Source organism: Anser anser (assembly GCF_964211835.1).
Source record: "Anser anser genome assembly, chromosome: 3".
NCBI lineage: Eukaryota > Metazoa > Chordata > Aves > Anseriformes > Anatidae > Anser > Anser anser.
The window spans coordinates 105,384,914-105,665,621 of NC_139722.1; the positions used below are offsets into that span (position 1 = coordinate 105,384,914).

At 40.5% G+C, this 280,708-nt stretch overlaps 3 protein-coding genes and 2 long non-coding RNA genes across 9 annotated transcripts; 2 read left to right on the forward strand and 3 right to left on the reverse strand.

Moving 5' to 3' along the window:
* Positions 1-11,559: 11,559 nt before the first annotated feature.
* On the reverse strand, positions 11,560-38,064 carry KCNK12 (potassium two pore domain channel subfamily K member 12). The gene is made up of 2 exons (XM_083827834.1): positions 37,658-38,064; positions 11,560-22,071 (listed from the first exon to the last, which is right to left on the reverse strand). Exons 1-2 carry the CDS (start codon positions 38,004-38,006, stop codon positions 21,176-21,178), a joined length of 1,245 nt encoding a protein of 414 aa, XP_083683960.1. The 5' UTR covers positions 38,007-38,064; the 3' UTR covers positions 11,560-21,175.
* MSH6 (mutS homolog 6) lies at positions 37,765-133,706 on the forward strand. 2 transcript variants are annotated; one of them, XM_083827811.1, is made up of 14 exons: positions 37,765-37,901; positions 44,083-44,278; positions 45,259-45,401; positions 76,816-76,998; positions 97,984-98,121; positions 120,934-121,136; positions 123,325-123,497; positions 124,614-127,158; positions 128,509-128,774; positions 129,376-129,493; positions 131,720-131,809; positions 132,425-132,579; positions 132,790-132,989; positions 133,537-133,706. In XM_083827811.1, the coding sequence occupies exons 5-14, from the start codon at positions 98,114-98,116 to the stop codon at positions 133,616-133,618; spliced, it is 3,840 nt and encodes a 1,279-aa protein (XP_083683937.1). In that variant the 5' UTR covers positions 37,765-37,901; positions 44,083-44,278; positions 45,259-45,401; positions 76,816-76,998; positions 97,984-98,113; the 3' UTR covers positions 133,619-133,706. The 2 variants fall into 2 exon arrangements, with proteins under 2 accessions (XP_083683937.1, XP_083683936.1); XM_083827810.1 differs by lacking the exons at positions 37,765-37,901; positions 44,083-44,278; positions 45,259-45,401; positions 76,816-76,998; positions 97,984-98,121 and adding an exon at positions 120,315-120,542.
* Positions 133,673-207,429, reverse strand: FBXO11 (F-box protein 11). Of its 3 annotated transcripts, none has more exons than XM_083827816.1 (23): positions 206,888-207,429; positions 170,209-170,336; positions 170,011-170,092; positions 163,964-164,105; positions 162,544-162,673; positions 161,355-161,438; positions 161,139-161,271; positions 154,934-155,040; positions 154,736-154,847; positions 149,408-149,514; positions 149,186-149,323; positions 141,781-141,998; positions 141,390-141,475; positions 141,214-141,308; positions 140,128-140,250; positions 139,938-140,023; positions 139,518-139,594; positions 139,260-139,403; positions 138,251-138,361; positions 136,980-137,087; positions 135,594-135,702; positions 135,087-135,185; positions 133,673-135,007 (listed from the first exon to the last, which is right to left on the reverse strand). In XM_083827816.1, the coding sequence occupies exons 1-23, from the start codon at positions 206,997-206,999 to the stop codon at positions 134,878-134,880; spliced, it is 2,661 nt and encodes an 886-aa protein (XP_083683942.1). In that variant the 5' UTR covers positions 207,000-207,429; the 3' UTR covers positions 133,673-134,877. The 3 variants fall into 3 exon arrangements, with proteins under 3 accessions (XP_083683942.1, XP_083683941.1, XP_083683943.1); XM_083827815.1 differs by having other exon boundaries at positions 163,964-164,108; XM_083827817.1 differs by lacking the exon at positions 206,888-207,429 and adding an exon at positions 201,003-201,135 and having other exon boundaries at positions 163,964-164,108.
* A 160-nt stretch (positions 207,430-207,589) lies between these two features.
* Positions 207,590-208,486, forward strand: LOC310896032. Of its 2 annotated transcripts, none has more exons than XR_014581125.1 (2): positions 207,590-207,918; positions 208,078-208,486. It is a non-coding gene; the product is annotated as an uncharacterized lncRNA (long non-coding RNA). The 2 variants fall into 2 exon arrangements; XR_014581126.1 differs by having other exon boundaries at positions 207,590-207,797.
* A 35,320-nt stretch (positions 208,487-243,806) lies between these two features.
* On the reverse strand, positions 243,807-252,363 carry LOC310897629. Its single transcript, XR_014582421.1, has 2 exons — positions 247,264-252,363; positions 243,807-245,278 (listed from the first exon to the last, which is right to left on the reverse strand). It is a non-coding gene; the product is annotated as an uncharacterized lncRNA (long non-coding RNA).
* Between the last annotated feature and the right edge of the window lie 28,345 nt (positions 252,364-280,708).

Here is a 280,708-nt window from a genome sequence, read left to right on the forward strand (position 1 = left end):
TATCCTGGTGTCTGCAGTGTTCCTTTACACGCAGGAGTACCTTTCACTGTGTGAATCGCAACACTTTGTGTGCGTGGCTCTTTTAGCAGCAATTTTTTTTTTGGATCTTTTGCATGAGATGGGTCAGGGGTAGACACAGGTATGCATGTGTATTCTTTTCCCAAACCAGTTCTGCTTATGCTCAAGACTTAAAGAAAAACAAACAAACAAACAAAAAAAACCTCCTTAAAAGAAGCTGGTGTAGCTCAACTTGGCCTGACATTAATGGCATGCTTTGCTTTGCCTGTCAAGTTGAGAGTAGCAGCCTCTGTTGTTGAAGAGGAAAGTGACAATTTGTAGTCGTTTTCAGCTTGCTGCAGTGTCCTCTGCCACCTGGACCAGTAGCAGTGGCTGTGGCTAAAGAAAACAATGCAATAAAGCAGTTGGCAGATTGTGCTTGCTTCTGCAGCTGGAGTAAGTAGCACTTCCCTGGAGCTGACAAAACGTGTCTGCTTTTTTGCTGTCATGGCATAAGATGCCCTGGCACCTGGGTTGAGCTGGTGGACGTATGTGGCCATTTCCACAAGGATGTAGTCATTCTGTCTATGTGGGGATGTCTGGAAACCTGAAAACAAGTGGAGGGAAAATCTGAGAGTAAATGGCCTGTGCTTAGGCGAGCATTTCCCCTGCTGATCCCCCTGCTCCTGCTGTATGCAGCAGTCATCGCTTGTCGGGGCAATGCAGTAGCACAGGGGACTTCCTTCGAATTCCTCTTTTGTTTCCTTATTGGAAAGAAAAAAAAAAAAAGACAAAAACCAAAAAATCTTGTTCCCGTGTAGACCCATTGCAGGCTCTGGCTCGGGACCCAGCTGTGCAATGGCAAGCAGCAGGCCTTCACCCTGAGCTGCGAGCTACAGCAGTTCGCGCTGACAGCCTGGTCCCCAGCATGCCACCTAAAGTGTGCTGTGGTGAGGCAGGGGCCTCAGCAGCGGTGGCTGGTGGGCAGCTCACTCCCAAAGGGTGTCTGTGCCTGCTTGAAGGGGCTGACTTGTGCTCTGGGGAACATGGGTTGTTATCTTGAGCTTTTGAAATAATATTGTGGCTTCTCTTGTCCTGTACCCTGATTTGTGCATGGAAATACATCTCCAGGAAAATACCAACCCCTGTGGGCTGTTTTTTGGTCTTCAGTTGCCTTGTTGCTGCTGCCTGCTGGTTCCCTTTGTGTGGCTGTGCCCATACCTGAGTAAGGGCTCATTTTCTGTAACCAGTGATTGCTCCTGTTTTCAGTGTGGGCACTAATAGCCTTTTCAAGCTCACACTCTCTTCTTGTTTGTAGTAGGTCATCTGTTGTATCTTCATTTTTCTGTGACATTTATCATTCTTTTCAGGGATGCTGTGATGCAATGTAACAATTAACTTATATTAATAGCAATAAATAACATTGAAAAACTGCATGCTTACTTTGTGCCTGTGTGCTATGTAAACATAAGCACAGGGGTGGGGGAGAGAATGGGAATGGAAAAAAGTAAAAACTCGTGGGTTGAGATTAAAGGGAGTTTAATAAGATAGAAATGGAAGGGAAAATAATAACTATATAAAAACAAGTGATGCACAATGCACTTGCTTACCACCCACTGACTGATACCCAGCCTGTCCCCAAGCAATGATCCCCCTCCCCCAGTCAATCGTCCCAGTTTTTATTGTCCCACATCGTGTTATATGGTACAGAATGTCCCTTGGGCCAGTTTGGGTCAGTTGTCCTGGTTCTGTCCCCTCCCAGCTCCTCGTGCACCCCGAGCCTGCTCACTGGCAGGGCAGTGTGAGAAGCTGAAAAGTCCTTGGCTTAAAGTAAGCACAGCTCTGCAACAACCAAAACATCTGTATGTTTTCAGCATTTTTTTTCTACTAAATCAAAAACATGGCACATACCATCCACTGTGAAGAAAATTAACTCTATCCCAGCCAAAACCAGGACAGTATGAAAGTGAAAAAGGCAGGTCTGGAGTTAGAGACATAAGGTGCCCATGAGCTCTGTGAGGTGCTCTGAAACTCAAGCAGCCCCCAGAGATTAAAGACAAAAGCCAACCCATTTCCTAACCCATCAGCCGTGGGTGAACCTGATGAATGCATTTTCACAAAAGTCCCAACCTCAGCATGGGCTGAGGTTAGATGGAGAGTGTGGGAGCATCTCAGCTCTACCAGGGGGAAAGTCAGTCTGCTACTGTGCCAGCTGTTAAACACATCTGTTGGTGAGGGTGAGAGGGTATGGGAGGTGGTTTCAGTAGGTGTCCTGTTATTCCGTACTTCTAACAAGAAAATGAAGCCCCTGGTTCCACCTCCTTCCTGCTCTTCATGCATACTCTTCTTGCCCTTTCTCAGAGAGTAGCTCCAGTTGTGCTGGCTCCATGGTGTTGTCACTTTTGGTGTCTACAACTGGTTCTCCATACTCCGTGAGACCCCTTGAAAACGCTATTGAGCTGGTCCTGTGGCCACCAACAGTGTCCTACTTATTACCTTTGGTTTAAATAAAACCACCAAGGCTGAATATCCCTCTTTGAGGTTTCCACGAAAGAAGACTGACACTTATTAAGCAGACTAAGACACTTACTAAGCAGACACTGATTAAGCAGTCCCTCCCCCGCCCCCCCCCATGCTACCAGTCCCAGAAGTTCTGGGCAGATAGGACCCTGCAGCTCCTGCATAGCCCCAGGCTCTCTCTGACCTGCCATCGCTCAGCAAAGCAGAGTTTAACTGCCTGTGACAGATTTGAGTCTTATTCCTAGACTTCTGAGTTATATTTTTACTTGTAGCATTTTAATAGCTTTTTTTTTTCTTTTTTTCCTCTCCCAAGAAGTAAATTAATTTGTGAAAAGAAAATCTTGCAGAACCGCTGCTATCTGTGCTGCGAGGACTGGATTTTATGCACAGCGTGTTATGGTGCACCATTGCCTATGAAAAAACGGCAATGCTATTATCTCTCTGCTATAGAAAGACACAGGATTATCTCTCAGTAATCTCTCTTGTAAGAGAAGTGCTCATCTGGTGTGACTCTGAGGAGCTGCATGAAGTAAATATTTTTTTTCCTGAGATCAGAGTGGCTGTTGATTTGGTTCATGGGTCTACACTATTCTATTCTTGGTAGTTCTCAATGGTTTAATCTCTCTCAAGTTTATTCTGTCTGTAGATAAAAGTGTTATTTTCTCTCAGGAAAACCTTGGAAGCTTGTGAATATCTCACCCGTTAGCATTGTAAAGTTTAGCTTTACTGATTTCTAAGGGATTCCGGCAATGCAGTGAAAACTGTATAGTCAGTGACCAGGTGCTCATTTATTCTCTACATGAGAAAGAGTAAAACCATCCAGGACTTTAATCCCCCTCCCATGCATACTGTGGGATGAACTTCTTACCACCTTTCTTTTCCTTTTTCCCCTGTCAAAAGAAATCAGGTGAGGTGCCAAGCTGTTTAAAGATGTTTTATGTGCACAGAAGTTTTTGGGGAATACAGTAGCCTGTACACTAATCTGACATTTGAAGATGATGGCTAAAAATGTGCTCTTTGGAGAGGATTTCTTCTTCTAGGAGAGGAAGGTGTTTGTGTGAGGGGTGCTTGGTATGAACCCCAGAGCTGCTGATCCACTGGCATCCGGGCCAGCCTCCCCTCAGGGAGGGCTTTGGCCATAAATAAATACATCCAGCACCTACGCATTAAGCCAGAGGAAACCAGGACTAGCTGGTGCAACTGCTATTTCAGGGAAAAACAGTTTCTGCTTTTGTTCTTTAAATACATTTCTATACCTGCAGCGCTCTGCCCACAGCCTTTGTACAGCATTTGAACCAGCACGTGGTACTGTCCTTGGACGCGGCCTGCTATCCGCTCTGCATGGAGCTCCTCTTCAGCCCACTGGAGATTTGGACATGTCTGTGGGTTTGGATGTGTCTTGGGGACTGCACGTATGGAAGAACACAACATGTCCATACCAGGGCTACTCTGAAGCTTCAGCCTATACTGCATGTACAAGGAAAACATGTTGCTCTGGGGGAATGTCTGGTAGTCGCTTAATTTCACTTAAAGTCCCTTAATTTCAGCCGTCACACTCAGCATCACATGACATTGAACTGCTGTGAGCACACGGAAGTCACTCACAGCACCCACTGCAGTTTGAAGTACCCTTTATGGGAACTGCTATTTGCTCTTGCCTTGCTCTTGCTCAGTCCATTAGACAAGAACTTGGTTAATTAAGAAGAAAAAAATAATTAAATAAAAATAAGAAGCATGAATAACTATAGGGCCCTTTGACTTCTTAACAAATTCCTCGTTGTCATTTAGTGTAAATGTGGCAATACAACTAAAGAGGACAGAAAGCAGTAGAAAGCTCCAGGTATGGCACTCTTAGTATCCAACTGCCCAACAAAGGCAACACAGACTAGGAGAACCTGCAACCATCTATCTTAATTAAACTGTGTATTGATCTCCCATTCAGCTATAATGAATTCTACTGCCTCCACACCGTAAGCCAGCAGCAAATACCACAGCACGTGCTCCAGCAGGTGGGTGATCCATTGACTATCCCTTGTAGCTTTTCCCAGAGTCAGAGCACGCAACATTTTGTAGCAGTCATACAAGTGAATGCCTGGTTATGTGGAAATGAATGACTGTCCATGTCCCAGGGCTGTGGTGCTCCTTTGAGATGTGTTGTGCAAGTGAGACAGGCCAGCTCTGGGCCCCGCATAACGCACAGAAACCTGCTGCTTTCATATTTGCTTCCCCAGGCCTGCAGGAGCTGGTTCTTCCACACCCACAGCCTGTTGTAGTCTTAAGCTGACGAAACAAGGAAACTTTGAAGAAAACAGGGGGATTGGTAGCCTTGAGCTAGCAGAAGCAAGAGAGATCAGTGTTGGAGGGGAGCACGCCAGAGACCGAGCGCGCACTTGTGATTTTATCGGGGTCCGGCCTACACTCTCCGAAAGCCCGGGGCCGGCAAGTGGCACAGCGGCACAACGCCCTGAGGAAACCACCGAACGTCTGGGGGTCAAGGGGGACGTCACTGGACTGGTGAGTACGATTTATATCTTCCCGTGGGTTTTTGGAGTGCGGATTGTCAGTCTCACACGTAGGCACTGTGGTTTGGCAAGAATAGGACACGGCCCTGTGAGCTACCTGACCTGATCGGTGGGTTAAAGTCAAAGCTGAGCGTGAGCAGCCGCTGCAGGGAACATGGGAAGCAGTCAGTCCAGAATCCCTTCCTCCCCTCTTGGATGCATCCTTAAAAATTGGTCAAAATTTGGTGGTGATTATAGGACAAAGGGTAAAATTAGGCAATATTGTAATCAGGAGTGGCCTCAATACAAACTGGATGATATGGAACAATGGTCAGAAAATGGATCCTTCAATTATAATACTATATTGCAGTTAATGTTATTTTGCCTGCAGGAAGGAAAATGGGATGAGCTGATGTATGTTAGTGCTTTTATAGCATTGTATCGGGACCTGAGAAGCCAGACTGAGTGTGGGTTGTGGGAACACCATACTTTGCTATGCACCGAAATGAACTTCCAATTGTTTGTGCATGAATGAAGAAGGGTGGCGGCCAGGGTGATGACCAAGGTGTTGGGAAGCTGGGAAAGACCAGTGGTCTACTTTTCCAAACTGCTAGATGAGATGAGTAAGGGATGGCTGTCTTGCCAGAGGGCAGTAGCAGTGATGGTACTCCTAGTCCGGGAGGCTAGAAAACTGACTCTGGGACAACTTTTGATGGTCTTTTCAACCCTTTGGGACACCGTAGAAACAAATTCACTACCCCGTAATACCTCAGCACAAACAGCTGAATTGCTTTGACTAGGGCCTTGGGATTAGCAGAAGGGAAGGCCCTCAGTGTCTATACAGATAAATATGCCTTTGGAGTGTTGCATGCCCATGGAGCCACCTGGTGGGACAAAGGGCTATTGACAACAGCTGGAGGACCAATTGAGCACAGTCCAGAAATTTTGCAGTTTAACAACGGAAGTGCGGAGGCAATGCAAAGATATAGCAGTAATGCACGGTAAGGCCCACCCAAAGGGTGATCATGACATAATAATAGGGAGCAGAAAAGCTGGCCTAGCAGCCAAGGAAGCAGCTGGAAGAACACCAGGAGGCCTACAAGGTATGTTAGTGCAAAGACTCAGTCCAAGGGGAAGGTTGGGTAAGACAATATTTGCTGTCTTTGTGGATTCCGACTCTGTGGCCTTGTTGGCCAGATGCACTGGGCACGAACCTCCAAATAACACTGTGATGAACTGTGGTGCTGGTGGGGGGTGGTGGATATGTTGGTTTTTTTTTCTGCCCAGGCTGTGCTCCACACCCAGGAGAACCCGTTGCAGCAGAGCTGGCCAGCCAAAGACTTTGCCAATGCTGGCCATGGTTTTTGCTGACCAGTGTCACTGTTCTCCAGCTTGGCTTCCTCTTCTGGCTCTGGGCTGCCAGCTAACAGTGGATCCCATTTTCCAATTGCTTGGACACTGATTAGGTCCCAGAGTGATTAGCGCTGTAAAAATAGATAGAAATAGTGCAAAAAGTAGATATTGTCCTTTGCAAAGGAGAACTCAGCTCTAGCACAGCTGTGAATCCACCTGGCTTCCAGACAGCCAGCAGCAAACATCTGGGTCTTGCACTGCTGAGTTGGTATACATAGGAATCAAAGGGGAGAGGAAGGGAAAAAGGGGAGGGGAGGTAACACAGATAAAAATGTATTACATTCATGTTTCTAGAGACAGCTTTCTGAAAATATTTTTTTCCCCTCCATTCTGCGCCCTTCTATCAGGCTTCATTAAAAATGTACCCGCGAGCAGACAGGTGGTGATGGGTATTTATTGATGGTCTGTATGGCAGGCTGGGAGAGTGGGAGGGGTAAACCCAGCACTGCCCAAAGCAGCTTCAAAGACTTGTCAGAAATCAGTGTCAGAGACCCAACAAGTGTCTCCTTCAGTATATCCTCAAAGCTAGCAGTTCTTATTTTAAAATGGCCTGAGGGGACAAAAGTAGTTTCTGGAAGATATTTATGAAGATGTTGCTCTTTACCTGCCTCATATTATAGAAGTGGTAAACTCTGAATGGACATCTTTGTTGATTTTGTGGTGTTTGTGGATGGTCTTGGAAGGAGACCAGCCCTTGGCTTCCCCCTGAAGCTATTCTCTCTGCAGGTGGGAGTCCTCATCCACCTGTGGGGTGGGTTTTAATGACAGAATTTGCTGAACAGCAGGCGCAGGTCCCCCATGTGGGCACTCACCATGACATGTAGCCCTGTGAGCTGTGCTGTCTAACTGCAGCAGAAGAGAGCTTGGAGACTTGAATTGTCTAGCAGCTAGAGCTTGTTCTGGGAAGCCACACTTCCAGGGCAGGAGATGTGGTATACTGATCATTAATGGGATGCTAGAAAGATACTGAAGGCTATAGGGCTGAGGCTAATAATGCCCAGCTGTAATTTCTGGGGTTTGGAAAGATTTTAGAGCAGAGATGACTGACAGTGCTGAATGGTGCTGTGGACACATCTCCTGGCAATATGGGGCACTGCTAGTGCTGACTGGGACTCCAGCACTGGGAATCCTTTGCCCAGCCCACAGCATCCTTGGTGCACCAGCAGCGGGTACCAGCAGTGGCCCTCCTGCCCTCACTGCCATAAGACTTTGGTTTGTGCTCCCAAGGCAGACACTGTTACATACCGGGAAGTCAGCCAGCACGGTGGAAAGCAAAGTGTGGCTGAAAGCCAGACTGATGCCTCTATGCCCAGTTCTGAGCCAAGGGGCTGACTGGCAGACAGCTGCTGGGAGCAGCAGCATCACCCTGAACAACAGGTCCTGGCATGGCACCATTTCTCCTTGCCTTTTTTTGGGCAAAGACAATTTCTTTAAAATCCTTTAATCAAATTATGTTTTTAGAAAATGTCTCCCAAGTCTCCTCCATTGGAGTTGCTATGTATTTATTCAGCTTGGCTTAAAGGGCAGCCAGGAACACATCTTTGGGTACTGGAGCCCAAAAAGCTCTTTGGCTCACCAGGGAAGTGGTCATGGCATCAAGCCTACTGGAATTCAAGAAGTGTTTGGACAACACTCTCAGACATATGGTCTGATTTTGGGGTGGTCCTGTGTTAAGTCATAAGCTGAACATGATGATCCTTGTGGGTCCAATTCCAATTTAGAATATTCTATGATTTTGAGCCAAACTGTCTTGGTGAAGAGTGGATTGAGACCAGCCCTGAGGAGAAGGACTTGGAGATTTTGGTTGATGAGGAGCTCAACATGAGCCGGCAATGTGTGCTTGCAGTTCAGAAAGCCAACTCTGTCCTGGCTGCATCAAAAGAAGCATGGCCGGCAGGTCAGAGGTGATTTTCGCCGTCTAGTCTGCTCCCTTCCTGGAGTACTGCATTCAGCTCTGGGGCCCCCAGCACAAGAAGGACATGGACCTATTAAAACAAGTCCAGAGGAGGGCCATGAGGATGAGCAGAGGGCTAAAGCATCTCTCCTATGAAGACAGGCTGAGGGAGTTCGTTGTTTTCTGCTTGGAGAAGAGCAGGCCCCAGGGAGACCTTACAGAGGCCTTCCAACACCTAAAGGGGGCCTACAGGAAAGCTGGAGAGGGACTCTTTGTCGGGGGTTGTGGTGATAGGAAAAGGGGGAATGGCTTTAAAGTAAAAGAGGGTAGGTTGAGATTAGAAATAAGGGAGAAATTCTTTACTCAGAGGGTGGTTCATGGGACACTTGGAAATTATAGGCAATAGAAGTACCAGTGACAGAAGGCAAAAAGACAGAGGATCTATACATCCATAGGATCCTAACTGTTGATAATGCGCTGCATTAAAAAAAGGTGATTGTACTTCAGATGGAAACAGTCACTAAAACTGATTCCTGATTTTTTTTTTCTTTTCTCTGAAGCGCTGGGGATACAGCCTGTAACTGCTATTTCTAATATAAGGTAATTTCTGCTTAAATGATCTCACAGATCTCCTGGCTGTGTTAAAATTTCCCATCATCTATTAGATCTACTTAGAAATGTTTAATTTCTTCTGTAATAGCACAGCTGATGCTCATGAGAGGTTGTTTAATTATAACTACATTTTGGGAGATGGAGGAAAAATATAAAGTTTGGTAAAAATCAAGATGTTACTTGCAGTCACTAAGAGTCAAGGGCAAAGATTGAGCCTCGTTATATGGGTATGAACAATCTCTTCCAATATTGGCTTGATCCTGTATAATTACTGATGGGTTTTACCTGATTTGCAGTGATTTCAGGAGTGAGTGTGTATTCCTCCATATAATTCAGAGGAATCAGTTTGATCTTGCATGGGGGAGAACACTGTAAACTCAGGCAATGTAAGGAGACACAGGTGGCTGCAGCTCCTTTCAGAGCTAGGGTTGGAGGAAAAGACTTCAGAACCTGTATGGCCACTGTGGGAGTAAGCTGGGGAGAGCCCAAAAATGTGGAAAAGGCAAAGTGACCCCCCCCACGCTCCTTTCCTGAGAAGTGCTCCTGGGTTTGGTCTCTTTGGCATGTCAAAATTAAGCTGCTGTAGCATATTAGGCTAAACATTTTTCCTTTCCTGGACACCTCCATTTAGCCAAAATGCATCATTTGAAGGACACCTACTATCAAATTCCCACTTATTTCCTACTGAAAGGGCCTTTCTGAGTGGCTCAGAGTCACTCCTCCTATGTATTTTACCTAGGATGGGGATGTGATGGCCACTGAAAGCTGAGATGCCTTTAGATGTCTACTCTTGGCAAAGCAAACACAAGCATGTAATCTACTACTGTATTTTTCTTTGTTTTGTTATTCCTTTCTCTAGTTTGCTGGCAGAATAAGGTCAATACAATTTCCTCCACCAAGTAAGTTGTAAATGTGGTATTTTGCCAACTAATTGACACTGAGGTGGCGATTAGCACATGGGTGTCAAACTTTGAACAACACACATCCACCTGCAGCATCAGCAGCTACTGGGGTGAGACACGGGGACTGGCTCTCCTATTTCTGTAAACGTGCCCAAATAGGAAGTATTCCTTATCATTTGCTGTTGCTTTGGGGCTGAAGCACTCAGGAAATCATCCTTCTTGGTGTCGACATACTCTATGTGTGTGTCTGTGTGTGTCTGTGTGTGACTGATTAAACCCCATGAAAGCAAAGAGGCAAATACCGAGCCTGTTATCGTTTCTCTAGCACTAATTTAAAAGACATTTCAGCTGAAGTCTTTTGGCTTACACTCATTTCAATAGCCTCATTTTCTACCAAAATAAGTGGTTACACAACTAGGGTGAGCAGGATTTTAACCTTTATGTAATCTTCCTGTATAAAGGTAACAGTCACACAAAATGCACGCTCCAACTTGGGTATAGACATGCAAAGTATGGGACAGTGTCTTTCTCAGTGCATGACCAGATGGCCACCAGTGGTGGAAGAAGAAGAACATTCAGACACAGGAAAATGCAATAGCAGTCATCTTAAGCCACCGAGGTTTGCAGCTGGGTGAGTGGAACCACTGAAAAATGTAAAATACCATTAAACCCCCACATTACACTGTACAAGGTCTAATGAATCAGCAGTAACTGTCTCGACATGTAAGCACCAACCCTCACGCTATTTTATGTAAATATGAATTTCTATCACATTAGTAGCTTTTTTCTCCCATATTCTGTGATGGAGGATTATATGGTTTCAGTTGTGAGGAAATTGAACGTTTCTGAGATTATTAACTTCTCTGATCCTGTACAAATGCCAGGGGAACTGGTACTCACAGCATCGGTGTCTGATGTTACCTAGCAGAGGTGAATTCAACACCAAGCAGCCAGCAGCAGCCCTCTCCCTCTTGTTGTATTGCCCAGCACAACTTTTGGTGGCTTCCCCTCTCCATCCTTTCCCTTTCCTGACAAGGAAATATTTTTTTTGTGCGTTTTGGCAAGCAGGAGCTGTCAAATCAGTGCCTGCAGGTGGTGTGTCTGGCTGGGATACAGCAGGAGCGGGTGCCTTGAAAAACCTGTGCCAAGCACCAGCTCTTGTTGAGGGTTATTTTAATTAGGTATAGAGGTGGGCGAGAGGAGCGTGGGACTGTGAACCAGGAGCTGGGTCTGTGAACCACAAAAGTTTGTACTTTGGTTCCATGCTATCTAGCAAGATTAACAAGCCTCCACATTCGAGGCAGTAACATTTCTCTGTCTGCAGCATGATTGATTTTTTTTTTAATGTCTCTCTTTAATCAATACCAAAATTTCCTGGATTTATCTTAATACCTTGGACAGAAGGATCCTATTGATCTGAACGAAAACCAGGGAGATAGAGCTGGAGTTCCTTATAGCTGTTTACAGAGCAAACAGTTTCCATCTGCTTTCTGCGTTACTGCAAAGCAAAGAATGGGTTTGCTGCAGTCTTTACTAGATGGTAGCCGTGTGCATTATAAGCATGTCACAACAGTTACCCCCCGAGCTCTACCAAACCGTACGCTGGTGAATGAGCATGCTTCACACATGAAGGAACTTTTCTCTGAGAAAGAAAATCGAATGCAATCAAAAGCAACACCAGTAGCGCTGCCTCCAAAGAGAATAATACTCACACACATCTTCCAGGCAGCGTTTTCTCTTATTTATTTCAAGAGTCTTTGTAAGAGGTTAAAGGCAACAATCCAAGTGCCATCGCCAACCTGCTACCCTACCAGAGGTACAGCAATTTTAACTGGCTATGTAGCACAGCGTTAAAACCACAGAGGCATGTTCACTGAGCGTGGTGAGCAGGTTCTTCGGGGTTGTCACTCGCTGTGCACCCCCGGACAGTGCCTTTGCACCACTCGGTGATGCAGCTGACCGCCAGCCCTCTATGCCGCCCAGCGCCGTAACCCTGCTCGTGTGAGTGAAGGGGTGTGGAGCCAAAAACGTCCACTCAATTTTGTTTGCGAGCTGTATATAACACACAAGTAGATTTGAGTTCAATTAGCTTGGTATATGGCTTTTAGTCCTCTACATTCAAAGATCTTACACTAGAAAAATCACGGGCTGACATCAACAATCAGGTGGGTTAGTTAAAAGCACTCACAATTATTGGATGTGCTGGAGGGAAAGTTCCTCTCAACCCAGAACGAAATCATTTTTAAAATGTCACTTGCTTAAATAGATTTCAGTTTTGAAGTTTATTTCAGCGTAATGTTTTGCTAGGAAGCATCATCTCAAAGAGGATAAATATCTATAATTTCTGGTCAGTGGTTTACAGGAATTTATATTCCTTTATTTCAGCTCCTGACTCAGTAAACAAAACTGAAATTGTGCTGTAAAATTCATATAGTTTCTTTTGACTCCTAGCATACATTTAAGAGTAATTGTGGAAGTTTAATTAGGCTGGCTACTACCTGGAATTCAATGAAGTTACTCCAGATTCAGACAAGTGCACTTGGAGAGCAGAAAATGGAGAGCAGCGTTTGCTTCCTAGAACCCCCCAGCTCTTTCATTTATGTAATCTCCTCATCCTTCAACTCTTTAGGAATAAGGTGACCGAAGTCAGCAGGTGAAGGAACATCTTTGTTCATTTCTCACAATGGGAAAAAAAACAAGACACAGCAGTACCCACGGGAAGACCAGGCTCCCAGGGTAGCCCAGAAGGCTCTGGGTACCACCCTTCCCAACACTAAAGGGAATTTCCACTCTTTTAAGTTACCAATTCTGTCACTTTTGGAAGTAGAAAGTTATTTGAATCTGAGGTCCCGGGGGTGACAGTCTTGCAGTGCACAAAGCATTTTCTAAAATTGCTGTCATCACCAAACCCACACAAGTGGGAGTTCCTGACAGGTGAATTTTGCTAAAAGTGAGTGAACAGCTTGTGGAGGAGGAATGTAACAAAAGGGGAGGTTTTCAGGGTTTTGTCTGTCTGGAAACAGAGATTGATGCACACCTGGACCTGCCACAGCTAATATTGCTATTACCTGTGACAGGTTTCTTGTAAAAAGCACATGCTTGTGTACAATTTGCTGTCATCTTCTGATTTTGGTATAGATGATGAGAACCTTCCCTAACAGTGCAGAAACATCTGCAAAAGCTTTTTCATGAAGTGTCATTTGTGCTGCCGTAGCTGTTTGCAGGGCAATGTCCAGCACCCTAAAAATCCAGTTTCTGCTCTCCTAAACCCAAATTTCCTTCAGTGCTGGGAAAGCATCTACGGCTGCTACCAACAGCAGCTTCTGTATGGATCATCAGTATTGTTTTATTTTGATTTATTATTTGGATTATTTGGCTATTCTTAGATGCTGCTATTTGGTGTTTCTTTCTTTCTTTTTTTTTTTTTTCCTTTTTTAATATATATTTTATTTTGTTAGTTTTTTGGCAAAAGCATGACCATCAAAAGGGCTACCTGCACATGTTTGGGCAATCAGGTCTGACAGAACCAGCACGGCAGCTGAAGGCCAGCTTTTCATGAAACCCATGCTGAGAAAGGCTTGGCTAGAGGGGACTGCTGCCACTTGCTGTAACATAATTGTTAAATGACAAGATGTTTCTTCCCTTTTTACTGTTAGAGATCTCTTAGTGAAAATAACCAGCCTGGGCAATTGATTCATCTTGTAATATTTATACATGCTGTCATCATACAGGAAGCCTAAACAAATTATCCCATCCATTTAACTGGCAAATTAAGATCACAGCACAGCTGCTTTTCCAGTGTAAAATGAGTCAGTAACTACACCTGTGCCCCAAACCCTCAATTTTCAGGAACAGCCAAGTTCAAGGACAGCCAGAAACCATTTGGAGTATGTGAAACACATGCAGTGCTTTGCTGTGCCCCTCAGGAGTGGCTCAATACCAGTCATGTAAACTTTTTTTGGCCTTTCTCTACTTCCTTATGTTGGAAATTCGAAGAAAATATTCCTTTAATCGGCACCATTTTTTCGCCTGAAATAGTGGAAAGCATTAACATCGAAAGCTTTGTTCTTCCGAGTTACTTTGCGTATGCTGACCTTGAACAAGCTGCCTTTCTCACTCTCAGAAGCACCAAACAACACAGCACATGTATACACTGAGTCAGTAAACCATCCTTGATACAGCAGCTTTTTACCAATGGTCTTTTTGATAAAAATGGCCAGCAGAAAGTGGAACTCCAATATTTCTGTTTATTTGCCTGAATTAGAATTACATTAGTATGCCCTTATTTTGTAGATGCCACACAGGTAAAGTATTCAAGTTTTGAGAGCTTGTCAATGCAATTGTGTTTGCAGTGATCTGGTATGCTCAGTTTTAATCCCTTTAGAAGTTCTGTTCATAAGCAGGAGTGTGTGGAATAGAGCATTTTCCAAATGGGATTTACATCTGTCTTACTCTCTGTTAAAAATTTTACACAAATTGGATAAACTGGATAAAATAGGAATAATTTTTTATATAAAACTGTACCTTTAACATCATTTACTGAGTTAATGTCAAGTTTCTATTGGTAGGAAAAATATCCAGTCTGCTAATTTCAACCATTACAAATAATTTATACTCTTAATCTAGAATTTATAAAACATTTTTTTTAAACAAAAGTGTTCAGAAAAGTGTCTGATTTCAATGTTTCTCCTAAGTATGTCTGCAATTAATGCAAAGGGGAAAGTGATACCACCTAGGAAACAGTATGGGTCATTCCTTTCACAATGCACACTGAAGCACAGCAGTAAGCAAATACCAAACACAAAAAACAACGGAATTAACAGAAGAAGAAAAATTCTTCTGACATTCACAATAGGAGATAATAATACCAGTTCAGTTAGAGATATCTACCAAGCTGTGTCCCTTAAAAAAAAATAAAATTAAACAGGAATACCTTTGAGCAGATATATTCTTTTATCACTGAAGTCCTTTTGAACTGGCTTGAAACTTGCAACTACGAATTTTGCAGGAAGTGTACAAGGCAGAATTCCAGTGAGCTAAAAATTTGTGTATCTGTGTAAGTAAAGGGACGGCATCTTTTATTTTTGTAAATAAACGTTATCTGCACACACACAAAGAAGCCCAAATATTTTTCAGATGTTGTGCTTTTAGATATTGAGGTTTTTACAGTGACATTAGAGCTGAATTCTTGCTCATGGCTGGATATATTTTGCTTGCAAGGAGTAAAACAGATTTTCTAATACAAAAATTAGAAAATGACAGCCACTGAGAAAATACTTGGTGTTTGAATTGCACAGTCAGAATTATCAGTGATTGTGTATTGTTATAAAGGCATTTATTTTGAATTGACTTGCTGCCTTTGAAAAGTAATCTTACAGTCTGGGAAATATAAAGGGATTATGGGAACATCTTATTTGTGTTTCTTAGATGGTTTGACAAAGCACCATCTGCTGGAGGGTCTAATCCTGAAAAGACTTGTACTACAATGCTACACTGTTTAAAATCCACTGACTTCCTCGTACCCAGTGCTTCCTTGTGCTTGGTGCAGGCTTGGGAGCTGGCTGGCACGTGCCAGAGTGTGCCATGGGTGTTGGGACTGATGGGGACCTTAGGCATGGGAACTAGGGCCTGCACTATACCTAAAATATTGCTCATCCATGTAGCGGAGCAGCATAGTTGCTTTTTCAGCAGTAGGTTTGGCCATTGTCATCCTGAAATCCAACCATTACAATGATCTCCTCTTGGATGAAGTGCAGAGCGTATGTAAGTGTGCGGCCCCTCTCCCTTCCCTCTGCTGCTCACAAAGTATGTCTCTTAATGTTCCAGATGAGGTAGATGAGCCTGTGATGCACCAAGACCTACTTTGGGCTGTGATGTCTGAGATTTTATGATAGGTGTGAACATCTCAAGGCTTTGGAAGTAAAAGGGGGTAAACAGGTGGCAATGTCCCTTGCTAAAGGTACACTTGCTGTTCTTTGATAGAAGTCTGTGGGTTTTTTCCTGTGCTAAGTCGCCAGTACTGGGTACTCTGCTATAAGCGGTATCCATATGCACACTATCTGTCCTTTCCCATGGAAGGAATAAATCCAATGACCTTGGGTTTTACATTATGGGTATAAAATCCTTAGGGAAATTGTTGTTTTTTAAAGGTATATTCTAATTAAGGGGTGGAGGTGGATGTTAACTATTATTAAAGAAAAAGAGAGAAAAAAAAAAGGCATGCATCTTTATTGGGCTCTGTGTGCTGACTGAGGTCACATAAACTGAAGCAGCCTTACCTCTGTGCCATCACTACATAACATGCTTGTAAGGCATAATGAACCGCTTACTGTGCATATATTAATATGCATATCCTGTGAGTCAAATCTCGGGGGAGTTGGCCATCCGTTTCCCACAGACGATGTAGTGCTTCTGTTTTACTATTGCGACTACGCAAAAAAGCAGATTGTGAGCTCATAATGGAAGAATTCACAAAAAAAAAAGAATTTGGGTATTGGTTGTAAAATGCCCGAAGCACACCTCACTAGCTGTTTCATGTGAATAAAATATTTATGTGCCCTAATTGATCTTACTCCGTGACATAACATTTCTTGTGTTATTTAAATACAACATTGAAAATGTATGTTAGTTTGAGAAGGCACATTAGTACTCCAATTACAGCAGAAGCCATATCCATAAATTTGCTTAGCAATCAGCATCACACCAAGTATGAATTTGTTCAAATTAGTGTTGAACATTCATTGGAATAATTAGGCACTGACTATTTTTTCAAGTGAAGTTAGAAAAACACAAAAAAGTGAGAATTATTTCCAGTAATAATTTTGGCTGCAAATGGAGATGACAATTGGGCTATCCATTAGCATGTACTCATCAAAGAGGCAAAAATACCAGTTATAACAGACTATCTTTCCATTTTCAGTTTTGCTGCTTTATTCCAACCACTGCCTAAAGTGCGTTTGAAATTCTTGCTACTGTTAGCAGGAGCTACTTATGAAAGATTTCTTCCAGAGGAGAGAGAGGCAAACCAGAAGTTAAACTGCAGCCTTGTCCTTCCAAAACTGCTATCTGTGATGGAGGTCAACGAGATTGTTTCACTGTAACTTTTATATTGTTTGAAGGACATCCTTTACATATCAAGGAAATTAAAGGCAATCTATTTTTTTTTTCACAAAACACGAAGTGTGTTTTCAGATGGGAAGAAAACAGTGGCAATCTAGTGATGTGTCAGTGTGACTTGAAACTTGGTTTGAAAGTTGTCAAGACAAACCCCAAGAAGTAAAGGTAATGACATGTTAAACACTACTAGTTTCACAATAAACTATTCCTTATAAATGTTCTGTCCTGAGCTCCAGCAGAAAGAGAGAATTCATGCTCATGGTCTTGTTAATTGCCACTTAAATTTTAATTCTTATCCGCAAGATATTAGTACTTGGATCAGGTGAACTCGGTATCTCCTCCCTTCTTGTTAGAGGTCTGAGCAGTTCATGCCTGTGCAACCATTTCTCTCGTTTGTGGCTGGCTCACAGAGAAGTCCTGCAGCTCTCTGCTGCTTGTGAACACTCTTCTCAGGCTTAAATAGCAAAAGCCCATTTTGGGGTACCGGAGCTGAGTTACAGTTTGTGCTGCCTGTATAGCTGCTCATCATGCAACTGAGATGACTGGGTGTGAGCCAGCAGGGATCACTGCTGCTGCTCTGGGGGAGGATGCAAAGAGGGGTGAATAAAGAAAGATGAACTTGCAGACCCTAAGTTAACTTTCTGGCTGTCCAAAAATAAAACTTGAAAAAAAAAAAACAAACTAAGACTGTAATATAATTCCCAAGTTTCCTGAAAAGAAAGTGCAATCTAGTGCAGTGTGCTTTCATTTTCTTACTCTGTTCCTTCAGTTTCCTTCTGATTTCTTGTGCTTCAGCCTATATCTGGGTATTGTAGGTATCTCCTTTGTGAAGAAATACCAGGAAAAATTGCACTTGGTGCACCTAGTGCAAGTTTAGGGTTTACTTCATAAAAGAAACAGGCTGCTGTGGGGAACTGAGTAGAATCGTACATAGCAAAGGAGAAGAGATAGTTGCTCAAGCCTTGCAAGCTTAAAGTTTCCATGAGAAAGCTAAAGAAAGAGAAGGAGGGACTGTGAAAAACTAGTTTCAAATCTCCTGTGTCCTCTTGGCTCATGTATTCATGCACATGTATTCATGTGATGAATGCTCAGATAGTAATAGAAGGCAGAAGTCTAGGGATTTGGAACTTGGTTTTCATGTATCTCTGAAAAACACTTTGGCTACTGAATATGAGGGAACCGTAAGTCCACTCCTTCTCATAAGCTCTCCAGTGAGACACAGTTCAGTAGCCAGGCTCTGAACACTGTTGTAAACTGGGCTTGATGAGTCAGGTGAGTTTAGGGATTTTTATGGAGTTTAGACACAAGCTGGGGTGTCCCTGTGGTTGAGTCACGTCACTATGTGGGGATATATGCACTGCAAGGAATGGGGCGATTGGTAGAAATCAAGGCATGTGCTTTCTTTACATCCCTCTGAGGCTAAGGAGAAGGTTTTCAAGGATCTCAGGAGTAATGAGACACTGGACATAATTGCACACAGTAGCAATCAGATGTCCAAATCCCTTGGGAACCCAGTTCTAAAAGCCAATCCAACTTCCCCTGATGTCAATAGGAACTGCAAAGGGTCCTACAATGCTCTTCCTCTGGGGTCCAGTCTAGCATCTAGATCAGATGAAGGCAATAAGAAACAGTAACATGTAAATCAGAACTCAGTGGACTCAGAAAAGTGCAGCAATAGCAGAACAGGTGTATGCACAACTCCATATTACTTCACATTTCCCAGGCAGGAGCAGGTAGTTTGAAAACAATTTACAAACATTTAAACATGTCCCTAATCATAGCTATAATTCTTACTCTTTAAAAGCAACTTACTGAAAAAATAAAACCCCTTAATTTGCAATTTTGCTATCATAAAAATGTATCTCCTGGGCTCACAGAATGTTAATGCATTTGCACTCAGTTTTATAACAATAAACCTAAGTACTTCTGCTGGAATAAAGCACATCTGCCTCTACTCATGCTGCACTTCACGCAGCAGGTTTCTCTTCACTGAGTCCATGCAATGGCAAAGGTACCAAGGTACAATCCTAAGAGTGGTCTAGCTGCAAAGAGACCGCAGCACACCATACATGGTCTTAATATACTAATTCATAAATCATAATAATCAAAGAGATCTATCATTGGAGATAGTCCTGTGGGAAAGAACAAATTCTTTTGGCTCCCTGCCTCTGCTGTTCCCAAAGATGGCCCCTGTGGCTCTGGAAGTCACCTTCCTGAACTGGGTCTCTGAGCTTTCCCCAGACCATGACCTGCACCTGTACATCCTGCTTACAGTAATCCTTCAGGGGCCTTCAACTTAGCATGACCAAACACTTTGACCTTTGTATGCTTCCTCAAAAGGCTGCTCAAACGTAGCACCTGAGACAGAGTGCGCACAAAGACACATGCGGCTTTGGGGGTCTCTGTCACCAAGGAAGCTCCTGCCAGATGAATGCCTCTTGAACACAGTCTCTGCCATGCCAAGTACTCTTAAATAGGATTCTGTATCAGGTAGATAGAGAATGCAAACATCATTGAGTGTTTTTGGCCAGATGCATCTTGATAAAAGTTGTGACTACATTTATGATATGAGAGTCACATGGGATGGTCTATCTGCTGCCCTGATTCCTTCTCCTTTAGACAAAATATACAGTCACTGCCATCCTTCAGCTGGCAGTCTCAAGTGTGCAAAACCTTTATTTAAAAGTCAGTTTTCCACGGTTAAATTCTGAAATGTTTTGCACTCCTACAAGTTAAAAAGAAAACAAAATGAGGAAGACCCCAAACACATACAAAACACAGTAACACAATAACTATATGAAACTCCACAGATGTATTTTCAAACATTTCTAATATTCCTAGTCTGTTTCCATCAGCTTTTTCATTATTTTTTTTCAACAGCCAGCCTAGTAGTCATCACCTTGCCTAAGGCTTCAACCTTAAGTTGTATTTCTTGCTGAAATATACAGAAGCCTTCGTATTATCTTTACATCCTTAAAGACGTGGTACAGAACAGAGAAATGATCCGGAGCTTTGGAAATAGTTATGATAGAAATCTGCAGATATTCCTCTGCCCCCTCTGTCATGGTAAACTACACACTTAGGCCAGGTTTGCTTAAAAATGCTTCTTTAGCAGTTTGGGCTAGTACAGATTAAATATGAGTTAAAACAGTAGCAACAGTCTTAGGCCAATTTATGATTTAATATCAACATTTTGGGAGAAGTCAGCTTCTGGGGGATCTCCAAAGCAAAGCTCTTTTGTAGAACTTTCACAGTCAGGTTTGTGGAAAACAAGTACAGTGCTGGGGCCCATGAAGAACTGCAAAGAAATTATTTGCATGATCCCCTGCAATAGTATTGTAGAAGTAAAAGATACAAATTTATGACGACAGAGAGCCTACATTCACTTTATCAGACTATTTCATGTAAAAGTAATGTAAATAGTAAACAGTTTAACTTATTTCAGTGGTAATGCAAACATTTGACACCAGAGATGAATACTGTCTTCTCTGGTATGTTTTCGCTTATTCAGTAGGTAGGAATAGTTTTGCACATTTTCAACATGCTTCTTCTGACTGATAATCCCCTGACTTTTAATAGTTAGGTAGCACATAGTGGTTCAAACAAGACTAGCTGAAAAAAAATCATTGACAGTTAGGGGAATTCAGTCAATATGATCCTCTGCAATTGAGGTCAATAGGATTATTGAAGTGAAGCACAATCACCCTAAAGCTGGTATAACTGCAGTCACCTACATGTATGTTATATACAGGCCTGGTATGAGGAACTGGTGAAGAACATCAAGTACAAAGTTCAGGGTCAGATCCAGACTTCAACAAAGTGAGATACTGGTTTAGCCAACCCTTATCCCCCAAGTTTGAATCTGGAACTGAATGTGCCCAGAATGCATTTTAACCCAGAGTCTGGGTTGAGGTTATTTTCTGAGGAAGATGTTGGTTTTGGCAGCATCATAACAATGCACACCCTTCTTCTGAAATTGCATCAGATTCTTCATCAAAGACACCCAAGTCCCTCCCACAACCTCTCTGGGGAAAATCGTAACATTACGGTAAATATGTTACTGCATATTAGAGAATACATAAAAACTTGAGAAACCAAATTGCCGGACGCCCAATGAATACTGTCTGTTTCTGAATTTAAAACTTTCCAGTAGTTTACAGTGATAATTCCTCCTTAAGTCATCGTTTTTATTAAGGAAACAAAAAGGCATTTCAAAAACTCTACCTACGATCACTTGTTTCTGCCAAGCGGTTGTTCATGATGGCTAGAGCACCCACCCCTGCAGAGAAACCATTTTGTCTTGTATTGATACAAACGTTTCTTGGGTAGCCATTGGCCGTCTCAGACAGCTGCTTTTGCAAAATGGCCAGGGAGACTTTGTTTGATGCCATGAGCTCCCGCATGGAGATCATCTCACCGGAGAGCCTCCTGCCCTCAGTGTCACTGTCGTACTGTCCATCAGTGTCCATCGAGATTTTATGCCGACGCAGGCGTGCTCCTGGTGTGATGGCGTTGCGACGTCCAAGGCGGGCACTTGATTTATGGCACTTTGGGCAACATCTGCATTCAAATTTTTTCAACACCCAGTTCAAGAGTTGCTTGATCATAATTGAGATGACATTAAAAAGAGAGTATATGCAACATACTCCCATTAATATAAAGATGAAGTTTCCGAATCTGTATAATCCCTGATTTTGGTACACAGCATTTTGGCTGCTTACCAAATCTCCAAAGCCAATGGTGCTAAAGGTGACAAAACAATAGTACAAGGAGTCAATGTAGTTCCATCCTTCCACCAACGTGTACATCGCAGACGCGCAGCAAGAAAGGGTGATAGCAAAAATTCCCAGAATCAGCATCACATGGTAAACTGATGGCTTCCACCCGATGAGGCTGCCCACCCCAGCCATAGCTGACCCCCTTCGGAAGTTGGGAGGTAGGAGACCACTTCTTCGCAGCTGTCTCTCATGGCAAGCCTTCATTATGAATGCCAGGAGAGAGATAATGCGCTCCAAGAAGAGGTTGAAGAAAAGGATAGTCCCGGCACACCCAAAAAGCCCATAAACGATGAGGAATACTTTTCCAGCCACTGTTGCTGGTGTGGTCATTCCAAAACCTAAGGTGTGAAGATAAATGAGCAACGTTAATGTCACAGTTTTTCATGCATGACCTCAGGATTTATGTAACTTATCAGAGGTCTTGTCTCACTGGACAAAAGAAAGAGTGCTATTTCTATGTTAGGTTAGGTCAACACAAAATCGTGTAAGGAATGAAGATCCCCACTGTAAATTCAGGTGGAAAGTATTCCTGAGCCCAAGCCATTTTGTGGTGAGATGAAGCAATCAGGTCATCTCCCTGCTTCTACGTGCCTGAACCACCATGGTCTGCTGAAAAAGTTGTCTATTCAAAAGCTGTAAATCAGTGTAACACTATTATTATCAAAGTTTGATTACACCCCTGTGGCTGAGAAGATGGAAGTCTTCACGTTGCATAATGGAAAACAAACAAACACAAAACTTCTCAAATATTGAACGTTATTCAAAGAATAATGCTGCTGTAAAGTCTAAATCAAATCCCAAGAGAGCCTAGCCCACCTGGTACAATCGAAGAACAAAGGAAAAGCCACGATCTCATTTAATTCTGGTGTGATAGCTACATTGTAGAGCCACTTGGCAGGCTGGGAATAGTATGGTCCTGCAGATGGATACTTACAGCAGGGTAAAACACTGCTGCACAGTTAAACAAAACAAACAAACAAACAAATCACAGTATACAAAGTCTAGAAAGATCTAGGAATGCTATTAATTCTTCTCTTCTTTATAAGAATTGATTTTGCCATTACTCATATACATAATTTTATATATAGGCAGTAATGCCTTGTAGCTGTAGATGCTTAAACGTGCAAATGATGTAAAACAATCTCACATTTTTATGCAAGTAAACACAGCAAACTTGTCCCACATTATTTGCTGATACCAGTCATTTTATGAAAAAGAATTGCATATATTTCATGAAGTATCTCAAAAAGATTCTTCTGAAACTTAATTCTGTAGGTATTACCCTTGCTACTGCTATTCTTCCCTGTAAAAATACTCACCAATTCAGTCAAAAACTGAATTCACATTCCATGAATAAATAACCACATGTAATTAAAATGAACAGTTTGCCAAAAATCACAAGCTGAAGTTTCTTTACCTCATTGTTACATAAAATTGCTGAGCAAGTAATATATTCAGGGAGGTAAATATCGATATCAGATCACATCAGCGGAAGTTTGCTAAGAGTAAGAAGGGCTGTATTTAATAGATAATGCACACATAATGAAATCATTAAATCCAGTTTATTATCATTATGCACCTTTAAACAGAAACAAAAAAGTATTTCCTATCCATAAATGAGTCGAGATTGCTGCTCAAAACCTATTTATTCACAAAATATGTGGAAGTGAAAAATCTGCAGAATAGTACCAAAGAACAAAAAAAATAAATAAATTACACAGAGGTAATTAGATGTTGTCTAGACCCACAGTCTCTCTATTTTCTTGTGCTAAAAATCTACCTTTCAAGCAGACTTCACAAAGCCTACCTTGCTGGTCCCAGACTCAATAAGGGCGAATGAGAAGTTTTTTATTCAGTTCCTCTTCTATGGGGTGAAGTTGTTCTCTGGGTCAGTCTAGCTGCTTGCAGGAGCCTTCTGATTTAGCAATGAATATCCATTAGTGGTTGCCAGAAGCTGGGGAGTCTCCTGTGGCTGCCAGCTAGGACTACATGGCCAGCTCATTACAGAGAAGACATCTGTTAGCCCATGCCTCATTAATAAAAGTAGTTAAACATGTGCTTCACTGTAAGCATTGTGACCATCACAATCAAAATAAATGGGTTTATTGTCACACATATGGCTAAACACATTTATTAATTTAAAAAAAATAGTGGCAGTTCAGATGGAATTGTAAATGCACTGATTTTTTTTAGTATTTTCTGGTGATTAGTCATGAGAGGTGGTATATATTTTTCATACATTTTGTTTAAGTAAGATTTCTGAAGCATAATATTACCAAAATTCACTATATAGCTATGCAAGATGAAAGGACATGTTGCTGTAACAAGAGCACTAAGGTATATATAAAACAGGCAGACAGTAAGAACAGGTAAATACAGCAGCATCACGTGCTCTTTCAGCAGTTTGCACCTAGAAGTGCACTCATGCACTCTTCCTACAGGGGCTTCCTTTGTCAGTTGTGTTCGTCCCCTCAGCACCACTTGAATCAAGAGGGGTTACTTCTGGTATGTTCATCACAATACAACTGAGCTCAGTCCCTTCTCAAGGCTCAGCACATCATGATGCCTGGATGAAATTAATACAGCCAGAATTGCCTGCTTTGAATTTTTCAAAGAGCAACAGTGTATCCGGCATCATCTACCAGGACTTGTGTAAAGCATTTGACACTGTCCTGCATGATATCCTTGTCTCTAAATTGGAGAGACATGGATTTGATGGATGGACCCCTTGGTGGGTAAGGAATTGGCTGGGTAGTTGCACTCCATTGAGTGTTCAATGGGTCAATGTCCAAGTGGAGATCAGTGATGAATGGAGCTCCTCAGGGGTCGCTATTAGGTCAATGGCAGCATTCATTTCCTCTCTTTGATGTCAGTCAAAGAGATTCAGTCAAAAAGCTGAATTCATATTCCATATGAATAACCTATGAATAACCACATATAATTAAAATGAATGGTTTGCCAAAAATCACAAGCTGAAGTTTCATCTCTTTGATGAAATGAATGCTCCCTAGACAAACAGAATTAGCAGAGATGAGTTGATAAAAACTCTCAGATAATGCTTATACTTCTGCATTCTCTCATGGGTAAGTGCTGGCAATTAATGAGTCCCTTTCCCTGACTTGCATAACAAGTTTTGTGGTTACTATTCAGCTCATCAGGATTTCGATGTATTTAAGTTGGTGATTGAAGCAAGAAACAAAACTTGACAAACTTGCAAAGACGTATGTGCCTGTAGTATGTTTCCAGTTGGTCTTGCTTTTAAGATTCAAGGGGTGACAGTTTTCTAGTAGAGATATATTTACCCAGAAATGTTTTAACCAGGAATACTTTAGTCACCTGAAAATTGAACACAAGAATTCAGGGAGCAGGAAGTTTCCCAGCCTTTGCCTATAGCACTCCTGCCTCTCTCAGCCAGCCTCTCAGCTCTTCTCATGCAGGTGTCCTGCCATGGTACTTATGCAGCAGGTGAGCAAAACTGGCAAATCATTTTAAATCCCAGAGTATAATGGTACTTAAGTCATGAGGTTAGTATCATCCCTTAGTAATATGGTTATATTTAAAGGAATTAAAAAAAAACAACCAACCAAACAAATAAATAAAAAATACCACCAACAAAAAATAACAACCTGAACCCTAAAATTGTTGAGTATAACATTTTAAACATATGACTTCTCTAAATAAACAAAACCCCTCTAACTGGAATGCTGCTTCCAGGCAGAAAGAAGTTCATGAAAGACAAAGACCAAGCTCTTACAGGGCTGGTCCCCAAGATGTACGTTACAGAAAAATAAACTAAAAGCAATCAATTTTATTTCATGTCTGTTCCGTACTTCATGGTTTTCCCTAGTCTCAGTAGGTCATTATTGATTAAGATGTATACTGTATCATATTTTGTATTTTGAGACTAAAATTCTGTATTACAGTTCTTGTGTTCCTTCCCTTCATAGAACAGCTTGGGTTGGAAAGGACCTTAAAGACCATATACATTTCCAATCCCCCTGCCATGGGCAGGGATGCCACCCACTAGATCAGGTTGCACAGGGCCTTCAACCACTTTTCACATGTTAGCATTTCATCATTACTGTTCCTGACAGAATCTTACCTGTGAATTTCCCAGCTACCTCTCATTTATTCTATAGCGCCTCAACACCTAACATCCAGAAACAGTTGCCTTGGATACAAGGCCACAGCTTAGAGACAATCTGCTGCAGATGGAGAACTCTTCTGCCACATACAGCACTTTTACCAATGACTGAGAGTACCATGAGGCAGTTCTTCCACTTCAGCTGCGATTTTCCCATCAATAACAAAGGCCATGAATGAAAAAGTTACTTAACATTCTTGCCAGCCGGTTTTATTAAAACACCCCACTTTGGGCTCAGACAATATACATATTTTTAGAGCTTTTTCAATGCCAAATTATTTGCTGTCAACATTACTGTACAACCACATTAATAATAATTAATAGGTAGGCTACTTCTGGCATGTCCTAGCTGTTTTGCGACTTCTGTAAAGTTCTTTCAACATGAAATTGCTCTCCCAAAACTCCAAGGTAAATAGGTGGGGAGGGATGCTGTAAATTTGCTTTGTGAACCAGTGCTGCACTTGGGGTGGGCTAAGACAAATCTTTTGTTTTCCCACCTCTTATATTCAGTGCACACAAATGTACATACACGCACCCTGCCCACTAGCTAGACACTGTGGGCAAAGATGTTAAATCTGCTCTGTATCCTTAAGGAGCACTATGATAAACTCAATGAACATAGTGAAAAGCCAGCCAGGTCGCTGCTGTTGTTTCTCATTACATCTCCGCTGTTGAAATATGTTGCTTGGTAGAATTGCTATTCAAAGGAATCCACGCTTGCAGAATGATGGAGATGATGAATAGAACATGAAGGGGTTTCAAGAAACTGAGGACAATTATTAAATGCTTTCTACAGCACCAATTTTATTCTCTTTATACACAACTGTAATCAGGTTATTGGTTGTCCAAAACACAGCTATGCATAACAGGAGCGAATTACTGAATCAGTTATCCTCAGTGCTTCTCTGCTGGGTGTGATTTAAACAACCACCTAAAAGGTCATGGCTAGGTTTTCACTCCTTTTAAAAACACACCAGTTTCTAAGAGAGTTAACAGATTTGTCATCCTCAAACACCCTAAGCTTCCTTACTCCCTCCCCCCCAAATATGAAGTTGGCAACCATGATAATAAATAACCAAAAAGGTAAAGCTAATGAACAGTTGTCATGGGGGACACCCATGCCCTACAAGGAACATGTCTTGTGTGTCAGATGTGGAGCAACGTATTTAGGGTGAAGGACGTGCTATACCTGATAGCGGTAAGCACGAGGTTTCTTTTGAGCACCTGAAGTGTTACCACCTCGACAGGACTCGAACGCACTGGAGGTGCCCCCAAGGAAGGGGAGAAGAATACAGCTTACAACCTGGCTGACTGCATACGTTTACCTTCTGCTCCCCACTGCAGGTTTCCTAAGTGTGTTTTACTATGACCACACCTGGTTGAGCTTTCCAAGAAAGATTGTCAATTTCTAGTGAGTAGTCAGCAGGGACATTTAGAAGCTCAAGTGGTATAATTTTTGTAAATTTGAGTGACAAATGGCCCTTAAAAAATGTGTTGGAGCTTCAGCTTCCCCACCAGCAGCAATACTCCTGCTCTATTAATTTACCAGAAGCAGGTAAGCTTTTTTTCTGCATTGTACCGCATGTTGCCATTTCTGTGTACACCACGAGAACTGAGGGCATACCAGAGACTAACCCCCCAAAACCCTGCTTGCTGCTACAGGCTGTTATTATAAGTACAGAAGGAGGCTGATCATCTGCTCTTGCCAAGCTGCTTCGGCACAGAGCCAAGACCAGGAAGAAGCAGAAGTGTCTCTAAATCAGTTTTATGGTTCCTCGGCTGTGGCTGGCTGCTCCTCTGTGTACGTTGTATGAGCAATTGGGTATCAATTTGTGCTAAGCACCCAGCACCGCCAAACGAGCAGCAGCTCCAGCAGCAAGGCCTTGCTACGCAGCTCCCTTTCCTCCTGCCAGCATCCCTGGAGTTGGAACACCCAAGGAGGGTCTCAGGTTTAAGGCTGGAAATCTTGGCAAATTTACGTTTGGGTTTTCTGGTTAATCCTATTGTATCACGACAGGGTTTCTAATGAGGGACAGAAGCCCTCTCCAAAAAGGAGACTATGGAGAATGAAGCTCTGAGAAGTATGGCTCCTGAAAACCAGAAGACTACATATTCAGACTACAGAGAAAAAAAAAAAGCCATGAGCTACAGGCTGGCAGTATTCTTGCTGACTCTAAGTCCCTAGACTGAATAGGGATGGAGGCACTGTGCACCACCACAGTCTTCCTTAATTTCTCTATTAACATATATGTCGTACATAAACTTTCTTCCAACGCATTGAGCAGTATGCCCTTTCTTTCAATAGAAGACTGAGTCCTTGTGAATTGACCTAGCCTAGTCAGGAGCTGCTTCTCATGGCTGTCTGATGATCAGAATCCTCTCCCTGGTTTATTTTCTTTCCTTATCCTAAAAGCTGTGTGAAAAACATTTTTGCTATTAGGTTTTCTGAAATTGCGGTGGTGTTAATAATGGAAAAATATAGCCCACACACTCCTGAGTTGTTTGAGTAAGTTATATTACTGTGGAAAAACACTTTCCTGCACTAGAGGCTAATGGTCTTTAAATCCTGCTTTAAGAGCTGTTGCAGCTGTATCAAAGCCTTAATCTCATTCCAGGTTGTGTGCAGAAGCATCTGTCTCAGTTTGCCATTCTGCTGAACCTCAGCTAAAGCATAGAGATTTTGACACATTAACACTATTAGAGAACACAACTCTGAATTTAGAGTAACTATTTCCAAAAATTGGCAGAAAAGGGAAGAATGATAAACAGGAAATATACACAGTCAGCTTCAGCACCTATGGATATACATAATGGTAGAGCTCATGGACTCCAAGTGTTGCCACTTCCTTTCCTCTCTTGAGATTTGTCAACTGTCTGAAACTGTTCATGACTGCTGTCTCTGATCTTCGCACACTCTTCATAGTTGAGGATAAAATTCCATGTGAACATTGTTTCAAAAAAAGTTGCCTTCTCTTGAGATTGCAATTTTTCATCCCTTAAAGCTCCTTCTGCTCTTATTTTTCTCCTATGTTTTTGAGTATATATATATATATATATATTATGGACAATTGTGTATCTAAGCAACACCCTAACAGGAAAAAGCTTATGCTCTGTCATCTGAAATTGAGTGTTTCAAATATTAGCATTCACATTAGCTTCCGTTGCTGAAACTTGCATTTCAGATGCCTGTGCAGACCCAAGGTTGTAGAAAAAAATATATATATTTCGAGCTGCCAGGAAAAAAGGAATAATGGTATACAAATTTTGTTATATTCCTGAGATATTATGGACTTCGAAAGAATATCTGCATGTTTACTGCCACTCTAGTGCAAATACACCTCACAACACTTCTCCTTTGAGGAGAATTCATTTTCACTCAATTTGAGATGACACAGCTGTTAGAAAGCATTATCTGATTTTCACAAGTGATCTTGGGTGTATGCCTTATTTCTCTACATGAGAAGTTTGATAAAACAGTGTGTTACTCCTGGGCTTTACAAGCTTCATACACGGGAAGGGTTGTCATATGCTTTAATCACTGGCTTATCTTTTGGCTGGATTAAAACAGAAAACTTATAGATATTTTTTAAAGTTGCATTTCTTGATGGCTGTCTTAGCTCTTCTGCTTTAAAAAGAGTAGCCTATAAAGATGTACCTGTAAGGCAAAAACAACCTAAACATACAGGGCAAAATCTTTTACATTGTTTGGCCATTTCCCCCCCAAGTTTATGTACAAACTTCTACAGTTATGATTTAATGAAAAAAACTAACAAACAGACAAAAAAAAACAACACACACACACAAAAAAAACCCAAACCAACCCCAAACCAACCAACCAACCAAAAAACTGACAGACCTACATCACTTTCTAATGGTCCAAATATGCCTTCATGAGGCCCATTCTTCAAAAAGTTACAGCTGAAGGCAAAGAAACGAACTCTTAAGCCTCTTTTAGCTCAGTCAGGTCTCCTACTTCCTTCATGAAGACACAAGACCTAGTTTTAAGTCACTGCACTAGAAATACAGGATGATAATACTAACTGGACTAACCAACTATTTCTCTTTTTCAACTTCTGCATGTAACTCTTCCTTCTTTAGTAAGCATTTCCCTTAATTCCTTTTAAAGACAATGATATCAAACACCTTAGACACTTTATCAGCCAATTTTGATGTTATCCGACATTTTTCTGGTCATTTCAGCTCTGCCAGTAACAGTTTTTGTAAACTGACAAACTGTTTTACCATATTTTTTTTCCTTTACACTGCAGTCATTTCCAGCCCCAAAGTCTTAAGACTTGACTCTATACATATGTTGAGCACAAGTGATGCTGGATTTCTTTCATTTATCCTAAGGAGATAAATATATTGCTTGCACAATAATCAGCAAATAAATGACAGAATATTTAATAATGAATAACCAAAAGGATTCTTTTAATCGAAATTTACTGAACTACTTTCTCACACAGTTCTCATATGGGCAAATTTCCCCTAATTGCTGTTTTTGCTGTGATTAAATTTGCTTGACTTGAGACTGAATGTGAACATTGGCCTATAATTTCTAAAGGAGATTTGTTATCAAGGTATTATTGCTTTTCTCATTTATGGGTAAGGAGATCTTACTATGAATTTTTAAACATGAGTAATAGCAGTGCCTCACTCGAGTAATCCCCTACATTAACATCAAACCTTTCAATTTCTAATCTTATTCCAAACCAAAGCTTTAATTACTTGAAAAGGCTACTAATGCTTTACCTCATCTAATGCACTTAGATTTAATTTTCTTTCTCCTTCTCTTTGTTTGATTGAAGAAAGATTGCATTTAAACCTTCCAACATCTACAGCTCTGTGCACTGCTTATTGCCATCAGCAGACTCATGTGGCTCAGGGAGGTGCATTACCTACAGCAGTGACATGTACTAGGAAGTACTGACAGTGTCAGATCTGCATATGCGATACAGACCTAGTGTGCCAATAAAATGAGTAAAGTGGGATTTCCTAAAGCTCTCTAGGTTGACCCACTATTGACTTCAGCAGAAGCAGGCAATTGAGGAAACATAAAATTAAACATATTTGATTTGTGTGGATTGCTATGCAATTGCCCCTTAGGTTATAATTTTTAAACTTAAATACTGCTATTCACAAAATGTTTTAATACCACTTTTAAGATGTATTGGGCTCTGAAGGAGTTTTACCAGCATGAACACTGTTCTTTGTCCTTGCCTACCTTATGCCAAAATGCATTCAGATATGCACTTGGTGCTGAGACTTTAGGAAAACCATCTCTTTTCATAAAGGTAAGCAAGCTTCATATGTATCGTAAGTAGAGGCTATGTTTCCAATAAAAACAAGCTGTCTTCACACAAAAAAATGAAGGTTGAAATGTTCCAAGTTGTATCTCTGTTGCTCTACCCATAATTGCTATTACAGCAAGCAGTAAAATTCTCAGTGACTTCAATAGCTGCAAAGGTACGTTAATAAAGCAGTCAGTAATGATGATTTCCCGTAGTATTTTCTAGCATAACACCTGGAGTTGTTATTGTTACATGACACTAACTGCCAACAGATCTGTCCTATAATTCTTTTTCTTTCCTGTTCACAATGAAGAGCAATTAGTTTGCATAAAAGCAAGACAGAATGCTTGCAAAAATGACCCATCAGTAAATGTGAGAAAAAATGATGGAACGTGTATGTTCTGTGACAAATAGAAGACATCCAGAAAAGGGAGAAATATTTAGACCGAAAAAAGAAATGAGGGCCAATAGCAAGATTAACAGTATAGAAGAGAGACCAGGGTGATTAGGAACAGAAATATACTGTAAAGCTTTACTTTCAGCTTGTTTAGTAGCTATTAACTTGAAAGGCTGCAAGGATGCAAAACAAGTATTCAAAATTTAATGAAGTAAGCAAATCATCGGTAGTGGAGGGCTTGCTAACTGGGAAGGACAGAGCAGAAGCTGGAGGAATTAAGAGTGCTTGCTTGGGTGACAGGGGAGTATTAGGTAAGCTCTAACTCCAGGAAAGGGGGAATATATCCAGGGGAATGACAGAGGAGAGGAAACAGGGATGGCAAAGGCTAGGGGCTGGCTAGGCTCCCCAGGAAGACAGCGTGCAGGGTTTCAGGCAGCGTTTGGATTTATTAAGCCATCAAAGCACAGAGCAAGTACACGCAGGTTAGGGATACTGCTACTCAAAGGAACCAAAGAATAACAAACTGTGATTTGTTTTTGCCCTGAACCTGACCACCACACAGTAAGTCAATATAAAACTTCCCCTGATATCTGTGATGCGGGACCACATCTCACATCACGACGAGTAAATTCTTTATTTCCTGATTTTAGGGAGGGGCTTTGTTTTCCTGGTGACTGCTCTGAGGTGCTGTGGGGCTTGGCATTCAGACCCCAGGTTTCAGTGCTCCAGCTGGGTGCCACAAAGCCCAGAGCACACACAGTGAAAGGGAGCTTAGAAGTGCATTCTGGTGTCCCCTGATTTAGCTTCTCCAGCCATGAAACAACAATCAGATCTCCGCTGTACTGATGTTGGTTCATTTTGGTACAGTGTTTTCAAACATAAATACTCATTTTTTCTGTGTATCAGTCTTACTGGATAGGTCTGTAACTTAACATAGGTTAGTAGAGACTAACCCACTCCCCTGCCCAATTTAGAACATTCTGAGCCAGGCCAGAGCACTTCAGAAAAATTGTACTGAGGCAGGGGTGATGGGAGCACAGTGGTAGCTTTCCACCACACATCCACGATACCCTGCTCCCACCCCACTCCTCCTGCCCAGGACAAAGGCAACCTGGGCTTTCCACTGACTGTGCAGGTAAACTTGTGCTTCTGCCTTGAGAAGTACTGAGATTGATTAAAATAATACTTCTGGAAAAATTTCATTTTTTTTAAAGGGCTTTATTGAAAGTGCTAGGGTTCCTCCCCTTCTACAAAACAAACAAACAAAACCAAAAAAAACCAAACCAAAACAAAACAGAAACTAACAAATGTCGGATCAAACCCTTCAGCAAGGGACACCTCAAGTCGCCCACATAATTGCATGGATGTTCTCCAAGTACAGCTTCCCATAGTCACTGTCAACTGCAAAGACGCAAACTAATTACTTTGAGTTTTTGAAGCACTTGAACCAAATCCACACATTCAGGAAATTCCCATCAGTAGTGCCCAAGGAATTTAATGTTTCCGTGCAGCTATGGGAAGTAGAAAACATTGCTATGAAGCCAGGTCTTCATCTCAGGAAAATCACTGAGGAATCACTTATATCCATAGAAGTAGAAGGTAGGTGATTCTCTCCCCCTCTACTCTGTCCTTTTGAGACCCCCACCTGGAGGCCTGAGCTCAGCTCTGGGGCCCCCAGCACAAGAAAAATGTGGACCTGTTAGAGTGGGTCCAGAGGAGGGACACAAAAATGGTGAGAGCACCTCTCCTACGAAGAAAGGCTGAGAGAGCTGGGGTTGTTCAGCCTGGAGAAGAGAAGGCCCCAGGGAGACCTTACAGCAGCCTTCCAGTACCTAAAAGGGGCCTACAGAAAAGCTGGGGAGGGACTCTTTGTCAGGGGGTGTAGTGGTAAGACAAAGGGGAGTGGCTTTAAATTAAAAAAGGGTAGATCCTAAACAAGGTGAGTGCAGCTGCTGGGAGCTCGGTAGCTAATAAAAAATACCAAACATTTCTCATTATGTGGCCTCCCTACCTGTGGGTTCATTTATAAGGCGAGAGCCTTATCTCTCACCTCGCTTCAAGGCTGTCCCTTCGTCACCTCTCTGATAGAAGTGAAGAAGAGCGTGCCCCATCACTTTGGATGGAGCTGTCATTTAACAGGATACATCATGGAAAAAAGAACGGATCCTACTCACGCCTGTAGGGCATGCCCTAAACACCTGCAACTCTCACACAGCTGTACAGAGGGAAGATGTGAAGATCTTCAATCCTTTTCTTCACAGTGGCCTTTTCTCAAGCACACAGATACGTTGTATCTCAAAATAATCCACCTGCTGTAAGGGTGCACTTTAAAGATCTTATGTTGAAAAATCTTTTTTTTTTTTTTGCATTGGAATACTTACTGGGTTTTATGCCTGGCGTGGATTTATCTAAAGCAATTTTATCACTTCATTTTCCAAAGGATTTTGAAAAATGTATTTATGCATTAGAAGCTTAAAATCCAAATTTCATAATGAGCTGATGTCTCAATATGTTTTCATAGGTAGGTACCTACTGTTTATTCTAACATTTAAGACAAGAAAAAAACCTGGGTAGAGCCTAGACTCGTGGACCAAGAAATTCAGGGCTTCAGACATTCAGAAGATGCCTTATGTGCTAAGCAGAATGTGTATGTGCCACTAGAATACAGGAAAATCTATAACAGATTAGGCTAGGCTTTGCAACATTTTACCAGGGAGAAGACTTGTTTGAGTTATGCTTTGCTTTCAGCCTTTAACAATGTGCTGGGAACTATTTGTGATTTGTATTTGGGGAAGGAAAAAAACTCATCTGAAAAACAAAGTCTACTGCCAGTTAGACCAATGAATCAAGAATATATTTCACCCAGCTGCTCCTTAAAGAAATCAGAACAAAAATACTACCAGTTGAATACAAGAAAATACCTTTTGAAGAGCAAAGAAATGACTAAATAAATGGTGTAGACTGACAGCAAGCAATCTGAAGCTAGTCTGAAAATTTTTCTTACATAGTTCTGAAAATCTAGACATGTTTAATGAAAAATAGATTTGGCATTTCATTATTCAACCACAAACAATGCAATAATAAAACATGAATGCCCAGAGTGCTATCAAGAGGGTGTTTTATGGACTATAAGTCAGTCACTTTGTGGGCTATTCAGGAAAATGCTGAAATATTAGACTTAACGTTTCATGTTAACTCTCTCATTTCTTGAAGACCTCGCTAATGTGTCCCTTACCCGGGGGCTCGGGGCTGTGTCTTGTACTCTGTGTAATCATGCAAGATGCAGAGCTACAGCCAAGGTAATACAAGAGATGAAGCACCTAACTGGAAGCAGAGTAGAACAAAAGTCCTGCCCAAGAAGAATGGAGGAATCAGCCCTTGTCCCCGGCCAGGTGGAGGCTGGCTACTTCTCCCCAAGCCACGCACCTGAAGAAAGATGGGTGGTTTTCCCTGTACCTGCACTGTGCGGATGGGATGAGGGACTGGAGCACTTGTTCAGGAGCACCGGACTGCATCACAGTAAGAGCTGGGGACAGGAGAATGAGGGCTTGAAAAGGCCTGGTGAGTTTTCTCTAAACTGGAATCCTTCACCGATAAGAGACAGAGTAACCCATGGGTGATTTTACCTTGACAGAGACGGCATCTACTTTTTGTGAAGCTTTCTGATGTGTTGCTAACACAGACGTGTGTTCGGCTGAAGTAATAAAGCTGCTTTGACATATGTAGCTGATGAAGCAGTTGGGGAAGGCAAGCTGTTTTGACTCTAAATGTCTGGTAGTCCTAGGTGAAGTTGAGCAAAGACAGCTTTCTCCTTGTCAATGAGTTGTGACATGAACACAAGTGAAATTGCTCTGAACCAGGATAATAAGGTATTTCAGGTGACAGTGGAATCAAAGATAGATCAGATAGCTAGGTATTTAATCGAGCTGGCTCAGAGACGAAAGGGACTATAAAAGAAAGGCTTTGGAACTACTTCCCTGGGTGACACGTTGATGTCTACCACTTAGTTTCTCCTTTGCTGGCAGTGTGAGCAAGACAGCTTTCTGGCACATTTCACTGAGTATTTTTGTTGTTGTTTTTTACTTTTTGCTGAGCCAATGCAATGAACAACAATAGATGTACACAACTGTGGTAGAAGAAACCTAGCCCATAAATAAGAAACTGACCCCACCATGGGCTTTGCCTCTATTTACCAGCTGCAGCAGCCTGAAGAGGCAAGAGGAGTAATGAAATAGGGTAGCAGCTCCTCTTCTGCAGGTGCTGTGCACATGGCTGGGAAGAGCAATGCTGGGATGCAACAGCCTCGGGGTGCAGGTTCTCCAAGAGATGCTGCTCCTGCTGGGGCTGCTACAGCTCTGGCACCCTGCAACAGCCTTGGTGGTGCCCAAAGGCACAGCCCAGTCTTCGCTTCCTGCTGCATCTCCTCACCAGGGCAAAACTTTGCTCTACCACAAGCTCACTGAAATCACAGGGAGCCATGTGAGGAATCCAGAAATAAGAACTAGCAGGACGTATGCCAAGAGAAAGCAGTACCCTGGTGAATGCTTGGCAGAGTCGGGCTTTTGTTGTAGCTCAGGAAAAACAATCTTCAGTCTCCATCTTGCACCCAAGATACACACATTATTGGCTATAAAGAGAGTGCGATGCCTTTGGTCGTACTGCAGGAATATGAGAAATACAATACTCGCTTTGCCCATTTCCACCTGTCAAGATTGCTGTAAAATGCTGCTGAGTTTTTCATTCCCTTTGTGCAGGTACAAATGATTGCAGACAGAGCAATGAAGTGGAGACACAAACAACTATTTGCAAATGAAGAGGAAACATTTTACATTTTAATAGCCACATGTAAGAGAAGCTGGGGTTTGAGAAGAAGGGAACAGATCTGCAGTTAAACATCTCTGCTTGCTATAGCAGGTGTAAGGACAGAGCAGCTCTTGTTAATATATTGACCATTTTTTCCATCCATTCAGCTTAGTAATAATGGTCTTTCAAAAGTATGTGTTCCTTTGATAAAGAAGGCCTAACAATGTTGAGTTAAAATGGTGTTTTAATGACTGGATTATCGAATAGCTTTGAAGAGGAAAACTTAACTGGATTATTCAACGCAAAAAGTAACAAAACTTGACAACGTTGTTATAGTCATCATCACAGCTCTATTACAGAGCTTAGTCACTATTGATAAAACATTTTCTGAACGAAATGAAAGTGTGTGCAATAATGAGCTGTACATTTCTTTCTTTTTAATAAACACAAAGTATGGCATTTTTGCTCTGCAGCCCCAGGACAATTGGCTTGTTACAAAACTTAAAAACTGGTAGAGCGAAAAGATCAGTATGGTATTTCTGCAGGGACACAATTTCTAAAAGCAATTCTCCAAGCCATAGAAAGCCAGAAACGCACTTAAACCAGATCTCCCACACAACAGTTCTCAATGGGGCAATTTCAGAGTAAAACAAAATTCCTCCCCCCCCAGAAACCCACTATTTGCTCATCAGGCGAATGCCTAAGCACTGATGGGACACGCACAATTGCTGTGGCCAGCGATGTACTGGGAATGCGTATTATTGTACGGCTACGAGACGTACGGGTTGTAAATTTCATGCCTTTATTCATACCGATATCTTAACTTTATCAGCACTGAAAACCAGCACCAAGTCCGGTGGTGCTGCCCCGCGGGCAGCGACCACCCAGGCCCCCCGGGACGACCCGTGGCCGGACTTTCGGGTCGGTGGAGCCCCGAGGAATGCCCGGGGGATGTCCTATGGATGCCTGAGGATGCCCGAGGGATGCCCGGGGGATGCCCGAGGGATGCCCGGGACCCGGCACGATCTGGGCGCGGCGCTGAACGACCCGGGATAAGCGCGGGGCGGGTGGGAGCCGCGACGCCCGGAGGATTTGCGGGTGCACCCCGAGGATTTGGGGTGTCCCCCGAGGATCGGGGGGGCTGCCCCCGGTCGAGCCCCGGTTGCCAGGGCAACGCGGCGCCGCCGACGGCGGTCCCCAAACTCGTGTGGCTGTCACGCCGGCCCCGGGACGCGGCCGCAGGGCTCCCCGGGCGCGCCCCCGCGCCTTGCCGTCGGGGCGGCGCTCACCTATGGTGGAGACGACGGTGCCCACGAAGTAGAAGGCGCCGGGGAAGTCCCAGCGGGGCCGCAGGGCGTCGACGCGGATGCCCGCGGCCATGGCGGCCTCGTAGCTCCGCAGGAAGGCGCGCAGCTCCGGCAGGCTGATGTTGAAGATGCGGCTGAAGTTGTGCAGGGTCCGGTTCCAGCGCAGCTGCGCCGCCGCCTCCGACGGGCTCTCGAGGGCCGAGAAGACGGTGGCGCCGGCGCTCAGGTACGCCGCGATGAGGGCGGCCAGCAGCAGGAACCGCCCGTTGTCCTCGTTGAGGGGCGCCAGGCGCCGCCGGCGGCAGCCGCCCGCCGCCCCCCGCGGAGGCATCACCGGCGGCGCGGCGCGGCGGGGGCCGCGGGCATGCGGGGGGGAGGCGCGGCGCGGCGGGCGGCGCCGCCGCAGGGGCCGCGGCTTCGCTGCAGGGGCCGCGGCTCTGAGTCATCCCCCGGCGGGGCTGCCCGCAAGGCTGGCGGCGGAGCCCCGGGGCCGCCGGCCTCGCCCGCCCGCCCTCAGCCCGACGCCGCGGCCCGGCGGCGGGCGGCGGCGCCCCGCGCCCCCGGGGCCTCGGGCTGCGGCGGCGCGGCCTCGCCGGCGCGCCCCGGCCGGCCGAGCGCGGTGCCCATGGGGCGGCGGCGGGCGGGGGGCGGCAGCGGCTGGCGCGGCCCCCGGGGAGCCGCATCCCCGTCGGGCGGCCTGCCCCGAGCCGCCGCCCGGCCCGGCACGGCCCGGCACGGCCCGGCCGCCGCTGCCGCCGCGCCCCCGAGGGCCGCCACGCCGGGCTGGGGGCGGGACGGCACGGGGCGGGGGGCGGCGCGACCGACGGGGCGGCTCGGCCCCCTCGGCCCCCCCCCCCCGCCCCGTCGGTCCCCTCGGTCCCCTCGGCCTCCCCGGTACCGCCGGTACCCCCGGCCCGGCGGGGTCCGCACCCCCCGTGTGTCCGCGCCCTGCCGCCGGGCACCCCGGGGGGGGCACGGCCAAAGCGGCAGCCCCCCGGCGCGCTCGGGATGCGGTTCAGCGCCGCGGACCTGCGGGGCTTTGTTCCTCGCCGGGAAACCTTTTGTCTCATCACGATGCCCGGCGCTCGGGGAGGTGGTTTCGAGTGAGCCGGTGCTGGCCGATGGAGCGGTAATGGATTTAGTGCAGCCATTTTTAGGTGCACGAGTTACCGGGCTGCGCAAAGTTAGACCCAGCACCGTGATACATCTTGTTTTCGGTGCCAAATTCTTAACCAGTTTTAGCTAGCATCTCAAAGGTCCTTTTTTCCCAGCCTCCAAACCTGTGGATTGTTTCTTCGCTGTTTTCTTCAGAACAAGCACTACATCCTTTCTTATCCGTTAGGCTGCGGTAAGAACTGCAGTCCTTTCCTGAGAGTCTTGTAGTAAATGATAAGAGTTGCATCTTTAGAGAAAGGGAATGGAAACTCACGCCGATAAAGTATAGCAAAGAGGATGGGAGTGATGACAGTCGTGCAAACAGGCATGCAGGGGACGGTAACGTGGGGAAGATCTGGGTTTGAAAGAGCAAATACACCTTACAGCTTTCAACCGCCAATACCAGGTTCACATGGACACAGGCAAATCCCTTGGTTGATGTCTTTTTGCAAATTAATATTTAGCGTCCCTAGGACTTCTCCATAGCAGTTCTTCATGCATTTATTTCTTATTTGGGATTGGATAGATATTGCTGAAATTTTTGCCCTGAGATTTCATGTTGTTGGCAGTTATCTTCTGGCCCTATCCATAACAGGAGACTTTTCTCCATTCCTAACAGACTGTTCATCCTTGCCAAGTGAAGAAAATGACTTGGGTTTGCACCTATGCTATCTGTCCAGGAAAAGAGGACAGATAAAATGCAACAACTTAGTTTACAAGATACTTGGATATCATGTTTAAATAGCCCGTAACACATTTACGCTTAATTTTTTTGCCATTATTGTTTTTGTGACAAAGGTTTTTTTTCCTGTAGAGGTGAAAGGATAGTGTCCAAGCAGAAGCATCAGAGAAGATTTTCAATCTCCTGTAATGCTGAAAGGGACTGGTATCACATGCAGCCCTTAATAAAAAAAAAAAAAAAAGTGGCTCTTTTTTCAGTGTCAGTTGTGTATGATTATAAATACTAAAACAAAATAAAAATAAAATAATTAAACCAATAAATCACAAACTCAATAGCTGTAAAAGTAAGAGCAGATCTCAATGACAAAAGAAGTGAAAAGAATTAAGAAAGCAGAGCAGACCTAATCAAAAACCCATCTAAACAAGTGTAATGTAATAGGTCAGGTATGGGCTACTCAATTCTATAGATATAGTTAGAGATAATTTCCACTCTGGTAATCCAGGAGTGATTATGTGCAATCTACTGTGTCAGCTTCCGTAAAGCTAATCTAATATATTTGAATTCACAGGAATTATGCTGCTGCAGGTGAATATTGGGGTTTGGATTCCTGGTATTTATGTGTTTACAGAGGAAATAATTCTGAGACTTTTTTTTTTGTTTTCCATTGAAAACATTAAAAAATGAGTGTCCAACTCTCTGGAGTGCTCAGCAATTTCATCTTTTGAGAAAGACCAATGAAGTTTTTAGTTGGCAGATGGTTAGAAAAGTTTCTGTAACTTGTATACGACATGCGCAGTCCCATAACTGAACCTTTTACCAGCACTAGAAGCTGACTGACTTTGGAGTCTGTGACCTTCCAGGAGATGTCCTGTCTATGAAGGGATCCGCTGCTAAGATGCTGATTAGAATCACATAATGGATAGGAGATGCACCGGTAACTTTTCCATGAAGAAAGAAAGAAACTTAATCGCCAAAGAACATGGTTTAGCTACTCCAGCACTGAAAATACAATACTCTATGTATCACTGAATCTCAGCTTCTAAGAATTAGAGCTTTGTCACATTTTCAAAATGTTTTGACAACTCATTTCACTACGATTTTTACTTAAATCTTGAAATTTGTCACTGTTTTGCGATATTTTTTTTTTAGCTATAAATCTAGGGTGCAGAGGAGGGGGGAAGAAATGTCCATTTATTTTTTATTAAAGTTCTTGATGAAAATGTATAGTTCTTTTCTAAGCAACTAACTGTTGGAAACCTCCTTCTGCTGGATACAAATCCTCTACAGGACTTTGGCTTAAAGGAAAGTCCCAGTTTCTGTCGGTCTGTTAGTACAGATACCAGAGTTTGAGGAAATGTCTTGAAGCCACTGCTGCATCTTGATATAGGGAGAAATCCTAAAGGCAGTTTTTTGTTTAAATGAATGATTATTTTAATAAATGTGCTTGATTCATTGAAAAAAATCACAGTGCATTTGGCTAAAATATTACTGTGTTTTAACATTTGCCTAGTAATTTTTTCAATGCTGATGGTGAACTGTAAGTCTGTTTTTTTGCTAAAATTGGCTTCCTGCACTGCAGATTTACTGGGGCCCAGCTTCCTCTGTTCATACGCACTGTATCAGCCATTTTGTCAGAGGGCTGGTGTTCATGAAAACAATTATTTTAATAATCAAACAGTGATGTTTACATTATTAGCTTGGTTGTTTGGAGTGGAGCTCATGCAAAGAAATGAGATGCATTCATTAAATGTTTAATTAAACCATTGTCTGAAAATAGGTCATATCACTGAACATCATGTCCTGCTTTAGAGAATGAAGTTTAGTATGGTATTTTAAAACAGCCCAGCTACTGTTATTCCTTTCAAGGGAACAGTTCTCCTTCTCTTTTGTAGGCAAAATCATTAAATTCCCATCCCTGGTTTGACTGTGACTCACAATCATGTTAGCAAGTCCACCTCCTTTGACCTCGATGATACTAAGACCTCCACAGTTGGATGCTTGGTTTCAGTACAAGCTTCACTTGTACATATCCCCACTGATACTGCAGCAAATATTTTCGGTGAAAAAAAAAAATAAAAAGAAAATGGGTAATTTAGCATCTTTTAACCACTATATTGGAATGGAATTGTCTCAAGTAATTACTTGGAGGTGTCCCCAGCAATATGAATATAATTGTGCAGTACAGTTCCTGACCTAAATCATATGGCTAGTTTGAAGTAACTTGACATATTTTCTACTGTGATGGTGACCAAAGACCAATTATAGATTTGTAAATGTTACTGTAACTGTGATTGTTGTGCAGATGCTTTTCCTTTACTCTTTATACCGTTCAAAACTGTTTAGTTTTTGATTTGTAATGCATGCCAAGGAAATTACTTTTCATTGAGTAGTCTTTTGGTCAGTCTGGATGCTTAACAAACTGTGCATGCAATGCAATGGTGCTCTTCACTTTTTTTGTCTTGGTACCTGTGGTGGTACCCTAGACATTCTTAATGCTACTTCTTCTGGGAGTATTTTGGTGGGTTTTGAAACACAACACCAGAACCCATCTAGCCGATCAAAGAAAACCAATCTAGTCGATCTAGTCAATCTAGTCGATCAAGGGAAACCAGCTGATGTGATCTTTTTGGACTTCAGCAAAGCTTTTGACATGGTTTCCCATAGGATCCTACTGGACAAAATGTCCAGCATACAGCTAAACAAAAACATCATACGATGGGTGAGCAATTGGCTGACAGGCAGGGCCCAAAGGGTTGTGGTAAATGGGGCCACATCTGGCTGGCGGATGGTCACTAGTGGGGTCCCTCAAGGCTCCATTTTAGGGCCAGTCCTCTCCAATGTTTTTATAAATGATTTGCATGTAGGACTAGAAGGTGTTCTGAGCAAATTTTCCAACGACACCAAACTTGGAGGAGTTGTGGACTTGGATGAGGGTGGAAAGGCCTTGCAGAGAGATCTGGACAGATTGGAGAGCTGGGCAATCACCAACCACATGAAGTTTAACAAAAGCAAGTGCCGGATCCTGCACGTGGGACGGGGCAACCCTGGCTCTACGTACAGACTGGGCGATGAGATGCTGGAGAGCAGCCCTGCAGAGAGGGATCTCGGAGTTGTGGTTGACAGCAAGCTGAATATGAGCCAGCAGTGTGCCCTGGCAGCCAGGAGGGCCAACCGTGTCCTGGGATGCATCAAGCACGGCATTGCTAGTCGGTCGAGGGAAGTGATTGTCCCGCCCTACTCTGCGCTGGTGCGGCCTCACCTCGAGTACCGTGTGCAGTTCTGGGCACCACAGTACAAAAAGGACGTGAAACTGTAGGAGAGTGTCCAGAGGAGGGCGACGAAGATGGTGAAGGGCCTAGAGGGGAAGACATATGAGGAGCGGCTGAGGTCACTGGGCCTGTTCAGCCTGGAGAAGAGGAGGCTGAGGGGGGACCTCATCGCAGTCTACAACTTCCTCGCGAGGGGGAGTGGAGAGGCAGGTGACCTATTCTCTGTTATCACCAGTGACAGTACCCATGGGAATGGTGTTAAGCTGAGGCAGGGGAAGTTTAGGCTGGACATCAGGAAGAGGTTCTTCACCGAAAGGGTGGTTGCACACTGGAACAGGCTCCCCAGGGAAGCAGTCACTGCACCAAGCCTGTCTGAATTTAAGAAGCGATTGGACTGTGCGCTTAGTCACATGGTCTAAACTTTTGGGCAGACCTGTGCGGTGTCAAGAGTTGGACTTGATGATCCTTATGGGTCCCTTCCAACTCGGGATATTCTATCATTCTATGATAACAGTGACCTGAACAGCCATATAATATCCCTTGTCTCTTACCTGTGTGACCTTTTGGGGAGAGGAGAGGAGAGAGAAAACAACCAGGCTCATAGCTTGTCTTGAAGATAGATGTTAGCTGCTGCAGCCAGTGGGGTTAGCTATAGCAGCAGTCTGTCTTCAAACTGGCAGGAATGTTTATCAGGTAGCTAGCTCTGTGCTGTATAATGCGTTGTTACTCCATCAGTAGCAGTCTGTCATCAGAGCAGAGCCGAAGAAGTTGATGAAACAAACTTTGGAATCCTTTGGGAACCCTTTCTTTTATTCCCAAACTCAAAATCCGGTCAGGAGAAGAAGGTAGGAATCAGCCACATGTGAGTTTTGGCTTGCTAGCCAATTTCAAACAACATTAGTGTACACTCACTTGCCAGTAAAGCCAGTGGAAACTGAAGGCACCCAGCGTCTTGTGCAGTTTGTTCAGCATGCAGATGACTTATTTTCATCTCAGTCTTTGGTGGCATGCAACTTCACCTTTAATGGCCAAACCTTCCACTCTGGTGGGTTATGTTCTTCCTATTTGTTTTGCTAATTTGCTTTCTATTATTACTTTGTGTAGGGAAATCTGCCAGTGTCTAGACATTCAAAGGATTTTAAAAATGGATATACAGTACTCTAAAACTCCATGAAAAACAACTCTGTAATGTCTCTAAAAGCTTATAAAGAATATTTTCTGAATATACAACCTGCTGTAGAATTCATGTAGCATAACAGGTAACCAAATAATCACTTCCCTGTCTTTTTTTTTTTTTTTAGCTCACCTTGTTCAGCACAACTGGGGCCAGACTTTTCAGAACAGATTGGTATTCTTCAGTTCTCCAAGTTAAGGGCCGTTTCCTTTGAAAGGACTGAATGGCCAATTAGGCTGTGAAGGTGTGTTGCAGCCTGCCATTTCTCTTGGCAATAACTTGGAAGAAAGAAGCTTTTTGGAAAAAAATCTCTCTCTGTTAAGGTGAGATTTATTGCATGCTGGCTTCTTTTGAACACATGTCCCCCATAGTCAATCACAGAATCATAGAATATACTGAGTTGGAAGGGACCCACAAGAGTCATTGAGTCAACTCCTGACTCAACACAGGACTACCTAAAAATTAAACCCTATGTCTGAGAGCATTTTCCAAATTCTTCTTGAACTCTGTCAGGCTTGGTGCCATGACCACTTCCCCTCAGGAGCCTGTCCCAGTGCCCGACCACCCTCTGGGTGCAGACCCTTTCCCTAACCCCCAGCCTGACCCTCCCCTGTCCCAGCTCCATGCCGTTCCCTCGGGTCCTGTCGCTGTCCCCAGAGAGCAGAGCTCAGCGCCTGCCCCTCCGCTCCCCTCGTGAGGGAGCTGCAGGCCGCCATGAGGCCTCCCCTCAGTCTCTTCTCCAGGCTGAACAATCCATCTGACTTCAACTGCTCCTCATACATCTTGCCCTCTAGACTCTTTACTGTCTTTGTTGCCCTCCTTTGGATGCTCTGTGATAGTTGTATGTCCTTATATTGTGGTGCCCAAAACTGCACACAGTTATTGAGGTGAGGCCACACCAGTGCAGAGTGGGACAATCGCTTCTCTCAGCCATAGCTATGCTGTGCTTAATGCACCTCATGTTAAAGGGTTTGGCTGCCAGGGCTCACTGTTGACTCATATTCAAGTTGTCATTGACCAAAACCTCCAAATCCCTTTCCATGGGGCTGCTCTACCGCCTCTCATCCCCAAGTCTGTATTATTTCAATCAGAATGGGATGGATGCAGCTCTCGAGAAACCTGCAGCCTGCAAATCCACACTTGCCTATGAACCAGAGAGCTGCAGGGAGCTTGCCAGGAAGGAAAGTAATTTTAGAGTGTGATTTGGAAAATGATTCAGTTAAAAAATTGCTATTTTTGAAGGGCTACTTTCCACTGGGATCCAGTCCACAGCATATTCACAGAAGCTCTTGTCTTGCTGCAGCAGAGCATGGTGGAGGTGGGAGGAAGAAGGTCTGCCTGGGAGCTGGCAACCTCACACCTCACACCACCGCTAGGAAAACAGTCCATGGAATCGCATCCTCCTCCTACTTCAAGTCTTACCTGTATTTGGCAGTGGGATGTAAGGTGAGTGCTTTAAGCCTGACTAGCTTGATAGAAATGATGAAGGTAGCTCTCCTCACCCTCCACTGGTGGGTTCACTGTCCCCAGGGGAATGAACGGTCCTGTGTATCTAGAAATTGAACTTTTAGACAAAGTTTTGAGACACAAAAACCTACATTTTCCTCTTGACATAAAAGCCAGTGACAGACTTAGGAATTTATCAAACAAATTCATGACTTAAAAAATCACAAAACATCTTTTTCTTGCCAACTTAGGACTTACTGTATGTATTTTAAAATCCTGTGGCTGCCTCCTTGATCAGTTACTTCAGCTGGTAGCACTGACATGAAACCTGCTGAGCTGATGCTCATTGCATCAGGCTGAGCCTTTACAGAAGTACAGGAAAGGACTAACACAGCAAGAAACGATTGGTAATCCCTCTGGCTTGCTGGCTTTGCTTTCTAGGATGAAAAAATGCAGATGAAGCTCTGATGATGTAGATAGGTTTGTTGCAGGTGGAGATGTGATGATCTGATCTGTGGTGATGAACCTTGTCAGTTAAAAACAAACAGGTTAAAATGTCCCCTCCATGCTGGATTTCCCTCTCTTGTCTCATGCTGAGTGTTGGCCTTTTGAGGTTGTTCATCCTGCTAAGCTTTTAATAAACAAGTGCAACTGGTGAGTAAGCAACTTTATATAATTTAATTTGTTCTCAAGGATGCCTGGAGTTAAAGTACATAACACATACAAAGCATGACTATGCTGTAGTTCACATGCAGATTTCAGGACGGCATGAAGCTGATGGCTTTAGGAAGCATTAGCGTTTTATCACAATGGTGCCTGAACCCTGAGAGTGATGGGCTGTTGGGTTTCCCAGACTGTGAACCTTGTCCAAGTGAGATGTGCATGTGTGTCCATGTATACGTAACACAAAGGAGTAATTTCCCTTGAAATGAAAGACAAAGTTGGGCCTACAGTTGGTTGATCATCAATTTATCCTCTGCTGTGGCGGTGTTGGAAATACGGGTAACTTTTATCAGCTGGAGGGTCATGGGGAGAACCACTGTGTACAATTTGTCAATGCAGCATTGCAGGTTTATTTCACTCTGTTCAGTGACTGACTTTAAACAAGGTGTCATTCTCATCACTGCTTCTCTTGATTTTCTTCAACGTTGCTAGGAAGTGGAAGTTTGGGTCAATTTTCTGAGAGGTTTCTCTGATCCTGTTCATGTTCTTGCATGCAGCAGATGAGTAGCCCAGCCTCAGGCTGTATGAGAAAACTTTGAAATCCAGCAAGCAGGTCCTTGAGGGAGCAAACAGGGGTCAGACACTCATCAGCTCACCTTGTGTGTAGCAGAGATTGATGACTCTTGCACTGAGTTCACCAAACCTTACACAGACACTGTCTGCTGAGACTGTGATTCACCCTGAGAGATCAAGAAATGATAGGAAAAGAAGGCATATTGTTTTGCTGATTGGTTATTATTTCTTTGTTCTGGAACACTTGTGTCTGAAAGAGATGTTACAGTCAGTTCTGTATCTGGGGGGATGAGAAACCTATGAAGCAAGCAATGTATTACCTCTTGAACAAATGCTAGCCTTCTTCTAGAAAGCAGAAGGTAAAGAAAGCACATGACAGTCAGGAGGCTGCTCTTTTACACCTGTCCATTCCTGCTTCAGAACTTGGTAAGCAAACTGAGAAATGTATTGAGCTTTCAAAAAAAAAAAAAATCCAGCTTGTAATGCAGAGTTGCAGGGTGTTTTAAAGGACTTTTCTTCCCAGTTTTTTTTTTTTTCTTCCCAGGACTTTTCTTCCATTATTTATATCCACATAAAAGACGTTTTCTGTGCAATACCAATATATTCTTTGTGCATGTAACAAAAGAGAGCTACTGTGCTACTGAGCATGCAAAAATGCATCAGGCAAAACAGACAAAACTGCGTTCAGGACCAGGTTCAGTCTCATTTTGGAGTCTTCCTTAACCTGGAAATGGGCTTCAGCCTGGAAACTAACTTGAAGCGTCAATTCCCCCCCAGATTTCCTATTTCTGTAGTGGCAACTGCCAAATATTCACCTGGCCATTAGTGGAAAATTCAGTGAAGCTGTTTGGCAGCATTTTGCAGTAGTTTTGCAAATGAGCAATCAAAGCAGTGGAAAGAATAAGTTTTTATGCTTCTTACATCAGATGATCCATTGTTTTAGAGTACTGGAGTATGATTTAGCCTATAACAAGCACTTGTCAAGTGAAAATGTATTAGTGGAAACAAATAAACAAAAAAGCACAGAGTAGAACATACAGTATTGAAATATAGCTACATGGTTTGCTTCAGGTAATGGAGACTTTAGGTAAGGAATGAGGTAAAGGTAAAACAATAGTGGCACAAAAGATGCCTAACTGTGGTCACTCCAAAATCTGACTAAATAATGGTAACTCTGGTGGCGCACTGTGCCTGTGATCATCTCTGAAGATCTGCAAGCATGAGAAGGGTAGGAGGCAAGGATGGAGAACAGAAAGGAAAACATGCTTTGTTAAAAAGGTTTCTGAAGACTCCATCAGCCTTTCATCCTGTCATCCTGAGAGTTTTTCTCCTAGCTGCACAGCCTTTCTGGTTGGTTAACTTCCAGTTAAATTAGACAGTCAGCACGGTCTAATGCAGAAGCTGAAAAATTTTTCAAGCCTTGCTTGCCAGACTAGATTTTCCTTTTCTAAATTGGAGGTTCAGTGTGCTAATATACAACATTTTGGAGAAATGAGGGCTATCTCTCATGGAAGAAAGCTGTTGCTGAGCAGTGGAGTGTTAAACCTCTCTGGCAGACAGGGACTACTGGCTTCCCTTGAACTCACAGCTAGAAGTTACTGTTTTGCAGCGCCTCCATGTCATTAGGACTCAGCTCATGCATCCTCTGTAGGCACTGTGCTACTGACACTTGGTCCAATGGCCACGTCATCTGATTGAGGCTTAGAAAACAATTTTTTTTTTCCTCACCAACTCTGTGCTGATACCTCATGTTACCTTGCTCCAATTATTTCTCTTCCACTTCCTTTACTTTCTCTCCCAACTTTGCTCCTGTTTCTCTCCTTAAGTTGAGAATTATTCCAGAATAGAGTTCCTTTTACTTTAATGTATTATAATAGCTGCATTGGAGATATAGAGGTAATCATGGTTGGGAAAAGTTCCCACCATCCAAGAAGGACTTAAAGAGCATCCTATTGGCCAGAGAACCGTTGTACTGGGGAGACCTTGGCATGCTGTTAATGATACAAGGGTATAAAACCTCTACGAAAAAGAAATGTTCTCTAGCAGGCACGCTTCATTCCTGTCCAAATGCTGGTGTGGCTTATTATTTTCTAATAAAATTAAATGTATTCCTCCTCTCTTAAGTAGACTGTGTTGATTTAATTTGTGTTTTATGATAAAGATCCTAAATTTCATATCTTGCATGTTTTATAATTAGTGAGCAGGAATTTAGCTGCATGAGACCCATTAAAGTCAATACAGCTAACTCCCCATGCAGTTCTTTATAGACTATTTTATATACAACAACATGGGTTTTCACCTCTTTATACTTCTCTTAGTCTCTGCAGGAAAAATAGTGGTAGCTAATCTGAAGGCAAGCACACATTTTATTATTGCTCTTAAAGCAATAAGCATTTTTATTACTCGGAATTTTTCCTGCTGACAAACAACAGGCAGTGTGTAACACAGAAATAAAATAGCTGCTTTTTTTGTGGTTTGGGGAAAGTAACAGAACAGTTTAGGGGAGGAAATCACAGATTATTAATGTTATGTAATTTCAGTGCACTGCCTTTTTTTGTTGTTGTTGTTGCTTGTGTGTTTTGTTGTCTTGTTTGTTTGTTTAAGAGCCTTGGTATGCACAAAGGTAGGGAGACACATCTCCAGTTATTAGAAAAGGAAGAACATTCACTTTCCTAGTTGAAGTTTTCTGGGTTTGGTTCCTTTTTCACATACGAATAAAAATGATCCAACCATTACTGAGAATGAAAATAGGAAAAAAAAGACATTTTCCAAGCAAAAGATGTGAACTTCATCCTTTCACGTTGTCCTTACAAGCCATGTTTTCAGGATTTCATTTCAATTATTAAATTTATCTCACTGTGCCTTCTGCTGCTAAGACAAAAATTCTTATCTTAGAATCTCGTTGTTCATACTTCTTGCTATCCATGAGAACAGAGCAATTTGGAGACAATCATAGATGATTTTGAGTATATGCCAGCAGAAAGATCTGTCAGCATCCGCTAAGGACTGTAAGTGGGTCTTGGACGTGGCAAGATGTTTTATTCAAGCTCAGCTTGGTGGCAACTCTTGCCACAATGTGGATTGCACTGCTACACGTGGTAGGAAGTATCTGTGGGATCTCACCTGAATTGTGCTTACCATTAGGTAAGAAAACATTACACTTGTAAAAATTTAGTCTTCCCCAAACTTGCCTTTCCTGATTCAGTGCATGAATCAGATAAACAAAATGCAGCTTATTCCAATGGCACTTCACAAGGGTTAGACTCACAGTGCCTTTTCACATTTTTTTCCTAGTTTTCGATTACAAAACATTATTTTTGCTCTGTATTAAAATGAGGGAATACTTCCTATTTTGCAAACATCAGGTGTCTCCAGACCTGTGCATTTCTGGTCATAAAGAATATGATGCACTACACCACTCATTGACACAGTATTAAGCCCATGAACGAAATTCTTCCATCTGTGATCAACTGCTGAAGGAGGCCAATGCAATACAACTGAACAGAAACCATCATTTTAACTGCACTGTGTGGAAACTTGTGTCATGGACTTCAGCTGAGCAAACCAAATCTATAAATAGAGACGGAATGAACTGGAAATGGCCAAGGAGACAAGTGTCTGGATTTTATCAGCTGAGAATTGTACAGTTAGGAGCTGCCAGCGTGGGTGCCTAGGTCTCACACATACTGGATGTGTATAGCTTATATAGATAGTTCATTTGGAAGGGACCTTCAAAGGTCATCTAGTCCAGGTGCAGCTCAGAAATTCATTATTTGACAGCTATGGGAGTTACGAAGTCCAGGTTTGCTTGATCCAGATGCTACTTCTAAGCTGCATCATATGTAAGTATATGAGGCTGAGTTCTTGATGCCTGCAGTCAATACATGAGTCAGAGGAACAGAGCTCAGGGAAAGAAAAGGTTTGCTGAAGCTAAAAGGTAATTTTGGTCCAAGAGCAAATGAGTGTATATTGCCCATGACCACACTCAGAATGGATATTTGAAAAAGTTTCTAACTGTTAAAGCAGTCAACTGTTTGAACAGTCCTCCAGTAGGAAAGCAAAAACCTGGACTACCTGTAAGGTAGGGTCCAAAAATAGCGACCAAGTCTTTGCCATGGGCCAGATCTTTTCTGACACATACTGTAATTGGCTAAAATCACTGAAACTTCGTTGAAAGTCTAGTCAGCCCTCTGGATGTATATGCTGTGTTCAACGCAATAAATGTTGACTTGAAAGTCGACTATCATCGTCTGGCTGGGGAATAGATTTAGGGAGAGAGGCTTTGCACAATTTTGCTAGAAGTCTGAAAAAACAAAACAAAAAAGAAATATGTCTGTTTTACAAACATGAAGGCTCCTCAAGGTCTCCACTATTCAGAATGCATCAGGAATTTTCCAGCTGAGGAGAAAAGAGAAATGTTTACTAAAAGACAGATTGCGAGCATCAGTCTGCCTGTTCTTTAATTGATCTTTTACACTGAGCACATTCAGGAAATCTATACTCATGGATAGGCTGTTATTTGGAAAACTGGCATAATAAATTTTGCTGAGAACTGCTTCGTATTAAACTTGCAACCTGGGAATCTTTTAAAACACAGCAATTGTCTTGAACGTTCAAGATACACAGTGCTTTGTACATCTAAAGCAATGATTTGTCTTTCAGACCTGCTTTTTTATTTTTTTCTGATTGATTAAGAAACACGAGAAATAACACAAAGGATAAAAATGCATATTAGAATTTTAGAGAACATTTTGCTAAATGCAATGCTCTAGCTCTTTCCTGAATGAGAAAAGTAAAAAACAGGGGGATACCACATTCAAAACCCAAATTATAAACATCGGCTGGTTCTAACTTCTTGCAGCCTTGATTCTGCTCTTTCTTGCATCAGAGTTATGTTACACAGCTGCAGTAGCATCCCAATTTCACCAGAATATTTGTAATTAGAGTCGTGATATACCTTCCCTAAATAGCCTAGAGCTTGCACCTCTAAACTTGGAAGTTTGAAAACTAAGTGCAGATTTTCTCAAGTAGGAGAGTTGTTAAATTCAGTCCTTAAGGCTGGACCTGGTTCAATAAAACACTATTGAAAAGTCCAGAAATGGAGAAATCATGGTCAAATGCAGTAGCAGTTTGCTGAACAATTATATTGCCATTTTTAGGAGAGGCACTTTTATACTGAGTCATATCAATCTTTAGTTTCTTATCACTGCTGAGTATGCTCCTTTTATTGTGCTCTTTTCCCAGCCTCTTCAATCAATACCTTCTTGATGAGATATCTAGTAATTACAAGATTAAGTTCTGCTGTGGAGGTGAATTTGCTAAACCTTTTGAATTGCTGCTTGTAGGACACACAGTCACAGAACACAGATTTAACGTTTACTGCTATGCTTCCTATCTGCCGACATGAAATTGCATCCAGATCTCCTGGGTTCCTATCTAGTACTCATCCACAAACCCGCTTTCCTCAATGGAGAAGCAAAGCTATGCTTTGCTGAAAAAGCAGGGGTGAAGAGCTCTGTGGTGCCTTGGTCCTTCGTCCAGCTGTTCCATCACTTCTGTAAGTCCTGAATCCTCTGCAATAAAGCACCTTTCACAGTCATTTCCCAGAAGAGGTGTAATAGCTATAACCTATCTCTCTGATATAAAATTCCCTGATACTAATGGATTATGGCCTTCAGCATTGTTGATATTACTAAGAACAATACTGTTACGCTGGAAACTCAGTCAACTGTCAACTTTTACATTAATTGTTAAAGGGTTTTTATCTTGGCAGCCCAACAGGAAACAAATATCCTTGATCCATGAAAACATCTCAGACATAAAAGTCACGAAGCAATGACTGACAGTCCTTGTTTTTCCCTTACCCTCAAAGGAAACCAAGGAATTAGAAAAGATGTTGGTAGAAGAAAAGGGGGTACACAGTGCCACAGGTCCTTCATAACAAATGTTGCCTGCTTGTATCAGCATAGTGCACCAGCAGTTCATCTGTTTCTCAAAGGGGATCAGAATGTTTTCCCATGAGTGCTTTCCACCCTGATGGAGCTTTCTTTGGTGGTAGGAAAGAGCAGGAGAGAAAAAACTGTCACAAAGTGCACCTTGGAAGGTTGGCACTGGCCACAAGGAGGAAGAAATGTCCCTCAAAGGGTAGTGCTGTGGTGCCATAGGTCACCCAAAGAATATCTATGATCAGACCATAGCTTTGTGTTTCGAGGAACAGCAAGTGAGGGGCCCAAAACTGAACACAGCACTTGAGGTGCGGCCTCACCAGGTAATTAGAATTAGCTGTGTATCAGATGATACTGTCTCCTTCTTGTCCTTGGGACACCTTGTATGATTAAGACACTTTGGACTGATTAAAAAGTGGTCTTCATGGAAATCTTTTCAACTGGACGTGAAAGTACAAGCATATTCTACTTTTTTTAGCTACTCCAATATCTTTAGAAGAGAAAACTGTCAGTTCTCTGGGAAGACTTAAATATCCATTTTTAAACATCTCCACTACTCTTCACTCCTAGCTGCTGTATTCTGCAGGCATTCTGTTTTGTTAATGTAGAAGCAGTTCTAAAAGTAATCATAGGCAAGAATTATTTCATGGATTCAAAACCATAAGCAGGCTACTTGTTGTTTTACTACAATTCCATTTCCTAAAAACTAAAACATGATTTTTCTCATATTAAACTACTGCATAAATTGGACAACATCTTTCTTCAATAACTAACTCTTACTATAACGAAACAGACATTATTGAAAAACTGTCAGCACATAAAGTTGCACCCATTTCCTTTAAAAGAACAGTTCAAGGAAGATAAATCTTTTCCGGATGATTTACCAAAAATAACTTTATTCCAAAAGAAAAACTAAAACAAAAACAGCAAAGTACAAAGAATTGGTTTGACTTTTTTTTTTCTTTTTTTTTTTTTTTCCTTTTTTTTTCTTTTAATTCCTCAACATGATTAGGCTTTATTTCTCTGTCCATGACCGGCATTTCTGGAGATGTCATGTCCTGCGACAGCGGCAAGAGCTGGAGCAAGGCTGCTAGCAACAGTGCTTTGTGGAGACAGGCAGGTAGCTGAGGAGCAAGGGGGTATTTGAGGCAAGAGAGGGTATGGAAATGAAGAAGAGATGTTAACTGCAAAGCTAGGATGAGAATGAGGGAGATAAGATATTGCTTAAAATAATTGTGTGACTGTTAAAATACATTATTTTGCTACCAAGTGAATTATAGATGAGAAATAGAGATTATTCATTTGATGCATCATAGAGACAAGACATAAAGGATTAGAAATGCTGTTCGAGCCATAAAGCTTTCACCAAACAGGGAAAGAGTAATGCTTTTGTTTTTATTGTGCTGTCTTCGGCTGACAAACTTCTAATTTCATTTCCAAAAATAAAGTTCTGAGCCAAATATAAAGGGACCTTAAATCATGTGCGTTTGCTTCTGTGACACTGTTGACTGTGCATAAGTTAGTTTGATACCTATCTGTTGGAGGTTTAGAGAAAACGCAGGCTTTATGGAAGGCCAAACAATTCCCAAAATACATGCAGATAATATTTATTCCTATTATTTAGCCTTCTGTGAGGGCTGTGCTTGCTTTCTGCACCTTGTATCTGAACTTGGTCTGGTTCCTTCAGCCCAGTGTCATGAAACGCTGCACTGAAAAGAGTCTTATTCCAAAACTGCATGTCCGCTGCTCATCCCAACTCCTCTGAGTCACACGTTTACATCATCCTGCTCCTTTTGGTGCATTTCTCAGCTGTGTGTTGGGGAAAATGCTGCTGCAACCTGCTAGTAGAGCATCAGTGATAACAACTGCCAAATTGACAACAAAAAAAACAAACAATGAATTTCCTGTATCAAATAGGCAAATCATAAGGTCTGACATAAGAATGCCATGCACTTCAGTTCTGTTTCATATTTATTATGACTTTGACAGCTCCTTGACTGCCTGTGGAAGTAGCTTTAAAAATAAATTCTAGTACATTTTAGTTACCAGATCACCAAGTGCTGCTATTTTTACAGCATTCAGAATGAGGTAGCTGGTGAGGAATGTAATAAATAGACTTAAATCCCTCCTGTAAGCCAATTTCAAAACTCAGAGGAGCAGTTTTACCCTCAAAGCTCAGAGCAGCCAAAAGCATTTTACATTCAGATTTCCTAGGCAGGCAATATTACAATGCTGTGCCCTGCACTCTTTTGAGCCAGGCTGTTGAGTTATGTGATTCAGATATGCTGAGTGAAATAGCAAACCTGATCTGCCAGCTACTCTGTTTCCTTTTTTTTTCCTTTTTCCTCTTCCACCCTTTACAGTTTTTCTTAATTCTTCAGTAGCTTAACAGTATATTTATCTCAATTTCCAATTTGAAGTTAGCATAGAGAAGGATGTATTAAATACCCAACCGATGTATAAAGGTTGCAATACATGAATAAAGCACCAAAAAGATAGATACATATATAAAGTTATTCTGACTTATCAGCCTTGGGAGTAATATTTTCATACATTCTAAACAATTTAAAGGCAAGAAAAATATATATTTATTTATTACAAGGGTAGCTTATATTTGTTCATTGTTACTTTCACATTGTCTTTCTCTTTTTTTTGTGAGTTCCAGCAGATGATAACTTTAAATAAAGCAGAAAATTTGGTTGGCAATTCCTAAGTGCATTACCTTCTTCTACGGCTTCACTGTACAACTAAGCTAATTTCTTAGACCATATTTCTCAAAATTACCTGCTTCTTCCTGCAGCATATTCTAATTCTTCGTCAGATACTGAAGCAAATTGTTCCTTGCCAGCATTTTTTTTTCTTTTTTGGACCCATACCATTGCATAAATATGAAATGAATATTTATTTCTAAGCTTGGCTATAAGAAACTTCAGCAGATCCTTTCTCCAGTCCCCAAATTACTCTTTAGCAGCCTATTAACATATACTGTTTAAGTAGATCCTCTCAAATAACTAGTCTCATACTGAGCTTCCTCTTATATACCTTAACTAATAAATTGTCATGAAGCCCTTCACTGAACACATAAAGATGATGTCTTCTGCCTCATGTTTAAGAAAAAAAAAAAACACGCTCAGATAAAACCAAACCAAACCTGGAAGTACTGAGCTGTACTTGTTTAGCTGTACTTAATGTTTTGCTAACAAAACCTAATGAGTGCTTAACTTAGACTTAAAACTGAAGGCATTATTGGCCACAACCTGAAGAAAGAAATTATTGTTGATAATAATTATCATACTTGTCACTTTTCTTCTTCAGAAAATGCTTTATCAACATTAACAAATTAATGAAAATGCAGTGGTATTTCATGCCCTGTGGATCTCATCCAGTCCAGTTTTAAGCTTTGCTGCTTCTGTAATAGCTGGCCAAAGAATAATCATCATTAATGCTCTGTGTTTAAATGTACAGTCAAGCTTGCTTTAGTGGGGAAAATGGTAGTCTAAATTTACTCCCTGACAAATATTGTCAGTATAGGGTGCTTAGTCAAACAGCAGTGAATGCTTCTTCTTAATGGAGATGTGTTTGTTCCTGTTTAATTGGACATTAAATAGACTTCACTTCTTCATCACCACCTTCGTCACGTTCTCGACTTCACCTCTTCAGTGGTGACCATGTCATTGTGTACAGATGGGTTATATGCAATTCCAGTTGTGAACAGTATATATTAGCAAAAAAAAACCAAAAGAAAACAAAAAAAACCAAATAATTAATAAAAAAAATAGACATTGCTTTTGCCTGCAGTGAAACCCAGCATGTTCAGCTGAAAGCAGAGTAAGTCTCAGGTTTAGTTTCTGTCTCCATCTCGTACTCAACATGTAGCGCAGAAACATAGCAGCTGTTTAAAGTGAAAAAATGGTGGACAATCCTTCTTTTGTGATGGAGAAAACATGAAGCTCACAGGATTCAAAATATTCAGTAGCTCTCAGAACAACTTTATCATTATTATGCAGCAGGGACTACTCTATTTTTCATTTTGGTCAATGGACTCTGTCTTTTCATCTCTGGCTTTTCTCTCTTTTCCTTTCCCAGAGATTTGAAATAAGATGGGTGCATTTATAAGTGACAGCATCAATTTCCTTTGCACTGATAAGTAAAATCAACCTTTCTTTTCAGCAAAAAGAAAACATCTCTGCCATTTGTATGTTATTGGCCTGTCTTTTATAAAACGTTACGCCATTCTTAGCTAGGCAATCTGCTATAAATATAGCCACGCGGCAGTACATTTTACAAACAGCTTGTCAGGACAGAAATAAAAAAAAACTAGCGTTAGAGAGAAAAATAATTTGGCACTGATTAGCCATTTGCATTTGTGCAAACTAACTGCAGAACTGTGTGGAAGAGATTGCAAGCCGCTCTCCTTCACCCTGCGTGCTCCCTGTCAACATCTCCACAAGTGTCATAGAACAGATTCATAGAATCATGGAATCATTAAGGTTGGAAAAGACCTCCAAGATCACCTGGTCCAACCATCATCCTACTACCAATGTCACCCACTAAACCATGTCCGTAAGCACCACGTCCAATCTTTCCTTGAACACCCCCAGGGACGGTGACTCCACCACCTCCCTGGGCAACCCGTCCCAACGCCTGACTGCTCTTTCTGAGAAGAAATGTCTCCTCATTTCCAACCTAAACCTCCCCTGGCACAACTTGAGGCCATTCCCTCTAGTCCTGTCACTGGTTACCTGGGAGAAGAGGCCGACCCCCAGCTCGCCATACCTTCCTCTCGGGCAGTTGTAGAGAGCAATATGCAATGTCAATGTGGAACCCTTAAAGGAGAGGTGACGGGGGTTCCAAAAACAGAGCAGGGCCTGGGAAGCTCCTGCTGCCCCTACCTACAGGTTTGCCAGGATGGAATGGAGGGGAGCAGTTGTTCCCCTGCCCCCCAACAACATGGTCGTGCACTTCTCTTGTGCCAGGAGCAGCCCCAGCCTCCCTCATGGCCCTGCCCTGGTGCCACAACAGGAATGGGAACCTCAGCCTCTTTGTCCTCCAAGCCTATGTGAACACCTCGAAATTTTCCAAAGTTTTTGAGAAAGATTGTGAGAAGAGGCAGGAAAGCAAGGGTTTTATCTGATGCCAGTCTTTTCCATAACTATCAGAACTACTTCTTATTTACTGCATTTTCCTTGGACTCAGACTAGAATCATGTTTTGGCATCTGCAGGTAAACCCACATCAACCCTGCAAAGCTAAAAAAAAAGCAGAAGTGACCTGGGGCACCTCTGGAGACATGCCTAACCATGATTTGGGGCAGAAAGAAAACCTACAGGAGATGCAGATTTCCTCTTGTCCTCTTGCACGTGTGCTGGCAGTGTGGGGATCCCAGCAAAAATATCCAATGAAGCCACTGAATACCTTGCTTGTCACAGTCCATTATTTTTCAAGCAACTTTTCATTAGTGCAGTTAATTAAAAGCAGAAGGTGATTAATTCCACATGATGTAACTCAGTTTTAAATGGCCTGTTTAAATGTCCTAAATGAAATGCTGCTTCTTAACACATAGCTTTTCAATTTCTGCTATGACTTAGAATGCTAGCAGTAGCATAATAATTACAGAAAAAGTACAGAGAAGGACAGTTGAATGTTCAAAGATAAGGAACAGCTTCCAAGCCAGGAGAGATTAACAAGGGCACTGCTCCTCAGCATCAGGAGGAGATGGTCTGCATAGAATGAGATAAATGTTAGCGAAAAGTGGAATGTTTATTTGTTAGTCCTCCTACAGCGCTGTTATGAGGCATGCTGTAAAATTACTGGGTAGCAGGTTTAAATGAAAATAATGGATTGCTTCGTATGGTTTGTAATTCAGTTGCAGAACTCATTGCTGCTGGCCACTAGAGACCGATCATTTAAATGGCTTCAAGAGGAAATTGGCTCATTCAGGGAAGAGAGTTCTGCCAGGGCCTATTAACACACCGAGATGCTTAAAAATAGAAATGCTCAGGAGCTGGTGTTTTGGTGGAAGTATTGCTCTGCATGCTCCTGGCTCTTACAACCCTTTCACACTTGCTGACAACTGCTGTCAGAGGGATCCTTGGTATGATCCAGTTGCAGCAATTATAATGTGTGAAGTGCTCATCTGGCAGTGTCAGTAAGCACTACATGTCCTTGTACAAGCATTTGGTCAGCAAGACATGCACAGAGCAGGGCTATATGTTCCAAGAGTATGGAAATGGAGATAAAGTGGTTAATGTGCCTGTTCCAATCTGCATATCAGCAAAAGAGTCCTAAGGACTTCTCTCACCTCAGTCTCATGATTCAGAAGGTGGCAAATGGCTTTTTAAATGGTAATTCAGGATACAGACTTTCATCAAAGCATATATAACAAAAATATTGTGATAGATGAGCAGTTGTTTTAACATGAGAAGACGTGACTTCCCAAGTGATCTCAGTGTCTTTGATACTACACGGAGCACTTTCTTTTGTAGTGAACAACATGTTTTTAAAGACCAATCACAAGCACATCTGTGGAAAGTAAATACAGAAGAAAAAGGGTGAAAGAGAGTTTCCACAATCCCCTGTGTTTTGGAGTCCAGCATCCTCATTTTAGAAAGGCAGGTTGGTTTGGTGGGAATTTCCTCAGTAAAGTTTTTCACACCTTTTGTCTGTGCAAGAGGCATTTTCATCATTATTATAATATGGTTCTGCTGAGCCCCACTGTATGAGCACCAGAAGAACTTCTCCGTAAAAAGATTTTCTTCTGTGGAGTATACGTGTGGGGTGTAAAGCAGCAGACTAAGATAATGATTTTTCTAGTCTTATATATTGCATAGCGTTGTCACCCAAAGAGTTGGTATGAAGTACTTGTAAGACACTAGAATGCAAAAACGCAATTTTTGTAATAATTACAAAGGACAGAAAAAAATGTGCCTTTTAATGCAGCATAACAGCTATATAACCATTGTTTCTAATAATTTTCCTAATCTGAAAATGGACTGTGCTTTAGATTTTTGATGAGAGGGAGTGATAAGACATACTTCCAACACAGCTGTAGATAATGCTATACAAAGTGGTAGAAATCTTGGAGAAAAATATTATTTTATCCAGTTTACCCAGGTGGCTGTTTGGCTTCATGTCTACTTCAGTGTCTGTGCCATGGTTGCAGTGGTGCTGGAGAGCTCCAGCCAAAGAGACAGAGTTGCAGGGTTCAGCTCCCAAGCTTGCTGGTGAAGTACAATTCATTTCTGTTAAAGACTTTATGGCTTGCATGAAAAGCAATCCCTATTTCATACCCTGAAAGGAAAATAGTAGCTGGAGAGCATTGTGCAGCCTTGTGGTTTTTTGAGGTTTATGTTTGGGCCCTCCTGAGAGTAACTGTAGTCTGCAGATTTAAAAAGAAATGGTGGCCCCACTGTGCTTTTTGATCTGGCAGACCTCTGGGGTTAAGCTTTTGCAAACATAAGCTTTACAAATCTTGAGCTGGGTCCTTCATTGGGGTTCACACGCAGACTGAGATACTGAGGATGATCTGCAGCTGCTCTTTAACATTGTAGAAAAAGTTCTCTAATGATGCTCGGGTCTTGCTGACTCAGCACCTAATTTTTACATACAGTTTTTCAGGCAAATAATGGCATTTTTCCAAGTAGTTGACCTCATCCTTCTGGCCTTGAAAAAACTACTAATATGAAGCGTGGAATCTGCAGAAGGACTTGTCTGAGGAAGAAACTATTTTATTTTGCAATATTAATAGTCCTGTATTAGATTTACCATGTTTCAGGCTAGACGGTTTAAAAAGCATCTGGAATTTTAACTAGGGACCATCCTTCCACCTGTTTGGGAGCAGCTGAAATTTGGGGTTACCTAGCAGCTATAGTTGTTTATTTGTACGAGGAGGGAGACTCATAAGTATTCCTCATATCCTTAGGAAAAAAGCACTGTAGCAATATAGAAATTAGCTTGAGTTCATAGGCATGACTTAAGACTCTCATTGTGCTGATCATGCTGTTTCAGTTAAGATTTATGCGTTTTATTACTGAGGTTGGTGGAGTCTCAATAAATCATCTTGATTTAGAGATAACAGTCTGACAGAGTCAGTAGTTAGCCTTACATCATTAAGAGAATAATGCGGAATAAATGTTCTGTGAAAACAAATTAATTTCTTGGCTTTATACTCCTATGAGACATTCTAAAGTGACTGGAAGAGACCGGCAACTGAAAATCACGGATGTAAAAACTTGTTATTATTAGTCCTTTGGGGGACATGATCATCTGTGTTAGCAGACCTTTCAACAACTCATCTGTGATGATCAGAGATTATAATTATTTCTGTGCTTTCTTTTAAAGCTTCTTTCAGTATGAAATTGTTAAAATACAATGTAGTAATTTACAATTTTAAATGTTAAAAATTATTATCCTAATACACCTTTGAATAGCTTTTAAACATTTTTTTTTAAGGTTTAATATATCTGAGGAGGCATTTCATAGGTGTATTATTGACATAATATTTTTAGTGATGACACCAGGACAGAGGAACGTTAAAGTTTATCATGAATAAACTTTATATCATGGCATTATTCATCTCTGCCCTGAATTCTTAGTACCATTTATTTGTACACTAAATATAGTACATGCAATTTTGGTGGAAATAAATATTCTTCATTCCAGCCAACCAAAATTCAACTGGTATTTTACATTGGATATAGTCACTCATTTTTTTTAATGGTTACTCCTGTCCATTTTACATGGTTCATTTAACTTGGATACCACTAAAATGAAGATGAAGAGCTTCAAAGAGCCAGAACTGTGGCTCTCTAGACTGAGGCTGGCTGCTCTCCCACAGACCTTGTATAGTGTTACTGAATGGAGGACCCAAATGGCTTCTGTCAAACTGGGGCCCACACCAAAGACAAGAGAGGAACTTATTTCCTGGCTCAATGTAACGCAATCAATTCAATGACTTCCTTGTCAAAGTAACATACATGTTGAGTTATGTAAGTACATGTAAACAGCTTGCCACAATGTCTGATATCTCATGAAGAAATTATATACATTTTTGATGTAACATAGTCGCCTTAATTATTTTCAGAATTCAGATAGCATGTCATGATTTCTTGCTTCAGATTTCTTTCTTTGCATGACTTCTGTTGGTGGTTTGTTACTCAGTAAACTTTTTAGCAGCTAGTTTTGAAAAATTGTCTTTGAATTGGTGGTGGATTGCACTCTCCTCCATCTCTGTCAGAGATTAAAACAGGCTTTGCATTCATGAATCTCCCCTTGGAAATCTGTGGGTGTCACAGTGGTGCTGATCTAAAATGGACATTGACAATGAGTCCACTTAACTCTTTGGAATAACTTCACCTTCAGCCTGCTGGATTATATTCTGTTTTCAGTGAAACCAATACTACATGATTAAAGAAAACAGCTCACGGACTTTTTACAGAGGAGAATTTTTCTTGTTGTAATGTTAGAGCCACGGGAGGCAAGGATATGATTAAGATAACAAGGTTGTTACTACGATAACAAGATCGTTATCTTAATAAGGAGATCTTTCTTATGTATAAGTAAATATGTATGTTATTACAGCTACATAGCATAAGAAAAGAACAATCTATACATCTTACTTATGACTTGTAAGTGCAAAAATGATAATAAGAGACTCAGTGGTGATATAAAGAGCAGCAATCTATTTTTCCAATTAAAAAAAAAAAAAAGCAGTGAAAGAGCATGAGCAGGGGGAGAGATACTTTGATCCATTTTTCATTTCCAATGTTGAAATAATGTTTCAACAAGGTTTCTGGGATCTTCTTGAATTAAGTATTGTAGTGCTGTAACCATGTTCTGGCTGATTCAATGCAGGCATCTTGACAATCTCCTCTCCTTCTTTCCTGGAGCTACCTCTCAGTCCCATCCAAAGCAACAGCAGTAGTAATGTAACTGTTCAATTACACCTGACAAGTAGTATCACAACAATGATAATGCAGTATTACTGCAGATTCTTCTGTGACAATTTGATAGGGACGCTTTGCCTAACATTTAATCAGCTAAAGATGATAGGCAAACTTATGACTCAAGACAATTTAACTGAATTACAGAGGAGAAATAAACGTGGGATTTCTGGTCCAAATAAAATTATCTGGTAGGAATGCCATTCAAACTGAAGATACAGTAGATTTCAAATTTGCTATGGTGCTATTGCTGTTTTGTGAGAAACATCAGAAAGCATTTTAGTTTCATGCTTAATTTTCTGAAGCTGCTAATGTAAGCTACAATGCTGTTCTGTTATTTAACCAGCTAAGCTACTAGAAAATTATAATAAACCATGAAACCTAAGACTAACGGGTGCTTGGACTGAATTTGTAGTTGTGAGACAGTGTTGGACCTTGGAGGGTCCCGAGGCATGACAGAAACATCACATGTATGGACGTCAAGTGAAAATAGTTAAAGATAATTTTTGTACTAAATTACTGCACTTTCAAGTTTGACAACTTCTTAGGGTGTTATTCTTCCCAGGCTGTCTAAAGGATGGGCATATAAAAAAGGAAAGCTAAAACAGCTTGCTACGGAACAGGAAAATTGCCGCAGTGTTGTAGGTGTGCTTCAAGAAAGAGTCAGGTGTTTGGATGGGAGGCAGACATTCCGGGGCAGATTCAGCTCACCATTCTTTCCAAATCCACAGCAGTCCATTCAAGTCACATTTTCCTCTCTCTTCAGGGTATACATCAACAAATGAATTTTGCGGTGTAATCCAAATTTTCTCAATTCAGAATATGGGCAAAAAAATAATCCAATTCTGTGATGGATATTCTGGAAAATTAGATGTTTATAGAATCATAGAATGGTTTGGGTTGGATAGGACCTTAAAGATTGTATAGTTTCCCCCTCCCTCCCTGCCATGGCCAAGGACACCTTCCACCAAACCACGTTGCTCAAAGCCCCATCCAACCTGGCCTTAAACATTTCCAAGGATGGGGCATCCACAGCTTCTCTGGGCAACCTGCTTCACTGCCTCACTACCCTCACAGTGAAGAATTTCTTTCTAATATCTTATATAAACCTACCGTCTTTTAGCTTAAAACCTTTACCCCTTGTCCTATCACTACACTCTCTGGTAGAGTCTCTCCTCGTCTTTCCTGTAGGCCACCTTTAAGTACTGGAAGGCTGCTATAAGGTCTCCCTGGAGCCTTCTCCCAGCTCTCAGCCTGTCTTTGGAAAGGCGTTTCAACCCTTTGATCATCTTTGTGTCCCTCCTCTGGATCTACTCTAACAGGTTTGCGTTTTTCTTCTGCTGGAGGCCCCAGAGCTGAACACAGTGCTACAGGTGGGTCTCATGAAAGTGGAGCAGAGGGGGAGAATCACCTCCTCCGACCTGCTGGATGCGCCTTTTAATGCAGCCCAGAGTGTGGCTGGCTTTCTAGGCTGCAAGCACACATTGCTGCCTCATGCTGAGCATCCACCAGCACCCCCAAGTCCTTCTCCACTGCTCTCTATCCACTTGTCACCCAGCTTTTATTCATGTTTGTGATTGCAAACCTTTGTACAAACTTTTTTAGTTCTTGCTAATCCATAGATTTCCTAGTTCTTGGACTTAACTGCTGCCTAAAGAGAAGCAAACTCTTCTGTTTTTTTCTTGTTCATTTATTCATACAAATGAGGCATTCTATTCCCACCACCACAGCCTGCTAATAGATTATTTCTTTTATCTTTAATTGCCTTTGTTTGCTGAGGCTGTCGCATAGTTTTGAGATTGCACTCTTGTGGCTGTAACTCCATATCCTTTTTAGCATCACTTTCACTGACAGCAGACACCAAATGGGTATGTTTCAGTTCATTTTGTAATTTTTCTGCCCTTGATGATCTCTATCTATGGAGTAATTTGGACTTTTATGTCTGTGGCAGCTGAAGTGAAGCTGTGTTTTAGCAAATGATCTTAACAGTTTATTACTTTTAGTCCTCCTACGTGATCTCTTATATAACTTTATGAAGGGTACATTTCAAACTGGTGCAGTCAGTGCCCCCAGCAGGGCCACTTTTCTCTCTCACTGTGGGGAGAAGGTGGAAGAGTTGAGCCTGTTGAGGGCTTTGCTGGCCTCACGGGAAAGGCTCATCTTTGCCTTGAGCTCTCGAGTGGGCCAGGTGGGAAAGGATTACCACAAAGTACCCACCCAAAAGACTCCTTGCCATCTGACTGAAAAACAGATCTGACTTGCCTGCTGACCTGTGGTCACGAGCACGAAGCGATATTTTTGGTACTGTTCCATGCGCAGGTGAGTACATGCCTGGCTATTTAACAATATAGTCAGATAAATTCCTTTTTGCCTCTGCCGTGGCACTGGCATGACTTTATCATTGTGAGGTGACCTCAACATGGGACAACTGCACATAAAGCCACGAAGAATACACTAGAGGTGAGACGTGATAAAGCAAGCTGTAAAATAGATGGCTATGCCTGATGATGACACCACCAGTTACTTGAGCATCTCAACGTTGGTGCGTGCAAAGACTCCATCCTAAATTCTCACAGTACTTCTAGGCTTGTGACTCACTGGAATCTTTTCTAGATGTAGGTTTTTATACATAAAAGCATAGACTAATGAAAAACAGTGTGTTTTTCTCTCTGCAGCATTTCCTAGCTGGTAAAACTATTTGTCATAGCTTGGCAATGTCTGCCCTCATTTTAAGAACACGAATCTACAGCCGGTAAGGTTTCAGATCTCTGTTAAAAATGTCTCATTTCAAAATCACTTCAGTAGAACCCTCTTGCCTCTGCTGAATGCTGCGCTGAGCTTCTAAAAGAACAATGCCCACAATTTGTCTCTGGCTGTAGCTTTCACATCACTGTTACACAGCCAAAGGCAGAACTGGTTCTCAGATACTCGTGTTAGACATGGGGCCAGTACGAAATATGTACTAATGGGTCCATAGCATCAAAATATACACCTTCTTAGTGAGACAATCCTGAAATGAAGCATTGAGCCTTGATTTTGACAGGCAAACACACTGAGCATGTCTATATTGCACAGTTAAATAAAAGCTTTTTCCCATTCAAAGACAACATCCCTCAGAAAAAAAAAAAAATCATGTACTTGTATTAGTTACCTGCCATATATAAAAACCCTTCTGGTTAATGGAGAGTTTTCCGATTCATAAGTAAAGCATTTCAAGCACCTTCTTAAAATGAGTAAACCTTCTTTGGCATGAACTGGAACATGCCAGAACTACCAATGCTTTTCAAGGGAAAGATTGAATCAGTAAAGCCTAGACTTTTTTGGTCTTCTAGCAGAGGCTATTACTGAGCGCCTTCATTACTGGCCATAGATACTAGATGTACAGTGATGACATCATGTAAGGTAGCACTGCTGTAAACACAATAGTCACTAGATATAAATGACACATTTTCCAGCAGCATTGTTCATTAGAACAACAGTGTCAAAGCAGAATGCACTGTTAGGCAGTGCTTTGGTGAGGCATTTATAACAAATCATTGACGGGCAGCTGTTATCCCAACATGATAGCGCTGCCACGAGGGATGTGGCAACTGTGGCAATGTGCACTCAGACTTTGAAGAATTTTTTCCTACCTTTCTGTTTGTCTTTTTTTTCCATGTCTCCCACTTGCTTTCACATATGAAAAAGGGACATAGTGTGCTACCTGTTTTTGTCCCTATCTGCAGTCCAAATTTTCTTTCCCCAGCATAGGCAGCCCCTTCTAGTATTTGCAGAACACATGGGAAGGAAAGGTCTCTTCACTCTGTATGGAAGAGCAATATCATTTAAAAATAAATCAGTAGCAAGTGCACACAATCCTGTATGAGAATACTCCCTAGCATTTTTTTTGAAACCCTAAGAGAAAGTATGAGAAGGTAGAATCATAGAATCATAGAATATGCTGAGTTGGAAGGGACTCACCTGAATTTATGACTGCTTTCTATGCAAAATTGCCTCTCAATATTATTTCCCAACTTTTAAGAGTATTTTTCCACTGCATGTCACTTGCATTAAAAATAAAAAACTGAAAGGGAACAGAAACAGCTTTCAGAACCCCCTCTGACACTATAAGTCAAAGAAACAGGCAGATAAGTGAAATTCCTCCTCAGAAAAGAAGAATTACCATTTTTTATTTATGTATTTATTTATTTTGTAGGGACAACAAGCAAGATTGGAATGAGGACCACGATTTTTAATTGCTCTTTTTATGTAAACCAGACTTTAACGTATGGTCAGCCGTTGTCACAGTTAGAAGATTTTTGCATTAGCATGGAAAGTTACAAGTGCAAGGAGAAAAGCAATAACAGTTGGTTTGAAAAGGCATCTGTGTGTTTTTTGTATTAGCTTTGAAGACATGTTCAGATTTCCTCTTAATTACATAAAACTTACCTGTGTGATAATTATAATTATCCATTGTTAGCTGAGATGTCACTTAACTGAGTATTTTATGCTTGTATTAATGTTCTCTTCCCTCCTTTTTATCAGACCACTTTGTTTTAAACTAGAAACATTTCATATGGCAAGGCATTAAAATAAACCCTAAGTGCGAAGATCCTAACAATTTGGTTGCGTGGCATGAAGTGGAAAAAGCACAACATTTTCCCGAGAAAACATTTTTCACAGAAAAAAAGGTGATTTGACAAAGCATGGGCATTTGAGGGAAAACATTCCTTGCAGCTGAAGCTTTCAGCAGAGTGTGAAAACAATTATCTCCTCAGGTTGCCCAGCTCTCCTGCTCATAAATGGAACAGTTTGCAGTCACCCTGCTTTCCTGCAAAGTGCCTGCCTGCCTAAATAGTTTGGCTATTTAAAGCAGCCCCTTTCCCTTAGAAGTCATGCCTGTTGTTTTAAAAGGCAATGGTACTTGTTACTTTTATTTTACTGTTAGAACCTTTACTCCATTTTAAAAAGTTTTTTTTGTAATTTCTGCTGCTCTCACAAGTGAAAGTAATACATTAACCTGCACCGTACATGCAGCAGTGAGCTAATAAACAATATATCTCTGTTAGCTGGGGACGTTATTTTTTTTTCATGTCAGCATCAGCAGAACTGGTTGCTCAGCGTGAGCATGTCAGTGAGCTGGCAACAAATCTCTGTGTATTGTGCTTAGCCTCAGAGTTAAGATTCTGCTCTAAAGGATATTAATAGTAATAATAATTTTAAAAAGCCAAGAAATACAGCTACTTAACACTCCCAAATGCCTGGGAGACAGGATAGGAAAGTGTATAACTGCCAAAGTATTTCAGTAGGAAAAGCAACTTTGTAAGAAACTTCAGAAATACTTCTAGTTTTTTGGATATGAAAAGAATGCATTTCATTCTTAGCTGCTATATTACAAGGCATTTCAGCACAGGTCTAACTTCAAACAAGTAAATACTTTCATGAAACTAAAGCCCTGAGTGAATCACGTACTTTGGCTGTATTTATTGCTTTGCTCTTAGATGTCACACCTGTTAATGTATGACATTGAATCAAACTCTCCACTGCATTATGATGATTTTCATTCTTCAGAATCCCTCTGAAATAAAATGGATTAAGAAATGGAAAGAAAACTGCTGGGCAACAGCAGCTGGGATGGAGGAGTGATAAAATGTGAGAAAAACAGCCCTGCAGACCCCAAGGTCAGTGCAGCAGGAGGGCAGGAGGTGCTCCAGGCAGGCAGCAGCAGTTCCCCTGCGGCCTGTGGAGAGGCCCCTGGTGGAGCAGGCTGTCCCCCTGCAGCCCATGGGTCCCACACGGAGCAGATCTCCACGCTGCAGCCCGTGGAGGAGCCCCCGGTGGAGCAGGTGGATGTGGCCTGGAGGAGGCTGCGGCCCATGGAGAGCCCCCGCAGGAGTTATCTTTATATATTTCTTTGCAGCAATGGTACAGTACAGGCATTATTCCCCCATTTTATAGAGAAATGCTTTTGCATTTTCTGCTTCTTCTAAGCTGCTGTATCATTCTTGCTTTTTTTTGTGTGTGTGTGTGTCACATTAGTTGGATTCATCACTGCCAGAAGACAGCCAGGATTTCTCCCCTCATCTTTGTATCTCATGATACAATAATTGTCACCTCTGATGCCAGTAGATCTTATTTTAAAATATCTTGCTTTTGTCTTTGTGCGCAAAGACATTCTTAGACTTAATGACCTTTATTTGAAATGTGAGAACACTGACATGAAAAAGGACAAAAATGTGAAAAACAGTAGAGGTTAAATGTTGTTTCTGCAAGTCCATTAAGAAAAGGGCATATAACTATAGCTTGTTTTCCCAGGTCATTTACTGTGAGGGTGACAGAGCACTGGAACAGGTTGCCGAGAGAGGCTGTGCAGTCTCCTTCTCTGGAGATATTCAAAACCCACCTGGATGCCATCCTGCACAATGTGCTCTAGGTGATCTTGCTCAGCAGGGGGTTGGACTAGCTGTTCTCCAGAGGTCCTTTCCAACCTCAGCCATTCTGTGATTCTGTGATAGCCAGGAATATCTAGTCAATTGCCCCAGACTGAAACCATTCTTTCACAACCATGTCTGACATTGGTCACAAGCGCATGCATGCTGGCTGCTCATCTACAGGGCCCAGCAGAAAGCCCTTCTGGCTCTCCTCCGTGCAGGCTATCATGGATTACTGGAGTGGGGACCATGCTGAGGGCAGCTCTCCACTGGCAGTGGAGGGCCACAGCCTGGCTGATGGTCTGCAGATGTTAATGTCATGTTGCTCCAGCTGCCAGAGGAATTTCCTAACTTCTCCAAATTGCTCCTTTGGCTTCCAGTATGAATTTTTCCCTCCTTCTCTTTTGGAGTGTGTAGATGTGTGTTATTACATGTCAGTCATCGCAAGGGAACCCACTGAGCATTTCCACTGAGCTGGAAAGTTGCAGGCAACTACATCAAGATAAAACATCCCCATCTTACTCTTGTTTGAGAAGTGCATGCAGCTATAGTTCAATAAATGCTAAGGATTTTAATTGCCAGGTCTGGGGAATTAGAAGGCTTTTATTTGTGCTGTGACAGGTGGCCATTGCACAGAAATGTGAGAATGAAAGCATTCAATAGTACTCACTGGTTGCTGACAGACTGACAAAATATTTCAAGTGAGGCAGGAAAATGTGGCAGCAGAGGAAACTAGATGAGCCAGGCACCCTGCCATAGGTGAGCAAGAAGAGCATCAGACCTTTTCCTGGGTTAGCGGAGCTATGTGTTTTAGTAATGCTGTTTTCCTTCCTACTTGTAGTCATTATTTACTGTGACTGTGCTATAAAAAACACTGGGCAGCTATTTTCAGTGCAATGTACATATCCAGGAAAGCTCATCAAATTCAGATGCATGTCTTGAGCTGAATGATCTTCCCACCAGAAGGCAAATATTTAAAAATGATTCTCATCTTTTCAGCTGGCAGCAAAATGGGCAGAGAGACAAATATATTAATCTTTCTTCTGTTCTCACTGACAAAGTATGGATCATATATCACAGTGGGTATTATACCTATATGCATCAAAGAGCAATGTTTGCTTTTCGTTGAACGGTCAAAGCCTGGGGTTTTCTGAACAATGTTTCTCAATGCTTTCTAGAAGGGGACGGTGCCCCATGCATAAACCTGAGGGGATGGTTATACAGACACAAAGTCCAACTCCACGTCTTTGATAAATCTCAATCTTAAAACATCATTTAAACAATGTCAGAAGACCCTCTCCTGATTTCTGGCACACCATAACTGTGCACAACCAAGCCAACAAGAAAGTCTGTTTGTTGCCACCTTTCCCTGTCTACCCACCAAGACAGAACATATGCATTAACTGGAAAGTTTGTTTTCTAATAGTCCTGCATTGGGTTTTGGTGGCAATGGTTTGGTAATGGAGGGCTGCAGGAGTGGCCTCTGTGAGCAGAGCCTAGCAGCTGCCCCACGTCAGATCAGAACCAGCTCCAGCTGGCTCCAAAAGGACCCATTGCTAGCCATAGCTGGGCCAATGAGCAATGTTGGTTGTGCATCTGGGAGAGCAGATTTAAGAAAGGGAAAAAAACGTGCTGGGTAACAGTGGCTGGGAGAGAGAGGAGGGAGAACCAACCCTGCAGACACCAAGGCAGAAGGAGGGCAGGAGGTGCTCCAGGTGCCTGGGCAGAAGTTCCCTTGCGGCCTGTGGAGATCTTGAACGGCTCTTGAAGGGCTGATGCCTGTGGGAAGCCCCTGCAGGATCAGTTTGGAAAGGATGGCATCCCATGGGAGGGACCCCTGTTCTACTCTGTTACTAGTAAGCAATAAATTACATTGACCTCCCTGCGCTGAGTCTGTTTTGCCTGTGCTGATAATTGGTGAGTGGTCTCCCTGTCCTTATCTCAATACTTGAGCCCTCTCCAACATATTTTCTCCCCCTTTTTCTCTAAGGAGCAGTAGTGAGAGAGCAATTGTGGTGGTGTTCAGCTGCCCAGCAGGGTAAAACCACCCGAAGTCCTCAAGCAACTTCCTTGGGAAATTCAGACTGACTAGAGCCTCCTATCTGAGTCATTAAAAATGGAAAATAACTTCTAAAATGTCCATTTAAGAAACAAAATTATAAATCTTGTGGAAAATGGACTGAGTAAATTAAAAAGGTATTTACAAGGTTGATAACTGAATATTTTTGAAGTTTTTATTATTTTTTTTAGTGTTGCTTTTTGCATAGTTTTCTTTGAGTGCATGCATGGTGTGCGAGTCACAAAGCAATTTTATAAACCGTAAGCATTAGGGATTCTATTCTATTTGCTGGCTGAAGGTAGCCCAAATATTGGGAAATTATCTTGGTCGTTTTGGCTTTGTGTCTTCAGGTTTATTTTCCAGGACACTTTGTTTATCTGAGAAGACTACAGTTGCTTTTGGCACGGCTGAAACTTGGGGTTCACCTTGTTGTTTTGTTCAGGTCACAGTGTTAGGAAGGCTGTTCTCTTAGTTGTGGTCCTAACTCTGTATTTTTACATGGGTATGGAAGTTTTCCATAGGTCTTAAGGTTAATTTGGAGGGAATTAGGATTTCGTATAAGTAAAGAATCATTAGTTTTGTAAATATTATGTATCCATAAGTTGCCCAGAACAAAGAAATAAGCTGATGTCACTTCTGGCCAGTGCCTTCTGGTGATGCACATTGGTGCAGAATTCAGTTTAACGTTACCATTAAGATCAGATATTAATATTTTTATTCTGATTTTTTTAAAATAACACTGTATTTTTAATGTGTGTACATTAAAAAGTTATTTTTATTGTGCCCATGGTGAAGACCTGTTTTCAAAAATCACTGGAAAATGTTGGAGGGTGGAATAATATTTGAATCTGCCTGCAGGTCCATTGAACATTCAGTCCCAGAAATATACCAGTGGCCAGGACAGTATTTAAGATTGTATCAGAGAAAGCTTTATCTGTGACATGATCATAGAATAATAGAATCGTTCAGGTTGGAAAAGACCTCTAAGATCATCTAGTCCAACCTTTAACCTAGTACTAAAGTCCACCACTAAGCCATGCTACTAAGTCCTACATCTACACATTTCTCGAAGACTCCAGGGATTGTGACTCAGCCACTTCCCTGGGCAGCCTGTTCCAATGCCCCAAAACTCTTTCAGTAAAGAAATTTTTCCTAATAGCCAACCTAAACCTCCCCTGGTGCAGCCTGAGGCCACTTTCCCTTGTCTTACAACTTGGTGCTTGGGAGAAGAGCCCAATCCACGCCTTGCTGTAGTCTCCTTTAAGGTAATTATACAGCACGATAAGGTCTTCCCCTGAGCCTTCTTTTCTCTAGGCTAAATAACCCCAGTTCCCTCAGCTGTTCCCCATAAGACTTGTTTTCTAGGCCCCACACCAGCTTCATTGCTCTTCTCTGGACATGCTCCAAGTCCTCAATGTTCTTGTAGTGAGGGTCGCAAAACTGAACACAGTATTCAAGGTGTGGAGGTACTCAGAACAGTGAGATTACTAGTTAGACTGAGCCTAACAGCTGTTCTCCCTATAGACCATTTCTTAAGGTTTCCCAGAGGTCCAACAGTCTACCGTGCTTGCCGCTTTGCCTAACTTTTGATGCAGCTACTTTTATTGGGTATTGATAAGCTTACTATGGAGTCGACATAAAAGATGTTCCTGGTGCATAGGCAGCCATCATTAGGACCTGCGGTGCCAGTCTTGCTCAAGGAGAGACAATAGGGACAACCAGAAGGCACGCATTTCCAAAGAGAAGGAAGAGGAAGGAAAATAGCAACAATGCAAATTTTCATGGGGACAGGAATGTGGCCATCCTGAAAGTATTGGCAAAGGAGAGAGGAGGCTGCATGGCCAATAAGCAAGAAGCAAGAAATGATGCATCTGCATGATATATTCTCATTTCTTTTGTTCTTTCTACTCTTTCTGTAGGAAGAAGCAGACAGATAGATAAAGGAACAGAATGTGCTATGGTGAGTGATGAAAGAAGCAAAACAACTCCTTAAGGAGTTAGTTTATTAAAAAGGAGCTTTTCCCTTTGCATTGCTGATCTTAGTGGTGTATACAGCTCTTGAATATACAATCAATTTTAATAAACCTGTGTAGCATATATAATTGCCTTTGAAAATGTCAGATTTCTCAGAGCATCTTTTAAATTTATTCAGTCCACTTCCCACAAGACTTATAATTTTGTTTCTTAAATGGCCATTTAAGAAGTTATTTTCCTTTTTTAATGGCTCTTAGGTGACTCTAGCTAGTCTGAATTTCCCAAGGAAGTTGCTTGAGGGCTATTACAAAATGAACTTTCCAGTTAATACAATTATTCTGTGTGGGTTACTTGTATTAGTCACAATGTGAATTGACATTACTTGAGCATACATTAACCTTCTCACTTCTCCAGCTGGGCTATTAGGAATTACAAGTATGTAGCTCAGAACAACCTTAAAAGGCTTCTGTCATCCAAAGAAACTTGAATTACATTACAGCAATCAGCATTTTCTGGTGAATCTTTTTTATCCATTAATGTCATTACATGAGGTTTGAAGTCTTAGAAGTGTTTGGAGAAGACAATATTCTCAATAAGAAAAACCGTACCAATGTTTGGCATTCCCTTACTTTAGAGGCTTTTTTTTTTTTTGCACAGAAAGATAGAAAGCTGACCTTAATTGAATTTATTCCTAAAGATTTCCTTCTCCTAAATGAGTTTTTTTTTTACATTTTCATTTTGACTCATCTGCATCTCTTCCTAAATTACATATTCTTATAAACCCATATTTTCTGAAGATGAATACCATGCCCCTATCAAAGTGTGCATCTTTCAGGTGGAGGTGTCCTACTGTCTGAGGAGCTGCTTTTACTGTTTGACCAGAAATGGGTCTGACACTACAACTTCCCACTAGTAGCATATTCTCAGCTTTAAACTAAACTTTGAATAAACTATGTTAGGGCACAAAGCCATAGAGAGCAAGGCAGGCTTCTCAGCTTGTTCCCAGTCCCATGCAATGTGTGTCTCATGGTTGTTACCTAATGAGCACAATAAAGTGAGGTGGTGCTGACATTGTGTTCCTCAGAGCTTCAGTGCATTGACCAAACTGTTCTCAGGTGTGAAGTACAGCCAGCATGTGGAGTGTGTCCTATCAACTGTAATTTGAGACCCCTTGCAGTAAGCACATCTATTTTCTGAATTACTGCATAAAAAAAGATTTAAAGCAAGATGCACTAAGTTGCCTTCTAGACTCTGTATAAAACCAGCTGACTGGTCAGTGACTTAAAGTACTCTCTTTTATGATGTGAAATGTTCTCATAGCAAAACAAACAAACAAAAACTACAAAATGTCCTAGAAATACTATAAGTACAGTGTTACGTACATATGTTTCTGAGTGATTTATTGTCCTTAAAGCAGAATTACAGTCTTCTCTCTAGACATCATGTGCACAAAACAAAATGGGTTTGTAAAGACATTTGTACCACAGTAACTTTATATGAACGTTTCGTAGTTTATTTAATAACATTTTATCATTATTTTAGATTTATGTTGATATGGTTATATTTATGTTACTGTATTTATATTTTATTATTTAATAATGCATTTTAATAACAAATAGCCTGCAATGTATACATTTTCCAAAATATATTTTTATAAAATATGGGACTTTACTAGTTCACTTTTTTTTGAATGGGGTATATTTTTAACCATATTTCTCTACTATGATTTGCAATGGTGCAGAAAGTTGTAAAAAGTCCTTTATTTTCTTCACTTTCTCTTGGATTATTACAACAAAATGTTTAGCCAGAACGCTCATTCCTAAGCCATAAGAAATAAAAATTTTCTGATATGTTTTTAGCTGTTGCTATGCTATAATGCAGATTAACCCCCAGGGAGTTACTGTGTAAGTATCTAAGGACAGATGAAATGTGAAAGTGGAAAGGCACAAGCAGACATAGACTTGATTTTCTTCAGGTCTTCAGATATATGTAGTAGCAGAGCTGGACCTAGATTTTTGTAGGGCCACAGCCTAAAATCAGTGACTTGCTTGGCTGTAATAGATTGTACCATCTTCAGGGATTTTGCTTCTGCTTTATACTGCCATTTCCATCTGCTAGCCTCTATGATACATAAATAACCTCTAGGTTTTCTCAGCATGCCTTATTTTCAGTCAAAATCCAAGTGGAACATAGAGCTTTCTAGTAAGCAACACAGATCTTGTATATAAGATTCAGTACGGTATTTTTCCCATATGGTAAGCAATCACTTAGTAATAAAGTAGTTTTTATAACATAATAAAATGTAGTAAAGATTGAGAGGCATCATTAGTCTTTACATTCATCGTTAAAATGGACAGAGGGTGTTGATGTTTTTGGCTCTTATAGATGTTACCACAGTGGTACCACATCAAAACCTGAACAGGTGCTGACCTTATGCAAGTGAATTACAGAAGAAAATTATAGCAGCAATTGCGAGGGTTATTTGTGTTTGAAACAGCCTAGAAAACTGGTAGGCATACTGCTGAGAGATATTAATGTAGATAACAGCTCCCTAACTGCTTCTAAATATAAGCTGCTGGCCTGGATTCTCCCTTCCTAAAGGCTAACCCTTTGCCAGCCAACATTCATTTTGATGATGTACTAAAGATGGGACAGAAGCCAGATAAAACTTTTGAAAATGTGCAGTGACTTACAGCATTCTTTGCAGTGCTGGAAATGTAAGATGCCTTTCTCTCCATACTTTACCCATTCTAAACCCCTCCCCAGCTGACACGATGTATTTATCACTGACACGTATATCTGTCTGGTAATCTTTTGAAACTTTGGAAGAGCACACTGACTCAGCATTAAGTGCAGAAAGTGAGAGCTTTGTGCACAGAGTTGGTTTGTTCTCTGTTGATAGGACATCCCTGCTTCTGAGACATACTAACTGGTATCGGGTCTGAGCCCGCATGTCCCACTGCCCTTCTGTGACACCTGCGCTGTTCTGCAGCACAGCTGGAGATGTCACCGTGCGAATCGTTGTCATTCACAGTAGGTCTCCCTCCTACCCTGATGGAGTAGCAGTGTGTTAAACGCCAGCCAGGGGGGCAGCAAAGTCTTGGTTTATTTATTTATTTATTTAAAATTGGTTGGAAACAGAAGTGCTGAGGTGCTGACAGGTAGACTCCTGATCTTACCTCTGCCATCAGAGTGATTCCAAAGAACGCTTATCAACAGGGTGATAGGTGCTTCATGTTTACATATATCCTGTCCTCCTATGCGGAGAATGCAGTGCATTGGTTACCTCCATCGGCAGGTGGTGATAGTCTGTTTATGCCTCACCATTTTTTATGTTGCTGGACTGAGCAAGGATCCTGGATTGACTCAGAATTTTGAAGACACACACACACAGCTTGGCCAAGTGAGAAGTGCTGGAGAGCATCAACCCTCCGACCAGTGTTGTGCAGCATCGCTTTGCAAAGGCTGGTGCAAGAGCAAAGTCCAGGAGTGCATTAGATGTTGAGGACTAGACTAGAAAAGTTCCTTCCCAACTGGTTTGCATTCTGGCCAAACCATCTGCCTCAGTTGGCAATGTGGTCAAAAATGGTGCAGCTTAATTCACGTTTCTGCCAAAAAAAAAACACACCACAAAACCCTCAATTGAATAAGGTTATTAATTAAATAATTGATTGGCATTTAAATAATTATCAATTTAAATAAATGCCATTTAAATAATGACAATTTTGTGATGGTTTCATTCACTGGTACTCAGCATATAATTGGCACACATTTCTGTAGGCAAAAAGGATAAAGGACATAAATTACAGCTGTCACTCATTGTGAGGGTTGTGTTTTCTCTGTATTGCAGTGTAGCAAAATGAAACCCAGATCATGTTAAGAGCTGAGAGCATGAGTGCCTCGTGTAAATAACACAAATCCTGGGAGAGACTGAACTGAGCTACAGTGTCACTCAGTAGCTATGAAGCTGTTTGGAGATGAACTCGACTACATAACTGATAGCAAGATCCTTGTAAAGTGGTACTCCAAACCTGTAAGTCATCTTACCCTAGTGGTTTCCTGTGTTTGCTCTGCTTACAAGTGAATGAGGACATTTTAAATGCTATCAGCCAGGAGTCAGTCCATGTTCCTTCTGTTCCCAAATTCTGCAATTATGTATATATTTCTGACAATGCTTGCAGAAGAATGAAACTAATTAGGTTGTCTCTGCAGGTCTAGGATTCACTATGCAAAAAGTGATACCATCAGCAATATTTAATCTACCTTCCAGAAGTGAGCTGGAACGCATTCTGCAGAAACCCATCCTTGCCATTAAAATGAGTGGCAGGAGGGGAGAATGGGTGTGTACAGCTCTATCAGAAACAGCCTCTATATGTTTTCCATTTCTGATGTGCAGCATGGTTTTTAAACGTTAAATACTAAGTCATCAGTAAGGACAGGAACTGGTTGATCACAAAGTGCTTTTCCGGCTGTCCAGGTTTCCCGAGAAGACACACAGATTATTCATGGGGAAGCAGCTTTATTAAATGTTATGCAATTTAGCCATTAAATCACTCATCTGCAACACTTCCTTCACTCATTTATGAGTGGTGACACAGGACTTTCCAGATAATCCCTCCTATTTAAGGTTTAGTATTTTATCCATTTCAAATGGGATAAGGTTAAGACTTTTCTCCTTACAGATTATCTTAGACAGACTGTAACTGAAAAAGTTTCAAATCACGTAAGCCTTTATTTTATGTTTTCTTCTAGGTGAAGCAAATATTGCTTCATTTAAAAAAAAAAAAAATCTTCATAGAACAGCAAACTTTTCTATCCCCAAATGACACAGATTTGAATCTAAGTTGATATGGGCATGTCATGCAGGTAAAGATGTTTTCCTAATGTTCATTACATACATATATTTATGTGAATATACGGGTATACAAGCATATGTATCTGTAGTCAAACCCTGAAAGTGCCTTGTGCACAGTCATGATATTTAATGTAAAATGAGAAGAAAGTGTTTGTGAAAACTATAACAGAAAAAATATAAAGCATTTTTTAACATGCCTAAAGTCTTTATGTGAGGAAGACAACAGGACATGTGGCACTGTGGCTGCTAAATTATTTAACTGGAGACAATATGCAAGTTCTCATTTTTTCAGTCAATGATGCTTTTCTACTCTATCAGCATCCTTACCCGCTTCTCCAACAAACCCACTGCAGATCAAAGTAAGACTCCCCAGCTGAGACTGGACCTTCAAGCGAGCCAAGAGCTTGTTTTGCACTTTGCCTACAATGGAGTTAGCAGATTGGTCTGTCATGCTGGCCGTTTGCTTGTATATCTCTGCACATTTGTCTCACAGTTCCCCTGCCCACACTTCCCATGAGCTCTGTGACTCATGAACTTCACATGTCAAAGATCTGGAGTACCTGAGCAGCAAGGTGCTGCTTTTCTTTTGACTGAAAAAAAAAATGATAATCAGTGCTGTACCAGAAGTCATGTAGAATTTCAAATACATCAGAAAGTGAGGGCAAATCACATTTTCAAATTGAGGTTATGTAAAAAAAAATATCCCAGTATCTTGTTTTAAAATGAAACCATACATTATCTTTGGCTGTACTAAAAAGGTGACATCTTTGAAGTGCTCAGTTCAATGTTTTTGCTACCCACTCTGGAGCTTTTTTTATGCTCTGCTTCCTATTCATGAGGAATACTTAGGGCTATGCTTGAAAATGAAAACCTAACTTTGCTTGTAATAGTCAGAATACCTTAGGCTTCAAAATTTGCATGTGTTACTGGAAATTGCTAACTCAGTGCCTCTTGAAACTCTTATTTGCTTATTCAGCAAATAAGGTATTAGCTGTATGCATTATGAGAACATTGCCTTCATATAGAGATTAACCTGTTGAAAAATCACTGGAGGGCATGAAGAAAAATGAGGAAGGAAATGACTAATTGAAACAAATGGCTACACTGCAGTTTTATTCCCCCACCCAAGGGAAGCTGGTGAAACAAAAATATTGTACAATGCAGAGAAGAGCTCACATCTTTGTGACCATCAGGTCCCTGCTCTTCCATGGCAATTTGTTCCCATATGTTCCCATTTGCTCACTCAAATACCTTTTCCTCCCATTGGCATGCTACTCACCTTGGCACTGTCAGGGCTGGCAGAACGCATGGCTTGCATGTACGATAACCTGAGGTCACTATGCTGTGATTTAACCTCCCCTCCTTCCTGTTTTCTGGTGTGCCGCTCTGAGATGTCACCTCTGGATGAAACCAGAAATGCAGGCTGCAGTCATAGTACCATTGATAGGAATGTGCAAACTTCATTATAAGTTCCATCAAACTATAGACCTGCTAACCCTCACACTACTACAATACCGTCCATTTGCTATGTTTCAGCTACAGTTCCTTATAGTGTTTTCAGTTTTCTCATTAAATCCAGACCTAGTAACCTCAGGTTTTCATGTAAGTTTTGGAAGGTTAGAGGTCTGCTAGTTTCCTGTTAGGCAGCTCGTTTGACTTGACTCTCCTACTGCATCTGTCTTTCCCATTATAAAATCCAATTTACTCTAGTATCTTAGAGCTCATTATTAATTTCATTTTAATGCATTTTCATTTTAATAGCAATTTAAGGGATGTATACACACGCACTTCCTGGGAACAGATCATCACAGTTTGACTGGCTTGGTCAATACTAAATATTGTATGAGTATTTTAATGCTCTGAATACCCTCAGCAGCTGGCTGAGGTCCTAAAAATACATGCAAAATTTTTACTGATGAATTTTCTAGCATGTTTGCAGAAGAAGGAGTTAGCTCAGGAGGTGTCTCAGTCCAGTCCAATTTGCTACAGCATTCCCTGTTTTGTGGCTGAGAGCTTTTGTTTCACACTGTCTTATTCCCTGCCACCCTCCCCTGCTTTTCTGAAGAAAATCTTTTGATCTTTTGTCCTGTTAGAATTCAGCAAATTGCAGCCAATTAATTATAAATGATCTAATTTGCTTAATGCTAAATGAACTAGCACCCATACTTATTCCTCTCAGTGACAAGTTACAAACACCTGTGCACCCGGTGTAACTGCAAGGGCTTGGCTCTGGGTGAGAGGTAGGGGAAGTGGGATGCTAGTGTCAGGGATATCATCTGCTGACCGGCTTGGCCAGACACATGGTGAAAGGAGCAATCCTGATGCTAGTTTGTGGAGCTTGATGCCAGTGGTGAGGCTTAATCACAAAAAATACATTCGAGGAGATTTAGGCTACAGTTACCTTTTGTATGAAAGCAGATATATAATCTGAATGGTTTTATTTGCAATTAAAACTTGCCCTGCTCTCAGTTGCTCATAGCCATGTGTCTGAGTTAAAGAGATTTGGTTATTCGTAGCTAACGGGCTGGATATTTTGTAGTGTGTCTATTTTCCCAACTAAAAAATCCTTCACTGAAGTGAAACTTTTTGACCAGCTGCAGCTCCCTAGAAATCAGTGCTCCAGTGCTCCCCTGATAAACAGAATAAAGACAAGACTGATACTGTGCAAATGTCCTGAGAAAGGCTGGGAAATCAGATCAAGCATAACACATCTGTGTGGAGGAGTTCGTTTCTGTGCATCTCCCCACACTGGCCTCAGAACCTTACTAATGTGAGCTTTTTGTTCGTTTTCTTTTTTTTTTTGTCCTTTTGCAGTGTATTTCTTCATGAAGTATTCCCCAGACATTATTACAAACAAGTTATGAATGTGTTAACAGAGGGCATGAACAAGTTATGAGCATGATCAGCATATGGTATTTTAGGCACACCAGACACTAGTACAGATGATTATAATTCACAATTAGAAGGCACCTGCTTTATCCTTTTATATTATACACTAACTAGATGCCATTCTTTAAAGTATTTACTAATTATCCTTAGCCTTGCAACCAGACATAAATGTGTTGCTATAAAATAACTAAATTGCAAAATTAAAGTAATTTGAGTATCTGGAAATCCTCCTCTCAAAACATACAGGCAGGCAGAGATACACCAAATTACTACTGTTTAATGTTTGGCATGATGAGGGCAAAGCCATCTTTCTCTCTCTTGTAACTGACAGTATTTGGTAGATAGACAAAAGAACTCTCCTTCATGCATAGTTTCTGACCAAAATTGTGACTGTGGTTCCTCTTGTTAGATCTGGTTGGAAATGGCTGATGAAAGATGACAGTAGATAAGCAAGCATGTAGAAACATACACTGACAGACGCACGCTTACCACACTAGAGGAGCCAACTAGACGGGGCAGTCTAATATAAGTTATAGGGCTCATAAAGGTATATGATTTCAAAGCACTTTACCACTGCCGCAACAGGCACTGCACTAAAATTTAACCCATTTGAACAGCATCTAGAATAACCATTTATTCCAAGAGCTCATGAAAGAAAAAACCCTTATAATGAAATAGTGTTTTGTTTTTTTTTCTCCAGTGGTGTAATGTGCAATGAATCGATACAAGCTCCTCTTCGTCCATAGCCCTAAAATATCTAAAAGGACACAAAGAGCTCATTTTCTAATTGTCTAAGGCGTGTGATGGTTTATAAATAGAACTAATTCCCATGCTCTTCTAGATTTATCTTCATTTAAGTCTGACTAAGTAAGAAATTGTGTTATGATTAGGAATCATTTATGAATAATTTACAGTTCATTTTAGTAAATGTACTTTTACATGTATGTACACACTCCTATAGCATATACACAAATACCTTTTTCCCCTTTTTTCCAAATGGCTTCCTATTCTGTTACATGGTTCCCATTCTGTTTCCTGAACTGTGCTTCTTGTCTGCGGCTTTTTTCTGTAGCCTCATCTGATGAATTTTTCATTTTCAATGTATTCAGGAAATACAAGCTGTTCAGCAAAGCAGTAAAATATTTTTTTTCTCTGCAAACATTTACTGCCAGAATTTAAACAAAAAATTTTGGGTTCCATTGTACTGAGAGACTTAATAGCCTGTCGTGCTTTTTCATGTGTTTAAAAATTATATGGCTTACATTTGAAGTCAGTCTTGCATCAGAACATACTTGCCTGCAATTAATTCTTTGGGGCCTCCCTCAGTGATGCTCCTTGCCCTTATTTCTGATGATACAATTTTCAGAGTCCACTGAAATTTCAGATAATTGGGAATGAGGAGGTGCTTTCTTTTAATTTTTTTTACAAATTGATCTATTTACTCTTACAATCTATATAAATACTTCTCTTTATATATAACTACACACAGGCCTATACATATATGTGTGCTGTTATTAATTGTTGCAGTGCAGGATGACCTTCACAACAAGCTGTTTGATTACTGGGATTTGTTCCCTGACTGAAATGAATCCAGGCTAAGGAAAAAAGTACAGACTTCAACTTTGGATAATGTTGTTTTGCCAGCTGTTCCTTGTTCTTGCTAATGCTAGCTTCAAAGTAACAGAAGAAAATGATACATCATTTAGGCAAGAAAATAAGTTATTTGGTCTAACAATAAAGACATCCAGTATTGGGGCGAAGTAAATGATATGTCTTGTCTTGACTGAAGTCTAGTCATGCCATATAAATCATTGTTTCCAAACCCCCTTAGCTTAGTTCCAATTTTAACCCACTGAGTCAGATTTTCCCACTGGTTTTTCTGATGTGACTGACTTAAGCATTGGTTTTCAAACTCAGGAGCATCCTGTTCTGCCTGTGCTGCAATACCTGCATGAGATGCAAATCTACTGACCCAAAGTGTTTTTTTTTTTTTAAACGTTTTATACCAGTGGCTAATTCTACTCAAGAAGGTATGCCAGCATGTGCCTAATTTAAATACAACAAATCATTCACCTAGATACTGTAGGTGTTTCTTTAACTACCTTAATTAACAGGTTCTTTAGTAAAGAAGCAGTTGGAAGGTTTGTAGTAAACCAGTGGCTAGTAATGCTGTGGGGGAAGCAATGATTCCTTTGTACAGTATGAGGAAAAACTATGTTTTACTGCAGGATTTAAGGTGGTATTTTGTAGACAATAACTTTAAAATGAAAATCTGAGGGCAGCGTGCTACCTAGAGTCAAAAATCACATGCTGAATAAAAAGTCGTAAAGACATTACATTGAAAAGCCCTTGACCAAAGAAGAGTGAGCACGAATACAGAGAAGGTATGTGCCTGCATCTAGCTTACCCAGAGTGAAGCATAGATCTGGAATAAAATGAGTACATCTCCCCAGAATCGAGCTTCAGGCTGCCTACAATCACTCGAATTATGACTCCGTTTCCCAAATGCACTGTGGTGCAATGCCACTGCCACAGGTGATGCCATGAATGGGGTGACCCATGTGGATGCACATGCACAGCGTCAGCCAGTTAGAAGCTCTGAAGGACTATCCTGCCCATGGGAAACAACAATCCAGCAAAACTTACAAGCAGAAAGTCAGGACAAACTGTACTCTGTTTTTAGCAGCTTGGCCTCACCTTCAGAAACCTGCAAGATGGCGTTACAGGAAGAGACTGGAAGTCCTGAGGCCCAAGTGTTCTCAGTGCCTTGAGCTCTGTCCTGTAAGGTTTCCAGTGCCAGAGCAGTCCTGATGGTGCAGGAGAGAGAATGCCCTGCATTCCCCAGCTGCCAGCCCAACGGTCTGGTCAGGGTATCAGGCTCACCAGGGGGCAGACATCTCCCACCAGCTTCTCCCTTCCACAGACAACCTTGCCCTGTCATCATCACCCTCAGGTTTCTTGTTTTTTGCTCTTAGGTGAGGTCCTGCAATGCCAGCACTGATATTTCACAAATTAATTTATCTGCTTTGGCAGGAAATTCTAGGAGCTCATTCTGATTTCTTTGAGAAAAAAAAATCATTTTTCAGTTTTATTTTTTTTCTTCCTCATTCTGTGGGTTTATTTATAATGCTTTTGGCCTGAAAATGAGCTGGAGCTCATTGTGCTACTGTAGTCACTCACAACGCTTTGATTTGCTTGTGTGGGGTCCTTCCACTTACATTGATGCTGAAACAGCAGAGGTAAACTAGGACTGATGAAATGTCTTTGCCGTTTTTACTATGATCCCTTCTAACACTTGTGCATCACCAGGTCACCTTTGAGATACAATTCTTGCTTCTAGGGGGAGGCTCTGGACAGAAAAGGGCAGGGAGCAGGTGGTGAGGCACACATGGGTTGGGCTGCCAGACCTGCTGAGGCTATTTTGAGGGGCTGGGGGCCAAGCCAGTACCACAGAACACACACATGAAACCTAGAATGGCAGGATTCAAGCTGGCTTGGTAAGAAACTGCCTTTGTGGGCAGCCAGTTAGCCAAAAACCACTCAACACACACATACACACCAACTGTCACAATTTTTTTAGGGTGTGCTAACGAAGGATGTGTAGCAGACCCATGAACATATAAGTATAAATGTATGCAGTGTTATCAGAAGAAGCTTTAAGTGCTGCGTTTATCCTTTTTTTCTTGCTTCCAAAACCAGAACTTTAAAGGACTTATTTTGCTAATAAAATTTTAAAGAAATTGGATATGCTGGAAAACTACTTTTGACAGGTTAAACTTAAAAGAATTATTTTCTGTTCTTTGAACAGCTGTGGGAACATAAAATAGGAAAAGTTAGTCACATCACCAGTTGTTTTGTAAATCATTTTCTGTCTCATCATTTCTTTGGTAATATTTTGGAAATTACCAACTGGTTATTAAAGTGATCTGAAACACCCCTGTTACCTATGTGAAGATGCTCATAGCATTCTGCAACTTAACAGACAATAATTTAACATCTTTAAAAATAAGCATAAGCATTTTTCAAAGGTTAAATTACCCTGATCTGCACTTGAAATGCCTAAAAAATGACTGCAGCACATTGCGGTAAGCAGTTATGTCCCAGTTTGCATTGCTGTCTAGCTTTCAATATCTCATGAACACTTGAGGAAGAGAAACAGAGAAATGCTATAAATTTCTAGTTTAATTTCATGGCTCTGCAGATTTGGGAGTACCCTGAATCTCTGAAGAGCTATTGATACCAGCAACCTATGTTTAAACTTTGCTATCGTGTGCCCCCAGTTGCTCAGAAATTCAAGGTAACTCTTAGTATCCTCTCCCATCATACGCTGCTTTTTGAAATGAGTTTTCTGAAGGATATGGTTTCTGTAATGGTTTGCTGTCTAGCCTGGTCCTGCTTGAGTAATTCTGTCTTGAGGAGAACAAGCAGGCTTCACTGTCAATTGATTTGGATCAGCATGGAAAGCTATATATAACACCATCTTGATGCATTAGCACAGTTATTTTTTATTTAATAAACACAGTCTCTTCTTGAGGAAAACAAATACCTCTATAAGCCTCTTCTGGTACTGACTACAAATAAACTCTGGTGTCCCTTATTACTGTCACACAACATGTATCCTCTCCATCTATCTACAAAAAAAAAGAAAAATAAGGAAAGAGGATTTTTTTTTTTCCTTAGGCATAAGGTTCCATGGTTTATTATATTAGGAATGTAATTTTCAAAAAGCTTGTTTTAGAGAAAATCAATTTTAAGATCTTAAATTCTGATTTATGATGTGTTGTACATGCATGCTCGAACAGCTACAAAGGAATTATCAGACAGACCTATTATTTCCTTGGCTATAGGTAGCTAAATGATTCGTCGTAGCTGGCATGAAAGGCTAGCGTCCAGCAGTGAAGCTGACTGCTTCAGTGAGGCGCTTTATCATTAGTGGTCTTGAAAGTGGGAGCTGAAACCCTCCTTTCAGTTAAAACCTGGGCATAGGTAAGCCAAGCAGCAAACGTCCCGTCACCTTTGGTGCTGCAGTCGTTTTCTAAAGCCATGCTCTTAGTCCATTGGGCTGGCGATGTGATGCACAGAGTAAGCTGCTTGTGGTGCCCTTTAGCAGGACCTTCAGAGTATTAGCATCAGATGGAGTGTCACTCACATTGTAAATGGTGTTGTTGAGAGAGCTTCTCTGCAGTCCTCAAGTGTCTGGTGAATGGGCTAGTCGGTGTCTAGTACTACGTCCATTAGGTGAGGAAGCAGCCTGAAAGAAAATCACATCTTAAGCTATCTGAAAAGTCGGGGAAATGCTGGTAATGAAAGTGGTGTTAATAAAAGTCTTCTGCTTCAAGATGGCTTCCTCTGTGTGGATTTTAAATTCAGTATGATGTCTAGTGTTAGGAATGGGGATGAGCCTTTAGTCTTGCCCAGGGCTCTAGCAGGGACTGAGCGTAGCTGAGCCTCTGTCCATGCTCCTCCGGGCAGCGTGCTCAGGGAGGGCTTTTTGCCAATCCGTCCCACCCCAGGGGAACAGTGGTGTCCTTGGTCTAGACAAATATGTTTAAAATGGACGTAGGACTACACTTGAAGACCTTTCTAAAACAGGAAGCACAGCTCCCACCCCTGCCAGCTCATCAATGCAGACACCCGCGCCCCCACCCCAGCAGTAGGTGCAGCACGGCAGCGGGAGCTCCAGTCCACTCTACTGGGGGGGGGGACTACAAAACAGGAGTCTGGAGGAGACCCCTGCAGAGCAAACATTTCTGGAGAGTAGCACTGGAGCAATTTGTAGTGTAGATGTGCCTAAATGTCCTCTGTGCTGTGTCCTCTGTCCTCTCTGTGTCCTCTGTCCTCCCTCATTCATCATACCAGCAAGCTCATAATCCTGCCGTGCACGGGCTGACACTGACTATGGCAAATGAGGTCAGAATCATGCATGTCTTAGGGAGGCATGCACCTGCGGCTGGGTTTGAGCCTAGCAGGATGATGTCAGTTTATTAAGGCTTTCCTTCACTTTTATGCATGGTGGAAAATACAGTTGACCTTGTGGGAGCCACTGAGGAGTCTTACTACATCTTGCAGCTTTCGGGAACATTTAAATATGGAAAAGCCAAGACAGAGACAGTTTGACTGCAAGGTTGGCTATATTTAATCCTAAAGCCTCGGGAAAATATCGAAGATGGCACTGACGTAGGGAATTCTACTTTTCTCAAAAACTGTTTGTGGCCTACGCAGACACATTGTTTTCTTCTGGAACCCAGGATACTGTCGAAAATGTCATTTTAGAAAAAGATTGCAGAAAGCTTGTCATTTTAGAAAAAGCGTTTGTATAGACTCATGAGCCTGCACATATAATCTTCTTGGCTTAATATAGTAATGAAAGAAATATTTCCAAGGCTTTGCTGGAGGAACAGATTGGAGATCATGATAAAGAATGAGCATATAGTGCCATTTATAGCTTGCCTGAGTTAAATTTCTCATGTCTCATTTGCAGTTAAAACTGGATATAGTAGGCTTGGGTTGTCTTCGTCAGCTGATGAAGAACTTGTATCAGGACAGTGGCTGTTCATTTAGCCTGGCTGTGTTCTGCGATCCAGTTCTCTGCAGCTGTCTCCTGAGCTTGTTGATGTGTTTAAAGAACACACATTTGGTACTTCACGCGTGTGGAGGTGGCATGGCTTCACACTTCCTGCTGAGACTTAGCACTATACTTTACAGAGTTGTAGAAACAAAATCCCCTAACATAAACAATCAAAATTATTCTAGGAAAGCGATGACTTTGCAAACCAGGGTCGTGAAGTTCAGACTCACAAAAAGGTCTATGGCTAGTTCTGCATTAGCTCAAAACTAAGATCCAAAGCACGAGACAGATCTTGTTCTGCCTTAAGCTAGTTTGTCAGGGTAAATACTTACATTTTTTGAAATACAAAATAGGTATCAAAACCAAACGTCTTTGATGGTAATGGATACAAAAATCCAACGTTATGTTTAACTGAGAGGATTACATATGGGTGTGGAAGATTATATCGACACTTGGACACCAAGACACGTCTGCACACTTTATTGTGAGCAGTAATAGCCTAATGGATATTTAACTTGAAGGACAGACCAACACCGTGTGTATTTATATATCACCTGTTTGTTAAGTGAATGAACTCTGTAGAACAGGGACCACCTAACTGTGGGGCTATTGGAAAAGTAATAATGAAAGAAACAATAAAGGAAAGTGTAAACATCAATAAGTAAATAAATGAATGAATGACTGAATAAATAAGAAGCAGACTGGAAAGATGTGTGAGGATATATGGCATGGCAGAAATATGCAATAGGAGGGTGGTGCAAGGGAAGCAAGTAGACAATAGAGGCAGATGGAGGACAGGTGTGTGAGTGTAAGGCATGGAGTGGGATGTGACTATGGTAGCAGCTTCTCCCTTCCGATGAGAGGGTTCTCGGGAGGGAGCACTGGGCTGGGGGGCTGTCACATTCAGAGACAGGGAGCTATCTATCCCTGTGCTTGCCTCAGGTCAAGTACCAAACTCCGCAATGTGAACTGTTTATTCTGAAAGATGATGCTACAGGTAGAGGGGAAAAAAAAAATCAATTTGCTATAATGAAAAAAGGCAATTCAGGAATCATGAGCTGACATTACTTAAACTGGTGGTATTAGTAAAGCTGCAACACAGTTGCAGCAGTCTTGTGTCTGGAAAGAAAAACAGCTCTGCATAGAGACTGTCTTTGGAATGGGTGTTGCTGCTCTGAACTGAGTAGGATTCAGCATCTGATGAGAAATGTTGAAAGGATAAATTGTAGGGGTGAGTTTCATTTTTTTCGAGATGTGAGAGAAAAAAAAACACACCTCTTTCTTTAAGCAAGGATTAGATCTCTTCCACTTAGTATTAAACTTCAGTTTCCCGAAGTTAAGTCAGTATTCAAAAATACATCAGCATTCATCCTGTTCCAGAAAGTAGTTGTGGAACTGGTAGATTTATGCTTTCAAATGACAGAAAATAATGTAATATTTACTGGTGGAGGGGAGGATAAAATAGAGATGTTTTATTAAAAGGTTCATAAAGCTATATCACTTAGGAATTCTATGTTTTAGATATATATTTTTCCTCTAAAACTCTATTACCATCATATTGCTTAAATTGCTTTATTGTTGATCTATTACACTGAAAACTAATTTTCTCATTTGAGGTAAAAGCTACAGTTATTTTCTCTATAAACATCCTCAGCTAAAGGCAGTCTGGAAGTTTTTAGGGATTCTGAATGCCAAGACAGCCAGGAATTATATTTTATTTCCATCTGAAACAGATTTAAAACCCTGTCATATAAATTTATATTATAGATTAAATATAATTTTTATCTGGAGACAAAACCACACATGATAACCTAGCAAAAGCCGTTGTGCTATAGCTTGTTCACAACTGGCTTTCCTGCTGTCTTTTTTTGTTTGGGTATTGTCATGTAGACACATGAGCACAATTCCAGAAAAAGATGCATTAATCTAGCATGAATTTCTTTTTCTACAGCAAAAGCATGAGATAAAGGAGTGCTCAGTCTGTTGCAGGTCTTTCATCTTCTTTTCATAGAATTGCTTGTCCATAGAGAGAGCAGTTTTTAGCAGTTGTGACTCAATAATTTTTTGTAACCTAACTATAAGTTCCTTTAGCAGAGCACTCAGAAATTATCTATATAGCCAAACGTTGCGGACCATGAAAAGGTACAATGAAGGGAACATTTGTGCCTGTTCTCACTAGACGATACCCATCCTGTCCTTACGTGCATGTCTATGGATGGCTCTCAGATGCAGAGTCTGGGAGCTACTCAGTTGAACTTGTGTGCTGGTATCCTTGTTCCTGTATTTCTATGGGATTCGTGCTCAGGACAAAATTGCACAACTACACTGTGGCTAAAGATACACACTTAACATTTGCCACTGGGGATCAAAGATGAGCCAAAAGAATGGAGCACAAAAAGTTAATAATGCCTTGCCTCGCCTTAGAAACATTGCCTGTCTGTTACAAAAATAACAGCTGATGGGCAGCCAGTGCCTTTCAGAGGCCCAAGTGCTTATGAAACAAAAAGTCTCAAATAATCTGGCAAAATACTATTAAAAGCTGTGGTGTTATGACTTTAAACCTACTAACCAGGGATGTTTGTCTGGGCATGAAAACTATGTCACAGAAAAGAAGTAAATTGAAGTGTCTGGCAGGTAATGGAAATTATTTAAGTCTTGTATATAATGGGAATAAATACTCCAAGCATGAAAAGCTTGTTCAGCAAAATTCAGTTTGCTGGGGAATCTAGTCAAAAATGCTTCCAATAGAAGTGAAAGCTGATAAGAAAACCCACACGAGATAAATTGTTATGATGTTAGAAAAACAACATAATCAATATGTGTGATTGCTGGAGTACTAATTGTTGAAAAACTAAACACTGTAGCATACTACAGATGTTGGAAGAAACAAAAAGAAATTCTGCATAATTTTAATCTAATGTAGGCAGACATGAATTCTATTCTCCCACAGCTTTAAGATAACACTGGCATTACTTTTTTTTTTTTTTTTTTTGACCAATAGTTCCTATAGTTACCATGTTCATTATAAATGTTCTGGAGCTTCAGTGCACAATGCATGAAATTGTTTGGTGGCCCTTCCACACTGCTGCTGCTGGTGTGGGGCATTTCCACAATGCAGGCCAACATGGAGACTTCTGCTAAGCAAACAAACCTTTATTATAATTTGTATTTTTATTTTTCAATCTGTTTTTTTTGAGCATATCTGGGATTCACACCGTGCCAATGAAGGGGAAAAATACCTTTTGTAAGACTTTCAAAAAGCTTTGTCTATTCAGTAGTGCTGAAGCTATTGTTTAATACAAGTCCCCAAGTCAGTACAATCAATAAGCCACAGAAATTCCCTTTTAGTAGATTCCCTTTAAGTAGAGCTGAGATCAGTATTTGCACTCAAGTGTTGAATCTAGTCTTCCAGCTATCTAGAAGGTAACATACTTTTGCAGCTAAAACTCCCTGAGAAATTTATCTTTGACTGATGTGATGAAACTGTCTGCCCAGGGGAGGAAGCAAAAGTGCAGGAGACCAAACTGCCCTGGGAAATAAATTTGGATTTACTTCACAGTATATCAAAGTGACCCCAGTTGTCTCTATGCTCAAGCCTTTTTTAATTGGCTCTCCTTTAAAAAAGGTGTCCTGATATACAGACAAAAATCTTTATGAAAGGTACTAGAGTAGTTACATCCATATAGACCGGGGGACCTGGGATGGGAGAGTCTCAGTGACTTGACTATCTTTAGTTACTTAAAGCAGCCTAGTTTTACAACTCTTAGGCCATACAAAAGCTCTTAATGGGTGTATAGATTCATGTGGTCTTATTACACAAAGATAAATTGCTTTGCTTCCATCCTAAACTGTCTGTTCTGCAGTGCACTACCTGTAAATTAACAATAAATAGAAGAGACGTGGTAGAATTGTGTTTCTGCAAGAGAAATTGATCTGATAAGATTTAAGTTCTTTGCCAGAGGCTTTAGTAGGTCTTTCAGTTGAAGGTAAGATTAACTTCTTCCCTAAAGCTCCGAGATCTTGGCTTGTACTTTTTTTAAAGATGCATAAAGGATAGATATCCTTGCCTTTCAGCTCCTGGATCAGATCATGTTCATTTAGCTTGATGATATCATGGCCATAAATTTCAAAGCTAAAAATAGGCTTGACTTTTTCTTTCTCTCTTAATTCTCTGAAATAGATAATGATTCAGTGCTACCTTGTGGCCTTTCAAGTCTAGGTCACTGCATGTTAAGTGAACATATTGATTTGGAGACTCTTACAGTTTGAGGTTTTTAAAAAGTTAGATTTTCATATCTTTTATTTAAAGCCACAGGTGAATTTATTCCTTTACTGCATAGCATACATGTGCCAACTGTGGAGCATAAAACCCAGATTCTGTTTTTTCACTTCAAATAATTATATCCCAAATCTTTAATTTTTACAGAACTTCTTCATAATATGTAATGCCATTAGAGCTTGCTTTCACGTGTACTACCACGTATCTTGCATAACTAAGGAAAAGTGACACCAGATTTGTGCCACCACAGAAAAGATCAAAGAATGACCATCAGCTCTTGCCTATATGACTATAATATTAATTGCTACAAAATGACTGTATCAGCATCTTGGTTTAAAATTAATGTTATGAAAGGCTATTTTGAAAGAATAAACCACATCCGAAGATTTCTTTTTAGATGTCTAAGACGGAGTCCAATAGCAGAGCATTCAGACTTCAAAGACCGAGCAAAACACATGAATTCATCAAGAGGTTGAAGTCTTTGGGAGATGTCCCTCACATCAAGATTTCCTTGCCAATTTCTCTAGTACATGGAGTAATTCCCAAGACATCCTGTCACCCTCAGGTAATGGCTATTGTATACCACTGACATTCCTGTGATCCAGAAGACACTTCTAGGAAGCTAAGAAATTCAAACTCTAACAATATTTCGTTTTTCCTGTATGTGCAATAAGGAAAAAATTGGGTTTGGTCAAAGGCTTAGCATAAACTCTGTGCTAGATTAAACAGGAGCTGAGGGTCACACGCAGAAGTTTTGTATTATCACAAAGAATCACACAATGATTTTGCTTCTCAGCAGTGAAAAGTGTATTAGAAGAGCAGCGTAAGCATAATACAACCAGTGACTGTTTTGACTGTGGTCTAAGTCAGCAAGGAAAGGAGTGTGCTGAGTGTATTTTGCTGACTGTTTTATGTGTGCTCAGTCCTTTTAGTGATTCTGCTCATGCAAAAGTGAAGAGTTTGGACCTTATTTTTAAATAACTTTAGCATTCATATCACAGTGTCTAGGCTGTGTGTAATATCCAAAATGGCATGTCTCTCAATTACAATATGGGTTGCCTATTAGTTTCCTACGTTTCTTGGGCTTTGAATTGCCTCACTGTTAATAGAGGAGTGACTCTGTTCCTATGGCTACAAGGTGTTTATGAAGGCATTTTAACTCCTTATAGAGCATTGAACACAGTTATAAATACTGTGAGAAGACCAAAAGGAAATTGTTCATCTGAAAATCAGACACTGGGTATGAACAAAATTCTGACATTAAGCTGAGCACTGAATAAAGCAGGGGCCTGGGGTATGGAGAGGAACTTGGAGGGAAGGAGAATAGAATGAGGCTATCACAGAGAGCATGGTCATGAAAGAACTGCATTGAACCCAGTGCATGTGTTTTATCTTACCTTACTTCCGTGATAGGATTCTGCATTTAAAAATCTCTCTTTCCCCTTCTCATGAGCATAAACCAAGAAAGAATAAAAACAAGAAAACATAAAGACTAGTTTCTATCACACACGATGCTTGGTATTTTCAGGCTGTGCCACCAGCAAGTGTTAGATGGGAACAAACAGCTTGAACAGATGATTTGTGTGCCATTTGTTACATGTAGCAAATATATGAGCAGTTAGTAATGGACTTTTCAGGGAGCTGACAGTCATTTCCAGCAGGCAGTACTGATAATCTCCGTAATTAAACCAGTCACCATGATGTAATGCACACACAAATAATTTTTATAATAATTTTGTCTCTTCTACTTTCTGTATCACCCATGTCCTTTGCTTTCAAATTATTGATGAACATCTTAGTATTGCTTTTGATGAGCATCTTAGTATTTGCAGTTGTGTACAGCACGTGAATGCTTCTTTTCTTTTTGGTAGTTTATGAATCAATTTTCAAGCTATAACTAAAGCAAAAAGAGTGCCTGGGCATTCTGGGACAGTTCACTAATAAGCACAATTCAGAGAAACTGGTGAAGTCTTGTAAGCATAGGTATTATTTAATTCGATTTCAATTGATATTGTAAATGCAGTCCTGCTAAAACTGTTGTATTGTCTGTCTCTTAGCAAAACTTGACAAGTATCTCTTTCTGAATACATGTTAATCTCAGTGAATTAATAAAATTTTGAGTATGGTAGAAACCACCTCAAAACAAGTCTAAGCAACTCAGAAATGAGCCGTCTCGACAGCATCTGCAGGGTAGATCTGTAACCTTCCAATTTCAAGTGCAAAAGAGTCTGTCTTCTTTACTAGATCACACAGAACAAAACAAGATCATGAGTCCACATTGCAAAACTGTCCTCAGAAAAAAAAGGAAAAGAAAGGAAAGAAAGAAAAGGAAAAAAAAAAAAGCTCAGTAAATGCTAAATTCATAAACAGAACTAAAAAATAAGCAAAGAAGCCCAACTCTGTTACCTTCCTTGGTTGGACCTGGGGTCTATATATATCCATTTGATATTCACCCTAAAATTAAATACCAGCTCCTTCGGTGTATTGTTTACAGATTAGCATATTGCAGTTGTGGGAAAACAGTCACTACAACATTTGCACTGGATGAAAATAACTCATTTGCTTAAAAGTTGCATTTATCTTAGTTGCCTGCCGTGTGTGTCTCCACCTTCTAGCTGCCAGAAGATTGTAGTCAATTATGTAACTGCTACAGTATGGAAAAATACAGTTAGGAGAGGCACTTCTGACAAGCTGGATATAGCTCTGCCCCATTTACTGAGGAATGCAGCCAAGCAGAGGAACAAAGAAACAAAACAAAAAAATGCTTGAAGCATCCTGTGCATCTTTTCAAAGCTCAGCGTATCATATGTCAGCATGATCAGCATGATTTTCCCTGCAGTGACAAGCCTAATTCTTTACTTGATACAAAGGAATATAGGAGACAGACAAATAGTTCATTCTGATACTCAGCTCTCCATCACTGCAAGAGCACAGGGTGCTGTCAAAGGCCACTTTCACTTTGAAAAAGTCCCATAGACAAAATCTAAAGGAAACTATTAGTGAAAGGTTTCTATTTGGAGAAATCCATGAACAAACTAAAAAAAGATGGCAACTCCTTCATCCTGCATCCTGTCTCTTTCCTCTGTATTACTCCTTTTCCCTTATCTCTCCCTAAGCAGCCACCCATCCCTGTACTACTTAATCTTTTTTGGTTTGCTTTGTTTGTTTGTTTGTTATTTTTTCCAGGCACAGGGATCTGTGTTGGAGGTTACTCCCAGCAAAACTTAACTTGTGGCTCAAGGCACGACCAGTGGTATCTCACATATCTCTTAATTAAGAATTATCACTGCCCAGGCAAGTAACATTGTTTCAATCCAGGCATAAACTAGTGAAAACTTTTTTTTCCAGACTTTTTATCCTAATTACAGGTTACTGTGCTAGGTAGTTTCTCTTGTAGCAAAATCAAATTGAAAATCCCTGCACAGAAGATTTCCTGTTCAGATCATATTCACTTTTGTTTGTCACTTTACATATTCATTTTTATCCCTTGATTCATTTTCCCTGAGCCATGAATTTGCGGAATGTACATGTAAATGTAATCTCTTAAATTTTACAGTTGGATAAAGTGAGAGTTAGTCACCTCCTACTCAGAGCACAGCTAACGACCCTGTGGGAGGAGGATCGGGAGAAGTTTAAGGAATTTCCCAAAGCCATGATGTCTATAGGATATCAGGGCAGAACTTTTGCTTAAGAGGTAATTAAAGCAGATGAAATGACCTCCTGCCATGCAGACTAGTTCACCATCAGAGGAGTCTGGAATATAAAGGGGAAGATACCCAAAGCATTTCTGTGACTCCTACAAGCAATTAGATGAGCGGGTACTGCAGGAGCACCCCTTTCTCACACCAAAACCCTCTATTCAAGAGGAATTGTTGGTGAAGTGATGCACTGCTGCTATAATGGACAGCAATTTTTAACACAGAAAGAATGAGCCAAAGCAGGATGTCTCACTGACATCCTTTGTGCTGCACATGTGGCACCAAAGGCCAGTGAGCTGCAATTAAAAAAGCTCTCAGACCTCTGCATTTCTGGAATCAAAGGTACCTCTCATTATGTACCAGGATACCACTTCTGATCTGCAAATTATTACAGAGGATGAGTGTAGTGTGCTTGCATCAGGGTAGGATGATTCCAGGATTAGTTTCATTATAAGAGTCCTTTTAAGCCTTGATCTTGGTAAACCGTAGTGCTTTGTTGCTGGCGCTCTTCAAGCCAACAGGCTTACTTGTTAGATGACCCATCCTCAAAATGAAAAGGAAAATTGGACTAAATTTGCATGTGGGAGATTTTAAGGTCCATTTTCTGAAAGGAGATTGGTGCCTTTTAATTCTCTTGACTGTCATAGGAACACAACACTTTTCAGCATTTCTTGTGGCTTGGCCCTACGTAGTCAAGTATTTAGATAGAAGTATGTTATGTTTACAAAACTCCTGTTACCTTCTGCTGAAATAAGCACTACAGGCAGTCAAGCGTTGTTTTAAAAATATAATATAAAATTAGTTTTTATTTGACATGAAGACAGACTTATATTTCTCATTCTTCTGTGCTTGGTGCTTTTCCTCCTTCTTTTGTCAGTGACAATACACTCTTTACTGTTCTGGAAGATGATTATAAAAATGACCCTTTTTTCTATAAACTTCCCTACTGAAGTACTTGTAAAATACCATGCATTATGACATTTACACAGCAATAGAGAAATTAAATAAATTCCTTCCCTGCTTCAAACAAAAAATTCTAATAAAACATCAAAGTCATCATTTAAAAAAAGAACAAAATACTTTACTAATGTAGGAAAGCAATTTTAAAATGAAATGAAGCCTAGCTACAAAAGCTACTCTCAGCCGTGGAGCAATTGTAGTACATCATAACCTTCTGCCCTGCCACTTTGTCCTTTAAAATTTTTGGATTACCAGTTTGGCATCACCTGATTAAAGAAAAACAAGAGAAACAAAGCAAAGCAAAACAACAACAACAACCCAACTGGTCAGGCAGGAAGCAGGTTATGTGCGAAGTCTGTGTGGTATTACCAAAATAAACATGCCAGAAACCAAGTACAGGCAAAGGGGATTGGGGTAGGGAAAGTAGAAAAAGACAGTTTTGCAGCCAAGCCAGGAAGGGACAGTGCACAGTGTCACCAGGGCAGGACTGCTCCAAGTGATTGACTGGTTCAGTAAGACCATTACCCACTCCTTGGCCAGGAGAGCAGAGAGAGACATCTTGTACAGCATCTTCAACCACAGGGACACGGAGACTTTGCTTGACACAGGCAGCTTCTCCTCATTCCAGCAAGTGACTCAGAAAGATCTCCATCCGCTTAGAAACATCTCTAGCTTTAATCTTGAACTTCGGGTGGTCAATCAGTGTCAAGGACCACACTCAGCAGCCTGCTTGTGGGTGAGAGTACAAATCATTCTTTTTGCTTGTGTAAATCAATCACAGATGCTGAACTGACTGTTGCATTTCACCTCTTTTATTTTCCCTGACCTATTTTGCCTAACTGTATATGTGACTCAGACTTCCAGCTTTGCCACCTGAGGTTTTTCCAGAGCTCTGCTGATTTGCCTGTTTGTCCAGATGAGACATCATACTGTGAAATAGGTAAAATTAAAGCAGTCAATGTCAAAATTGGGGAAGCGAACTGTGCAAAAGCTTTGGGCGCTGAGAAGGAAGTGCTATCTGAGGGCACCTTCATCCACCACCTATTTTGGCCATGTGGCTTGCTGTTTGATACCTTTCACAAAAGGGAGGTTATACGCTGTGAATTAATTGCTTGCAGGTAACATTTCCATTCCTCCTTAGCCTGTGAACCACTCAAGTTACCAGGCAAGGCAAGGAGTATGGCACAGTAAGGAGTGTGGCATACTACAGCATTTTGACACAGATTGCTTCCTCTCAATGCAAGAGGTGTCTGGAACACCCTTCCTGGACGCACCTCTCCATCCAAGTCACATGTCCTTGGATTTGCAGGGATTGTCAGCCAAGAAGACATGACACTGTACAATGGAAGCAAATTCAAACCCTGTAGATTGTCAAAAGACTCTTCCCAGATAAAAGACTAAAGGAAGAACTTAGAACAGGAAGGGGCTGACATAAACAATAAACCAGCAGAGAGCAGTGTGAAAGTGGTAAGTACTTTTCTTATAAGCTCAGTGAACATACGTACTGGTAGGAAAAAACCTCGTAGCTAGCAGCAACATTTGATGGATGGTACAGACAACATACTTACCACATCTCTGTACATAATCCAGAAGCCAGTGTCATAGAATCATAGAATGGCACCAGAGTCATAACACTAAAACTATGGGTGTTTTGGCAAGGAAAACACAATCCAGAAACATAAGGATTATAGACTGTTAAAGAGGATTTAGTGATCTTTTTGCAAGTAGCCTTTACTGAAGCTTGCTTCTGGGTTTTACTAGATTAACAGGTACAGCTTGGGAAGATCCACTCAGTGAGATTTAATCCCAGCAAGATTCATGGTTCCTAGTGGCTCAGCAGTGGGAAGTTACAGCTGCTAAGGACTTTGTGAGATCCAACAAGGCAACACGTCCCAGGAAATGACAAGGTATGGTTTAACCATTAGATATTAGCTAAGGTCCTCAAAGGAGAGACACATTTCCTTTAGCACTGACACACTCTTTAAGTGCCTGTAGCATGGACTAGATAAGCAAAGAGGGGAAGCATATGGCAGCCCTGGCTGGGCAAAAGTCAGTAAGGCACTTCTGAGTTGTTTTTTAATTAAAGTTATGAAGCATGCTAACAGAAAGAGTCTCCTGGGCACAGGAAAGCAACACTAATTCACTGAAAGCCTAGCAGAATTAAAAAAATAAAATAAAAAATGTACTGAAACAAATGCCATCCTAAGCTTCCAAGTGTTAAATAGGCTGATGGACTGGGTACTTTCCCTCCCCTTGAAGCCCATCTGTTTCGCTCCACTTGGCCTTCGTTGTCTGTATTAGCTCAGGAGCCAGCAGAGCCCTCCGCCAGTCTCTATGTGTAATTCCAGCTACAAGTAGGAAAAAATAAAGAGTTCAGAGACTTATTTCAAAAGATGATTTTTTTTTTTTTTTCATGGCAACAGGTAAAAAAAAGTGTACTCTATGGTCTAATTATGCAACAGGATGGGTAGATAAAGAACAGTGCAATACAGATGTGACATTGGCAGTCGTGTTACACTGGTATATGTAAATTCTGACTGTGAATACAGAAAGAAAAAAAGCAAATGTAAAAAAAAAAGAAAAAAGAAAGGTAGATACAGAGTGCAGATTATATGAAAGAAATGCTAACAAGGAAATAACCTATTTTGACACAGTTTTGCCTTAGCTAAGTTCTGCATTTCAAGTAGTGTTTGGAAATTTGTGGGCAGACATTTCCACATGAACATGGGTTCAGGGTCAGAGGGGTATGGTCAGAGTGCCAGTCCTCTCATTATTATAGTTGAGGCTATAAAATAGCTCAAACTATAAATGACATTTGGATATGATTGTAACACCGTGTCTCAACTTTAGTAAGATAAAATGCATATTTGTTGGCTGTTTTGTACCCAGGTTGTTTTTCCTGGCACTCTGACCATGGAAGCCCCAGATCTCTGTCTTGTTCGTCTGATATTTTCTGATCCCACAACTGCCAATTGGGCTTAACACAAAGTTGACATGAGCTGCCCATAGTTATCACTTCTATATGCTAACCTAATAACTGTAGTCTTAGAATTATCAAGTCCTATCATTATATTTACAAGCTCCTCTTTCTTGAACAATGTACAACACCCAGGCATCATGGAACAGCTGGGATAAAAGACAGGCCTACCCTGAGGAAGGTTCCTTTGCCTCAGGCTCTCTGACCCAGCAAGCCATGTCCCTCAGCTCTGCCTGGGAGTGAGCTTGAGTGCATGGTAGAAGGAAGGGAAGAAAGTAATGCCATGTTTCAGCTGTGCAGGCTGGGTACACCATATTCACCCTACTTCTACCTGCAGTGAAAAAATGGGAGAATGGATTAGATTTGGTGCCAGACCAGAGTGTGGGGGAGAAGATGTAGCACTTGCACATCTCTCACTTTCCTCTCTTCCTCCCCTCATTCCTGGCTTCCATTTATTCCCACTTTCTCACTGTCATTACTACCTGATCCTCCTGCTGAGTAGGCAGCAGCAGGAATTACAGACTTTTCAACGTATATACCTCCTCTTGATACCCACCTCATGGGTGCACAGCGTACGCCTTCTTGCTCCACTCTGGCTATGGCCCTACCACTTGTTTGCCCAGGGGAAAGCAGCAGGCTTTCAATGTGCAAGAGATGAATACCCAAGAGGGATCTGGCCCACGGTACAGGAAACATCTTAGCTGGCATGCCTTGCTGCAGCCTAAGCTGTCCCATGGGTAAGCTCTGTCTGAATCAAGTTCAAGAAGTACTCCAAAAACTGTCAACCTGCCATTGAGACAGCATGATGTATGTCCCTGGAGTCAGGCTTTAGCAGACAAGCAGAATCAGCCTGAAAGTAGAAACCACAATCCCAGAGCAATAGCCAGCAGTTAATTAGGATTTCACTAAGAATGAAGTTGGCAGGGACAGAGAGGCATATTGCTAAAAACGTCTTGGCAGGTAGCAGGAGAAAAGGCAAAAACCTGCCTGACTCAGCTCTCTTTGGCCATATTAAGGTAGCAGGAGGCCCTACAGCATGCATTTGCTGAAATCACCCTCTGTGGGTCTCCCTTTGGTATGTAGTAAATTCCTATCAGTGGATTCTGCGCTGAATCCTGCTCAGTCCTGGAAAAAAAATGATGAAGGAGAAAGAACCATTCTTCCCGTCAAGGAAATTTTTGTCTTAAAGCAAATACATACAGAGTGCAGCAACTAGTAGGTGCAGCACGCTGAACCTATCTTAATCCGTCTGCAAGGCCCCTCGTCCCTCAATAGAGTGAGCAGTATCTTACAGTTTACTAGTCAGTGAACTTCAGAAGCATTCAACTCCTGCATCCAGGTCATTGATAACGACATTGAGCAGAACCAATGCTAGAACTGAGCCCTGGGGAACACTGCTAGTGACTGGCCACCAGCCAGATGTATGCCCATACAAGCCCATGTTACCTGCCATCCAAAAAATTACGGGGAAATAAAATAAAATTTTATCAGTGTAACAAAGTGGAATCCTTATATAAAATTGCATTTGATAAACAAGTTCTTGGACAAAGGTTGGTCAAAAAATTAGGGATGACCAAAGTCTCGATTTTTCAGTCTAGAGCCAAAACCAGTTTTGTGTGTCAATGACTTTATGTAAGTTTGGGATTGTTGTGTTTCCTTTTGCAGCTATGAGAGGCAGCATAATTAAGTCCATCTACCTATTTATTTTGGTAATTATCTGTACTATGTTTATAACATTTTCATCATAGCTGTTGTGACACCACAGATGGCAAAGCTCTGCATATTGGCTGTGGAATCAGACTGAGAAAACCTCAGGGCTTTAACTGATGTTTTTAAAATCCCTTGTGAAGTACTGCAGACACCTATTACCTCATATATGCATTGCTACTGATCATTACATGTGGACAATTTTATATTGCAAAAACACATAACAAGGCTGTAGTATATCAATCCCATTTTTCTCAAAGCTCAAAAATTTTGAACAGTCTGCCTCAAAAAGTCCTATTTCACCTGTAATAGTTTCAAGTCTTAGCTATAATATGCTGAGCTCAGACTGAAATTAGGAAACAGTAACCCTGTGAAAAGAAGGGTTGCAATTCTCTGCCTATTATTAGTACATCAACACTTCATTGTAATGTCCAGAGTCTTCAAACATAAGACAAATGAACATGATTCTGCAAAACAAGCAGGAGGAAAAAAATATATATATTTATATTCCTATGTGTTTTGTTGATTAAAGGACATGCATTTAATTGATAGGGGAATGAATTTGAATGGGCAGGAAAGGCAAAAGTTTAAAGTACTATATTGCTATAGTTGAAAGCCTGGTGTCCAAGAGCCATTGTCCCTTGTAAAGGTAGAGACTGATGGTTCCTAGCACAGACCACGAGATACCATGTGACAATTGAAAGTCATCATGCAACTAGCTGCAAATTCCAATCTGTAGGTCAGAACCGAGGCACAATGTGTACGAGAGTGCGAGAGACATTTAAATTGGTGTTGCATCTCATTTGTAGATAAAATCTTCACTTTCCAGTGACATTTCTCTTGCTGAAAGCCATTCTGTACTCTGAGAGTTCATGATTTTTTTTAAATGTAAATGTCTGAGGCTGCTGGAAGGCAGTGGTACACTAAGTTACACTGTGTGACAGGCAGAGACCAAGCCATTCTAAGAAAACCCACTGATCTGAGAGGCGAGGAGAGAATAAACGGAAGAGAAACAAAGCAATAGAGTGAACACATTTATGAGCATTGTTTTTAAAATGTAAAGCTAAAATAATATTTCATAATAATTTATCACACACGCTAAGTATGCATTTACCACACTAAATTTAAGAAACAGAGGCAAGTCATATATAAGGACTGTGCTTATTTTATAGGAGAAAGAAAATCGGGTAAAGAGGAGTAAAAATTTCATCCTGCAGTGGAAAACGAACATTCGAGACCACCGGGGCTACTTACTGCGTTGGGACTGCTCAAAGCCTTGTTATGCTGTTTAAATTCATGAGTGACTGAAAACACAGCTGGATATCAGGTATTCCTATGTTCTCATGGGAGACCTAATGTATTATTTCATTAAAACACTCAGCCATTTTTAACTGCTTAAAGATTTTCTGGTTTTCCACGTCTAGCTGATAAAATATATTTTTTCTCCTTATCACTCTTGGTCATTCTCTTAGACCAACAGTAATGTTACTCTTGTTTTAAAACATGTAGTACTGGAAACACCTGAAATAATCAGTGAGAAACATGAGAACACTAAAAATCAGGGGAAATTGTAACTTCATGGCAATTTACAGGAAAAGAAATTCATTAGGTGAAGTTAAACTATATCTCCCTGAAGATCACAAGATTTATTGCAGCAGGTTAAAGTTGTTCCAAAGAATGGTCACTGTTACCAGAGTGCAATCTATAACTGTCATATCGCAGATTGCTGCAGATCTCCTGCAACTGGCCACTTCCAAGCCCCATGCTGGGGCAAGGTATAGGTAGCTACCACACTCCTGAGAGCAGAAAGCTGGATGAATGTGCAGGATTTGAAGATCCTTATGTAGTTTTGCTTGTCTCTTGAAAGAATAAAAATATATTTTTATTTATATATTTTATATATTTATATATTTTATTTATATATTTATTTATATGTATATTACATAGAATTTTAATAATACTATTCTGTTATTTTTATGTTCTGTATTTAAAGGGCTTTATGCCATCTCCTACTGTATTTCAAAATCAATTTGCTCCTTTGCTTACACAAGTTCCAGCTCTAACACTGGAAATGCTATAAAGGATGACTAAGGGGAAGGAATCATGGTTGTTGTTCCCTACTTGGTTCTTATAACCTAGATCTTAATACTTCAGTTTATTTATTTATTTATTCATTTATTTATTCACCAGTGCCTCTGGAAATAAAACTAACTACAGGGGGAAAAAATCCCCTGAATCTCAAATCTATTTACAGACCCAGCTGGGCACGACAAGCAAATGTAATGCTGATGGTCACAAAAATACAACAGATATTAATAAAACATAGAACATGTTTCAGAAAGTGAAGAGCTTCCCACCACTAGGAATTACCAGAATATTTTTGTAATTTTGTAATTTGAATTTTGAATTTGATTTTTTTTTTTTAATTTTTGGCAAGAGTGAGACTAACCCTTGCAAGTTATTTATGAACTCAAACTTGATAGAATGCATGCGGCAGCTAACAGAAAGGTATTGCAAGCTTTTAAACAACTTGATTTCACTAAATGCAATTGAGGACTAAGAGATATCAGATTCATGCAATCATGTTTTTCTTATCTAACAATTCTTATTAATAAATCTCAGGGACCATTTTAAAATTTGGTATTTCCTGGTGCTCCCTTTTTCTTTTTTTTTTTCCCACTACTTATTTCCATCACACATCTGCTTGTATCCACCTAGCAATTCCGCTTTATTATGGTGCTATGCAAATTCTGTTCAGGGAATACGAGCTGGGCCTAGTGAATCCAACCAGTGAGGAATTCCTTCTGTCTGGTGAAAGCTACTTGAAGACAGAATCTGACCACTAAAAGCGCTAGTTCCAAAAATTTCTTAATATAAAATGCAATCTTTAAGGTACATGGGTGGGCTCATTGGGTGAGCAATGTTTATGTTACCTATATTTATTTGCTTGCTCTGACATGTAGATTGGTTACCAACTCTCTCCAAATTATTTTTGCAAAAGTAGAGCAGCATATCTTGACCCATATTATGACTTAAACTCTTGAAAGAACTATATAGCAATTCCTTCTTAGCAGATAACAAAATAGAAAGGAGCATCAGAAATTTACTATAAATGGAAATTGTTACTTCAAAGATTATTCTACAAATTTAAAGTACTAAGAGGACTTGAGCTGTTCTTTTCTGTAAAATATTAGAAATAATTACTTTCCCTACCCATACAGTTGATATTTCTTTTGTTAGCTGATGAACAGTCTTTATTGTGGTTGATATATTATCCCTTAAAAGTTCTTTAACCTACATCCCAGCAATAATTAAACTGGTATTGCTCTGAACAATGCAATGTAAAATAAAGTTTATAGTTAAAGAATCTGAACACATTTTGGCTGTCAAACTGTCAGCATGCATTAATACCTGGTTTGAACCTGACTGAGCAGGAGAGTCCTTTTACCATAATAAATAAATAAATGATACAGTTTTGGTGGGTGTAAGACAGTTTTTCCTTGAAGCAAGATAGCATTTGTCAGTGTCATGCTAAAAGAAAGTAGGGTGACTGTTTTGTTCCTAGAAACCTTTGATCTCTTGCTTCACTGATCATGCCAGGTAGCTTGAACTCCTGAGACATGTGGGCATGCACAGAATAGCATCTCTGCAGGGAAAGTCTCCATTGCTATACTGCAAAGCAAGGTTTACATTTTCTGTAATTGCATGATTCTTCCTGTTCTTCTTGCCCATACTGTCACAGAGCATGAAGGGACAATAGCCTACCAGATTCCTATAACATGTCTCCTGTGAAGAGGCAGCCATCCCCTGATTGCCAGTCTGGGATTCCTAGAACTGCAATCTTTCAGCAGCATTTGAGCTGACACAGTGCAATGCACATGGCAGATTTTACCCAGTTTTGTAATCTCTGTACTGTTTAAATGACTTACAATAATGTTAGCTCTTGCGCTAGTACTGCTGTTTCTCTGTGGGAACATTTAGGGAATACTGTAAATCCTTCAGTAATTTTATGGGCAAGACTATATAATACACTTATTTTGGGCTTCAGCTCACAGTATCATATGATTATATCAGAATCCAGATATGGTAAGCTTCTTGCCTTTACAAATAGCTTTAAAGGAAGAAGAAACTCTTTAAAATATGAAATTGATGCAATGTGATATGTCTGGGAGTGTGAAATGTGCCCTAAAGAGTGTGAACTCCAGAATACATTTTCATTTGGTATTTATCCCTGAAGCCAGGATCCCAGTGAAGCTAGTGACAACCAGGCATGCAAAAACAATGAAAATTCAGGAACAGATAACTGTGGCAAGCCCTGCCAACTCACTAAGTCAATGTGCCCTGCAAATTAAAGGAACTATTACAGGTTCTCCTGCTACTCTTGCCTCCTTTCTTAAATTAAAAAGTTCCTGTTTTTCATTGCTACTTCCACTGAGTGTGTAGGACTATGACAAAAGGCCACTGAGTATGGAGCAATGGAAGGCTTGTTGGCAATAATTATGGGCTCTGAATTCTCTTTTTCTAGCCATCCATGGGCTACAAATGCTGTCTCATAAGGAGATGCAAAAAATCAACCTAATGCAGCGTAGTGTTGAAAGTTCATGAATGTTGCACAGCTTGATAAACTACTACTTTTCTGTTTAAGGAGCCCTGGAAGTACACATGGGGATAAGGGAAAGAGCTGAATCTGTCAGGAAGCTGTGATTAACGATTACGTAGTTAGAGCCAGAAGCAGAAAATAGCTGTAACTCTGCAGAAAACTAGAATTAATAGAGCCTATTGATTCCTTTGAGCCATAATGTTATCAGCCTGCTTTACTCTCAGTTTATAGAAATTTCCATTTCCATCTTTTAAACTCATTTGTGTGCTGTAACTGGAGGCATCATCTGGCCTTTTGATATTTGTTACTATTTTCATCTGTTATCATTTAAGTGGTTTTGCCATTAATGAAGGCTTTTAGATTTCTTTCCTCTTTGAGCAAAGCTGTTTTAATTGCTTGGCTGCTAATGAGCTAACAGTAGTTGGTTTGAACATTTGTGATCTGATAGTGTATTCTCAAGGGACTAAAAATATGCCCATTACTGATTTACTAGAATAACCATGACATTTAACTGACTGAGGTCTTTATCTCATGCTGAACTTAATGTGACCTTTGGTATCCTATTGGCTAGCAGAATAAAGAAAATCTTAACAAGGAGTGAAAAGAAAATGAAATTGAAAAAAGTAGTCATGATAAAGCATCTCGACTTACAAATATGAACAGAATTAAATGTATATGTTTGTGCATTTCTATTTATTTTTACTTCTTTCTCATTAGCCCTATTTTTATGGTTACTATTTCTGAAGAAAAGAAGCTGGAAGAAGAGAAAGATGGTCAGAACTTCATTTTAAGTAATGAAGGAAATACATTGACAGACAGTAAATGTAAAAAGAAGCAAAACAGCAACATGGGCCTTACCCTGATTCTCTGCTGCAGCTCCGATTGGAGCTGTTGAAGCTGCTCATCTCCTCCTCCCCCTCAATGTTACGGCCTCTCCAAGATCCGTGGGCATAACCAAGCATGCAGATTTGCGCTGTGTTAGCTGAGGTACTTGGCTTTACTGAATCATTCAGTGTGTTGCCCTGCCAACAGCTGAGGTCAGAAATACTGCAGGGGCAGTAGCATCCATCCGAGGACGGATGATAGCTGCTGATAGCAATCCCAATAGCCCAGCTCAGCTGCCAGGAGAGCACTTCTGACCAGCTAATTTTGTGTAAATCCAATGACACTAGATTTTTTACTACTGTATCTCAGAGGAGAATGTGACTCATAAAAACTGTAAAAAAGGGAGAAACAGTGCGTCGGTTTGGAAGAACAGGAAAAGAAGAACACCCTGGAGGTGTTCAAGAAAAAAAATGGCTTTAAACTAAAAGAGAGTAGGTTTAGATTAGATATTTGGAAGAAATTCTTTATTATGAGGTTAGTGAGGCACTGGAACAGAGAATCTGTGGATGCCCCATCCCTGGAGGTGTTCAAAGTCAGGTTGGATGGGGTTTGAGGAACTTGTTCTGGTGAGAGATGTCCCTGCCCATGGCAGGGGGGCTGAAACTAGACAAACTTTAAGGTCCCTTCCAACCCAAACAATTCCATGATTCTATTTTATGAAAAGTTAGGAGAAAAAAATGAAAGGGAGACGCTGGCTGTTGCTCTGCACAAACCATCTGTATCTGTTTATCAGTGGAGCAACAAAGATCATAGAATCATAGAATGACAGAATATCCCGAGTTGGAAGGGACCCATAAGGATCATCAAGTCCAACTCCTGGCACCGCACAGGTCTGCCCAAAAGTTCAGACCGTGTGACTAAGTGCACAGTCCAATCTCTTCTTAAATTCAGACAGGCTTGGTGCAGTGACTGCTTCACTGGGGAGCTTGTTCCAGTGTGCAACCACCCTCTTGGTGAAGAACCTCTTCCTGATGTCCAGCCTAAACTTCCCCTGCCTCAGCTTCACACCGTTCCCATGGGTCCTGTCACTGGTGATAACAGAGAATAGGTCACCTGCCTCTCCACTCCCCCTCGAGAGGAAGTTGTCGACTGTGATGAGGTCTCTCCTCAGCCACCTCTTCTCCAGGCTGAACAGGCCCAGTGACCTCAGCCGCTCCTCATATGTCTTCCCCTCTAGGCCCTTCTCCATCTTCATCACACTCCTCTGGACACTCTCCTACAGTTTCACTTCCTTTTTGTACTGTGGTGCCCAGAACTGCACACAGTACTCGAGGTGAGGCCGCACCAGCGCAGAGTAGAGCGGGACAATCACTTCCCTCGACCGACTAGCGATGCCGTGCTTGATGCATCCCAGGATACGGTTGGCCCTCCTGGCTGCCAGGGCACACTGCTGGCTCATATTCAACTTGCTGTCAACCACAACCCCCAGATCCCTCTCTGCAGGGCTGCTCTCCAGCGTCTCGTCGCCCAGTCTGTACGTATAGCCAGGGTTGCCCCGTCCCAGGTGCAGGACCCGGCACTTGCTTTTGTTAAACTTCATGTGGTTGGTGATCGCCCAGCTCTCCAATCTGTCCAGATCTCTCTGCAAGGCCTTTCCACCCTCATCCAAGTCCACAACTCCTCCAAGTTTGGTGTCGTTGGCAAATTTGCTCAAAACACCTTCTAGTCCTACATGCAAATCATTTATAAAAACATTGGAGAAGACTGGCCCTAAAATGGAGCCTTGAGGGACCCCAGTAGTGACCATCCGCCAGCCAGACGTGGCCCCATTTACCACAACCCTTTGAGCCCTGCCCGTCAGCCAATTGCTCACCCATCGTATGATGTTTTGTTTAGCTGTATGCTGGACATTTTGTCCAGTAGGATCCTATGGGAAACCGTGTCAAAAGCTTTGCTGAAGTCCAAGAAGATCACATCAGCTGGTTTCCCTTGATCGACTAGATGGGTGATCTTATAAACAGAAATCAAATTTGTTAGGCAGGACCTACCCCTCATGAACCCATGTTGGCTGGGACCAGTGACTGCACTGTCCCCCAGCTGCGCTTCAATAACTTCAAGGATCACCCTCTCCATAATTTTACCAGGCACTGACATGAGACTGACAGGCCTGTAATTGCTAGGGTCTTCTTTCTTACTCTTCTTGAAAATTGGCACAACATTTGCCAGCTTCCAGTCCAATGGGACCTCTCCAGATTCCCAAGATCATTGAAAAATAATTGAGAGAGGTCCTGCGACGATGTCAGCCAGCTCTCTAAGCACCCTGGGATGAATCCCATCCGGACCCATGGACTTGTATGGATCCAGGTGGAGCAGCAATTCCCACACACGTTCAGGGTCAGCTGGGAGTTTGTCATTCCCACCGTCATGGTCCTCCAGCTCAGGGTACCCTGGGTTGCGAAGCCCATCATCAGTGTTGAAGACAGAGGCGAAGAAGGTGTTAAACGTCTCTGCTTTGCCTATGTCATTGTCTGTGAGGAGACCCTCCCCATCTGTGGGATGCAGTTGGCCTTCTGGGCTGCAAGAGCGCACTGCTGGCTCATGTCAAGCTTTTCGTCCATCAGAACCCCCAAGTCCTTCTCTGCAGGAAGTAAAAATACTTGATTTTTCAAGGCTAATTGTTTTAGTCCTACCCAAAAGAAAAGTCTGTGGTTTCATCGTAATCAAAATAGAAAGTAACAATGATTGTGAGGTCAAACTGAACAGCTTTGAAATCCGATATTATTATTTCATTAGATTTTCATATACTTTCACACCATCTTAAATAGTTAACTTGATTTTGAAATATGACCTTATTTTAATATGAAAAAAGGTACTTCTCTTTATGAAATATTACATTAAAACAATCTTTTTCACATATTAGGGGAGTTTTCTATATTTGAGGCTGAAACTTACTGATTAAATTCACGTATGAATTTGCAAGGAGTTCCAGTTGATTCCAAATTGCATAATCAGCAAATGATTTATTTGCATAGAAAGTTTGGCTACTTTTATATTTTATTCTCTCCATTTGCAACTTTAAACAAAATTGTATATACTACAGTATCATGTATCCCATTACTTGACTGCATATGAAAGTAGAATATTGTAATTAATGCACAGAGAATGAATCAAATACACAGATAAGTCTTTTGAGAGTAATTCACACTTCTTCCTCTCTAAACTACATAAAATCAGACTTTCAAACTGTTTTTTTCTCAACTTTACTTACTGACATATCCGTCATGCTGTTTCCATACTATTAAACTGATGTAAACTAGAATCTAACCTGGTAATTTGCAGTAATCCTCTTTTCAATATCAATCTTCTTAAAAGCAGAGCTGTGTTGTGTGAGACCTCTTTTGCTGTCGTTATATCTGTTAGGGCTAGAGTGTTATTTCTGAATATGCCTCATATTGCATTCATCTTTGGATAACTTCTACGTATAACATCTTAGTAAGAAGATTATGACCAAAACATCAGGGAGAAGGGGGGGACTGCACAGGGTGTAAATCTGATATGAAATCATGATCAGCTATGTATGAATCACTCTTTCAAAAGACAAATGCAAATACTTAATGATCTAACCACATGCCTCAAGGAAATTTACATGGCAGTGAGGTACTCATAATAATTTAATAATGCCTATGCAATGTTAATGTGCTACCTAGCAAACCTAAGAAAAATCATTCATCAGTCAGAGAGAATTTCTCCTAGCTTCATTTTTTTTCCTGTTGCCTTCCTCTATACTTCAAAATGAATAATCATTCAACTTTTACTTTATAAAACTACCTTTTTGTTGTTGTTGGCAGAGGAGCTATTATTTAACACACACAGTTTTAGAGATAGATTGAACAGTACAAATATGAACTGGGCTGCATTTCACCAAGAGCAATAAGACTAGAGAAAGAGGGGCAAAAAGCTGAGAGTGTCAAAACGTGTAGGCCAAGAGAAAGGCAATTTCAGCATGGCAAAAATGAAAAACATTTATTAAGAACTCACTACTAACTGTACATACTGGCAGGATTAAAAAATGCTACCAACTATAACAAGGAGAAAAAACAGCTTATTACTTTACAATACTGTGTAAACTTGGAATTTTCCTAAGAAATGCTCTTGTATTAGAGCTTTGTACAGTTATACAAATGATCTCAAAGGTTATGAAATCTACAATATTACAACATATTATTTTGTTTTAACATAGCAACTGCTCTGGGAGAGGCCAAGTAGTAAGAAATCAGGCTAGCCAGATTCTGTAGTCCTGTAGTCTCAAAACATCATGTAGGGGGGTATAAGAAAGAATAATTTATAGAATTTTGTTAGAATTGTTAGATTTTTTTTCCTATAGAAAAGGATCTCAAAGTTGTAATGGCTTTCTAACAGTAATTTATTGTAAAAGAAGTACAACATAAAGATAGTAACAACTTTAAAATGATACCAATGATATCAGAAACTATTTCTCTAATTAGGTTATTTATTTCATTTTATCTTACTGTGTGAAGCACATGGAGGTGTCCAGTGTCCTAGCAAGCAGAACAGCATATTAATGAAAGATAAGAGATTAAACAAGCAAACAAGCAAACATCACTATCCTGAGACCAATATAAAGCACATTACATACTCTTGTAATTAGTGCTTTTTCTTCAGTGCTTTGGTAACTGCAGCAGACAGGCAGAATGCATTTTTATGTAAACACAGCATTGCTGGAAAGTAGTTTAAAACGTATCTAACGTGTTAGCTGAGACAAAGTGACCCATAACAACCTAACAGAACAGTGGGGTTCTGTGCACCGTCTTTCTCTTTGATATGTTCCTAATTGGACAGTTCTGATTTCATAATTGGTGAAAAACCAAAGTCCTTTGCAGCAATGGAGAAGGCCTGAGCATTCAGCACACATTTTTCTTTCTACAGATCATTTTCTAACCAAGTGAGTGTTGACTTCCTCGAGACATGTTAAGTTATGAGGAAGGTGATTATGTGGCTCCCTCTACTGCAGCATGCTAGGTGGTGTTGCTGGTCCCTGCCACGTTCTCTGGCTTGGCTATGACAAAAAAGAAACAGTCCTTTTAAATAAAAACAAACCAACCCCAAATATTACTCCAATAAATCTGTCTCAGTAAGGAACAGCTTTATGACTTGCTGAAGTCATGAAGATGTACTTCATTTCAGGTAGCAGAGCTGGCAGAAAGTCAAAGCATTCCACCCAAAGAGGTTCAGATGCAGTTGGAGACTTATAGCTCCTTTTAACGCATGGAGGTGCTGGTGAGGCTGTGAGACGTGGGGTGTTCCATCAAAAGGGCTCCAGATGCTGTCCAGCTGCAGATACACTCTCACCTTTTTATAGGTTCCTTTTCCGCCTGCTCACATTGATTTCTTGCCTCCTTTTTCAACCACTTTTCTTTTTCTCTCCCGTGCCCCTTATCCTTATACTCTCCTGTTGTCTTTTTCTCCCCTCATTGTTTTAGGCTATTTTTTCATTTTCTATCTTGTTTGTTTCACCACTTCTTTATAAGGCAAACTACTTTGTTCTGACAGCCCCAAAAGAAGCTGTTTCAGCTTCTTGATGCTGCAGATATTACAGTGCACCCACACCATGAAAAAAAAAAAAAAAGAAGAAGAAGAAGAAAAAAAAAGAGTTAACCACCTTCTACCATCCACAGAAGCATGGGAGTAAATGTGCTGCAGACCAAGGAACAGATTTGTGTTTCTACATGCAACCAGTCTCAGTGTGGTTCCACAACAGTGTGACCTGTCATCCCTGGGCTACACCAAGCTGGTCTGCTTTTCAATTAATCAAGTAGAAACAAATTAGTGATGACTCAGGACTACATTCAGAACTAATGGAGAAGTTGCTTGAATGGCAATTGGCAGTTATTATAGGCAGACTTCCTTGAAATCAGTGTAAACACAGCTATTTTGTAGCCATCTGGATTCACTATTGTGCTTGTGCAGGGGGGGGTCTCTTCACCTCTGGTCTGCCAGCAGCAGAGTTAACAGAGTATGCTGTGTAAAGGGCTACTCGTATCTTTGCAAAGTCAGTGAATGCCTGCGATGTGAGTTCATGTCTAACTTTGCGGTGAAATTAATTGGCACTGAAGCTTTTGCTTGATCTGCTCAGCCTGAGGCAGATGAGGAAGGCAGTGTCCAGCTGATAGATCGCTGTTGTCACCCACTGTGTCATCTTCAGCTATTGTGTCATCTTCAGTCACTCCAGCAAGATCCAATAAAGATGTAAAGCTATTGCCTTAGTCTCTCCCCACCTACTGATAGATGGTTTCTCCTCCTCAGTGGACAGTTAATGAAAATGGGCAATCCTCCACATACTACCGAAAAGATGATCACTTCTGGAAAGACAACTTTCTGAGCTGAACATCATGAGTTTGCGTGCATGTGCATAATGGTCCATTAGTGGAGGACTTGTTAGTGTTAGGTCAGAGGTTGGACTAGGTGATCTTGGAGGTCTCTTCCAACCTAGATGATTCTGTGATATGCATGGCCACACACGCTAGATGCACTCTAGTGAGGATGCAGAACTGTCCTGTTGAGTACCATTATCTGCACAATTGCAAGTTCCGTGTTTCTGTTTGTTTGTTCTGTAAAATTCACAATACATGATACCTTCCATGAAACCCATTTCCAAATCTCCAGCATTACATGAATTTTTAAGCTTATTAGAAAGGAAGGCATGTGCTTAGCTTTTATCTTTCCAGAGAAACAGTTGAAAATTAGGCCACCTGGAGCTTCAAAAATCACCAGGCAAATTTAAAAGTTCATTACATTTGAAAAACTTGCTATTTTTTTAATGTCTGAGGATGCCAATATAGCACAAGTCCTATCCTGCTGTCAGCTTACAGATTTCTTAAATTAGATGCTAAAGGAGTTCAGCAGTCCTCACCAAAAGAAAAAAAAAAAAAAGGCACAAAAAACTTGGGGCCATCTGTTTCCATGAATTTCTTCTAAAATTATGAATCTCTGTGGCAAGTGCTGCCCAGCTGTAATTGGCTAAGAGGTGAGTAAGCTAACACTTGAGGGAAGAAAAAAAAGACAGTGAATATAAACTTTACCCAGAAAATGAGCAGAATATAATTAAGATATTTAACCATTTTTCCAATAAAAAGTGTTTCAAACTAATTAAGCACATTTTCCATTCATACAGAAATAAATGTGTTTAGAAAGTGCATCAGTTGGATGAGCTAGAAAGCAGGACTTTCTCTGAGATCCTCCATTAAGATTTAAGGAAGAATGTGGGAGGTGATAGTGGATGCTCTAAGACAAGACAAAATTATTTAGGTGTAATTCTATTAGTAAAAAGCTGCTCTGTATTATTATTAATACAGGATATTCAAGACATATGGTAATAGATAAGGTAAGCAGTGATGTGGGAGTCCTCCATGTTGAAGTTGCCTTCCTGAAACTATGAAGAATGGAGAATGTGTCAAACAGAAGACCATTACTTGTGAAGCAAAACAAAGAAAAAATAGCAATGCAAAGGTAGTGTGTAAAATGAGACCTTGTCTCCTGGTAACCTCGAGGAAAAATCAGATTTAGTGATAGAGATTACACCTTAAATTATGCATGAGTGAATGTCACAGCTATAAACTTTGACTTCTGAGGTTCGGGCAGCACTGACAGAAGACCTGCCATGCAGCCAGTCTAACCTCCCAACCGCTCAGTGTCACATCTGTGAAAATGCCAGTGCCTACAGAACACAGACATTGAAACACAGAACACTGTGAAACACAATGCACGTGTCATTGCAGAACAGATCACCTCAATCCATGTCACCTCATCCTTGTCTTGATCTACACCTCCTGACATTCAACAAGTAAACAAATTTTGGAAGGCATTTGCCAGATTTAGCATCAAGGAAAAAAATGGAACTTGCTTAAACCTATCCATCTAGCTTAAACCTATATTCCCTGCTTGACTGCTGTAGAGATGTCATGCTACTTAATTAACAGACCATTCTCATGATCTGTCTTTGCAAATCTTTACATCAAAACTATTTTCCACAAGTCTGATTTAAACAGGGATTGATTCGGGGAAATCCCATGCCCTGTGCTACCCAGGTTAGGCTGTTTGATCTCAGGTTTTTTGTTTTGTTTTGGTTGTTTGCTTGTTTTTAGATTTAGACATTTATTGTTTGTAACTTGAAATTGTTAAGCTATATCATAAAAAAACTCACGTGTTCATACTATTTATAGACTCATAATAAAACAGATGGCAGGAAGCAAGATAACTGAGTGGCCACTGCAATTTTAAAAACCAGGAACATCTTGAACCCAAAGAAATCAGCAGAAGACTGTTCTTGATGGTTCAGTCATCTTCAGACATGGCCTGTTTCTCTTTTGTTTCCGGCTTATTTCTTTTACTTTTTTTTTCTTTTTCTTTTTTTTTGCACATTTTGTTATTATTTAGGGGTCTATAGTATATCACATGAGAAACAGATCTGAACTGGAGATGCAGTCTGTTCAAGTTTTTGGTTGGTTTCATGGGTTACATTTAGACTATTCCAGCAGCTCTGATCTCGCTTCAGACCTACATCTAAATGAAGGCATAATGCAAACAAAATATCTTAAAATGTCATTTATTCAGAAATCTTACAGTTTCATCTCTTGTTTTCACTGCTTTGTCATTTAAGGAAAATAGTAAAATGGTTTTAGCAACAGACTGTGAAATTCAAGGGACCGTAAATAATCATACATACCTTGCTGCTAAACAAGTTCTTCTAAAACTGGTACAAGGAAGCTGCATGTCTGCAGATGCAAAAAAGCATGGTGGTTTCTCAGCCTAGCTACAGAACAATAAGCTAGTTAATGAGCACTAGTCTGTAATTTATTTTCATACTCTTGCTTAGCCCTTTAAGTATGCTGGACGTTGAGGAGGAAACTAATAAGTAGAAAACAGCACAGAGGATAAATACCCTTTAAACCTTTTAACAACCCTTTATACAGTCATTTTTCCCAGCCTGCACAAAATTTGTATATTAGGGTATCTGACTCTTACCAGTCTACCAGATGAATTTTATTTATGTCAGTGACATCAGTCCTCATTAACATTTTGTCATGGTCATATTTTTTTTAACCCTTAGCCTTTCCTTGGTTACCTTATTTGCATTTCACATAATACACAGATATCTCATGCTGGAATTCTCCTTTTGGGGTCAATTTTTTAGCAAGGTCAACATTGTCTTCAGTCATGTCTATATTAGCATGATGAAATTATTTCTGTAAATTATTCCACCTCACAATGTAACAACAGCTCATTATTATTAGATTGGTCCAGCACACTTTGTCACCAAGGTAAGGCTCATAAAGCATTTAGCACTGCTTTAAGGTTACATCTGATCATCTCACCTCTATGGGTGTAAAAGCAGTTTACATCATCCTCAGAGAAAGGACATGCATTAATAAAGTGAAGCAGTGGATTCTTCTTCCTACTTCCCGTTAAGCTATTTGCATGCCAGTTATTTCACTTGATTTTGATAGAATCACTAGGTGTTTGCAGCAGCCTATATAAAAAGCAATTGAGACTCACAGCTTTCCTCCTTTGTTGTGTTTTGTGCCAAAAAGTGAAAATAAAAGATATTAAAAAATTACCTGGAGGCATGTTTATAGTACAAGAGAAAAGTGAAAATTGCTATATTTTGTCCCAGTAGAACAACTGCAGGATATTGAAATGAGAAAATCTTACAGTTTTGTTAAAAAAAAAAAATAATTAAAAAATCCTACCTTTGTTATTTTGTTCAACAGATATAAAAAGAGAGGTAGTGCATTTATCCTTCAAACACCCATCAACATGAAACTTCCTAGACTACTCTTGAAACTAGCTATCATATACCTCTTTTGTGAATCAATTAGCAAATTCTGCTTGAAGAGGTTCTAAAAGTTTGTTATCAGCAGTTTGTTTCTTGAGCAACAGCCTTCAGGTAAAAAGAAGTTTAAGACAGTTCTGCAAGAACAATTTGTATATACCGATAGCATACCTAATACACAGGATGTTACCAAACATCAATACCTTGCAGGATGCAAGGCCTTCATCCTCCTGAGGGCACCGGTAGGCATCAGAAGCCCATGGCCCTGCCCGTGGGCCCAGAGGCTTCAGGTCTTCTTGGCCCTGGGCATCCAGTCCCTGCCTGAGTGGTGCTAGCTGACCCTGGGCCTGATCCACTCCCTTCTTTTTTTTTTTTTTTAGGGTTGGTGCTGTGGTTACCAGTACCCTGCTTTGCCCACCCCGTTCAGATGCTGTAGGTCTGCATCCTGGTCAGCAAGGGCATAGCCTGTGCCAGGAGCACTCTTGCTGTTCTCCCCAAGCCTGATTTGCTCTTGGCTGTGCCTGGCAGCTTCAAGAACTGTGTGATCCCTCACCTGAGGAATGACTCTTCCTTTCTATATTTTTTTTTTCTGAAGAATATTAGAGATAGCAAACACTACAGAAAATAAACAACCAAGTGTTGATCTTTATTTATTTTATTTTGCTAGTCTGTTGTGGTTGGTGTTCTGGGTTTCCTTCTTGATTTATGTAATTTCATTTTCCCAGAAAGATCTCAAAATCACCTGGTTAGCATTTGCTTATTACAGCATCTAGCAAAAGAGAAATGAGTTATTCCAAACTCTAGGAGGAAGCCTAAGCACAGCAGTCACTGAGCAAGGTAGTTCATGGATCCTACTCCACCATTAACATGATCAACAGTCCATTTCCCTTTCCTGTATCAGATGCCAAGATGGTGCCATATAATTTGATAAACCAAGGTGTGTTCTTCAAAGTTGCTTCAGTTTCAAAAACTTTAAGATACTACCTTGAAAAAAAACCAAATCCATGCCTTTTCCAATGCACCTAGAATGGAACTTATTCAGAAGTACTTAGGGAGATAAAAAGTACTGTTGAAGGCAGTGTGGGTGTATTTGTGCATGCACTGGCAGAGGGAGAGGGAGGAAAAGAATCAGAATAAATAGAGCACTTCTTTATATTAAGCTGAGCTTGGTGTAAAGTCTATGCTACAGCACTTTAACAATTCCCAATGGTTTTCTCTGCAAAAGAGAAATAATGATAAAAAATGATCAATATAATGATCAAAAAAAGGAGAAGGAAAAAGAAGGATGTTTATAGTAAGTTGTCAGTAATATCACTTACCTTTCAAAGCTTCCTACAAAAAAACTTTGAAGATTCATGTATTAATTACACTAAACCCTAGCCTGCTGAGACTGGTAGAAAAACAAGTAGAATTATATATCATACTAGAGGGAAACTGAAAACCCTGTCACAAAAGCCCCCTCTGTGTTCATTTGTGTGAACGGCTCTACAGGTATGTGTGTGGATGGAGAAACAGGTACTAGAAAACAGCAGGCTGAAGAGAGGGAAAGTATGTGCCAAGTGGTAGCATGTGAAAGTCTCCCATGAACTGATAAGCTCCGGAGACTATCAGTCCTGCTGAATCCCCAAAAACTGATAAGCTCTTAACAACGAGTCTGCTGAATCTGTCCAAATCCACTAGCATCAATAATGGATTGTATAACCCAGGCTACGTCCAAGAAGGCTATTTGCAAGACTACAAAATTACCTGTGTAAAATACACACACATGCACCCACGCTGAAATGAAAGACCTTGAGGGACTTCCTGAACACCTACCTCAAAGCCACTGGTACACCAATACATGCCTCTGCTAGTCTCCCAAGTCTTGCACCAACTAGATAGCTGTGAATGTGCGTGTGTGTGAACTGCGTGAGGGAATTCATGAGCGTAACGTGTCATGAGTACCTTCTGTGGTATCAAAGTGCAGAGCTACCCTGGTTTAGGGAGGGTGCCTGACATTGGATCCAGAATTTCTACAATAAGGACTTGGATATATTTCCAATGTGGTATTTCTTAAGTGGCCAGCACCATAAGTGCAGGAATGCCCAGATCCAGACACTGCAACATCACAGACACAGAGAAATTGTATCACCGTATGGGACAAATTAAAAAGCTGCAACCCAAAGTACTGATTTTCTCAAGGTTGCAGACTCCAGGCCACTTACTCAAGCTTCTGGACCACGTGGTCCTTGAACTGGAGCATCTCACATACGAAGAAAGGCTGAGAGAGCTAGCGCTGTTTAGCCTAGGGAAGGGAAGGCTTGGGGGGAACTTATTAATGCTAGTTTGAATATTAATACCTGAAGGGAGGGTGCAAAGAGCACTGAGTCAGGCTCTTTACAGGGGACAGGAGGCAATGGACACAAACTGAAACAGGAGGTTTCCTCTGAAATCAGGAAGAACTTCTGTACTGTGTTGGTGAACAAGCACTGGCACAGGTTGCCCAGAGAGGCTGTGGAGTCTCCCTAAGGGAGATATTCAAAAGCTGTCTGGACATGGTTCTGGGTAACCTGCCAGTATACTGCAGGTTATACTGTAGCACATTGCACTTCAAAGTTCTTCATGGTCTGCATACTTCGGAATCCCCTAGGGTGTTCTCAGGAAGCTAAATGTCTTTCTACTTAAGTTTGAGATGTGTGTAGCTGAGGACACATCAGATTGTTTTGGAGGCAATACATCATGCATTAAATGGAAATTATGCACTGAAATTAAACAGAGATGATTCTTTTGGAATGAATATGCTTTTAAAATACTTCGGTATTGCTTGGGTTTGCCTGACCTCTTGTGGTCAGGTCCCTACCTTGCAGTTCCAAAATTTACTCTCGGTGGTAGCGCACCTGAGACGTTTTTTGAGGGCTACAGCTGTGCTGAAGAGAAGACATTTTGGTTTGCAATCCTAAACGGCAATTTTAGAGAAAGAAAGAGCTAATCTAAAAGACATTTAGTGACTTTTTTTTTCTTCTGAATTTATGCAGATAAAAATAACTTCTTATTTTGCTCTGTAGTATTATAGACTAAGCGCAGCATTTAGGATGACATGGATTGTACTGTAACATATCAAAAATTTGCTTTTAAGGGATATAGTCTCACCACTGAACATGAAAAAAAAAATAAACACATGGGAAGAGCACCAGAGAGAAGAGATCCAATTACTTTTGCAGAGATTGCAGGCTATGTATTATATGAATGATGAAGCTGCATAACTACAAGCTTTCCCCTGAAGACTAATTCTTAATAGGACACCTATAGGTAATGAGTAAGATTCCCCAAAACCTGCAAGCTGTAAAAAACATACAGATAACTCCATCTCCTCTGCAGAGCACTTGATGCTCTTACTTTTGAAGTACTTTTACTTTGCTGTACTGCACATCTGCCAATTTTCTGAGAGTAAACGCAGCCGAGAAGTACCATCTTAAATTAGGAGACATTTCTTCTCAGAAAGAGCAGTCAGGCATTCGAAGTTTGCCCAGGGATGTGGTGGAGTCACCGTCCCTGGGGGTGTTCAAGGAAAGTTTGGACCTGGTGCTTGGGGACATGGTCAAATGGGTGACAGTGGTGGTAGGGGGATGGTTGGACCAGAAGACCTTGGAGGTGTTTTATGACTTTAATGATTCCATGATTCTATGATCTTGCAGCCGGGCAGCAGTGCAGGCAGCTGGCCAAGCTTCTGCTCTGGCCACAGCCAGCATCCTTCCCACAGCATTACTGCTCTTGTCCTCTGCAGCAAAGGCTGGAAGAAAATCCCCATTGCAGGTGCACAGCTTCCATTTCCCTGCAATGTGTATATATATATAAATATGTGGGTTTTTTTGTTTGTTTGTTTTTTGTGGGAAGGATCCTCCCAGCTGTACATCAATCACAACAATCGCCACAGCCTCACTGACTGCTCGTCTCTGCTGTAGGCAAGGCGCAGGGCTGCAGCGCCCGCGGCCCTCCCCCCTCACACCGCCACGCACCGCGCCGCCAGGCCCCCAAAATGGCGGCTCCCGCCCGCGGCGGCGTGTGCCGAGCGCGGGATGAGGGGGGCGGAGCCTGCGGGGGGGGCGGGGCGCGCGCCGGCCGTCTTGGCGCGCGCGGGGGCTGTTGGCGCGCTGTCGGCGGGCAGCGCTTCGCGGCCGGCCATGTCGCGACAGAGCACCCTGCTCAGCTTCTTCCCCAGGGCGCGGGCGGCGGCACCGGCGGCGGCACCGGCGGCGGGCGGCGTGGAGACGCGGCGCCGCGCTGCGCGGGAGCAGGATGGCCGCCAGGCCGCCGCCGCCGTGCCCCCGAGCCCCGCGGCCCGGTGCGGCGAGGCGGCCGAGAAGGGGCGGCGGCGCGGGGCGGCCGCGGGGTGAGCGGGGACGGGGCGGGTGGGGCGGCCCTCGGGGCCCGGGGGGGGCCGGGAGGGGGCTGGGGGCGCTGCTGGGGCCCGGCCTGCTTGGGGCCAGCATCGTCGGTGTCTGAGGTGCTGGCTGGGATCTGCTCGGTGTGGGGTCCTGGGGAGAGCAGATGGGAACCGCATCAGAAAAGCAAACAAAAAAAGCAAAAATCTGCAAAGCAGAAAAATAGCGTAAGGAGAAGTCCGAATGTGGTCGTTTTTATGGGCCGTGTAAAGCAGGTCACGCCGCTCAGGAGCTTTCCGAGACCTCCAGTGGCTCAGAAGCAAGGTGCAGTTGTGTTTCTGAAGAAAGCTGTTTAAAATGTTAAATGCTCATTAAGTTCTATGTCTGTTGTCTTTGTAGCGTCTCCTGTGATTATTCGCCTGGTGACTTGGTCTGGGCCAAGATGGAAGGTTACCCTTGGTGGCCGTGTCTCATATACAACCATCCGACCGAAGGAACCATCGTCAGAGGGAAAGGGAAATCCACCCGTATCCACGTCCAGTTCTTTGACGACAGCCCCACAAGGGGCTGGGTCAGTATTAAATACTTGAGGCCGTATAAAGGTAAGGGATGTAAATATACGTTTTTGAAATGAAAATATGCCCCTTGTTTTGAAAGCATAGGTATGGAATATAGGGTATAGTATTCTCCATAGAAAATAAGTAGCAAAACCAAAATTAGCATTGAGTGCTAAAGCATGTTCTGTACTTCGTAAGTTTAGAGAAAACAAATTTTTGTGGGTTTCAGGTGTGTTTATGGTTATACAGTTCTTTAAATATAAAACACTCTGCCCTCTTGTTTGTTGGATGACAATGCAAACTTGAAGTTTGCTTATGTCATAGTGTTTTTTTTTTTCTTTTACTTCTCCCATGCATATAAAGAATATCAAAGATAAATCCCTGAAATCCTGAAAAATGTTAGGACTGTCAAACCTAAATTTTAAGCAGATATTTGGGAATTGCAGTTTGACCAGAGTAGAAAGATTAGGCACAAGATGTAGGTCAGCTAAAATTACTTCTTTTGTGGTGTTATTTCTTGTAAGCCTTGAAGTACAGTTTTGTTAAAATGTTAACTTGAGAATTCAGAGTGTTAGGGTGGTGCTTGTAGTTAGAGAGCAGGATTGGCACTCATCGTCTTGAAGAAATGACTTAGCCAACTGATGTAAAATCATACGTAATAAAAAGTTAAATCAGAATTTTGCATAATAAATCTGATTAATTACGATTGTTATATAATGATTTATAATGTTACTCTGGCTGAAAACCGTAAATCATTTGCTGTAAACTGTGATACCACGTTTCCGTAAATTGTCATTGTGTAAGCCAAACGAGTACTTTTGGTGTATTTTTGGTAGACTGTAAGATTTGATTATTCTGTCAATGAAACAATTTTGACTTCAAAAGGTTCCTTCATTTTTAAAAGCCAATTCTATCTCATGTGATCATGTAGTCATCTTTTGTTTACACTGAAGTGTATTACAATTAAGCCATAATTATTTTTAAATTAAAATGGTACTGTTATTATTGTAGACAGCTGAAGGTATTCTAAAAGAATCACATATGTTTTTAACAGCTTATAGTTACGCTTAGAAGCAAATACAGGTGAGGAGAACTGAGCTGTTTATCAACAGAGAAACAAGATATATGAAAGATGCCCAAGCACAGAAATGCTGGTGTGTCTACAAGAAAGGTGGCTAATACAGAACAGACTAGATTATTTAAAATGCATACTTTGCTTTTAAATTGAGATAAAAAGCTCCACTATTAACCAAAAAGACTCTAGCACTCTCTATTAGTTTAAGAAGTGGAAAATTTTCTTATTGTTGTATTGCTTGCAACTGTGAATAAGTATAGACGCCACAGGGCTAGGCTTTTTAACAGTTGAGCTTGCAAGAAATAGTGGTTTATATACAGATTGGTTAAATGAATATGAGTGTGTTGCAGACTTGAGTATGCAGTTAAATTATATGATGAGATTTGCTCCTGTCACTGTTCAGTTGTCATTATTGAATGCAAAATACTTTTAGATTTTTCTCGCTGCATTTGCAAAACAAAAATTAAGATCCAGTTTGTTTGTGTGTTGCATATGTGATGTAGAAGGAGCTACTTTTAACTCCATACGTAGCTACTGTGAGCTCAAATAAATTAATTTGAGAAAGAAATCTGTTTGGCTTATATTTGAGATAACAGTGGACAAAAGGCAGTGTATTTCTACAAGTCCAGCTAACTTGGAGCTGAATCTTCAGTTCAAAGCAGCCTTTGAAGTGATTCACAAGAACAGGTACAAAGACCTGTTCAAGCAGATACTTTTGTCTCATGCAGACAGCTAAACTTACAAAGCAGAAAAAAATTATTCTTCCCCATCTATAGCATACTCTTCTCTTCTTTCTATCCCCAAGCTTAATGTACATAGTACATTATAAATAGAGTTTACTTCTTGAGCATGGCGTTAAGATGAATCCCAGCTTCTCTGGGATTCCTTTCTGAAAACCAGTCTGTAGGTTGGCTGCCTTTGTTTTTGTCTTTGTTTATAGGTAGTTGTCTCCTACAAAGAAAGAGGAACCGTGGTGCTAAAGGGATGTGAGAGAAAGAGAGAAATATATATGTTATAGTATAATACATATTAAGTATATATTATGTATTTAATATATATGATGGTTTGAATATATTTAAAAGTGAAGGATGAACACTAACTAAAGGACTGGTTAAATGCTAGACCAACTTCAGTTTCTGACATGTTGCTGTTTTGTAGGTTCATCAGATGGGGAGGCGCTTAAGGGAGGTATGTTTTATAGTACAAAACCTGAAATTAAAAAAGCCATGGAGCTGGCCGACAGCGCAATGAGTAAAGATAAAATTAAGCGACTTGAGCTGGCAGTATGCAGCGAGCCTTCTGACACGGAGGAGGAGGAGGAGGAAATGGAGGTAAATTTTTTCTTACTTGCTGTTGTTTTCAGAAATAATACTGTATCTTAGAAACTGTCTCTTGGAGCTAAGCAAGGAATATCCTACAACTCTGTAGTTTAGTTATCACTGCCTATCTGCTCTTTTATCATGTATGCATGTGTATCCCTATGTCTTTTTTGCATTGCCTTTGTGCTGTTAGGTTATATGCTGGTGTCTCACCTTTTCTAGTAGGAAGGAGAAGTCTAATATTTCTTTGGTGTTCCCTAACCTCAGATAAGTTACATAACTTCTTTAAAGTATATCATCTCTGCTCATTGATCTCTCCCAAGTTAGCCCAGGTTACCTGCCTACTTTTCAACTCAAAATACTTTTCATTTGCATCTCTATCTTCTCTGCTCGTGTTCCAAGTTCCCATAAATTCAATCTGAAATTCTCATTTGCCATAATGTAGAAATTCATAGCTTTTCGAGTGCTTGATTTAAAGCATTAAATTGGATTTTGGAGCCTGCCCTTGTGGAGCTGCACCAAAGTGCAAATTCTTATACTGTTAGTAACGATTTGTTGGTGGGGTAGCTAAAAGGAGATCTTTTATTGTGTTGTGTGCACATAGTATTTGAATTATTCACAATACAGTTTCAGTACTGCCACGTGTATTGGAACAAACTTCTTTGGAAGGGAATGGTATGAAGAAAGTGCTGATGTGGTGGGGGTTTTCCTTACCTCCTCTGTCAACGTGACCTGTCTATTCTTTTTACCAATTATATTTCTGACACAGGCCAGGTCAGTAGGAACAAAATCACACCACCGTTAGCCGATGGTGATGTTTCTTTGCTAAATTTCATATACTGTACACCTTTTATCCTGTTTGAAAGGCTTTTTAATCAGGATCACTTATGTGACGTTATAAGTGAAACAGTAAGGAACACAAAGAAGAGTAATTATGCCACAGGCAGACAGTCGTTCATTATCCAGAAAAAAGTCCACGAGTGTAAACTGAATTGGCTGTGACTCCCTGTCTTCTGGCTCAAGCATCATAGCTACTGCATTATCCTGCATTTCCAAGCTTCTTTTTGCAGCTATGATATTTTACTTTGTAGCCAGAATTTTTAATAGGCTAAATAATTTATTTTACAGCAGTCAAGTGAAAGTGCATCAGGTGACAGTGATGACCCGAACAGTGAGGAGGATGTGAAGGGCAACAAGCGATTAATGAGCAAGGGAAGTACCACAAAAGCCAAAAGAAGAAGAGTGTTGGATTCTGACAGTGATCATGACGGTTCTGATGTAGAGTTCAAGCCTGATGTGAAAGAAGCAGCAAGCAGCGAGGAAGCTAGCAGTGGGGTGGAGGAAAACGAATCTACTGACGCAGAGACAGATGAAGAGAGCATTGCAGAAAGTCCTGTAAAAGTCTCTTCTAAACGAAAGAGAAGAGATGTGAGCAAGCCTTCTAAAAGGAGCAGCTTAGAAAATGGGCGTTCTGAAGCACCCAAGAGAGCAGCAACGGTTTCCTCGGAGGCCAAGTCTAAGCTGACATCGTTTGCAGCACCTGAAAACTTTGAATCTCAAGCAAATGCTTGCAGTGGAGGAACTGGTGGCTTTGCAGTATGGGAACATGAGAAACTTGATTGGCTTCAGGAAGGGAAGAAGAAAGATGCACACAGGAGGCGACAGAGTGACCCTGATTATGACCCACGTACTCTGTATGTACCTGAAGACTATCTGAACAAATGTACGCCAGGCATGCGGAGGTGGTGGCAGCTGAAAAGTCAAAACTTTGATGCAGTGATTTTCTACAAGGTTGGAAAATTCTATGAGCTGTATCACATGGATGCAGTCACTGGTGTGAATGAGTTGGGCCTGATATTTATGAAAGGTTCTTGGGCCCATTCAGGTTTTCCAGAAACTGCGTTCGGCAGGTTCTCTGACGTTCTAGTGCAGAAGGGCTACAAGATAGCCCGTGTTGAGCAAACAGAAACTCCTGAAATGATGGAAGCACGCTACAAGTCAATGGCCCACCCAACAAAGTTTGACAAGGTCGTACGTCGAGAAATCTGCAGAATCGTTACCAAAGGCACTCAGACCTACAGCATTCTGGATTGTGATCCGTCGGAGAACCATAACAAATACCTTCTGTGTGTTAAGGAAAAGGAAGACTCCTCTGGACAGCGTGTTTATGGGGTCTGCTTCGTTGACACATCAGTTGGAAAATTTTATGTAGGCCAGTTCTCAGATGACCGGCACTGTTCGAGGTTTAGGACTCTAGTAGCGCATTACACTCCCGTGCAGGTACTGTTTGAGAAGGGGAACCTGTCTGTGGACACACAGAAAATATTGAAAGGCTCACTTGTTTGTTGCATTCAGGAAGGGCTGATCCCTGGCTCCCAGTTCTGGAATGCATCTAAAACACTAAAAGTTCTTCTCGAAGAAGAGTATTTCAAGGAGAAACAGAACTCTGAAAATGGGTGTTCTCTGCCCTCTGTGATCAAGTCTCTGACTTCAGAGACTGACTCGCTGGGATTAACTCCTGGTGAAAACAGTGAGTTAGCCTTGTCAGCTCTTGGGGGGTGTGTCTTCTATCTCAAAAAATGTCTGATTGATCAGGAACTGTTATCGCTGGCAAACTTTGAGGAGTACGTCCCTGTGGATATTGATACTGCAAAAACTGTGAGTTCCAGTAGCTTCTTTGCCAAAACTGACCGGCGGATGGTGCTGGATGGAGTCACCCTAATGAACTTGGAAGTTCTGCGGAATGGAACCAACGGAACCACAGAAGGAACTTTGTTGGAAAGGATTGACTCCTGCTGTACGCCGTTTGGGAAGCGGCTCCTGAAACAGTGGCTCTGTGCTCCGCTCTGTAACCCAAAATCCATCAATGATCGTTTAGATGCTGTTGAGGACCTTCTGGCAGTGCCAGACAAAATGTCTGAAGTTAGTGAGCACCTGAAGAAACTTCCCGACCTTGAAAGGCTGCTCAGCAAAATTCACAGTATTGGATCACCGCTTAAAAGTCAGAACCATCCTGACAGCAGGGCCATCTTTTATGAAGAAATCAAATACAGCAAGAAAAAAATTGCTGACTTCTTGTCTGCACTGGAAGGGTTTAAAGTAATGAATGAAATTGTCGATGTCATGGAAGAAATTGCCACTGACTTCAAATCTAAAGTACTTAAGCAGTTAGTCACCCGCAAAGCCAAAAATCCAGATGGACGCTTCCCAGACTTGAGCGCAGAGCTTAAAAGGTGGGATACTGCTTTTGATCACAACCAGGCTCGAAAGACAGGAGTGATCACTCCAAAGACAGGCTTTGACCCCGATTATGACAAAGCACTGCAGGATATTAAAGCTGTTCAGGAAGATCTCCACGTATACCTAGATAAGCAACGCAAACTGCTTGGCTTCAAATCCATTTTGTACTGGGGGGCCGGCAAAAATCGGTACCAGATGGAAATACCAGAAAGCGTGATATCACGTAATTTACCTGAAGAATACGAGCTGAAGTCAACCAAGAAGGGGTATAAACGTTACTGGACCAAAGACATTGAGAAGATGCTGGCTGCCATGGTTAATGCCGAGGAGCGAAGAGATGCGGCGCTAAAAGACTGTATGAGGCGCCTGTTCTACAACTTCGATAAAAACAGCAAGGACTGGCAGGCAGCTGTGGAATGCATCGCGGTGTTAGGTAAGAGGCTTTTTTTTAGTTTTATCATATAGCAAAAATAATCTTGCGTTGTAACTGATGAAATCTGACCAGGATAAGCAAAAAAAAAAAAAAAGGCCCGTAGCCAGCCCTTAATTTGTAGTTTAAAAGCTGTGGCTGCGATAACAGCATTAGTAGGTAACAGTTACAGCTTGCTTCCTTCCTGTCAGTAAATGCAGAACAGGTGGGTTGCTGGGTCTTGCCATGTGCAAGCTCTTTCTTCATTCCTGTTGTGTGATTGTAGGTGTGCAACTGAGCATTTCTCACTGCCCAGCGTAGCATTATTGGTCTCACACTACAGCTAGGATTCTTATGTATTGATGAGTAGCTTCCTATTAAATGAAGACAGTGATGCAGATGGAGGTACAAAAATCCAGCCTGATAGTCACTGTCCAAGCAGACTGCTTTATTAGCAGCCTTTAAAAATAAAATAAAAGGTGGTGGTTTTCATTACCTTGACAAAGGTAGCCTAATAGGAAGACTTCCCCAAACTTTCCTTCAAGTCTGGGGTAGAACAGTCTCCTGTATTATATTCTTAGAGAAGAGGATTCTCTTCTCAGTCCTAAGAAGATGTCTCCAGGGAAAAACGAAAAGAGTCTCATGCCACTGCAGCAGAAAAGGGAGGACAGGCAGACAGTGAGGACAGCTGTCTAGGAACCAGCTGAGTGGGTTGGGAGAGCTGGGAAGCTAGCTACACTATGGCACTAGCACGAGTATTGAAAGTCAAAGGAGACTGAGCTTTCAGGCTCATCTGTTTAAAAGTTGTAATATGTGTAAATGAAGTCTCTCAAATCACGTAAAATGGTGTTAACTTTGTAGGCAGCCAGTGCTTTGAACCTTAGAGCTAGGCTAATTGAGGGGGATTGCGCTGCTTTCTGCTAGGCCATCAGAATTTTAATCTTTATATAATTGATTCTGACAGGTTTTAAGCAGTATTATAGTTCTTAATAACTTACTGTTGTGGAAGTTAGTTTCCTCCTCATGTAGCTTGTTCCAAATCAAAAAACAATGCTAGAAAAATAGCTTATTTTTATATACATGTAATAAAAATGTAATATAAATACTAAGTGAAATGATTTAAATGTTAAAGACTTTAAAAACGAGAGGGGGTATTTTTAATTTGACATCAGTAGAAATCTTGAAGGAGTGAGGAAAGACCTTGTGAATATCCCACCTTTTAATCACTCTTCAGGAGTACTTCTTGGGTGTTTCCTTTAACAGGAAACTGGAAAAAATTGTTTCCAAAAATGCTGTTCAATGAGTAAATGCACTCCAGTGAATGGATAAAGAAAGATAAAGCATGACTTACTGGAATTTCTCTTAATCTTATAGATGTCTTGATGTCCCTTGCTAACTACAGTCAAGATGGTGATGGACCTTTGTGCCGACCTGTAATTCTACTGCCTGTGGATAGCGCTCCTCCCTTCCTGGAACTTAAAAATTCACGCCATCCATGCATTACAAAAACCTTCTTTGGGGACGATTTTATTCCTAATGACATCATGATAGGCAGTAAAGATGAAGACAGTGGTAGTGAAGCTTCCTGTGTATTAGTAACTGGTCCAAATATGGGTGGCAAATCGACACTCATGAGACAGGTGATTGTATACCTACATAAAATTGAATGTTCCAGAGTACCTGTGTGCTTTGCATGAAGGAATTGCATGATTTACTTGTTCATAAAAGCCAAAGGAGGTCCCACTGGTGGTCTGCAGGGTTTGCAGTACAATACAGCAATTATACTCTGCAGACAAAGTATAATTCTGGTTGAAAATGCCAATGCTTAGGTGGTAGATTTACTATTTATACTGACTTCATAACTCTTGTGAGAGATGGCTGGAAAAATTAAAGCATCTTTTATCTCTTTCAAGCGTTACTATCCAGGACTTGGCATCGTCTGGCAAAAGATACTTCAAATTGAACAAGATTAAAATAGAGGTCATAGGCAACTGGGAAAGCATTAGGAAGTTTGCTTTATAAACACCAGTTGCTGTGGTAACTTGTGTTTGAAGGCTTTCAGAGTAGTTCAGTCCTAGTTGAGATTATGATGCTACAACCTGCAGGTCTTAAAACTGTAGCAAGTTTTGTGTGTTGTAATTTGTTTCAGGGGAAGTGCAGTTCCATTCCCTTGTTCTCTGTGTGGGACTGAAACTCCGAAGACTTAATAAAAATTCAAATGGTTTAATGTTTGTTTTGCAGGCTGGTCTCCTGGTTATAATGGCTCAACTGGGATGCTACGTACCTGCTGAAGTCTGCAGGCTTACACCAATTGACAGAGTGTTTACAAGACTCGGTGCCTCAGACAGAATTATGTCAGGTGAGTTTCTGTAATCCAACTGGCCAAGGGGTTTTACCACAGAATGAGTTTCTTAGTACATTTGGACACTTTGTGCTTTGAGCGAGTGGCAGGTTGGAAAGGGATAGTCTTTCGTGTTTCCATGGAGAGCCGAGTGACTAATTCTTTGTCTGCCATTGTTCAGTTGTAGGTATGCTTGATTTGGTTGGTATGCTTGTTCTCCATTATTTTTGACAGACATTTACAATCATTTGTTATAGACTTAATATTAAAAGCCTCCCTTGCAGTTGGATGCAAATCGGAGGAATATCTTTTGGGACGTTGTACAGTTGATTAATATTCTACTTATACAGGCATCTTTTTCTAAATGTTCTGGAATAGGAAGGTGGCGTTCGGGTATCTGCAGTTGAAGAGTTATTTTGCTATCTTCTCTCAAGAACTAGAGGTCCTTTGTTTCAATCAGGATGTGTTTGTTAATGCTGAAATCCGATTTCTTCAGATGGAGTAAGGCAGGCTTCCTTTTTGGAAGCAGTAATTGTCAGTTCTTAGACTATTTAAAATCTTGGATGGAGAGGAGGACAGAAGTGGGTGATGACACAACAACTGGAATGGGAAAGTCTGCCTGGGGTGGTATGCCAAATGTCATGGGGCTTGAAAAATGATTATTTTTATCAGGTAATAACTGGTATCACAACTTACTTAAGGTGCACTTTTTTTCTGTGAGCTTTGTGCTGAAAGATGTGGGTCAGTGAATATGAGAGTATTTAAATTGTTTCAAAAATTTAAGCCCATGTGTTGTTGCACATAAGAAACTTGGAAATGAATCATTCCATCTGAGTTCTTGAAGTTTAAAAAAAAAAAAAAGAGAGAAAATTGCACCTCCCCAAACGGCAACTTTTCTTTGCAGCTAGAGAATTTTACTAAGGCTTTTTTTGCCCAGCTCTTTTTCATTTTATACAAAAATAAATTTTGAGAATAGAAGATTGTTTATGGTAGAAATAAAAGATGCCCTTTCTGCAATAGCAAGGTGGTTCAGAAAAACATAGCGTTTTTAATTTTTTTTCTGTCAGCTACAAGCTATGCTTTTCTCTTCCAAATATGTACACAAACATTTTAACTTCACCTTACAAGGCTGCACAACAGAGCTACCTTTGAAATCTGTTTCCACACTAAGCAGAAATGAAAGCGCAGTGAAAGTTTTTCTGTGGCAGTCAGTTAATAACAGATGTCAATGGAACTTATCTGAAGTAACTTATAAGTAGTGTTGTTTCAAAATTGCCTGTGTAATTCTTGGATTTTATTTTCCAAAGTGAGTAAATGCTTATTCATGAGTATTCTTAAACCATATGAAAACCTGGAAATTTCTTTACATAAATGCAGAAAATAAAGATTGCTGGACAACGTTTAATAATGCCTATAAGAAACTTGTGCTAGAGCACAGCAGTGTGGGGTATGTTCAGGCTTCTAACCAAATGAATACAGGAAGTCAACACTTGTCTGCTCCAAAATCGCCATTTTGCAATTGCACTGCTGCATGTGATTATTTAGAAAAAATGAACTCTACGAAGAATTAGTAAATCTGGACTTTGTACCCATGGATGTGTAGCATGCAAGGCTCTGAATAATTGTGTACTTCTGCTTGTAATCTGCTAAGGGGGAAAAAAAAACATATATATTTCAGCATGAGTATTGTAACTTGGTTTGCTGACACTCCTGTCAGATGTTCAGTTTTCAGCAGTGGTGAAATTTTTAGTGACTTTCAGAAAGGTTTGTTTATATGAGTACAGTCTTTATTATTTGAATAATTCATTGCCTTATGACATCACCAACCAAAACAATAAGCCTGGCTTCTTAGTCTTTTTAAAGCTCCCTACTTGCTTGTTCACACTGAAAAGTCACACATACGTTAGGCCTGTGTCTTGTGCACTTAAGAAGGAGCAAGAGAATCTTGTCTTGTTTCCTTTGTGGCCCTTTTTGATACAGCTAACGTATCTGACCACTACTGTTAATACGGGACAGATGAAGTGTGCCTGTATTGTTTAGCAACCAAAACCTGCTTTTCTTGCAGCAAATGGACACCCCACCATTTTAATGCTGGAAAAAATGCTTTATGTTTTTCTTAATGTTTAGTTTGCTAAGTTTCGTTTTAGCTTTACTAAGATACCAGTGCAGATTAAATGAGGTTTTAGCTGTGTTTTTCAGCTCTTCAATGACTTCATGGCTTTTTTGTTATTGTTTCTTTTAAAGGTGAAAGTACCTTCTTTGTTGAACTAAGCGAGACTTCCAGCATTCTCCAGCATGCAACAGAGCACTCCCTTGTTCTTGTGGATGAACTCGGTATTTCGTCTATTTTCTAATAGATAGAAACTGTCTAAGATGTAATGACTAGCTGTAGGGCTAAATCAGAACTCAAGTACGTAGTTTTATCATAATGCTAATAATTTTTAACTAGTCAATATCTATGTAATTGTCTCAAAAACACTAATTTCTTGGGTGCCCTGGGCATTAACACAACCCCTTTTATCCCCCAATCCCTATTACCCTATTTCTAGTTGAGTTTTCCTGCCTGCCTTCGCGTGATTACTTGCAGAAAACGTTGAGCAAGTCAGTATCGTGTTTCAGTGCTGAAATGTCCTCTTCTGTAGCGCAGAAGAGATTGTGATTGTTACTGAGCATATACTCCGGTGAGCTCACCCTGCCCGTGGCTCTCGTTCCTCACTGCTGTTTTGTTTTTTTTCCCCTCCATGCTGCTTGGAAGATTATTTGCCATATATCAGTTTGTAGTGTTTGTCAATGAATTGCACTTGAAAACTTTCTTTAGAATGTCACCTTTGCTTTTATCCCTCAGTCTTAATGCTTAAGGGAGTCTCTTCCATAGCAGGTAAACTATGGATGATTTACTTTGCCTCTTCTGTTCCTGAGTATACCAAAGCTTTTCAATTTCATCTCCAGGTAGAGGCACAGCTACTTTTGACGGAACAGCTATAGCAAGTGCAGTTGTTAGAGAACTTGCAGAGAAAATCAAGTGTCGAACCTTATTCTCCACACACTACCACTCCCTGGTAGAGGATTATTCACAGAATGTTGCTGTGCGGCTCGGTCACATGGTAAGTATAATAAACTGTGATACGCAAATCACTAGCACCGAGGTACAGGGACTCTTCCTCACGGCTGGCAGATCTTATATTGTTTGTGCTTTTCTGCAGTCATCTGCTCAGAGTCACAGAGGTGTCCTGAGAACAGCTAGTGATGTTTCATGCATTTATTAGTCTTGTAAGTATTACATACACTAACTTGCGGTAACATAATCTTTCTAGGCATGTATGGTTGAAAATGAGAGTGAAGATCCAAGCCAGGAAACTATTACATTCCTGTATAAATTCATCGAAGGAGCATGTCCAAAAAGCTATGGCTTCAATGCAGCAAGACTTGCTAATATTCCAGAGGAAGTTATTCAGAAGGGGCACAGAAAAGCAAAAGAGTTTGAAAAAATGATGATCTCACTGAGACTGTTTAGGTAAGGCCTTGGTTCTCCATTTCTAAGTTGCACATTGCTTACTAGGTAGACATTTTAAAATTTGGGCAGCTGGTTCTGCTTTGCTTACAACTTCAGTCTTTCCGCAGAGGGGGAAGTAAAAACTATTTTTGTGAATGTCAAAGGTACTTCACAAGCATTGAGGGAGGGATGTAAGAAACCCTGGCCTGGGAGATAGCAGATATGATGAGTAATGCAGTATTTTGAGGCTGGGTCATGTGCTAGGTTCCAGGGCTAAGAGCTTGATTTGCATAGGTGCTAGGCTGGATGTGACCTGAGTCTAACTGAAGGAATGCATGAATAGGTCCTTGCTGACAGCTGCTGGGTGGGTACTGGGGGAAATCAGTCATGCAGGAACCATGGTTGCAGCGCCTCTGCAATAAGGCACTGAAGGCTGACAGCAGCCTTTACACCACAGGGAAAAAAAAAAAAGTAATGTGTCTCTTCTAAAGCTGTGCAAGTAAGAGGAAGCTTATATTCTTGCCCCTTGGTGGCCGTGTTCAGTAACAATGACTGTTATTTTCTTTAGGTATCTGTGCCTGGTGGTAGATGATGCAACAAGTGATGCAAATGCAGTTCAGAAACTTATCACCATGATCAATCAGCTTTAAGAACAAAAATGCTTTTGTACTGGCAGTTTCTCAAAAAGGTGGTATCAGACAACGTTATGATCTAATAAACTTTATTTTTTAAAAATGACCATTTTTCCATTGTCTTTCCTAGGAAATTAAACCCTTTAATTCTTACCTACCCTCTACATAATGGTTATTGAGTACTCCACAATATATTAAGTCTAGATGTTATGGTACATGCATACACTTTCAGGCTGTTGATTACCCACTGTCACCAATACACATAAATGGAAAAAAGCTATGAAACGGTATAGGGCTGTATATATACTTGTCTCAGCTTCATTAGAGCAGGAAATTGCTGTGATTTCCAGCAGGTTATGTAAAGTAATGTCCAGACTGTTCAAAAAAAACTATGAACAGAGTAAAATACAAGACTGTTTTGAGGAGACTTTCTACTGTGTACTTTAAAACATAGTAAAATTTCACTCACAAAACTTAGTTACATGGGTACTTTGTTTTATAGTGCATTATATTCTAGGAAGTCTCATTAAAACACTCGCTTTTTTGTTAGGGTGGTTTGAGTACAGACTATTGCTGGGGCAGGGAAGGAGATTATTCTAACTTCAGAGGACACCAGAAAAATTGCTGGATATAATTTAAGATTAGTGTTTTCTCTTTCATAGAAAGAACGTACATACTGGGACATGAGTACAGTTACAGCAAGTCTAGGTGTGCTAACAAAACAGGACACATTCAAGTACAATAAGATTTTTTTTGCTTGAAATTAGAAACAAACTACATGAGATTAAAGCATTAAAATCATATTTCTCAATCTGAATAAATGTTAAAAAAAATCAAAAGAAATGCAGAAGTGCTAGCTCACATTTTTTTACCATGTTACAAAAGCAATTGGTACCCATGTCCATAAAGGCAGCAACAAAGAATGCTGCTTGTCTACAGAATAGTACTACTGCAAATTGGACTGCGTTTCAATGCTACTTGTAAAAACACCAGCTTTCAGAAGTTGGTATCTGTACAAAATTGCAGCTTATTTTTCTTCACTTCTGTCCCTTCAAAGTCTTTGTTTACACAGTAATGCTAAAACGCCCAGTTCTGTTATCCTGAGTCAACATATTGCCACTTTCTTTTTTGGTAGGTTGAGCTCCATAGTGTCAACACCTCACACATCCGCTTTAATACAGTCTCTTTCTGCAGAAATGGGCAAGTATAACTTCCTCCAAAAAAAAGTTTTAACAGTTATGATATTAGAATGGCAGGACTTTCTTTCTGAAAGGAATTCAGTTGTGCTGCAATGTATTAGATTCTATAGGTGGAGCAGAGTCATATAGTGTATCTGTGTCATGAGTAGGCTCTCCAGCAAGCGTACAGGGGTTAGACAGTGTTCCAGCACCACAGTCACAGAAAAACCTACAAAGAAATAGAACTCTTTAGTTCTCCTGTTCACTTGCATTGTCAAAATTGCTTTACATACTTGTTCGAAACATACCTATCATGCCTAATGAATTCTACATCATGTCCTTGATGGCACTTCTTAATGCAGTTCACACATATGGCATTACGGTCTGTGGTGTTACAGGTATGACATCTGAAGAAAAATACATCACATTGCGCATGAATCAAAAACTGATAAGCTGGTAAAAGTGGTTGGGGAGAGTGGGGGGGAAGAACAGTACTTAAGGAAAGGATATGCACAGGACTAAGACTTGAGAATTTTACTCAAACTTGGATTTCATGGCACACTTTTGGCCGTGTGTTTTGAAAAAAGTTCTGCCATGTAATCCCTTTAGGTTTATGTTCGTGGTAACCATACCTTTCCCTGAAGCTCGCAATAAATTAAAGGCAATGAAACTTGATTGAAATTTTTCTCTTGCAGGTGAGGGAAAACACACATTTGTCTTTTACTGACACAGCAATTTTTAGGGACCTTGCTAAAAGAACATGCGTGAGAGTATTTGAAAAACCTTACTGTAGGTGACTAAAAATAAATTGTTACCTGTAGAAGTCATGCATCGGATAGCTGGTGTAACTTGATATCTTATATAAACACTGGCCTCTACTGACAGCTTTTTCTATGGCATCTTGATTGTTCATTATTTTGTTATCTGTTAGGGAAAAAAAAACAAAAACCACTAATTATACCTCAGTCAATGAATACATTTACTTTTTATTATTATTATTTTTAAAGATGTTAGTTTTTTGCCCACCTTTTAAAGAGCTAAAACAATTAGGAACAGTTAGTGTTGTGCCTGCATTTTAGTTTTGGCATTTAAGCACATCAAATACTCAATTCCAGATGACAAGACAGGTGCCCAGACAGTGCAGTGCTGTCCTCAGACCAAAAATACTGCTGCTCTATGCACTTTGCATAAGCCATATGATAAGCTTTTGTTTAAATACTCTTTGTGAACTGGCTTGTGAAAACAGTTAGAGAAACCAGTTTAAGTTTTCCGTTCAGAAGTCTGAAAATCCAATGTCTGAAAGCCTATAGTCTACCATAAGGACTTTCATACATCCCTTCCAATAGAAAGTAAACCAGAATTAGGCCTGAAATTAGGACCACCTCCAGCATTTAAAAGATGCGTCCAATGACATAGTGAACTTGGTTATCCCTCCTTTATTCACATACTAGATCTTCTACCAAGTCCCGAAGCACACCTGACTGCTCCATCACAGCATTGACTGATGCCGTCAGTAAGCCCAGGAGCTGAGGCGTGAACCAGAGCTTATGTTTTGAGTTGGTACAAAGAAATACAGGGGACAGGCAGAATAAGCACATCCAAGCAGGTAAAAACTTCTGCAAAGTGAACGTTTCACTTCTAGAGTAACCTCCTGGAGGTTACTGCCATTCAGACCATCACTCCAAACTCCTCCAAAACGGCCCTGTCTCATGCACACTCCCTTACTAGACATGGACATTTTAGGTATATAAACTATTCCTATTTTCTGAAAAAGTGATTTGGGATCGTGAATACTCATGCTTTTAGATCCTAAAAGCCAAGTGAGGCATGCTTTTTTACTGGACACTTGCTTTCAGATTTGTGACAAAAGACTTACCATTATACTAGCTTAGAGTGTGAATCAGAGATGGGCTAAAACCCAGTGACCAGTTCAAAAACCATTTCGAGACAGAAGAGCTAATAACAGTTTTAATAATGATAGCAAAACCTTAAGTTACCTTTGAGAGTTTCTGGCTATCTGTCTAAAAATCTAAGATAGCTTAGCTTGGCTTACTACCTTCAGTTGAAAGGTTTAATTACAAATTTAGCTTAAAAACATGCCAGATCTGAACCCAAAAGTGGTACAATAACAAAAAAAAAAAAAGCACCAAATTAAAAAGTGCAAAGTGAACAAACAAAACCAAAGAAAGGCTCAGGCTCACCTTTCATTGTTACATTGACACCAGATGCTAGAAATAAACCTCCAAAGCGGTTGTTGAAAATCTGATTGCCTTCTAATGTTGCAGTTGCATGATTAGTTATTTCAATACCTTTTTTGGGTTGGGAACAGAGAAAAGAAAAGAAAGTGGGAATAGTTAGTTAGTCCTCAGCCATTGTGCATATTTGTACCTCTCTCATAAGCTGTGAGGGTTTGAGGGTTGATTTTGTGTATGTTTTTTTTTTTTTTCTTTTTATCATAAGCTCAGGGAAAAAGTAAAATGACATAGCTAGGAATTGGACTCTGAACCACTACAAAACTGAGGTTCAGATACTTGTTGAATCCTTTCAAAGAGCTACAGCTGGCATGCATGGTTTCTGGCAGTAACAATATATTACCAGTTTATCTGATAATAAAATGCTACTTTTATCAGGCATTTCCAAGGGGTATATGATTTCTGGGTGTTTAACCTACCATCTTCATGTATATGTGAAAGTTCTTGTGCACATACCTTACCTTTCTTAAAATATCTTTTTATTATATATATATATATTTTTTTTTTCAAGATAGGGACCTAAAAATCATTTAAATCTTAGCTTTTATCATTAACCCATGTCTTCCAAGTCATTTGTCCACGACTGATCGACAGCAACCTATCCTTCCCCCCCCTACTACACACAGAAAACAACACCTTTAGAGACGCCTTCTCAGAAAACTTGCTTCTTCTGAAAAAAAGATGGGAGAAAACTCAAGAATGTGATTTTAGTTGAAATGGAATAGAATGCAAGACGTATGGAAGTCTGATCATTAAGCAATAAATTACACAGAAACCATTATTAAACATTCTTCATCTCTTTTGGAGTCAGAAATGCTTATTTCAATAATTTTTCAAGTTTGTAGAATGAAAGTTAATCTTGAGATGCAATTCAAATCTCCTTAAAATGTATTTGCTATATGTTCCTTTGTTTTAAAGCAGTGATAAAATGTTCTAGACAGCTTTACCAATTACTTCTAAAATAAAATAGCAAAAAAAATATTTTACAGAAAAATGAGAAGGCAGAATGTGCATTATTTCTCAACACACGAGTAATTCCAGGACTACTGTAAAGATTTTTTGCTACAATTCTGAAATTATTTCAAAAATACACTGAAGGATATCCTGATTGCTTGTTAAAATGTCTAAGTGCTGTGGGGTAACGGAAGTCACAAATTCAGCTTTGTGAACAGCTTACTCTAAGCTCTAACACTTCAAAATTTGATTTGAATAACACAAACCTGCAGCAAATCCATCGAATATTCGATTTTTCCTTAGCACAGGGTGGCTGTTGGTGCTGATAAGAACACCAGCTTGAGCATTCCTGAAGATATCATTCTCTTCCAGAAGACCTATTACAGAACCAACAAACATTTTGGGTTATTAACATTTCCTTATCTGTAACCATTCTGCCAAACATATATTCCTTTCATTTGGGGAATACCCATCAATAGCACCAAAGTTAGTTTGTGATGCAAGTTTAAAGTCATTCTCAGTGTATAATTATATTAGGGTATTTTTTTCAGTGTACATAGTAGAATTTGGAAATGCATGCACTGTTACAGAAAATTCCTTTAAGTGCCATTTTATTTTTGTGGAAAGACTGAATCTTTTGACTTCACAATCTTTTCTTTAATTTTTCTAGCATCTTTCTGTTCTTGTCTTCTAAAACTATCATCCTGTCAACGCAAAGCTAAACTTGCATTTTTGTTATTGCAAGACTCTAAAATGCTTAAAATTAAATCTCATTTTAACTACAAAATATCAGAAGCTGTTTTCACACAACAAGCTGACACACGATAGTCAGAAGATTTTGGAAGAGGACCATTTCTAGATCTAACAGGTGTACAAAGATTCCTTTATAATTTTTTTTTTTTTCTCCTTAAATCGTTGACCCTGGCAAAACATGAAATGTTCATATGCAAGATTTTGGCTAAGTGACTTCAATTTAATACTGTCTCGGTGAAATGGCAAAGCTTACAAAAACAGATGAGATAAAAAGACTGTCTTAAGCAGCAATCTAACAGTCTTCTTGGATTAGATTAATTACCTCTCCGCCCCCCACAGAGTTCAGTATTAGTGATGTAATTAAGGCTAAAAAGCATCCATATATATCTGTTATAGCTATTTTATTACTTCAAAAGACAGGAGCTAGTTTTCTAAAGAGCACTTTAAAAAGGACACAGCTTAATCTGAAATTAAACTCTTATCCAGAATACTCAGCACATGCTAGTAAGGGAAAAAACATACCTCTTCCCCCATTAAATATACAGATGCCTCCATCTCTTCCATCATGAATTTTGTTTCTTCTTAGTGTAGGGTTACTGTCTGTTTTAATCCATACACCAGCCATTGCATTATCAAAAATTTCATTGTCTTCTATAAATCCAAGGCCTTAAATTGAAGGAAGTGCGGAAAAAAATATATATAAAAAAAAGAACAATAAATGAGAAGAGATAATATTGCAGAACATAAACAGTTCTGAATAAATGAGAGAAACAGACCTACCAGAATTATAAACAAGAATACCACCATTCTGACCTCCCCAGATCTTGTTGCGTCTTATTTTGGGGTTGCTTCCAGTTCTAGAGAGATACATACACACAGAAGTCATTTAACAAAGTTCACTATTTCTCAAGGCCAAAGATTTGAAGCACCTCTGTAGAAATGCCCAATGGATCTCATTGTTTGGAAACCTGAATAAGATACTGTATTTTCCAGCAGGCAAACAGGTTTTAATTTTTACATGCTTCATAGGTCACACCTTCTGGTCAAAAACCAGGCTATATTAGAAGCAATTCTTTATTGAAGCAGAGGATATTCAGAAATACTGAATTCAAAAAAAGTTATTTTTAGAAACTGAGTGACAAGAACAGGATAAAACAGCACAACACAATGTTTAGACATAAGAATCAGAATACATTTTACCTTATCTGAACCCCTGAGTACATGTGATTATAGATGTCATTGTCTTCTAGCACGCCATGTCCATTGTCATAAAAATAAACTCCAACCTAACATATAGAAAAATAAATTATGAGTTTGAAAGTAAAATATAAAAACGCAAAAGAACTTTCTTCTTTTTTGGCCCCCTTCTAACACACAAAGTAAAACTCACCTGTTTCCCGCTATGTATTCTGTTTCTCCTCAAGACTGGAGTGCTCCCCGTTGTCACCCAGACCCCAGCCAAAGTATTGCTGTAAACTTCATTTTCCTCAATCACACCTTGTCCTTTTTCATGCTAAATACAAGAAGTATAAGAGTCGAGAAAAACTGCTAACTGCAAATATTGTTTATCTGGTTGCACCCACCATCCCCAACATGGATTCTTTACTGTGGAAATATAATTCTCTTCTATTTGAGTATATATTCACACTATTAAAAAAAATAACATTACAATTTTGACTGTTTGTCATAAAATTATGAACACTCTACATATAAACCACCATATTTCAAGGCTCTGCCGTAGTATTTGCTAATGTCTGCTAGTTTTTGTTAGAAGAGGTACTTCCCCAGCACCATGCCATCAGATGAAAGCTGTGGCACATAGCACTTAAACCTACACCCAGCCTTGTCCACTAGACTGACAAAAAATTGCATGTCACTTTAAAGTGACATCTTTATCACATTTTTGTGCTTAAAAGCAAAGCAACAGTATGAACTGTTCTGGTTAGATCTGTCAAATGAGCAGATTAACACATGTAGCATTAGCTGAACATTTGGTAATTTCTGGTAGGAAAACATGCAAATATTTCTTTAAACAAAATCTGACATGGCTCAAGATGGCCTGACAGCTCATTGTGCTTTATTCCTCACTTTTACAATACATGCCTGTAAAGCACCTGCAACGCATATCATAACTTCAAGGCAAAAAAAAATAAATCTGAGGTTACTGAATATATGTAAATGCGTAACACGCAAAAAAAGCTGAACAGATTTCTAAATTTATTTTTTAAAAAAGCTTTTATCCAACAAGTGAAGTTCTGCCATCCCATTTTAAATGGTGTACTCTGTAACAGAAATAATTTAGTAACACTTGTAAGAGCCTTAATCTTCTAAGTACGAGCACCAGCTTCAGCCTATTACAATTAACCTAAGAAATCTAGTCATTGTCAGTACAAACATTTTACGTATAATATACACTTTGGCAACGTTTCTATGAACAGAAATTAAGTCTGCATGTCTGCTTGTGGGTCATGCTTACCACGTAAATTCCACCATGCTGACCATCATGAATCTTGTTGTGTCGAACTATGGGACAGCTGTTCGTTCGAATCTGTATTCCTGCTAATGCATTACCTAATAACAAAAATGGTATTTAATACAACGCATATGCTCATTTTTCTCTGAATTCAAGATGCAATAATCAAATCAGCTTACCGTAAATGTCATTTCCTTCAATAAGGCCTCTTCCATCACCGAAGATATAAACACCACCTTGATTCCCATTAAAAATTGCATTGCCCCTAAGAAACGAAAGAATTGACATTACGAAATTGTTATAATAATAGTACACAATATATAATGTCTAGGACTGTATAGTACCCAGACTTGAAATATTTTTTTTCTGTGTCTTTTCAAGAAATACGCCCTTCCAAATACACATGCAAATTAAAAAACACAGTTCGGTCAAACACAGACAGTAATCTCATTTTTACGTATACAGGAATATTTTCAGTTCATTAGAAATAAATGAAATAAGGTTGCACTTTTCCCATTCCAATCAACTCTCTTATTCTAAGTAGTAAAATATCAATAGGGAAAACAATACCTTATTGTTGGGTCACTGTTTGAGGTAATCCATACACCTGCAAAATTGTTTGCATAGATTTTGTTCTCTATGAATTGTCCTCTTCCTTTTTCATGAACATAGATTCCTCCAGTCTGGCCATGATGAATTTCACACCGAACCACTGTAGGATTGGCATAGGCTTTAACTTCAAAACCCGCTATCCTGTTTCTATGGATGTTGCAGCTTTCGAAATAACCCTTAAGACACAAAATATACAATGTTTCCCATAAATGTCTTTTCTCAATTGAAGGCCGAACATCGAGATGTTATTCTCTCTCCCCTCCAAACACCATGGTCATTTAGAAGGAAACAGTATCAAAGCTGACAAAACATCAGCACTTACAAGGCTAATGAAGACAGCTACTGTCACTATATCCTGTTTTTCCCGGAAAATAAAATACTGTTTCAAAGACACTCCGTAGTGCTATTTATTAGTACTGATTGAATTACCAGTAAAAATGGCAACTCTGGATATAGCACCTCAAAGAGGACTGAATATCAAATTTCTTTAGCAGCTACAAAGCCCACACGTCTAGTATCTGAAGGACAGTGTTAGACGACAACGGGCTCTTTTTTTCCAACCACATATATATTCTGTACAAATATAATTAATTTAGGAAGAAGCGCCCTAAAATTCTTTGTAATGACTGGTCAGAATAAATGCATATGGCTGTGGGAGATAAGTAACATTTCCACTGCTTGATAGTAACTAACCTCTTCTCCCTTTCTTCAAGTCTGAGCTGCCAATGAATAAACTCTCCCTCCACCCCCACGCAGTTACACACTTCATTTAGACACTGCAGTAGTATGTGTCAATTATAAAAAAGCAAGAATATATGCAGTTCAAGGAAGAAATCAAGACAGTGTGTGCTTTACCCTACTTTGAGGACTGCAGACAGGAAAGGGACTACATTGATTAAGCAAGCTCCAAAAAAGTACTATCAGTATACATGGCTTGGATCCTCAGGCCTGTGTGGTAAGTCAAATGGAAAATGACTGTTTTTTGTAAATACTCAGAATATATTTCAAGAATTTAGGATTAGGTCTGGTCTCCAAGTGAGATGAGACATTTTCAGAATTCTTGAAGATGCCACACAATAACAGACAGGGGAATGTAAACAAGATCTCTTTAGAAATACACCCTTATGCCAACAGGCAGCCTTCTGTGATTCTCATCCCCAAAGGAAACACTATTTTCTCATTTTTGTTTGAAGAGAGGCTGTATATGAAGCTTAGGTAGGATGACAACTTGGTATTAAAAAAGCTTCATCCTCTTCATGGTGGAATACATCATTTCAATTAAGATGCTACTTCATGGTCTGGTATCTTTTTAATTACTTCACAGATTATCTTTGAGTGCTAAATATGCTGCAACTACGAAAACTGCTTGGGTGAAAGAAAAAGGGTACATAAGGTGTGCTTCATCACAGAAATCGCAAAGAAGCTGCGAACAGGGTTGCTTAATATAAAAAAAGGCTCTGTGATTAGTAACAAAGGAGTAAATGATCACAGAATCATAGACTGGTTTGGGTTGGTAAGATCTTTAAAGATCATCTAGTCCAATACTCCCTGCCATGGCCTGAGACCTCTTTCACTAGAACAGGTTGCTCAAAGCCCTGTGACACTGTGTAATTCCAGTAATGGGGATGCACACAGGAAATAGATTACAAAAATACCAAGTCTAAGCAGACTCAAAATACTATTTCTGAAGCAGAAAGAATCACAGAATCACAGAATTGTAGGGGTTGGAAGGGACCTCAAGACATCACCGGGTCCAACCCCCCTGCCCAAGCAGGTTCCCTAGAGCAGGTTGCCCAGGCAGGCGTCCAGACGGGCCTTGAATATCTGAAATATATGAAAAGCTGCTAATAAAAAAAAGCTTCATAATATATGAAAGCTACTTTTAAAACATTAAGAAGTAGTCTCCGTACAAGATTTATTTAAAATACCAGGCAAGGCATTAGCTGCAGGCACAAAATGACAGTTACAATGACAGAAAGGCTGCTATGTGGGTAAGACAACACTGGCGTAACCTGTTAAGACCCGACCAGAGAAAGTAATTGCAAACAAACACACACCACAGTAACTGTAGTGTTGATGCTTCCACGCGCTACTTAGCATACAAAGTGTATGTGACAGCAAAGATCCTTTCCTGCAAAGTTGGACAAGATCAGGAGACTTTTTACATCAAGACTAATTCAGGAATTCATTTTGTTTGTGCTTTCTGCATTTTATCCAGTCCAACGAATACTGCTTTGAAATATATTTAGGTTAAATTTTTTAATTGATGCAATTTTTTTCACTTTTTTTTTTCCTCAGAAGAACTTTTCTGTATTTTTATACTTTTTTTTCTTATTTCAAGAATAACAGTATTACAGAAATGCAGACATCTCACATTATTGTTTGAAAAATATAGGTATTCAAAAAAAAGGAAATCATGCAAATTTTAAGATTTCCTAAATATTTACTGAAACTCATAGTCTCAATAGGGCAAGAAAAAAAAGACCAAGATAGAAAGAAGAACTGCTAAAGAGTATCTGTCTTTGTATTGACTTAATTAAATATATAATAAATGTGACTGACAACATAAAAATATATGTTCATAAAAATTTGCCTACCAAAGTCTGGAATGGTCTCTATTTGAGAGTTGGTGGATTTTATTAAAAAAAAAAAAAAAACAGCATAAAGAAAAACATATTCAAGATGCAGAACAAACCCTTTATTTTTAGGGGATAGGAAAAATTTGCTATTGCAGCAAAAGGCCAACTGAATTTTTATGTACTCCACATAGAAACTAGCAAAAGCTTCATTACCATTTTTGGACTACGTAAACACTTCTTTAAAATGATCTGATTTGTAATATTTAAAAGAATGAGTGCTATATTTCTCATTTGGGAACAAGGAAAATGAAGACCTATGCCTTGCTCTCAACTACAAATTACAAAATTATGTTAGCTTATTCTTACAGTACATTTGAACGTTCTCTGTTGTTTGCATACGATGATCAAATACAGTTTAGTCTGGCAACTTGTCTCAGGCACCTGGCAAGAGACATCAGTGTAAGACACTGAGGGATGCCAGGGCCATTGCCGCATTTTTAATGCCTGTTTGTTCAATGTTTGGCACAAGCCCTAGCAAACAGCAGAATACTGCTGGTTTAGAAATAAGAGGTTAAGTTTCTACAAGCATCAAAACACAAAGAACAGTCTGAGAACATGAAAGTGAAAAACAAAGCACTCTTTAACCTTTCAGAGTCAGCGCTGCAGTACAGAAACCCACGGAAAAATAACGTGTAGGGTAGGAATTTGGTACTGGAATGCACTTATCCTGCTTCACAGTTACAACCAACCAAAGAAAGATATATACAGCCAAAAATACCACATGAGAAGCAAGAGAAAAAGTATAGAGAAAATCCACTCATTTGGTAGGTATGTAGGATTTGTATCTGAAAAATACCGTGTCACTTAAAGGATATTTACATTTTGCAATGGTGTTACATCATCATCTCTATCGCTGGCCTGATACAGAACAGAGGACTCTGAAAAAAGCAGGCTTCGAGATGGAAGGAGGCAGGGGGAAATCTTTCAAAGGAATTTATGACTAAGAAGCATTTCAATAGTGGAACTAGGCCACTCTTAAGGATATTATATTGTAAAAATTGACCTGTTTTTCCTCCTACTTATTGAAATACTTCCCAAATATACAGGCCAATGCTGCTGCATTCCTCCCCCTCCCTTTTTTTTTAAACTCTAAGTATCTCAAAGACTGCATTGCTCTGCACATTTAACCATAGTTAGTATGTGAGACAAGAGGATCATCCCTCTTATTTGCAGCTAAGATAAATATTAACCACATTCTCTTTAATATGCTACTGTTTCTTTTATATAAAAAGGCAAAATGTCTTTGTATTCCGTTTTGCTTGTGAAACCACGTTGATCACAGTGTTAGAATAGATAGTATTAGTATAGACTGTGTATTCATTCTAGCTGGAAGAAAACAAAACACTTCTGTTTCCAATGAATCAAGTGAGCACAATCTAGTTTTATTATTATTACTATTTTACAAAAACATTTCAGTACTCATATGCTAAACACTTATAATTCAGTACTTAAACCAGAAGCTTATCCTAGCCAGATTTTCAACCAACCCTCAAGCCTATGCACACAGACAGCTCCCCTCTGGGAATTACTGAAGCATTCACCTTTGCCAGCCTTCCTGTAGCTGAAATAATTTTATTACATGTTTCAGAGCCTGTTTAAGTCTTGGAGGGATGTATGGATATAGGTATCCATTGAAGTGGATTAAGAGTGCTTATACAATACATTAATACAGCTTAGATGAGGCAGTGGCAGCCTGCAAACACTGAGCTACTATAAAACAAAGACATAACGTCTTAGGTTTGCCATCACTCTTTGCAAAATGCCTACACAACTACATTTCTAGAACACATATAATGTTTAAAAAACATAAATCTGCCAGAGGGCTGCTAGAAGGGAGCTCTGTGCTGGTGTAATATTGCCCAACACAGAGCAAATGTGCTCCTTAGGGTGTAACAGAGAACGGAGAAGCACCACCTAACAGAGCAAAATCCTACCACATTTAAACTTCTGCTAGCCAGAAGATTTTCACAGAATGGTTTAAGTGGTGAGGGACCTCTAGAGGCCATCTGGTCTAATGCCCCTGCTCAAGCAGGTACACCTAGAGCAGGTTGCCCAGGACCACGTCCAGATGGCTGTTGAAGATCTCCAAGGAGGGAGACCCCACAACCTCTCCAGGCAACCTGTGCCACGGCTCCATCACCTTCAGAGGGAACCTCCTGTCTTCCAGTTTGTGCCCACTGCCTCTTGTCCTGTCGCTGGGCACCAATGAAATGAACCTGGCTCCACCTTTCTATCCTTTTCTCAGGTATTTATAGACATTGATAAGGTCCTCCCTGAGCCTCCTCTTCTCCAGTATGAAGATTTTATGCCAGCTGCAAAAACAACAGCAGTACACATCCTGATTAACTTATGGTGAGACCAGGAAGCTGCAAATCAAACTGCTACAACTAGTACTGCATTGCTCCTTTACTCCTACTTCCCCAACAACTTGGGTGGAAAGGAAAAAGGCATCAGTAGTTTGTGTACACAGTCCATCTTTTGTTAGTACTATCTACAGACATAACTCTCATCAAAAACCCAACCAAGCCTGAGCTAGAATTAAAGCAACATAACAAGTACTTACAAAGGCAGGAAGATGCCCTAACTAAAGGAAAAAAGACCCACAATTTAGTGAGCATAGACACACTTGGGGATCAAAATATGGATCTTCTAAAGTCGTCTGCTTCTCTTCTTCCTCTTTCCCATGATAAAATAACATGGATTTTTTGGGAAAGTTTGCTATGTTGCGTTTACCATAATTGCATTTAGTATCTATAGAAAATATGGAAATCCATTTCCCAAAATAAAGGTCTTATTTTATTCAATCAGGAATCTGATACCTAGCCAATACTCTCCCAAGACACAAATAGTAGAAAAACCTCATGTAAAAAGTTCAGCAGAAAAGTTAAAGCAAATTAGTACCTGAATTGACACATTTAATTTAAGAGTAAGATTACTTTAAAATGTTGGACTATTGTTTGTTTGGAGCAAACACTGAGTGAGTATAACTTAAAAATTATTAACTAACACAGTTAGGTAACTGAACATACTAAATCTGGAAGGAGAGTATGATAGTAAGATGAAATACATGGAGGCTATGGAAGGAACAGTAGATCCGAAGGTCATAAGATGAGTGAGAAAGTGCAATGAGAAAGCAGAGGTCCTGTCTGCACCCAAGCTACGTTTGTATTAGTGTGACTCGGGACTCATCTTTCTCAGCTAGTCAAAGCCATTAGTGTTCAATGTGTGCATTTTTACTAGTATTATCTTTCTTGGAAACTAAGATCTACCAGCAAAATTACAACTTAGATGATAACAGACATTTACTTACAAAGAATAACAGGCTACCTATTCTGTTATCTAACAGAGCATCTGTTGATAGAATATGCTAACTAATTACGGTCTTCTCACCAAAAAAGAAGCCTAACATATTTAGTCACAACTAGTCAAGTGCTGTGTCAGGTAGTGGCTAGGAACAAAATGTATGGAAGGGAATATGCAGTAGTATCTGACAGTACATAACACATGCACTGGGTTTGGCTGACCTTCTTCTTCAACAGTGTTCTGAAATTAAGTCTGTTAAAAAGGAGGCTTTCGTTCCGACAGCAGCTGTTTATCTACAGCACCTTTAGAAAAGGAAGCCCTAAGCAACTGCCTATGTAGTTTATCATTCTCTACAAATCCCTATCAAGCAGTACACAACTCCTACAACAAGATAATCAAATTCTGTGCTACCAATGTTAAGGTAAAAAGGAATCTTTTTTTTTTTTTTTTTAACACCACTTGATCTGAAAGCAAGCAGCATTAACCTCAGTAGCCCTCATTTAGCTCATTTAGTCTGACATTTAGTTCACTGTACTTGATTCACATTCTGTACTTTTAATGTGCAACTCACATTTGTGCTCATAATTATAACAAAAAGTGACCAGAAAAAATCCTGCCATTTTTGTCAGCTGAGGGGGGGAGGGGGGACAGGGACTAGGAGTTCAGCATTCAAGCAGGAAAAACAATGATTTGGCACTGTTTGGAAGACATGCAGAGTATTTTGCCAAAAACAAATGAGCAAATAATCTTTTACTTGAATGGCAAAAATCCATTCTGCTTTCTATTTCAAGGAATACGCACAGTCATTACACATTAGTTTATATGCACATAGAAAGTATCACCTTCATCCCACAGAAACATTTTTATGAAAGAATGCACGAATTCTGAAGTAAAATTTTGTGATAAAATTCGACAACTAAGTCTGTGCTAAAATGAGTCTTCTTTCCAGAGAAGTTGGGCATACCCTGTTTCGGTGATGTACATTAAAATAGGACTGGTTAAGTGTCCACACAGCGATTTATTATGCTTTCAAATCTTCTAGCACCTAAAGGTACAGAATCCTACAAGAAAAAAATTAGTTTTGTTCTATTTTGAAAGAAAAAGAACAAAGTGATAGTGTAAATGTAAGCCTACCATTTATACCCTACTTCAAGAGGTATTTTATCACTTCAACATAATTCAATATAAGAGGCTGCCAATCAAATGCAAAAAGTACTTAAATCTCTCAGCTAAAACTATCTTTAAAATGAAATTGGCCACGGAAGGGCAAAAGAAGCAGCAATAGGCATATTTTTAAATAACTATTCACATGTAAAAGCATGTTTTTTAAAAAATATATTTCCTCAATAATGAGCAAAGTCTGAAGACTTCAGCTATGCAACGTCATCTATCTTTCTTCAAAAGAAGAAAATAAACGTTACCATGCCATGGTCAAAAGTGAAAACGCCAACATCACGTCCATGATGAATGTGATTCCGTCTGATAATGGGATTTCCATGGTTTTTAACCCAAATTCCTGCTAATGCATTGTTGGAGATCTCGTTGTCCTCATATATTCCCTGGGAAATAGAAAAGTAAATTAAGATGGGAAACATAAACAGTAAACAATTTTATCAAAGTAGAAGAATTGATTCAGAAAATACCTGTGCATGGTCTGTAATGTAAAGTCCAACATTTTCACAGTCGCTGATGTTACAGTGTTTAATAGTAGGACAAGCTCCCTGGCCACTGACACATACTGCAGAGCCAACTGAAAGAAAACAGTACAGTTACCATAGCTTCAAAGCACAGTGCATCTATAAATAGTCTGGCACCAGTCTTGCAAGAAAAGTTAGCGTGAACTGATATTTCAAAAAGATCTGCCATGCGCAGTGCCAAAGCACTGCAAGCCACTGGTGGAAAAACACCTGCGTCATCATTTTGTAGATACAAAAATCTGAGGCAGGAGTTGCTTTTTAAAATCACTCTTCCCAGGTTATGCAGCAGCATATAACTGCCAGAATAGACAACAGTTTCTGTAATAACTCATGTTTATGAAAGTTCTCATTTGTTTCCCCACAGCCCGTCCACTGTATACCGTTAATATTTGTATACAAAAGACAAAAGAAATATAATAAAATTCTTTGATAATTCCTGCCTTCTTTTAATTCCGTTTAACCCTTCAGAACCCAGTACTTCCAAAGCCCAAACAAGTAACAACACCGTAGCATATGCAGACACCCTGTTTAACTCAATACAAGCAGCACCAGCAGCGCAAGGTAGAGCACAGAACTACACCCCAGCAATCCACACATCTCTTCCCAGTTGAATTACAACGCTCCTTGCTGCAGCTCCTTGGGTGATTTTACCTAACATGCTATCTATTACCCAGAAAACAAACTCTTCAGGGAGCTAGGACTCAAACTGCTCAGGACTTCACCAGACCAGCTCAATTCCCTCCTTTCCATGAGGAATGAAAACATGCAGTTCTGCTCCATGGCAGATTCACAGCGATTTCAGAATGGTAACATTTCATCTCAGCATATCTGGCCTACATAACACACGCCTTCCCTTCAATTAAACACCACTAAATAAGCAAGCTGGTACATGCCCTATTAGTAAGCTTTCGTATTACTTCAAGCATACCACAACAACTAGCCTTTAATAATTCATAGACTCATTCAGGGAGCTGCTTTTGTAAAATCCTGAAGAAATCATTCTGGTTGTCTGATCTGACCGTATGAATAATACAGACTGCAACACCTCCCCGGGTTAACTCCTGCTTCGATTCTAGTAGCTGGAATGTCAGCACACATCTTTCAGATACACTTAGTTTTGATTTGAAGGTTTTCAACAATTGAGAAACCACCTAAAGCTTGTTAGAGCTTGTTACACACTTGTTACCCTGTGAATTTACACTTCGGTTTTTAATCTGAATTGTCCCAGTTTCAGTATCCAAATATTGGGTACAGATATGTTGTATACAGAAAACTAAGGCATGTATTTAGTGCAAACAACCTATTCCCTCAGTCTGCTCGTTGCAGAAGTAACAGTTTGTGATCAGTATGCATTTCATTATAAATGAGTTCTGCTGTATCCTTTAGGACTTTTTGTTGACCTGTTTCTGAATTTTCAACGTGTTGCCATGGGCACCAGCAACAAGAGGACTTGACCTTAACCAGGACTAAAGATGGGCACAATACAACCCGTTTCCCCTCAATATTCCCCCATGCCTAACTAAGCATCACATTAGTTCTTTGGACCACTCAGCTACATGTGGGTTCGTATTTAGCTGTTTACCTACAATGACTCCTAAAGCTTTTCCCAGGAACACAGCTTCCCAGGATAGAGGTTTATCACTTGCACCCAACGGGCTGTTCCTATTTCCTAGTTACTTTGCATTTTTCTGCATTAATGTGAATATTGTTTAAGAGAGCCCATGTTACAAAAAGGGTACAGCAACACATCCTCCTGGTTATTTGTAACACCCTAAATCATCATCTACAAACTTCATCAGTTATATGTTTTATATTCTCTGCAAGTCATTGATAATGTTAGAGGGGCTTGAAGTCAAGAAGCCATCTTTGAAAAAGCCACAAAGTCATAAAAATAACTTGCGGGGTAATTATAATCTATTCAATGTGTGCTATGTTAATTCTGTGGAATTCAGATGCTTTAAAGCAGTGCAAGATAAATTTGAGTGTCTTTGAGGGATCTACATAGTTTATATTGGGACTGCTCCCTTCTTTTACTCAGATGAAGTCATCAAAAATGCTAACAGTATAATGCAACCATTAACATTTTCTGTAGTTATATTTGTTTCGATCATTAATTTTAACTCTTGACTGACCATCCACCTGTATTCACCGTCTCCTCATTCTATCCATGATCAGTAAGCAGTATTGTTTGCCATATTTCATCCTGTTTAGTGTTAGTATCCCACCTCTCTCCCACCCACCCCCAACAGGTTCTCATTCACCACCCAATCCAGGCTTCAAGTTACTGTTTATACCTAAGAGGAGTTCAGAAGATTTCTTGGCCCATTCTTTAAACTCTTCTATGATTTTAGAATGGCTGTTTTTACAGCTGTTTAACCTCATCCATGGTTACTGTCAGAGTAGAACGTATCTCATTATTCCTCTAGGGTATGAGCACATTTATCATTCCTACCTATTCTCATTAAATATAGAGCAAAAATTACACAACACTTCTCAAATTCTTCCGTATCTATGACAGATCAGCATCATTGCTAGAACTTCAAGTTCAAGTTTTCCAAGTTAGGGCACAATCACTGTCTCTTCTGAATAATTTTTCATCTTGTTTTTTAGTTTTGTTTTGTTTCTCTTGTGGGAAGACAACGGGACATTTCTGAAGGGCTACTATTTTGTTGAGGGGAAGAATTTCCCCGTTTCTTACAATTCCTAGTTGCTTCCAATTTATATTAACTGCTAATAATCTCTCCTTTCTTGTATCTCCTAATTGTTTTCACTCCTTTTCCTCTACCTCTTGCATGACATTAAGGAATTGTGCATTTTGGGGAACCCAGTAAGATGTTCTAAAAGTGTACCTCTATCACATTTTGATTATAAAAGCACTCTTCATTCTGACTCACTTCACTGGACTTATTGATTGGGTGAAATTGGTTCTTTAGAAGGACCAAGCACATCTTACTAGTTTAGGCTTTTTTTATTTTGCTTTTAACTTAGAATATAATGATTGCACACAAAAACAATACTTTAAATAAATAAATGAGGCATATTGCCATCAACTTTTGGTTTTGTCTGTCAAGATGAAAACCAATCCAGATTTCTTCTGCAATGGATGCAACAGAATATCTAGACTCAGGATCTTCCCATTTAAACTTTATTTTAAAATTTCAAAGATAGTTTGGACTGGCAGTAAGAGACCTCCAGCTGAAATCACTTACACAGCTCCCATCTTTACATATTACATAAAGAATTTAACATATAACAATATAACAATCTAGAAACAGGCTTTAATGCAATTAGATCTACAGAAAGGGTATCAAGCATGTACTAGGAGAGAGATTCTGAATGTTAATGGATCAATATTTCAGAGATGCCATTGACTTGGAAACAGTAAATGGCTTTTTTGGCAGACTGCCACTTTTTTTTTTTTTCACACACACAATACTTCCTGAGTAGATTATAGCATGGCTTGGTAGGATTAAAAAGTCAATAAAAATTAATAATCAATAAGTGTTGACAGCATAGCCTGCCCACAGCCTGCAAAATTGACCAGAAATGTTAACTTTGGAGCAGAGAAGCAAAAATACAATGCAGCAGAAATTCAGAAGTCCAGAGGGTTGAGGAGGGCAGTAGTCCAAAATTATCGGAAACAGTTTGTTATAATAAACAGTGGCCATAAAAATTGAATCTTAACTTTAATAAACATTTTTCACAAGAACATCAAGACCTACTGGCTTATGTTCCATGTCCAATACATTCCAAGCATGTTCCAACACAAAGCCATGCAGTTCTTCAAACTACTTCTCTAAGCAAGTGGAACGTGTTCCAAGAAATTAGAATAAATTCCTCTCATTCATTATCAGAGTACCCAATATTGGTATAGAGAAACTTAAAGAATAAATTTGTTTTGTTTACTTCAGCTTCCCCAATATTTAAGATACAAAAAGTAAAATAAAAGAATCAAGATACTTTGAGTAGCTAGTTGTCCTTTGTTCTTCTTCATCTTTAATACTTTCATATACTAGCTGATCTGTCTCCAGAAAAACAGATGATCACAGAATCGTCTAGGTTGGAAGAGACCTCCAAGATCAACGAGTCCAACCTCTGACCTAACACTAACAAGTCCTCCACTAAACCATATCACTAAGCTCTACATCTAAACATCTTTTAAAAGACATCCAGGGATGTTGACTCAAAGCACAGAGCTGACCATAAACGCAGTAGTGTTTTGCAGCCTGTAACCTCCAAGAAAGAGCATGTCTTCCTTTACAAGGCATACACAAGGAATCCTTCCCTTCCGCTCTCCTCATTACAGTTCCCAGTAGATTTTCCTTGTTATTGTACCAGAAAAGGATGGTTTCATGTCTAGTTGAAGATCTCATTGCTTCCCTGCCTTTATGTTGAGCTGAGCAACTATTATGCACAGCCTGCTGTGTAGATCCATTCCATTTCACTAGCTGAACATAAATATGTTTATATTGTGATTTCCATGCAAAGACTCAGTATCTTAGTTCTCCTACACCTCTTTTTTCTGATGCTCCAATTCTGTTTTATCTGCTTTTTTTCCAAACGCATAGATGTTACCATGTCTTGTCATTGTGAACTGTCATGCCTCATTTCCAGTGACTACGAACTGACATCCATCTTCTCAGACCTTCACTGCCTCTGACCCTTTCTTTCCAGAATCTCAACTACTGTTATTTCTCAAATCAGGTGGTATAAGTTTCTCATCATCTCTGATGCTGAAATGAGTGTCAACCTTCCACACTGTATTTCTTCTGTCAGTATAGCTAGCAACTCTCATGCTTATGTCAAATCTCTTCCACTCCTGTCAAGAAACTTAAGCACAGTAGTTACAGCTCATGACTGTTTCAGTGCCATCAAATACCAATACTGCATATTGCAGTGAACCTGACGTAAAGTCCCACGTATGCCCCCTTCAAATGTCATCTCCTGCCAGCTACAACTATGCATATCAGAAACAACTAAGTTTTATATAAGAACACTCCTGTCATTTCTCGGGTTTTAAACTAAGTGCCCAGTGAGTCCGAACTGACTCAAACAGAAGACCAAGCATGTGTCATCACAAAGGTCTTAAGACATCAGTAAATCACCAGAATGATGCCGTTTCAAGGCAAATAAGGTTTTCAGACCCGTATTAAACACCTGCATAAAAGAATACGGCAATATGGATCATAGTTTGTGTACTCCTTCTATGCACACAGGTTAGATTAGTCAACTTTAAACAGAGTGTTAATTTCAAACAATAAAAAGCCCACTAACCCGTACAAGTACTTCGAATAATACAGTGATCTATAATTGGACTGCAATTCACGGTAATCTCTAAGCAGTGGTGTGCATTGTGGTGCTGAGCAGATTTGTCATCAGGATTGAACTGAAAAGGAAAACAAATATAATATTTATTGGTTCAGGCATTGAAACAAAATTTTTAAAAGCTCCACTCAAATTTGATATTCTTACCCTGATTGTCATATATCCAACATAGGCATCTTCAGAACCCTCCATAAAAACGAAGGTGGAATCTCTAGTGTTTTCTATTATAACTTTATCTGCTACTTTTCCAGGAGCTGTAAAACATTAAGAAATTTACATTTTAGTGTATGTGAGTGAAAATAAATTCTACAGAATTCTATTCAAAGCAACAACAAAAGAAAATGAACGTGATTCATGGCACAAAAATCTTGATGTCAGAAGACCTTGACAACAGTGAATTTCAAAGAATGGAGAAACTAGTCTTAAATGATCTTGTACCATTTTATTATTTAATAACATGAGAAGATCTTCTCTTGTATAGAGCTAGTTTTTCTGAGTTCAGTTTATTAGAATTTCTAGGAAAATTGAAAACCACAAACTGAAAACCTGTACAAGAACAAAAACAAAGACAGTAGCAACAAAATACCAACACGTTTTCTGAATACAAACTGAAGAAACCGTTCAACAAACCTGGATTCCAGTCTAGATACTAGTCTAGATGCACTGTAATTCTGTTATAAAATACAATTTAGTTTGGTATTCTAAACTTTTATTAAAGCTAAATACATACATTCCACCACTAATTTGAACCAATTTAAGCATCTACTTAGTAAGCTGTTCACGACCTACATGTGACCCCTCAATGCCTCTCAAATGTAAGATTCAATGTTTAAATCATTTCTTCGTTTACAAGAAAATCTTGCATACCTAGACTGAACTCTACTTCTGAAAACATACAGAGAATTTTTCAAAATAGTTCATTTACAGTTTCCCACAATCTGGAATTTGATTTCCCATACGTTAACAGCAAGGCTCTGCTATATTCTTTATCCTTAATCTGAAGGGAAAATAATGTTTACATTGGTATTACAAAAGCCAGCAGAGGGAGCACAAGTTAACAGTCTTAGTGGCATAAATTCAGTGATACTTATTCACACGCAAGAGTTTGTCCAGTTCAAAACTGCACATGAAATATGCAAACCAGAAACCTTCATATATGAAATGCAAACGTGGAAGTTTCACATATTAGAGCAAGCTATGGGAATGATTTGGAGTTGCAACTCTGAAACAAGAGATATGCAAATGTGACAGATATTTGCCCTAAATTCAGTTTTTTTTTTTTTTTTTTTTTTTTTTTTTTTTTTTTTTTTTTTTTTTACTGAAGAGCCTATTCACAGCATTTCTCACCAGCAGATCTTTTTCTGTTGTCTGTTGACACCAGGTACAGACAAGTGGTATGTCCTGTTCTTTAGCACTCAGGCAGAAAGGTGCCAGTCAGAATGAAGCAATATTTACATAATTACCCAGCTTGTTCTTACTACTTAAAAGCCAGATCTCTGTTTTCACTACTGCAGAGCTGCAAATGTTTTCAAGTAGTCCAATCTAGCTCTTTGTACCACTATGCACTTAGCAATAGCCAATACCTAAAAGAAGCTGTATGTTGTCACACAAAATGCTTTGCTGTGACCTGTTAACGTTTCTATTAGCTGTTTTTCTCCATCACACAAATGCATTGACATATATACATTAGTACACTTCAGCACCTGAGAAAGAATGGCCACACAGTACTGCAGCCAAACTAAAACTAGAAAATGAAGTGTGGTCCATGGCAGAAAATAAGAGCCATAAATCAATATCGGAATTGTGTTCAATCCCAGGGAGCAAGGAGAATTTGTACTTTGGATGCTCTGAAACACTACCTAAGCAAAGCAGATAGATCTGTGGAATTGTGTTTGGAAGTGCTTGCCATACTCTTGCTTGAGGTTCTCTACAGGCATCTCCTTCCTCTTAGCACAGAAGAGAACTTACAGGTCTGAGTTTGGGTGGTCCCAAAATGTCCAGTATGGAACATCCCAATTAGTAAGACCAGTGCATTTAGATGTCCCACCAGGAAAAGACCGAAAAGGGAAAAGGGCATGTTCAAGGACTGATTTTATTCTAAATGCAAAGAAATACTCTGAATAATTCTTTTGCAAAGATGCTGCAAACAAACATCTCCATTTCAACTTTTGGCTTAGAATACTTTACAAGAGAGAAACCAAAAAAAAGAATGGAAAAAGAAAGAAAAGTGCCACTAGTGTTATAATCAAGCAAAACACTGCTCTTATGAGTTCTACTTTGCCATAGTCCAAGGGAGACAATACCCCACAGGATCAGAGTTGGTTCTCAGTTTAAGGACCAAAATGTGACAATTTAAAAATAATTTAACAGAAAGCCTATGATAAGAGACTGCCAAAAGGAATTAACTGGATGTTGCCTCAGAATTATTAAATGCCTAAAAAAGGAAGTTTTCAGTACATTAACAGGAAAAAAGCAATAGATTCTACAGCAAATAATTGTTATGACCCTGTTCAATCACATCAGGCAAAAGATGCCGAGATCCTTTTAGATCTTGCAGCATACAAAATCTATGAAAAGGATACAGCTCTAAGCTTGGCTAAAATATTTTCAATTCAAAGATACAGAACAGGTATCTAAAGAAGAGTTCAGTCATATTGAAGTTCTTTCTTGACCACAGGAAGTATCTAATTATGACAGTCTACACTATTTTAGATTCTGCTACCCTTAAAATTACAATCATTTCTATTATTGTCACTACTGCTTTTTCATGATTGGAAAAAATCCTTTGATAATCCCTTTTTCACTTACTTGCACATTATGTAAGTGAAGTGGAAAATAAAGGAAAAAAATGAAAGCTGTATCTCCCAAAATACAGAAAAACATATATAGCTAAGACTGTCAGATCAAGATACCTGTCTGGACAACTGCTGAAACAGTTAAGACAAGACGTTTCTCATCTTGAGTGAGTTGAGCACTTCATGGAAGGCCTGTACTCCTGCATATATCCGACTCCCTACCCCACCACTTGTTTTCCCCTCCAAACCCTGGACAATAGAACTTATTTTTTAAGAAGTTCATAGGCGTTTTTGTCCACGGAACTGGATGCATCCGTTTCCTAAGAGACAGTCTACTCTTGCGCCTCCTACTTGAGAGTTCAGATAAACCACATTACTAGTAATTTAATTTCCTTTACAACAAGGTTATTTACCCAGTTGATCAAGGGAAACCAGTAGATGGGATTTTTTTCTTTTAGATTTCAAAGCTTTTGATACTGTCTCTCACAGTATCCTTCCAGACAAGACATCCGGCATACAGCGAGACAAGTACATAGTATGGGTTGGGCTCAAATTGATATAGTAAATGGGGTTACGTTAGGCTGGTGGCCAGTCACCAGTGGGGTTTCCCAGGGCTCTATTTTATGGCCAGTTCTCTTCAAGGCTTCATTTATAAAAAAGATCTGTACGCAGGGCTCAAACACATACAAACTCAGCTTGCAGATGATACTAAACTAGGAGGAGGTGTTGACTCCATTGAGTATAGAGAGGCCTTGCAGGCAGATCTCAACAAATTGAAAGGCTGGGCAATCATAGAATCATTAAAGTTGGAAAAGACCTTCAAGATCATCTGGTTCAACCATCCCCCTATCACCCACTAAACCATATCCCTAAGCATCACGTCCAACCTCTCCTTGAACACCCCCAGGGATGGTGACGCCACCTCCTCCCTGGGCAACCCGTTCCAATGCCTGACTACTCTGAGAAGAAAAATCACACCTCATGAACTTTAACAAGATCAAGTGCCAGACTCTGCATTTGGGATGGGGCAATTCTGGATACACATACAGACTGGGGAACCAGAGGCTATAGAACAGCCCCACAGAAAGGGATCTGGGGAGTTTTAGTTGATGGCAAGATAAATGAGTGAACAGTGTGCCCTGGAAGTCAAGAAGGCCAACTATGTTCTGGGAATGCAGTAAGCATCACTGCTAGCTGGTCAAGAGGAGTGGTCACAGCACCAAGCCTGTCTGATGTGTTTGGACGAGACTCTTACAGACATGGTTTAATTTATAGGTAGGGTAGTTCCTGTGTGGAGCCAGGAGTTGGACTTAACGAACCTTGTGGGTCCCTTGTAACTCAGCATATTCTATGATTCTGCAACTACAGTAATACTCCTAAAGGCTTCCTTCTGAACCAGACTACCTCCCCTAGATTTAACAAATTTAAACACCAAAATTGAACAGAACAGCAAACATAGGATACCAGGCATTATTCTGTAAGAAAATTTTGCTTATTTGGGAAAGAAAAAAATTCTTGAAAGCTTGAAGTATGTAAAGCTGTCTTACTAGTAATGCTGTGCTTCTTCAGAAGTCCACAGAAGCAAGTGTTAAAGAAGATTGAGTAGAATTGCAAAGAGATTTGGTGCTGTCTTAATCCCACCATTCTGAAAGGCATACCAGACTGAACTGAGAGGAGGTAGTTCTCCAAGGCTTAGTGGTTTGCTTTGTTTTCTTTTCAGACATGTTAAAATTGAATCCCTCTACAATCTTACTGACCATTCAGTGCAGAAAGTCTGAGGAAATGAAGAGACAGCAGTGCCAGAAACTGAAACAAATACATCTCACATTTCTGGTTTACTCTTAGAGATTTTGTTCCTCAAGACAGCTATTCTATTACAAAAGTACAATGCAAATCCCTTGCTTGTAAAGAACTGCAGTTAAAATTATTGTTTTCTGAATAACTGAGGTTAATTGCAGTGGAAGGGAATTACTGAAACAGAGGGTATTTCAGACTTGAGAGTATGCGTAAGTTTAACCAGGTATCAGAGATGTCCTTTCAAATTTCATGAAGTAATTGAGATATTTTGTATCTTTGAATAGTACTGATCCATTTTTTTCTGGATTTTAAACACTGAAAGACTCTTGCCCTATTTGTACCAGTAACTATAACTGTCATCCCTTAACTGAAGCAGAAGCCAGGTCAGTATTTTGATACTGGTCCACAGCTATGGCTGCGTTAGACAAGCACTGCAGCACAACGGTAGTGAAACCTACAGAGTAAAATCAGTAGTGCTGAGGAGCAGGCACCCATACCATGTTTGTTGCAGGACAGTGAGGGAAGATACGACTGACTTTAGATTAGTCACAGCTTGGTCCCTTTGACCGAATGCACACTGACTACTAGATTGCAGCAAGTGTATACCAAGAACATGTCTTAGATCAGCCTCATCCAAAAGAAATCTCATTTGTGCTCTAAAACCTCTCCACAACACAAACCAGAGCACCGTAATTGGAGAAGTTCAGGAGGTTAGTACTGAAGTGCAGTCCTGAACCAACACACTAATTCAGCTGCACCTTGCAGATTTGCATGGACAAGTTTTGTTGCAGTATTAAGTCTTAATCTTACTCAGTTGGTCAAAGCATTTCTCACTCCAAGACAGCAAAACCCAGGCAAGAAGTGCCAGAAAGAGGTCCGCTTAAGAACAAAACAGCTGGTATACAGAACAAAAATACCTGAAAAGGAGGGACTTTTTCTGGTCAGGAAAAAAGGCAGTACCACGTTTATGTCGAAAAAAAGAAAAAAAAAAGCAGAGCTGACAATTGACTTATGGTCACTATAGAAGCAAAGACACTGAAGACCTCTTAAATAAGATCTGTACCAGATAAAGAGAATCAAAGTTCTTATCACTCTGAGAATGCTAATCTGAGTAGTACAACACAGTAAGGACAGGAGAAGCAAATTGCTAATTTAGCACCACAATTTGCAGACAGGATCTATTATTTTATATTAACTACATAAGACTTTTAGAATAGGGAAGAGTTTATTTATTTACTACTCCATACAGGATTCTTCTTTAGAGGAACAGCTAAGAAATGAACAAAGCAAAAACCTCTAGTTTCAGAATCTTTCTGCTAGATGTTCTTATTTCCTAAGTCAAGATGGAGTTACGATGCTTAAGAAAATAGGACAGATACTAATTTGGTCTTGCTCTCACTACTGGATTTTACTCAGGAGATAAGATATAAAAACAAATTTCATAAGAACCAACTGAAAATTTCAACTGTAGTCATAACCAAATATACTTCCTGACAAATTCAATTTTTTTTTTCCTTCTAATGAAATAAAGGAGATAAATAAGTTATTCCAAGAACTAACAAGCAGATAATAGTACTTCAGTCCAAAGCATCAGCCATTTTTTTGTTAGTGACACTTGTACAGAAAGTATTTATTCATTATGCTCAAGACAACAAACTGGCATTTATACCAGATACTTAATATACAAAAATATTTTTGTAATGAAGGTGGTAGTGAACACAAGTCATGCTTTGAGACAAAGATGTTTTCAGTTTAAATACCTGCACCGATCATGGTGATTGGAGATTCTATATATATCCATTCATCAGTATATATACCAGAGTGAACAAAGATAAGTCCATCAAAATGAGCTTCTTGAACTCCACCAAGAGCATCCTCAATGGTATCATAATACTAAAAGAAGAGTCAGAAGTTTAGAGAGATATCCATAAAAAGGTATACAAATATTCTTAAGAATAACTGCTTTAGAAACTTACCAACATATTTTCTCTTCCTTTATATCTTGCAGGATTACTGTAGAAGTGTTCAGCAAAACCTGGCTTTACATGTGCTCCTTTGTACTGAAACAGGCAAAATAATTTATGATAAGCTTGCAGATAGGTGGATCTGAATGCACAGCCAGACACCTGCACGTACATACAGACAAGGGATCTACTAATCCCCTAATTAACAAGCCATTTCTTGATAATGGTTAGTTCTGGGAACTAAGGGTCATATTTGACCTCCCACGTTAGGGAACCCAATTGAAAATGGCAGCATCAAAACCAAAGTCCGAGTCTTAAAAGACTGAGTGATCGGCTAGCTCACTTACACAGCCAGAGGCATCTGAAGTAACTTAAATTTGTCAGTAAGCTCTTCACGTACCTTATGAACTCCACAAATTTCCATCTTTTGATTTTCTAGCTGCTTGCCACAGAACAAACAGCACTTATGTGGTGAGGAAAAAATAATCCTGTATACGTTCACATCTGATTCAGATACCAAGTTTGTCTTCAACAAGCTTTAGCGGCTCATTAACCAACGTACACTGCATTGTGTAACAGACTCGCTTTGATATTTTATTTCCGTTTCCTACATTTTTCAAATATAAGCCATTTTTATAGTATTTTGATATTTTGGATTAGAGGTTCAATCACATGCCTTAAAGGTAATCTGTTTAGCTCCAATCACGTCAGCTGTAAGCCACCATTTAAGCCCAAGTGATGTTAATAACGTACTGCTCAGTTTACTAGTGGAAGAAGCATATGAATCTCATAACCAGCATGCACACAGGCTTAAAAATATACATGATGACAACAATATACTTGAAGTTTATTTGTGAGCCACAGACCATGACAATCTCTTCCACAGAATTTCATTGATGCAATACATGAACAAAACCCAAGAGAGAAGAGCTGGATGCTCAAACATTCCACTTAAGCATGATCTTTCTCTAAAGTGTGCCTCAGAACAGCAAATAACTTCAGATATTTCCTTATTGCATAAGGGTAGAGAGATCTCTACCCACCTCCTTAGTCTCATCATCTCATTTACTTTAAATTCGAAAAAACTTACTTTAAACTCCAAAAACCAAGTCATTACTATATAGTCAGCTATATTTCAGAAGTCAGTTTTTGTTTTTATATACCATATTGAAATTGGAATATAAATTAATACTACTGTTACCAGTTGCTGAAAGCTTTCTTTCCAGGGATTTGGATGTTCATATTCTTCTGGATTAATCTGATAAAATTTACCAGCTTCAGGATGCATCATTGGACGTGTGTACTCAAATACTTCCATATACAGTCTTTTCCTGAGCAGAAGTGTGAATCAGGAAAGAAAATTAGTGTGCTACTCATAACTCCTCCATTTTAATATACCACACAGAAAATTAAAATTGTTTAATACAGTCAGTGACAGTGAATTTGACCACGATCAGTAACAAACACTTTGAAACACTTTCAAAACAATTTCTCTGTTGGACTGGCTTTTGTGTTTCTGTAAAATAGCTTTTGAAATGTGTTTCATAATCCACGTGACCATGTTTCTCAACATGTAATTTCAATTCAGGGAGAAATCTTAGTTAGCTACACTGTTTTTGGAATTGGAGTCCAGTTGTGCATGAACTGCAGAAGTGTTTTAGCATATGAAAGCTAGCATAGTAAGAATTACAAAACTTAAGACAAAGTGAGCTACTACTTAATCCTCATCTTGACAAAAAAAGCTGCAAAAATACATTCACAGAAGACCAATGATGCACTGTATCTCAAAAGAAATTCCATCAATGAACAGATTGCACTGATTTAAAAAGAAAATAGCACACCAAGCACAACAATTGGGTTATTTTGATTAATACCAGAATTCAAACAATTGCAGTGTCTGAACCTGATATTTAGTTTTACAGGATGACACCAAATCTTAGAAATTTTAACTCAGCTAACAAGACACCCCCAAAATTGTCTTTAGGACAGAAAAAAAAAATCACTTTTGTGATGTCATACTCAGGCTTTGTTCTTTTTGTCCTAATCTTTATCCAAAACTAAACAGAAAAACAAAAACCCACACCAAACCCTAGCATGTGAAACACGTTACTTTCCCTTACAAAATAATGTTAATTTAGAACCCATTTATTCAAGCTCTCAATAACCCAGGGGTGGGGCGAATTCATATGTGGGAAAACAACTTCAGTATCTAAGCAATAAACAAAAAATGAAAACAAAACCAAATAAAAATATCTAACACTAGACACACTAGCACTTAACATCAAGACATTAATTTTATTTTTTGGGTCAGGCAGAATTCCCACAGAAACCTGAACAATTTAAAGGGAAGGAGTGGCTACTGAAGGAATACCTCACTGAATTCTAAAGCAGCCAACTACTGTCTACACTACTAGATAATCAGAAGTTTTACTGTTTAACACACACAGATATTTGTAAGTAAAAAATAATACTTGTGTAAACAAGATATATTGAAATACAATTTGTTTTAATTCAACTAATTGCAACTCCTAACTACCATTTCAAATTTTCTATTGTAACAGAATCTCATGCAGCACATCTTATATTTTCTCTAGATAACGAGGAATAGCTTGTTCACTTACCACAAAATTGGATCATTAGCCAGCTCACTGAAGCGTTTACACACACAAGCTGCTCTGCAGAGATCCTGCTCCAGCAGGTAGGAGAAGATCTTTAAAACCACTTCATCTGGCAACTTTTCCTGAAGATACTGTTCTGCAGGTGCTGCTATTAAACAGTAATCTATGTGAGATTGACATATTTAACCAGCCCAAATTCTAATCAAAAAAAAAATCACCAACTTGCCATTTGCAACATTCCCAATCACAATTCCAAAATCTCAGATTTTAAATCCCTTCATCTAAATCTAAAGGCAAAAAGAGGTAAATGGTTGATTCTGGAGTCAGGTAGAAGTTACAGACTGACAAAAACCAGCTACTAAACGCGTTTCAGTAATGTAGAGCCACTGTATCTATTATTACTATTGCCACACATGACAGTTTATACAGAAAAGGCCATCTATACAGTTTGCATTCTCACAAGGACCTTCTGTGTCAGGTATCCTTACAACAGGGATGTTCTATTTGCAAAGGTCACTTCTTTGGTTGTTGTCTTTAGAATCTTTTCTCAGGCAAAGCCATACAGAATAGCTTCCAAATTTTAGATTTCTATGCATGGCATTAAAAGCTCCTGCTACACTCATAATGCAATTATATCCATGTAATGCTCCTTGCATTATTAATTTTTTTCCTAGAACATCTGAACCAAGGGAGCAATACAATGATTTTGACTATTACAGGAAGATGACTAGTAGGCCTTCTGTCTCATGGTCACTTCAAATTTGAGTGAGATTCTGAAAAATGGTTGCCAAATGAGATTTACCTACCTACCCTACCCCCAACAAAACAAGACACCACGCAAGGTAAGCCTCAAGCCTTCCACAGGCAAAGCAGCATGAACAGCTATGTTATTTCCAGCTAGAAGGGAGAGAATACATGAACTGCAAGGACCAGGACTGCGGCTTTGGCAAAGATGTTAAGCTGTGGTTTACAGACCACATCACCAGAAGCTATGGACTATCAAGAGAACTGATTAAAGCTGCAGCACACTTGTGTGTTTGTGTCTGTCCCCGTGCCCCCCTGGGTGTTATACTCACATCTGTGGTCAGACCATTTAGTAGAAATTACGAAATATTACTGACTCTCCAGTGACTTCCCCTAAACTTGTTCTTTGGGTGACATTCATACAATGGCGTAGCAAGTGATTCACAAATATTGATTTCCTCTGAGATGCTAGGAGGATAATTTATACAATGTACTGATTGCTGGTCTTTAGAGCTTATGACTGTAAGTTGTGTTACTATAAGTATGCGCCCACCACTTTAATCAAACAAAAACCCATGCTGGGCATAAGGCAAAGTCTCACTATTCCCTATGTTCATTGCTATTCTCTTCCAAAATATATTTTTAAGTTTGTAGTATTGATCATGCACAGAGGAAAAAAAGTTTTCTTCCTCATCCTTACCTGCCCTCCTCCAAATTACTATTTTTCTGTATTAGCTCCTTGGTATAGCTCGTTCACAAGGTACAGAACCATTAGCATGGGTACCATTAGCATGGATATCCAGAAGCTAGATAAGACAGTTCTTGTCAGCAGCAGTACTACTAATGCCAGATTAAGGCATTTATTTTTATTAATAATAATAAAAATTCTTATGAACCAGGCTGAAGCCAGTAAACTACCAGAACTAATAAAGAGTAAGCAAGTAGTCTGGAAAGGTCTCTTATGTTCAAGATGGACTTTGACAGACCAAGATCTGCATACCATACACCAACCCTTGAGGTGAATACAGCTAGGAATCATCAAAAAATATTACCTGTGCAATCAGTGCTACTTTTTAAGAAGGTGTTTTTCCACTGGACATAAAGGGTTTTTTTTCCTGTATCAAGCAGGCAGCAGCAACTCATTCTACAGTCCTAATTACCCTTGAAATGCAGCACAGGATGACTAGGCTTTGCTTTTGAATTCATCTTTTCCTGGTAGCTTTCCAGTTAGATGTGGAGATAGTCTTACAAGCTGAAATGTAATGTTGTGAATGCAAGGCAGTAAATCCTTACAGGTCTTCTATGACCTGTCTTGGGCTTTTAACACACACACAAATCCCTGAGGCATACAACGTGATCTTCTTCCCAAGACAATCAGTTACTTGCCTAATCAGCCTTCAGAATTTCATCCTCCAGTAAATTTACCTATATTAGGACTTGATTAACTTTGTATGGAGGGGGGGAATTTCATTAGTGTAGTGCCTCCCATTGCTCAACAGTTCATAATTCATTTTCCTCCCTAGGTCACATCTCAATAAGAATTGAAATCCAGTTGCATTTCCTCACTGGGAGAAATGGGAGAACTTTGAAGGTATCAAAAAAATTCTTGGGGAAAACCAAAACCAACAATATCACACCTTGCAATTTTTCAGGCTGTATCTACTTGGAAGTTTAGACACTGCTTGCAAAATGAAGACGACAATTTTTACAGATGTTTGCTGTCCTCTCCCACCTTTACCCAAAGTCCTTTAGAAGTATGAAATTTTAAGTTGCCTTTCTGCTCAGTTACAAAAATGGGTTTAAGTGATTTCAGTGTACATATCAGAGACAGTGACAGTTACCAGGTGGAATTCTTCAGTAAAATTTAAAAAGGTTGGCTACTTCTTAATGTGAATACCTAGAATACCTCTGAGTCCAAGAAAGAACCCCATGGTTTTGTTTTGTAAATTCATGCTTTGGTATCTTTCAGTAATTTGTCAAAGCAAGGATGCATTTGTGTTTTCCCCAGTTCACAAAAATAGTCCAATTCAGTTTTAAAAGCCTATCTGGTGACCAAACTAGGATCATTAGTGTGCTGCTACTTCTGGTAGTTGGAAAGTTATTTAAGTTTTTTCATGTAAGTATGCATTTCATACTTACCTTAATTTAATTCCTGTTGACATGATGAAGTGTTACAAAAGACAAAGTGCAAGAGGCTACCACCAATCTTTATCATTGCCCTGACACATAGATTCCAATATTGATGATTTTAATAAAGTGTTAATATATTAGACAACTGAAAATTAGAAAAAAAGGTGGCTGAGTCATTCTGTTTCCACAAGATAGGCATGAAGCTAGTTCAGTTTCCTTTTTTTAATCATTTAGTAAATAGAAACTAGTACAGCAATAAGATAAGGGCATGAAAAGCTGCCTGAAATTGAACTGCAGTTGTTGTACAGAGATCAAGAATGCCATCCTGTGAATCCTGAATTGTAAATTATGTCTTGTATGGATACTTTTTTTTGTCCATTTAGAAGAGAAGATAGGGACAGATATCTTTTGTTCTGTAAGAAGGCACTCAATGTTTTCTTAATAAGAAATAGTTGTCAGAAAAGATGGCAGGCAGTGATCTTGGAAAAATAACTTATAATCAATAGGAAAAAAGGTTAGTAAGTTCTGTGAACCACGAGCTACGCACGTATCTGATGTAAGAAATAAACAATAAGTGATCCAACAACCTAGAGTCTCAGCATCTACTGTAACTCCATAGGTCATCAAAAAGAAATAAGTTGTCCCTGAACTCAAGTCTTCCAAAAACGATTAAAAGCCAGCATGAACTGCTCAGTATAAAATGAATATGCAAATATAGTGATGTAGCGAGAGAGAAAAAACCCTACACAGTAATAAACAAAAAGGAAGAGTGTGTTGGTGGATTAAAATGACAAGTGGTACTGAAGGTTGAGAAATCACGTTAAGTGGAAGCAGACAGTTGATGTAAGGAAACAGAACATACCAAATTTAAAATCTTTCTGTAAATCAGGAAGCACTATGAATATCAGCATATGATAAAAGTATTCGTATCTACAAGATCTAAAAGCAGTAAACTTTTTATTCAGATACCATACAAATAACAAATTTGTAGGTTCACCAGTTACTTGTGATGTAAGCAAGACAACTCAAGCATATCTTTTTCTTACCTACTTTTTTTTTTTTGTATTCTTGGTATTCTACTTAAAGGGGTTTAAGTGAAAAATCATTCACATTTTCTAATAATGTACAACTTTCTTATCAAGATTCTTATATATGCATTAATCTTTCTGTCTCAGGATTGCAATACATACTGTCCATTACCAAGACTATTTGAGGACACAGTTGCAGAGAAGAAAAACTTGTCAATGTTTGAAATCACCAGAAAAAGTCTGAAATACTGTCAGGAAGAACACATTAAAAATTTTAAATAGTGACTTTCACAGAAACAGTAAGGCTGAAATCAGTAATAAAATACATAATACTCCTGTTTTTCCAACTACTGGCTCTAATCCAGCTGAATACATTGGTTGACTAGCATTTCTCCTTTCATCTCCCCCCAGATTTTCCTCAACTCAGAGTCTATACAAGAAGGAATGGTTCTCTACCCAGACATATCCCTACATTACTAGTCCCATGCCTTTATTTTAGAACTCTAGGTGAAATAAACAGTTATACGTTCCAAATGATAATATACCATTTCCACTTGTGATGTTCCAGAAAACTTCATGCTCACACTCAGTCACAATAGCTATCATTATCCATGGTAACAAAGAGCAAACAAACAAAAAGGCAAGAAAAACCTTGTGGCAATCAGTATTTGCACAAATTTAGAGGAACATCTCAAGAAATGGAAAGGGGAAAATAAAGTAATGATCACCCACGCTGGAAGAGCGATTAATATAAAGTGGTTTGACAAGTATCCTCTCTTGTCAAAATTGTGACTGGTCTGAATACATTCTTAAAAATATAGTTAGAAAATCATTGTTTACAATTCCTCTGATAATTCCATGCTGGAGAAGCTTCCACAATTCGGTACCTTCCCCAGATGAGTTCGGTAATGCAACAAGAGGAACATACAGGAAATGTGTAGAAAATTCCTTTGGAAATTAGCGTTGCGATGTAATTTGTACCAGAGGACTTGAGTAAAATTACTGACCTTCAATAAAGCAAGGAGGTGGGTATGAGCATAACAAAGGATGTATCAAAAGTAAATAGCCTTGAAGGAAAACCAGGAACTGGCAAGAGAAACTGAGAAACTGAAAAGAAACAGACTTTGTACCAGGCTTTAGGTATCAAGTCAGGAAGTGAAACTGGAAGTAAAACGACAAAAGGTGATGTTCATTTGGTTCTCACCATTTCAAGGACATAAATCTAAGGTTAAATGGTTTTTAGTTACAGAAATTAAGAGAGAAAGCCCGAAAGGGGGGATGGATATAAAACAAAGGGGAAAAAAGAAGACAGACGGCATGAAATAGAAATCTACACCACCAAGAAGGTGAGAAGCCAGAAGGAACAGACTCCAAGAGAAGCCGTAACTGACCAGTCTCATGCCAGCACCTCAGGCTTAATTCACAAGGTTAAGATAGACATGGACTAAAAGATACCCTTCCCCCAACACTCCCCAAAAGCAACAGAAACTACATCAACAGGAGCTGGCAAGTGCTAGCACTGATTTTTCAGGGAGAAGTCACAACAGATCTCATGGAATTAAAGTGTGTAGAAGACAAAAAGGGGAAGAAGCAGAGACTGAAAAAGGATACAGAAAAAACGAACAAGTAGTATGTGTGTGCTTATACATGTACACATGTGAACATAAACACACCCATGTGTACACACTGTATGCATAATACACATACTTTGTGCATGTGCATATATGCACGCAGGTGTATGTGCATATATGTTTATTTTTTAAAATAATTTCTCACACACACCCCGAAAATTGCAATAATGACAAACCAAAACTACTTCTACCTGCAAACAATATGCTGGAACAATATGAGAAATCGTAAACAAACTTAGTCCAAGTGCTGCACCATTATTACTTTTAAGAGTACCTTGGATATAACTGCACAGCACTTAAGAGGAATAAAAAACAAAATTTAAAACAAACACCACAACCTGCATCTGCAGTAGAGCAGGCAGACTGAAGGACCAGATTCTAGAAATCAGACTAAAACTAGGTGTTCTTCCATTGCAGTTTCTTAGTTCAAGAACAGAAAGGAAAAATGTTTTTATTTTGAGGGTTAGAGGGGTAGTGGTATCAAAGCGCATCCCACCAATCTTTGTACAGTTATTACCTGATAAATCCTGGGATTTTCCAGATACTCTAGCACGTTTAGCTCGGTGACCAAAGTTTTCAGTAGCTGAAGTGGAGGCACCCTTTAACAAAATAAGTAAGGATTAATTCAGTCATTACGTAAGTTACAAAAAGTACTAATTAGCTGCCTATTCTTGAGGCAAGAACTACAGTTAAAAAAAAAACATAAAAAAGTTACCTCCATACTGTTCTTTGTAGGGCAAGCTGTTCTTTTAGGTAGAAGAGTTTTTCTGCGAAGTTGGTATGGACTATTTTGTGCACCAGGACCTGATTCTTCTGCAACCATATCTGCAGGCACATCATCATCTGTCAACAACAACAAAAAAAACAGTTTAATTAGAATTGTAGGGTTTTTCTGTTTGTTTTTTTTTTAAAAACAACAAAACACTACAGAAGTTTTTAGATAAACCCATTCCGTTTCGGGGTGGAGGGTAGGGAAGTGCTAGAGCACAGTGAACATTTGAAAAAGTGTGGAATATACATAGTAATACGAAATTACATTCAAAAGTACAGATGAACTTAACCTGTGCTACCCATATATATACAGCAGCTATACCAGAAACTACTTTTTAAAAAAGCAATTAAAAATACAACTTCACTTTATTTGCAAACATGTTATTCACTGTGCCAATTCAATTCTATTACCTCATTACCGCAAACTTTTCACCTCTGTAACACTATCATAATGAATACCACTGGAGCTTCAATTATTAATCAGGTGTTATCAAGAAGTCCCCTAGTAAATACGGTACTTAGTTCAAACCCACGGCGGATTTTTCCGAAATATTCCAGCCAGCATACAAACTCTTCAGTAAAAGGGAAAAGGAAGACATAACGCTAGAGGTAGCTTTAAGGGCATACACTGATTGCCTGAAGTACACTTTTTATATAAAGAGTAAGAGTATATCCTCTTCCTGCTCTTTTAAAAAAAAATACAGAAAGCGTGATGAGTATTACTTGAAAGCAACGAATGAAAAAACTTAAGTTTCCAATGTTTATAAAATTATGCAACACATCTAAAACAAGCAAGGAATTACTATTTATCTCTACATCTCCTACAACTAGCATCACACAAAGTTACAATAATTTAACAAAGGCCAGAACAAAAATCTGGTGGGACAAAAGGCTGGTGGCAAATGCAAACCAAGCTCAAGGCAATCTAGGAGAGTGTCATCAGTTATTTAATCCACCTGAAAACTAAGCCTTCACGAAGTACCTCCATGCTTATCCTTCAACCAGACCAACAGCTCAGCACAGCCACAAGGAGGGGATGAGACCACACAACAGGGAAGAAGAAGCACCCCTTTTGCAGCACCAGCACAGGTTTTTAAGGACATTAAATGAAACTTGTAAAAAAAACAAAAGTAAACCAACAACTCCTTAACTTCAGCTAGCTCACTTTCCCTCCACGCCATCTGCTTCTTACATGGGGGACCTCGCTAGCAGCTGAGGACTTCCATCTCTGAAGTGTTTTTTCACCACACAGAGCACCACCAACACACGAACTCCAGCGCACGTTCCTGTGAAGCGCCCAGCCCACCTCCGGCATCATGCTCCTGTTGGATGTTACTGACAACTTACAGGTAACTAGCTACATCCCCAAGGTTCAGTCATCAAATTTTAAGTTTCTTTGCCATCTCTGATAGCAAATACTGTTGCCAAGTTAATCTCACTGTATCAGCAGCTGGAACAGAAAGCCTGTTACAAGAGAGCTCCCAGCTTCCCTCACACGTAGTAACAGCAGCGGAGTCTGAAGTAGGCCTCCATTTTATACTCTTGCTCCCGGCTGCCGCTTCAAAGCCAAACTCTTGCACCCGAAGGTGTTCGAACATTTGATAGGGGCACTACTTGCACCCCTTATTTCTCTGTTGAAGGACTGATACAGTAAGTATGAATTCTGTTGCTGATACCGCCAGAAGCATGCTATTTGGAGATTTTGAGTGTCTTCTCTTAAGCCTCTTTCCCCATTTTGCACTGAACACACACCACCTGTCAGAAATGCATGATCTTTCTTCCCCCATTCTTGATGGTAAATACAATAGTTCAAAACTGCCACATTGAACACTGTAAAAAAAACACATAATAAACAATGAAAAAAATATCGAAGCACAGGTTTGATCTCTCAGTAGGTGATAAAGAGGGCAATGTCAAAACCCCAGTGGGGTTCTTAGAAGAAAACCAATGAAGGCTACTAAGAACAAAAATATATTACCACTGGAAAGAAGACAGAAGCCTCTGGGGGCAGGGGAGGATGGAAGTAAAGGTCAATTTGGCTGAAACACTGAAAGACTGCTTAAGCAGAAAAGAAAATATACTCATTTTCTTGCAGGAGATTTAGGAGGATGGCACGAGTCCTGCTCGAAGATCACTCTTCTAGCACAGATGACATTAAGAGATGCATGCATTCACTCAGATTCACAGCAGGTACTGTAAGAATTAAAACCTTCCTTCTCCCATCTGGCTGGCAAGGCAGATGAGGAAGATGAGACGAGTGCACCAGAGGCAAGTGTGAATGTGCAGAGCGTGGGAAGCAGCAGGGTGCCCGGAGCAAGGGTGGGAACAGTCCCCACTCCTCCTGCTGCTGCGTGGCATTGCCACCAGAGGTGCTGCTCCTGTTTGCTTTAGCACTGTCAGAGCAGCTAATGGGGCAGAAGCAGCTAATGCTTCAGAAAGCAAGAGCCTCCAACCTGAAGGATACGTTAATACACTGGCTGCGGATGAACGATAACAAGAGTTGAGTGGATGAGATGCCTCGTTTCCTCACCAGTATGTTTTGGTCACACTCACTAAGGGCTGGCCCAACCCTCAGAAAGATTTCTAATATTACAGGAACAATAACATTGTTCAGAAACTGCTAATATTTTTCCAAATGTGCCCCAGTGTTTCACTTAGAGTAACTACCAGGAAACTCGGAAGTCTGAAGTGATCCATTAGAGAAGTAATCTCACTGCTTGTTTTTGATCTTCCAAATGCTACGTTTCAAACTCCGAACAGAGTAGAACAGCTACAGGGTAAGTTCTCAGAGAAATAGTTCTCAGGATGTACTATTTCCTGCAGACTGTGTTACCCTTCCATAAAGGAGTAACACGACAACACCCAATTTTGCCTGGGAACTTTCTGTGCTAAGAAAACATTTTGAAAATCCTCTCCTAAAAACACTCACATGATAGACATCCTCTTTTTTTTCTTTTTTTTTAAAAAAAGTCAATTTTAAAATACAGAGCCTCAATGCCTACAAATCATTTTGAGAAACACAATTTTAATGTGCAACGGTACTAGCTACTGCATCTACTGACATAAAATGCATTATCAACATCTGTTGATGGTAGAAGTATTTGTCCTATAAAGTCATTAAACAAATTCAGGGGGGCACGTGTGTAATATCAATGCCCTCGTGTACACACCTGCTGAAATGACTGCCAGATGCTGTCACAATTTTAAGTCAATACATTTGCAGTTTTAAAAGATTAATTTAAGCTAGAGTCTGCTCTCAAACATTTACCTGTATAGTTTACACTAGTTGTATTATTTAAGAATATAAAATAGTTTCAAAAGAAAATTGCATTTATTTAAAAGTTTAATCTGCCACTCTTGTCAACTGCTATAAGCAAGACTCTTGCATTTCCACAAATGCTACGAAGCGTGTACTTTTAAGTGTGTATGTTAAAGAACATAAAATTAACATTTTTTAGAATGCAACTTACAATAGTTGCATGAAAAGTAATAAAGGACTTTCAAAATAGTTTATTAAAAGACACACGGAGCACCTCAAGAGAAAGTTTATCATGACCATACCATTTTCTTCACAAAAAAAGTATGCACGTGTAGTTTCATTTCTTACACATTAAGATTTCCAAGAGCCTTCTCAAACAATGAAGACAACCTTCATGAAAAGAGTGGGGCTCATGAAAGCTTTTTAAATTATTATTTTTTTTTTTTAAATGCCAGAAATACACCCTTAGCAGAAAAATACGGGGGTGGAGGTCACCAAGAGAGGAAACTCACATCCTATTCTGTAAAGTTGAATTACTTAGTTTAATGTCTGTAACATTAGTTTCACTTTTTTTGTACTGTTTTTCCATATACTCCCAAAACATGGGGGGTAACAGGGGAAATGTAGAGAAATTTGTACTCACTGGCAGATGAAGTGACAAAGAACCGATCAGTTTTAAACTAGGGAAACACCTAGTGAATAGGGAGCAGCTCCTAGAAGAACACTTCTGAAACAAAGTAATCCATACTGAGGCTTTCTGAATGAAGTGGTGATTAATCTAGCCCGTCAGACAAATTTTTAACAGTGATAAAGGTCAGTCACACACAATCTTAAATAGCTGGTATAATTTCTGAATGAAATAAGCTATTAAGTAAGACAGAAAATCCGAACACTTTCTAATTAGAGGAAAACCTGAAAATAACAACTAAGATGTAAACCAATACAATTCCCAGGCCCATAAGAAAACACCATGGGGAAGACATATAGCCAACCTGCAGGAGATGACAGCTCCCACTACTTCACTGCCTAGAACTGCAATGCAGATGAGAAGAATGAAGCTTAGAGGGTAGAAAAGGAAGATGCACATACAAAAAAGAAAGATAGAAATGAAAACAAAATAACTTATGGAAAACAGAAATACATGGCAGAAGTTTCATATTTGCACATACAATATTTACAAAAATGTGAACATCTCAGTAACAAATTGTCAATGCACAATAAAAGAAAACACCCACCCAACATTTTTCTTTAAAATTAAAAAAAAAATCTGGCAGTGAGCTGTTAAACAGGTGTGTGTTTCAATAGGGCAATTGACACTTATCCCATGTCCTTGCGAAACATCCCAACAACTGAGGGACGTCTTACTTTTAGGTACTGTATCCACTTTTTAAAAAGTGACTGCATATTTAAAGCGTACATTCCACACCTTACATCAGAGCGAAAGTCTTCTTACATGGAAGCTTTCCCACTGATTCAGGACAGCATTTAAGGCTTAGACTATGCATTGCAGACCATAATTTGGAGTTGGGATAGCTCTTGAATGAAAGTGGTCTCTTCTGCAATCTGAATACTTAACTTAGCTTCAGAGAAAGCCACTGGCTGGGTATACCACCACAAAGAAAAAAAACTCAAGAACTGAGGAAAATGAATCAACTCCAACTGCAAGAAGTTCACTGAAGCAAGATCTAACATCATTTTAATAGTCTTTCACAGTCAAGCAGTCCCTCTCCTGAGTGGACTTCAAAAAAAAAGTCAAAGAAAAACACAGTATGCTTCAACAGTAACAGTAGGTTTAATGGTAAAAGAAAGTGTTAATATTAAAATAAGAAGTACCTGCAAACTCATTTACTACTAATACAAAAACTAAAGACTTCGATAAACATCACAATATGTTGTAATTGTCATTAATTAAATCCTACAATATTTTTTAAACAATATCCAAAGCAACCTGACTCACAGAGATAAAACCGAAGAGATGACATTTTTGTAAGGTTCCAATGGCACAGGTCAATGAGAAGGATTAATCTGACATGAGAGTCGAGGCTGCTTGGAACTGGAAGAGACCCAGCAAGAATAAGATTCGGAGGCAGATCTCCATTCAGAGTAGCAGGATTTCAGTTTGGAAAAGGGACAGACCTAACATTAAAAATGCATGCTTTCAGGAAGACTCCAGAAAGATCAGACTTACTGAACACCATATGGAATAAGGATATTCTGCCTTATGGAAAGAACAACGAGAACAGAATAACCATTACTGACTGCTAGAAGGTTTTAGGCACATATACAAATTCTTAACTGATGATAAACCAAAGATATCTCACTCTCTTAACAATATTCAAGTTTATTGTAATTGGTTCATGTTTGTTTGATGAAAGAGTCTTAGCACATGTAATATCTAGATTTTTTTCTGTGTTAAGATTAGTATTTTCAAGATGAGGGAATGCTGTTTTACTGTTTAAACAAATACTAAGAATTGGTAAATGTATAAGACAGGTGGTGATAGGGAACCACAACAGAGAAAAAGAACAAACAGCATCTTTTGGGAATTTACATTTTAAGCTTTTAAACATCACTGTCCAAATCAGACAGCTTATTACTCTTTGGAATTAGGTCATGCACAGCAGATAACATGATGGCCTAAAAAGAGTAAGAATAGATCAGATAGATGCTCAATTCTATTTTTATTTGCTCAAAAGTTCATGTTAGTTTTACAATACATCTCTCTCTCTCTCTATATATATGTATTAATAAGAAGGAAGATAACTAGATTTAGCATCTATACAGAAAGTTTCTTGAGACCTTTTTTTTTTCCTCCCTGTTATTCTTAGGATGCAACAGAAATTAACTTTTATCTAAGAACCTGACCTTTTCTCCAGCTCTTCTCATTGTAAGGCCCACTACGTAGGTCATTAACAAAATGCTGAATAGAGCTTATATACACACGACAAAAACTTAAGTTCTTAGAGCTGGCACAGAGAGAAAAGCAGAGAGAAAGTGAAAGGTGACAACTGGGCAAGATAAACTATCTACTAGCCCCAAACTAGTCCCCAGCTACATTTGTTTAAAATGTATGACCACTCAAAAGCAGCTATTCACAGCTCTGAGCCTCATTAACTACGGAGCTCATAGCCCAAAACTATCTAGCACAAAACCATGCGTGGACAGTAGTTAAAACACTCCAAAGACTATGAAAATTTTTTTCCTTTTCAGACACCAGAAGCAGAAAGTGATAACAAGGATCTGATGAGAAATTCTAGTTTCTTTCCAGAATACCTCCACCCCAAGGTATTAGCACCCAGTTAAAGCCAGAATTTCTAACGAAATACAGTAACATGCACATTTTTATTAGGCATACAGAGTAACTGTTGAACTACCTGCATACTTGAGTTACTTGTTATCTAACTCATTTTAGAAAAGCAAAGAAAACTTTCTTGGAGCAAGCAGCTCTAATAACCGGTGCTGGCACGTTTCAGACAATAGTACCAGACCAGATAGATTTTTCTTTTAGTATTTTTCTAGATCATACCGTTTTCCCAAACCGATAACAGTATCACAGCCAACTAATAAAACAAATCTCCAGGTGGCTGCTTTACAAGTATTTTATTAAGAGAATTTCCCTTCTTGCTTAATAGCCAGCTTGACTCCTGCTCTAACAAGCTTTCACTGAGGAGGGACAAGGATCCTTTCCTGGATGCACTCCCCATTAATAAACCAACCCTTTCAAAGCCGTGGCCTTGGTGCATGGTTCCTTGATGATACAGTGAAAATGCTGGCCAAGTAAGTTTTAAAGGTGCGGGAATATAGAGTGTTTAAGCACTATATAGGGAAGTCACTTAAGGGCCCTTCCTCATTACATTTCTGAGCAAATAAAGAAAGGAACTTTCTTTAAAAACTTGGAACAGTTTATATTTCTATCTGGTGATATTTGCTTCCTTTGTTAGAGAAGTAAGGTTACCAGTCTCGAAAGTCATCCTCCTCTTCAGCTGAAATATAGCAACGTTCAATAATTAAAAAAGCATAGCCAGTGACAACAATAAAAACAAGCCAAAACCACACTGAAAGAGGTTCAAGTATTCCCATTCTATTCTGCATTACAATTGATCACAGCAATTGTCCTGATCAACCAGTGTGTTTTAATTTATGGCTGTATTTTAAGGTGCCTAAGCACCATCAGGAATGCATGCAACTCTCTGCCCACATCCTTGCATCTACTATTATGGAAAATACAAAAAACCCCTTCCTCCTCATCTTCCTCTCAACAAACATCCCACCTCGTCTGAGATGCCACCTCCTGATAAGAAGAGATGAGATTATCCAATACCAACAGCAGAATGACCAGAACACATACACTTCAATGGCACTGTTGGTTCAACAGTTCCTGACACTTCAAAGCTCACTTCTCTTAGTAAACTTGCTGAATATTGATAGGATGAAAACCTGCCTCCAAAAAGTGTTAGGAAGAGGACAGACTCTGGCTGGGGTCAGGAGGGACAATTAAGTCAGTTAGTTTTATGGAACAGCCATTAAGGGAAACCAGTAAGTCCATCTTGTATGAAACCCTGGCTCAGGCTAGATATGTTTTCAAGTAAAACGTCATAGCAATCATATCTAAAACAGATATTGGGGACAATAGATTTCTAATGATCAGAATCACTGAGCTATGAAGCAGAAAGGTTACATTATTTAATAAGACTGAATCTGGACATTCTTGATACCCGTAAACTCCAAAAAGAATGAATTAGAAGTTTATAAATAACTGTCTTTAGCACTGCCACATCTAAAAAATGAACTGACAATCCCCACCCACCTTTTGTGTTTCTCATATCTTAAAAAAATGAAGTTGGGAAAAAACAGTATAGGAACGAGCAATAACTCAGTGAGAATGCAGATTTTACTTGATGCACCTACATTTTGGATTTCAAGTTTTCTATGGCCCATAACTGATCCATCTGCAGGAGGATTCTCCTGCAATGCATGGGTACCTAGAGAAGTCTGGCTGAGAGAAACATTACTCCCCTTGAAATGACAGGAAAGCTTTGTGTAACAAAACAATCCAGCTAGCTAGAAATCTCGGTATGACTAAAACTATTGCAACTATTCAAGCATAACTCCCATAAAGCATAATCTCAGGGCACAATCACTTAACCAAATTTTCAGGAAATGGAAGCCTCCCACAGATTTCTTTGCCATAAGCCACACCTGCAGAGCACTGATGTGACACAAGGAAGGGGTGGTGGCAAAACATCCTGCTACTAGCCGTAGTAGCAGATTTAGAAATCCTTGCCGTCTGCCTTATAGAGACTCAGTATCAGAAATAACTGGCATCTATCAATACACTGGGCCAGGGGAAAGCCAGTTATGTCAAGGAACAGTTTCGATATACGGAACTAGGAATTTCCTAAGGCTCTTCAGAAGTGTTTCTGAAATGCCTACCAATGATCTGTCCTGCAGTAGCAAACGAAAGATAAGATATGAGCTAAAGTATTTCAGGATTTGTTGGACAACTAGATCAAGCTAAAACAGATTATGCACAAAATACAGGAATTTTCTCGGACCCTTTAGTAATCCTTGGAGAATTCTACATAACGCCTAGAGTAGTTTGCTAAAGAAATTTCTGTTTTGACTAGAAAAATTGGGGAAGTATATAACTATCTTCAATCGTCTCTTCCAACCTAACTATTCTGTGATTTTAGTGTACACAGACCACCCTCAGATAATGGAAAATACTTCTTTCTTAGTACAAGGGATTCGTTTTTGAGCAACAATACAGCTCTTTATAATTAAAAAATAACAATATATTAAGTGTCAATGCAAGTTTGTGACAACCCCTGTTCAGGCTCTGAAGAATGCAGAGGTAAATCTCATCTATTTTAAGACCAGAAAGTGGAAAACTATAATTCTTGGTGTTACTTCCCGATTTAATTGAGTTGTCTTTTGGCTTTGTTGTTTCAGTCATATGAGTTGAAAGGCCATATAGCTCCGGGTGCTACGGGTAAGAGGGGGTACAGACAGTATGGCTTTTTCCTCTCTAAGCAGGAAGAGGAAAAAGTAGATTGGTAGTGCTTTAAAGCTTACTGGTTTGGGCTGATGTTACATCAAAGGAAGAAAAAAAAAATGAAGATCCAGGAACCATCAACTTAAGCACTCCGTATAATTTAACGTTACTGTAGGAAAACGGAGGATAAGCAAGGAAACCTCATAGTCTGACACTTTGTTTTTTTACAGATCCCAGGTAACATTTTGACAGTCTGTTGGCTTGTACTGTTTCTGAACGCTATGAAGCATTTCTCTTTTTTAAAAAATAAATAAATCCCTGCTGCTACTTACTGTACCAAGCAAAGTTTCCAAGTCGTATTTGGCTGCAGTTGCAACTTACCCAACCGTTAGCCTAGGAAGGAGCAAAAGGCCACCAAGTAGTCTCAGAGGCAAAAAGCTGTACCCCGTAACTTAGACATAAAGCAATGAAGAAAAAACACCTTGAGCTAATAATAGTCATAATTTCAGATGTACAACAGCATGCCACTAAATAACTGCGTCAACTGCAGAAGGTAAAATGTGAGATTTGCTACCTCTTTCGGCTATTTCCCCTAACTCACCATTACAATAATACTAAAACATGCGCATCACTTCCTCCTTCCCCTCCCCCCCACCAGCCCAAGTACTAAAATCAACATTTACATAACTTTCAAATGTTATAGCAGAAATGAAAAATTATGAAATATCACTATTTGAACAATATTATTAGAAACAGTATACTAAATACACTACACACCAAAGGGGAAAAAAGGGGGGGGGAGCAAGGCATTAAATCCCCCAAATTACTGTTCTTTACCAAAAAAAAGACAGAACCTCTATTACAGTATATATTTATTTTTAATCTGACTTTCAGTAAGGCCATTCAGTGATAATTAAGACACAAAAAGAAGCCTCTATTATCCTTGGACCAGGCAACAATACGTTGTATTTAATATAAAAGTCAAGCTCATTACAAACTACTAGACTTGCTCCTAACTGTGGCAAGGCTTGCATGCTGTGAGTCAGACATATCTGATCACTATTTACTCAGAAAATGTTTCAAAATGACTTTGCCTATTTTTCTGTTACTTGGATTACAAACTCCAAAGGGCCTGACGAGCAGGAAAGCATTGCTCTGTTTAGTTTCAGGGAAGTCACTATGAAAACAGCCCATGGACTGCAGTAAAACCAGGCAACATCAGGGCTCAGGAAGAACCTTCTTTGTTACTCATTACGTATCTGTTAGCATATATGGTATTAAGATGGGTTACAAAAGCTGACACCACATTATACAGTGCCAGTGTAGCAGGCATCTTCTGATTTGAATTTAATTTCGTTAATAACTACAGTAAAAAGGAAAAAGCTATCAAGATTGGAGTACAGTGGTAGTAATGGTTAAAAGTCTGCCTAGGTCCAAGCTGCTATGAGAAAGCAAATTGTACAGAACATCCACATTCAGACCACCTACTCTGGCAGATAAAGCTAAAAAGGTTTTCTACTCGGTTTTAAAATCCTGGCATATTACATAAACACGAATTGGAAAAAACAATGTTTTCCATCCCCAACACGTGTGTTAGAAAACACGTCAGAAAAGCTAGAAACAGGTTTTGTATTAGATGCTCAAGGCAGTTGCTGCACACGAAGGATTTCTGTTCTTCCTTGCCCTGAAGAACAAGCATCTCCCAACCACACCAATCCATCAGTTACTACAGCAGCTAATACACTGTTCTTGGACGTCAGCAGAAATCACATCCTGAATTTTATTTTTTAAAGTTATAAAACCAGATGGTATAGTTTTGAGACATTAATCCAATTTTCTACCTCTGTTTGTTTCAACTCCTTCCAAAAAAGCTTTTTTTTTTTATAACCATGTTTACTTTGAAAGACAGTTGTTATACTAAATATTCTAGTCTAGGTTTTTCTAAACATAAACACTCGGTTTTAATTCTACATGCATTGGTTACCCAGCCCATTCCACAGCACTTCATAATCTAATCCACAGTTTTCAGACCAATTGCTGCACAATGCCCACCTAGTTTTTACTTTGACATTTTCAACTGCAGTGGAAACATGCAGTCAGATGCAGACTGAGCTTTTTTTTTTTTTTTTTGAGACCATTAAAAGCAGTATCATGCATGAAACGCTGCTTCAGTGAACTTCTAAGAGCTTTTTTATAAGTAGTTATTAGATTTCCATTTGTATTTTCTATTAACATTGTCATTACAGATCGTTAGGAGCTCTTACATGGGGATTTATGGATTTATGTATGTATTTAAATGCATTCCCACTTCAGAAAAAAATACATTTTTATTACGTGCTTAAACTGATTTTGACACAGGAACTCAGTTTTCAGTAAAGCTTCAGAGACTGAAAGACCAGCACCTGCAACTGCTAAGGCATGCGCGTGCAGGAGGTGTATCAGAAGTCAAACTGCTTTTAGCAGTTGCAATTTAGCTTTTAAATTTTTTTTTTTTTGGCAACTAATACTAGTTGCTGATTTTTTAATTTATTTATTTTTAAGAAATACTGAAGTTAAAGTGTAGTGGCAGCTTAAGAGTTTCCAAATTGAGATGTTTGCAATGAATTTTCTCAACTTCAAAACTCTGTGGGTGATGCCCTGGTTCTTGATGAAGTATTTCTAAACTACTGACAGTTTCTTGAAGCAAAATAAATAAATAAATAAATAAATCTAGGTTCACTTTCTCAACTATCTCTCAACTGTTTCTCTCCTAGTCCCAATCTGGCCACAGCTCTGTTTCAGTAAGCAATATGTAAATGTGATTTGATGAAAAAAACAAATACTAGCAGCCTCAACTGGAGATTTTTTAGTTTTCAAATAAGAGATGCTTGTTACTTGTTCTTCAAACTATTCTTAACAGCATTAAGAAAGAAATTTCAAGTAGGCGGCATAAGCTTGGTTATCTGATAGCAAACATAACTCACAAGACAGAAAGGAACTACCAGTTTTTCATATTGTCTAAGACATCCACAGGTAGGTGCTGAAAGCTTTCAACATTGTTTTGCAACTCTCCATTCCCTTTTATGTCCAGTCTTTCTGTATATCCACAGCAGAACCCTGAACTTTACTTATTGTTAAACAGGTCCTCATACTTCTGCACCAACCTCCCATTTCATTTAATTTCCATAGTTCTGGAAATTCACCCATTGTAAGACCAGGTAGAACAGCTGCCATTTATTCAATATCCATACCGAAGTCTGGACCCACCACACCTCCCACAAACTCCCTTTAATTTGTCATGCCTTAGTATAGTAAGTTTCTATTTAAAAAGCTACTTAAAAAATATGTTCATGAGCTGTAAAAGCTGTTTGGACATACGTAACAAAATTTTCCTGAATATTTTGAGAGAGAATAGTTTCTCTGGAAAGTTAATGGGAATACTAAAAGATGCAAGATTCCCCAGAGCAGCTGTCCCACTGGGACACCTCTATCCCATGTCTGGTGCTGAATCCCCTTCTCCCAATCAGCCCCATATTCCCAACTGTTCCACAGGCCTGTGCAGCTTGATCCTTTCTTTCAGCTTTTCATAAAAAGAAAAATAATACTGAGAAGTATTAAGCAAATACATATAGACTAGAAATGCAGCCGTTTGCACATGCATAGCTGTTGAGGCATTCTTCTACAGACAATTTTGATATATATATACAAAAATATGGGAAAACAGTCACAGGCCTATGGCCCTTGAACAGTTCCAAGCACACTGATCCACCTGAAAAGATAAACACTTCATTTAGCCAAATTAATTTTACTTAGTACAACAGGCTAGGTCAGTCACAGTGCCTCAGTTAAGGAGGGCTATCATTTCATACTATTAACTTATTGTGGATTTTAGGTCATCTGGCTATATCCTGGAAAGGCTGCAGGAATAAGGAGTATTAACATTAAGAAGGAACACCGCATAACAAACAAGGCAGATGGCTAACAAACCTTCAGGTAAGTTCTGTATGACAAATAATCTTCTAGATAATTATCTCTTTTAGAGGACAAACTGTTCAAGTATTATCTTAAAAAAAAAAAGAAAAGACTTCTCTGGTCCAAAGCACTGCAAAAGTTAACTTAGAGCTACAAATAGGGAGCACTAAAGCACTGGAAGGACTTTTATTAAAAAAAAAAAAAAGAAGAATCCATCTGAACATAAGGAGAGGCTTCTTTACTGTGCAGATAACTGAGCACTGGCACAGGTTGCCCAGAGAGGTTGTGGGGTCTCCCTCCATGGAGATCTTCTAAAGCCATCTGGACGTGGCCCTCGGCAACCTGCTCTAGGTGGCCCCACTAGAGCATAGGGTTGGACCAGATGACCTCCAGAGGTGCCCTCCAACCTAAACCATTCTGTAATTCTGAAAAAACCCTCAGTGCTCCCTTGTCTTCTCTGAGCATTTACAAAACCTCAGCTGAAGCTACTTCTTAGCATTCTAATTTTGAAATATCTTGGCATCCTGGCATGAACGAACAAATCAAAGTACCTAAAAAGCAAACCGTTGTCCCAATAAACTCTCAACCATTTTTCTTACCCTCCAGAAAGGCAGCAGTGTGTTTGAATTTCCATATAATAAATTAACAGTCATGGCACCTTGGGTACCATGCTTTACAGTCTCACAAGCACCCAGTCCTTTCCTGTAAGTCTGCCTGGAACATGCCAACACAGACTGTAAGCCTGTGTCAGCCATGGCTTTGGTAACACAACTCATTTGAGGTACAACAAATTAAGGGAATACTCAAATGAAAAGCTCGAAAGGCTGTTCCAACCATTTTTGAAGGATGACCTAAGTTATGAGCGTGGACAACCCATGCAGTCAGCAAAGAGAAGTCGCTATCTGAGGACAGACAACTCATTCACGGCTTGACTTCGGTGTGCTGAACAGCCAGGTAGCTTCCCCACTCCTGCTGAACATATGAAGAACTCACGTATTTACCAGCATACCACCTCTAGATTTCACATTTCCTGGTCTAGCTAAAACACCAAAGCTTTCACCCAAGGAATACTTCGTTTATAAAACAAAAGCTTGTGTATTAGCATCTCAAAAACCTCAGACCATATTCATTGTACCGAGTACTCCACACACCCCTAAGTCCCAGACCATACAGTACTTTTAACTGTGCACATGTAAAGTTTCATAACTTCATGTAGCTTGCATATCTATGTAAACGTGCATATTTTCTATGCCAGCAAGTGTTACCGCAATAAGCAGAGAATCTCTCTGTATCCAAACATATTTTGTTAGCAATAAGCCCATTATGAAGGAATATGAAGAATGGTTTAAGTTAAAGTGTCAACAGCACAGTAATTTAAAGAGGTCTGATTAAGTATAAAATATAACTTGTTAAAAATGATCTGCAGTTAGAGAAGCTTCCTTCTTCCTCTCTTAAGTTTCCATAATGCACACATTAACCCATTCCTTCCCAGATGTAAAACCCAGGTGTTTTTTTGGGGGGGAGTACCTCATAGGGTACTTCTACACACTTGACCAGGCAAGTAAAACATTGTGAAGCCTCTGAGAACACACTACATTTACTTAATAACAAATAGCTGAAGGGCTATTGGTTGATGAAGACTTTTTAAAAGCTATTTTATAGTAATAACAACCTTTTTACAAAACTGACACTGACGACTAGCTTATGAGATCACTGTCAATTTAGTTATGTCTACAGGAAAAATAAAGGTCTGTCTCAAAGGTCATTAGCAGAAGTTTTAGAAAAGGAGGACTCAAGCAGTTTCCTTCCTCACCTTGGTACATTGAAGACTCTTCCAAAAGCTAAGGAGAACATGTTTGCATGTAACCCGGAAGGTGGACACGGATGCAGCCACACAGAATTGAAGAACTGGCCTGCGTGATCTCACGTACACTGCTCAATTTTGGTTGTACCAAAAATAAAAGCTTTACCTGCAGGAGTACGGGAAATATTTATCCCTCGCTACTAGAGATGAGAAGAAGTCTGACAAAATCCCAAACATCCAACAGATCTCCCTTTAAGGAAACAAAGCGTCCAAAACGCAGGTGCGGGATGGAAGCAGGCCAGCGATAACCTCCCGCTGCTGTCGAGCGGCCAGGCCCTCCCAAGCACAGCGGGCTGCGTACAGGCCCACAGCCCCAGCGGGTACATGTATGGCCCCAACGCAGAAAGGTGGGTGTGCAGAGGTACCTACAGCAAGCTCTGCTCCTTTCGCTCTCTTCCTGTCCCCATCTCATGCTCTTCCGTTCTTCTGTTTGTGCCAGAACAGGGAGGCATTTGGCTCACAAGTACAACCCGCTTCAGTGCTCTTCAAAATAGTATTTTTCTCCCGTTTCTTTCACCAGAATGAAGTATTTACACAATTACTGTGCACTATCTTTATACAAACTTGTAAGTATCTTCCTAGTACAAAAGATAGTTCACCCTTTCTCCATGTTACAGCTTTAGGCTCCCAGTGTCTAAAATGCAAGAAATGTTACTCTGCCAATTCATGTTTCACAGATCTTTGCAACTGTAAATTCAAGTACGCTAGAACACATGCTTGTTCGCACTGAAAAAAAAACACCCCACGATTTATGTGCTAGACATGATCCATGCCAACTAGAAAACCATAATAATAATATATTCAACCTCATACACCTCCATTCTAAATTACAATTTGCTAAAAGTGAAGCCGCATGTGATTGCTCTCCCTTCCAAAGTATGCTCTCAAACTAATGAATTTATAGACTTTACTAAGATGGCTGTTAACATCAGCGAATTGAATTTATGTTGCTTGCCCTATTTTCTGTCAGTCTTGGTAATCACTCTGGTTTCACCTTCCTTCAACAAATGATCCTGTCACAGTTTCACCTGTGCTTAACTCACCAATCAATCTGACATACCTGTCAACTACTCAGTTGTTCTGGTGTTAGTCACTCGCAGGAGCACCTAGGGACAGTCATGTTGGTCACTTCCAACACAGACCTGGGGGACACAACACCTCACCTTGCCCTGGTGGCCTCGTGGACATTGTTACAAGCACAACTAGAACAGGAGAAAATAAGGCACACGAAGTAATTGTGCTGAGTATGTTTTTGCACAAGCATACACCAGCACGTTGACCATGGTTTGGGGATTACATGAGCGTTGTTCACTTTTCTTTGCTCCTACTGGCTTACTCGCGGCCAACTCTTTTTTCTTACTTAGAGATCTGGGATGATGGCTACATCTGGGATGATCGATACATCAGTTAAGAGCTCTGCCTTCAAAGGCCTGCTTGAAACTGAAGGAGCCAATTCAGAACTGGTTACAGCCATCTCACCATGCTCTTTACCTGAATCACAAGCGTATGAATGATTAATGTCTTCCAGAATTATGCCAGGAAGGGTTAAAAAAAACAAAAACATAGAAACAGACATTGCTGCTTACAGTCTTTCAACTGCTGCTTCTTTCAAACATCACTGCTGACAAGAACTACAGTTTCCACTGCTTGATCTAAATTAATTTACCTTATGCCAACACTTAGGACATCAGTTCAGTACCAGAAGTCCTTCCTTTTATTAACCACATTTTACTCTCATTTTTCTTCACTTTGCACTTGCAAACTCTACAGAAACAACAAAGCTCATTAAACCACAACTGAAGTTTAACAGAATGGCCACTGTTTACCTGCAAGATAACAAGAGCATCTCGATGCCATAAAAGCATACATGCGTTTCAGAAACTTACAACCCCCCCCAGAAAGGTGTCTGGAGAGCAGTTAAACTTGCAAAGAACATACACAGCCTTTGGCTTCTCTGTACTCTCAGGTAAGGGCTGGACAAGCAGACATTATTCAAAATCTGCAAAAGGGAAGGTTTTCAGGCAGCAAGGACAGAAGACTACTTTTAAATACTGATTACACCTTGAAGAACCTCATTGCTGTACAGCAACTGGCTAACAGTATTTTTCCTCCAGGAGATGTCAGAGCACATCCCACTACTGATGACAAACAAGGAGCACAAAAAAAATTTGGTGCATCAGTCAAACCATGATTGAAAAACCTATGAAACTTGAACATCGAATCAGACTGCTATCTTTGATGTGTAATACTTGGTGAATTATTTCATGTCAGCGCTGTGTGGGTTTTTGCTGCTGGCACAGGAATGAGAAACGGGCCAGAGTCTGACCTATGATGGAATGAAACTTCATTTGCAGTTGATAGGCACAACCAACACCACTAGCAGACAGATGCACTCAGCTATCTACAGCGATATTCTGAGAAAATATCATGGCAGTTGAAAGTGTCCAGTCACAACCAGAAACGAAGAAGTAAATGAAACAAATCATCGTAGAGATGTACTTCCTTTCAGAAAAACCTCAAGTATCTTTTGAAAGTGTAAAGAAAAAAACCTCTTATGGAGAAAGACACTTCTAAAAACATTTCTAAAGAAAAAAAAAAGACTATAGCTCAGTCTCTGGAAGGACTTATAGGAGGTTCCACCTTTCGTGGAGGAAAGTTTGAGACCTCTATCGCAAAACAGAGCTATGCATGTCTGCACACAAATGCCAGATTATTTTTTATATATATGTATGTATGTATGTATAAATGCATTGAAGAGAAGGCCCCACTTCATTCTGCTCCAGTCCCTCTACCTTTCTTGCATTGTTTGATCCTGGAGAACTGCAATGTTTCATGGAACACTGGTCAATGCCAACAATTCAGCTCTAATGCAGTTCTATCACATCTGGGGATGAGAGGTTTTCACCGACCATCAAGTACCCTTACCTTGAGGAAAGCCTCTCTACAGTGTCCAAGTCTTCCTAGAGGAAGACCTCCATAAAGGATCTGCAGACTAATGATACTGTCTTTTAGACAGTCATTCCATGTACCCTTTCCACTTTTCTTGGCAGACCAGTGCCTGCATAGGTTAGTGCAAGTACAGGGCTCAGCCTTAGCACAAAGGCTCATGACACTCATCAATTGTTAGTCGTTCTCCATCCAAAGCAGAAACCCTGGATTACTGCTCATTGTTTCTGTTTTTGCCACTAGCAAAATGGAGATAATTTAAGTGTTCTAATACATATCAAGGATATTTTACAAGTGTATTTTGCAGTGTATCCTGCTGTATTTTGTTTGACCATATAGAATACTAGCCATCTTTGATACATTCATGCTTAACAAGCTCCAAAAACCGTCTAAAATGTATTCTACAGAATTCATTCCAATAAATAATGTTTATTCACAAACTATGGTTCAGTTAAAAAAACTGTTTGCATTCTGTAACAACAGAATGAACAAGAACATTACAATGCTAGTGTATTTATTAAAGTAGTATTTGTTCATGTGATTTTTCATAGCTGTTTTACCACAGAGTTTTACAGAGTAATTCAAGATTAATAGCTTTCACAATGCATTAAGCCTCACCTTTCTGAACCCAGAAGTTTTCTACAGCAATCTTTACTTTTTCCCCCCATACCTATCTTTACTTCCCCCCAACACAAACAATCTGTCCTACATTCCAGATCCTATAAATACATCATTTGGGTTAGCTTTCTTGCGTTTAGTTGATTACTGGTTTCTTGTTCCTAAATTCAAAAAAAAAAAGAAAATATCTTGGTAGGAAAAAGTATTTCTGAAAATTTTCTACCGCAGTTATGTAGCGATATCTAGTATTAATTCACCAAGAGCTGTAAATCCCTTTCCAGAAGGCTTTATTTTTTTTTTTTTGTGCAACATGAAGAACAGACTTCCACACTCTCTCTCCTCTGCCACATCTTCTTCATCTTTTGCTTACTTCCTCCCCACAAACTATAACAGAAAGCTGTGGAAGAGTCCTGTTATTTGTTTTAGAAATCTGACATTATTATTTATCACATAGGACAAAAAATTACTTCATATTCTATGAAGTTTGAGTTCCAGCATTTCTGACTACAAATTTCACTTGCAGGAAAAAAAAAAAGGCAGCAGAGGAGGATTCCAGTGTGTTCTACTCCGTACAAAAAGTAGCCAGCCACAGGGGCTGTTTCCCCCAAATATTTCAAGAAGTTTCAGGTATAAAGTATGCATAATAGGCTGAAGACTTCATAGCACAATCCTCCAGGATATGCTACCTTTTTTTCAAGGTGACTTGTTTTTCTAGTCATTCAGGTAAAGGAAAAGAAATCCAAAATATATCCACCAATTTCTAAGATTCTCTACCTTTAGTTCCTTCCCACAAAAGGCTGGTACTCTTCACCTTCAACACACCCATCAGTAACAACATGAAACACTGCAGAGAGCTTCACTACCTTTTCCTCTTCAAGTTTCCTCTGAATCTCTTTACACATTAAGGCTGCACCCAACAACTGAGCTGCCCCTACTTTGTGATCACAAAGCAGGCTTCTCCAAGCGAGGTAGAAATGCCTGCATCTGGCACTTCTGTTTTAAGGCCTAGAAGAGGCTGCTGGACACCCATCCTGAGTCAGGACACTTACCTGCACTTGATTGTCTTCTGCTCCAGCCATCCATAATCACTGAAGGTTCCCGTCACAAACTGGTCTCTTTAGGAACAGGCACTGCAAGTCTTTTTTCAGAACATCTTCTGCCTGACATGCATGGAGCACTCAAAAAACACCCACCTACTTTTTATTACCTGGGTAGCCATATCGCATATGATAAGACAGCTATAACAAGAGACAACAAAACCAACTATACAGAAGTTATTGCAGGGGTGGGGGGACGCGATACAAAAGGGACACCAACCCAACCCACTCAAGGGAATCCATCATCAATACGAGTGCTACAACACACTCCAACTGAGGAGCAACCTAGACCTAAGTTCTTCTGCAAGACAATTATAAGTTGAAAATAGAAAAAAGATGACTAGCCAGAGTTTAGGTTATAATATATTAGACTTCTACACCTACTGCAATTAAAAATAAAGATTCTGTAAAGAAATTCTTTCCAATTCTCCTGAATAGTGGATAGAACAAGAGGAATTACTCTATACAGACTTACAAATCCCCATTTTCTAGTAGCTTTTCTTCTAGTCTCATCTGAAGAAGCTTATTCACATCTTCTGCCTACCACCAGCCTCCTCAGCCTCCAAAAAAAAAAAAAAAGAGCTCTGCTGGTGCCAGGTAACAGCTATGCATCATCCTAACATTTTAACTCATTTGTAGGCAATACAGTAGTCCATACTACTCAACAGAAAACGTACATACACAGGCTCCAGGTATGAGAAACTCCACAGTAATATAAATAAGGACTTCCTAAACCTTGGTACAATCACTAGATCTAGCAGCAGACGCAAAGGCCTCACATACAGGCAGGAGGCTGATAATTCTCTCAAGCTATATACACACCCATTACTTCTAATTAAACATACGGAGAGGCAATTCATATACATTGGGGTTCCCACCTAGTATCAAGTAAAGCATACAACAACAACATCAGGTATTTTGTGGATCAAATGCACTAGTTAAAAGCAGTTACTCAAACAAAAAAAAATTAAACATTAAACATTTATAATCACCTAGCCTTGGAGAGGAAAATTCATATTTCAAGCTCAGACATGATTTACTACCAGGCAGTAAACTGTTGAATACATATAATTAAGCGCACACAACAGTACTATGCTAACAAGACTAAGAGCAGCAGTTAGGTAAAAGACCAAAAACATCCTGCGTTTCAGTGACCATTTCTCTATTCCAAGTGTTAGAGCTGTTCACTTCATAGTGGTGCCCAGCTACTAGTCAGACAGCGTGAGCATTCCCACAAAAAAAATAAGTGAAAAGCTGTGACATTACAGGATTTTTGAAGAATTTAATTTCATTTCACACTCAAGTGCTAGCCCTCTGTTTTTTAAGGCAGAGGTTTGTGTTCTGTATGAAAGAAACAGAAAGGGGAGCAGCTTCCCTTGAGCAAAAAGGAAGTAACGGATTGTGGCTGAAGATCAGCTAACCTCAGCTATTAAAGCGTTGGGGATGTAAGAGAATCATACACAGCTAAAAACTTCTAGAACCTATACAGCAACAAAAATCACCAATGATTTAACACAAATGCAAAAAAAAAAACACACACACAAAACAATACCTCTTTTGGTGCCCTCAGCAGACAAACACAGAGCTGCAGCTGCTTGAGTAAAGAGCAGCTCAAAATTAATTTTTCATCTTCTATGAAGCAAAGCCCTGATGTGAACTGGTTGCCCACTGTAAAGACTGAAGAGCTCTGGATTCCCAAGAAAGAAGAGAGATGAAAGCAAGGGAAGGAGACCATTGTGTATTAAAACACAAGTTAAACACCATTTAAAATACATATATGCACACACTACAACCCCACAGCTTCCTCCCTCTCCTACCTTGCTTAATGTGACCGCCTCAGACAAGACAGCATGCTTACCAATATAAAGTTGTTGCTAAAATATCTTTTAGGAATCATGGTATAGGAGAACAGAGATCAAAATCAAGGCAACTAGCTCATGAACCTGAGCATCTGAAAATCCAAACTACACCTGACAAATCATTTATCAGAAGCAACTGGACTGAAAACAATTTTGAAAGTGGCACTGACCTTTACTTTGCCAGCATAGAAATAGAATAGTTTGTCTGTGTCTCTTCTGGTACTTACAATTGCAACTTATTTTCCTTCAATTAATAACAATGGTGGTTTTTTTTGCTGTTGCTGTTGTTTTTTAATCCAACTGTATTTTTCAGATTAAGTTTAGTTCTGTATTATTCAATTTCCTGGGAATTTGTGAGGCAATTATTCATGACAAATGCTTCCACTACATCAGGAAAAAATGTTGTCAGAAGTTTGCTTTCACCCAGCAAATGATATGACTTGGGAGGACAGCTGTACAGAAAGGTTTAACTGCAGACTGTTCTGAGCTGCACGCCCCAATGAGGAGATGCTCCAGACATCCCACTGCGTTTTCAGAAGAACACGCTCAGCCTGTGGGCCCTCCCTATTATTTTTAGATGTTGTGAATGCACAGTCAGCACTGAGACACATTCCGAGACCAAACCAAGAGTTTATCAATTTTGTGCTGGTGGAAGACATGTTAGACATGCCCTTTAACAGTCTCTGGTATACTGGACATGCTAGAGAAGTGGGGAGAAGTGGTCACAGCACATGTATGCCAGCCAGTAACAGTTTTACAAAGGTCCTTTAGAAAGCAACAGCAGCTAGTTTAAATTGAGCAGAATACCATCTGCACCTGTCGGGATTATGACTAAGGACTAAGAATCCCCTACAAAGTTACTCTGTTTCCTACCTTTTACCCCAGGCATATGAGCTGGCTATATGGGATGAAAAAAATAGCAGGAATTAGGCTCACGCAAGAGCAAACGTAAAATGCCATCCTCGGCAATCCAAGTCCTCCTGAAAACAGTGAGCTATCAGCTCATTCCTGGATTTGAAAAAGCAAGGAAGCCAACCAATTGAATAAAATATACAGGCAATAGTACCTCCTTTTCTGATAAAAATACTCAAACCATTTCAAATTAAAAGCCACATACTGTTTGACTACCAACTGCAATGTGTTCTCCAGCTATTTTCCCAGCAATTACCTTTCGTAAGCCCAGTCTTCCTCAGATAAAACAAGGCTCAGTGCTTTTTTTCCTCTACTCACAGCAACAGATCCAACCATGATCAGCACCATTAAGAGGTCAGATGTCCTTACTCGGAAACCCATACCAAAACCACTGATGATAGATTTCTTAAGAAACCTGTGCAAAATCTGAATGTTCGAACCTTCCACGTGGTTCTTTCCCTAGGCTGTCTCAACATATTCCCTTCAATCTTTATGTTTTATAAAGTAACTTGATTAGAAGTAAGAATAATTTTCTTATATTATATGACTGGCTCAGTGCACGCAGAGACGAACCTACAGCTTCACAACCATCCTATTATTGTTACATCTTGAAACTGCAAAAAAACAAGTCTCTAAGAACACAGAATACACATCATATGAAAGCAATTTATTCTTGCAGAAACGTCCACTTGTCCTCTTGGGATTTTTATTTTAATTAATTGCACAAATAATTAAGGGAACCCCTACCCTCTTTCTTACCAACAAATAAGGGCTCTGACTGACAGGTAGTGGCAAATTAAAAAAAAGTCTGCCAGCTGAAGCAAGCCTCACCCCCTCCAGCTGCCCCTTGGAATACAAGTTGTTGCCCCAGTGACAGATGGCCATATAGCTCGTGGCAATTCAAGAGCAGCTCCAGGTTTCAGCCTAGCATAATTAAGCAAGCCAACTGCAATTCCCCTTTACCTTAATAATGCTGCCCTGAAAGATCAAAGCACCACCACGGCCATATTTTGAGCTGTTCAGTGATCCCCACCTTGAACAGGGATCAGCTGGGACCAGAGGACAAATTACAGCTGAGAACAACAACCCCCACTCCAACCATCTCGTGTTTATCTTGGGACAAGCTGAGCACTAAAATAAGACAGGTACTGAACCAAGAGAAACAGCACAGCTCCTTGACTATGGTACCCGCTACAGGAACCTTAAAGCACCAAGTTCAATTTCGAGCTTTGCCATGGATGCAATTCCATGATCAAGGGAAGCCAACGTAGGGCTATAATGCTACCAGAAAAGACAGTACGGACCTCTTCCCACCAGCTCCCCTACATAACGTCCACTGGTTGGACAGTGGAAGTGTGGGAAAGAAGGAAGGACAGACAGACAGGCATCAAATCCCTTTTGGTGGCCATCTACAATCCGACTGCTTAAATCAACAGCAAGATGGTGCCTACAGACTTCCCTGGTGATTTTGGACAAGTTAGGACTTTTCTTAACACTTTCATTCCCCACTGCTGAAGTCAGAGCACCGGTACTTCACTGTATCAGAGGCGTGTTCCACAGCCGCCCTCGTTGCACAACTGAACTCTACGAGCCGCAAGACTGGTACACAAAAACATCCAAATCAGTAAAACAAAGGGAAATACCTGTACTCAAATTACTCTAGGCCATCACTATAATAGTCATAAAAAACCATGGTGGGATAAGAGACATTTTCCACACACATGCACCACTGAACGCTTGAACAGTAGGGTTTTTTTGTGTGTGTTTTTTTTTTTTTTTTTTTGTATATGCTGAGAATTGACTTAGGAAAAAAATTCTGCAAGGAGTCAGGAACCTCCTGGACTAGAAATTGCTCCTTAGCCTAACTCCATCTACCACTGTTACTGAAACTACTGAAAGAGGAAACAGCCACTGAATTACTCCTGTTGCTTTAAAGTAAGAAACTGAATATGTATATATGCATGAGTGAGTCTCTTCATACGAGGAAAAAAACCTAGCTTCTATTTGAATCCCTAAGATCATAACATCTTATATAAACACACCGACCGAAGGAAATTTCGTCTATGTAGGGAGACTTTACCAGCTAGGTTTGGAGAAAAATACTTCAGAATTTTGTCTCCACATATGTGAAAAATATCTGATGGCGGGGGGGGGAAGAGACATGCCTTGGGAGGACATTTATCACCCATGTGTACTTATAAAAAAGGAACTTTTTTTTTTCAAAAAAAAAAAAAACCTACAAATCCAATGCGAGCAGGATTTTTCAATACTAGCTTCTATGAGCCTGCTATTCTGACCTATACCTCTTTGCCCCCTTCTCAAACCATATTTTGATTTCAGAAGCTACAGGAATTAAACAAATTCTGTAGCCAAAGCTTAAAAATAGTTCATTTTCTGTAATATATTTGGCCACTTCTGCAATAGGACAGAATAGAGGTCAGGGAAGATGACAAAACAAAAACATATATGCCTTTATATCCCAGAAATCTTGAAAAGATAGATAAGCTAACCAGGCTCAAGCAGTCCCCCAGCCACCAGAACATACACACAGTATTTTTATCACTGAAAATAAAACCTTTCTGCCAACAGGGCCCTACACACAAGTATTCAAATCATAGTGAATGTTTAACACAGTACATGCGCAGAATTTTAGTGACTGCAACAGCATCAGAACCTCACGAAGACACCAAAACAGATGACTTTCAGTTTTTTCCTACTATTTAAAACTTGCTCGTTATGCAAGTGGCATCATTCAAGTGACAGGAACAGTTGAAAATTTCTGCCTTCCCCAGCCATTAGAGTACTTCTTCAGTGGACAGTTATCTGCTTGCTAACACCAGTAGGAGAGAGGAATTCTGGAGGTCCTACGTTGCTGGTAAGGAGAATCAACAGGGCAGCAACCAAAGTATATTAAGTATGCAAATCGCTGTGTCCAGCTCACTAAGATGCTCAATGTTTCCAGACATTATTCTTGATTTCACCTGACTGTGTAACACTTCAAAACTTCATATTTAAAAAATACATTGGCAGCTCAGAGCACTCTGATCTTCGCCATTAAGAAGACAAGTAAATGACAAGCTATGCTGCCTGTTGGGATCTGCCCAAGAAGACGGGAATGAATCCACTTTTACAGCAAAAGTGGAGGGCAGGTATTGCTTGGTATACGCTTCAAATAGTTAAAAATTGTGATTTTGACATGTGCAAACCATTTTTAACTGCCACTGTATTAATTAGTTAAAGCAACCCACAGCAAAGTACATGCTCAAATCTTCAGTTTCTTGATAAAGTTTTCTGAAAAACATAGGCAGAAAAATTAATGAAGTGAGCACGAAAATATAAGGTTTAACTTAAACTGAACTAATACACAGTGTCAATATTGAAAACTTCAAATAAATTGAATAACATGTCAAAAATAAAAAGGAAAGGTAATTCCAAACAGATTTTTACAAGTAAGTTCACACTTCCTTTATACATCTCATCTTCACTCTAAGTACAGAAGCTAAGCTAATAGCTATACCAAAGCAAGAAGCCTCCAAAAGACGAAGTATTTCTTTCAACATTAACATATCCAGTATATTTTCTTTTAAAGTTACATACTGAGGTTATTTTGTCTATAACTGAAAATCAGAATTTTACCTCTTCCTCTTCTGTTGCATGTAGAAAAAAACAGGTTTAGCTGAGAAAGCTGTCAGAAAACTTCATTTCCTGCTAACATTAAAAATGAGTTTCACTCAAACTCAGTTGTTCAAAAGTCACTTAGGCAAAATGGGAAAGGCAGCACCATACTGACATGTACCATGACAGCTTTCTCTTCAAACAGGACTTCATTAGATACCCAGTGAACCTAGCCAGGTATGCCCTTTTCGATTATTTAAATCTTGTAATTTAAAGTAAAGTTTGACCATGGCAAATATCCACACTGATGATGGATACACAATCAAATATATCAACGGATTATTGATCACGAGCTGCTGTGACTGAGAAACTTGGCAAGATATGAAGGGGTCTAAACTCACTATTGAAGGTCACCTGAAGTCACTCAGATATTACCTGTTATCACAACCATACCAATAATTCTTCTAATCATCCAGACTACAACAGTAGCCAAAAACATGCATCTCCTGCCTTCTCACTGTTGTTTAGCTAGCCAAACAGCTTCAAAACTTGCACTGAAGGAGGTTCTTTCAGCAGCAACTTGAAGCATATGCCTTAGAGGCTCCATTACCACATACCTTTGCAGAAAGTTAAAAACGGACATAGAGAGGAACCAAACGGATCAGAACAAAATGGTCATTCAGTGATGGAACACTTGCTACTCGTTTTCATATACTACAGCCACCTTAGAGACTTTCAGTCTTGCAGCACCCCAGGTCAGAAAGGATGGAGCTCAGGTTTTCCGTCACCATGGGTGATCTCAACATCGACGCTGCAGTCAATACAGTCAAATAACTGAGCAAGTGAAATTTCGGAGCAAACTGGTTTGTTTTGAACAACAGGTCTTATCACCTTCAGAAAAAGGTGAAACATCACACCTTGCCAAAGTCTTTAACGTAACAGCCATTTAAAGCTGTTGTCCATCCACCTTCAAGATGGCAACAACTCAAGGAAATGGCAGATACATCCATCTGGATGGTTATTACATCTAGTTTAAATTGAAGATACATCAGCTGTTGGAACACCTTTCTTGACTCTTGCTTTCATGATAATCAGGAAAGAGTTATTGAGCCAAAAAGCATCTGTTTTATCCTCAGATCGTACAAAAATGATGAAAATTGGAAGTTTTGCTGTGTTTCTGCAGCATAAAGTTTTTCTTTTTTTAAATCAATTGCAGCCTACTGTAAAGCGATGTTGATAGACCACCTTCACAACTGTTTATTTCTCAGAGAACCACATTAAGTCAGCACCTAGGCCTATGTCTTCAGAAGACTGAATTCCAGGAGTTACACTTTTCCATTCATTTTTCCCAAGTACAAGAAACATAGGAGCTGTACGTTTTACATAGTATTCCCTTAGAAATTCTCATCTGCTAAATAAGAAGAAATGGGAAGGACATTATTTGTCATACAGATGTAGGATCAGTAATGTAGTAATTAACTAACCATATTTGTCTTGGGAAAGAGTGGGAACTGATGTAGGTTCAAGAAGCAGTTCTAAGTTTTTGCTTGGGAGCCCTGGAAATTTAGTCAGGGAGCAAGACAGAGTGGTAATACCTGACTACTGAGAAGTTTTTTGTCCCACGCGCATTTAAGTAGTATTTTATATTTTTAATAATTATTGATGAAGCAGACTGGATAGCTACGTATTTACTGTCACAAACTCAAATTTCATATCACTAAGCACTAAGAAGAAAGTTGATTGTTTTACCTTTCATGTCAATTCAGATCAAACTCAGGTGCCATTTTGTGGTCAATGGGAATCTTTCAGCTAGCCAGGATTTCAGTGAGCTTTGAATCAGAACATCCAAAAAGCATTATTGAAGCATTAGAACGATTGACTTCTTTACGAAGATGCTTGGTAATTGCAAAGTAAAACCTACTTCTTTATATACGAGAAAGACGTATACCGAGATACTATGAAATAACCAACCTACTGTAGTGTTTTATGATGTGCTAATGAAGCTTTCAAAAGTTTTGCCAAAGGTAAAACAGACCTGCTAATTATAACATCTGACTGATTCTCTGGGTAGCATCTTTGTAGCAATCATTCCTTCAGCAAGGTATAGTCTCAAAACAGCAATGATAGAGCAAACTATGGCGAAGCCCTCATCTTACTGTTGTACAGATACACTCAAACTAGCTTGGAGACAGAAACTGGATTATTGTTTTAGCCAGGCACTCCAGCAGGTCTAACAATCCACGTGGACAAGGGAGTGCCTTGAAAGAACGTAATGAAAGAGGGTCAAGCTAACTCAAATTACCTTCCATTTGCCACAGGCTAAGAGCACACACATGAACAATTATGGTGCATCAGATACCACAGATCAGCTGACATCTGGTAACCTGTCATCCTGCAATAGCCTGTCCAAACACAAAGATAGCTTGAAATTTAGACAAACTGTAGAGTTAGAGCTCACTCCTGTTCAGAAAGCAGAGACTAAACTCACAAATTTTTGCCTCTAACTGCACACAACAAAAGAAAACCCACAAGTCAGAGCCCTTAAGGCAAGCAGGCTGTTTCCAAACACTACAAACCAGGATTACCAAAAGGAAATAGTTACTGTAACATGACCTATTCATGCTAACCAGCCCCTTGGTATAAAAGCATGCACGCAGCATGATGATCATGAGACTGCAAGTTCAGCTCTTCTGTTGATCTGGACAGTGGTTATTCAAAACAAGTACAATAATTCCAAGTACAGTTTTTAATTTTGCCTTGCAATGGCAATTCACAGTAGGACATAAATAAAAGACCTTTTGCTTCCCAACCTCGTTCCCAGGAATGCTTGTTTTCCCTACACAGTTTTCAGGAACCAGAGGGAGACTACCCTTCTAGCAGCCTACAGCCAGAGTAATGAATGCGTACTCCTGCCTTCCACCCCCCAATATTTTCCAGCCATTCCCCTGTCTCCCAGCCCAACAGCACTGTCTGCTAAGAGGTTTAGCTAATTTTCCAAATCAGTTTTCACTAACAATTGCAAAAACAATCATTAAGTAACAGCCCTAATCCTTACACCTATGAGGTTTGATTAAGTCAGGAAAAACAAAAAGGGGAAAAACTATGTACTTAATCAACACTAGACTGATGCTGACCTGATAGAGATATAAAATTTAATCAGTTTTTGGAACACAGAATCATTTGCACTGGAAGATAAATACTATTCTTTTGATACTGGAATAAAAGCAGCAATAACCAGTACATACTGGAATGATACAAATATATATTTCTGTTGAATTAACTAAGTAGAATCAAGAAACTGTAACAGCTTGTCATAAACAAATTTAAGAGCTTCAGCAATGACACCTGTAAACAAGAAACACCTATGCACCAGTTAGAGCTCCTACAGCAAACCAGTGCCTGAACTCTCACATTTAAGACACCAGGAGAGACCCAATGAACCTGGCAATGGGGTGGAAACTGCAGGTTTCTGTGACAACAGTAAATTTTATTCATGTTTTATTATACATGCAACAGCATGTTATCTTAGAACAAAGCCACAGCAGTGTTTGTGCAGCTCCTACGTAGTGGACAGGACTATCACCATTCACTGCGTAAGGCTACAGTCTCCTACAACACCAAAACTGCTTGACTGATTATCAGCCATGACAGCAAGGAGCAGTCCCACTTCCTCCCCCCCATCCCAGGTACATACCTGACGACCGCATCTCATACACACTGAGCTCTGCAGTTAGCTAGTTCTAAGTGCTTAACCAGCAAGTAACTATTCAGGTGGTGGTTTTGTTTGTTTTTTCTTGATTCTGAGCTTCCATGGTATTCTGGGTCAGGGTTGGCCTAAACCAGAGGAGCGACAACACAAGGCGGGGTATAAAAACATGCCTAGAAGCAGGAATAGTGAGACAACCCCTTCCCCTAGCAGGCAGGCTCTAAAATAACTTAGTTATCTTGTCAAAATGCAGCTAAAGGAAATACCTCAGAGGACTGCATAAGGAGCAGTCCTTAAAAGCCTGCTGAAAGAACTAAATGGTTTACAAGTGGTCATTTGTTGTTTGCCTGCATCCTAGCAGCTTCTATGAACAATAACATTTTAAGAACAGGCAGCAGCACAACAAGCAAACCTTATGTATTGAGAAGAACCACAACGATTACTATGCAACAGTTACCTTCTTAGAAGCATTCCAAAGTCAGAGATTTTAACCACCTCAAAAGAGTTCATTAAACTTTCTAGTAGGAAGTAAAATTAAACGTACCCATGCAGTGTCTTCTTTACTTCAGGATTTATATCTAGACCTTGCCTTCCTCTTTTACATCAATCCAAAATGCCTTCTAAAAGTAAAATTTTAATAGGTGTTTTGTAATTTCACTGTATATTTCAGTTTGCTTTCTCCCTCCCCCCCCCAGCTCATTTCATCAAGAAGCAAGACTCAAACTAAAATTCTAGGGATATGTTCACGTACTGAAGTTTAGCGCTACGAAAAATAATAAAAAACACTAAGTATATTTCCCCTCCTTTTCAAGTGCTAAAAAGAAAAGCACCACATAAGCAAGAAATCAGCATTAGTACTTAACAGTCAGAAAACAGAAGAGGATTAACTAATGACAGAAAACAACTGGAAACAAACCTTTCATTTTTTTTAAATTCTTATTAATTCAGTTACATCTTCTTTTCTTTGTTTTTATTAACCACATACTACACAGTTCTGATTTACTTTTCTTACTTCACATTAAATACGTTTACGATTGTACATTATAAACAGCGTGATTTAGAAATCTTAGAGAAACACACTACCTCCTCTTTATGGCAGATCAAACAGTTCCCAGCCACAAGCTGTAAAAGGAAGTTCAAGCCCTGCCACAGGTGACCCACATTACAATACACCTGGAGCATACTCCCAACACAACTTCCTTTGCAGAAGCAACCTAGAGCAGATGGTGACCAAAGGAGTTGTCTTCGCCGCAGTGGCTGCCCTTGGCCTCCTCGATGATATCGGCGTGCATATGCAAAGTAAGTACGCTTACTGCGCCAAACAGACCCCCACACGCAGCAGTCGCTTTGTATGTACACTGCAAACTGAAGCACTCGCCGGGCACGCCAGATTTACAGTGCTGGTGTGGAAGCTGCTACGTAAACTAAGCTGCAAGTCTGACGTTCCCAGGCAGCTGCTGGGCTGACAATGTGTTCACAGTACTCCAATTCTATGCGTATACACTAAATTCTTCCTATCCAGTGTGCATAACGTCTATTATGTGTAATGCCCTGCACACCTGCAATAAGCCTGACACGTGCTGGACACCTTTGGTCCACTCCATAACTGCGATGCTCCCAGGTAGCACTAGAGCAGGAAGGGGGCAGAGCGTAACACTCCCACAAAGCAGGAAGGTATTAAATAGACCAGTGTAGGAGACTGCATTTGCCCAACCTAAACCATTCAGCTCAAGGTTTTTGGAACACAGAAATAAAATTTGAAAAGACTTGCTAGTTCTCAGAAACTAACGTATGTTAATATTCTTATGAATTATGAAAAATACACCAAAACTATGAGCCAATCAGCATTATTACCAAGACCAAATATACTCTGTTTTGATCTTTGCAAACGAGATACGTAATCTTTAGCAAAAATTTGGCTCTTGTCCTACATGACAGACAATAGTACAAGTAAACAAGTACACCTCTTTTGTACTCCTGATGCAAAATCAGGATTTGAGAAGAAGTAGTACTTGCAAAACCAAGTTCATAAAATCTGATTTTTTAACTGTAAGGCAGACTTTAGAAACTTTTTGCTGCAAGAACAACGACTACGCATCTGTATGTAAACATTTTTTCACAGCCTAGAACTCTGTTTTAAGGAATATGGAAAAACCTGTATTAGATTTCTTTCCACCTGGAGCAATTGATGCCCGACTTCTTGACTTCTTGCCATAAGGGATGATCCTACAAAAACTGAAACCAATTTAGCTATTTTGTTGCAAGGCTGGGCATCTGCTTCAGAATAAGAGTCATTTAATTCAGTCACTGTTACAGGCCAGCACACACCAACGTAGCCCTTTTGGTGGATACGTTAAAAAATAAAAAATAATCTCGCACACGCTTACACACATGCACTTGAAACAGGGCCAAATCAAGACTCCTTAACTTTCCCAAGATATTTATCTTAACATTACAAAATTCAAGCTGTGTGAGCAAGAGATCTACTGGAGCTTAGTTTCTACATGTTTGTGTCTTGCACAGCCTAACCTACTCTTCCTCTCAGTACTTCACGCGCTCGTGTCCCCTATACAGACAAATGACTAATTCAATTACCTTGTGTGCTGACAGGCCAGCTGGCTGTTGCTTCTTGGCATGGGTAGAGAGGATAAGTTACAACTGTCTTTCCCTCATTGTCTTCTTTCTCTGCCCATTCAACTATTTCCACAAAACTTAAGAACTTCACACCCCTTTGTCAAATCTGGTTGAAATGAGCTAACAAATTCAGAAGTTGCAGAGTGACAGACAGACAGAATGTATGGGTATGAAAGTCTTGTTTTGTTTGGAAAACAGAACAAGGAGGAGAAAAATGAGCAAGCTTGCCAGGTAGGTATACAAGCTGTATTCCATATGCCCCAACTGCAGAAGTATCGACCCAGCTTAACCCAATCTAAACTGGAGCTGCCACCGTCCCACCACACCCACAGGCATTCAGTGTTATCCCTCCCCTTGGCACTCAAGCCAAAAATACACCTGGGAAAGAAAAAGAAAAAAAAGGAGTTCGTTTTTGGCACAGCCAGCTCTGAGCCAGCTCACTACCTTGTCACGTGAATACCAAAACCATATAAAAGAGGCGAGCAGGATCACGGCAACCCCACCAGCTGTGATGGTGCTATACATGTGGTGCTTACCAACACGCAAGGTCCAATCCTGAAAACACTTAATACTGGACATAAAGCTCAGAACCTCATAAATACCATATTCAGTAATGTGCTGACATCACGAAGAAGCACATAGGCACTAATGCATTTATATTACTCTGAGAGGAGTAGAAACAAGAAAAAAATAAAACTATCATACATGATAGCTTTGAGGTTAAGTTTAGCTGCATTCTGACTTTTTTTTTGAAGTGCCTAACCTTGTTTTCTTCCTAAAACTGTAGCCAAACAGAAAATAGGTAAATAAATAAAAAGCACTATAAGCAAACATAGGAATATTTTAAACACAGACGTCACCCAGTCTGAATTTCCTTCTGGACAGACCATTGTCCTAAATAAAATGAAAGGACCCATCCATTCTGTATCCTTCATGCAGAATTCCAAAACCACAGAATAAACCACTGGCAATGCCATCGGTGACTGTGGAAAGATCAGGAGGGAGAAGGTAAAACAGAAGTAGCATAGTGTAGCCAGAGTGGCTAATTTAGATGGAGGGAGGTGTGAACAGCAGAACATAAGGCAAAACATCTTGGGAACTATATTCTGATGACATCTTATCTTGGCTGTACAACCCAGTAAGTTGGGGGGGGGGGGGGGGGGTGGATTTTTATCTGCATGCATTTATGATCTCCCTTCCCCAGAGTAATCAGAATAAAGGTACACAATCATTATTTATCAATCTATAATATAGATAGCACCATTATATGCTCATTAGATCTATTCATACTACATGTATAAAATACATTAAGAATAATCTCATATTATACAACACAGCTCTATATGATTTTTAAACCTTTACAAGGAACCTTTGACAGAGGATTTCTTTACTTTTTTTTCTCGCAATGTATTAATAAAAGGAGTCATAACTCTAGATTTTTACACAATAGTGAAATTTTAACAGCTGTTGCACAGATGCAAAACACTGTGTACCTATGCACCATTAAATAATAAATAAAGTTCAGGATCTAGCACTCATTTTACTAAGCAATCTACCTTAATGATATGAAACAACAAGAAGTTCCAAAGATTAACTATATGCTACATTGTATACTCTGTTCTACAGTATTTGTAAGATCCTCCTTACTGTGATGTGAAGGACGAGCAGAATTAATTTTAACAAAAAATAATTTTAATTTAATCACAGGCACACTCACATTATCTAATAATAATTTTTAAACAAATTTAAATCTGATTTTAATAGAAACCCTCGGCTAATAACTTGCACTGCTTCTTTTATACAGACTTTTTTAAGACGACCTACATTGCTTGGGAATAAAGGTGAAAAAAGACAGCACTGACTTGTGTGGTATAGTTTAACCCTTTTATATTGACTTCTCATTTGGTAGCATTCTTCCTCATCCTCTCCAGTAACAGCCATGCACAAAGCCATCAAAGTCACAGGTAAAAGTGGCATTAGCTTCCAGAGATACTGAATCTGACCACACAAGTTCTGAGATGGGAATAGGAACTGCGCTAAGGGTACCCTAAACGTAAATATGAAATTAATACAAAAGCCCCTAACGCTAATAATGCATTTTTCAGCAAGCCAGACCTTAGCGCAACTGACCTTCAAAAATGGAAGGAAAAAGCTAGCAGTGACCCATATAGAACAGTAGTTTCAGCAAACAGTTACCACCATTGAGTGGTAAACAGCAGTAACAATGTAAGAAAATAAATAAAAATAAAATAAAAAGGTTAACCTAGAGTTCCACAAAATATCAGAGCAATGCAAATAAATTGGAGTCTCATATTTTAACAGAAAAAGTTTCTGCCTGGATCTTTAGCAAATTAGTAACATATGAATGGTTTGAGACAGGCAGTAAAAAAAATGGTTTGAGACAGGCAGTAAAACTGAATAATCACAGCATTTAATTTATAAGCACACCTTCCTGGATGCCTCTTAGAGACTGTAGTTTCATCTGTTTAAAATATGAAGAAAACTCAGGGGTTGAAAAAAATTCTGTATTGTGCATACGGAACGTCAATGACGAAAATCCTCAGTGCATATCATTGAGAGGAGGAAGTACTTTTTTTTTTTTTTTTAAATGTCAGTTTACCAGTGAAGTCATTTTAATTATATAATTACCGAAGATTTGGGAAGATTTACACAAGCCCCATAATTGGGCATAAGACATCACATCCTCTGGTATATACACAGCAAGCTGGTCCGGGTAACATTCTTTGCTCTGACCAATGTGTGCGAGGGGGGGCGGGGGAAGGAAGGGGAGGGAGGGGAGAGGGGAGGAATGGAGAATTAAAAATACTTCCTCAGATTAAATTTTATTTACTTCGTTTGATTAAAACGCTTCGATTGCCACAAACACGCTGGAATATTTATTGTGACGCATCTCCATAGTTAGAATACCTCGCTCTTGATGTGATATCCTGGATACTCAAACAAAAGACATTCAGCTGACAATGAAGGCTTTTTTTTTAATTTTAAAAAGACATTTGTACGTCTAAAACTGCACCACGGATCAGTCTCCTTTATCATGCCAGAGTTGTGACAGCCAACGCATGAAAAATTAAAATCCAATCCACCAGATAAGACATGCAAAATGTCTCCTCCAATCCCACCCCCATCTCGCCCTTAAAAAAAAAAAAATAAAAAAATAATAAAATAAAAAATCCGCAAATGCACGGAGCACACGGGCACCCCCGAGGACCCGTTCCTGCGGTAGCAGCCCCGGGCCTGAGGGACCACCGTCCCCGGGTCGTCGTCGTCGCCGTCGCCCCCCCTCAGAGCCCGGCGATCCCGCTCCGGCCTCCATTAGGGCCGGGATCCCCCCTCGGCGATCCCTCTCCTCTCCTCCCATCCCCTCAGACAATGGTGGTGCTTCCCTGCCTGCGCTCCGATTGTCAACATTTCCAGGCCAGGCCCCGGCCCCGCCGGCCTCGGGGCTCCAGGCGCCAGGGCCCGAGGCCGGGGGCGGCGGGGGCGGCGCGGCGGAGGGAGGTCACCAAATGGCCGCCCGGCCCCCGCCGCCGCGGCCCGCGCCCCCCCCCCCCGTAACCGAAGCACGGGCGCCCAACTGCGCAGCAAGCCCTGCGCGGCCGGGCGAGGCGAGGCGAGGCGGGCTGCGGAGGGCCGCGGGGCTCCGGGCCGCCGCCCCCGGGCCGCGTTTGGCTGGGGGTGCCCGGCGCCGTTCCCCCCTATCCCCCCCCCCCGGTACACACACACACACGCACCCCGCAGCCCCCCGGGGTGGGCTCGCGTCACCCCGGCCGGGGCTGAGCGGCGAGCCCCGCTCTGTCGGCCCGGCCCGCCGGGGCTCCCCGGGGGACGCGGCGCGGGGGCAGCTCGCCCCGTTCCGCCCCGGGGGGCCGGCGGCGGTCGCCCCCCACCCTCCCCGGCGGGCGTGGGAGCGCGGCCGGGGCTGAGGGCCGGGGCCGAACCCCCGCCTCCCTCCCTCCTTCTCTCTCTCCCTCCCTCCCTCCCGCTCGGCGGCAGGGCCCGCAGCCCCGAGCCGGGGCAGAGCCCGAGCCAAACAAAGCGCGGCCTGAGCGGGAGCCCCGGGTGCCGCCGCCTGGGCTTTTCCTGCCGCTGCCCGGCGGGGCCCGGCGCCGCGCAGGCCCCCGCTCGGCTCGGCGGCGCCTTCCTTACCCCGATCCCCGGCGGCGGCGGCGTTGTTCCTCTCCTGCTGCTGCTGCTGCTGCACCGGGCGCGGCCTGGACACTCGCCTGGGTCTCCTGTTGGCGGCTCGGACCGAGTTCATTTGCCGGCTTCGTGTGGGTGGCGGCAGGGGAGGGGGGGGGGGTCCTCCGGCAACCGGCGCCTGCTCGCGGGGGAAGGAGGGAGCCCCGGGGCGGCCGCCTCGCCGCAGCGGGCGCAGGAAGGAGGGGGCTCCGGGTGCGGGTCCCGCTGCCGCCGCCGCCGCCTCCTCCCCGGCTGTGCTCGAGAGGCGGAGGAGCCGCTGGGTCTCCCGAGCGCTGGCTGCGGGGGACGATGGCTCGGCGCCCCCCTCGGCGGCCCCCCCGAGAAGCGCTCTCTTAAAGGAGCCCCCGGCCCGGCCCGGCTCAAGCCCGTCGCTGCTCCGTGGCAGGAGGAGCCATTGACACTGCCGGAGACACACACTCGCGGGGAGGCAGCCGCTGGCGGCCGCGCTCCGCCAATCGCCGCCTCCCACACAGCGGGCCGGCGGCGGGGCGGCCAATCGGCGCGCCGCTTCTATGGGGCGCGGGGCAGGGAGGGGCGGGCGGGCGGGCGAGCGCCGCGGCGCGGGGTGGGGTGGCGGAGCCCGATATAAGGGCGGCGGGCGGGGAGGGGGGGGCGGCGAGGCTGCGCGGCGCGGCGCTGCGTGGGCCGACATGGCGGGCACCGGGATGGCGGCAGGGACGGGGGCCTGCGCCCGCAGCGCTGTGCTGACAGGGCTGGGGGCCTCCTCACAGCGAGTTCCCCGCTGGGAGAGGACGCATGGAGGGCCCCGGGGGCCCTCAGCCGTGTGTAAAAGGGGAAGGAGGCAGGCGGGCGGGCGGCCGCCGCCTGGAGTGCCTTGTGTGTGCGCTGTGCCTTGGTAACCTGCTGCTGCTGCTGGGTGTGGGCTCGGGCCCCGGCCGGGGTGGGTGGCTTCTGGCTTCCACGTACAGACTGCTCGTTTCCTGGCTCGTTGTTAACAACTCTTTCGTTCGGGGGATGTGCGTATTTCTCAGTGTAAACGCTCTTTCTAATATAATAATACGGTGTTTATTTTGGGCTGACGCTGTATGAAGCTTCTCATTTATTATATTGCTGCTCACCTGGTGGCCTGGGATCTGTAAAAAAAAAAAAAACTACCTATGTTTTTTACTTCTCAGACTTCATCTAATCCAATGGCAAAATCCAAGCAGTGAGGATCTTCTCTGCGTAGTCTTCTAGCCTTGCAAAGGTTGGTTTGTGCATGGTCCTGCTTAATCTAAGCGCCTGGAAGCCTCTGCGGAAACAGGACCTGGTGTGTTATCTGGCATGAAATGTAAACAAAGGGTTGTAATTAAAAGCGCATTAGGCAGAAGATGGTTTGAAGCAGACATGAAGATATAATGGAACCTGAAGAAGTGAATGCTCTATTAAACAAAAAATGAAGACTGGAAAATGTTTATATTTATGCTTTTCAAGTAAAAGACAGTGAAATCTTGCCTTTAAGTTCATACCAGTTCAGAAACCAAGCCTGAGTGTGTATATATGTACATGTGTAAATACATACAAAAATAAAGAAATCTTGTAGTAGTAACTGTTAAGGAGTATTTCTTTGACTTGGTATTTTGTTGCCTTGAAGAATGGTAGAAGAAACTGAAGAATTGTTTTCCACGCCTGAAAAAGTAATTCTTGCTACTGTCTCTTAAAGGGAGGGGAAATAATAAAGGTTAGTGCTCATGAAGAGAACTTTACAGGAAAAGAGAACAGTTGTCACTACTTGAGGCAAGTTTCTGTCATAACAATTACCAGGCTAGAATATAAGCTTTTGTTAGAATGTACATACAAAATACATTTATTTTCAGATAACAGCAGTGTGAAACTGCTTTAACTTTCAAGTGGAAAGGGTGATCCATAGTAAAGAACTGTCTAACTTACAGTGACAAAATTGAGGGATTTCATATCACTTGAAAACCTATGGTCTTTAAAATACAGCCTATTAATGATCTAACTATACAAACTATTTTTTGTATATGCTACTAATAAATAAATAACTTTATACAAATATAAAAGTTTATGTGTATTTCTGTTAATTTTTTCTGGTTGTTCTGTCTTCACCAAGATCCACCAAATGAATCCTTAGTGACTCCAACTTGCCTGTGGTTGTGCAATATAGTATAACCTGATTTTCTAGTACTCTGTCCAAATTTTTGAAAATATGTTCAAGGGTCAAGATGGATGACGAGCTAATTTTTACCTAAAGCATAAAATAATCTAATGTTCTGATGCTAGAATAAAACTTTGAAACCTTTAACCGGAGCAGACTTTTGACTTCAAGTCACTTCAAATCTTGACTTGAACTACTTTGAAACCCAATGATTTCTTGGCATAAAAACAGTTTTTGTAATTGTCTTACGTGGTAATCTGGTTAAAGATGTAATGGTGGGAGTCTAGCAAAATATACTGTAAATGGAGAAAAATATTGTGACTACTTGTAAGCAGTTCCAATATGTATTCTTACTGATTTAGTCAAGAGGGATTGAGGGCAATCTCTAGAAAGCTATGCAAAAGTTTGAAAAATGTTCTGAGTTGATGTAGAAAGAACCTCATATGCTGAGTAAGACAACCTGTATAAAGCTACTAAATAAATTACTGGTGCAAAAAGTGATATTATGGGCGCTTTCATTTGTCTTACAAGGCATGAAGTATCAAAATAGTTGCACTAATCTTCTAGTGCTCATGGCTACACATTAGGAAGCCTGAAAATTCTTCACACCAGTTTTTACTAGTATTCCTTTTTTTTCCTCATAACAAAATTATTCTGTCTGTGATGGCTGGGAGTTGATTATCATAATTTCAGTTTTGTAAGTCCTTAAATTCTTACACATACCCATCCCAAGCATTTGTTATTGCTGTGTAGTGTCTGAGAGGAGAAACACCCTTCTGTGATGCAAATGGCGCTGAAGTCCAAAGTAATATTAAGGCTATGTTGTACTGACTACTGTGGAGATAAATTAAGCCATCCTGTATGATGTGTTAATAAAAGCTTTTCTGAATGTGGGTGCAATTTATAGTGGCAAGTTAATGTTGCCTTTGTCAACACGGCTTTTCTTTATTTAAATTGGAAAGAGAGGGAACAGAATGTGGAACTAAACCATAATGTGATTTATATTGTAGATAATTATGCAAAGAAAATGCTTGTCAGACGGGTTCTTTGCCACCAACCACCTTTTGGTGACCTGTGAACAGCAAGGCACAAGACCTGGTAAAGAGTTTACTTGGGCCACTTTCAGCATAAGCAGTTTGGGCAGAGTTGTTGTGTGCTAGTTCATTTCAAATGTAGATGTATTGAAGCATTAAAGATATTTAGTTCTCTGTATGTACAGGAAGAGTTGGCTGCTGCTTTGAAGAAATCAACTTCCTTTCTGAATGCAGAAAGGGATGCCACGGAGTGCTTAGTGATGACAGTAACACGTTAATTATGTGTTAACAGTGAGTAGTTAGAACTGCTTAGCTAATGAGACTACTTCATAGAGAGAAGTAGTGCAGGCAGTAGTAGTGAAGTATTATCAGTATTTCACTGATAATGAGTTTCCTATTTATTTGTGAGGGTAACCTGCAGAGAGATGAGCAACTCTGGTTCAGATGACTTCTGAAGTGAAGACCGTTACAAACAACTTGAAGATCTGTTCTAGTAAAGGGATAGTACAGCTAAGCATTTCTTTTCTAAGATCTCAGAATGAAGAATAGACAAGATGGTGGGGTCAGAGAATAAGCTGGGTTTACAAATGGATGTGGGCCAGTGTAAGCTGTTCAATCAGGATGATTCAGGCCAGGGTGATCTGCTGGAATCCCCACTATTTTATTCCCCTTAATGTGCCCGTTCAGTAGCATCCTGAAAGGCCTTGCTTCAGAGACTGCTGAAAATGCTTTGAATGTGAGACTTTGAATGTTGTAAGACGTTGTGATCCTTACATATCCTGAGGATGTGAGTATTGCTTCAACAGTTGATCAAAACAAGTCTAGAATAAAAGATTTCAATAGATGGTGGTCTGTGGATTGCTTCTAAGGGGTTTACGGATAAGTAAGAACAGACTTTAAATTGTATACAAAGGCTTAAATCTATTTACAAATTGTTCAGAATCAGTAAATTGAAAAATAATAAATTGTTGGTTTGCAATTAAGTGGAACACAGTATTTTTACTGGTCATTGCTTCCTAATATTTGAGAGAACGAGAAATATTGAGACCACTGTTGCAGCTTGTTACACAAAGCCTACCACAGAGCCTTCTGCTACATACAGCTCCTAGATTTGAACAAGAAATACAAGTCAGTTTTCTGTTGCACTTTTTAATCAGTTCAGAGGGCTTTGCAAAAGAGCCACATATCTATCCCTCTCCTTACAGATGAAAGTGAGGCACAAAGGGTTGAAATGACTTGCCCGAGAGCATTCACAGGCTATTAACAGGGCCAGGAATAGAACCTGGTGCACAGGAGTCTTTATCTAAGGCTTTCTCTACAGTGTCACATTTCTGCTTTCAGGAGCAGAAGACTTCTGCTCCTATTATTTCTATCTTATAAGCCATTAATATATCCCTGGCCTAAAAATACTACATTGAAGATTTTGGACTGACCCACTGGCAACTACTGACTTTAAACCTGGAGGGTCGTTTCTCATAACCTTGGAAGATCTGAGCATTTCAAAAATACTGGGATCTAGAACTGGTTGAACCTGCTTACTGTGCAGCTGAAAGTATTAATGCCATTTTGCTGCAGTTGCTCTGACCCCTGCTTCAGCTAAGTCTTCCACGTGTTACAGCAAATGATTCTTAGAAGTCCCTGCTGTTTACCTGGAATCCACGTCTCCAGAAATCTAGCTTTATTTTAGCTCACCTTAGTGGCTTGCATCGTAGATGAATGTGACTGGGATGTGGTCTGTTGCTGTACCAACGTGGTTTCTGCAGAATGAGTAAAGACCTTGGGAAAAGAAAAAAATATATTGTTTCCTATAAGCACTTGGGTCTTGGGACTTGGTTATTTAACATCCTAATTTTGATTCTGCCCTACCAAAATGTTTTTGGAAACCTGAACACTGCTTCAGTTTTCGTGTGTATATATATATATATTTTTTTTTTTTAAAGGTAACTGCTAAGTCCTGTAGGAATTTTTTAAAGCATCAGCACAGCACTCTGTGGTAATGTTTCAAAACCACATATGCATATACACATCACCTGCTTCAGGATTTTCTTGGGTGTATTTTCAGGGGAGGGAGAGTAAATACGAGTGATATCAACTGATGGGAAAAGCACCCAGTTTTGTACAGTTGCCCCATGAGCAAGGAGGGAGGTGGTATGCAGTTCCCATGGGCCACCTTCACCCAACAGCTAGAGCAGAGCTCTGGGTGCTGGCCTCTGACGGGGCTGTCACACTGGGACTAACCCAATCGCCCTTGACAGCCATAAGCAGGCTTGTAGCAGGGCTTAGGAACGTGCTCACTTGTGTGGCTTTCTGCTCTGTGCAGGGAACGTGTGGGAAACTGCTGCCTTTGTTTCAGTACGGTTTTGAGAAAGCGTGTTCAATCCCAGCTATAAATTAGGAGCACAACACGTCTCAAAGCGAAAGGAGCAAGAGCCTATGTTAGACATGAAGTCTGAATGACAATTTTAAGGTAGCGTTACGGCAGAGATTTCACTGTACAGACCAACCTAATGTCAATAATAAGAGTTTATGCTGAGGAGGTAGAGTGGATGAAATCCACTGCATACGATGGTATAAAATTTTGGTTCTCTGGATTGCACTGAATTTATCTATTTCAGATAGTCTGAACTGATAAACAGCTGCTGTGCTAAAATTAATTTAAAATCCAATGGATGTAAACCATGTAATTTTAAGGGTGACCTGTCAAAATAGCATGACTCTTCCCAATTATTTGACTAGATATTTAATATTGAGATAATGTTTTGACTCAGCAGTCAATATCCATTCAGGGTTTGCTTTTCACTATCCCTTTTCAAACATATCTGTACAGGGATTTTTAAGCATGGGCTACACCTTATACCTGTAGTTTCTCTCAAGTCTGTGGCTTAGATTTGAGAATTATCACTAGATTTTTTTGTTAGTTTCTAGTTTCAAATTTGCCTTGCGCTCAGTTCCTATTTCTTGGAGTCTACTTTTGTTCTGCTCATTGCACCAGTAACACATCCGTATGACAAGTTGTGTCTGTAGGTTTGGGCTTTTCTGCCCCCAGATACTGTAGGTATGTCTGGTTATATTGCCTTGGAAAGCACAAAGCCTGAACAAACCTTTCAACACACTGAATTGAATCAGACCCTGAGTGAAAAAAGTTTACAAGAAGTACCTCCAATACTACCAACCAGAAAAATCAATTTTTTGATAGAAGGATGCTGGAATATGGAGCCTGCCTCCAAATTAGGACCTACCTAAGAAAAAAAATGTTTCTTTAGGAATTTTTTTTTGCTGGTCTAAGGCATATTTCTCCCTAAAAATGTATCAGTGGGATTCTGAACTCTCCATTTTTACAAAGCAATAATGCTCCCTGATGCTTATCCATGATGGGCCTAGATTGTCAGGAGCAGTTAATGACACTTTGCCTCATCTTCATTATGAGCAGGTAAACCTAAAAATGAGCACAAGAAATCCCATTCTTCATTTCAGCTGTTGATAGCGTTGTAGAGCATCCGAAGGAGCTGTCTTAAATGAGATTCAGTATCTCCAATTGCCTCAATGGGCAGTCAGCAGTAAAGAGTGATACCTGCTTCAGTCCTGGAGACAGGAAACGAAGTGTCTGTATTCACGTGCTAGTGGTGAGACGACATGTGGCACGACTGCTTTCACTTCAAATACTGAGAGCAGGTGGATATGGGTACTATTGGCATTAACTGACTACTGTATCAACAACTGATTTTGTTTACTGGTGGGAGTAAGTTCTCACTAACAATGGATAATATGCAGAATGTTACTGCCTTTCTTTGCTAGACCAATGCTATTACAGACCTCCTGCTCCAAAACAGTACCCTTTTCTTCAGAGGACTTCTTTAGATGTAAAAGGATTGTGAAATGAATTCCCATGAGCATACTAACAGCTGATGGGGAAAAAAAATCAGTGTAGCATATCTTATGTGTATGTCTTGCATGTTTGCTCCTTCTCTAGACTGAGCAGCTGGAAGAGAGGAATCTAGGTCCTTGTTGCCCTTCTTAGCCTCAGCTGGATCTATCACTCATGGCTCAACTAGGCCTTTTCCCTCATTCATAAGATATCCTTGCAAGTGGTTGATAAAGTCATAGAATGGTTTGAGTTGGAAGGGACCTTAAAGATCATCTAACTCCAACCCCTTGCCATGGGCAGAGACGCCACCCACTAGGTCACTGGGCCTGTTCAGCCTGGAGAAGAGGAGGCTGAGGGGGGACCTCATCACAGTCTACAACTTCCTCGCGAGGGGGAGTGGAGAGGCAGTGACCTATTCTCCGTTATCACCAGTGACAGGACCCGCGGGAACGGTGTTAAGCTGAGGCAGGGGAAGTTTAGGCTGGACATCAGGAAGAGGTTCTTCACCGAGAGGGTGGTCGCACACTGGAACAGGCTCCCCAGGGAAGCAGTCACTGCACCAAGCCTGTCTGAATTTAAGAAGCAATTGGACTGTGCACTTAGTCACATGGTCTAAACTTTTGGGCAGACCTGTGCGGTGCCAGGAGTTGGACTTGATGATCCTTATGGGTCCCTTCCAACTCGGGATATTCTATCGTTCTATGATTCTATAGATCAGGTTGCCCAGGTATTTCCCCAGGAAAGGTTTTTGAATGTCCTTAAGAGTATTTTGTAGTTAGGGTCTAAACTCTCATTGCCATTAAAAAGCAATCCTGCTCTTCTCAGGCAACCTTTTTCTTTTTATTGTTCCTAACCTATCCCCCTATTCTGTCAACGAGTATTTATGCAGCAGCACAGTTAGGCAGATCAAGGAGGTAATACAGCTGAAAAATAATCTAGCTGAAAGTGCAACTAGTTTTCAGGCACATGTGCAGGTGTTAGCACAGGTAAGTGGAGGGAAAGCATGGATCCTGTGTGGTGAAGGAAGCTTGGATTACTGTGATCCTGGAATCACACGCATTTAGCATTTCTCTGAGTCTTTAAGGTGAAAGTTGTGTTTAATTAAGTAAGTTTTATTAGAATGTTCTCAGACGTACCTGCTCTGCTGGAGGATCTCTTTGGGCTGCTGATGAAACACCACATTATTTTTCTTGACCGATCTATCAATTTAAGCAAATGGAAGCATGTACTTAAAGCTCACCAAGTTATAATCACACAAAGTGTATGGATGCTAAGCTTGTTAATGACTTTAATCAGTTTGTTTATCTTCATTGCCAAGCGGTGTTGATGTTGGTTGTTCCCTTCAAGAGCTTTGGACTTTCATTGTTGTGGGCAAGTGGCAGGGATGTCTTGAAGACCAGTACCTCCAGATTTCACTGTTGTTGTGTGTTTTTTTCCAGTTATCCAAATGCTGGGGACATTAGTGCTCCTATTTGTGCGATACTTTACAGGTAAACATTCCTATACCTCAGCAGGGTGAGCTAATCAACAGCAGGAAGTGTTTTGCTAAGGATAATTTTGACAAAACGTAATGCTTTTTTATGGCAACATGCTGCAGGTATCTCCTTTTGAAGCCTTGCTCATCTGTCACTCTAGATTACTCTAGATCTATAACATTTTCCTATCCCATCTTTATCACATTAGTCAAAATCTTGGCTGTGATCTTTTCATCTCCCTACTGACTCTGTTTCTTTAGTGAGATCTGAACTCTGTCCTCTTGTCCTCAGTGGGTGAGCTCTCACTTTCTTCAGATACACCATTGTCAATGCCTTTCACTGTAATGTTGCTGGATCAGTGCAGTCCTTCAGTTTCTGTCCATCCGAGAACTCCAGAACTACAGGTAAAGGCTCTTTTGTGTGGAATACTGACTTGTTTCACTTTCAGCACGGCAATCCTTGTAATAAGTCTTCAAAGTTTATTTGCCACTAGCTAACTAACTAATCTGGAGATGATGAGTGTTTATACTCACCAAGGTGAGGAGCGGAATGGTGGGCTGCATTCCTGGAAGAGTCAAGCATCTTGCAGTTGAAGGGAACTGAGGGCTTGCATTGCCTCCTTAGCAGAGTGTGTGGTCTGTGCCCTATAGGCAGGTATTCTCTGCTCTTGACTACATGTAACCCGCACATGCAAACATAAATACTAATAGATATGTAACCTTTCATTATGCAAAGGACATAAAAACAGGAATTCACCCAAATTAACCGATAAAGAATAACTGTGCTGTGTATGAAAAATGCTCTGGTCTCTTTCAGTTGCCTATGGGGATAGTTGTCTTGGAATCTCATCAGTTTTATGCTGACACGCAGAGATAGAGAAGAATTTTAGAAGAATGTGTGTATAAATGACATCAATAGCACTGTAAAATCCTCTCCGTTGACTGCTGATTATGAGCATCAGCGTGATCTAGGCCTTGAAGAAATTTATACAGTATAGGTGACAGCATAGTAAGGACAGCTTACAAAACAGCTGGTTTAAATGTGTTTAATCAACTGTTTTTCCTCCACCTGTCTGTGTCCAGTACTACGAAGCCAGATTTGCTGAGGCACTGAAAATCTTGCATCTTCTGTTTCCTCAGCTTGTATTTCTGTGATTTTCTCCACAGCAAAGCAGAAGTGGAAAACGGGAAAACTGAGATTCTCATCTATTTTCAAGTCTCAGTTGGCTAATGTGAGAAGGAAAATTTGAATAAGACAAGACTACTCTAACATTTTAGAGAAATTTCCTATTAGGAATTGGATAAAGGGAAGTAATGTGTCTGTGCTGTTTTGTGTACATGGGTTATTGACAGTCACTGCAAGTGTATGATTGAGATAGGTAGGCTAGCTGTTGTTCTAGAAGTTTATAAATGTTTAAACTTTATTGTTTGTTTTGTAATCTCCATTTCTTAACATCTGATATTTCTTTTTTTAATCTAACTGGTGATCTTACTACTGTGTATGATTAAATGAATTACTTTGTCTTGTAATGTTGCCTGGCAAAACCAGGCACATTTTGATGCAAGTTTGTTTCTTTTTAGATTTATATCTGCTTACATAGCATTATTGCTGTTGAAGTAGGGCATTTTATGTTCTTCAATGGTGTGTGATCAGAAAATGAAAGGGAGAAAACGCATCAAATCAAATGTTCTTTGTATAAACTCTGTTTCAACTTGTCATTGCAATAGCTAACGTTGGGCAGTGTTGGACTGTGGAATAAGCGGAACAATTTTTCATAGCTCTGAAGATGTTTGAGTGGATACTGGAGGTCTAGCCGTCACAATTGTATAGTTTCCCTGGCCTGTATGAGTGCCTTGGCAGCTGTGTTCTGCTGCAAGACCCTGTATAAGACTATGTTTACATGTCTTTTATCTTTCAAAACTCAGCCTGTGAGGTGTGGGAGAAAGAAGCTAACAGTCTGATTTATGAGTCAAATTTTTTGGAGGTGTGCAAGAGTAGTTAGTGAAGATGAAAAGAAAAAAAAAGATGAAGATTGGGGAATGGAATGTTTGGTGTTGGTTTTAATTAGAATCATCCTGTTCATCACTCATACCATGAGATAAAAGGGGAGAAATATCCATTACTAGAGTACATGCAGAGAGAAAATGTTTGTGTTATAGTGAGTGAGCAATTCTAATTGGCCTGCCAAATATAATTGAATTGAAATACAGACCTCTTTACTCCAACATTAAGTATATTCCCTTATGTGTATGAGACACACAACTGGCATCATATTTATTCCTAATCTGTTTGCCATCTAATTATTTTTGTCTAAAATACATGCTAATTCAGTATTAAAGCTAGCAATTATCTTAGTCAGTACTCCTCCCCCCCCCCCCAAAAAAAAAGCCAAGTTAGTAAAATTTTTTTTCATGGATATAAGCCTTCTTGTGCCTTTCTTCTTCCAAAAAGGAAATCAATGGGTTTTGTATTGTGGCTTGGAAGAATGCATATTTTAAACCACATAGGAAGTTGATGGATGACCTTTCGAGTTCAGAGATGAAGTTTCTTCTGTTTTGGGGGGGCTTTTTTCCTGCCAGGGAGTAATTAACAATCCGCTCAGCTGTCCTGCTTGTCTTCCCATAGGTGTGGTGCAATGACATGACAGGAGAGGTATTTGCTACCCGTAACTGTAGTTAGTCATGCAAAGTGACCTATGCTCTAATCTCCCAGCATTGTAAACCAGCCAAAGTGACCGATACTGCTACTTCACATGTTACTGCAAGTTAGATTAGAATCTGCTGCTCCTGAAATTTAATTAGCTGGCAGTATCTTTAAAATACTTTCTGGAGTGTTTGAACTGTAATGCATCGTTTTAAAGACATGAACCTCACTAAATGAAGCAAAACAATCTGTGCTCCTTCCACATGTTAAAGGGAAAAGTTTTAAAAAAATTCAGATCGTACTACATTTTAAAACTTAATATCAGGATAAGTGGGTACAAGTAGCCCTTTCAACCTCTAGTTTATAAAAAATGCTGTTCTAACTTTACATGAATGCCTGTGTGTAGACTGCAGCTCAATCTGAACCATTTTTTTTGGGTTTCTGACTAAAAAGCATGCAAAGAGATGGTCCAGGGTAAGTACGGTGGGTTGCTATCAAACTCCCAGATATCATATCTAAAAATAATGATAGAGGAAAGAACTCTTGATTGATTGCTTTCCTTTTCTAAAATAAAAGTAAGGCAGTTTTGACACTATTTCATTCAGGTCATCAAATTCATGTAATCGTACAACCATGGGTAAGGCATACATTTTAGAAAAATGAAAAGTGCAGAAAGTTTGAACGATAGGCGAATGTAAATTTACTCGTCTTCTATAAAATGCCTTCTTGAGGTGCTGACATTTTCAGTACATTAATTGTTCATAATGAATACTCTTGTATAAAACATTTCAAAGGTAATTTCCTGAGGCCAAAGAATCACTAAAATGTTATTCACTAAAGAGCAGTCAATAATCTGCGTCCAGAAGAAGACTTACAGGATGTGAAATAAATTGATGCAACAGGCAAAGAGGTTATACAAAATAATCACTTGCCTTTTTACAGGTTCGATGTCCTAAAAGCGAAGCTTCTGAAGTGGTGTTGGCTGATGCAGAGGCAGTCATTCTGTTCTGACCATGTGCCATTGAAGGAAAGGGAGGAAATGGCTCTGGGCAAGATATCCATACCTGTTGTAGCAGAAGCCCAAGAGGAAGTCACCTCTGCTGCAGGTAAAATGCAATCACCTTTGTGCTACGTGCTTCAGGATGGATAATACTAGTCAGTGAAGATACAGTATGTTTGGAGAATATACGTAAAAATAAGGGAAATAAACTAGTTGATCTATCAGGCTGCTTCCAGGCGGTAGTCTTTAAATAACTTGTCATTGGTTTCTTGGCTATTACAGCCCTGCATAAAAGCTTTTCCTGGTTCATAAAGAAAATTAATGTGAAATCAATAATGGTATTTAAAAATTCACCGATCATTTCCCACCCAGATAAAGTCTGTTTCAGAGTGCTACTAATGCTACAGGCAGAGTGGGAAAAACACGGAGTTGACCCTAATGGCAAACAAAAGAGAAGGCAGTGCAGATGGAAAGTGCAGTGGAGAAAGATGCTTTCAGGAGCCACCAGGAGGAACAGGGAAGACCTGCCTGCTCCCCCACAGGAGCAAACGTCTACACAGAGCCACCATGGGATCAGCCTGCAAAAGTCTTCTGCTTGAAGATGTAGCCTAGATGCTGCACTGACTGCAAACTGAAGGATACAGGTGACATGAACAGCAAAGAAAAATTTGCTTAATGGTGAAAAGACCAACAGAAACACAGTAAAATGAATTTCCTATAGCATATCATGACCTTATGACCTGCTGGATTCCTGACGGTGAAGAGGATACTTTTGCTATTTCAGATTGCTTCATTCTGCTATCCCAGAAAACACAGAATTATTGTGGAAATTCAAAGAAACAAACCATATAATTAGATTTGGTTGTATATGTGTTTAGGCTACTTCTCTGCTGAAGATGTGTTGTATTTACAAGTTGTACAATTTAGTGCAACTGTAATTACCTGCAGTCGCCACATTTAATCTGTGAAAAATAAATAGGATTTGTCAGTATTCCCTCTCTTCCTCTTTCCTCCCTGAAGCAACGGAGAGCTGTTTTCCAGCCTCTTTCACAGCATGGTTCAGAAATAGCAGAAGGCAGCAGCAGCAGAGCAAAGCCTCTAGAGTTTGGGGTGTAATGGTCTTTCCTGAAAGGCTGATTTCCTGATCCACTGCACCCAACAGTGAGGTTCAAAGGGTTTGCTCAGGATTGCCATCTCCTCGCCCTCATACCCATATGCCCTCAGTTGCCTTCACACATTTTAAAATATGCTTCTTTATTACTTGTGATGGTTTCTAGGCTGGGGGGTTGTGTGCCTCACATTTTCCCAAGCAATTCTCTAAACTTCAGAGTTAGAAAAGTCATGTTTCTTTTTAGGTTAAAATTCAGATTTGCATGGAAGTGCTTGACTCCTGAAGCTGAGGCTCAAACCAGCAGATAGGAGGTTCGTGATAAAATTGGCAGAACTGTACTGCTCTAAGCACTTTCGGAGACATATGCTGCTTTTCCTGCTCCTGGAAGTAGTCCCACAGATGTCTCATGATTATTCACTTGAGTCATGGTTGCAGAACTGAGTTTTTGGTGTTTTGGATTTCCAGATACACTGCACATTTATGGTGTTTGGAGAGCAAATTCTAATAAGTGACCCGCCTATTTTAAAACAGAGGATTATGTTTTACCCCAAACTGGTACTTTGAATTTAAACTAACTTTCCTAATTACGGCAATATTTGTTCAAAACGAGACATCTCCCAGGACACAGAAATGACAAGCATAAAACTAAACTGGACATGGCACGCTGCTATTAAAACTTCTGCATTTGTTTTTATTCTCCTTGCGGTTTTCACCCGTGGTATTACTGTGATATTAGGCACTAGGTGGTGCTATCCTACATGGTCTTCTGCATTCCTCTCCCAGGGTGGGAGTGTCCTGGGCTGCAAGTCCTGAGCAGTTTGTTTCAGAAAGAGAGCATGGGAGTTATAAAGTTAGGCAGCAAAATCTCTGGCCCATTTGGACTGGAGTGAATTTTTAGTGTAAAGTTGCTCTACGGAGCCTAGGTATTATTTTTTTTGGCTGAGATGCCTGAAATGAGAGACTGCTTGTGTGCCATTTATGAGCAGCTCCGCACGCAGGTTGATGTGCTTTGTAACAACTCGGTAGTGCTAAGCCTGTACTTACAAGCAGTTTAACTCTACAACTTCTATTAAGCTACAAGGCTTTCATGTCTAATGTGTCAACACAACAAGAGCTTTTTTTCCCATGTGTATTTTTACTGTTAGCTGAATTTATTACAGGTATTTGTATACACTGTACCATTAACAGATGTTAGGCAACCTGAGAAAACTCACACAGTTTTCACTTTTTCCATTTGCTTTGTCTTTTTTTTTTTTAAAAAATTGTTTCAGATTCATTCATTTTTTATTTTTATTTTTAATTGAAATGGGGAAAAAAAATCTGTCTATAGCAATCCTTTACAGAGTTCAAAATTTTAGATATGTCATGATGAGAGAAATTTAAAGATTGATTGAGTACTAGGGATGGTCTGAAAATGGTAAACATTTCTCAGTGCTTTCTCTAAATTTCCCACAGAGCTTGGAACATTTGAATTATCTGACTGTAAGTCAGTTTGGTTTTCAGGCAAAGAAAGTTGTTTTCTTTTTCCTCGCTTGTAGTATTTTTACAAGAAGTGAGGACAAGATCAGACAGATGGAAGGAAAAAAGTGTGAAGGAATTGCAACTTCAAAATCTTTAAAACTGCAGTTTGGGTTTGAAAAATGAAAACATTAATTGTGTAGCTTCCGCATCTAAATTTCAGGAAGTTCTTAAAAATAGCATTTTTTTAATGTGTTGTATTTATTCAAAGACATCCAAGAATGAAAAATATTGAAACGTTCTATTAACTGTTTTTATATGGAATCTATTTTCAGCCTCATACCAGAAAAATGTCTGTGTTATTTTTTTTGATTGTGATCCTAATCTTGGAATGACTTTTCATTTATCAGTGCCTCTAAGTCTGCTATTGTGTTTCAAGCCAGATCCTTTCTGCACCTTTTTTACCGTGTCAGCTTCTTGCATACTCACCACGGGGCAAAGTTTGCAGTTATTTTCCACCTGCACAGGAAGGATTTCCCCTCTCAGGGGTGCACATGGGCTTTACAAAGTGGAAGCCAAGCCAAGTTAATGCTGGTTCTAATCTTTTGTGGTAAAATTTCTTGTGGTGTATTATATTTAATACTGAAATCTGCAATTTGAGATTTAACTTGTTAGCAATTCAAAGGCCTTTCTTTCTTATGCTGTTTAGTCAGATGAAATGGCTTACTTCCTGCTTTGACAATAATAATGTTAAAATACCACTTTCTAGAAGAAGATTAAGTTCTAGTATCCGCCACTCAGAAGTTGGAAAACGTGATTACAGTGCAAAATAAACAAAAAATGAAAAAAGAACTGATTCCTCTTAAAATTGCATGATTTTTTTTTTTCATTGCTTAATGATATTGTAGCATTTAGATTCTCTGAAGTGTATGTATTTTAACTTTTAACTCCCAGGGTGTTCAGGTTCATTTCTATGTATTCAATATGCAAGAAACAGCTGAAATTCTCTCAGAAAAAAACAAACAAACAAACAAAGCCCCACTGATTGTTCTCCCCTGATTCACTATTTGCTATTACAGGTTTTGTAACTCCTGGTAGCAGCAAAAATTTGTGTTCAGGTCCCTGATCAAAGTTCCCACGTCCCTGCCCTGCAGCAGCTATGTGCCAGTTATCATGGCCGCCATCTCCTGCAGCTGAATGGGTCTTGTAAACTTGTGGAAAGTGCTTTGTGTTCCCTTCAGATGAAAGGCTGACGTTCAGACTGGAGTTCCTTGTATCAAACGTGCTTTTGTGTTTCTCACTGGACATTTGCGGCCTCCAGCTGGAGCTGAGGGAAGCAACAGTTGTTTGCCAATCTCAAATAATCAGATATAACAGGAGAGAACCAAGCATGCACGAATCAAAACCAGACAAAACTATTCAAGCTGGCTGTGCCATGGGCTCGTATTGCTCAGTTATGTTTTTCCAGGTGCCAGTTTAAAAATTTAGTCCATCGTGTTGTTTAGGTAACTGACACTACATATTAGAGAGGCCAATAAACATCTGTATCACAAAATGAAAGCACAGGTATGAAACCTCTTTGGGGGTTTTGTGCAAGTTTTGTTTGGAAAGAGCCAGACTCGTCCAAATCAGGTCCATGGGAAAGTGTCACCGATGCGCTGGTCTGGCTGCTTGCCTCGTTCTGCTTTCCCTCCTGACATTGAGTTGTGACCTTTGGATGATTCCCTTCCCATCTCTCGGCACTCCGGACTCCTCCTGCCACTTGATTGCTTTGTCTTTTTAGAGATGAGCTCCCGGGGAGGGCGAGGCTGCATGCTCTCTATCTTATGAGGCGTTTGCTCAGTACATGTTACAATGGGACTATCTCAGTCGAGATCTCTAGGCAGTAATGCACTACCAGTAATTGTTACTATGAATAACAAAAGCATCTAGTCGTAATAGAGTGTGGAAAGGGGAATAACTTGGCATTATTAATGTCAAGTTTAAAGAGCAAAAGCTCCATTTGTGTTATTACCTGTCATCCTCTGGAGAACTATAAGCATCTCCCTGAATAGGGATCCAATTTCTGCCCTTACCCTATATAACCTTACTGGCTTCAAAACAAGATTTGATGTCTTTAGAGCAGACTGGCATGAAATCAAGGGATTTTGTCCAAGGAATTCAGAATGCCTTTACTTAGTTTTGTAAGTGCATAGCATCAGAAAGATCACTGAGAAACGTACCCGTAGCAGCCTTTCTTCCCAACTATCTCAGTTCCTGCTTGTATCACCATTCTTTTTGCCTATGCTGCTTTCCATTATATGGAGCGGCAAACATCTTTCAAACAACTTAACATCCTGCAGGATATTTTACACTTCTCTTGTTCTTCTCATAACTGTGTGGTCTGCTCGTTACCTAGGAACTTGGTCAGCCCTCTTCATGTTCTCAAGATTGGTGATCGATTAATACTCCTCTCTGGTTTTGCTGTGGGTTAATTATCATAATTCACAAATGGACTAATGTATATGACTAGCATTTAGTTTTATACAGGTTTCTCTTCTTTTTCTGCAACGTTTTTTTTCCTGCTGCTTTACACAAGAGTATCTACTTCCATGATAGAGTCAGCCTAGAATTCCTGAATTAGTGATTTAACTTCTCCTTCTGTTTTTGTCTTTGCTTCCACTTTTAAATCCACTTTGCACTTTGAAATTTATGCATTTAAAAAAGGGGGGGGGGGGGGGGGGCAGAGGAGAATCTCCATTGTGGAACTGCTTAGATTTCTTTTGTCGGTTTTTAGTATATCATTCAGTGATTTGTATCCTGGTAGGTATAACTCCTCTAGAAATATCTTTCTACAGTCCTTTAGGGTACCTCCAAAAGGAATGCAAAGTAACTTTCTATTAACTTAAGAATGAAGCTTGAGGTATCAAATTGTCCCAGGAAGAACGTGACCACCTGATGGGGTGGGCTTGCTGCAGAGGGCTAAAGATGGGAAAGAGTGTGACTCTGCATGGAGGTGTGTCTGCTCTAGAGCCCCTATAAATGTAAATGTGGCTGAAAGCCCAAGAGAAGCAAGGAGGCTGTGCAGGGCAGTGTATCATTTCCTGGTGTCATTGTAGAAAACATGTTTTAATGGGGAAAGAGATTTTTATCTTTGGAAATTGATGCCCACATGGGTCTAAAAGAGAATGAGTTGGAGATTTCCACTATGGTATTTTGATTCTAAGAGAGACAGTGACCTTGATAAGTAGTGAAGAAACGAGACTTACAGTGATTCTTAAGGAAGCTTTTTCAGCAAAAGCAACAGAAGCTGTGGAATGGCAAATTAGAGGATGTGGTCTAAGAAAAGTTTAATTCAGATCACATAGCAGATAAGTGTGTTCCCAAAGTACAGGATATTCCCATAGGAACACCCCCTACCCCACTCCGCCCCCCCCCCCCAAAAAAAAAAACACAACACTGCCAAAAACAACAACAAATGGAAGTATTGGATTCCTTTACCAAACTAAATCAATCTCCCTGGCATGACATGTCAGTAAGCATGTAAACTCCTTGCTGTAACACCTTTCTGTATAGATGAGTTGCAGACATGAAAACTGAAGACAAATGTCATATGTATTGAAGAGCAGACTCTTCGTGAGACTGTATGAAAGATGTTAGAAACATCCCTGTTTTTATTTTATTTTTTTCAGAGGGCCAGAATGCATGTCAGATGGGAAGAAAAAATCTGAACTTTGCAATGAGAATATTTCAGGTGAAATGTTTCCTCTTAAACCCTAGAGAAAGACACAGAAATGATAACAACAGATTTGTTGTCAGCTGTCAGAATGAGCAGGTAGTACTTACCAAAGGGCACCCAAAATGGAGAGCCTGCGGATCAATCTGTTTATCTCCTGTAAGAATAACCAAAAAAAAACAATAATTTTGGAGTAGTTAAGCATTTGAGAGGTATACAGTGACAAAATGCAATATAAGACAAAACTTTCAGAGATTAACTAGTACAGAAAAGTTATTTCACATAACTCTTGTTTCTGATCATTTTCCATCCAGTTTCCTGACTTTGCCTTTCAGTTCTTTGTAATACATGTGCCAAGAACTGTTTCCAGTGAGTCAATTCAGACAGAGGCTGAGCAGATATCTAAGGGAGCAGTCTTTGCTACATCACGTAGGAACATATAGGTAGAACTAGAAATTATGGGCACAGGCTGAACACCCCTGTATAACTTACAGGCTGTACATATTCAGTCCTGCAGTTGCAGCGTTTACAACAGGGATGTGACATATTGCTCATTTAAGGGGGATGTGCCAGAAATTATGAATTACAGATCAAATCTAGTAAAAGAAAATCAGACCAATTGGAATCTTGTCTAATATTCTCAATTAACTTAAAACTCAGCCTCTTCATTCTAGAAAAGAGTGCCTGAAGGGATGGAGGCACTTGGATAACAAAATTTGGATATAATTCCAAACCATTTGGAATTCACTCTGATAAGAATAATTTTTGGCTTTATTTCCAGCTAAATTTCAAAGTAAGATGTTAGTCAATACAACCTCTGAAAACTGAAACTGAAGAGGAGAATTCAACTGACTTCTGATAGCTTTATATGGTACCAGTCAGTCCGGATACTACAGTATCTGAGCATCTCAGGCTTTAATGTATGTAGCTTCAGAACTTCTATACAACTAAAATTTTTTTAAAGGTCAAAATCAACTCTTTAAAAACCACCCAGAATGTGAGAGCCAATTCCTAAGAAGAATTTGGCAGCATGCAACAGGTGAAGACATATTTCAATGTGGTGTGTTTTGTGATTATTTCTATTTATAACATACATCTTTCGTAGGCATACAACCAGCACAAATATATAAATAAATAATCCATGCAATGAGCTGGTAAAAAGCAGTATATCTATGACCATTCAGTCTGCCAGGTTTTATATTTTTCACCCACTCACACTGTTCTCACTAGATCTTTGTGTCTAGAGAAAATCACAGGATTTATAATGTACCAAGAGAGCAAAAAATCTCAGTCCCTGCCATGCTAAGGGGAACACCAAGTTTCAAATAAAAGGATCATTTCCCAACACATCCTCGTCTGTTTATTTTATTCTAATCTACTCATATTTTACATATTTTTATATTATCTTTTTTATCATAGTATTTGAGCATTTCTTCCCACTACCCACAAGTGGAAATACTGTTCTGTATGGCTGGTAGATAATCATGAGCAAATGGGAGTCCAACAGGCATAAGCCCAAATGACTAATGCTATTTTTAACACTTGCATGCATTTACTCAAATTCTCATGTTCTAGTGTCAGTAAGGTCCACACCTTATGTTTGAGTGCTGCTGAAAGATAAACGAGGAACAAAACGCACATGCGTTTTCAGCTCCCCTAAAGGTATAGTGGAAACTCCCAGCTGATTGTACGGCTATCATGGGACAACTGAGAGGAGTCAGGGAGGAAGGAGGGCAGCTGATCTCTGCCGTGGCTGCAGACATGGCTGTGAAGCAACTGCAAGGTCAGCAGCAGCAGTGGGGCTTGCTCATTCCTGCTCCTGTAGCTTATAAAGAGGGACCAGACGGGGCTACACAGAAAAGTTATGTCCTGTTATGAGGAGGGGGAGAGACGTGAAATGCAAATCTATAGAAAGTTCCATTGTTCGTAGGATAATTTTATGTCATGTGCATAAAAGCATGGCAGTGAACGTATACTGCCTTTTAAAGAGGCTGCACAGGTCTGTGAAAGAAGCAGCCCTGTTCAGTCATTTGCTTAATACTGCATATGAAATAAAGATGAGGTTGGGCTCTACACAGTCTGACTAACTATGGGTAGTCCTGGATTCAAAAGCAATATAATATTCTTATTTCTCTCTTAATCCTCGTCGTTCAGGTATATACTTTGGTTCTTCTGCAATTAACGTTCATTTTTTTCTGTGTTGTAGCTCAGAGGCCACCATCCCCCTCGTTATAACGTTTCCAGTTTGTAAGAGGGCAGTGGGAACAGAAAATAAGATAGTTCTGAATCTTTCATCTCCATTTCTAAATCCTGTAATTTCTTTAAAGTACACGCTGTCTTTCTTTCTTGCCACCAGAAACAAGAATTTACTTGAATGTCAAACAGGGCCTTAATGAATCCCACAAGATAATCATAGCTGCAGCTGTCCAAGTTAGTTTCTATAAATAATTCTATATCATCTTTACTTAAGTTTTTGAGCGCTAACTCCAGAGTCTGTTTTTCTCTCCATCTCATACATCTGTTTGAAAACAGGGATGTGAATTTACCAGTTAAGGCCTTGTAAGTACTTCAGCTTAGGGTCAGATTGTGACACTGAACCCTGATCTCCTCAAATGTGCCAACTGAAACGAAGTATGTAATTATGGAGGTAGGCACTCTTAACTAATCAATACTGTAAATAGTGTTGAAACAAATTGTTGAAATTGTTGAAAGAAATATTTTAAAATGTCTTGAAATGACATTAGTTACCACTCAAAGGTTGGCACCTGTAGAATGATGGTTAGTAAATAATCTTGTGCTTTATCAACTTCATTTGACAGAGTATATCTTAAGGGTTTACTAACTTCCTCTAAGGAAGCAGCGCGTACATACAGCATTTTCCCAGTAATATACCTTTTAAAAGTCATACAAAGAAGGGCACATGACAGTAAACTAGCATTGTTGCCTTGTCTTCTAATCTGTGTGTGCTCTATCCATCACTAGCAGATGCTTGTGCTTTCCTTTTGGACATACGTCTGAGGATATTCTAAATTTGAATCCCTTCATTTGCACATACATATCGGTCCTAAAACGAGGATGTGCAGCCAACGTGCAAGGCAGTTCCCTCATGTAGGAATCCTAGCCCAACATCTCTGTCTGGTTCCCAAGAGACAATTCTTACACCAGAATTGATTTAACAAGACTTAAAGCAGACAGCCAATTTTCAGACTGTTCACATTGCCTCCTCTTCTTCTCAGTCTGCCAAGGCACCAAGTCCTTGCATAACCCAAAGACTGAGCAGCAATATAGCAATTCTCTCTCAGAGATGAAAACCTGCTTGCACACTACAAGGGCAACATTAGAAAATTTTGTACTGATGCTACAAGGAGAAGCTTCCCGTAACAATTTGCCTGCTTCTGTTAACAGAAATGGTAACTGCAAAGCTTGAGAGCTTTGCTCTCGACTGTTATTTCTGTAGATGGGTTCTTATCCAAATTACTTGAGTCTGCAAAGCAAGGGTAGGACTCAGCTTTCTGGTAGTACCCTGATACTGGTTACATGTATCTTTAAAATGTTTTCAGGTTTTCAATGTGCTTACTAATAGGCTTGTTCTCAATAACTTTAATTCCTGGCCTGATTAGTTATACAGATAGGGGCTTTTTTATTTCAGGAACCTTCTTTTTCTTCCATCAGTTATTATACCTTCACGATGACATCTTGTAGGGCTTCCCCCAGGAGTACTGGGTTTCACACACATTTTTCTCAGAAGAAAGAATTTTTTTAGTACCTCAGAACTGTCTCTCTGTAGTTCTGCTATACTTTTTTTTCCCTTCAGTTGTTTCAGATTTGCAAGTAAGATGCCACTAGTAACATAGGAAGGCAGCAGTAACTTCCAGCCTGTTCTCAGCACTGCCCACAGACTGATGCAAATCGGCGTATTTAAAGCCCAGGCAGACTGCAGCTGTGTAATCCAGTGGCATTTCCTTCTAAAATTTTCTGCACAGAAGAGGAGCTTGAAAGGAACATGAAATGAATTAGCAGCTTGGAGAAGCAGCACTACACTAAGCAATACATCTTTTTGTCTGTATCTGCAGAAAGAGAAAGCCGCTCCTGGCTTGCTGGCTCTGTCCCTACCACCAGGCAGGTGCCCGCAGACCTCCTTCCCCTGTCATCTGTCTGACCATGCTGCAATTCCCTTTCACCCTATGCTCACAGTTTCCTTTTCCATGGAAACCAGGACACTGCTGAAGAAGAAGGATGGGAGGGATACTGTGTACCTTATTTCAACCTGACACGGCTTTAGGGCACGAGCAGAAAACAACATCCAGATGCAACCCTTTTTTCACCTTGCTAGGTTTCCAGTAGTTTTAATCAGCTAGACAGTGTCTGACTTGAAAAACAAGCTGAAAAAATACACTAACACACAATTGTTTCATCAGGAGAGGTCAAAAAATGGACTTGCTGTGTGGGTTGTCTAACCTAAGCTCTGTCCTTCAGTGTGCTGGGCTGATGCCGGTGGTTGAAGGCCGAGCTGTTTCCCTGCCGGGTTAGGGGGAGTTGTCCCCACTGCCCTCCAGCTTTCCTGGCCCAGCTACTGCTCCCTTGGCAAAATGTGTCTTTTGGGCTGGGTTGAGGCGAGGAGTGTGCTGGACGTGGCATCTGGCAGTGATATTTTAGGAGGAGTCCAACCTAAGAGGTGAGACCAAAGAGAAGACACAGAAACCCGAGCTGCAGCTCTCAGGGTACAAGGCTTCCCTGTGCAGCAAAATGTAATTTAACATTGAGCTGTCTCAAAATAAAAGGCCAGAGGATTTTTCTTTCCCATCTCCCTTTCACATCACACTGATATTCTTCTCTTTACTACTATCTCTGGGCTTTCAGTTCCTCTAACAAACCAGCGGCCTGTTCTGCTTCTGGGGAAACTTGAGGAAAGGAACTGCAAATGGAAAATAAGTCCACTTGTTTCTATCCACCTCTTCCTCTGCACAACTTGGTAAAAAGAAAATTTGCTGATTTCGTATCTCCTTTTGTTTAACCCCAGACTGCTTTTCTTAATGCTTTCTGTAGTAATTTCAGCTATGCTTTTTGTTCAAAAAGAAATAAACCACTTCATGTTTAAAAGCCACAAATTGTTGCTTCCATTTTGTCAAAAAGGATGGTCTCTGTCCAGGTTTAGAAATACACTCAGATCTACCAAGTTTTGTCAAACATTAGCTTCCTTTAACAAGAAATATTCACAGTTTTTGCATTAAAGAGAAGAGGAACCATTCAAACGGCTTCTAAAGAGGGAAGATTTTGTATTTTCTTGGGTGCAGACAGAGGGGAAGAGGAATATGGAAACAGAATAAAAAAGAAAAAAGCAGGCAGAAATACCCAACTGAGGGCCAATTTTAGTTTATAATTGGTATCAGATTCTACCAGTCTTACTCATGTAGCACAATCCCTATTGATTTCTAAAGGTTCCTCACAGAATAAGTTAATGTTTAACGTAAATAAAGGTTACAGGATCTTGTCTTTTAGAAGTAGGGGTTTGAAAGATTTACCAATTCAAATGCCGTAATGCTGACTGGCAAGCCTGCTTGATTCAGGGTTAATTAACAGATTTTTGGAGTGGAAGTGCTGTGGAAGAGCACGATCATTACCATTTATATTCATTCTAATATGATGTGTTCCAACTCCCCCTCCATCATGTCTTACAGGGAGTTATCTGGTAAAGGAGGATGTCAAGTCTTTGTGAAACGATCACAAATCCTGCCAGATTTCAGTGCTCATATACTCATAGTTCACGTTGCATAGCAGTGCAGGATCAGACATAGTGTGAAAGAAAATAGTGCATACCTTTTTTATTTGAGGTTAATTTTTAAGCTTGCATGATGCGAGACCCTGTCATGACAGGGCATTTAGCTCACTTTTCACGTCAACCTTTGCCACCTAGCCCACTTCAACATGTGGGAAAGAAACACTGATTTGAATTCTGCCATGGTGCCATGCATCTTAATAACACTCTGGAGTGATTGGCACTGAGTCTGGATCCTAAGGATGGACCCAGTCTCTGCCAGGAGGTAATACTCAAGAGAGGGACTACAGTTATGGTCTCTGAAGGGACGTGGACAGTCTATTGATGTATTCTTTCCCTGTATCTTGCAGTGCTTTAAGCTGCTAATTTGTTCTCATTTTCCTCTTTTCATTAATGTACTCTCTCCTTTAAAATTCGCTTTTAAAAATAGAAATGTGTGTTGCCTATCTGAAAGATTAATCACAAGAAGGTGCTTTGGGTGGGAAGGGTTTTCCGGCGAGGTTACACATGTCAGGCAGTCACTCCGAAGGGTTATTTCCAGGTAGGTCTTTTAGCTTTCGGAAGTGACATTTAGTCTGACATGTGCCAGCTGCATAATCTACCTAGCCCTTCAAAGTGCAAATATGAACATAAATGCGTATTAAGATACTGGGTGTTAGATCCTTAGCTGAAATAAAGAGTGGGTGTTTCAACAGAGGCAAGCAAATACTGTTGATTTACAGTGGCTTGAGGATTTGACCTGTTATCACTTCTTTATACACTTTTTAGCAGAGCTGCAAATTACATAGCTAAGGTTTTTTCCTGGAACATAGGCAAATAATTGTTTGTTTAAGCTGACTGGTAGTAATGCTGGGGAACCTTTTGCATTAACTCCTATAGAGCTACTTATTTATCTCAACCACTTGTCCTGGGCCTGCCACTCCTCCCAGTGATCTCATCGGAGCAGATATTAGAGAGCAGCTCTGATTATCCAAGGTATCTGTGTGTCTGACCAATATATCTGTGGAAGGAGGTCCTGGACCAGTTGTGTCTGTGCTGTCTGGAGCAGTGCCCACAGGCAGCCACCCTGTGCCTCACACCCAGCCTGCCTGTGCAGACGAGGTGCAAAAGTAGCTCCAATACTTTCTGAAAAGCTCTGGTGTTACTGCACAGATGCAAAGCAATCGCAGTGCATGTGAAATAACACCAATGCTGATTTTATAAAAGTCTGATTTTATAGTATAATTTGATCACAGTTTTCTTAGGCATTTTTGCCTCTCTACTAAGTACGCTGTGAGTACATCTATGAGCATCCACACGTTGCGATAAAAATACTGGTGGTACTTATCTCCCCTTCTGCTGCTGCTGCTACCTCCATGGCCTGCATGCCTACATACCCACACAGACGCATGCACATGACACCTGATCTGGTTTCTTAATTATTTTTAGCCCAATTCCCTCTGTTGTTCTGCTTCCTGCTGATGAATGGGAAGTTGTAGTAGTGCAGATTCATTTCACCAGCTTCTCAAATGTAGAAATTACAGTAAAGTTGCGAATAAATGAGATTGGATTGATAGTTGCACCTCCTTCTCTAATTAGCCAACCAGAGTATCTGTGGAGACAAGGAGGGAATAAGATTTCACCATGGCAAGAGTGCTGGAGGTTCTTTCTTGTCTGTTCTTTCTTGTCTGTCTGTTCTCACTGAGACTAAACCCTTTCATGATGTGTGCTTTATTTACAACTGCCCTCACTATGCTACATCAAAGGTTTCCCTGACCTTGGCTCCATGATTATGCAACAGAGCATTGTAAATTATCTTGTCACCAGAATCTCCATTTAGGCAAGTATAATCACTTTCTTGTAAGAACCCAGGCCTGATGTGCAGAAACAAAAAGTCTACTGCATAATAATGAGAGCAACGTGCTATTAGGGAGGAGAAAAAAAAAAACACCTCTACCATATGGAAAACTACAACACAAGGGTGCTTGCAACCTGAACGTCATTAATTTGTGCAAAGTGCTTAGCAATCCTTTGCAAAAAGGTGATAAAGAGTAAAACGTTATTTTTAGCTATATTAGGAAATGCAGCATATCCCAACTTCTATTTAACACAGTATTGAGCCTCTCTGCGCCTTGCTGCAGTGACATTTGGCAGTGCTGCACTCACTGCTTGGCAATGCTTCTGCAGGCTCCATATTGCGAGGAGTGTTCCTCACCTTATTGGCTCTCTGATCAGTGGGACCTGCAGTCGAGTTTTTCTACACCCATGGCAATAAAACATGTAAAGCTAGTTCCTTGCAATGCATCACGGAGTGAAGTGGAGCAATTGCATCCTGCTTGCTACAAGAAAATCGTATTATGTAGATCAGGAATCGAATGGCTGTGTGTCTGCAGGTGTGTATGTGCACACATATGCATACTGATTCCTTCAAGGATATATATATATCCTTGCTTGATGTTGCTAGCAGGGCTGCAGGAGATGTGGTAGGGATCGGCTATTATAGCAATGATTGTGTCCAGTGAGCTAGAATCAATTTAAGAGGTAGCATATTTGCTAATTCTAAATCTGCTCTCACATTTGCTTCACTTCAGCTGAGAATTATCCTTTCCTGTTTTGTATCTCAGACTGACAAAAATGTCCCTCCCATAAAACAACTCTTCAGTTTGTCTCCAGACCAACTCGTCAGCAATTTTCCATTTCTCTCTCCTAAACCTTGAATGTAAAACCTTGGACTGTTAAATTATATATATACATGTGTGTGTGTGCGTGTATGTATGTATACAAGGGAATCACATTATCTTGTTCTTACTCTAAAGACTTCATAATTAGTCCTCAAACACAGTACTTTCTCCTCTCCCTCTCCATAGTAACAGAAGAACAGTTATTTTGGTATATTTGTTAGGAATGTAGTTAGCATTCAGTGAATAAACTCAGAAAGCAATATTTCACATAGAATAATGATGAATATGTATTTACTTGAATAAGCTGTTGATTTTGCATGAATTCTGCACACTGGTTCTTAGGCAAATATGCTAATGATTGATGTGTGAAAATTTACTTTATTTTGGGCTTGTCAGACTAACTAACAGAGTGATCAAATCCAGAAAATTATTTCCTTACACCTAAGGAGCCATAACAATTACAGGAATATTCCAGGGAAGCTGATTACTAATACATCAAACACTTCTCTTACATATACGGTGACTTTGCACCACTATGTTTTTTTGAAGAGAAGGACTAGGGATCTGGGTGGACATGTTGAACGTGAGTCAGTGGTGTTCCCTTATGGCCAAGAAGGCTGGCAGCACACTGGCTTCATTAAGAAAAGTGTAGCCAGAAGCTCAAGGCAAGTGATTACCCCTCCTGCACTGGTAAGACCATACCTGCAGGGCTGTGTCCAGTTCTGAGCTCCCCACCACAAGGTAGGCATGGGCATAACTGGAGCAAGTTCAGCAACAGACACCAGGGCAGTCAGGGAGCTGTGGCATACGGTGTACATGGACAAATTAAGAAAGCCGGTTTGTTCATCCTGTAGAAGGGATGATTAAGGGAGAATCTTATTGTTCTCTGTTAGTATGTAGTAAGTGGATACAGAGAAAATGCAGCCGGACCCTTCTGGAGGTGCACAACAGAAGTGCTAGGTGCAGTGAACACCAGTTGCAGCAAGATAAACCTTACTTAGATATAAGGAAAAGATCTTCACAGTGAAGGTGATCAAGCATTAGAGCAGGTTCTCAGAGAGGTTGCAGACTCTCCATGCTTGGATATATTCAAAGCTTAACTGGACAAGGCCCTGAGTAACCTCACCTTATCTCAAAGCTGACACTATTTTGAGCAGGGCTTTGGACCAGAGACACACTAGGCCCCTTCCAGCATATTCTACGGTGAGTTTATGGCTAACAGTTGGAATGAATTTTGCGCTTAGAAAAGTACTCCTTTTATCTGTATTTTGGATATCTTTCATGTCACAGTAAATTCCACCAGAAAGGCATCCAAAGAATGGGAATTTTGCCAAAGAGATGAATGCTAAGACTAATTTGTATCACGACAGTCTAGCTATGAATTTATAGTTGGATCACTCTAAAACCGACTGCTTCCATACCTACAGATCTCTGTATCTGAACTCTGGGCACCTGCTTTTAGGGTTGAAAACTCTCTGATGCTTTCATCTACAAGTTGCAGTGGATGAAACTTCTGTCCTTCACTGGACACCCACACAATTTTGGCTCTTTGTTTGCAGCCTGCCTGTCTGCACTGAGTAGGCTGTGCAACCCCACGTAGGTATGAAGGTGTGAGACTGATCTTCAACACAACCGTCAAAGAGCCAAATTTGCAACCTAAGTGTCTCCTGTATCACTTGAACAAGGAGCATAATGAAACAAGTTCTGAGCTGGTATGAGTGAAGTCCTTTCTGGATTTGAATCAGTGGGAATTGTGTCATTGATATCAATGACAGCAAGATTTCACAGTTCCCCTCCTTTAAATAAGTACATACAAAATCTTAGAAGTAAATCACAAGTTTAAAGGCAATGTTTAATGCAAGAATAATCTAGGTAAGCATATTGACACAAGAATACTAATTGTTCACAAGCTTTGCCTTTTCAAATGTAAATGGGAGGTTGCTTGCAAACTGGATTTAATGGTTCATTTCTGATGGTGAACCATAAATGAACATTTTTATGTGAGTTTGGATATGGGGAAGAATACTTGGCATTTGGCTTGAGCACTTCAGTGGCAGGGAATCTATTCTTCTAACTGTCTGGATGATGTGCCTGGTGAAGTGTGCATAGGATAGACTTCAAAACTGTTCAATAAGCTTTCTTAAAACCTCCAAAAGTATTTTAATTTCTGAGCATATGGAAAATAACTGAATAAGAAATATTAAATTTGGGGGGTAGCTACACAGTACAAGATTTTTCAGCATTGCAACTGATTGAGTACAAGATGTGTTGCTTGCCATTTCCCGGAATAAAAAAATGAGCTGTTGAGTCTTAATGCACTATTCCAATTATGGTTATAAAATACTGAATCGAGTCATTCTTTAAAAAAAAAAAAAAAAGAAAAAAAAAAGAAAAAAACACCACTTGCAATAGTACTTGGAATTAAACAGTTCAACAGAATTAATGATTCCAGATGGGCTTGTATTTGGCACTAAGAAGTGTGTGAAAGGAAACATTTTAGGGAACTCATTTTAAACCAGAATTTTGAATGATTTATAAAAGTCCTTGAAAGATTTTTCACTAGTAAAAATGCCCTTTCAACCTTTGCACATTTGGAGCTAACAAAGGAAGTGACACTCACTCACTGAAAATCTTGGCATTGGTGAAAAACACACATATGTTCACGAAGAGGAATGCCTGAAACGGTACAATTAAAAGCCCTAGCAAAGTCAGGTTCCCAACACACTCTGTGTGCCTTATTTCTCTATTAGTAAAATAGGAATAATAGCAGTTTGCTACCTCGAGAGGGTACTGGAAACAGGAAATCTTTTGTGATTGTGGATTACATTGATGGTACTGATACCTATAGAATATGTTGGGAAAAAAAGCAGCTTCTATTTGTAATTTGAATCTTTCTTTAGGTCCAGGAGAGACAAGACACTGGGCCAAAAAGAGCGAGGTCTACGTTTGACAAGAATTATTTTAGTACATAACGTTGGGCAGACTTGGGAACACTGGAAATAGGTGAAGGCAAAGTTATAAGCTCTTACCCAAAAGTAAATGTTATCTAACTCCACTGACTAATTGTCTCCCTTTTCAACAACATCCCTGTTATAACCACAAAGTATCTATAAGACATTTAGCTCTCTTAAATGCAAGTCAGCAGCTGGAGTTAGGAAAAGAGTTGGCATCATGTGGTCAATCAACCTCTTTACTGGTCACCAGTGATTCATGGATTATATTAAATGGAGGAACAAGAAAAGAGATTACACACACTTCATGTGTTACATTAAATCAATTATTAATAGACAGTTGGACATTTTACTGACTTGTACTCTGTTATGAATTTGTAAGAATGAAAGAATGATGAACAGCGAAGCAGAAGATAATAGACTGCCCCAAACCACTTTTTTTTTTTTTTTTTTTTACTGATTATGGTTTTAGCCTAGTGTCACTTAATGGAAATTACTGAATTTCCACATCCTGCCTCTTCTATGATTTACAGTCTGTTCCTTGATCAAGACTTAAGGGAGGATGTCTTTTGCAGGGGGAGTAAAAACGACAACATATGGTTTCTGTCTCATATTACACCCATTTGTAACCTACAGATTTAGCTTTCTTTGTCCTACAAAGCCTGAGGGATCCCTTGGCATAACTAGCTCCTGAATGCCCCAGAACCTTTCTCCTTGCAAAAGTCCCTCTCCTTTATTCCACCACCTCACAACTTGCTGCCTAGTAAAGTCACAGTCTTTATTTGTGCACCTAAAACTGCCCAATTATTGATAATTTCTGGGCCCAAGTTCAACGAGTCTGTTTGAAGATAATAGTTGCTCTGCATACACAACTTCCTTTCCAGTGAGTGGTCCAGGCTCCTGAGAGCTCATCTGTTTCAATGAATACATGGCATTCTTATTTACCTGCTTTAAAATGTTAACAAATGGTTCCACAGGCAAATTACTGGATTTCAAGACTTGCTAGAGCCATGATGTGTTGAGTGTTGCATGACTTTATTGTGTAAGTGTCATCATCCTTGTTACGGTTTAAAAGCAGATGCTCACCAAGAGTGAGCCTTTAGTGTTTCAAGATTTATGAGGATAAACTGAGGAAAATGGGGTTGTTTCGTCTGGAGAAGAGGAGGTGAGGGAAGACCTTGTTGCTCTCTACAATACCTGGAAGGGGGTTGCAGCAAGGAGAATGTCTGTCTCTTTTCGCAGATGACAAGTGATAGGACATGAGAAAATGGTCTCAAGTTGCACCAGGGGAGGTTTAGATTGGACATTAGTAAAAATTTCTCCACAGAGAAGGAGTTCAATCATTGGACAGGCTGCCCAGGGAAGTGGTGGGGTATCCATCCCTGGAGGTGTTTAAGAGATGTGTGGATATGGCAGAAACGGACATGGTTTAGTGATGGGCTTGGTAGGGTAGGTTGATGGTCGGACTTGCTGATCTAGAAGGTCTTTTCTAACACAGACGATTCTATGATTCTATGATTTTTAATTCAATCTTAGTGGCAGCGTATCTCATCTGCACCTTCTATTAATTGTAAATTTTAGAAAGAACATCACAGTTACCTTTCACTTTCTGAAATTTCCAGGCCTTCACTTCTTTCGCCTTTACTGTTACATGAATTTGAAAAAAACAGGTTGCATCCTACATGTTGGATCTATGAATGTTTATTTTTTTGTCCACCTATACTGAGACAGGTTCTGATGCCCTGCACAACTGGCAGTGCTTCTCTCGTCAGGCTGTACTTGCTCCTCTCATCTGCCTTGGGACCTCTGGCCACAAACACCTCACCTTTCACTTTCATCATGAATTTTTCCTCTTTAAAAGGGTTTATTGGCTTACTGTATTGCTTCCTGTGCAATCCTTCTTGCAATCCTTCTGTTCTTGTTCCTGTTCTTGTTCCTGCAATCCTTCTTGTTCTTTCTTGGGTTTTGATCTTTTATAAAAAGGATTGGCAGCAATTCTGATCGTGCATCTTTTCTACTCCCTTCCTTCTTCAGTACCTTCCACGAAGAGCATCATATTGTCCATTGCTTTGTAACTTTTCCATCCATTCAACATGCTCGGATGAATCTGTCATTCTGGTGTTTAAACCAAAACTCATCCAAGACCATGGAAAAATTCCTAATTCCCTCAGCTGCTGGGCCTCATAAACTTGGCACTGGTTAGTCCAAAGCTTTGTGCCTTTTGTATAATTATTTAGAAGTTTGCAAAGTCAGGGGAAAGTTAAGTGTTACACAAGTGGAATATCAGGGCTTCACAGCCCCTCTGCATAGCTGTAAATGAGTTAGAAAACTCAGAAAATCTGTTCTGCTTGGTAAAATAATACTAACAATTTGGAGTTCATGTTGGGCTTAGGCAGGCAGAGCAAAGCACCAGCAACTCTGCCTCGGAAATGTACAGAGAAAAGCCAAACCTCATAAACATTTCCTTTCAAGGAAAATAGGTTTTGAAACAATGTAAATACAGACACTGCCAAAAAAAAAAAAAAAAAAAAGTTTTTCTTCTATGGAAGGACCATCCAGGATGGAGTATTTTTTTTTCTTCCATTTAGGAAATAAGGAGGTCTATAAGAAACTGGTCAAAATCTATCAGAAGCAAAGTAGTCTGGACAAGAAGGGGAATAATCAAATGAAAATTAATCTTTTCTTTTTTAGGATTGTAGGAGCTGTCTGTGAATTATTTTGTGTTTTAAGGTCTAATTTTCTGACAATAAATAGATCTGTTTCAACAGAGAATTTTCAACCTGTCTTTACATCCTTGTGCACTGTAGCAGATGCTAACACTAGCATTTCTCTTATTTACAGAAATAACTCTGGATTTGAATGAACCACCTGGACAAATATGGCCTTGCTGTTCTCCTTTGCTAAGAGATACAGCCTTATTTCCTCCTTCTTGACTAAGTCCATGATCAAGGTGTCAGCTGAGACTTGAATCCCACAAGACCCTATGGCAGCCTGACCTGCTTTTAGCTTACCAAAATCTGTGTTACACAGTTATAACACAAACTTCAGGTCTGCATATGCACAGCATTACTTCATTCCGGGGATATATCTTTTGCAATGTTTTTCAGGCTTGAGGAAGAGGCTTTAACTGTTCTCTGCTGGCTAGAGAATGAAAGGACAGCTCCCAGCCTGCTCCTTGGTTGTGGTCTCAATCAAATCCTGGCTACTGCAACTGGAGATCTAGAGATGTGAGATCCCCAAAAGGGGAAATTAAAATGTGGAAGAGGTTCTACTTCTAAGGCAGATCATGGGCATTAAATAACTATCTGGGCATGCAGGCACACAATGCCTGGGTTGGAGGAAAAGCTACAAACCAAATCTGATTGCTTATTTATACATTTTTTATTCTTAAAAACGTAAATTTGCAGCAGGACCACACATGTGTCTGATATGCCAAAAAAGACATTTGAATAAACTTGCAAATTATAAAACACACTAGAAAGTGAAGCTCACTTCTGCTTTCCCGGTTGCCTAGGTGACTAACAAGGGATAAATACAGTTCTTCTTATGTCTATTCTTAAATCTTTAAGACAAAGAGCTTTTGACTTGGTGTTGCAAGATGTGAAGGTGTTTCAACAGCCAGATTTCACAAGAGTTGGACCCTCCTCCTTTCCCTTTGCTTGTATCACATTTCTGCTGTGAAGGTCACCTTATAGTCACTTCTGAACACCCTCCAAACCCTGCAAGGGCTGGGAGCAGGGACTGTCCCTGGGGGTGACCAAGTTCAGTGGTGAGCGTGCTTATAAGTAAAGCTCACACTGGTTAAAAATACCAAGTCATATATAATTATCTGTAATGCCATTAACACCCTGTAAGCGTTAGAGCAGCAAATGGTGGTTGGCCATGAGAAAGAACAGATTGCTGGGCTAGAAATCAGGATACCAGACTGCTGCCTCTGGCTTTGGCACCAAACAGTATAACCCTGAGCTAGTCAACTCATTTCTAATCCCTCCCTTATTTTTTCTTTGTCATGCCTATTTAGAGAGTATGTCCTTTGTGTCAGGGATAGTCTCTCCCCTTGCATTTGTACAGTGAATGGCACAGTAGGCCTCAATCTCCAATGATGGCTCCAAAATACAGAACCTTCACGAGGAAAGACTTCTGATGCAGAAATCTTCTTGTCTGATAGCTTCAGGAAACTCATTTCTGATACCTATTTTCCCTTCTCCATTCTGAAGATCTCAGACTGTTTGTAAGTGAGCATCAACATGAGGCTGGGAATAGCTGTTGCCCTTATTCAACAGATCAAGAAACAGAAGTACAGAAATGTGGAATTATTTTCTCCAGCTCATACAGCAAATGGGCTTTTTCCCCCTCCCTCTCCAAATTCAGCAATACAAAGATACAAAACATTAAAAAACAAGAAAAGAAACACAAAATCCCAGAATATCTTCGAGTTTTTACTTCCTGCTTCCTCTCCCTCTTCATGGGCTGGCAGAAGCCACCACATCTGCAAGTATATGCTTCCTTTCATGTACTCCCCTCTCCTTCCTCCCTGCTTCTCTGCTGACCTCTGGAAACGCTCTGGGGATTACCTGAGCAGCTCTTATCCATGCAAAAAGTCTCCTCTTTCCAGAGACAGCCACTGAACATGCCTAATCCATCCTGAGGTTGTAGATGCCTGTATCTACCTAGCCGTACTTAGCCATAAATTGAAGCTTTTACTGTGAGACTTCAACATTCACACATTGACAGTAATCAGACTTTGTTGTTGTTGTTGTTGCATGTTTCTGACCGGGAAGCAAAAAGAACATTCGTTTAACCTCACAGCTCCTCAGAGGGGGAAACTAATCAGAATAGTGTCTACTTTAAAGACTAGCAAATTGGGGTAAGGGAGTATGGTACATTTTGTTGGGCACTTACAGAATTCTGAGGTACAGTCGGACGATGAAGCAGTCCATCGCCTCACTGCTAGCTGGGAGGGGAAACCACCCTCCTTCGGGCCAAATCCTTCCCACTACCACGCACAGTAAAACAGAGAGCTGCCTTTACCGTTTTGTGCATTGTGTGTGAATTTGGAGCTGCTTCAAAAAGGAAGCTTAGGAAAAGAAAAAAAGAAAAATTAAGGAAGAAAAAGAGGAAGGAGAAGGAGAAGAGGAAGGAGAAGAGGAAGGAGAAGGAGAAGGAGAAGAGGAAGGAGAAGAGGAAGGAGAAAGAGAAGAGGAAGGAGAAGAGGAAGGAGAAGAGGAAGGAGAAGAAGAGGAAGGAGAAGGAGAAGAGGAAGGAGAAGGAGAAGAGGAAGGAGAAGAGGAAGGAGAAGAGGAAGGAGAATGAGAAGAGGAAGGAGAAAAGGAAGGAGAAAGAAGAGGAAGGAGAAGAGGAAGAAGAGGAAGGAGAAGGAGAAGAGGAAGAAGAGGAAGGACAAGGACAAGGACAAGGACAAGGACAAGGACAAGGACAAGGACAAGGACAAGAAGTAATTTCACACATATTTCCCGGGCTGCTGTTTGGCGTTTCAGCTGCAGCCCGGTGGCACGACGCGAGGCAGCCCTGCGGCGTGCTGTTCGCCTGACTCGCAGGGACACCTAGCGGGTAGGGCAGCGTGTGTCGGGGGAGGCAGGGAAGAACACGCTCTCTCGACTTCCCACCATGGGCACTATTTCATCTTCTGAGTCATGCGTGTGCCTAACCGAGACTCATGTTATCCTTAGGAATTAGCAGAGAGCTGGGAAGAGTTTACAGCCAAGCCTCCTTCAAGAAAAAAAAGGCTGTAACTTGAGAAGGGGATCTGAACTGCATTACCCAAACTGCTGTTCACTGGAAACTCCGCCAGCCTGGCTTTTGTGTGATTTACTTCTTTGAAGCCTGATATAGTCATAATAAACCCCTACACTGGCTATACATGAGAGCTGAATCAGAGCTGGTGTGATTCATCCCTGGATTCAGTTATGAATTCCATGGGACATCCCATTGGGTCCACTTGTGCTGTCTTGCAGCCACCTACAAACTGCTCTCGAAACCCTGCTCTCAGTGGCATTGCTTAGGCAGGAAAAGCAGTAGGAAACGAGGAAAGCAGTGTGACCATCCATTCCCCCCCAGAATAGCAGGACTGGGCCTGAGTCCCTCCTGCCTCCTCATTGCTCATGGCTTTGCTGGCCCCCGCTCTCAAGCTGTTTCCCAGATTCCCTCCTTGATTGCATTCCCTTAATGCATTTTTTTTACAGGAAAACATTGCTGACTAATACCTTTGTTTCCATTGCAGGTCTATGGACAAAATTTTCCTGGCCTCTTCCTAAGTACCTATCTGAGAAGGCTGGTATGCAGATGCTAGGTCCCAGATTGATAGCATCCCTAAAACTCTCCAGCCTGTCTCAGAAACAGAAGTATTATATGTGGGTGATCTAGTGCAGTGAAAAGTCAAGTCCTCTTATAAGCATGTTATTATTATTATTTCTTTTTTTCCCGGTTGAGATCAATACTTTTGCTCTGCAAACTACAAAATCCGGAGGCTGGGAAGGAACATCCTCCTGCTCCCACTCCGTGGGTATAGACCCTGAAGAGGTACTTACACATAAAATTTTAAGATGAACTGCAGCTTCTGAATCAGAAACAGATTGCCTAACTAGCAGGAAGCAGTTATGCTGTGGACATTTTGAAATCCCACTCTTCTGATCTAATTATGTACTAGCAGTAAAACTGACACAGTTATGGTTATTAAGTCCTTTTTTTTTTTTTTTCTTCCAGTTTTTAACAGAAGTGTAGGGGTTCTATCTTAGGCTTAATAGGCGCTTGCATCATCTCGGTCCTGTGTGCTATATTAAGGAGCATCTACATCATCATTTTTGTTGTGCTGAAACTGCACACAAAGTCAAATTCAAAGGTTCAGGACTTTCTTTTCTCTTTTCTTTTCTTTTCTTTTCTTTTCTTTTCTTTTCTTTTCTTTTCTTTTCTTTTCTTTTCTTTTCTTTTCTTTTCTTTTCTTTTCTTTTCTTTTCTTTTCTTTTCTTTTCTTTTCTTTTCTTTTCTTTTCTTTTCTTTTCTTTTTTCTTTTCTTTTCGCTTTTCCTTTTCTTTCCTTTCCTTTCCTTTCCTTTCCTTTCCTTTCCTTTCCTTTCCTTTCCTTTCCTTTCCTTTCCTTTCCTTTCCTTTCCTTTCCTTTCCTTTCCTTTCCTTTCCTTCCCTTCCCTTCCCTTCCCTTCCCTTCCCTTCCCTTCCCTTCCCTTCCCTTCCCTTCCCTTCCCTTCCCTTCCCTTCCCTTCCCTTCCCTTCCCTTCCCTTCCCTTCCCTTCCCTTCCCTTCCCTTCCCTTCCCTTCCCTTCCCTTCCCTTCCCTTCCCTTTTCTTTTCTTTTCTTTTCTTTTCTTTTCTTTTCTTTTCTTTTCTTTTCTTTTCTTTTCTTTTCTTTTCTTTTCTTTTCTTTTCTTTTCTTTTCTTTTCTTCCTCGGCTTTCTGCATAAATTTAGTGGCTTACTCTTTATCAGTTCTTTAAAGGAGAAGACAATTCTCGTTTAAAGAAATTAATACATTTAAAGGAAGGGGTAAAATTGTTAATTTCTGGCAAAGCTGTATTGGCACAGTTTTAGAGTAGAACATATATGTCTATATTCTAAATACTGATGACTGGAAGAAATAGTAGACAATATATTTGATGATTTTTGGTGCTAGTAACCTATATTTGTATATTTAAGCTTGCAAAATACGGTTTATACAAAATTAGGATTTTTATATGATTGCGTACACAAATAGATGAAAAAACTGCCAAAGAATTATTGCTAATGACTCAAACTGGAAGTAAATTTCAAAAGAGCTTTCCAAGCAGATGTGCAGAGATCTTTAGGGCTGATTTTAGTCAATATTTGTATTAGCTATTTGGAGGATAAATATACAGTACACTTATAAAACCTGCTCAGTCTGGCAGGCAGGATCATAACGCAAAATGATAAATTGAAGAGATGGTCTCAGATCAACAAGATGAAGTTCACTAACGATAAGTGCAAAGTGCTATACTGCAGAGGGAGATATCAAATGCATAAATACAAAATGGGAAATAATCAGCTCAGCATCAATATGAGAAAATGATCTGTGTGTATAGTGGTTCATAAATTAAGTATGACTCGACAATGTGATTATGCTGCAAAAATTGCTAATCCCACCTGGAGATCTGCTAATAGAAATATTGTGTGTGGAAAACAAGAGATAGTGTAGCTATCATTCTGGATGCTTGCAGTTCTTTAATTGCAATCTGGACACCAAAGTAGATAACACTCCCCATCACCTTCCAGACCTTCCTTTCCCCCCCTGTCCAGGCCCTTACTTAGTTAACATTCTTTGCTGGCTTTCTCCATGAGGAATCACCAACCTCTTCTTCCCTCATCCATATTCCATGTTACTTCACGTCATTCTTTCTCATGAATGATGCCAGTGGAGGAGGTCTCCATAGCAATCCTATAGGCACAGTGAATCCCATATAGGCAGCATTCATTTCTCAAAGGAAACTCTCAGGGACTCTTGCAAGGAGGACATGCTTCTGCAGATGCTCCTGGCAGTTTTGGTCTGAAAAAAGGGAATATCACACAAACTCAGTACAAATGTGTCATTTGCAGGCATAGCTAAGCTCAAAGGGGAAGGGGAAATAAATATTTAAGCGAAAGAAAGAGGCAATCCCCTGAGAATTACAGCTGACCCAGTCAAGACAAGAAACTGGTGGGAAACGATTGCAGTGTATTGCCTCATTTTCATGTTACAGTGAATTTTTGGAAGGTGTTTTTTTTCTTAAGTCATCCAGGGTTGAATACATACAACCATCTCCTGCAGCTGTCAGAGTCAGGCTCCTCCAGATCCAGGTGTAATGCCATGTATGAACAGGTAGGTTACCAAGAATAAAGCAGGGTGGGCCATACGGTGTTAATAGACATGAATATAACATATATTTCAGAAATCACATACAGATCACCTAAAAATGGTAGGGCTGGGACAGCTGCATGAAAAAGCATCTTCTGAGGCCTACCACTAGATGGCAAACTTTAATTTTTAATTTCTGAATTTCCCTGCCCAAAGCTGTGGCCAGGCCAGAGCTGGTGGCTCTGAGCCTGAAGGCCCAGGCCCCTCCACACTGGCTGGGTGCTAACTGGGGCCTCTCCTTCCCCGCCACATGCTGTCTGGGTCACCACTACTTTACCAGTCAAATGGGTTCTTTTTGGAAAGTCCGAGCCAAAAATTTCCCTGGGGCATACCGCTGACACACACAACATAGTCCTGAGTTGGTTTCCCTGGTCTGTTACGGCTGCTTTCCCCAAATAGCACAAGCCCAGGAAGGCCTGGCAGTTCTCCCGTGCTTTTCCTCTGTCTGAACACTGCTGGTGGTTGCAGTGAGCAAGGACACGGGTGGGGAAGTTCCAAGAGGTCAGTTGGTCTTGGCTGAGGAAGGGAACCATGCTGTGCTGCGTTAGGCCTGCAGGGTGCTGGATAACCCCAATTGCTCTCCTGGGTACCACCAGCCTCCTTCCTTCAGCCCCAGGCCACCCTCTCGTACTCACTGGCTAGGCTGGGTGCACCAGAAAACAGAAATGCTTTTCAAGGCTCAGAACATTTTATAGGGTGGGAAGAAGTCTTTTCTGCCCTTCTCTCCCTGATGATTATCTTGGAAAGCATTAAGAGGTAAGTTAAGAGAGCAATTCTAATGAACTTGATATTCTCCAGATTTTTATCAGTCCCCAAGGAAATGGGCACAAACTGTAAACTAGAGTGGTGCCAGCAATGCAAGTAACCTCAGATCTTACTGGTGCGTGCTTGGTGTATCATGATAAATTCTATTAACATGTAAAGTTTTAGACATATTTAAGGAAACTCTAATAATATTGCCTAAACCAACCTTCATTTTCTTATGAATTTATGAAATGATTAAACTTCCCCATCAGCCATGTGTGTTGCCTTAATTTAATCGGTAATTTTATTTTAGTGTGAGCAGTACGAGGAAACTTGACTCCAAGACTGAGGTATATGCTCCTCTGTACACAAACTCACTGCTGGGTCATATTTCCAGCACCACTAGCATTAGACCAAAAGCTGACGTTATGAGAGACGCTGTTTCTAACACTGGGACTGCAAGATGCTTCAGTGAGATAAATCACATTTTCTCCAGAAATATAGTTAACTGTATATTGTGTAGCATTGCCAGGAAGAATGTATCTTCACCACAGCAGATAATATTTTTGTGGCAAAATATGGCCGGTAGCACAGCAAATTCTGTAAAGCCTCTCAGGGTTTTCTTTGCATCTACTTGCAGTTCTCATTCAAGGTGGTCCTTTTAGATCTTTTGAAAGTCTTACATATTAAGCCATTCCTAGCAGTTGTCCTCTGCACATGAAGTCTCTTTAAAAATTTTGTATGTTATGCAAATAGGTGCCTGCTTTTACTGATTCATTATCTTTTAAATTATATGGAATGAATGATGCGAGAGAATATGGATTCTTCATTTTCGTGTACTTCTATATGTTAACTCTCTGTCAGTAGTCTAGTCCTACATCCAATGTCATTACCTGAAAGCAAATTCAGACAGATTCCTTCCAGAAGAGCTGACTCCTCACCACAGTCTTCTGAACTTCTGTTTTGAAGCCTAAGCTTCCCAGTGGGCAAGGATCTCCCCTGGCTCCACATATTGGGGTTAATTCCTCATTTCTAAGTAACCTCCTGAAAAAAGTTTTTAGCAACAAAAGCAGTATTTCCTTATTGGGATGTAGGTGCTGCAGAAAGGTGAGGAGTTCAAAGTATACCTGAGTTTGAATAAATAAAATACCCTGGCCTACCTCTTGGTGAAACCCTTTCTATAAGGCAGGGGCTGGTACGCAACATTCAGAAGGAAGTATCCACCTCCTGTTGTTTTCCACAGGACTGACAGTTCCTCTAGCTATTTCTGCAAATGTCTGCCCAGACCCATGTCTCCGAGAGTTTGATTTCAATGTCAGATGGCCAATAAGAGACTAAGCCCAGGTACCTCCTCTTCCAGGTACCTTCCTCTTCTTACAGTTCTTGGGAACCGTAACCTCCATCTTGTTTTTTCTCTTCCCCTGCCATTTTGTCAGGACTTGGCAGATATGTGTGACTCTTGAAGAAAGATGTTTCCGGTGATGCTTCCTATTATGGTGAAAATATAATTCTAAATAGCACACTCAGAGCTAAGGTAAATAATGAAGGGTTTTCCAAAGTCTTGTTCCTCTGGTGGACTCTTGAACCAGAATGTTCCAGTTACAAGGATTGCAGGAAGGCAAAAAGACTGATTTGGGATCAAACAGCAAATAAATAATACATTATTATGTATTGCTTCCTACAAACATAAACTGAAAACAGCAAAGAAGGATTTGGTATCTGAATGTATATGCATTTTTGACAAAAGGGCTAGCTTTGGGAATGGTGAGGCTGTATACTTTGTTTTTCAAAAACAAAAATGTACTTTGTTTTCAGTGTGAGAAAAGCATCAGGTAACTGCAAAAGGGCAGAGATTTATTTTGTAATAATGGACTCTCATTCAATGCACTTAGTCAAGATGAGCACAGGAGTCACACCAGCTACCTGCGTTTACCCAGGACCTGTGTAGCAATGCCCATGCCCTTTAATGCTGGGAAGAAAAATAATAATAAATTCCTTTGGGTGTTGCTGTTAGCACTTCTCTACCATCGAAAATGATTCACTGTGTGAGTGAGGGAAGTCTTGTGAACGATGAGCATTCCCACCCACTCAGTCGGGACCTTACCAATGTGATGGACATGCCCCGTGGCTCTGAGCAGTCAAAGATATCAGCGAGGTGGAAACTGTTCAGGCTGTCTTCTTACATCTAAGGAAGGAAAAAAGATCACAAGCCAGTTCTGAAAATGTCCTTTCCCTTCCAAGTTAACTATGATCATCTTCTGTTCAGGGAGAAGACAGCTGAAACATAATCTGCCCATTAGACGCTGCCACCTTAAAGAATGCAAGGCATAGCTTGATCAATGAAGAGGTAGCCAGGGAAGGGCTGGACATACTGTATAAGTATACGGATGTCGGACAGCTTATTCATTGTTGCTAGAAGGTGCTAGTTGAGAAGGACGGAGTGCTCACAGGGTTGGCTACAGTCCTTAGGACCAGCTGTTGGGGAAAGGCACCACTGTTTCTCAGTAACTGCATAGATTTTGTGAAGTGTGCATGAAACACTTACTGGATAAATGTCTAGGAGGCAATATCTGCCTGCAATGGCACTGAGTGATGTGCTAGCCAAAGTCAAGTATGGTCTGATGATTCTGTTTTCTCCCTAGTAATGGTTGTGCCAACATCTTACAGCTGAGGCTCAGAGATGCATTTAGCTGGTGCAAGGAGTGCCCATTCTGCTTCATTTAGAGATCCCTGTGGGTACACATTATACTGAGCAGGGGGACACTGGACATGCAAAGATGGTGATGGTCCGGCCCACTTTTCCATGTTGAACTGCAGAGTTTGGGGGAGAGCTTTCTTTTTTGTCTAGTATTTCTAACAGCATCTCTTTAGCAATGCAATCAGTCATGCACACTGCCAGTACGAGGCGCACGATGCTGTTGGTGCTGCTCACTGAATGTTTTGGTATACCTGCTTTTATATGTTAGATCCAGGCCCCCAAGCAAACTTCACAGCTCAGACCCCCTTCTCACTGAACTGGGCATGGGGTAAAGAAATGTTGAAAGCAGGACTGGTGTTTCCCAACTAGGCCTCCATAAGCATTTTTAATTAACTGCTACCAACTTGAGTGTGTTTTGGGCTGTTAGCAACATTGACCGAACTAATCCATTGAACCTTTAGGTAAGGCTTCATTTCTTAATTAACTCCTATGGTTGACCTCAGCAGGTATCATTTAGTGGTGTTCAATTAAACATTTGCAATTGTATCTTGACAGAAGTTTTGAGTTCAAGATTATATTGTTTATTATTTTTTCTCAGGTTGCTAGATATGAACAGTTTTATTTTGTGCTATGGTACAGCCCAGTTGCCTGTTGACCTACATATTATGCAAACAAATACCTAGGGTAATATAAAAGCAGACGTATTAAAAAAATTAATGAGCACTGAATGGCGAAAATTGTTCTTCCTCAGAACAAAGCCATATTTTAAGCTTGCAAAATTTTTCATGAAAGGAGTTTCATTATTCCGTATGTTCTCCTTGAGACATCTTAGAGATGTTTTGATTTTCATTAGTTATTTAATATCAGATTCCTGAGGTAGTGTAAGAAAAGGAATCAGAACAGTAATATTGGTAATTGTTTTTCAATGTGCTGTGTTAGCATTCCAACCATTCCCTTTATGCAGCAAGGTAGTAAATAATGTGAACTTTGGATGAAAATCTGCTTGTATAAAAGCCACTGAAGGCAATACAAATCATTTACAATTCATTTTGAATTTTAACTTCATGCTTCCCCATCAGGAGTCTGTAAAAATGCAACATCCTTAATTGTTTTCCCACATTCTGTGCTAAGTAAAATGTATTAATGTTACAAAACATTTTTTTCTTTTTTTTTTTTTTTCAATAACACTGTTTAAATTTTTCCCCACTTACTAGCCATATGTGGAGTATGAAACAGGGAAGGTCTGATTTTGATCTCAGACTGCTATAAACCCGGAGTTAATCCATGGAATCAGTTGTGTGACAATGTGAGAAAATGGTTGTGAGATCAGAGTAAAGGCTTCTGTTTCTAGGAAGACTCATTAAACAGGTTATAGCTAGCTGTTTTCCTGGAGAGATGCTTCAGAGCTTTTCACATGCTTATTTTGATAATTTTTAAAAATACACTGAAGTGAAAAAAAAAGTTGAAAAGAAAAAGATGTTTCTAATTCTAGTTGTTTCAAGCAGTATCTTAAGATTGAGTACAAAACAAACCATACATAAACAGTAGAAAACAGTCCGCATCTTGTTGCCATGACAATGCCCTACTTATAGCACATTAAGCTGATTCATGTCTTTTCTCACCTCACTGTTAATAAATTATGGTGGCTGATGAGAATTAAGCCAGCTGGAAGAGCTAGTGAATGTAAGCAGCAAATTAATTTGCCACTTAACCATGGTGTCCTTTAGGGGAATTACCCTATGTGTAGCAAATAACATCTTACTACATGTAAAACTGTAGGGATGGGTTGAAATAGCTAATCTTTGTTTTCTTTGTAATACGGATGTATCATAGCTTATTCCTGTACCAGCAAGAACTGGCACGGTCCTGCTCCTGCTGTAGGCAGCATCACCAACTTGGGTTGATGGAGGACAGAGCGTTGCATAGCCTCTTCCGCCGCATCCATGGAGGTTTCAGGAATAAGTCGTTAAAAACTAAGTCCTCAAGTTTGGTTCAGTTTTGTCATTTAAAACATAGGGCACTTGGCCAATAGCTGCTAAAGCATGTCCACTGCAATCCAGCACCTTTTTGTTAAACTGATGCACCATGCCTACTTGTGCAGAGTTATATTACTAATCAGCTGGTGTATGAATAGGATTTATGCAGGTCACAGTGCAAGAGTTTGGATGGAAATCAGCATTGGTCAGTGGTGATCAGAATTTAGGCTTCTGAATATATATTCAAGGCAGAAAATATTTCCTAATTTTTCTGCAGGAAGAGATTCAACAGTGGTAATGGTAGGACCAAATAAGCACTGTATAGCTCGTAATAGCAGCCCTTAACAGAAACCAGCCGTACTTCATTCAAACCTTTGCCTCTATACTTACTTGAAGTCAATAAACTCCAGCAGCTGGAGCTGGAACTCTGTACTGTAGTACTGCCTGAGTCACGAGTATAAGGACCTTGGAAAATAGCAAATGGTTGCTCCTGGGACCTGAAATCTGAGAAACACTAACTGAATTCTAATTATAAATATTCTGTGATCTGCAAGTATTCGCTCAAGTGCAGATTGCTTTCCCTGCCTTTTTTCACTGCTGGCTTTTTGCATTGTTCTTCAATAGTTTCATTTTTTTTCTCAGCTCTAAGTAGGTAAAATACAAATTTTCTCTGGCTTTGTGCTTTAGTTTGAGTTAACTAAAGAAACATTACCTGAGCAGTATCAGCTGAGAAAGCCAGATTAAACAATCACTCAGAGTAGTTTGGCTAAACTAAGCCTTCTTCCTTCTGATTCCCGATTTCATCCATTTCTTTAATAACATGAAAAATCACTCTAGGCTGACATCTGCTCAGCTATCAAAATGCTGTTGAAAGAAAATTCTCCACATTTTCATTTTGTCAGAAAAGTCTCCAACAGGCAATGGCAAATTTGTTCTGAGATTAAGGAACTTTACAGACTTCCCAACAATTCACATTGCATTGGAGATGTCTGCAATAACAGCTTTGTGGTGAATAATACGGTGATAAAGAACAAGCTCTGCACATCCAGACTTAACAGCAACTCAAGAGATCCATGATTTCTCTTCATTATGAGAGCTGCAACACCCATTTTTCTTCTCATTACAGAAGGTGTAACACCTATAAACACTAGCTCGAAGTTACAGCTCCATGTTGTTTTCATCAAATATATGTCATAAAAATATATTTTTAAAAAACCTACCAAGGGGCCTGAAGCTCTTAAGAGCAAGTAGCTCCTGAGAAACTTGACATTATTCCCTTATGCTACAGACCGCAATGAGGAATTGAGAAAAGCCTTCAATGCCACAGCTACCTGCTAGTGCTCTGGAAAAGGTAACTTTCCCATGGTCTTCGGAAGCCAGACTTGGAGGTGTCTTGTACATGGCATTGTTGTCTTAGGAAAGTTGAATTGACAAAATACAGTGTTCATGCTCGGTATAAAATTTTTATAATCTCCAGCTTGCATCGTAATCAACTCGCCGTTGTTAAATGGCTTTCTCTGAAAGCAGAAACCAGGGTTGTCATACAGTTGTCTTGGTCTTTGCCTTCTGATGGTCTGACAAATATAGATTCAACTCCAAGTGAGACTATTTTACTCTCCCACAAGAGCAATAATTACCAAAAACGCCACCCATGCCCTTTGGCCCCCAGGTGCTGTATCACGTTCACTTCCTAACTTTAGTGCTGACCATTTCTCTTCTGCAGAGGAAGGTGAGGGGACAAAAAGGCAACAGAAATCTGCCCTGCAGGAGCCCTGGTCTGGAATGCCTCATTCTTGATGCCCAGTATCCATGTGAGATGGCCACCACCATGTATTCCCCTTTTCCTGGTCCTTGTCAGTCCCCACTGGCTCTGCAGTCATCTTTAGCAAGGGTCAGGAAAAACGATGCCAAACTTGCTTATGGCTGGTGTCCCCCCTCCACCATGTTAATTCAGATTAGGAGAGAAAAAAACAAAGTGCTGCAGCCCTGGGTCTTCTCAGTAAAATGACCCTTTGGGGGCATGTATGCCACATACACACACACACTCCCCCCCAGTGCTCAGAAGCAGTATCCCCCCTGCCTTATATGTGCTGGTACACATGGACAGGGACATTACTAAAGGTTGATTAATCTTTTTAGTTTTCATACATACATTTCTGAATATGCTGTCGTAACAGGCTTTTGGAGAAGATCCACTGGATTATGCTGAAGAGCTGAAGAGATAGTTCCAAAAAAATAATTTAGTTTTCATCATCACATAATAGCTCTGTTTTGTTATGGGTAGGAACATTGGCAGTTTGCTTCTGCACAGCACAGCTGGAGAGCCAGAGCCTGCAGCTGTGGCGTTCTGTAGAGCTGACAGCACCATGGGGATAGATCCTGCTGGCATCAATTGACTTGGCCTCTTAGTGTCTAGACACTCTTACCCATCCTTCCACAACAGGAAAATATTCTAAATCATTATATGGATTTAGCAATTCAAAAGTATGTCTGTGCACCCCATCCAAAGGCTACTGAGCCATGAGGAAGACGTGTGGGAACTCTTGCTTTATTCTGTGTGCAATGCTGAGCTCTGTCTTGTTCAATTTCTCTAATGCTCCTGTGCCCATCAGCTCTGTAGCATTGTTAGCATTTCTTTCCTTCTATTCCACACCAACAGTCTGGATGGATTGCTCTAAAATTCCTTTTTTTAATCTTTGTCCGGAGAGTATTGGACAAGAGCTGTCTACTGCTAAGAGGTCTTGTTTAATGAAGCAGGAAGTATCAGCTGCTCTACCACAAAGCCAAAATTCCTAGACTTCTTGTAATTTCAAGGCACAACACTAAATTTTGTATCAAGGATTTTTTCTTAAGGTGAACCTATTCCAGTTCCCTGCTCTGAATTATGGAAAAATTAATACATGTGAGTGCTGCAGGAGTATCACATCGAGAAACGCTTAAGAGTATGTGAAAATTGCAAGAATCTATGTGAAATTAATTTTTTGCCTCTGAAACATGACCTTGCAGTGTGTATTTGGGAAACTGTGGATTAATCTGTATCCTGCTTTTACTCCTCCCTCTCCTGTTTTGCCTTATGACCTAAGTATTAATGACGCAAGGTGGCATCACACATGAAACCAATACCCAAATCTTGTAGACAACAAATGAGTGCTGCCTGCTCTCCCCCACTACCATCATCTACCCTGTCCTACTGGAGCATCAGCTTCTGTATATTACCTTAAAATCTCTCTCCTCTAATGCAGCCAAGCAGATTCATACCAGCTGACTGACCTGTGCAGCTTAGTGTGTATGGAGATCTATGGATTTCAGGGCTTGGAGCTAAAGGAAGGTGACAAGTCGTTTCTGTGTCTCCCTGTGATTTTTTTCCTTAATTAAAAATATAAGAGAGAAGTGTGTTTGTTGCTTATTTTTGGATAGTTTCTCAAGCAGGTACTGTGCAACTGCAGAGAGATAGTATGTACCACCAAATGGCAGTGGAGATTTTGCTGGAGCCTTCTCTTGGGGGGATACAAAAAGCAATGGCAGAGAGGACTCTGTAATGTGAATGGATTGCTTCAGCTTAGATATTTCCTTCCCCGTGTACTGGCCAGGTAGGTGAGGGGACACACAATATAAAACGCTATGTGTGGAAAGGAACACAACCTCTCCAAAATTAGCCATTACCTTCCTATCCTCACCAAGAATGTTGTTAGTTTGAACAAAGCTGTGTCCTACTTAATGCATCTGGAGCTTTTCCTACCTTCCTGTGAAGTCTTGTCTGCATCTTTCTCTCAGAGAGAGGTATGGCGCTGAGATTCTTCCTGGATCACCTTGCAGTCTTCTCCATCTATTTCAGTAAATAATAGATGGAAATCATGAAAAGTAAACTAAAAAACAACGGTGCATTCAGTTGAACGACACTTAGCACAAGGATTTCTAATTTACCTATAAAGAAAGGTGTTTGTTTATTTATTTATTTATTTATTTATTTATAAACGTTGCCTGGGTTATTCTAGTTCATACTTGTGATAATTATTCTCTCCTTCAGTTCCCATTTTCTATATTGCTAATTTAAATATAAATGAAGCACCCTTGCATTTTAAGAATGCAGAATCAGATTTATAGCTGCCATATTTTGGCTTTTCCTCATTTACTCCAATACAGCTACGTACAGCGATATCAGCTTAGCGTCTGATTTGTGTAGTTGTGTTAAAGGAATGACACACATAGATAAATCACAAATAAGTAAGTCTAAACACAGCAGAAAAATGTTCATTACGGGCTGTGTAGGCAGATAACCTGCACTCTCGCTGCTATTAATGCACTTAGAAAATATCTCCAAAAGGTTGTATTGTGTTGCCAAATAATGCATGAGGAAAACCATTTTCCAGTCAACTTTTCATATGCAGAAACAACTGAACTCAAAACTATTGAACTGATGTGTTTTAACTCTGTACAAGCAAATACAAGCAGTGGTTTTATCTCAAAATGCCATATGATACACTAGTGCCAGGATATGAATGATAATCAGGATAACTAATTTTAAAAGTATTTGTGTTTTTGATGACTTTTTCTTTCCTGAGATACAGGGCAGAGGGGAGAACAGGACATGTGTTCAGCAGCTATATTTCAGACACAAACGATCCAGTTGAAGTTGGTTACTTTGGCACGTGGAACAAATGGTCTGAGCACTGCCCTAATTTTGTGTGCCTCTTGTGTTTGGGGGTAGATGTTGTTGATGAACAACTGATATCGCAGCTACCATATCGACAAGTGCCTGATCCTGCTTCACAAGAAACTGGTGGATATCTTTTCTTCAGTGGTTAGAAGCAAACCCACGTCTCTGGCTTTCCCACAGCTCAATGCATTATTGCTTGAGAATTGAGGAGAATCTCCTACCAGTGCAATTTTATGGTTTCTTTAGAGTTTCTTAGCCTTCAGTCTTGCTTATTCACAGTCACATGTAATGTATGTGGAAATTGCAGCCATGATTTACTTTGTAGACAGTATGCTGTCAAGTGCATAATCTCTAACCATTTGAATATGGGAAGAATCATTACCAAATGACCATAGAATCATTCAGGCTGGAAAACACCTCAAGACCATGATCAGCTTCTCAAGAATAACTGTGATATTTAGGAATTTCAGAACTATGAACTAGGGCTTTTTTTTTGCTTTTTTTTTTTTTGCTTTTTTTTTCAGTGGTGGAGTCATAACATAACTGGAAGCATAATTCAGGGAGAAGGGCATTGCTACAACTACTATGTTTAAAATAAAAGCTAGCATTCAATCTCAGGTGAATAACACTGTTCCTCAAACCTACTAAGACAGACCCTACCCTGCCTGTTGGTGAACGAGTGGCAGGACTTGAGCACAAAAGAGAGGGTGTAAAGAACAGCAATGCAGCTGGTGGCAGAACCAGATACCAGCTTCTTGGCTCTGTTCATATAAATATCTGAAGGGAGGGTGTCAAGAGGGTGGAACCAGACCCTTTCCAGTGACAGGACAAGAGGCAAGGGGCTCAAACTGAAGCACAGGAGGTTCTGGCTCAATATGATGGGGCACTTCTCCACTGTGAGGGTGACAGAGCACTGGGACAGGTTGCCCAGAGAGGCTGTGCAGTCTCCTTCTCTGGAGATGCTCAAAACCCACCTGGATGCCATCCTGTGCAATGTGCTCTAGGTGACCCTGCTTGGCAGGGGGGTTGGACTGGGTGATCTTCAGAGGTCCCTTCCAACCTCAGCCATCCGGTGATTCTGTGATTCGTTACTGCTTGTCTTGCTAGAGTTTCCTAATGGGTTAATCCCAGCACTAGGGTTCATTTCAATAGCACTGACTTTAATAGCACTGTTACCTAGGAACTAAATTGATCTCTTCCTTCCACTGCTTACTGAAAGGCCTAAGGGTGGAAGTTTTGGACATGCTTTAAAAAAAAAAAAGAAAAAGGGACAACTGGAAGGAACCCAGCTTGGTTAGTGGTTCCAGATGACTGATATTGCTGTCAGCTGGTCTGCAACCTACAATGGGCTCGAAAAACTCCACTGTTGCAGATGTGGGCACTGCAAGATCCTGATAGCTAATAATTTAAAGTCAGTACTCCCTAAGGTGTCCTAGTTGTCCTCTCTTGCAAGAAAGAAAATATTGTAAGGTGAGATTTAAATGTCTCCATCCCTAGTCTGAAGCAGTGGCAGAATACCATCATTGATCTGCTCTTGTGACAAAACCTGGTCAGTGGCCAACAGCCACGAAGTCAGCAGTGTTAACTCTTAACAAACACAGAAGAGCATTTATTCTTTCAGATGCACTGCGGTGTGACATGGTGCCTCTGGATATGGTACTGCCACAGGCAATCCTGGCTGTGCTTCAGCTGTTTTCATGAAGAAAATCAGGCTATTAGCTGTCTTCTGGCAGACAGGTTTGGCTAACAATTGCCAATCTGCTTAGCATTAAGCAGGAAACTTAATGCTAAATACCATTACGTTAAAGTTAAAAAACATCAACAACAAACAGTTTTCAGTAACTGGAAGGAAACGCTGGCTGCAAGTCAGCAACAAAACCTTTACCAGGATATTTTCTCAGATACAGACCTAGAGTGTTTTCTGCAGTCCTTTCATCCTACAGGCAGGTTGGTAGCAGTAGTGACTGTGGTTGCTTTCAACAATACCGTTTGTGGGTCTGGTCTGGGGAAGGAGGGCCAGCTTTGGTAACTCAGGTACACTCTTTGCTGTAATACTGCTGTGTTGCAGTTCAGAAACTTGAGAGAAAAAAAAGAAAAAGAAAAAAGAACTTCTCATGTAGCATACCAGCAAAGATGGCACTCTGCTACTCCAGCTTTTCTCGGGTTTTGTGAAGTTATGGTGTGGTCTCCCAGTGGTTAACACTGTTCAGTGAGTATTTTCCAGGCAGTGCTTGACACCCACCACTGGCTGTCATTGTGACAGTTTTCCCCGGATTCCCATCACTGCCCTGCAGTGCGTGGGCTATGTCCGTGCCTGGGTGTGAACACTTCCACCAGCAGTGAAGTCTGTGATAATGATGAATGATGATGCTCTTTTGGGCATGTTACAAGCAGGTGTTTTCACTTAATTTGTGAATCTGCTAACAGTTATTGCAAGCTCCACCATTTCGGGAGCCACCTCAGGCAGCCAGAGGAGCAGTGCGCAGTGCTGCTGCTGGTACCCTGCTGTGTACGTGCTGACACTTCCAACGCCTGTTGGGTGAAAAGCAGAAGACACAAAATGTGTGATAATTACATTTTAGCAGTACGGATCACTTTTGGGACAAGAAGAAGAGTCACGGTTTGTCTTTTGAAAGCAAACTGATTTTGTAAGGTGGGATGGGGGGTTATATGAATATTTAAAAATTGTGGTTCACCACATCCTATAGCACAAAGGGGGAAGAAGGAAAAAGCTGATAACAGAATTGAAAAAAATGAAGTTCTACAAATTTTTCTAGATCTCCACAGCATCTTGAGAATAGCTGAGAAATCATGAGACTTTTTAAGAAACTGGGTCTCTCTTGGTTTTGTTTGGACTTTAGTAAGGACTTCAATAAGTCCTCTGGATACATTTGTGTCACACTTTTGAGCTTTATTCTGCAACCATGAGGGTTAAAAACTTTTATAGTAAAACTGGAATACTGGGGTCATTGCTTTAACCCAACAAATGCTGCAAGACATACAACATATTTGTGAGAGATGCCAGAGAGCTGCTTCTGACATTCTCCTAAAGTAAGCTTTTACAACAATCCTCCCTGCAATGGCTTGCATAAATCATAAATAAATAAATAAATAAATAAATAAATAAATAAATCTTCCAAGCTCTTTTTATAAGTTCTTCATCTGTTGCTTTTGAAAAGCCAGCACATACATGCAGCCTGTGATCCCAGTGAATTTCACGAGGAATTAGTAATAAATATTTCCACACTTTCCAAGAACTGTTTATTATCTCCATAATTCACTTCCCTTCTCCATGATCTCTCCCAAATCCTCACCACATGTGGCTGATCCAAATGCTGTGTAATCCTTTTGATGCAGTTTGGTTCGTTTTGAGTCAGCAAAGCACTTTGTGTGCTTTTAACCTCCATGTTGCATGCCACACCTGTAGGGGGGCTGCTAACCTAATTTTGATTCACAGTGGGGGCAACAAGCAGGTCACTTATGGAGTTAATGTCAGCTGCTCCACTAATTACTGTAGGAAAGTGATCCCATCATCCTGGATGGAAATGTCTAACTCTACCCTACAAAGCGATTTGAGTGTGTTAATTCTGTTAATGCTCCATTACGGCTTCACTTGAGCTGTGTGGGCCGTATCCCAAAGTAAGGTGGTAAATCCCCAGCCAGTTCCAGAACTGGGAAAATGTGCAGATAGAAATATTAAATATATTATTGGGCATTGTCTTCTGTTTGATTGGTTTGTCTCTTGAAGTTTATTTTGAAAGACCTTCTTTGGTAACTCTTAGCTTATAGTAGCCTCAATCCTTTGAAGATACATGCCAAAAAACAAACAAACAAACAAAAAAAGTCTGTGGACATGGTTCTGATCTCTCTGCTCCTTGGATAGTGAAACAAAAAATGAATGCAACAAGACCATAATTACTCATTATGTCTACACAGCGCCATCGTACACACCACAGTACCATTATATCTACACAGAGCCATCTTCAGTGGTCCCTGGCACTGGCCCAGGTTAAACACATGTGGTTGTAAAAAATATTAATGAAAAGAGACACAACAGCACGTGGTGAAATTAAGGAACTCTGGTGCTGAATTACCTCGGTGACAGGTAGGATAGATGATGACTGACTGTTTCAGATGCAGCACCCCTTGTCTGTGGCAGTGAGAATGGGATCTCTAAGGAGTTAATTCACTGAATGAATCAGATCCCCAGAGACTTAAGTGGATCCATCCTGATGGATGGCATGAGCATCAATGGCAATTTATTATCTACAGAGTCTCTGAGCTGTGCTCTTGTAGGGAAAGCACCTTCCTCCTGTGTGGCTGGTGCTTCTGCCAGCTTCAGCAGGGACTGAAGCCTGGTTGTGGAGTATCTGGCCCTTAAACCTTCAAGCATTAAAAAACTGCTGGAACAGTAGAAATACAGCACCAGAGCACCGTGCTCACCGGAGCACCTGCTTTTTCCAGTTCGGTTCTCTGTCACTAGTTCTGTTGCGTGCATTTAGGAAGGAGCTGTTTGTCTTCAGTATTAATTGTGGCTGCCGAGCACCATTGCTATGTTACTCAGCTCAGCAAATCCCTGTCCTTAAAACAAGGTGACTATGGCAGGGTCTGGTCTGGTGCAAAGCACCGCCGATGGGAGTGCCTGGGAGTTGCTGCTGTCTGAAGTGACAGAGGTAATCATATAGACAGGCGGTACTTTGAAGTGATCATTTTTCCTAGTCCTAGTCAAATATAACACATTAGGTTTCATCTGGTCACAAGGAAGGCTGCTATCAAACCCTTATCAATGTAGTACTTTTGATAGAAATCCCTCTCTTTTTTTTTTTTTCATCCCACCCTTCTTCCTTGCTGGACATAAAAGACAATGGAAGGGAGAGGGCCAAGCTGCTCTTCTGCACACAAGAAGCCAATTGTTTAAAAACAACACATCATTCAAGACCATGGGAGACTGAAGACAGTGGCAGAAGCATGAATGTACAAAAGTGCCTACTGTTAAGGCCACAGTTTTAAGTGTTTAAATTCAAATCACATTCCCATTTGAGGTTCGAATTTATACCAAGAACGTGTACACAAGGGTTTCAGTGTTTTCCACAAATTTCATCTGACTTCTCAGGGTATTCCTGATGGCAGTACATCAGAGCTGAGTGCAAGGGAGACTTGCTTTCCTTGCTATGTGAAGCAAAAACATTGCAGTAGGTTATTTTGGTTTGGTTTGTTTTTATGTGTTCTGTGTTGGTAAATAGAGCAGCCTGTCATCTCTGGGCTCTGGTTTTCCAACTGTGAGCTTAGTCTTTGGCTTGAAACACTACTGTTCTTGGACCTTTGCCTTCAGCTGAAGGGTTTAGTTGTGGGGAGGAAGAGGAGGAAGCAAGCTAAAGATGAAGTGAAATAAAATCCTCTTTATTGCTGTGGAGTAGGTAATGCTTTCCTCGATATTTTGGCAAGTGCTGTCTATGCAGACAGTGTGGACTGGTGCAGTTTGCTTTCACGTGGATGAGGTGAATATCCGTATCCCCTAATGGCTTCCTAATATTTTGCTCTGTGCTCTGCTGGTGTTTGCTTATGCAGGTCACAGCAACTCCACTCTTTCCACTGCATGTCAGGCAAAGAGCGTTTGCATTGCAGATGTGAGAGGCAGGTCGAGCTCCTTCACACTGCAGTGTCTCTCAGCGCAACCCTATGGTGCCTGTTCCTGCTGTGGCCCTGTACCAAGGGGAGATGCTGAGATCTATACGGGCTTTTGGGTCAGGACTGTGGTAAAAAACACCTGTGCGTACATGTGCAAAGTCTGCCCAGAACAATACCTGGACAAAAAGCACTCACTGTCTCCCTTTTTGTACCCGCCTCCACAACAGGGCATCCCATAGGGCACTAAAGGCTACAGATTTAAGCCAGTGAAGGAACCATTTTTGCGCAAGACTTGCTGCAATGAGACTTTGTGCATACAGGAGCCGAACAGATGTTAGGTCAGTTGCAGGAATAATGAGAGCATCCCCAACTACACCAGATGATCTGTAAAGTAGACATGAGGTAATTGCCAAAATCTTCTTTTGGACAGGACATTTCCTCATTGCCTATTTTAGGCATTGGAGTACGTGCCACTAAACATCTGCTGTGAACCCTGTTGGTGCTGGCTCCAAGTGTAGGATTGACTTAGAGCACATATTCCCTTGGTTTGGACATTCAAACATTTTCCATTAAAACCACTCAGATGAGGTTATATTTGACATTCCACCACCACATGGATAGACGGTGGACAAGGAAAGCCCATAGAAGCTACATCCTTCACCTGTTTCACAATGCTTTTCTTGCACTGATAAAATATTACTGAAGCTTTCCTAGTTAAAAGACATGGAAAAAGAGTTTCTCTCAGAGATAGTTTTAGTCAGGTCACTGTGAATATTTTATGTGTAGTATCAAGAGCATAATATGTTCAATTTCTTGAAATATTTGACAAGCAGAATATCAGAACTTTTTAATGTAGGGGGCTTAGTGTCTTAGGAAAGAGGTATGGTACACTTTTAGACATTTTAGGGATCTATTAATAGTATTTCTCCATATGAGTAAATCAAGTAGCACTGATGATGTCTCTGGGGTCTTTTCCCAACATGCACTGCTTGTGCTCATGAAGTGGGACAATTGCTGTGTCTCTCAGATCCAACAAGGGTATCTGTATGGAAAATTCCCAGCTCTGGCATTATAGTTTGGGTATATTATTAGCACATCCTGTTTCTTTTAGGATAGTTAATTTAGAAGACAAGGCAAAGCATCCTTTTCTCGAATCAGGAAAACCTTGGGGATCCCTTTGCAGTGGTAATGGATTAGGTGTAGTCAGATGTCCTCCAAGAGAGGTTATTAAAAAGCAGGCACTTGAGTACTGGTTTCATGAGCTGGGATGGAGGTAAAAGGCACGCATGCAAATCCCTTGTGCAGAAACATCAGGCTGGGCACTGCTGCCTTGTTGCAAAATACAGCCATTTTGGTTTTCATATTTTCAACCTAAAATATGGCTGTGCGTCAGGTATCTTGCAGTGAAGTCTCCCTCATGATTAGAAAAATGGCTTATGTACCCAAAACGATGGATAATTTTCTTCCTGCATGAGCAGCTGCATTAATAAAAGATATGATATCTTCTTACAAACTTTGTCTCATTTAGCAAAGGAAACCCAACTGTGGTTTTAGTCATGCACACGGGTGAAACAGAGGACCTGCCCGTCTGCACCCCAGCACCATGCCCGTGCTTTGTCTTTCTAGGAAATGGGAGGCAGAAAATGTTCCCCGAAACAACTCCTACCATCACCTTTTTCAACAATGAAGCCATTTTGTTTGTCTTTTTTGGGGGCATTACATTACTGTTTAATAGACCTTAAATCACTTTCCTCCCCTTCTGTGCTTCACGTTTCATTTGTGCAGGTACCAGCAAGCACCTGCTGGCCAGGTGGGGTTTATTTAAAGTAGAATAGTTCATTTGGAAGGCATCTTCAAGGATTATCTAGTCTAACTGCCTGACCACTTCAGGGCTAAACGAAAGTCAAAGCAGATTAAGGGCATGGTCCAAATGCCACTTGAACACTGACAGGCATGGGGCATCAACCACCTCACTAGGAAGCCTGTTCCAGTGTTTGACCACTCTCACAATAAAGAAACTTTTCCTAATACTCAGTCTGAACCTTCTCTGGCTCAACTTTGTGCCATTCCCATGTCTTGTCATTGTTTTTTGGAGGAGCAGAGACTGTCACCTCCTTCTCAGTTTCCCCTCCTCAGGAAGTTGTCACCTCAGGAGGAGGTCACCTCTGAGCCTTCTTTTCTCCAGACTAGGGAATCCAGGTGTCCTCAGCCTCTCTTCATAGGACATATCTTCCAGACCATTTACCAGCTTTGTTACCCTCTTCTGGATGCTTTCAGGTATCTTAACATCCTTTTTATGTTGTGGAGCCCAGAACTGCAAGCAATATTCGAGGCAAGGCTGCACCAACTCTAAATACAGCAGTTAAAGTTCCCTCCTGCAGGGATCTTTCAGCTTGGCTTGCCACCTCCAGATCAGCACTGCTGTCTGCAGCCACTGATGGCTGGAGAAATGTGAGAGCTACAGCTGCAGTGTTAAGGGGAGCAAAATGCCATTGGAAGGAATAAAATCACCAAACCAACCTCAAAGTCAATGCAGGGGTGAGGGCAGCACCTGGGGTGCTGGGCCTGGGGAAAGCCGACAGGAGTCACGGGAGCTGAACAGGGGGGGATGGATGCAGTGCTGCTGGTTGTGCTGTGGAAGGTCTTCCTTCATCTGCTCAAAATACCAGGGTAGATCCGACTAGCTTAGACTGCAGGATGTGATTCCTGAAGAACAAAAGCAGTGGATGTCATTCCTTCCACGAAGTAGCTAAGTGTCTTCATTGTACCTTTGTGGAAGTAGTGCCTGGGTGAGGTTGGCTTCTTTGTTTAAAGCATTCATCTTATCAAGATCGTTATGCATCCCAGTGTCACGTTAAATGTTGTGATACTCTTACTCAAATTCTGACTCCCCACAGTGTTGGTCTATAAAATAAATAAATAAATTTTGTCATCATTCTCCTTGATCACCTTTCATAGGGAATTAAATGAAACTCTTTTCTCTGGCTTTATTACCAGCTGCTGTTGCAAAAGGTGATTAAAGCTTTTTTGTTTGTTTGTTTGGTTTTTTAACTGGCCGCTACAGAAGTATCACTTCCATTACGTAAAATGTGTAATGGTTGCCAAGAACACTTTAAACCATTTATATTGCCTCGTGGCATAACTAATTTAAGAATATCTTTGCAAATTACATTAATTATGATTTTCCCTTGTGTTATGGAAAACAAAGAAGAACTTTTTTTTAACAGCAACAGTTTCTTGTGTCCTGGACTTTGCAATGTTCAAACCAATTATCACATCAGTCACTACATGAAAAACAGTTTCACAGTTACGGTCATCATTGAGAACACAAGGTTGTAGTTGTTGAAAATGTTCTATCTACATTCATGTGTATCTTAACAAATACCAAAAGAATTTTTTTAAAAGAATCTCAAGCAAAGCAGTGTTACTGAAGACCACAGCAGTGCTGTTGTTTCTGTCATCATGGCTTAAATTCTGCTTTCAAGATGAATATCTGAATTTGCTCATGTTGATTGATACAGATTTTAAGTACCTATAGTCATAAATGTGAGCAAGATTTGGCTTAGCGACTTTGAAAATATATTTAAAAATAGGAAGAAATTAATATAAATAAGAGGATGTGTGAAGAGCTGTTTCATATTGCCAGGAGCGGAACGATTGGGTTTCTTTGGTTAACACATACAGCACATCTGCATCCACATCTTAAGACAGGGAGACAGAACTGACTCAGAGCTACCCTACAGCCCCAAAATACCTTGCAGCTCTGCTTTGAGTGTGGCAGGCTCTCCAAGCAGCTGATTTTCAGCCAGTTCCTGCTGAGCCCTGCTACTTGGTGCTCTCAGTGAGCTGAAGATGGTTTCAAAGTGCTGCTTTGGCAGTTGATGGAAATTTTCACCTGAGCGGTCTGAATGGGTTGGAGTGGTTTTATGGTCATGTAACCAAGAGGGAAATCTGTTTGCCTAAAGTCTGAACCATTATTTTAAATGTAATTAAGTGTTAAAACTTGTTTTAGTTATAAAACTTAATGAAACACTACTGCAGAAGTGTTTCAGGACTCCTGCTGGCCCACGTAGTACTTCACACAGTCCTTAAATGATACTTTTTCTTGTTTCATTTTAATTCTCACGGGAAAAGCTTACTCTTTCTGTTTCTTGTAACTCATTAGATACTGACAGCTGGCACAGTGTTGTACATGACAATGGAAAAATAGCAGGGAAATTCAGAAGGTATGTAACTGTGGATGCCCCCCGCCCTCCCGCAACTCTCCTCCTTCCCAGTAAGCAGCTCTAAGCAGCAAATTCATGAGACTTGCATCAGCCTGACATTCTCCACATATATATATATACACATACATATATATATATATAAAGGTGATAATTTGCGCTAAAGATTAATTCTTTTGCACTGAGTCAAATTTCAGTTTCTATCTGCCCTCAAATTGTGTCCTGGATTCGTATGTGCAGTATCCTCAAAGATGGGACAGCCAGCTAACCTACAACGGGGTAAGCCTTATTTTTCCTTGCAAACCACCCTGTTGTTTCACTGTTGCACTAAACATGCTGATGCTGATGCTGAAGAGATGGTGGCAGAGTGATACTGTCAGACTGCTCAGCACTGTGGATTGAAGCCAGGCCTGACGCACATCAGGGCAGTTGACATTATGCCTAATTTGTCACGTGCAAACAGTTCTGCCCTGCCCACCTTCACATTTACAGTGACATCTCTGGACTCTTTATTTAATTTTACCACCTTTGCAAGAAGCAAATAAAGGAGTCTGTGATATGTGGCTGACACAAACACAAATCCTTCTAATGACCTCAGTGGAGCTGAACAGTTTAAATTGATAGAGGTATTTTCTCTATTGTCCCTGTAGGGAAAATGATACCTGCAGCTTGGCTCACCCATACCCAGCCTCAGTGCTGCCAATTGCAACACAAACCCTGGCACCAGCCCTGTTTCTGGTAGCTGCATTTTCAGAAAAGGTTGATGGAGGTGCTTGGCCTGAAGAATGAGCTGGCTGTTTTGCCTGCCCCAAAACCAGGTGCTGGTGTATGCAGGAGTCTTATGGTATCATCCAGCAAAAGCCTGGGTGGCTGTAATTCTTAACAGACACTTTTCTTTTTGGTTATAGCTGCCATAAGTAAATAAATAATTAAATGTATATTTTATATAATCAGAAACAAAATAGGGAAAACATTAGGGAAAACTTCAGTGGTTAAATCTCTGAGCTGTCTTTGACCTTCTACCTCAGTTTCTACCAGTTTAAAATCGTTGCCAAAATTAGTTTCAATTAAAGTGTATTTAATTTAAACCTTAAAAACAAACAAACAAACAAACAAAACACATTATTCATGTATGATCGAGCACCGCGCACATGCAGTTTTGCAGTTCACTGGTGACTCATGCAGTTCCTGCTAACTTTGCCATGTTCAGAAAATGCTTTTGCAAGTGGCTTGCAGCCAATGCCAATGCAACGATCGCTTAATGCAGAGGAATTTGCTGTCATGTATGGGTGTAATTTTGTTAAATACAAATACATCACGCGTGTTTCCACACATGACAGTGTGTGCAGTGTGGGTTGATTGTTCTGTACTCTTATCAATCTATTCCATGAAAACTTCATCTCAGTTTAAGGTGGCGATGCAGGATGGACAGGGCTTTGCTTACCCTTCCAAAATCTCTATAATAGTCACCATTTGACTGGCAAATTTATCTCCTGCTTCCCCAAATTGGAGTCATTCTTGAACAGTCACTGGCTCCCAGCAGCTCCCAGCACTGACAGCTGCGGCATTTACTTTCGCGAAGCTCTGAAGAAACAATAAATACAGATACACCTGACCTGAGAGTCAGAAGCATTTGGTATGGCAGTAAGAATGTTCCTGGCCAAATGCTTCAATAGCAAACAGCTTAGCAGCAAATTGGCTTTATTCTTACCAAGAAGTGGCCATACATTTCTTTGGAAATAGGCGGTGGGGTTCAAGAAAGTAATATTATTCCCTTCCTGCCTCCTATAAAGCTGACAGAGCTAGCATATGAAGGTGTGATGCTATTGATTAGCTTATGAAAACAGTATTCTGATTTAGTAGAAAATTAAACAGAAATATTTCTTCTATGTATTTGAAACAATCAAGTAAGTGTAAAGACAAAGAGAATTATTAACTGTATGAATTTCCCCATATGCAGCTCACTGTGCCTAGGTGAAGCTGCAAATAATAATAATTGAAAAATGCTTTTCTTCTCCTCCTGAAATTTGCTGCCACCTTGAATTAGTATTCCTTGTGGTAACCGCTTGTCAAGCACCCAGCCAATAAATAAAGCTGGTGGTGTAAACAAAGCTATGTGATCTGGAAGTTTAAGAAGGCTTGGAAAAGCCCTTTGGGGGTCTTTCATTTTCCTAGACAAACAGTTTTTCCTACCCACAAAACTCTTAAGTTATCTGTATCAGCCTGCGTGGGAGAGCAGTGGCTCGGCCAACAATTCACCTCTATTCTGCAGATTTTAGTCCCATGAATCATTTCCAGTTCCGCTTTCCTGTTCCAGGCAGTGCTATTGCCACTGATGTCCAAAAGGGAGGGGGTACTATCAAGAATACCCAGTGTTACTATTGTTATTGTTAAATCAAATGAGAATAAGTTGAAAAACCTCTTGAATATCCTTCTGGAAGCCAACATTTAACTACTGGTATTGGAAAGAGCGAGACAGTTTTTTCCACATCCTGGGAAGCATTCAACGCTAGTCTGCATCAGAAGCATGGCTGCTGAATGGACTGGACTTTGAGATCAAGCCAGAAGAGTAATTCCTACTTTCCTGTCACAGCCTCCTTCCTCCTGGGACTGGAAAATGAGCCCAAAACCTTAAGAAGCATGTCTTGCTTTCGTTGGCTGCCAGCACGACTGAGACCCCCATGTGTCTCCGTCCCTGTCCCCATCCCCAGCTGCTCCTCGCTTGATGGCTGGACATCCCCATTTAGACATGGGCTCACAATGCAAGGTCACCTCTACCAGCCCCAAGCTGCTTCCTGATGTGGCCAACCACATTCATCTCTTGAACAATTTATTTGAACTTCCCTTTGTTTCGAAAGCAAAGTGTTGGTTCAGATCACATGGAGCACTTTATTTTCTGTGCAATTGGGGAACTAACCAGCATTGTCAAAAAATAATGGTCTTTACAAAGAAGTGGTAGTTTGTACTTCGAACAGGATCACCGTTACTCCAATGGTACCAAATTATAAACATGTAAACAAGTAAACCAGGCTCAGGACAACAGGAGATTGTGCTCCTTGAATGAAGTAATAGACCTCTGGAAGTCTTTGCTGAAGTGTGATGTTTGTGTGCAAGTTTTTACGAGTCTGAAGAGAAAGCGGAAAAGTGCTTGGAGGAGAGACCATTTATTTACAGAGAGCCTTAATGCACCAGACTCAGGAAGTCCCCAGGCTGAACATAAGCAAAGGTTGGGAGAGCATAAGGGGGCAGAAAGATCACGTATGCTTGCACCATTCCTACCTTCCCCTTGGTGCCCACTTATGGCCACGGATGTGTATGGAATAAAGGCAAGAGGGATCATCGGTCAGCGTCGGTGTGGCTGCTTTGTCACCTCATTGGAGGCTTTCGGGAGCAGGGGTGTAACCTCAGAATAATGCACAGGCAGGAGCTACACTTTTCCCAAGTCCTGTCTCTGAAGAAAAGGAGTTATCAAATCTCCTTGCTTAATGATTTATTCTTCAAAATAGCAGGGTATGGGGCAACACTGGTGTTATGTCGTGAATCCTGGGCCGTATAAAGTGGTTTATTTGTGATTGGTTTGGGTGGATTGGTATGGATGAGTCCATATCAGTGACTCAAACCTTTGGGTTTAGGAACAATGAATAAGATCAAAAATATTTTTAAACGTGTTCAACTGACTTTTTTTTTTTTAAACATTAAGTAAATACATCATCTTAATTAGAAGTGATCTTTCACAGTTAACACACGGCAAAATTACATATTGTTGTTACGTGCACTCACAGATCTATGAATAAAGATCTTCACAAAAGCCTAATCCTACTTTCTTCATAATTTTACTGAAGAACACTATTTCTTTAAGTTAGAAATTAAACAAAATAAACTTGGCTTAACTTATCTTTTATGGGTTGCCCCAGTCAGAAAATGAAACCCTCAATAAAGGGTAGTAGTTTCTATTCTTTATTCCAACCCATTGGAACTCCAAAATCCAAATTGCAGTAAAGGAAGGAAAAACAGCAGCATGGTTTCACATAACCTCATAGATACCAATGGAATGGCTTTTATTTGTGCCACTTGACAATCTAGCTCTGTGTTTCTAGATCAGTTCTGATCTGACCAAGACACTAGTTCAGAGAGAATTCAAGGTAGTTCTTGTCTTTAATTAATTAATATTAACTAATATTTAATTAATTCATTAAAACTTGCATTATTCTCAGGGAGAACTGATGTTAGCTATACCAATGTAACATTAACATAACACAATTATTTGCATTTTATTTCATTTCTCATCACTTCATTTTGCTGAAGAAAATGGACCCCCTGCCTGGAAGCCTCAGGATTCTGCTTGTAAGGACAAAGAGAAAGAGGTGCTGGTGGAGGAGCCGAGGGAATGTGTGGGAGAGGAAAGTTCCACAGCATCCTCCTGCTGCGCACAGCTGCTCACACGCAAACCCTTCTGCACCTGCACTGCCGCAGGAAAGGCTTGACTCGGGGAGGACCCTGAAGGAAGTTTTGGCTAAAGGATGATTTCCACACTTGTAAGAGGGAATAGTGCAGCTCTCTGGGAAGCACCGATGTCTGGACCATGGAGGCCCCTGGGCATGCTCTGGTCTCCCTAGTGCCTTTTGTAGGACTTGTGTGTTACCTCCAGATGTGCTGGAGGCTTTCATTGTCCAGACACAGGTTTTGGCTGAAGCAACAGCCAAGGCAGCTGTGATGATTAGAGGCCTCGTGCTCTCTGGAGGAACAGGAGCAATGCAGTTTTGTTGATGCAGCATCTTTTGTATATATATTAAATAGAAATAGATGGATTTTCAGCTGTGGAAGAAGCTATCAACATTCCTGAACTTACAAGTCCTCTGAACAGCTGGAATCAGGTCCAGAGATCCCTGCCAGCTGTTCCACAGATGTGCCTGTCCAATCTCTCCAAGAAGGCCACTATCCCACACTAACGTACACTAATAAAAAAGTGTGTTGTCTTTAAACCAGAATGGTGACACCTGACATTGGAGCTTTTATATCAGATCCTGTTGATTTCTAACTAACTCTCCAAATAATATAAATGTAAAATATCTATGATGATAAAGAACAATGATCTGTGGAAGAGGATTTCTCAGTGGGGCTGCTTTACAACCTCTCATCCCCCGAGTCTATACATATATCCAGGATTGCCCCATCCCAGGTGCAGAATCCAGCACTTGCTCTCTTTAAACTTCATGTTGCTGATGCTTGCCCAGTCTTCTAATTTGTAAAGATCTCTCTGCAAGGCCTCTCTACCCTCGAGGGAGTCAACCGCTCAACGTTAAAGAGAACTAGCCTTAAAATGCCCCAGGGAACCCCACTAGTGACTGGACACCGGTCCAGCCTGATGTAACCCCTTTTACTACAACCCTTTGAGACTGACCCAGCCAATTTTTCACCCATCTTATTATGTATTTTTCTAACTGTATGCAGGATATTTTGTCCAGAAGGATACTGTGAGAAACAGTATTGAAAGCTTTGCTAAAATCCAAAAAGATTGCATTAAGTGGCTTCATTTGGTCAAGATGGATGACTTTGTCATCAAAGGAAATTAAGTTAATTAAGCAGGACTTTGCCTTCGTGAACCCATGTTGGCTATCACCAATGACTGCCTTGTCTTTCGAGTGTTTTTCAATAAGTCCCAGAATAGGCTTGTCCATAATTTTACCAGGCAGTGAAGTGAGACCAGCAGGCCTGTAATTACCAGGGTCTTCTTTCTTACCCTTCTTGAAAGCTGGAACAATGTTTGCCAGATTCCCAAGACCCCTAAAAAATAATTGAGAGAAGTCTCTCAATGACATCACTCAGCTCTTTGAGTACCCTGGAATGAATTTCCTTGGGCCCCATAGACTTACGTGCATCCAGGTGGAGCAGCAAATCCCACACAAGTTCATAGTCAGCTGGGAGGTTATTGTTCCCCCGGTTATGGTCCTCCAACTAAGGGCTGTGGGGGGCCCAGGGCCCTACATATTTCCCCCTTTTGCTGGGCTCCATGCACACATATAATAAGGTAGATTTACATTCAGCATTTATATATAATCTTACATTTAAACTAGAATATATAAAAAAATATACATATATGTGCAGATATGTACAAAATATGTCTGTGTGCATAATACACATATGTATATATACATACAGTGACTTAAACCTTCAAAAGAAGAAAAAAAATTAGTAGGTGGAGTGCAGTCAGTAATTCATAGTAATTCATAGCCTTATATGAGGATGTCCCCAAACATGTAGGACAGCCCATCATCTCATGAACATCAGACTTGATATTTTGAGTGGCATGCAGAGAAAATCTTGTGCAGTGATTAAAGAGCTGTAAACTGCTGCTGAGCAGTAACCAGTGCTATATGCAAATGTGGAAATTGTTGTTAAGTATAATGTTCAGTGATGAATGTTTTGATTACGGTCATTTTAGCAAATTCTGATACATGGCTGGAGCAAGACTGGAGAAGTGTTAGTTCTATCTTAGATCATCTCAGACCTTGACTCCTGTGGGAGATCAGGACATCTTTTTGTTTTTGGGGTATTAGTTTACTATCCTTTTTCTGCTGTGCCCAAGCAAATCTGTTAGCACCAATGGAAGTTAAAAAGAGACACTGGATACCCTAAATATTTTATCAATTAAAAAAGCTGTGTGGGTTCAGCTAATTTCAGATATCTACCCCACATAAGAGGAGGGGTTTTTGAAAGCAGCATCAGTTTACGAAATGCAAGACTGAACAGCTCCAGTCAATGCAGCCAACTTAGTGTGATGATGGGCTCATAAGTGAATCTCCCACAATTTTCTGCTGATTCTCTCCCCTGCATTGTCAATATGCTCTGTGCTCAGTGAACAAAATACAGGGTTGAAGGACCATCTCAGCTCTTTTACCAACATTCTGTGTTGCTGAAAAGAAAGCCAACAATAATAACCTGGGGAGAAAGAAGGTGAAGTGAAAATCTGCAATTTTCCCTGTGTTGCTGAATGGGGAATAAGGCTGAAGAAGCAGCTGTGGTAGTGAAGACTGGTGGAGGACAAGAGGCTGGAGCTGCAGAAGCTAGAGGAGAGTGGGTGAACAGGAGGGAAATGAGGGGTGAGATTGACATCAGCAGTATGTATGGCACAGCTGGAGACAAAGCCAAGCTTGGTTTTGATGTTCAGGGCTTCAGAGAACCTCTCTTTCAAAGTGTTGATTCGCTGTAGTACAAACTTTGGAGTATTTCTTTTGTTATCAGGGCTGGACTAAGTGTGTAGAGTAAGATTAAGTAACGTTCCTCATCACTCCTGTTCTTTGGATCTTTGACTAAAATCAGCCTTGGACAATGATCTCTTTCTGGACGTTTGTGGACAAACACACGTGACACCTCGTGGAATTGCTTTGTGTCCTTTCCACATTCAGCACACCTACCATTGTAGCTGCTTTTTAACAGTTCGTAAACTTGCACTCACATCTTGAAACATAGTTGGGACGCTTCTATCCCCTGCTCATACTTGGATGCCATTGTGATATGTGTCTATAAGGCACTATGCTGCACATGTCTGTGCTGCATGGGGACCTGCTAGCCCTGAACAAGCTGCGCCAAGTGTCAAAACTACCCAGCTGAAGAGATGGAGATGCCACTCAAGCACCACAAGGGCCATTCCCCAGCTCAATGTATTAGCCTGTGTAGAGGTGTACCCTACCAGTCCCAAAGGATGTCATTATTATCATGAGTACCTCAGATACCCAGCAGATCCATGACAACAGGTTTAATGCCAGCAAGCTATTTGTTGGTGCTTTGATAGTGAATTGGATTTAAACCTTGATGATCCATGATTGATGGGTTTTGTGAATGTGCCTAAAAGGACTGGCTTCAAAAGAAAAGGCTTCCTCTACTCATCCAGAGCCATTAATAGCATAAGGTTTGCTGGCCACGATAGTATAAGAATATATCAACCAAACAAAATGCTGTGTGATCATTATGATGCTCTTAATCAACTGGAAGTCGCCTTCCTGAATGCCACAGAGGAGTGCACCAGCTGGTGCTGAATCGTCTTTCTTCTCTGCAAATAAGGCAGTAATCAACAGGACATCTGAGTCCAGGCTTATTTTCCAGGGCCTCATCCATCTCCTGCTCTTACTCATGAGATTATATTCAGTGCCATTACACTGAAAAGATTAAGTTTTATTCCACAGTCAGGAGTTTCAGCATAGTTGATCCTTCAGCCCAGCACGTCCTACCCAGGCAATGAAAGAGTGAATATTTTTTTTGTTTAGAGAATAAAGATAACTTTCAGTTACTCTTTTCTCCCATGCCTTTTACACCCTGCATGATGGCAAGGTCACAGGTTGGTACTTTTATCTGCTTGGTATGTCTTCATTTCATTTCTACACACCAGCTGTTCAGACACTGTTAGCAGGAGACATGCCAGCCCACAGACACGTGGTGATAAGGATTTCAAAGTTCGTTAGCTGAAAAAAAGTTTAGAGAAAACGTGGCTTTGGCTGTCAGAGACAGTACAACAACCAGACACAAAGTCTTTGGCAAGTAGTTTTTTTAATATTTCCAGACAGGGGACCTATTTAAAATCCTTGACTGGAACAGGATGTGAATCTTCCATTTCAGTGCTGGAATATCATCTCTGTGAGGGTGACTTTTCTTAGCTCGCTTGAAAAATTTGTCAACAATTGGTTTGCACGTATGAAATAGCCACTGCTATTTGTTTTGTACAAGGACCACACACCTTGAGTTTCTCTTATACGAAGGGAATTTCAAGCAACTTTGTGCATGAAATTCAGACAAAGGGTAACTTTCTTGCAGAACTAGGTTGCAAAATTGTAATTATCAGTACACCTCAACCCATGTGTGCCCTAGACAGAGAGAATCAGGAACTCAATGACGCTCTTCTCATAACATGAAGTCACTGAAACCAATAACCTGGACTGCCTGGGTCACTACTTTGATACCAGTGATGGCATAACTATACAGCTGTCTCTTGATTTGAAAAGAAATTTATTGATATGATTGACAATATTGACAACAATTGACATAAAAGGGTTGCATGGAGAGTTGCATCATCTATAAAATATGTAAGAAATATGCAGTCCTGCTTACCCCATCCACAATCCGACTTCTGTGCAAAAGGTGACAACCAGAGAGCATCTCTTAAAGGAGTCCTACCTGCAACAGCTCTGGAAAGCTTGTGTTTTCCTCTTGATCTTGGACTCACCATTAGGAAGGCATCACCACAGGCTCACTGGCCTGTCTAAAGCAAATCCAAAACTGTCTGACAGTACAGCATCTGTGCTCTTCCTAATTCAGCCAAAAACATAAGAGCAGAATGAAAACAGATCTCTTTGGCAATTATTTCAGAGATGCTGAACCCCAGCCCACCACTGTGCAATGATGAGATGCTGTTCACCTCCCAGTCGCTCCCTGTACCAGCCCACCTATATATTAGAGGAGCTGATAAGAACCAGCTGCCTTGGACAGTGTTATGAAGCTAAGCACTTGGAAATGCTTGAAGATATTTGGATTAAAGATAGGCCAAATAAAAGATTATATGAGTAGTAAAGCTTATGATGTGCAGTGAGGCTAGGTGTAGCTTCTCCCCCCACCCCCCCAGCTTTAAATCAAAACTTTTATTTTGAATAGTAATGTAAAAACATAAAACCTTTGTTACTGAGAGGCACCATAATGAGCATCGAAATCAAAACAAAATACTTTCAGTTAAAAATATTCAGGCTCTCTTTAAACTGCAGAATGCTTAGTCAGGTATTATACCCAGATGAGAACTTGAACTGTTGCCATCTGCCTTAAAACTTAAACGTAAGTATAAAAATGAACCACAAATAAATTCATTTCTAGTAGTGCAGAATACATGGATGTAAGCTGAAAGCCAATTGTTAAACAAGCAAGTTCTCTCCTAATTGTAACAAAAAGTGAGCGTGGTAATACAAGGTGAAAATAAACAGAAAGAAAACAGAACACACCATTGATTGAGTCCTTCATTATCTAGCATAGCTTTTAATGGAGGAACCTGCGTGTGTGTCATTGCTCTTATCTCACTATAGGCAGTAGGCACACACTGTAAAAATCAGTCTCCTCATTTTCTGCTTGAAAAGATCATTGTAAAAAAAAAAAAGTGTCAGGGAGTGGAGGTCATGCTGATTTATTGGCAATTAAACCTGCAGGATATCTGCACTCCTTTCAAAACAAAGTATCTCTGGGTAATTCAGCCTGCCAGATTACATAATGGGCTATCTACTAAAATGCATGAATCTTTTTGTTTGTGCACAACAGAAACAATTGACTTGGTCTTATTTAGGAAATTGCTACTATTTTCTGTAAGGTATTTGTATTACCCAAGAAGAGAGGGAGGTAAGTTATGTCTTAAAAATGCAAGATTCTCTCCAATAGTAAAAGTGATGTTTTTATTCCTTACATTGTTGAGAATATAAAGTCTACAGATAAGCTTCCTCCTGCTTAAATGTAAATAGATGACTCTGCTAAATATATAGTCCAAATGCTATGGGAGGCCACATTTGCTTTACTCGAAGTGTGATTTACCCGTTCTTGAGCAGCTACTTCAGCATGGGCTTTCAAACCAGGCTGCTTTGGCGTAGCCTGTTTGTCATGCTTTTCTGGCTGTATCATTTAGAAGTCTGTAAAATGTCTTCCTTAAGTGGCATAGCTGAATTGACAAAATTTTCACTATTCTGTTTTGGTAGAACCATCTCAAACAGGTTTGGGCTTCCATAATTTACTGAGATAGCATACTAAAAAAACAAATGCAAGTATTCCCACCCAAAGTGACTCCCAGCATACCAAGGTCTTCTAACATAGATAACTTATTAGCTCTGTAAACAGTTTTGGATATCACATATTCTAGAGTTTCAGTGTTTCAATGGTGATCCAACGCGTGTATGTCGGTTCTCAGACATGCAGCATGCAGTGCAGCAGGGATACTACCATCAGAAACCAGCTCTGAATACCTTTCCAACCAGCGTGGTTGTATCACGCTTTGGTTGTACGGTTGATAAAGCATCTAATCACTTGCTGGATTATATTCCCCCTACAGTCATTTGTCTGAGCTCTGGGTCTACACTTTAGAGGTAATCAGTGGTGAAGAGAGGGTTTCAGTAGATGTTAGGATACCTCCAATTTTAGGAGGAACTTTTAAGGGGGAAATAAAAAAGCAGAGAGTACAGCACATTCATTCCTTAAAACGGGGGAGTTCTGACCTATCTTTATGTAGCTACAACCAGATTTAAACAAGAACCTCAAGGCTGAGTCCCAGTTAGGACATAGCAAGAGATGAGAGAGAGCAAAGAAAGCAGGCAGCAGGACTGAGGAAGAAGAAATGGTAAAAATCATGCACTGCACAGGAATCCTCATGGCTTTGCCTAGAGGGAGGAGAGAGCTCACGTGCTTGGCTGGTGGTAGGAGGGAGCAAACTGGGAGAAGTTCACAGACAAAAAACGCAAGCAGGATGTTGCCATGCAGTAGGCAGGCACACTAACCTGAAGAAGTAATAAGTCTTTCTGAAGCCATCATTTCAAACAAATTATCAACGCAAATCTGAGATAGTGTTTGTAACCAGAAGTCCTAGAAGAAGCAGGTGTCCAAACAGAGCTGGGGCAGCATTTCTCTCACGGCAAGCAGGGATATAAATCGATGGGAAGAAGCAGAGGTTAGCAGATCCTGAGAGCAGCATTGTTTTGCTGCTGTGGAGGAGGCAATACTGCTCCTAGGTGTGTTAGGATATATATACAAGGTGTTAGTTACACAGGGATGTACTGGCTGTAGGTCACTGGGACCAGAGGGCCACTGGTTTCATGATGCTAGGTGCAGAGGCACTATAAACCCAGACTGAGAGTTTACATCTGTTGCAGAAATCCTGGCACAGTAAATTGGGCTTACTGACTCGGTGCCAGTCTTGCTATAACATGCCCACGCCATCTGACTTCTGATTCTTGCCCATGTGCAAGTTCCCTGCTTGCCCTTCCTTGCTCTCAGCCTCTCGGGTAAAAAGTATTGCTGCACACTGCCACCTTCCTACTGCTCCTTGACAGACTGCACAACTACCTCACAGACCTGTGTCCAGCGCCGAGCTGGACAAAAATGCGAGCCAGCTTCACAATGTGTCATGTCACTGCCCCTCTGCCGACTGGGCCAGATTGCAGGACCTGCTGGGTCTAATGGGAAGCATTGGTCCAGCAGCTTCTTGGTGGCAATACAAAGGGCTGTGAAATCAACAGCACCATTTTGGTGATAAAAATCCCAGGGTCCGAGCAATGAATATGTTACCGCCATCCCAGGAAGGAAAGCCATTTTTGCAGTCCCATTGCTGCTTTCATTTTTTGTGGTATCTCTTTCTGGGCCTTCTGCCAGATCTCTACACTTGCTAGCAGATCAGCCTTGTGCTGGATGCGGTCTGGCCCTGGCCCTGCCTTGGTCCCTGTCCTTCAGAGGACAGGATCAGTGGCTGCCTGGTTTGGGGAGGAGGTGCTTTCATGGCTCTGAGTGGCATGGGTCAGGTCTGGCTGATGCACTCATGGCAAGTCCCTGCTGTGCCCTTCTGCCCTTGTCTGCTCCTCCCCAGAGGCAGACTGCAGTTTCTGGGAGGCAGACTGCATCTTCCCAGTGGATTCTCCAAATAATATCCTCCATGAAACAGGTCTGGATGATAGTCCTCTCTGCACAGGGAAAGCCTTATCCCAGGATACCTGTATAAAAGACATCTACCATCAACAAGATAGAAGGTCTGAAGATACTGAGCCTAACATGGAAGAGGTGGAAGGGTTTATTTTCTGCCCAGAGGAAAAAAAAAATTCAAAATAAAAACACAACCACAGACAGAACAAGACAACTTGAGCCATGCGTGCCCTGAAGAGAACTCGCCTCTGGCAAGAAATGGTGCAAGGGCCTGGAAAGGGAGAGACAGCAGTGAGAGTTTTGGCCTTGGCAAAGCAGGCAGGACTTGTCCTTGAGTGGGCAGCGCCTCCAAGGCCAGCCCTGGAGCAGGGCCAGCAGGCATCAGCAGCCTCTGCTGAGTCTGCATTGGCTTTGTGCAGAAGGTGACACAAGAACAAGGTAGGGTGGAGGGCACCTCCTGCCACCTCCTCAGCACCTACCCCAACAGTCCGTCTTCCCCATGCCTCCTGCAGCCACCTCTGGTGGAGTTTTTGGGACTGAAAGGAGCACTGGATGAACACCCTGAGCATCTGTGTGAAGTCCAGTGGTGTAGCACAAGTAATGTCTATTCTGCCTATTTTAAAGGTCTGTTTTTGGGAAATAGCAGCGTGTCTTTGTTATATATAAAAGCTCTGCTTTTCTTGGTTGCTCTTTTGCTGTAGGTTTTCTTCAGCGCCACTTGTTATTCGTCAGTGTGTGGTAGAAAGCCAACATGTCCTGGAGTCCTTGTGACAATGCTGGGGGAGCAAAAGGGAGCCCAGGGCAGTGGGACAGGGCAAACTGCAGGAAAGAATGATCTAATCCCTCCAATCCTAAATTTCAGAAGAAGCAGATTTCAAGGATTTTGCACAAAGCAGCCTGGCAGTTCAGCCTCCGTGCCGTGGCTCTCCAGCTTCTCATGGGTGAGTGAAGGAGTGCCGGGATGACACAGGTGGCTTTGTCTCTGCCCGATGCGGCCGCTCGCAGCCCTCCACCATCTGCTCCCTCTTGCTCTCAGAAATTGCCCACAGGATTTTGCAGGCAAACTGTATCATTGTAGTGAAGCAGGGATGAAACTCAGCACTCACACCAAGCCAGGAGATGAGCACACATTCCTCCATCCTCCTGTACCCTGTGCTAGCTCTGGTGATACCCACAGAAAATGCTGGGCCTTCCACCGGACCTGGGGCAGCTTTGGGTGTGCCAACAGTGTACAGGTGAGCTGCTGCAGAATTGCAACTGCTCACAGAAACATGGGATTATAGAATCACAGGCACTTTTAGAGTTCTGACTACGGTGAGTTGTTGGGATGAATGTCATACAAGGCAGAAAGTTGAAGCCTTCCTGGGGATTGTCCTGCACCTTCTCCTGTCCCCCTTCTCAAATCCACTGCTGCATCACTTGTCATTTCACAGGCAGCAAAAGAATAAAGTCAACTCTGGTTGATGTTGGAGTTTAACCAGGTGGTGCAGAAGGTGCTCCAGAAAGCCTTAAAGCTTGCTTATTGTCTTTACTGATACATAGTTACTGGATTTTCTACAGTACAGTATAGTTTAAAGCCAGAGAAACCTCTCATGTAGGCATGTCCAACAGTAGGGATGATTGGGGAAGATAAAGATGATGTCTTTCAGAAGGCACAGAAGCATTTTATTTTATTTGAAGTGTTATGCTACACCATTGTTCAAATAAAATGCCCATTCAAAGTCCAAGGCTTTATTTTTTGTTTGTTTCCTTGAGGTGGCGCTCACTTCAGTTCAGGACACTTTCAGTTTATGTCATTTTTTTCTTTGTGTTTGCATTTTTTTCTTTCACTAAAACACACAAAAAAAATAGTGAGAAGGCATCAGTTCCTACTGAACTCAGACTATATTTTTAAAGAGTAAAAGGAAAATTTGTGGGCAGCTCTGCTCTAAATGTCAGGGTGTAAACGTAGTCAACTACTAGGTGAGAATGGATGCTATCCTCAGTGGCCAGTGGCGGAGCTTTCATGGAAAATACATTGAAGTCTGACGGATATTTCATTCAAAAAGCCCTCTTTGAGGGGGGTCAAGCAGCTGGGCAAAAGGCAAGCCGACACACCCTGGCTTCAACAGGCAAATAGTGCTGGGCAGAGGAACAAAAGGAAGCGTGTGGTGGGGCAGGCGAGCTTGCCAGAGCAGCGGTGGTGCAAACGCTGCCTGCTCTGCAAATGCAGCCACAGCACCCAGGGCTGCCATGAGAAACACAGTGACCTTGTGTAAAGGCAGCGCCTCTCAGAGCAGTAAACCACAGGACGTGCTTTCTGGCTGAGCATGTTTGCTCTGCTGGACTTTTAAAAATGTGCGGGCATTGTAGCCCTCATGACATCAGGTGGGGACATAGCAATGTGCAGAAATATTGGTGAAGATTGATTCAGCTACAAACAGGCGAATCATCCAAGCAGTAGCTGCTTGATTTAAATGGCCAGATCGATAATAGCCGGGGATTTATGCAGTCCCGCAGCCTGGGTTCCCC

What these genes read in the sequence shown, in the direction of transcription:
- KCNK12 (XM_083827834.1), bottom strand. Translation starts at nt 38,006, where the DNA reads ATGCCTCCGCGGGGGGCGGCGGGCGGCTGCCGCCGGCGGCGCCTGGCG. An exon ending in CACCGTCGTCTCCACCATAG is followed by an intron (nt 22,072 to 37,657) that starts GTGAGCGCCGCC and finishes TTCACACCTTAG; the next exon opens with GTTTTGGAATGACCACACCA.
- MSH6 (XM_083827810.1), top strand. Translation starts at nt 120,334, where the DNA reads ATGTCGCGACAGAGCACCCTGCTCAGCTTCTTCCCCAGGGCGCGGGCG. An exon ending in AGGAGGAGGAGGAAATGGAG is followed by an intron (nt 123,498 to 124,613) that starts GTAAATTTTTTC and finishes TTTATTTTACAG; the next exon opens with CAGTCAAGTGAAAGTGCATC. An exon ending in ATCTCACTGAGACTGTTTAG is followed by an intron (nt 132,990 to 133,536) that starts GTAAGGCCTTGG and finishes TATTTTCTTTAG; the next exon opens with GTATCTGTGCCTGGTGGTAG.
- FBXO11 (XM_083827815.1), bottom strand. Translation starts at nt 206,999, where the DNA reads ATGAACTCGGTCCGAGCCGCCAACAGGAGACCCAGGCGAGTGTCCAGG. An exon ending in TATTCGAAGTACTTGTACGG is followed by an intron (nt 149,515 to 154,735) that starts GTTAGTGGGCTT and finishes GTTTTCTTTCAG; the next exon opens with TTGGCTCTGCAGTATGTGTC. An exon ending in GAATACATAGCGGGAAACAG is followed by an intron (nt 140,024 to 140,127) that starts GTGAGTTTTACT and finishes TCTATATGTTAG; the next exon opens with GTTGGAGTTTATTTTTATGA.